The sequence below is a fragment of the Diaporthe amygdali genome (assembly GCF_026229845.1).
Source record: "Diaporthe amygdali strain CAA958 chromosome Unknown NODE_16_length_960263_cov_65_539585, whole genome shotgun sequence".
In the NCBI taxonomy this organism is placed as follows: domain Eukaryota; kingdom Fungi; phylum Ascomycota; class Sordariomycetes; order Diaporthales; family Diaporthaceae; genus Diaporthe; species Diaporthe amygdali.
In genome coordinates this window covers 1-209,643 of record NW_026517036.1, presented here as the reverse complement: position 1 = coordinate 209,643, position 209,643 = coordinate 1, and the positions used below count along the sequence as shown (strand labels likewise).

General features: G+C 53.1%; 59 protein-coding genes across 59 annotated transcripts; 30 read left to right on the top strand and 29 right to left on the bottom strand.

The window, feature by feature from the left end:
• Window positions 1–624: 624 nt before the first annotated feature.
• J7T55_007333 (uncharacterized protein) lies at window positions 625–2,746 on the bottom strand (the record flags this gene model as incomplete). The annotated part of the gene is made up of 2 exons (XM_053144085.1): window positions 625–2,527; window positions 2,595–2,746. 2 exons carry the CDS (start codon window positions 2,744–2,746, stop codon window positions 625–627), a joined length of 2,055 nt encoding a protein of 684 aa, XP_052993024.1.
• Window positions 2,747–3,687: 941 nt separating this feature from the next.
• J7T55_007332 (uncharacterized protein) lies at window positions 3,688–4,510 on the top strand (the record flags this gene model as incomplete). Its single annotated transcript, XM_053144084.1, has 2 exons — window positions 3,688–3,775; window positions 3,966–4,510. The coding sequence occupies 2 exons, from the start codon at window positions 3,688–3,690 to the stop codon at window positions 4,508–4,510; spliced, it is 633 nt and encodes a 210-aa protein (XP_052993023.1).
• Window positions 4,511–4,812: 302 nt separating this feature from the next.
• J7T55_007331 (uncharacterized protein) lies at window positions 4,813–6,641 on the bottom strand (the record flags this gene model as incomplete). Its single annotated transcript, XM_053144082.1, has 3 exons — window positions 4,813–5,355; window positions 5,415–6,334; window positions 6,398–6,641. The coding sequence occupies 3 exons, from the start codon at window positions 6,639–6,641 to the stop codon at window positions 4,813–4,815; spliced, it is 1,707 nt and encodes a 568-aa protein (XP_052993022.1).
• Window positions 6,642–10,043: 3,402 nt separating this feature from the next.
• J7T55_007330 (uncharacterized protein) lies at window positions 10,044–18,219 on the top strand (the record flags this gene model as incomplete). Its single annotated transcript, XM_053144081.1, has 4 exons — window positions 10,044–10,154; window positions 10,240–10,356; window positions 10,421–11,235; window positions 11,289–18,219. 4 exons carry the CDS (start codon window positions 10,044–10,046, stop codon window positions 18,217–18,219), a joined length of 7,974 nt encoding a protein of 2,657 aa, XP_052993021.1.
• A 2,308-nt stretch (window positions 18,220–20,527) lies between these two features.
• Window positions 20,528–22,907, top strand: J7T55_007329 (uncharacterized protein; the record flags this gene model as incomplete). Its single annotated transcript, XM_053144080.1, has 4 exons — window positions 20,528–20,797; window positions 20,974–21,909; window positions 21,974–22,254; window positions 22,346–22,907. 4 exons carry the CDS (start codon window positions 20,528–20,530, stop codon window positions 22,905–22,907), a joined length of 2,049 nt encoding a protein of 682 aa, XP_052993020.1.
• Window positions 22,908–24,684: 1,777 nt separating this feature from the next.
• Window positions 24,685–26,768, top strand: J7T55_007328 (uncharacterized protein; the record flags this gene model as incomplete). Its single annotated transcript, XM_053144079.1, has 2 exons — window positions 24,685–26,034; window positions 26,097–26,768. 2 exons carry the CDS (start codon window positions 24,685–24,687, stop codon window positions 26,766–26,768), a joined length of 2,022 nt encoding a protein of 673 aa, XP_052993019.1.
• A 476-nt stretch (window positions 26,769–27,244) lies between these two features.
• On the bottom strand, window positions 27,245–28,544 carry J7T55_007327 (uncharacterized protein; the record flags this gene model as incomplete). Its single annotated transcript, XM_053144078.1, has 2 exons — window positions 27,245–27,620; window positions 27,916–28,544. 2 exons carry the CDS (start codon window positions 28,542–28,544, stop codon window positions 27,245–27,247), a joined length of 1,005 nt encoding a protein of 334 aa, XP_052993018.1.
• Window positions 28,545–31,224: 2,680 nt separating this feature from the next.
• Window positions 31,225–34,059, bottom strand: J7T55_007326 (uncharacterized protein; the record flags this gene model as incomplete). The annotated part of the gene is made up of 7 exons (XM_053144077.1): window positions 31,225–31,411; window positions 31,523–31,566; window positions 31,714–32,076; window positions 32,133–32,186; window positions 32,241–32,434; window positions 32,494–33,109; window positions 33,172–34,059. The coding sequence occupies 7 exons, from the start codon at window positions 34,057–34,059 to the stop codon at window positions 31,225–31,227; spliced, it is 2,346 nt and encodes a 781-aa protein (XP_052993017.1).
• A 1,678-nt stretch (window positions 34,060–35,737) lies between these two features.
• J7T55_007325 (uncharacterized protein) lies at window positions 35,738–37,671 on the top strand (the record flags this gene model as incomplete). Its single annotated transcript, XM_053144076.1, has 7 exons — window positions 35,738–35,845; window positions 35,914–35,970; window positions 36,049–36,092; window positions 36,192–36,502; window positions 36,556–37,196; window positions 37,291–37,401; window positions 37,453–37,671. 7 exons carry the CDS (start codon window positions 35,738–35,740, stop codon window positions 37,669–37,671), a joined length of 1,491 nt encoding a protein of 496 aa, XP_052993016.1.
• Window positions 37,672–39,899: 2,228 nt separating this feature from the next.
• Window positions 39,900–42,832, top strand: J7T55_007324 (kinase-like protein; the record flags this gene model as incomplete). Its single annotated transcript, XM_053144075.1, has 6 exons — window positions 39,900–39,956; window positions 40,005–40,979; window positions 41,038–41,853; window positions 41,920–42,253; window positions 42,446–42,468; window positions 42,530–42,832. 6 exons carry the CDS (start codon window positions 39,900–39,902, stop codon window positions 42,830–42,832), a joined length of 2,508 nt encoding a protein of 835 aa, XP_052993015.1.
• A 495-nt stretch (window positions 42,833–43,327) lies between these two features.
• J7T55_007323 (uncharacterized protein) lies at window positions 43,328–48,464 on the bottom strand (the record flags this gene model as incomplete). Its single annotated transcript, XM_053144074.1, has 8 exons — window positions 43,328–44,430; window positions 44,567–45,388; window positions 45,469–45,628; window positions 45,958–46,016; window positions 46,237–46,519; window positions 47,366–47,601; window positions 47,652–47,950; window positions 48,010–48,464. The coding sequence occupies 8 exons, from the start codon at window positions 48,462–48,464 to the stop codon at window positions 43,328–43,330; spliced, it is 3,417 nt and encodes a 1,138-aa protein (XP_052993014.1).
• A 1,550-nt stretch (window positions 48,465–50,014) lies between these two features.
• On the top strand, window positions 50,015–53,617 carry J7T55_007322 (udptransferase; the record flags this gene model as incomplete). Its single annotated transcript, XM_053144073.1, has 1 exon — window positions 50,015–53,617. One exon carries the CDS (start codon window positions 50,015–50,017, stop codon window positions 53,615–53,617), a length of 3,603 nt encoding a protein of 1,200 aa, XP_052993013.1.
• A 320-nt stretch (window positions 53,618–53,937) lies between these two features.
• Window positions 53,938–55,122, bottom strand: J7T55_007321 (uncharacterized protein; the record flags this gene model as incomplete). Its single annotated transcript, XM_053144071.1, has 4 exons — window positions 53,938–53,946; window positions 54,021–54,323; window positions 54,897–55,028; window positions 55,120–55,122. The coding sequence occupies 4 exons, from the start codon at window positions 55,120–55,122 to the stop codon at window positions 53,938–53,940; spliced, it is 447 nt and encodes a 148-aa protein (XP_052993012.1).
• A 665-nt stretch (window positions 55,123–55,787) lies between these two features.
• On the top strand, window positions 55,788–57,830 carry J7T55_007320 (uncharacterized protein; the record flags this gene model as incomplete). The annotated part of the gene is made up of 3 exons (XM_053144070.1): window positions 55,788–56,352; window positions 56,526–56,809; window positions 56,889–57,830. 3 exons carry the CDS (start codon window positions 55,788–55,790, stop codon window positions 57,828–57,830), a joined length of 1,791 nt encoding a protein of 596 aa, XP_052993011.1.
• Window positions 57,831–58,307: 477 nt separating this feature from the next.
• Window positions 58,308–59,397, bottom strand: J7T55_007319 (uncharacterized protein; the record flags this gene model as incomplete). Its single annotated transcript, XM_053144069.1, has 3 exons — window positions 58,308–59,099; window positions 59,166–59,297; window positions 59,356–59,397. 3 exons carry the CDS (start codon window positions 59,395–59,397, stop codon window positions 58,308–58,310), a joined length of 966 nt encoding a protein of 321 aa, XP_052993010.1.
• A 565-nt stretch (window positions 59,398–59,962) lies between these two features.
• Window positions 59,963–61,822, top strand: J7T55_007318 (uncharacterized protein; the record flags this gene model as incomplete). Its single annotated transcript, XM_053144068.1, has 1 exon — window positions 59,963–61,822. The coding sequence occupies one exon, from the start codon at window positions 59,963–59,965 to the stop codon at window positions 61,820–61,822; it is 1,860 nt and encodes a 619-aa protein (XP_052993009.1).
• A 450-nt stretch (window positions 61,823–62,272) lies between these two features.
• J7T55_007317 (sphingolipid c9-methyltransferase) lies at window positions 62,273–64,867 on the top strand (the record flags this gene model as incomplete). Its single annotated transcript, XM_053144067.1, has 1 exon — window positions 62,273–64,867. The coding sequence occupies one exon, from the start codon at window positions 62,273–62,275 to the stop codon at window positions 64,865–64,867; it is 2,595 nt and encodes an 864-aa protein (XP_052993008.1).
• Window positions 64,868–64,940: 73 nt separating this feature from the next.
• Window positions 64,941–66,029, bottom strand: J7T55_007316 (uncharacterized protein; the record flags this gene model as incomplete). Its single annotated transcript, XM_053144066.1, has 3 exons — window positions 64,941–64,988; window positions 65,063–65,642; window positions 65,839–66,029. The coding sequence occupies 3 exons, from the start codon at window positions 66,027–66,029 to the stop codon at window positions 64,941–64,943; spliced, it is 819 nt and encodes a 272-aa protein (XP_052993007.1).
• A 1,650-nt stretch (window positions 66,030–67,679) lies between these two features.
• On the top strand, window positions 67,680–69,426 carry J7T55_007315 (uncharacterized protein; the record flags this gene model as incomplete). The annotated part of the gene is made up of 3 exons (XM_053144065.1): window positions 67,680–67,932; window positions 68,085–68,168; window positions 68,231–69,426. 3 exons carry the CDS (start codon window positions 67,680–67,682, stop codon window positions 69,424–69,426), a joined length of 1,533 nt encoding a protein of 510 aa, XP_052993006.1.
• A 1,259-nt stretch (window positions 69,427–70,685) lies between these two features.
• Window positions 70,686–71,916, bottom strand: J7T55_007314 (pq-loop repeat-containing protein 2; the record flags this gene model as incomplete). Its single annotated transcript, XM_053144064.1, has 2 exons — window positions 70,686–71,781; window positions 71,858–71,916. 2 exons carry the CDS (start codon window positions 71,914–71,916, stop codon window positions 70,686–70,688), a joined length of 1,155 nt encoding a protein of 384 aa, XP_052993005.1.
• A 1,733-nt stretch (window positions 71,917–73,649) lies between these two features.
• J7T55_007313 (peroxisomal nadh pyrophosphatase nudt12) lies at window positions 73,650–74,980 on the top strand (the record flags this gene model as incomplete). Its single annotated transcript, XM_053144063.1, has 2 exons — window positions 73,650–74,223; window positions 74,292–74,980. 2 exons carry the CDS (start codon window positions 73,650–73,652, stop codon window positions 74,978–74,980), a joined length of 1,263 nt encoding a protein of 420 aa, XP_052993004.1.
• Window positions 74,981–76,853: 1,873 nt separating this feature from the next.
• On the top strand, window positions 76,854–77,671 carry J7T55_007312 (60s ribosomal protein l10a; the record flags this gene model as incomplete). The annotated part of the gene is made up of 3 exons (XM_053144062.1): window positions 76,854–76,912; window positions 76,999–77,330; window positions 77,409–77,671. The coding sequence occupies 3 exons, from the start codon at window positions 76,854–76,856 to the stop codon at window positions 77,669–77,671; spliced, it is 654 nt and encodes a 217-aa protein (XP_052993003.1).
• Window positions 77,672–79,175: 1,504 nt separating this feature from the next.
• J7T55_007311 (uncharacterized protein) lies at window positions 79,176–79,427 on the top strand (the record flags this gene model as incomplete). The annotated part of the gene is made up of 1 exon (XM_053144060.1): window positions 79,176–79,427. One exon carries the CDS (start codon window positions 79,176–79,178, stop codon window positions 79,425–79,427), a length of 252 nt encoding a protein of 83 aa, XP_052993002.1.
• A 2,056-nt stretch (window positions 79,428–81,483) lies between these two features.
• Window positions 81,484–83,156, top strand: J7T55_007310 (uncharacterized protein; the record flags this gene model as incomplete). Its single annotated transcript, XM_053144059.1, has 5 exons — window positions 81,484–81,681; window positions 81,735–81,847; window positions 81,903–82,082; window positions 82,139–82,463; window positions 82,524–83,156. 5 exons carry the CDS (start codon window positions 81,484–81,486, stop codon window positions 83,154–83,156), a joined length of 1,449 nt encoding a protein of 482 aa, XP_052993001.1.
• Window positions 83,157–86,115: 2,959 nt separating this feature from the next.
• Window positions 86,116–87,671, bottom strand: J7T55_007309 (uncharacterized protein; the record flags this gene model as incomplete). Its single annotated transcript, XM_053144058.1, has 2 exons — window positions 86,116–86,737; window positions 86,794–87,671. The coding sequence occupies 2 exons, from the start codon at window positions 87,669–87,671 to the stop codon at window positions 86,116–86,118; spliced, it is 1,500 nt and encodes a 499-aa protein (XP_052993000.1).
• A 3,537-nt stretch (window positions 87,672–91,208) lies between these two features.
• Window positions 91,209–93,087, bottom strand: J7T55_007308 (uncharacterized protein; the record flags this gene model as incomplete). The annotated part of the gene is made up of 7 exons (XM_053144057.1): window positions 91,209–91,660; window positions 91,766–91,836; window positions 91,894–92,015; window positions 92,082–92,310; window positions 92,428–92,482; window positions 92,542–92,789; window positions 92,951–93,087. The coding sequence occupies 7 exons, from the start codon at window positions 93,085–93,087 to the stop codon at window positions 91,209–91,211; spliced, it is 1,314 nt and encodes a 437-aa protein (XP_052992999.1).
• Window positions 93,088–96,384: 3,297 nt separating this feature from the next.
• J7T55_007307 (uncharacterized protein) lies at window positions 96,385–97,540 on the top strand (the record flags this gene model as incomplete). Its single annotated transcript, XM_053144056.1, has 3 exons — window positions 96,385–96,399; window positions 96,452–96,537; window positions 96,619–97,540. 3 exons carry the CDS (start codon window positions 96,385–96,387, stop codon window positions 97,538–97,540), a joined length of 1,023 nt encoding a protein of 340 aa, XP_052992998.1.
• Window positions 97,541–107,268: 9,728 nt separating this feature from the next.
• J7T55_007305 (uncharacterized protein) lies at window positions 107,269–108,450 on the bottom strand (the record flags this gene model as incomplete). Its single annotated transcript, XM_053144055.1, has 1 exon — window positions 107,269–108,450. One exon carries the CDS (start codon window positions 108,448–108,450, stop codon window positions 107,269–107,271), a length of 1,182 nt encoding a protein of 393 aa, XP_052992997.1.
• A 589-nt stretch (window positions 108,451–109,039) lies between these two features.
• Window positions 109,040–110,123, bottom strand: J7T55_007304 (uncharacterized protein; the record flags this gene model as incomplete). Its single annotated transcript, XM_053144054.1, has 5 exons — window positions 109,040–109,353; window positions 109,445–109,609; window positions 109,667–109,814; window positions 109,975–110,009; window positions 110,060–110,123. The coding sequence occupies 5 exons, from the start codon at window positions 110,121–110,123 to the stop codon at window positions 109,040–109,042; spliced, it is 726 nt and encodes a 241-aa protein (XP_052992996.1).
• A 1,654-nt stretch (window positions 110,124–111,777) lies between these two features.
• On the bottom strand, window positions 111,778–112,285 carry J7T55_007303 (uncharacterized protein; the record flags this gene model as incomplete). The annotated part of the gene is made up of 2 exons (XM_053144053.1): window positions 111,778–112,093; window positions 112,170–112,285. 2 exons carry the CDS (start codon window positions 112,283–112,285, stop codon window positions 111,778–111,780), a joined length of 432 nt encoding a protein of 143 aa, XP_052992995.1.
• Window positions 112,286–113,510: 1,225 nt separating this feature from the next.
• Window positions 113,511–116,293, bottom strand: J7T55_007302 (uncharacterized protein; the record flags this gene model as incomplete). Its single annotated transcript, XM_053144052.1, has 7 exons — window positions 113,511–114,680; window positions 114,739–114,854; window positions 114,911–115,184; window positions 115,243–115,542; window positions 115,608–116,011; window positions 116,055–116,230; window positions 116,277–116,293. The coding sequence occupies 7 exons, from the start codon at window positions 116,291–116,293 to the stop codon at window positions 113,511–113,513; spliced, it is 2,457 nt and encodes an 818-aa protein (XP_052992994.1).
• A 2,132-nt stretch (window positions 116,294–118,425) lies between these two features.
• On the bottom strand, window positions 118,426–119,828 carry J7T55_007301 (uncharacterized protein; the record flags this gene model as incomplete). Its single annotated transcript, XM_053144050.1, has 2 exons — window positions 118,426–119,635; window positions 119,695–119,828. 2 exons carry the CDS (start codon window positions 119,826–119,828, stop codon window positions 118,426–118,428), a joined length of 1,344 nt encoding a protein of 447 aa, XP_052992993.1.
• Window positions 119,829–120,423: 595 nt separating this feature from the next.
• On the top strand, window positions 120,424–120,975 carry J7T55_007300 (pre-mrna-splicing factor cwc21; the record flags this gene model as incomplete). The annotated part of the gene is made up of 1 exon (XM_053144049.1): window positions 120,424–120,975. One exon carries the CDS (start codon window positions 120,424–120,426, stop codon window positions 120,973–120,975), a length of 552 nt encoding a protein of 183 aa, XP_052992992.1.
• A 369-nt stretch (window positions 120,976–121,344) lies between these two features.
• On the bottom strand, window positions 121,345–123,292 carry J7T55_007299 (uncharacterized protein; the record flags this gene model as incomplete). Its single annotated transcript, XM_053144048.1, has 2 exons — window positions 121,345–122,358; window positions 122,411–123,292. 2 exons carry the CDS (start codon window positions 123,290–123,292, stop codon window positions 121,345–121,347), a joined length of 1,896 nt encoding a protein of 631 aa, XP_052992991.1.
• Window positions 123,293–123,915: 623 nt separating this feature from the next.
• J7T55_007298 (uncharacterized protein) lies at window positions 123,916–125,449 on the bottom strand (the record flags this gene model as incomplete). Its single annotated transcript, XM_053144047.1, has 3 exons — window positions 123,916–124,435; window positions 124,515–124,641; window positions 124,723–125,449. The coding sequence occupies 3 exons, from the start codon at window positions 125,447–125,449 to the stop codon at window positions 123,916–123,918; spliced, it is 1,374 nt and encodes a 457-aa protein (XP_052992990.1).
• A 434-nt stretch (window positions 125,450–125,883) lies between these two features.
• Window positions 125,884–126,429, top strand: J7T55_007297 (uncharacterized protein; the record flags this gene model as incomplete). The annotated part of the gene is made up of 3 exons (XM_053144046.1): window positions 125,884–126,063; window positions 126,138–126,308; window positions 126,412–126,429. The coding sequence occupies 3 exons, from the start codon at window positions 125,884–125,886 to the stop codon at window positions 126,427–126,429; spliced, it is 369 nt and encodes a 122-aa protein (XP_052992989.1).
• A 243-nt stretch (window positions 126,430–126,672) lies between these two features.
• On the bottom strand, window positions 126,673–128,451 carry J7T55_007296 (uncharacterized protein; the record flags this gene model as incomplete). The annotated part of the gene is made up of 3 exons (XM_053144045.1): window positions 126,673–127,594; window positions 127,659–128,139; window positions 128,295–128,451. 3 exons carry the CDS (start codon window positions 128,449–128,451, stop codon window positions 126,673–126,675), a joined length of 1,560 nt encoding a protein of 519 aa, XP_052992988.1.
• A 4,112-nt stretch (window positions 128,452–132,563) lies between these two features.
• On the bottom strand, window positions 132,564–137,501 carry J7T55_007295 (uncharacterized protein; the record flags this gene model as incomplete). The annotated part of the gene is made up of 18 exons (XM_053144044.1): window positions 132,564–132,631; window positions 132,787–132,826; window positions 132,926–133,053; window positions 133,518–133,736; window positions 133,989–134,198; window positions 134,281–134,824; window positions 134,911–134,991; window positions 135,260–135,296; window positions 135,830–135,840; window positions 135,986–136,091; window positions 136,141–136,358; window positions 136,414–136,447; window positions 136,505–136,751; window positions 136,815–136,827; window positions 136,901–137,049; window positions 137,100–137,118; window positions 137,174–137,300; window positions 137,353–137,501. The coding sequence occupies 18 exons, from the start codon at window positions 137,499–137,501 to the stop codon at window positions 132,564–132,566; spliced, it is 2,400 nt and encodes a 799-aa protein (XP_052992987.1).
• Window positions 137,502–140,531: 3,030 nt separating this feature from the next.
• Window positions 140,532–141,155, top strand: J7T55_007294 (glyoxalase/Bleomycin resistance protein/Dioxygenase; the record flags this gene model as incomplete). The annotated part of the gene is made up of 1 exon (XM_053144043.1): window positions 140,532–141,155. One exon carries the CDS (start codon window positions 140,532–140,534, stop codon window positions 141,153–141,155), a length of 624 nt encoding a protein of 207 aa, XP_052992986.1.
• Window positions 141,156–143,063: 1,908 nt separating this feature from the next.
• J7T55_007293 (uncharacterized protein) lies at window positions 143,064–143,822 on the top strand (the record flags this gene model as incomplete). The annotated part of the gene is made up of 5 exons (XM_053144042.1): window positions 143,064–143,111; window positions 143,153–143,183; window positions 143,314–143,399; window positions 143,490–143,514; window positions 143,575–143,822. 5 exons carry the CDS (start codon window positions 143,064–143,066, stop codon window positions 143,820–143,822), a joined length of 438 nt encoding a protein of 145 aa, XP_052992985.1.
• A 5,090-nt stretch (window positions 143,823–148,912) lies between these two features.
• On the bottom strand, window positions 148,913–149,290 carry J7T55_007291 (uncharacterized protein; the record flags this gene model as incomplete). Its single annotated transcript, XM_053144040.1, has 3 exons — window positions 148,913–149,082; window positions 149,145–149,202; window positions 149,273–149,290. 3 exons carry the CDS (start codon window positions 149,288–149,290, stop codon window positions 148,913–148,915), a joined length of 246 nt encoding a protein of 81 aa, XP_052992984.1.
• A 3,235-nt stretch (window positions 149,291–152,525) lies between these two features.
• On the bottom strand, window positions 152,526–154,314 carry J7T55_007290 (Lipase 1; the record flags this gene model as incomplete). The annotated part of the gene is made up of 2 exons (XM_053144039.1): window positions 152,526–152,680; window positions 152,745–154,314. The coding sequence occupies 2 exons, from the start codon at window positions 154,312–154,314 to the stop codon at window positions 152,526–152,528; spliced, it is 1,725 nt and encodes a 574-aa protein (XP_052992983.1).
• A 1,636-nt stretch (window positions 154,315–155,950) lies between these two features.
• On the top strand, window positions 155,951–157,173 carry J7T55_007289 (fungal specific transcription factor domain-containing protein; the record flags this gene model as incomplete). Its single annotated transcript, XM_053144038.1, has 5 exons — window positions 155,951–155,974; window positions 156,037–156,344; window positions 156,401–156,778; window positions 156,864–156,901; window positions 157,052–157,173. 5 exons carry the CDS (start codon window positions 155,951–155,953, stop codon window positions 157,171–157,173), a joined length of 870 nt encoding a protein of 289 aa, XP_052992982.1.
• Window positions 157,174–158,955: 1,782 nt separating this feature from the next.
• On the bottom strand, window positions 158,956–160,386 carry J7T55_007288 (uncharacterized protein; the record flags this gene model as incomplete). Its single annotated transcript, XM_053144037.1, has 3 exons — window positions 158,956–159,002; window positions 159,272–159,711; window positions 159,935–160,386. The coding sequence occupies 3 exons, from the start codon at window positions 160,384–160,386 to the stop codon at window positions 158,956–158,958; spliced, it is 939 nt and encodes a 312-aa protein (XP_052992981.1).
• Window positions 160,387–161,455: 1,069 nt separating this feature from the next.
• J7T55_007287 (uncharacterized protein) lies at window positions 161,456–163,019 on the top strand (the record flags this gene model as incomplete). The annotated part of the gene is made up of 2 exons (XM_053144036.1): window positions 161,456–162,455; window positions 162,544–163,019. 2 exons carry the CDS (start codon window positions 161,456–161,458, stop codon window positions 163,017–163,019), a joined length of 1,476 nt encoding a protein of 491 aa, XP_052992980.1.
• Window positions 163,020–165,121: 2,102 nt separating this feature from the next.
• Window positions 165,122–166,421, bottom strand: J7T55_007286 (guanine nucleotide-binding protein subunit alpha; the record flags this gene model as incomplete). Its single annotated transcript, XM_053144035.1, has 4 exons — window positions 165,122–165,165; window positions 165,228–165,784; window positions 165,839–166,181; window positions 166,304–166,421. 4 exons carry the CDS (start codon window positions 166,419–166,421, stop codon window positions 165,122–165,124), a joined length of 1,062 nt encoding a protein of 353 aa, XP_052992979.1.
• Window positions 166,422–171,971: 5,550 nt separating this feature from the next.
• On the top strand, window positions 171,972–172,947 carry J7T55_007285 (smr domain-containing protein; the record flags this gene model as incomplete). The annotated part of the gene is made up of 3 exons (XM_053144034.1): window positions 171,972–172,029; window positions 172,123–172,226; window positions 172,300–172,947. The coding sequence occupies 3 exons, from the start codon at window positions 171,972–171,974 to the stop codon at window positions 172,945–172,947; spliced, it is 810 nt and encodes a 269-aa protein (XP_052992978.1).
• A 528-nt stretch (window positions 172,948–173,475) lies between these two features.
• Window positions 173,476–174,378, top strand: J7T55_007284 (uncharacterized protein; the record flags this gene model as incomplete). Its single annotated transcript, XM_053144033.1, has 1 exon — window positions 173,476–174,378. The coding sequence occupies one exon, from the start codon at window positions 173,476–173,478 to the stop codon at window positions 174,376–174,378; it is 903 nt and encodes a 300-aa protein (XP_052992977.1).
• Window positions 174,379–175,213: 835 nt separating this feature from the next.
• Window positions 175,214–175,590, bottom strand: J7T55_007283 (uncharacterized protein; the record flags this gene model as incomplete). Its single annotated transcript, XM_053144032.1, has 2 exons — window positions 175,214–175,408; window positions 175,513–175,590. 2 exons carry the CDS (start codon window positions 175,588–175,590, stop codon window positions 175,214–175,216), a joined length of 273 nt encoding a protein of 90 aa, XP_052992976.1.
• A 383-nt stretch (window positions 175,591–175,973) lies between these two features.
• Window positions 175,974–180,190, top strand: J7T55_007282 (uncharacterized protein; the record flags this gene model as incomplete). The annotated part of the gene is made up of 3 exons (XM_053144031.1): window positions 175,974–175,997; window positions 176,057–179,372; window positions 179,421–180,190. 3 exons carry the CDS (start codon window positions 175,974–175,976, stop codon window positions 180,188–180,190), a joined length of 4,110 nt encoding a protein of 1,369 aa, XP_052992975.1.
• Window positions 180,191–182,345: 2,155 nt separating this feature from the next.
• On the top strand, window positions 182,346–183,907 carry J7T55_007281 (uncharacterized protein; the record flags this gene model as incomplete). Its single annotated transcript, XM_053144029.1, has 2 exons — window positions 182,346–182,812; window positions 182,875–183,907. The coding sequence occupies 2 exons, from the start codon at window positions 182,346–182,348 to the stop codon at window positions 183,905–183,907; spliced, it is 1,500 nt and encodes a 499-aa protein (XP_052992974.1).
• A 955-nt stretch (window positions 183,908–184,862) lies between these two features.
• J7T55_007280 (uncharacterized protein) lies at window positions 184,863–186,268 on the bottom strand (the record flags this gene model as incomplete). The annotated part of the gene is made up of 3 exons (XM_053144028.1): window positions 184,863–185,967; window positions 186,032–186,167; window positions 186,223–186,268. 3 exons carry the CDS (start codon window positions 186,266–186,268, stop codon window positions 184,863–184,865), a joined length of 1,287 nt encoding a protein of 428 aa, XP_052992973.1.
• A 4,717-nt stretch (window positions 186,269–190,985) lies between these two features.
• J7T55_007279 (solute carrier family 35 member e3) lies at window positions 190,986–193,117 on the top strand (the record flags this gene model as incomplete). Its single annotated transcript, XM_053144027.1, has 5 exons — window positions 190,986–191,177; window positions 191,543–191,863; window positions 191,939–192,568; window positions 192,814–193,004; window positions 193,069–193,117. 5 exons carry the CDS (start codon window positions 190,986–190,988, stop codon window positions 193,115–193,117), a joined length of 1,383 nt encoding a protein of 460 aa, XP_052992972.1.
• A 517-nt stretch (window positions 193,118–193,634) lies between these two features.
• Window positions 193,635–195,331, bottom strand: J7T55_007278 (brix domain containing protein; the record flags this gene model as incomplete). Its single annotated transcript, XM_053144026.1, has 3 exons — window positions 193,635–193,763; window positions 194,136–194,235; window positions 194,331–195,331. 3 exons carry the CDS (start codon window positions 195,329–195,331, stop codon window positions 193,635–193,637), a joined length of 1,230 nt encoding a protein of 409 aa, XP_052992971.1.
• Window positions 195,332–195,817: 486 nt separating this feature from the next.
• J7T55_007277 (glycyl-trna synthetase) lies at window positions 195,818–197,886 on the top strand (the record flags this gene model as incomplete). Its single annotated transcript, XM_053144025.1, has 2 exons — window positions 195,818–197,407; window positions 197,497–197,886. 2 exons carry the CDS (start codon window positions 195,818–195,820, stop codon window positions 197,884–197,886), a joined length of 1,980 nt encoding a protein of 659 aa, XP_052992970.1.
• A 901-nt stretch (window positions 197,887–198,787) lies between these two features.
• Window positions 198,788–202,529, top strand: J7T55_007276 (uncharacterized protein; the record flags this gene model as incomplete). The annotated part of the gene is made up of 2 exons (XM_053144024.1): window positions 198,788–198,798; window positions 199,127–202,529. The coding sequence occupies 2 exons, from the start codon at window positions 198,788–198,790 to the stop codon at window positions 202,527–202,529; spliced, it is 3,414 nt and encodes a 1,137-aa protein (XP_052992969.1).
• A 499-nt stretch (window positions 202,530–203,028) lies between these two features.
• Window positions 203,029–203,748, bottom strand: J7T55_007275 (uncharacterized protein; the record flags this gene model as incomplete). The annotated part of the gene is made up of 1 exon (XM_053144023.1): window positions 203,029–203,748. The coding sequence occupies one exon, from the start codon at window positions 203,746–203,748 to the stop codon at window positions 203,029–203,031; it is 720 nt and encodes a 239-aa protein (XP_052992968.1).
• A 1,157-nt stretch (window positions 203,749–204,905) lies between these two features.
• On the bottom strand, window positions 204,906–206,116 carry J7T55_007274 (uncharacterized protein; the record flags this gene model as incomplete). The annotated part of the gene is made up of 3 exons (XM_053144022.1): window positions 204,906–205,748; window positions 205,809–205,866; window positions 206,067–206,116. The coding sequence occupies 3 exons, from the start codon at window positions 206,114–206,116 to the stop codon at window positions 204,906–204,908; spliced, it is 951 nt and encodes a 316-aa protein (XP_052992967.1).
• A 540-nt stretch (window positions 206,117–206,656) lies between these two features.
• On the top strand, window positions 206,657–208,296 carry J7T55_007273 (sucrose transporter; the record flags this gene model as incomplete). Its single annotated transcript, XM_053144021.1, has 4 exons — window positions 206,657–206,665; window positions 206,727–207,460; window positions 207,527–207,543; window positions 207,599–208,296. 4 exons carry the CDS (start codon window positions 206,657–206,659, stop codon window positions 208,294–208,296), a joined length of 1,458 nt encoding a protein of 485 aa, XP_052992966.1.
• Window positions 208,297–209,643: the final 1,347 nt, after the last annotated feature.

The window sequence follows — 209,643 nt, the reverse complement described above, 5'->3', positions numbered from 1 at the left end:
ACTACTAGACTAGGTACGGTCCACGATTCTCGGAAGCCACGACCGTGAACGATGTGCGTTGGGGAAACGTCGATACAGTTTCCGAGGCGCACAGCCATTACTGGGGTAGTGCAGCATATGCGAGGCTTTCAACTGGGCGTACACCGAGAGAGCAAGACAGGCAGCTGATCTCAGACGCTGTTCTGGGTAAATCCTGATGGTCTTGCCGAGTGTCGACATATACACAATGTCTGCCAACCACATTCACACAGCAAGCATAAACGAGACCTCGACCACAGCTCAAACAACTTTGTTAACCAATCCATTCAGTTTGCGTGCTACGTAGGGTATTCGCTCTCCAGCCCCATCTCAGGGCCCACCGCTGACCACCAACCCAACACGACACGACCAGACCAGGGGCAGGGGGCATTAAAAAGCAAACAAGCAAGACAAGACAAGACAAGGCAGATGTCCTCCTCCGAAACCAGTAGATAGCAGATGGGGTATATCAGCGCCGTACGAGGGCTCGCCCAACAGGCAAAGTATTAGTTAGCCCCACCCAGTTTGCACCACCCATGAAAGCACAATCCCACCGCACCGCACCACACCAGGGAACAACAAAAACGACAGGCATGCAACCCCCCTTTAACGAGTAGACCCAGGCGTGCCCGGCAGCGGCCTAGGCCCGCCGATCTGCCTGCGGCCGGCGCCGATGCCCTGGGTGCCGCGGTTCATGTTGTCGCCGCCCGTGTAGCCCGCGAACTGGCTGACGTCCCACCTGCCGCCGATGCCGCCGCCGATGCCCTCGACGCCGTCGCCCGCGCGGGGCGCCTTGGCCGTCTCCTTCTGCGACTCCTCCCACTCGCGCTGCCGCTGGCGCTCCATCTCCATCTCGCGCTCCAGCAGCGACTTGGATGCCAGCGAGCCCGCCTTGGTGCGCTGCTGCGTCTGTGCGCGCCGCCGGTCCTCGGCGTCGCGCTCCTCCGTGGCGCCGAGCTCGCGCGAGTACGTCAGCTGCTGCGCGGGCGCGGAAGGTGGTAGTGGGTTGGATGCGAGGTACCGGTCTGTGCGGTTCATCTGCGGCGAAGGCGTCGTCGCGGGGGACGAGTAGGTCTTGGGGTCTGGCAGGGGCCGCGAGCCGGCCGTGTTGGCTCGGGACCTGGTGCCGCCTGACCTGGCTGACTCGCCCGTTCGGTGCGTCTTGACCATGGCTGCCGGCGGTGGGGATGCCAGTGCTGGATCCGGAAGGGGTCGTGACTGTTGTCGTGGTGGGGGTTGGGGTCGTTGTGCCAGCGGTGAGCCTGGTATCGTGTACTCGTTCCGTGCCTGCGGCAGAGCAGAGCGCTCGTCTCCGTGGGCCCACGAGTCTTGCCGGCTTGGCTCCCCAGAGGCTGGGCGAGGCCGGCTGCGAGAGCGTGCCCTGGACTTAGCATCACCGCTCTTGACCCGCAGCCTATCCTGGCGTTCGCGCTCGTACTGAGCCTCTCGCTCGCGCGCGAGCTCCAGCTCCTTCTCCAGCTCCTTGATTCGGCTGCTGTATTGCTCATCGCCGCCGGCAGTTTGTTCGGCCTGGTATTGGCTGAGGAACTGACCCTGTAGACGAGAATCGCCCGACTTTCTCCTGGCCTTTGCTCGTTCCTGGGCCAATCGTTTTTCGGCCTCTTCCTCTTCCTTGCGGCGCTTCTCCTCCGTGATCTTCCACTGGCGCTCCTCCTCCTCCCAGCGGCGCTTTTCTTCTGATGCCTTGCGCTTTTCCTGCTCACGCTGTCGCCTAGTCTCCTCTTCCCACCGTCGCTCCTCCTCAGCCTTCGCGCGCTCTTCGGCTTCTAGCACAGCTTGGCGCCGGGCTTCCTCTTCTTCACGTTGCTTCTGCTCCTCGGCCTCCTTGGCCTTACGGCGCTTCTCCTTCTCCGCAAGGCTGGGCACGGCCGGACCAGCGCTAGTGATCTGCCGCCGCCCACCAAAAGAGATTCCGAGGTTGGCTTGACTCGCCCCGCCCATGTATCCATATTGCGCGATATTCCATGCCGGCGACGTCGCGCCCTCGTTGGCCTTGCTGCTCCAGCTGGACACAGAGGGCGACTTAGGCCCGTTTCCTGTTGGGCTCTTTGCAGGAGACCAGCGCCCGGAACCTGAGTCACCAGTCTTGGACGCCATCAGCGGCGGTCGGCTGCCGTAGGCTGAGGATGCGTTGCTGGAGTTTGACATGCCACGCGGTCGGCCTCCTGGAGTAGGTGTCGGTGATAGTGTTCCTCCAGCGCCAGTTCTCTGTGGGCTCAACCCTGCGGCTTTGGGTCCGATGGCTGTGGGGAAGGCCGCTGGATTTGCCTTGTTTGCTGCCCGACTGAAGGCGCCGATGCATTGTAGGACTTGTGCGGGATCCTTGGACTCGTACAGATCGACGGTGAGGAACACGTCGTGTTCTTGCAGGTTGATGGGTGGAGATTTGCAGGCGCGGAGGAAGTGGGAGATGTTTTCCATCTGTACGAAGGGCATGGCGGAAGCCTTGAACTTGACGCCTGGGGGAGGGAGGACGAGGTTGACGAGTCTGTGAAAGCGGCAGTTAGTTACGGAGGCCTTGGATAGTTCAGCATGTATGATCGTGGGTTCCTTACTTGCAGAGAGCGACGCCATCCTTCAGCGACTCGAGCAAGTCACCCGACAGACGCTGCCCGAGTATGCCCTCGATCCATGCGCGCGCCTCATTAGCAGCGGCTGGGGTGTACTTCTCCAGCCGGAGTCGCTTCAAGTCTCGATCCAGGGACATGGTGATGCTGGGGGTTTGCCGTGAGATCCGATTTCGGGTTGCGCCGTGGTGGGCAGTCCTGCCTGGGTCTCGGAGTTGCTTCTTCTTGCTATCCACAGGAGACGAAACGGTATGTTCGACGTATGCAGATGTGAGTGGCGGTTCGCAGGCTTACGTCAGTGCCAGTCGGGTGCGCTGGACGTGGTTTAGCACTTTGAGTCGCCGGGAGTCGTTTCGGATGATGGACAGAGACGGATGCAGGACAGGAGCTGAAGTAACTCTGGAATCTCAGCCAAGGTTGATTCTGCTTCTGCTTTTGAAGACGGATCTGAGGATGAGTGCGGATTCAAGCCACGCGACACGGGAGTGAGCGAGATTACTCTGTGGATATGGAAATTGCGAGCAATCCATGGGAGATGATACAGCATTAATCCAGATTTCCTAGTGCCGACCGCACATAATGCAGCGCAGTCAGAGAGGGAGTGTGTGCCTGGCTGGACCAAGGTACAGTTAGTTGTGCAGCACAATCGTGATTGATGGATGGTCGAGGAGGGGCAATGCAGTGCCCCCAGTTGGCCCCCCTTCCCTGCCGCTTGCAGCGTGCAACAACAAGTTGCAAGCCGGTTTGGGTCGGGTCCAGGGGTCCAGGGGTGAAATGCGTGCCCGCTCTGCCCGCCACGGATGGCTGGTCGCTGCCCGACAAGGCGGCGGAACAGGGAAGGACCCACCACACCGAGGGTCCTATTGGCCCCGTTGGCACTTAACGCGGCGGCGCGTGCAGGCATCTCACTGACGGGACATTGACGCATCATCATGAATGATTTTAGGTCTATTATCAACAACAACAAATATAGTACTTTTTTCTTGCATTTTTTGCATCCTACCAGCCAAGCAACCAGCCACACACACACACAAACAACGCGCACATACTGCCTCGGTATCCACACCCGATCGCAGATGTGATGTCCTCGAAACAGATTTCACCCCTGTTGCAAACATGGTATAAGTGGAAGGCCCTGCGTCTGCCATGGCGCAAACGCTTCCTCATAGGTAAGCTCCACCACACCATACTTTTACCACACCTCACCTCACCTCACCTCACCTCATCTCACTTCACTTCACCTCACCTCCTCCTGACCTCTGAATACGACTCATCACAATGCAGCCCAACTCACCCACTTAGTCGCAAAAAATAGACAGCCGTGAAAGACCTTGCTAACCACCCCATCCAAACCCACAGGCCTGGACCTCCAAGGAAACACATACTGGGAGTTCCGCGACCTCCGCGGCGACCCAAGCGACCCTCGAACCCGCTGGCGCCGCATCGTGCAGTACCCGCGCGGCACGCACTATGGCGAGGTGAAGGTCCCGCCCCAGTGGCACCAGTGGCTGCGGCACACGCGCGAGGCGCCGCCCTCCATCCAGGAGCAGCACGCCGAGGTCCGCCGCCAGCACCAGATGAAGTACCTGGCCGCCGAGGCCGACGCCCGCTGGGCCGCCAAGCCGAGCCTGCTCGAGGCCGACGGCGCCGGCGCCCCGGGCCAGCCGGGCGCGGGCCAGCCGGTGCCTGCGCTAGAGAGCTTAGGTGCGCGCGCAGGTGGTGAGGGTGAGGGGCCTAAGCTTGGAGAGGAGACGCGGAGGGATGCAGTTGCTTCGGGCGAGGAGCAGCAGAAGGCCGCGGCGAGGGATGCTGAGAAAAAGGACCCTTGGAAGCAGAGCCGGCGTGGTGGCCCGAGTGAGGACTGGCAGCCGCAGGCTTGGTCACCTCCGGCTTCAAAACGATAGAGCAGACTTTGTAATCTCAATGTAAAATTATCTCCATAAGATGATCAATGCTGGCCATCATGAATTCAGTCGTCATTGTTCTCCTAAGTTTAAGCCTGTTTTGAAACACCACAACTCCAGCTCAGACCGGTATCCCACCTTCACCGAAAGGTTTACCTCGAACGCCATGCTGCTGTCATGACAGCTTCCCAAGTACATCAACGCATGAGAACCATTACTCCCGTCGCCTGCCAAAAACCACTCACAGTAAGCTCTAGCAATGAATCATAGCGATATCTGCTACCGCAGCTCTAAACCCCTTGTTACTGGTCAAGCTCCATCTTAAGAATCTCAGCCCAAGCCAGGAGCCGCTTCCCCGACGCACGCAGCATCTCCCTGGCCGCAAGCTCGCCGTCGCTCTTCATGCGGCCGCCCTTCCTAGGCGCGGCCTTGTCATTCCGAGCAGTAACGCCCTTCTCGACCGCCAACTGCAGCGACGGCGACCACGGGCAAAAGTCGACGCGCAGCAGCGTCTCGAGCGCCAGCGACAGCTTGGCGTTGTTCTCGGCCGTGCGGTACGCGAACGGCAGGTAGCACCGTTCCAGGATGCGCACGCTCATGCCCTCGCGCGCGTCCACCTCCCTGTCTACGTCGTACGGCTTGGGCGCGGCGCTGGGGAGCAGGTAGGGCATCAGACAGCGGATGATGGCGATTAGGCTTGCCTGTTTGAGTGGCGTATCGGGCAGGGCGATGAATTTGGCGAAGGCGGCCACGGGCAGTTGCGCAATCCTCTCCACGGATTTCTCGTAGAGATCCGGCAGGCTGATCATGCACTTCTCGGGTACGTCGCATGCGGCTTTGGATAACTGCATTCGCTGTCAGTAAGAGAGGCGGCCTTGTACTTCTCGTGGTGTGAGCTACGTACCAGCTTAAAGAGACGCAGTCTTAGTGGGATGGTCTCAAGTAATGAAGAGCCCGTCCACAGGGTCGTCTCGTTCTTGACATCTAATTTCAGCATTCGCAGATGCTCTGGAGTGGGCGGTTCCGAGCCTCCAGTGGATGAGTCGTCGTCGTAGTCGCCGAACTTATCGTTTTCCAGATCGACCCGATCACGCTTTCTTTTCTTGCTGCTCTTAGACGCAACCTTGTTCTCCCTCGTGAAGACTTCCTTAAAGATAGCCTGTGACGATGTGCTGCCGTCCGCAAACAGGGCGCTGATGATCGGCTTCAACGGACTAACGCGACCATTTTTTGGCATGACGTACGACACCAGGAGTGACTCCTGGAGCAGCTGGTACTCATATGACTCCTGGGCTCCCTCGCGCGCGATGTCAAGACGTTTCCTTTCTCGGTAATCCTCCTCCAGCACGTCCACCATGAATTCCAGCCACGGCTGCCACCACCGCCATCGATGGGGGTGCTGTGCGCTGCAGTTGAAGGCCCAACCGAGCACTTTCCAAAAGTCCTGGCCTCGCGCCCAGACACTTCCTTTATTTGCCGTCTTGCCGCGGACGTGGTCCTCGTCGCTTTCAATCCCATTCAGACCAACAATTTCGGAGCTACGACGCCGCCGGCCGTTCTCGCCGCGGAAGAGGAAGGCATCGCGCAGGTTCGCATTGACGGGGCCGACGGTGGCCAGAATGTTGCGCAGGTACGACATGGCCAGGGACGACACTTCGTGCGAGGCCGAGTCGGCCAGTTTGGATGTGTACTTGGGGTGGATCGCGAGCGTGGCCAGCACCGCTATTTGGTTCGGGGGCGCAACGCAGCCTGGTCTGGCGGGCGCGTGGGCGGGTGGAATGCCATCGCAGAGGAGGCTGTTCAACAGGTTCAGGGCGGCAGTGTCTTGCACATCTTACTTAGCATGCTTAATCACAACAATATCAGGACATCACTGGTCATGCTCACAACATTGCTCCTCGAGGTGGATCTGGCAGCGCCGCCTGAGCACGCGGGGCAGGCCAAGCGCATCGCGGTAGGCAGCCTTGTCGTGGTGGGCCGAGTCGTCCTTGGGCTCGCCCGCTGGGCTACTTGGCTCGGTCACGCTGGCGCTGCCGACCGTGCCTTCGCTCGCCGTGCGGTAGTTGGACTCATTGGATGGGGGTGTTGGCGTCCGTGTCAATTCGGAGAGGCTCGAGGTGGTTGTGGCCATGCTTACATCGTCCCAAGTCAGACGAATGTTCGGGGCATGGGACGCGGGCGTGACTGTGGAATCGCGTCTTGCCCGCGGACGCTGCACCGCAGCTCCTGTGGTGGATGGCCCACAGGGGTTGTGTCTAACACGTCCGCACGTGTGCTGTTGTGCATGGCTGTTAGTGCAGAGGCGTATGCAGCTACCGTACTCTAACTGCGATAACATGTGGGCGGGTAGGCGAACTGGATGTACATTGGCACAGAATTACATGGATAATTATGCAGGGTTGGTTGTACTCAGCATGAATATTGTGAGCGGATGCAACTTATTTCCCACTTAGACTGTGTGCTGCTGCATAAGTCATTGGCATAAGTCATTACCAACTTAGTCCGGACTTGGACAGTGAGTTGCTGGCATAAATTATTATCTCGTCAACATCAACCAAGGCGCTATCTACCTCTGGCATATTTGAGTGGCCGTGTGAGGGAAGTCCTAGACTATACGGTTGCCCTGCCTCCCTCCTTCCTGCCCTGTACACGGCACATGAACTGGCAGGTCCAATGGACCGGCCAGCTTTCTTGCCCGTTGCAGACATCACTGGCATTTCTCCCTTCTCAGACTCTTCTCGACCACCAGAGACGCATCTCTGCCACCACAGATTGATCTCACCCGCCGGAGATACCTCTCACTCATCAAAGATTCCTTTAAAACATCAGAGGTTACTTTCACCCATCAGATATCCTTCTGCGCCCCTCAGCCATCATGGAACCATCTCAGCCATGAGAGATGCTTCTCAGCCACAGGAGATGCTCTCCAGCCATCGCGGAGATTTCTCGCCAACCTCATTTTAATATTTGGTTGTTAATCATGTTGGCATCATCATGAGCCATTGCTGCTTTCTCCAAAGCTGTCATACGTTTCTCCCAATGTGCCGGTTCCATGCAGCTACTTATGTTGTGACGTCGGCACGGTGCCCCGATTCCAAGGCTTCAAGACGGCGGTCCCGCCGAGCTCGTGGGTCGCAACCCCGAAGCCCGGTCAACCCCGGTACTTGCCAACCCCGGTGCTTCAACCTCGGTGCTTAACCGCAGGGCTGGTCAATCAGGTGCCCCAGTTCAAAACCACTGGACGACAGGTCTTCTGTTGTCAACCGACAACTTCAAACTCACACCGCAAAAGGTACCGTTCTGCCTCCTGGCAGCACGACCCCATGCGCTGCCCAAGGTCACGACCTGATCTGCTCCGTCTAGCTTAAGCATGACACTCGGCTCAGACTTGGTTCTGGTCCTCGCACTTCGCCTCCAATCGCTTTGCCCCTAAGCATGGCGACACAATCATGGGCTTTGTCCGGCACGTACACGAAACTCCCTTCCCGGCTTCAAACGGTCTTCGCACGTGCTGCGTCTGACACGTCACGAATCTCGGCTTCAACCCGTCTCTACACGTGCTTTGCCCAACTCGTCTCGGCTTCATGGTCCAGCTTCAATCAGCTTCCATACGTGTTTGGCCGAGCACGTCTCGTTTTCACGGCTTGACTTCGACAAGGTCCCATAAGCTTTTAACTCGACACGTCTCGAGTTGATGCTTTGGCCTCAAGCGGTCTCTGCGGAGAAACGAGTGGTCTTGAGGCGCCGTTGATTCGTGAGGTTATCCTGACTGCGTGCCCACACAAGCGTGCCACTCACAAGGAGACTCGCCGGGGCAATGCTATGAGTGACAGTATCAAGAACGAGAGGATAAAGACCAAATCTTGGGGCTTCGGTGTATGCTTGAGTCTCAAGAATGTTGCATGCCCATCGCCTTAGAGGTAAATTCGTTGAGCCGAACTCATAGCTGATGCGAGCATGAAGGAATCTGTCCCTGGAGGTATCATCTAAGCCAATTCTATTCGCATATTGCACTATGACACGTTGGCTGACACATGCACAGGGTCGAACCCATCCTCTCTGGGCTCCCACGTCAATTAACGTGGCAAAGGTCGTTGGAGGCAGCGTGCTGTGACCTGCTTGGCGGCGGCCCTCGACCCATTCTCATGGATTGCTCAACACTGCATCGGTAATGAACGTACACAGCCAAGTGGCAGCGGACGGATTTTCCTCACTCTTCCATCCAAGCAACTGTTTTCCTGCAGTTCTTAACTTTGCTGCCTCAGCATGAGCGTCAGGATGTCAACTGCCAATCGACCTGTTCCAGATGGGCGCTCCCACCGCAAGCTTGGCTTATATGGCCAACGCGTGATGCTTGATTTCGTATCTTTGGATCGCGAGCTTTGGGGTTTGGTCAATATCGATTGATTCGTGCCGCTTGTGGTGCAACAGGAATTATCGGGTAGAATGTAATGGTGAGAACCCTTTGACATATGGCTCAGGACCTACAGTCCTTGCCGCCGGCTGTGGACAGGCAGAGAATGTTTGCTACCAAAGCTCTTTGCCTACGAAGACTCGGAACAAAGACGAGGCTGCAGTGGTCATGTTTCGGGACTGTCTGGGCCATGTTAGCTTGAGTAACAACATTCGAGGACGTCCAAGGACCTCCGGGATGAAGGGCTTCGACCTTCGGGCCCCTGTTTCCTTCCATTCCCAAGGTATCCATGGAACACACCCTCCGAGTCCTTGTCCTGGAGCAGCCTCTTTCGATGGCCCTGAAGATGGCGCTATCGTGGATTCAAGCCGGTCTCTGGTGTCCTGGAAAGCTGTCTTGGTTCAGAATCTCATGGGAGGCCCGCCCCATGCTCGGATGTGGTACTTGTGCATGGAAAACTCCCTGTGTGGCTTCCTCCTTCATGTGGGTCCCTTAGGCCGGAACAGACGCCCTGGGGCTGCGCTGTGCACAAGTGACCAACCCACCGGGATTGCAGTGGCCTTGGGACATCACTCCTGACGAGCTCCTCATTTCTCAGTTATTCGAGGTCAGATACTCCATGGACCGCAGCTGCACCATTTTCTCATACATACCAGTAGCTGTTCGGAAGACAGGCCTAACTTCTGGCACGGCTTCTTGTCCAGGCATATGAGGTGGCCTCGTCGATAGCCTCGTCAGCCGCCTGGCCCCTAGCCTCGTATCAGGAGCATCAACCTAGCCTCGGAGCTCGATCCCCGTCCTCTGCTCTGACCGGCTGCTTACCTCGGCGTGATTACCTCGTCAGTCCATTCTTTTTCCATTCAAACAGCTTGGACCTGATTTTGCCCTTCACTGGTTTGTTGTTTTGCAGGACACTCGGCACAAATTTTCCACCTACCTCCTTTTCGGCAACTCCATCCTGATCTCTCCCTTCCTACACCACAACTGGCTCAAGGTATGCACAATCTCTCGCCCTCCGTTTTTCGGTCGCTTCGGTTACCTTATTGCATCCTTCACAGACCCAAGGCCTGACAAGCATCTCCCCATCTAGCTGCCATCAAGTACACGCGTGTGCTCGAGATGGCGCCTCATCCCAGCAACCCAAGGCTGCCTATTTGGCACACGGGCGACTCGTCGCAGAATCCCACCTCCGCTCCTCGTGGCGACGGTGACGGTAATGGCTCTGAGAATGTAAGAAACACCTATTGTGGACGATAGTACTCCCCTCTACAGCACTCACTTCATTGTTCATCAATACTGACAGTCAACCCCGCAGCAACAAACATCGCATGACTTCGTGCTAGGAGACATTGGCCCTTCATATCAATCAACTTCGAATCGCTCTCAGTCTCATCCTGAGCCTGGTCTACCTAATCTTCAATTGCACCGCCAGGTATGATACATCACCATTCCACTAATTTACAAATCAAAGTGTCTAACAACAATACCTTGAGCAGCCTGGTACAAACCAGCTCATGCTGAGCCATCAACACGCAATTCACGGTGGTGGCTTCGCCACTGGAACTTCAAGTTCTCATATGGCTAGCTCCCGCGCTCAAGTCACAACCGGAACGCCCGATGTTGGCATCAACACAGGTATGGACTTTGACGGCAGCTCCCAACCCAATCCGCCTTACACACTGCCGCGCCCAAGTATTTCCCCTCCACAGCGTCAGACAGTGGCCGGTAAGCGAAAGGCAGACACTCCTGAGCGGCCATCAGAGTCTACTAAAGCAGCAAAGACTGGTGCAGATCAGGATGCTGGATGGCAGTCACATGGAGGGCTGGCGGACAAGAGGCTGTCCAGCGGTGGCGATAGCACCGAGTCGAACAAAAACCCTACTTCCGTTGGCAAGCCTCCTGAAGGCAAGTCCTCCCGTCCTCCAGGAGGAGGCGGAGGCGGAGGCGGAGACGGCGATACTACTTCTGATACCGAACCTCGGTCTACAGAGAAACCTCTTCGCAGTCTCCCGGAAATCGTCATGAGACTCCTTAAAGATGCTCGACCGAATGGCCTGGACCTTTACACCAAGAGTAGCCGCCAGTTCTACATTCGTGTAGGGACACTTTGCTCAGGAACCGACGCACCCATCCACATCATGAATCTCTTTGCGGCACTCAAGAATTGTGAAGGCAACCAAGTCTTCACAACCATCAATTGCTTTGGTTGTGAGATTGAGCCCTTCAAGCAGAGCTTTCTGATGCGAAACAGCAAACCAGAGCTGCTGTTTCGAGATGCAAGAGATTTTGCTGAGGGTAACGCAGAGAGAGCGTAAGTCATCGATCGTATATTTCTATACGTGCTCATCGCTAATATGATCATAGTCGACTGGTCACAGGGGCGATAGCGGACATCCCAAGTGTCGACCTATTTGTCGCAGGCACCTCCTGCGTTGATTTCTCATCCCTGAGTTCCACGAAGGTCAGGGATTTCGCTGGACTGGCTCACGCATTGAAGGAGTGGAAGATGTTGCAGGAGAAGCACGGTACTAAACTCACTCGTCAACACCTCTCAGATGACGATTGGCGCGCAGCGATAGACGCCATGCTCGAACAGACTGAGAGAAAAAACACATCAACCAAGACATTCGGGGCAGGCATGAATTATATCAAGGCTCGACAGCCAATGATTGTCATATTTGAGAACGTTGAGAGCGCTCCCTGGGAAAAATGGGTCGGCATCGTCTTCCCTCTGATGGGTTACGCAGCTACCGTGCAGAAACTGGACACCAAACACTTTCACCTGCCGCAGACACGTTCTCGAAAGTACTTGATTGCTTTCAGCCACGCGGCCTTCACCTTGCAGGGTGCGCAGACACTATGCACGCTGTTAGACGATGAGATTCTGCAGAAGCTCAAGCACACTCATTCTAACACGGTGCTCGACTTTCTCCTTCCGCCCAACAGTCTTGAGCTTCACAAAGCTCGTAATGAAATGGAGCTCGCTGCGCAGGCAGTGCGTGAGCGGGAGACTAACTGGAGCTTCTCCAAAACTAGGCACTCAGGCTATCGGAGAAAGAAAGGAATTCCAGATCGTCGTGATTGGATACGTTGGGATGAAAATTCCAGCTCCGATGCACCGGCTAATATGTGGAAGCCGTGGGAGAATCGGCAGCCATGCCGTGTTAGTGATTTGTTGGAGTGCGTGTTCACCACCGGCCTGTACGGAAAGGAGGATAAGGATGAGAAAAAGGTTGTACACGGCCAATACGACCTCCGATTTAAGGCTCAAGTCATCGACTGCAGCCAGAATGTCGACAGACTTGGCCCCACCACTGTGTTTGGTCGCACTGGTTGCCTCACCCCCAACGCAATCCCTGTGCTCACGCTGGAGGCTCGCCCCATTACCGGCACCGAATCACTGAGGCTTCAGGGCCTGCCTGTCGAGAACTTCGACATGAGCGTTGAGACCCAGGCTCAACTGCAAGATCTTGCTGGAAATGCCATGACGACCACCGTTGTCGGCGCCGTGATTCTTGCGGCACTCTCGGCCATAGCTCGAGTGGCCGAGCAAGAAGGGCTCAGCTGGCTTGCGAATATGTTCCACCGGGGCAGCTTCAAGATCAATGGCAAGATCCTGAATTCTTTCCAAGGAGTCAACACGAACATCGATCATGGGCCGCAGAAACTACTCCACATAAAGCTGTATGCGTACGTTGTTCCTCGGGCGCAAATTGCTCATAATGCGCGCATCATCTCTGAACACCACGCCATCACTCAAGGCGGTGTACGAGAAATTCTCGATCTCGGAGAACGAGCTCGACGACGATGCGTGTGCCATCACATACTTGCTTACAGCAGCATCGAGCTTCATGTGTGCACTGTCTGCGGTGCCAGCTTCTGTAAGAGCTGCAAGGGCAATCCAGATCATGCGCTTGTTAAGTCTCCAGAGTCGCTGGAAGATTTTAAGTCATTGCCATATTCTCAGGCCGAGTACGAGTTCCGGAAACGCTTCCCTCCAATCCTCTGGATGCGGTCCGAGACTAATTCCTTCGTGCCAAAGTTGGACAAAGCCCTCCTGAAATCGACATACAGTGATGCTCAGCGGCTGGAGTTGGCCAAAGCCATCGTCGAGGGACTCTGTCATTGCACGTACCAGCTCCAGTTTGTGGAGATCACCGATGCCGTTCGCCTGGAGTACACCGCAGATTCGGCTTTCATCTTAAGGGCGGTGGTCGAGAAAGCAGAGATCATTTGGTACCTCCATCTTGACGAATGGTCTGATGCTGGGAAGAAGCTGTCCGGCGTTCTCACTACGGGCCAGCCAATCGCTCGGGCTGTTCTCAGACCAGAAGAACAGAATCAGTTTCCTGGTGCTCGGGTATGGGAGTTCTGGGTGCCACACAAGATTTATTTTCCCCTAAAGTTCGAAGTCCAAGAACAACAGTCACTCTGTCTCACCGAGGTTGGTAGCCTCGGTAGCATGCCCACCCGATCCCAGCGCCCAATCAAGGAACTTCAGGGCAGTGTCTGGACATTTCATCCCGAGTGTGGATTCCCTGAGCATGCCCTATGGGTTTATGATGGCTATCACCAAAAGCTATTCTTATTCAAGAACATTGACCCGATCGGCCGCGCTCAGGAGGACGTGTTTGTGGTATCGCCCGTGAGCCGCGATATGGGCCATACGCCCATCCCGGAAACCCGACCAGTACTGATGCAATTTGACGTATCGGATCAAATCCACCGAAACTTCAAGAACGTCTTGATAGACGACGGAGACTTCCTGATCCAATCAGGGAAGACACTGCCGATCCAAGGCTTCGTTGACGGCTGGTGGGAGAGCCTGGACAAACACGGCGTCCGCGTCGAAGCCTTTCCCAACTTCGGATTCGAGGATGTGAGAGCCCTTGCCAAGGGAGCCCCAACAAGCATTCGGAGATGCGATAGTCCCAGCGCTGCGACCGACTACAACTCCTGCGACAAGTACCAGAGCTTGCTCACGACGTCTCTCCCGATAATTGGGAAGGACGAAGAAGCTGTAAAGATACAAGAGGTTCTCAAATCTCTTGATCTGGTGCAGCAGTTGGACCTCGCAGAGTTCGCTAGATTGATTGGTCCTTGCTACTCCGCTGTGGAAATGGGTCTTGTCGGGACTGGTAACAAAGTCTCGATGATTCAAGAGGATGTGGCGCTTTCATCAGACTGTGAGACCTGCGCTCCGAGGATTCCGGAGGTGCACTATGTCAAAGCAGAGACAAGCGGAGGCATGGGCTCACGCGCCAGCGGATCTGTAGTTGCTCGACACAGTGATCCGGACCAGCAACACTACGAACATGGTTTGCAATCAAAGCCGACGGCCCTCCGAATCGATCACAACGTCACGGCGGAATTCAATGACTGCGGAATGAAGAAGCATGGAAACCGCTACGTTGACATCCGCTTTGTGGCTAATGGACATGCCCTGCTTCACCAAGCACGTGCCCATCTTCCCCATCATCCAGCTCATTATGGCGACACCACGGAGACTACGGGAGCTTTCACGATGGAATTTGGGGTGATTGAAAACCCGAGGGTCGTCCTCCCACTAGCCAACGTCTCGGCTCCCGAGCCTGTTGCATGTGAGGACGCAATACAGCCTTCCGGTTTCCAACGCGGTCTCTCTCTCTTCAAGGAGCAATCTGACTCCTTGCAATGGATGCTAGCAAGGGAGGAAGTAGAACCAACGACGCACTTTGTTGAAACGGAGGTGGCAGAAGTATACCATGAAAAGTTCCATTTACGCGTTCGCGCAGACGCCAAGAGACCTGTTGTCCGCCGCGGTAGAGTCGTGGCTGACAACGTCGGCTTTGGCAAGACTGCTGTCTGCCTGGGCCTCATTGACGTCCAAAACAAAACTGATCGAAGGGACTTTCTCGACATGCGACGCAGAAATGACCATCTCAACGGACTGGTTCACCTCCATGCAACCTTGGTCATTGTTCCGAATCAGCTGACCCAGCAATGGGTAAACGAGGCAAAGCGATTCCTGAGCCCAAGGCAATACAACATTGTCAAAATCGAGAAGTTCAACGAGCTTCAGAAGCAGGGCGTTGCTGGATTGAAGAGGGCGGACATTATTATTTGCAGTAACAAAGTCTTCCAGGAGAATGTCTACCACTCAGAGCTGTCTAGGTACTGTGGCAGCAACGGCCTTGACAAAATTCGGACGCTGCAGAAAGTCTACCGCGCTTGGTACAAGCGACTCCAAGCTCATCTGATTCAAGTTCGAGACGACGTCGTGCAGATCCTCGAGCAGAAGAACCAAAACTTGGCACGGCAGCAAAGAAGATCACTCAGACGCGACTTGGCACAAATAAGAGACCATCACCAAAATCGTGATGGTGAGGAGGGGCTCTCCTTCGTCCCATCCTTACCGGAGGCCAAGAAGCCTCGTGGAAAGGCGGCCGCAACGGCTACACAAGTTGGGGACATCGATTGGGAGCCTCTACTGCTCCTCGAGTTCTTCAGCTTCTCGAGAGTCATTTGGGACGAGTTCCCGTATGAGAATATTCCGGTCACAGAGTTTGTGGCTAACTGTGCCACGACCTCAAAGTGGATGCTTTCCGGTACGCCTCCTTTGGAAACGCTAGGAGACATCTGTAAGGTGGCCTATCTTTTCAATGTGCACGTGGCACGTCCGTTGCAAATGATAAAGGGACGTCAGCCTCCAGTATGCGAGCATGAGCCACTAGCACCGCACTCGGATCTCGAATCTACCAGTCTCTTTCAGAGTCGGCACTCTCCGATGGTGTTGTTGGAACGACACGAGCAGTCCCTGGATTTTGTACGTGTCTTCATGCGCAAGAACGACCGCAAGACAGAAGTTTGCAAGGTCGACATACCGCTTGTGTTGGCCATGTCGCCGCTTTCCCTCCTGTCCTACGCAGAACTTCAACTAGAACTTCGCAGCCGTCAGTACAATGCAAATAACGTCGGGAGCGATGCTCGACGACGTTTAATGAGCCGGATTGCGTGGAAGGGAAAGGAGAATGGACGTGACCGCTCCATGGAGGCACTGATGATTCGCGCCTCCGCCTCTTCCGAGGACGTCCTGAGGCAGTCTGGCTTGACCGGGAGAACAGACCTCGAAGCTTGTAAGGCGCTCCTTGCCATTACTGAGAAAGAAATCCAGGGAATGGAAGACCGCGGTCGCGAACTATTTGCCAAGGCGGTTTTCTTGGGTTATCGGCTTACTTTTATCACGATTCCAAAGACGACAAACTCGCAGAGCACCCAGGAAGAGCGTCAGTTGAGCTACTACGAAAATCTGGTTGAACTGGTCGAAGCTATCCTAAATTTCGACATCAACATCTTCCAGAGTTGGGATGCTTTCCAGTCAGCCATGCGAATGTTAATATGGAGCGAAGGAATGCGGACTGCGCTCGGTGCATTCAGACATCTTCCTCGGGACGCACTTCCCGACTTGTTACGAAAGATTTTCAATGGCATGTCGATTTGCGAACCACCGGCAGAGCAGCCGGTGTGGCCCTCAGGGGACAGATTCAATGGAAATGCCAAAGAAGAATTTCTCAAGAACCTAGCAGCCCAGAAGAAATACCACGAAATCTTCAGGGAATGGCTCACCAAGACTCCGCTTCACTCAAGACGATGGTACTTCGCTGATAAGGTCCAGGATCTCGATCCCGCCGAAGAGGAGCTATTGAGGTTGGAGTGGGAGGAGAAGGTGACCTGGGAGAACGAATACAATGCCTCTGAGGAAGGGGGTTCACGAGTGGTGGTGCCGATCTCCAAGCTGCGCGCACCAACGGACATTTCTCGACCTGATGATTTCGATCTGGACCATTTGAAGGATATTGATGCATGTCACCGAACGAAGCACGCCGAGTTGCGAAATGTGAGCGCTGAGGAGGTCAGAGCCATAGCGGCCGAACTCCACGGCTACAAGGATACCAAGGTTTTCTGGGAGGAGGAATGCAACCGACGCGGCCTCATTGCAAAGAGCACCGACAAGAAGGATGTGTTGATCGCCCGTGTGGCTGCCGACAGGGCAAATATCGCGACCGACACAGATTATGTCTCTCCAGAATCCTGCGGCCTGAGTCCTGCCGACTTCCCACAAGAAGGCAAGAAGAGAGTCCGGGGCGGAACCATGGAAGTCATCTTCGATCAATATATGCAGGACTCCGACGCATTTTCAAGGGTCCTCGAGAGGATCGTTGTCGCGCACGCGAGGCGGAATCTGCAGAACGTCATCGCCGACATTCTCCAGGGCACTTGGGTGTGCCACAAAGCCGAGTGCCGCAAGACGTACGAGGCGCACTACATCTCGCTCCTTTGTGGTCACATTTTCTGTGCTCAGCCAGATCATGGTCAGCGTTGCGGCGTTGGTGAGTGCCAGCGCCGTGTCAAGCACGTCTGTATCCCGTTGTCAAAGATCACACAGCCCGAGCGTGTCATTGCGGCGGAGTGCCTCTCCGGGGCCATAACCGAAGATCCCAGTCCATACTTGGCCTCAGCACCGGCCTATGAGCTATCAACAAAAGGGCCAAAGGCTCGTGCCGTGATCAACCTCATCGCTAGAACGAAGAAGTCTGATCAAGTCGTCGTGTTCGTTCAGAACATGGCCATGGAGAAGGACATTTACAGTGAACTGGCCGCAGCTGGCATCGACCATGTGGACTCCTTAAAGCTTCATCGGAATGAGGCGGAAAGCCTGGAACAGTTCAAGCAGGGAAAGGGGAAGGTTCTGGTGCAAGTAATCAACTCCGAACAGGCGGCGGGAAGCAATCTTCACAATGCGAACCATGTCATCTTTGTCTCCCCTCTCGTCAGCCGCAAGCAGAGCGAGTGGGACGACCACATGAAGCAGGCAATGGGACGCTGCGTGCGCTTCCGGCAGGCCAAGACGGTGTACGTGTACCACATGCTCATGGAGGAGACGATCGAGGTGGACACACTGGAGTGGAGGATGAAGAAGGAGATCATCGTGAAGGACGGCCAGGCGGCGGCGCGCTTCAACGAGTGCTCGACGCGAGAGTTCCTCGCACGGTGCGACGACGACAGCACGGCACCCGAGCTGCAGCTTGCCCCAGAAGAGAGCCGCGCGGTGTCCATCCTCCCCCGCGACGACATCCAGCATCTTATGGGCGACGACTATCTGAGCCTCGCGTCTATCAAGGCGCTGCGGACTATTGACGAGGCTATTGCGGACAAGGGCGTGGAGCAGACCGAAAAGGTTGAGATGGGCGAAGTAGACTATTTGATCGAGCCCGAGGCTTACTATGACGGCGCCATGGACTTTGGCGGTGCCTGAGCTCGTAAGTCCCTTTTTCTCATCTACATACCTCATGATAAACACAAGCGGCTAACTCTGGTCGTGTAACAGATCACGTCCACTCCCTGCCTCTCACGACCCCTCAACAACACTACGCATGCTCAAGATACGGAGTTGGCTGGAATGAAAACGATGGAAAAGAACAGAAAAAAAACATGATGAACCCCAGCGTGTCGGGGCATAATAGGCCCATGGCTGGGCTGGAATACGAGCAACGAGAGGCACGCTCGGGTCATGAAAAGACGAATCTGGATTTGTAATATGTGTAGGATATTTGACTAAATTGGAAAAGGCGAAAGCCACCAAAAAAAGACTGTCTGTATGCATTGTATGATGTGGCTTGTGTAGATGCCGTTGTGTCTTTGGGTACCGATCCCGTGGCTCACCCACCTTTGGGGGTTGGGTCTCATTTATCTCCGTGCCCCGGACTACCTTCTCCTGATTGTCTTTTTTCTGCATGTCTTTCCTGGGTTACCATCCTCGGATTTTGTTCCAGCCTGCCCAACGGCCGTCTGGGCGGCTCTCTCTCGAGCATATCATGTCACACAATCAGGTCTCTTCACAGGCCAGAAGTCCCTCCAACGATGAGTGCCTCCACATAACAAGCGACTTTCTTGCCATACTGACAAGAACTCAGGCACGAACCTCCGTAACGGCGCGTCACGCTCAGCCTCACCAAAAGAAAATATGCCGGAAATAAGACATGCGAACACCCACCCTCGAACTATGCGGGACTGCGGCCAGCCGAGAGGCCGTCAGCTGCACGTCTCACACATACATATCTGGCAGGGAACGGGCGGGACAAAGATACACAGAGCAAGACAGGTTGAGAGAGGAGAGAAGTGCGACAAAGAGGTTCACCGCCTCGTCGGCGGCACATGCTGTGCGCCGTCGGAGGCAGGACTGCTGTGCTACGGAAGAGGGAGGAGACTAGTTCGTCACTTGCTTTTTTTTCTCTTTCTCATGTCTCCGTTTCCCTCTTGTCGTGCCTGGGCAGCTGCGGGGGAACTGCGTGGGGGTGTATGTATGTGGCTGGTTTTGGGTGATGTTGTTGAGGACAGACTTCTGCTGTGTACTGCTCCCTCAGCCATTCCCAGCTGTGGCTCTCTGCGAGGATGGGGGTCGATACGGCTTGGCTGGATCTAGGCCAGGATCGACGGCGATGGGAGTTGGTGGATGACACAGTCAGCGTATTAATGAATGGATGTGATGAAGTCAGACAGACTCTCATTGAGCTGGTCGTCGTCTGCGAGGAACGTGCCGAGCAGGGTCGACCCTGGCTCTTGATGCACAGGGGAAGCCCGGAATGAGTGGCAAAGAGGACTGTCAGGCGGGAGTGTCAAGCAGAGGACGCCCAAGCGCACGAGTCGAGATACTGTATTATTCATGTACAGACAGACAGGCAGAGAGCATCACCACCTGCCAAACCGGCGGACGCGTCTAGTGCGAGCCGAGAGCGTCGCACAAGAGCCGAAACGAAAGGAGATTGAGCATGGCTGGTGCTGCAGGAGGGCAAAAGAGTTCATGTTATCGTTGCACAGGACGAAAAAAACTGCACCTGTGCGTGCTGTGCTGCTGCAAACACCCCCTGTCCCCTCACCGCGGCACGATGCTTCTTCGCTCTCTGGGCCGTCAACCAGGAGTCGGGCATCAGCCATCAAGTCCGAGTTGACCCAGGCCACGCCTCAAAGAAACTGCCTCATCAACCGCGCCAACGCGCCGTCGACGGCATACATTCATCCATTGCCTCCTCCCCCCCTCGCTCGAGACTTGACGGCGAGCTTGGATCTGTCTCTGTCCGTCTGTACTGACTGCATGGTGCCCGAGAAGCTCGAGGCTAGTCCATAACGAAAGCCCGAGGGGGAAATCCCGTTTGCCTTTCGAACAAGTCCGACGGCGACAACATCATCACCGTTACCGACAACAACAACCAAAGGCAAGTTCGAGACCTGCCACGACTCAGAGGCTCAATCAAGCTCCTCCACAATCCCAACCTCGTTTGTCTTGGCTGCACCGGCTCAACCATTGTAGAACAGCACACAACCGTCGACCCTGCTTGCTGCTGCTGCTGTGGGTGAGCTGTCACTGTCACCGGCACTGTCACTCTCACTGTCACTTTCGCTTTCACTGTCACGGGGATCTGCCGCCGAGCAGCCGGCCATTGACTCGGACACACGAAGCGCGCGCCCTGACCGACAAACCAGGAGACGCGCCTCCAGTTTTGGTCAGCCCAGCTCAGTTCAGCTCCAGCGCAGGGCCAGCCTGCCTGCAACACGATTGGGCCAAGATGAGCCTCTACAGCTTGCCGTCTGGGGCTCCACAGTCCTCCTCGACCAGCCTGAGCGGCGAGTCTCCGCTGGCCCCCACCGTCGGCGACCTCTCCTCGGCGGACCTCTTCAGCTCGGGCACTCCTAATGGCAATTCCGCGGGTGCTATGAACGACAATGTGAACGGGAACGCGACCGTGCCCACTTCTGCTTCAACTTCCGCCCACGATCCTGGCTCCCAGTCTACTGCCGCCGCGGGCCCTGCCGTCCCCGCCGCTTGTCTGGCATGTGTGAGTAGCCCTCTCTCCTCTCTGCCGAGTCCTCCTTCTCTGTCTACTGTGTGAAGTATCTGGTCCTTTCTTCTCGCTGGGTCTCCACATCCACCGGAAGGTGGACGAATCTGCTTGCTTCCCCTCGTGTCGGGTCGGTTCACATAGGGCTGACATATACCCATCTGCAATGACAGCGTAGCAAACACCTCAAGTGTGATGGCCAGAATCCCTGTACCCGCTGTGTGGCATCTCAGTCCGAGTGCGTCTATGTCGCCTCCCGACGGGGGTACAAAGGCCCGCGGCGAGGTACTGCTCAAAACCCCAACAAGCGGCACGCGTCCTCGTCTCCCGATGCCTCAGACGTCACCTCCGCCGGCGGGCCCGAGAGCTGCCCCATGTTGCTCGGGGCTACTGCCCCTGCACTGACAAGCGCCGGCTTCACGCCGCCCGTAGGCCTCGGCACCGACCCGAACTCGCCATTCCTCTCGGCCGCCGCCTCTATGAACCATCTGCAGCTGTACAGGACCACACCCTTTGGCACGCCCATCAGTGCCGTCCAGCACCATGCTCCCATCGTGCCCGTGACTACCATCGCAGACAAGTGCTTTGACTCGTTCTACTATCATTATCATGCCTCCCACCCCTTCGTGCTGCCCAGAGAATATCTGTTCCGGCACATACGGGAGAGCGGGCAAAAGCTAGAGCACCTACAGGCGGCCATGAGATATGTCGGCTCTCTTTTCCTGGACGTTGGACCTGCTCGTGCTTCGTATCTAGACGAGGCCCTACGGCTGACCTACTCTCCGAGCACTCCTAAAGACGGCTTCCTCGTTCAGACTCTGCTGTTGCTCATCGTCGCGCTGGACGGAAGCTGCCAGCAGGACAAGGCTCGGGATCTCCTGTCCGACTGCGAGAGGATAGCGGTCGAGTTAGGCATGAATACGCGGCAATTCGCCACGATGCATGGACGCGGCAGTCCCATACTCGAAGAGAGCTGGCGGAGGACGTGGTGGGATCTCTACGTAATCGACGGAATGGTAGCGGGCGTGCACAGGGTTACCAACTTCCTCCTCTTCGACCTGACGGCAGACGTGGCCCTGCCGTGCGAGGAGTCGGAGTATATCTTGGGGGTAAGTCATCACGGTGTTGTGTCCATTTCGGTCGCGCGAGGGACCGTACTGACAGCTGAAGCAGACTATACCACAGCCCATGTACATGGAGGACTTTGACGACCAGCTCTTTTCCGGAGAGGACCGCCCGTTCTCTTCCTTCGCGTACCGCGTCGCCGCGATCCGGAACCTCGGGCGCTTCATGCGCTGTGGCCCCATCATGTTCCCAGAGGACGAGAACCTCGCCAAGATGGAGGCTCACCTCACCAATTGGAGGCTGCATCTGCCGCCGGGGAAGAGGGACCCGGTGGACAAGAATTGTCTGCACGATGAGATGATGTTCCAGGGCCACTTCATCACCACAGCGTAGGTTCAGGCCCACCACGAAGACTGCCTTTCTTTAAAGCAAGAAAGATGGGTCTTTCAAGACAGTCCAGCTTACCGTCTTTTCCCCCAGATGCACCATCATGCTCCACCAGCCGCACTCGCAGCTCGACTCCTCCCCAGCACGCAACGTCAACTCATGCGCACCATACCGCGCCGTGCCGTCAGGCGAGGCATACAATATCCACACGCGTCACACGGTGACAGCCGCCGCGGACATCTCCAAGATGATCACGGCGCCGGTGGCGCTGACGAGCCACACGCACTTCTTCACGTGCGTCATCACCATGAGCGCGATCGTGCAGCTGTCCAAGTGGGCGCTGTACTTCCTGCAGGACGAGGACGACCTGCGGCAGCAGATCCGGCTGAGCATCGGCGCCCTGTCCAAGCTGTCGGGCGTGTGGAAGGCCGCCGACAACGCTGCCGGCCAGGTGCGTGGCGTCGCGCGCGAGATCTACCGCGCCAAGAAGGCCCAGCAGATCAACCCGGCCTTCTGGGTCGCCTTCACCCAGGAGGAGATGATCCAGAGCCTCAACGCCGACGAGGCTATCATTAGCGAGATCGACTCCATGCTCTCGCAGGTGTCTGGGGCGCCCGTGTCGGTTGCTGGCGCGCCTGGGGTGCTGGAGCACTAAGTGTGTACATGTATGACTTAATGTGTTATGAACATATATTATAAAATCCTGGAAAATATTCAGCAGTCCTTAGCATCGCGATGAAAAGGATGGGAAGGTTTTGGCTGGGGTTGGGATTGGGCCGATAACTCTTTATTGCTTGGGTAACTTGCTTGGGTAACTCTCCGGGGACCACGAGAAAATTTAATATCAGACCTGCGGGTCTAGGTAGTAGCAGCTCAGCTCATATGAACAATATCCCTCCCCAGCCCCCACTCGGTGAAATGATTCTCAGCTGTGATAGTGCTCGATGCTGCTGCAGCAGTGCATGTGTTCGTTCTCGGCACCCGGAGAAGTTGGGACTTGGCGATCTAGATATTTGGTCTCTTTAACGGCGTCATGGAATATGCGCAGCATCCTCCAGATGCAACCTCGCCCGATCCCAAGGCCCGACAGGGTTATCCTTCCTTCGCCCTGCTCTCCGGGAGGAACGATCTCTGGTCGCCGACGAACTGGCTGCCAACCGCGTTCTCGTTCGCTGCATGAGGTAAGACGGCCGAGCCGTGCCGGGCACCACACTACAACGAAACCGAATGATTGGAACCCGATGACCACCCACAATTTAGACTACACATCCCCGGTTTCTCCACCGGCTGCACCTTGGTCGCCGACCTCAACCCGCCCTACAGATCTGGTTGTCTAGATGCCTTGTGACACTGCCCCCCGCCCCGCCTCACCTCTGGATTCGGAAGCAAGGGCATCTATTCCTGGAGACACAATCTTTATCTTATCCTGCTGATTCCACAGTCTCACACACACACGCACACACACACGCACGCAGGGATCCGTCCCGGTAGACCGGCTCAGCCCGGTGTATGTGACTACCCGAGACCGAAACGCTTTGCGGGAGGGTGATGAAGAAAAAAAAGAAAAAACCCTCCCGCGCGTCGGAGGAGGACCAAGACAACTCTGATACCCGCCCACGACGATGAGACCAAAACGGCTGACTCCTGTCACACGGCCGGGTCCGATATCCCGTCATCTCCTCACGGTCACACTGACTCTACGGGGCCTGACCTTGCCCGTGATACTTAGAAGACCGCTCTCGGTTGGCGTCTCCGAGGAAGGGCGGTCCAGTCGACAGCCCTTCTTGCTCCTGCTCTATCTCGCCCGCCCTTGTAGGTTTCGTCGTTCTTCGGCCCAATCATCCCGCTCCTATAAGATCGCCGCTTATGGTTGCCCTGTGTGATGGGGAGGGCATCGTCGGTCAGCGCTCTCCTGCTTGCCCTTTCCTCTTCTCGCGCCTGGTGCGTCACGCTCACCGCGTAATGGACTTGCTACATGCTGCTGTGCGGTACTTCTGAAGACGGAAAGGGGTCGGTCGTCCGAACTTATCCCCTGACTCTCCGCTGTCGTACCGGAATCGGGAGGTGTGATGGTGATGTGATGAGATGGCTTGGTGGTTCCTTGAGGATATGGGGCCGCTCTATCTCTTACACAGCCTCGCCGTCTCGTTGGATCTAGATGTTGGTGCTCCTATGCTGAGGGTGTGGTCATGCATACGGCTTCGCTGATAAAAGATCCTCCCTCTCTTTCTAATGCTATCGTCGTTGCCTTGCTCGGGCAAATCCTTCGTATAATCCTTCGGCGTTCATTCCAAAGACTCCAAGGATTCCTAAAAGTTTAGTCTGGTTTTATAATTACTTGACAAGGCATTGCTGTCAATATCACTTCCTTTCACCTCTTACTTGTTCTTTCCACTGCCCTCCTGGTGTCATAATATCTCATATCCCCCAATATGGCAGCCAACACCAACACCAACACCACCACAAGTCAGGAAGCTCGCAGCTCAGACAGTAATTCAGCAACCAAGATGCTGCCCTACCTCCCCGACACAGACCTGGAAAAGCAGCACGGCGGCACATCAGGGTCCCACCTCCTGAGAAATACAACAGTGCACAACATTTCCTGGTCCGGCATCACCGTCACCGTCACCGACCGCACATCAAAGCAGCCCAAGACCCTGCTGGACAATGTCCAGGGCTACGTCGAGGCGGGCGAGCTGCTCGCGCTGATGGGCCCCTCGGGGTGCGGCAAGACAACCCTGCTCAACGTCCTCGCAGGCCGCCACTCACCAGCATCATCAATAACACCCACCACAACCAAAGGCCCCAAGGTAGCCGGCACAGTCCGCGTAAACGGCACCATCCCACAGCCCACAACCCTCCGCCGCCTAGCCCGCTTCGTAGAACAGGAAGACGCCCTCCTGGGCTCCCTCACAGTCCGCGAGACGCTGACCTTCGCGTCGCGGCTGGCGACCCGCCTGCCCGCGCGCGAGCGCGCCGCCCGCGTGGACGACCTCCTCGCGGCGCTGGGGCTGCGGGGCCAGGCGGGCACGGTGGTGGGCACGCCGGTGCGGCGGGGGATCTCGGGCGGGCAGAAGCGGCGCGCGGGCATCGGCGCGCAGCTCATGACCGCCCCCCGCGTGCTCGTCCTCGACGAGCCGACCAGCGGGCTCGACTCGGCCGCCAGCTTCGAGGTCGTGCGGTACCTGCGGGCGGTGGCGCGGCGGGATAACCTAATTGTTGTCGCGAGTATCCACCAGCCGTCGACGGCGACTTTTAATCTGTTTGATAAGCTGTTGCTGCTCGGGGAGGGGCGGACGCACTTCTTTGGCCCGCTTGGTGCCGTCGAGCCGTATTTTGAGTCGGTGGGGCGGGCGCTGCCTTTGCATGTCAATCCGGCTGAATTCTTGCTGGACCAGGTTAGTGTTGACTTTGCTGGTAGGGAAGAGGGAGGTGACGGCAGCAGTAAAGGGGACGCCGCAGCCAGGCAGCGGCTGGAAGGCTCGCGCCGCGCGTGGCTGGCGAGCCCGCTGGCGGAGCAGCTCAAGAGCATCGTGGCGTACTGCGAGACGCAGCAGCAGGGTGAGATGGACCTTGTGGATGCGGCCGAGGAAGTGAACAAGCCCGGCTTCGCGAGCCTGGTGCTCACGCTGCTGCACCGATCGTTCATCAAGAGCTACCGCGATGTCATCGCCTATGGCGTCCGCATGGCCATGTACTTTGGCCTGGCGGTCATGATGGGCACGGTGTGGGTGCGGCTCAAGACGGAGCAGGAGTATATCCAGCCGTACATCAACGCTATCGTGAGTCTCCCTTTCCCCTTGTCTCTTCGTTTACATAAACGCGGTCACTCACACCCGTTCAGTTCTTCGGCTCAGCCTTCATGTCCTTCATGGCAGTGGCCTACGTGCCAGCCTGGCTGGAGGACCGCCTCCAGTACGTCAAGGAGTCGAGCACGGGTCTGTATTCGGCGTCGCACCTGGTGCTGTCCAACTTCCTGATCGGCGTGCCGCCGCTGTTCCTGATTGCGCTGGGATTCAGCGCCATCTCGTATTTCCTATCCAACTTTAATCCGGCGCCCGCCGCTTTCTTCACCTGGGTCATGTGGGTTTTCTTCGACCTTCTGGCCGCCGAAGGCCTCGTCGTCGTCATAGGATCGTTGGCGCCCAACTTCGTCGTCGCGCTGGCGCTGGTTGCTTTCGCCAACGGGCTGTGGATGTGCGTCAATGGATTTATGGTGCAGCCAACTGTGCTGAATGTGTTTTACAAGTATGTCTTTAGCTACTGGGACTACCAGAAGTATGTGTTTGAGGGCATGATGGTCAATGAGTTCTCGGGGAGGAGCTATGGGTGCGGTGACGGGTGCCGCTGCATGTATCAGACCGAGCTGGCGGATGAGTGTCGCATCGCTGGCCAGGGGGTGCTGGACCAGTTTGGGTATCGGGATGGGTACCTTGGCAAGAACGTCGGGATTATGATTGGGATTATAGTTGGATACCGAGTTGCTGCGTGGCTTGTTTTGATGTGGAAGAAGTGAGTTTGAGGATGCTATGTGCGTTCCATGGTGTTGGTATTAGGCCTACACAATATATAATTTGCAGTATTCGAACGATTTCTCAAGTCAGCCGGCCGTTAGCAGAGACAATATGATTTGTGTCTTGCGATTGCTCCCAAATTTTGCGCCGTATCCTGAACGCCGTGTCGCTCAATGAAGCACCCAACCTCCTAGTTCACTTGCTGTGTTCGTCTCCTCGGAGATAGGTATCTTTTCGCCAATGGGCTTCTGTCAATGAAGACGTTCCATGTCACTTAGATGGACTGGTCCCTGTCAAAGATCTGTACGGTGATCCTTTGATTCCCTCAATATCCACCTCTAGGGCTGAGGTTCATCCACCATGTAAATTGCTGAGATCACCGTGTTGCAAATGTCAATGTCGATGGTTACTGGTTGGTCAAACTTCTCGCTCTCTTCCAACTCACGAAAGCTCAGTCCTAGCTCTGTCGACTGCTACTTCACCCCCCAGAGTCAACCTCGATGGCAGCATACCAGCTCCCGCTCCAGTTCGGCTCGCCCCACGCGCTCTTGAGCCAGCAAGTGTTGGTGCCGTAATAGTTGCCCCACCCCACCGCCGTGCAGCCCTCCTGGGCGGAGCACTGCTCCAGGCAGGCTTCGAACGTGGTGGTGTTGACAGTGAGCATGTCGACGGCGCCGCAGCAGCTGTTGTAGTCGCGCCCGCACAGCACCAGGAACTGCTTGGACGACGACTCGAGCGTGTAAGTGGTCCTGTTGGCCATGGGGCAGACGATGGACGTTGCCGTCGTCGCGGCCGCCGTCGCCGTCGCGGACGGCACGCTGTGGCTGCTGGTCGATGTTGAGGTTGAATTTGAGCTGTTATGCCACATGGACGAGTCAGTCTTTGCTTCTTCGTGGAGGCTGGGCCGTGTGCTGAAGTATATCGGACGTCGCATAAACATGTCCCCACACCAGCTTGTTCATCCGTCTTGCCGTTCTCCCGCGAGCCGATCCGCGCCTGGGGTTCACCTGCAACGCCGTCCCGTGCTTGGGAACGGGGAACGACCCGGGAAAATGGAAGTCTCTGTTCCAGCCCAACACCGTTGTTCCGTGTGTTGCACAGGCGGGGTGAGAAAGAAAAAAAGGGAAAAGAAATAAGAATCTGACTCACCTCGAGCTATCATTCCTCGTCCCCAGCCCTACGCCAACTCCGACAGCCACGCCGACGACAACAACAAATACGGCCACAGCCAGCACACACCAAAAAATCATCCTGCGCAGGCCGCATATTCTCCTCTCAGCAGCGCGCTGCTTCTCTGCGTCGGGTGGGTCGAATGGGTTATGCCCGCCGTGATAGTTGGCCTTGCTAAACTCGCTATAGGGTTGACTGACGGGGGTGTACGCGTTGTCGCCGCCGGGCGACACCGCCTCGGGGAAGGGCCAGGAGCCGCCGCCACCTGCGTGCAGCACCTGTGGCGGAGAGGAGTTATCGCCCCATCCCTTGTACTCAGCGTACGCGGTCTCCGGGTCCGAGGGCGGTAGGGCCTCTGGGAGGGCGCTGTGCGGGACCTCCAGGCCCGACTCGACGACTTGAAGGCCGGAGAACTCGTCGCGGTTGATTTGGTGTCTGCGGTCGTCGACAGGGCTGTTGTTGGTGTCGCTGGCGGGAACTCCTCGCTCTGAAGGATTATGGGGAGGTTTCTCGGCGGCCATCTTGGCGCCGGTAGTGCCGGATTGGACCCGGACCTTTTGGTCGTCCGGATCCGGGCCCTGAGAGGCTTGGTCACTGTTTGAATCCATTGGTATTTTCGTTCATTCGTTCATTCGTTCATTTAATTCAGTCTGCCTGTTGTGCCGGTAGCGGCAACATCGTGATGGTCCCACCCGCGATGAGCCTGTGGGCCGAAACGGTGCTCAACGTCGACGTGTCTTGGGAGCTTGAGGACAGCAGTTGCTCGAAGCAGAACGAAGGGTGAGATTTAGATGAGCAATACAAATTGGCATGGGCGGGAAGGAATCTAAGGCAAGGTAGGACTTGTCCTATTAGTCTCGCAGAGTCCACTCTTTACTGGATCAGAAGCAAATCCCTAGCCCGCGTCTGGGTGCATAAATACAACCCTGGATCCCGACAAATACCACACAAAAGGCCATGCTGGGGGCTGCGGGCTTCGGTCTGGGGTCGAGTCCGACCACCTCTCAGCCTCTCAACCCCTCCCTCAGATAGAGCAACCTATCGCTTCAGCTGCTGCAGGAGGTAGGAGACCAGGATGCGTTTGCCGCGTTGCCATGGGGCAAGGAAGACAGACTGTGGGCGGAGACGACAAAGCCGAAGAGGGTGTGAAGAGACCCGCGTGTGATGAGTGAGGCTAACGAGAGTCATGTTCCCTGTCCCTGCAGCTGGGCCCCTAGCGCATTCTTATTCCTGAATCTCCCTCCAGGGGGAGACGAATAACATCGAGCAGCCCGTGTTTGGAAGATCTCAATCAATGTAAGAGGGAGTGTGCCGGTGGGTGACAGCGGCAGTGGCGCTCGTGATCATGACGAAGATGAGTTCCGCTTTACGGCCTCCCCAACGGCTCGACCGGCCCGCTTTCTCGCCTTTTGATACGCTACTGTAATATCAGACTTATGCCGTCCATATGTGCTCCACCTTGTTGCGTGACCTGTCAAAACCCGAGCACAGGGTTAGAAGTAGGATCCGGCTTCTTGTTAAATCTTCCGTCGAGGTGGGAGGGTGGATCGTCCCAGAGTGCTGGGTCAACCTGGGACTCGGAAACTTGCGCGAATCTAGGCCTCCAGGGCTATAAGGGCTGTGATCCGTGATTACTCATGACCTCGGGACTTGGAACCCTGGTGATGTGGTAGTAGCGCAGTCCATGCATCCGAGTTAGTCTCAAATAATAAAGTTAAGCTTTTGCTATTTTGATTATTTGGAAATCACTTGAACAAGATGAGATAATCTTTGCAATGGGGAAGGCGTTCCTGACACGCCCTGAAAGAGTATTACCTTGATTGTGGCGTCGCTGTGTCGCTGGATACGTGCATGCGGCTGAAGCAATAATCGGCAGTCGAACAACAAGAATGCTCAAGGCCTACACTTTGAGATGCGATCTCATCACAGGTGTCTTACAAGATTGCGATTGGGTGATCATCTCATCGCCGCTCGGAACGGCTTCGCCACAGTTCATACGCATCAAATCGCTCCCAAATCACACCCAAATAACAGATGGCCTCCTGGCCATGATGAAATGGACGCATATGCACGCCGCGCCGCATGCCACGCAGGTCCTGGCACTAAATCTGACATACAGCAACATGCATCTCGATCAGTACGATGGGTAGCACAAGTAGCGATTCTTGGTGCAGGAAGTGGGAGGCCGCACAAGTTATTATGCAATGCCCTAGTAGTGGTGGCATTGCGTAATGTTTCGTGTTGCTCGGGCGTACAGTAACAGTCCTTGGCTGTACATCCCGAGGTCATTTTTGAGACCGATGGAACACCGACATGGACTTCTGCAGAACCAGTGCTTACATTCAGAGAAACGATGGTCGGTGGCCATTTCTATTCTGCCAGACCATACCTACCAGGGGGAAGGGGGGTTTCTGATTGGGTCTTGCAATGCACGCTGCGGAATACGTCTGCTGCAATAATATTGATATTAAATCAAAATTTAGAAATCATAACGAAATGCTTGTAAAAGACTAACAAATCATTGCAAAAAAAAAATCCAATCAAAAGGTTGATATCATATCGATATCATATCAAGATTGATTTCATGTCAACGCATGTCAAGACATGTCCAAACTAGCCTTATAAACTTTAAAATATTTCTATTTTTAGATATTTCCGTAATTCCGTAGCTCAACCCTTAGTACATAGTCAAGCGAAAAAATAAGAAAAAAAAGTTGGGTGGGGGACGAGTTCTTAAAAGGGTTGCAAAAGGGTCTTTTTTTGGATTTCATATCGTGGCTTAACATCATGTCAAAGCATGTCAAAAACAATTGCATATCAACCACAACATTATAAAGACAGAAAATCTTTTTATAATTATATTAAACAATTGATTTGATTTTGATATCATTGCGATATGCTATTGCAATGCTTTTGCAATACATTCAGAAACCCCCCTTCCCCCTGGTAGGTAATGCATGATTTTCATGATGACCGGGTAATTATGTGCTGGTGTGATTCTCGGTGCCGTTCTTACCCTTCGCCTATTCCCCTTCTCTGCTCAACTCCTTGTCTAAAATTGGATGACATCCGCATTATGGTATAAAGTATTTACCGAGTGTTGGATTGGAAGCCTAGTCTTTCAGGTCGATAAGTCCCCATTTGCACACGTACGTGAGCCGGCTGTGTCAACTGAGCATCTCACACCTTCGAGATTCGAATACAAGTGAGTGCCCGCCAATAGGGGCACAGATTTAATTTCCTTTCTCTGAATCCGCAATCGGATTCTTTGGACGAAGGAGCGGATCTCTAGTGTTGCTCGAGCTCGTCTCGCACGATGTTGAGGGGTTTGAAGGAATGAGCCTTGAGAACCTGGGTGTCTCCAAGTTGGACTCCCTTGGTCAACAGCTCGGTTTCAGCGGTCATTCCCTCTTGTATACTCGGGGCAAACTGCTCTACAACGGTCGACACTGTATTGTATTGACTCCATGCATCCCTGGCTCAATCATTTAGTCTGACAGACTCTTGATTCTATTGCAAGCATATGACAAGACTTTCGCCGAAGTGGATTCTGGGGTCTAACACGGGTATTTGCTCATCGACAAACCGTTCCATATCAGTTCCCATCCATAAGTCATATTTCGTATCTCCCTTCGCCCTCCGTCAGGAAGTCTAGTCAGAAAGTCTACTGACAACCCACTTCATGCTGAGGGTGCCTCAAAGTCGTGTTCAGTTGCTCAAGCATCCATATTCTTCCAATTATTCTTATTGTTTGAACAGTATTGACCAAATTCAAACCTTCAAGCGCTGATCGTTCTCTGTAACTGAATGAAGCGGCAGTCGCAGGCTTTGTTGGTTCGCCCTGATCTGCTGATATGACTCAGCCTTCAGAGGCGCTATGTAGACCGGCGTGGGCTGGACCGCAAGGGTGTCACCCAGCGACTGCGAAATGCTTCCTTGATTCTGAGGCTTTGGGCTCCCGTTGAAGACATAGTCACCGTGAGAGGAGCAGCGTGACAGTATTTTGGTGAATTCTCTCTTGAGATGTTTCGACTCCCACCGCTTGGATGCCTGAAGCCTCAGCATCTTTTCTTCGATGAGCGTGAGGATGTCTTTGACAAAACCGGAGCAACCTTCACGGGATTTGAGGAGCTGGATCCACTGGTGTGCTTGTTAGCTCCTTGGTCTGGTCCGAGACGCGCTGGAGGACACCTTACCTGGGTCAGTTTCGGGTTTAGTTGTATCCCATACCACTTTTGCCTGTCGGTATCCTGCGATCTTCAGCATTGTGTCTATCCTTGAAAGGGACCTAAATCATTTCTTACTTTGAGAATACCATCTCTAATGTGCACAGAACCGGTGCCTTGCGACTGGATCTCACAGATCTGGTAGAACATTTTCCGAAGACCCCCCGTGATGTACTGCACCTCGACGAAATTCTGGAAATCGTCCAAAAGCTTTTCACCTCCTAGTAGCCAGGTGAGCATGTCAAGAAAAAGTGAGCCTAGTGTCCAGATATCTATAATCAACTTTCAGCTTATGCGTCATCAGAGCCCGGAATGCGATGTGGATACTCACCATACCGACGGCAAATCAGCCCACCTTGCACGTCGCATTCGGGCGGGTTGTACGCTGGAGTGCCCATCACCTTGTTGTTGGGGATGTTGGACCGGGTTATTTCACGATGGAATGAAGACAGACCAAAGTCAGAGAGCACGAGTATCCCCCGAGGGCGCGCCTGTGAACGAAACAGGAGGATGTTGTCCGGCTTGATGTCGGCATGCAAGCCATATCGCCGATTATCATGTTCCAGCTCGTGAAGGTGGGCCGGCTCGTGCAGTTTCTCGACGGCTCCCAGAATGCCGTCAATCTGCTCCGCCATCCAAATGAACGATGCGGCGTCCCATTTCCAGGATTTATTGCCCAGTTGCCAGAGGCCAAGGAGATCACACTCAGCCCAGGGAAAGACGAAGCGGAGTTGCAGGTGGCCGTCGTTGTGCTCGAAAGCTGTCAGCATCGTCAATAGATGAGGATGCACCGTGCCGTCGAGCCGCCACAGAACAGCGACCTCTTTGCGAAATCGGATCCGCATCTCCTCATCGGTCTCGTCCCGTGGGGGAAGCTCTGGGTTGTCGCGAGTGCGGGTGATTCGGCGGAGAGTTTTGACCGCGAAGACTTTGCCATCGAGGCCAATCTAGTAGATAATTTCACTATTTAGTGACTTTTCTGCGATTTGGGTGAAACTTAATCACCTACACCCTCGAGAAGCTGCATGAAATCATGATTCCCATCGTCTATTTCGAACGGCGATACTCCGCCGTAAGCACCACCAGCATAGGAGCTGCTCATGTGAGGAATAGACAGGCCTTCTGTTTGCGAAGTGCTCATTCTCCGCTCTTTCCAGGGAAGATATGTCGTATTGGGCAGCTTATCTACCCACATGCATGTGGGTTCTCCCATTTCTTTGACTAAATCTTCATCGCGGGCCGGCCTCTGTCGGAAGAAATGCACCAGAAATTCCCTCTGGACAGCAAAGAATCTTTCTCTATCATCTGCTCGCCAGTGCTTGCATGCGTGGATCTCCGTCACCGAAGCTGCATTCTCAAACAGGGGGAATCGTCTCTTCATTTCTAGCGTACCATCTCTCCGACTGAATGGCAGCTTGTCGTCAGAGAGTCCCTCGCCTACAAACTTACCAATGTCCTGGCACTTATTCAGGCGGATGAGGGTGGCAAATACTTTAGTGTAGACTCCCGATACCTTTATATCAAGACTTTGGTCCCTTGTGCCTTCGGGACAAATGAGACTGGCGTATTCTTGCACTTGAGCGACTTCGTAGTGGGATTGCAGCTCGCTTACGACCCGACGTCGCGGCATGACAGCGTGGAGAAGGTGCAACGGCATGTAGTTGAGACCAGAAGTCTCATCACAGAGCATCCGTTCCCTTAGAAGATCTGCAAGACTCATTCCTGATGCTTCGTCATCATCTGCGTCGCTGCTGAAGGTTTGGCACTCGTCGTTCAGCGAGATGCTGCTTTGTTTCGCGAGGCACGGCGCATCTACAGAGGGAAGGAATGGCTTCTCTCCGTCCACATCGTAACCCGAAAAAGTCGGCTGGAAGGTCTGCTGCTGAGAGGCACTCATCGTAAGGGTCTGGAGGCTGGAGCTGTTGTTGATTGTTCGGGGCGATCAGAGTCCTGATTGTCACTTGGGGAGTCTTGTCCAGTAAGGCGATGATTGCAATGCCTTTATCTCTATCAGGCATCCATGTGGCAATGAGCCTATCAGTATGCCTACACAAACCGTTGGATGGAGTGCCGACATGTTCGCTCGTGAGGCACCCGCCAGGGCACACAGCCTTATTTGTTCTCGTGTGGTCGCTCGCTAACTGTAGCTGGGCAATTCAATATGCAACTCCTCAAGGAAATAGTAATATTACGTTACCGGAGTTACCAACTTCTGGTGCTTTAGGGCGTAAATGTGGCAAGGCATACACACGCTTTGCAACGCTTCGCTGGGCAACAGTTGACTCTGAGATTTTGTTGGGACGTCTCGGATCTCAGTATTCACAGCACTGGTGGCACAAAGAGTAGAAGGAGTCCGAGAAGCTCTCAAATTGAGCTTGTAATCTCTAGGTAGATACCTACGGAGTGCAGTACTATAACTCTCCGCCACGTTTAAGGTGAGATTTGTGGTTGTCGAGCTTGTGAAGTTAATTTTGGTACTATCGATAGGAAAACACCGCCGAAACCCCTCAACCTCTTGTGTGGCTTGTAATCCAAGTCTTCCAAGCTGTTTCCACCATCCTTAGGCACTCAGTTGTCATCTCTAATAGTGTTGCTTCAGTGCTTCTAGCTGGGTCTGCTCATGCTAATTTGACACATATCAGCGTCCACTAACAGCCAACAACCACAACCACTTCATTTCATAGCACAACTCACATCCGACAAATTTCGAGGAATATCACAATGGAAATAAGCACGCTTGAGCTGCTCAGTAACAGGGCGTTTTGTTAGCCACAATCATTTGATGTTGAGGTCATTAACCAAAGCCCTCAAGGGCATGGTTACTTACTTGCACTCGGAAGGTTCCCTGGCCAAAGATTTGACTGAAGAACCCTTCCAGTGAGTTTTGGAGGTAGTAAGTTGCTCGTAAAAGAATGAGTTCCATGTTGGGTACGGTCTTGGGATACGCTACGCAAAAGCAAGTAAACATCCACTTCTTTTGACTATGATTGACCGTAGATAGCAGCTTGATTGCCGTACGACGACAGTGAATCGGGCTGGCGCAGGGGAGAGCTTGAAAACCTGCTGGTGACCAGCTACATAATATACATACTGGGAGGTCCGTGGCGAAAGTTTCCTGAGACATTTGCTACATACCACATGTCCAACAAGGCTGAGTCACTAGGCAGTTTCGCCGGCTTGATCCAAGGCTTTTTTGTGCTGTGTTGGCATACATGGCGTCCATACAGCACTGATCAGGTTGAAGGGTCGAGGGGCTGAGGCAACAGTGGTTCCACGACAGGCATACTTGGGCGGGGCTGGGTAACGGGAGGTAAGTGTGTCAGAGCCACTTTCCACGCAAGTAATCCAGTCAGCAGCCCAAAGTGCATTTATTAGCTTGCGTCACTCTTGTATTCCATGATTGTCTGGAATTAGGAGAGGGTGTGGTGAGCTGGGTACATACTTAGGTACCTAGGTATCCGGACAGAGAACCAGGGTGCGAATCAAGCTTGGGTTCTTAGGCCATATCTTTCTTCTCGGTGTGTTTCCACAGGCGACAGTCTAAAAAAAAAAGGCAATAAAAATTGAAAGATTCAATGGACTGGCCACATGACTATTCAATTGTGGATGAGGGCAACCTGAAGCAGGTGTTCTCTTTTGATCCTAAACCTACGACAGTGGTGCGACTTCTTGAACAGGATGAGGTGAGCTCATCTTTAATTCTTAGACCAAACTATTGCATGACTATTAGGCGCTGATCTTGGGTCATCAGACACCCACTATCACCTCCCTAGACGGAAAGGAAGACTGGAACAGGTGGATGCACAGTGTAAGTGATCGAAAGTCTCAGCAAGCATTTAGCCCCTACCCATAAATGTGGCCCAAGTTCTTACTTTATGGCGTTTAGGAAGTACCGTCGCTCGATGGAACCACTTCAGGCTTGATATTGGTGTACGTCCCCCCGTTCACTCCCATCTCTCCACCCCCCTCCCCCCCCCCAAAAAAGAAAAGAACATCATGCGCCACTGAATATTGAGATATCCAATACAGCTTGGCTCGGCGAGCGGGAGGGAAAGATCACGATCTTCCTCGAGTGACGAAAGTCAACTCAGATGAATGGCTACAGCATCTGGACCGAGAGATCAAACGTTCGGGAGTAACTTCAAACATGGCATCAGATGGAGCAGGTAACAGTGACCTTCGTAAGCTTCCATTTTCGAAAGATGTCTTTCTCGACATAGCCAGGAAATTCCACATCCATAATTCAATTCTCCGGACTGTCAGCAGGGCAGATATGTCGGAGTTCTTCAATGCAGAAGTGCGGATAACTTTGGGAGACGGAACTGAGACGCCAACATATGGTATGCAGCCACCCTCTTGAAGATATGCCCAACTACTAACAATGAGCTTGCAGTCTACAACTGTCGTTCTGCCAATACATGGCCCATGGACCTGGCCCTGACGGCTACGTATTTTCCTAGCTGCAGATTGACTTTTGCGGTGCTATTCGGCTGCCCACTTTCCGTAGAGCAAAGTATCATTCGGCGCCTGAAAGGTGCTATTTCTGAGGCCGGTCATCCTCTCCTCATGCCTGGTATATTTGTCGAGATTGAACGGACTCGACACCTCCGAGTCATCGAGAAGTCAGTCTGCGCAATAGAAAAACGCATCACATCACTGGCCTATAGCTTAGAAGAGATGGAAGCCATCGCCTCTTCGCAGCGGGACAGAGACAATCAGGAAAAGAGGGATCAGTGGCTTGACACGACATTCCTACGCAATCATCTACTCAGCTGGAATCTCCAGCTCAGAACAATGGCAAGTCATGTAAATGAGCTCGTCGACGGGCACTTACCACTCCAGATCGGCCATCATCCACCCAAGGACAGCCGATCCCAATGCAACGTGTATGATGATTGTGAACCAAGCCGAGCACATTTGAAGCGTGTCAGTATTAAAGTCGGAAAACGGCTTGGAGAGATAATCAACGAATACGACGACAAGATTCGAGATTGCACCATGAGAGTCGACGGTATGGCAATGGCAACGCAATGGGTGAGATACTCCGGTCGAACATGACTTTTCACCTGCCCAAGAGGATCTAATCACCCACCAACTCAGACACAGGCTGACCTTACGGCTATCCTAGGCACAAGGGGAAACCAATGCGGATATTGCCTTGGCTACAAGCAGAGACTCGCGGCATATGAGGTCAATCGCACTTGTCACGATGATATTCCTTCCGGGTACATTCTTCGCTGTAAGCCGGCCCCCCCTCCCACCTTTCAAACTCGGATAGTACTGTATTAAGGCCTCGTATGTCTTCAAGTCGTTCTTCTCAATGACCTTCTTCAACTGGTTTGATGCAAATGGAAAAGCGGAGGTGTCTGGCTACCTATGGATCTACGTGGTTGTGAGCGCGGTTTTTACAATCCTTACAATTGGAACTTGGTGGTGTTTTGGCGTCTGGCGTCGACATCCGCTGCGCCTGAGCGGTGGAGATATTGAAAAAGTCGGTTTCGTTGCGTAAAGTCGCTCATTTATATTGATACACACAATGCACGAAAGATGTCAGACTAGTGACCCTTGAACATCTTATACAACAATATCAATGCTGATGGACCATCTGATAACCACATTTTTGACATCTGGAATGACCAATTTGAATTTTTCTACGGGCGCTAGATTCAGCTAGGTGACGAAGGTCATTGCGTATGCTTCCCTACTTCAAAATCTCTCGTATCTGATGAGTCCAAATCATTTCCTTCGATCTACTCAAGTACTCACAATTGTGGGAAGGGATCGCAGACTAACAGTGATCTGCAGCGTCAGTGAAATAAAGCATTGTTCGCGACAGACACATGCATGTAAAGCGCCACCATTAGAACAATCAATTGGGAGACCGAGAAGGCCAGGAATGTGGAGGGAAAAAAAGAATCATTGATTGATCGGGAAATTTTCTCATGGAAAACACCTCCAAAGGCTCTTAACAGAAGGATATGTGAGCTCTACCAACCGGGGTCCATCCACGACTGGCAGCTCGCCAAAGCACCCCTAGCGCTTGCCGCACCCAGTGCATTTCTGGTACAACGTATCCTGGTCCAAGGTTCTACTTGAATGAATGACATAGACATTCCGTCGCACCTAGTGTTTTCAATGAGCGTGTTAGGACAACACCATGACGGTTGAAAAGGGGCAAAACCCACCTCGACCCTCAGGTTGGTGTCATCGCCGAGGAGATGTCGCAGTTCGATGGAGAGTTTCCCAGGGCTTATGTGTTTTGTTGGGATCTTTGCACATGGTAAAGACTCAAAGCTGGAGTGAGCCATGGTAGTGGCGACGTGGTATGGCTAGATAATGGTTGTCTAGATGGAACGAAGTCTGGAATAGCTGCTGATTTCACTGCTGGCACACCAAAGAAAATGATCTTGCTGCGTTCTAAGCGAACCCTCTGATTTATAACCCGCCGGGGATCGAAACTCCTTCTCCAAAAGTCCGTAGCCTCACTTGACTCATTGTCTGACCTGACCGACATTGGAGCCAACCAAACCGGAGATGAATACGCAGCATTGTTTGACTTGGGGCCAACATGGTGACCATGGTGGTACAATAGGCGCAGCACTAAGTGATCCCACATGGACTCAGCGCTCTAGAAAGTGTAAAAAAGGCTGACTCTGCAGCAACACATCGACGGGCAGTGCCTGGCCGCGGACCGTCCAAGGTCTGGGGCGGTTTTGGTACTACGTTAAGGTCTTGCAGGGCTGCTGTCAATGTAGAGCCGCATTGCACATTGGAGCTGGAGCCTTCTTCAACTGATTTTACATTTCGCTGGCGGCCCCCGGATCCCTCATTGTTTCGGCCATTAGGCGAGAATCACAATTTCGACTCCTTAACGCTTGCAATACTGATAGCCTCATAAGTCACAACTCAGTATTAAGGGGCCTCTTTGCGTGTCTTTTAGAGAATTAGCATCACAGGGGCGGGAAATGAGGCCGAAACTGTATGATTTCTGCGTGCAACATCAGTCAAGGGGGACATCTGCTGTGGCAAGTCACAGGCCACGCCATACGAACTCCTTCATATTTATAGTGCAGCAAGCTTGCAGTTTGCCGACTCCTTTCCCTCTTCCATTTCGCAGCCGAATACGTTTCTATCGGGCTCTCCGTGTTAACATATTCTGACTTGCAGCGGGGGCTGGAAATCTGCCCAGGGGGAAGGGTTGGTCAGCGTGCTAATGCAGCTATTGCAGGTATGCACAGTGGATGATGAGCAGGCATATCCAAACTCTTGGGAAGCTGCAGAAACATACATTTCCGAAATCAGAAAGGCATACTGGGTCTCCGGGCATGCCTATTAGTAATTTGCCTACTGACCTAGAAAGGAGCTGCCCATAATACTCGAGCTGCCCAAATGATTCAGACTACTGCTCCGCCTTCGACATTCTGCAGCCTCGATACGAGATGTCATGTTGCACAGTACTCAAGCGGGTGACAGCCATCCAAATCGGATGGTCAGAATGGGATTGGCAGAGAAACCTCCCCCCTCGCTTTCCCCGTTCACCCAACTGGCCAGGGCAGACGGATGTTGACGAGATGCTATTCCTACACCCCGCAGGTGATTTATCAGCCCGTGCGATCTCAGTCGATACTCGATAGATTTAAACATTCAGAAAAGCCTATCTATGAGTTCCCTCAAGCTTCTATGCAGCTTGTCTAGAAGACCACTTAGTATTTACCCGCCAACAGGGAGTAGTACGCAATGACTCGTCTCCCATCAATCAATCTGGACACGGTGAGGCCTTCCAATGGTTTTTTGGTATGCCGTGGTTTAGAAGTGTCAACACGGCTACTGACACAGTTTCAGGGCCACATACTGTCGTCGAGCAGCAACGAAAGTCCACCCTGGAACCCTCATGACGTTTCCTCTGCTGCACAACCAACGCCATCACAGGCTCTAGACAGCTCTTCACATAGCCTGAGCCCATCACCATGTGGAGAAGAGGCTAGCCAGGTTGGAGACTATGGCGATGACAAGCACCTGGAGCATTTAAATCGGCTCGAATCGCTCACTAATGGACTCCCCGTCACACATACCGCTGAGTCTATCATCTCAATCGGCGCCATATTTTCCGAAGCGTCGGATGCGAGTGATCCTGGTATCCAAGACACAACTTCTGCTGCAGGCGAAACAATTTCGTTGCGCGCGGGGCGCCTAGCAGACCTAATTCGAGAGAAGAGCGTAACAGCACCCCGCCCAGAACCCAGAACATTCTACCCTATCAATGATCTTTTAGAAGTTGTCACGTTGACTAGTGCACGCCAAGAGCTTATATGTTGTGGAGTTTCAAATGCCGATGGAATACTAGACAAGATTTTCACCCCCGAGACTGTTTCCGGCCACAAGACTCGACTTTTCAAGATATTCGTGATTCTGACTTTGATTGAGAAGATTGCGGAAATTCAGACCTTCATCCATGACGGTATCTACGATCTTGACTTACCTTTCGAGAAGAAACTATCCGACGGGACCAGGAAGACCAAAAACCAGTACCTTCGGAATCATCAGATACCAAGGCGAGCAGAACTTGACGACATCAGTGTGTTCAGAGACTGGACACCCATTGACATCGAGAACTTCATGGAGAAACAACATGCAATCTGTGTCCCGATATTCGAGTTCAATACAGAGCCCAGTGCTCCAGTTTCACATTACAACCTGCATCCACAGACTATCCTTCCATACATCGAAAACGAGGAGCACGAGAAGCGGTGTGAGGGCCGCTCTGATGTGTGGAAAGTCAAGCTCCATCCGGCCCATATCATTTGCGAAACACTTGATGTGAGTGCAATTTGAAAGCTCTCCCCGGTGTCGAAACTTCTAACTAAAGCCACACTAGCCCAACATGTCACTCGCGGTGAAACAGCTGAGACCTAATGTTGGTAAACCATTCACCGAAGAGTCAGAGAAGTTCATGAAAGAGGCCAAAAATCTTCGACGGTTTGCCAGCCGCAACAACGACTTCATCATTAAGTTACTGTGCACTTTTCAATGGCGCGATCGTTACTACTTCCTCTTTCCTTGGGCGGATGGAAATCTGTATGAATTTTGGAGGATTTATCCGGACGCGCTTGCTCATCTGCAGAACCCTTTGACGGCTAGGTGGCTCTCTTCACAATGCCTCGGCCTGGTCGCGGCACTCAGAGATATACACTACGGCGATGCTCATCTAATTTCCCACAAGAAGAAACATGGCAAACATGGAGATATCAAACCTGAAAACATTTTGTTTTTCAAGAGAGATAGCCAAGAGGACGCGGAGGCCCCTCCGGCCTGTCGTACCCACCTCAAGATATCAGACCTCGGCGAAGCAGAATTTCACTCAACGACTTCCATGGAAGTAGACGCTTGGGGTCTGCGTCACACACCATCATACTGCGCGCCAGAGCTCAGAGTTAAGAATACCTCGATGCCGAACTACGACATTTTCTCCCTAGCTTGTGTTTTACTAGAGTTTGTGACCTGGTACTTACGCGGGATTAAGGAGGTCGAAAGCTTCAGGGACCGCAGACTGAATGAGCCTGAGGCTCGAGTATATCCAGTTCATTTCCCATACGTGCTAGACAGCTTCTACAAGCATATCACAGTGGCGATAAAAGATCACCATGGCCAAAATCCCACCACTGGAGCCATACACAAGAGTAGTGTTACGAGGGTAAGCACTCCATTTCCATGGCAAGTTTCTTCAACGTACGACGGGTCGCTGATGCGGGCAAAATAGGAGATAGTATCCCTTCTCGAGGATCCGTACTGCTCAGATTATATCTTGGATCTACTAGTCTTTATCAAAGACCACCTCCTACGTATGAACCCGGAGGACAGAGCTAACTGTGATACGATCTTCGAAAAATTCGAACAGCTCGACAAGCTATGCAAGGAGGACGAAATGTATTGTGTCAAGAAGCTCAAGCAGGCCCCAGCCCGCTCGAGGACAGACACATCGTTAATTGTTGGTGTGGAACTCGAGCTCTCGCGGGAGGAAAGAAAAGAGATCCTTCGAAGTCTCAGAATTGAGAACAATGACCAAGTCCACATCACAATAGAGGAAAGGGTCGGTATTGGAAGCGTCACCGGCCATCAGTCGCATCTTGCAGGAGGCTCACAACCAGCATCTACTTTAGCGACCTACCAGCAAACATCACTGTCGCATGAGCCCGAATTAGTGGATTGCGAATATCGAATGCAAAAATGCGATGACTCTTGTGTGGGCAAGCGAGAAAGTTGTGCAACAAGTCGGCATGACATAGTGGAGTCGCGAGACACCATGAGAGTAAGTCCAAGCCAGCACCATCGCACATCTTCACGTTGAGTCAATTTCTGAGGATCAGCAGGATGAGTCCCACCCCGAAGCGGAAATGTGTCCCATCAGTAATTCCATGACGACTTCTGAGAACACTCCAGCGACGGCTCATCTGAATGTTCCCAACAGAACAGACGGCCAACAGTCATTTCAGACTATGGCTGAAAGCATTCGAGGCGAGGAAAAGATTCATAAGACTGATGATGGGGGTTCAGTGAGTATAGAGACTGCTACAGGGCGATCAAGAAGCGAGAAGGGCGCCAAAGACTGTGGTGGCCCTCGTAGAGTAAAGGACAAGACCGTGCGCTTCTTGCGGCGAATTTTCTGTTCATGAGTAGGCGTCATTTGAGTATCATTTTGATGTACAAGGACCAGATTCAGAGTAAAGTCTCTGACTCCAACCGGCACATCATGCCAAAGCATAGATGTGAGGAAGAATTCCACGGCATGTGTGCAGGAATTTATAAATTTAATATCTTTTAAAGGCGCATAGGTTCAGTCCAATATCTTTCAAAAGCTCACAAGTTCTTGGTAGCTTATTTTCATACTCTTCCTTAACACAGTCTAATTTTCAAATCAATCCTCTTAGTCCATTCTCGGATCGTTGAGCAATTCAAGACCAAGGGATGTGGCAATGACATATGAATTCCTTCCGCCAGGCTAGCTCCTTGGTTTCACTATGTAGGAACGGGCCACTACCAGACGGTGCAGGAAAGTCGCACGAAGCATACACAAGTCATTCTTTGCTGTTTTTCCGCATCCGCGTTTCTAATGTGTTCTTCTTTTCGTCTGCCCTGTTAATATGGCCTGGTGTGCCCATCCCAAGCCCTTACACCATCACACCCCCAAGTACTTTGACAATATCCGCCCAGAATCGCATCAACAGCTTCGCAGCAACAGCATCACCCGCTTCATCATCCCCCTCAGAAAGCCCAAGCTCCTCTCCACCAGCAATACACCTCCTCGTGGCGTCCTCATATACCTCCCCCATACAAGCCCCGACCTCGGAGAGCACCCCGCCCCCAAGTAGCCGCGGCCGCACGCCCAGCGCAGTCCGGGGCGATATTCCACCGCCGTTATTGACTTCGATCTCCAGGACGCGGTCCACGGTTCGCCAGTGCGCCAACTCGACCAGCAGAACGCCCAGACTGTAAATGTCGAAGCTGCGGCGGGAGCGGGCACGCGCACCATCCGCGTCGGCTGCGCTCGACTGGGCGTGTGGATGCCGGTATAGGTCATCATACGCGCGGGCGCCACCGGGTGGAATCTCAGTCATCTCTCCCAGCCGCGCGGGCCGAGAGAAGTCAAAGCCTGAGAGGAGCGGGTCGCCGTAGTCGACTGTGGCGCCATCTGCGGCGCGGAAAAACAGGATGTTGGAACTGCGGAGGCCTTTGTGTAGCCAGTTGACTGCGTGGAGATAGAGCAGGCAGTGAGATATGGCGTGGGCGAGCTTTATGCGCTGGGTGACGCTTGGTCTTTTGGAAGAAGTCAGTAGTTCGCGGAGGGAGACTGGGGGTTGTGTTCGGTGTAGCTTCGGGTCTTGCGGCCGCTCGAAAATGAGGCCTAGGCGGTTGTTTAACAGGTCATCATCCTCTTCGTCGTATTCATCGGTGTTCTTGGTTGTCGAGGAGGGAGAAGCCGCCATGTCGAAGAAACCCAGGCACCGCGGTGTGCGAAACTCCTTGGGCTTGGGGTTGTGGTTGAGCAGGGCAGCGAGCTTGCTTACTCGCTCGACTATGACCTCTTTGGGCGGTGAGGCGACGCCTGGTTGCTGCTTTTCATAGTCTTTCCATTCCACCCAGCACCTCATAGTCGTCCCATCCGGTTGCTTTAGGAGGGCCTCACACCTGGGGGCGTCTGCGTTCTCGGCCGTGGGGTCGAGAGTGACCAGTGATCGATCTATTCGGAGGTCGATCTGCTCCTTTGGTTTTTCTGAGATACTACTTGGTCAGTGAGACACGTATAAGGGTCATGCTAATCTGAAAAAGGACGTAGCATAGTTTCGACAACAATGAAGGCGTCGAGAGTGGTCAGGTCAAGGTAACAGCAACTTAAGGAGAACACTCACCCAGATCTAAGCTCTTCGCATCAGCCATATCCCAAGACAGCCCCTCCTCAGCCTCCATGGACTCATTGAAGGCCTTGAACTTGGCCAACTGACTTAACTGTTCCAGATCCGACTTGTTTCGGCCCCCTTGAGCCGGCATAATGATGCCTACCCCAATATCACCACCACCGCTACTCATCTCGAGCCGTACATTGAGCGCCCTTACAAGTCGGCTCAGGTCTGACACTCGCCGGTGCAACTGCAACACGCCGCGATTGATATCCTGTACGGAGTAGTGTATCTCGCGCTGTAGGCCCGCGTCCAGGATACCCGTCATGCCATCATTGAGCGCCGCAAAGCGCGCAAGCAGAGTCTCAAAGCTAACTTTGTCGAAGGAAACCCACCGCAGCCGCAGGGTGGCGTCGTTGGATTTCTCGCGGAGTGTCCGCAATGCTTTTCGGATGAAGTCGCGCCGGCGTAAGGGCAGCGGAAAGTTTGCAGCGGCGGCGTCCTTCTCTGGGTCAACATCTGCCGTGGTGCCTGCTCCCTGGCCATTGCTCAAATTCTCAAGGGGAAACGTCTGCAGCCGGCGGTTCCGCTCGGCGTGCCGCCTGAACTCTTCGAACAGGCACTGCACCTGCACGAGCAGGTCCAGCACGGTCTGGCGGTGCAGCACGAAGGTGTTGGACGCCAGCACCCTTGCCCCGCCATCGGCGGCGTCCAGGTCCATCAGGCCCGAGGTCTCGCTCCACGCGAAAAGACGCTGCTGCTCCATGCGCAGCCGCAGGTTGAGGTACCTGCAGTCCTCGGGGAAATTGGCCGCGGTGATGAGCAGCTGGATGCCTGAAGCAAGTGCATGTGGTCAGCCAATTGTGGCTCTTCCATCCTTCTTTTCTGGGCTGAAGATAGACGTCGCTACTTACCTGCTATGCATCCTGTGTAGATCTGCAGCCCGATTCCGGCTACGCTCAAGGCCAGGCCTGCTGCGCTGACGGGGTCCATGGTGGAAGCTCCTGCGTGTGCATTTGTGCTTGCGGGGTGGTCTTGTATCCCAATCCTTCTTTTTGCGTCGTCAATTCGGGCCTGTATCGTGACACTTCGAGATTCTCGTTGCCAAAGAGAGCATGGCGTGGTTCACGCATGCAGGTGAGGGCGAGCCGACGTCCCCTCACGGAAGAAGTGCCGGTATGCCTGTCGAGTTCCCACTGTTCTGAGTATCACAACAGCCATAAACTAGCTGCAGGTCTGAGACAATCATTGTAATTCAAATGTGATTCCGAAGCCACAAGGTTATGGTTCTCTGATGCCGCCTATCGCTGTCATACGATTCGATTATACCTGATTAAAATTAGTTTATCTCCATTTTGACGACAATTTTAAGCCGGCTTGCAAGTCCCAAAGTCACGTCTTACTTCGCTGGGATGTGTCCGCACTTTTGCAATCGTCTCCTGAACCATCCTGTTTTGTCTGTCTAGATTGGTAGCAGTTCAAACGATTCTGAGGTGGCTATATTACTATTTATTTGTCCGCTTCTCACTTCAACAATGCCAAGTCGACACCAGTAGACCTGGAACCCCGTTGCCTTGAGCTACTACCTTGGCAGCGGGCATTAAACAGGAAATGCGCAATTGTCCCAGGTCCTGTAGCTCATGACCCTCAGTCAGAATCTCACACCTCATCTATCCACGCACCTGGTACCAACTGCGGCGGATTCTCAACAAAATTCCAGAAATCCCCTGCGTGATTCTCATAGTGGAAGTCCATTTCAAAATACCAGTCGACTGGCTCCCCGCCGTAGTGGACAGCACTGAGATAAGGAAGTCCATAGTATCCACCGCATCTATCATCAACCCCCAAATGCAACACATCACCAATAATCTTGGCCGTTTTGTTCTCATTTACCCATATCGCAGCTTCCTTTCGTCCAAAATCCAACGCATCGTGGCCGCAGCTACCCAGTAGCGATATCAGAGACTGAAGACGAAGGTTCGAGTTATCCACTTTTGATTGCGTGAGACCTTTTTTCTTCATGAAATCCTCGCCTCTATAGTGTCTGCTTTTGTTCGTGGCAACTACGGGTACATAGTATCTGTGAAGCTGTAGGACCCTGCCGAACGCGGTAACAGGCGGAGCTAAACCGTATGATACTGGTAAACCATCTGATGCTAGTGTGTACCCCCTGTAATGCAAGTCATCGGTAGCTGTAATGATTTCCAGGAGTAGTGAATGCCAGCCCGGTTCGGTTTGCACTTTCGCAAAGGAGTTAAAATAAGGGCTGAGTACCAGCCACAGGAGTGAGGCGTCATCCTCTCGCCATTCCTGCACGTCACTCTTCTCGATCGGACCATTTGGGCAAGTTATCAAGCGGATAGTATCAGGAGTCCAACGCGAGGAACTCCCGTCATTAAGAAGTAAGTATTGTTTCTCGATCGGCCAGAGATCGTGCCAGAAAGGCATACACGTGCGAATATAAATTTCACAAGCCTCCTGCCGATTAGCTAATTGCCCAAGAACATACACACACAAGATAGAAATCTTAGTATAGGGATCACTCAGGTTCTCATAGTAATGTGCAGCTGCACTTGCAATCGGTTCAAAAAAGCCTCGGGATGCCATTGGCTGCATCGTTTCTATCGACTGGTTCGCCATAGGACTCGTAAGACTCATTATATAGATATCGATTATCGTAATGCCGGTATTTATTGTGTCGAGTTTGGTGTCAATGAAATGTTCGACAATGTGGGTACGGCAATGAAGACAAGCGTACTTGGTTTGGTCAGTGGACAATCTCATTCCGTAGAGTACTTTTATTGGACGTACATGGAATATAGTTCTCCCGTCCGTATCGCAGTCTCGAGGAGAAGCTAGCCTCCGGTCAAACAAATCGATGAGCCCGTCAAGATCCCCTCCTCTGGCAAGAACCATGCCGGGCGAGTCATAAGGGACAACGTTCCACACGGAAAGGTTCGCTTGCCATCCTGAGCAGGCCCGTTTGACACTGATGTCCCAAACTCTTCGTGAGAACCATTTCGGCAGCTGGATGCGGGCGGCATAACCTACTTCACATCAGCGAGTTCCACATGCTCTGAATATCACCATGTCTTACTCGCGTCTTCGTCAGAGTCAGCCTCGGATTTCTTTACAACGATGGCGCCGAAGATGGAGAGTCCGGTCCAAGGGAGAGAGACGCTATTTCCTTGACGCTGGGCTCCCATCCCTTTGACCAGGGTCGGGCCCTGAGCCTTCTTTTCGTGTTGATTTACAACTGGAAACGGTGACGTAACTGTCAAGGAGGCTGAAATACTGTCGCTGAGCTGTTGCAATATGAGTTGTTGCTGGACCTTCATATCTGCTACTGCGGCCCACATGTTTGTGACTATGGCTCCGGTGATCGCGGCGTTGGCTCTGGATGCTCATTAGCGCTATGTAGGCCACGAAAAGGAGGACTGAGAACTGTTACTCACGTCAGGTAATTCATTTGGCTCAACTGTAAAAGTTTGGTGGCTCTTTCCAACCTGTCCTGAAACCCGTTGATTGTATTCTTTTTCAGCACGACCCTCACTCTGGCAAACGTTCGCCTGCTTCTCTTCTCTGACATGACAGCCCCCTCCAGATCCTCCGCCAGCCATCGTAGGTCGTCCAGAGCCTCGCGGCAATAGGCAGCGCTCTGTATCGCAGGTGCGTCCTTATGATTCAGTATCTGCCTAATAGGCGAGATGTTTTGGATGGGGAGGTTGTTTTCGCAGTCCGAGAGGATAGGATCCATCATTTCTATTTGCCTCATCAACTCCTCGATGGTCTGTGGAACCTCATGCACTTCTTCCCACAGCTTTTTCAGCTTCCATACTGTGGTTCCCACCTTGAGGCCGACTTCAGCTACAGCGATGCCGCTGGCAACGGCCCCGAGGACTTCAGCCATGGTAGTTTGGCGATGAACCAGGCGAGAGAGCTAGAATACGCCGAAAGATTTTTCGAGGACGGATGAGCAAGAACAAAAGTAGAAAATCGAGGGGGCAGGCGCCTTTGAGATGCTCTTGAAGGCGGAGGCGCAGCGTGGCTGGCGGCAGATGCACCCATCATTGGATAGGAATTGCGGCCTCACTGCTCAGTGAGCTGCAGTCAGCAGAGCAGAGACTACAAGCGCGCCTGCATGAGCAAATCGAGACACCGCCACGTCTGTCTGCATCACTAGTCTCTCAAATTTGCAACTGAACCTCTGATAATACTTGGGACTCGGGGTGCTCTTATAGCTGCGCCCCGCACCCCTTCGCTCTCTCACAAATGTGACGATCCCATGTCTGAATACAATCCCACCACCACAATGACATGAAATATGGGAAAGAACCAAAGACGCTCTTCAAGAATGAGGGAATAGTATCCGCATTTGTTCATGGACTACCGACAAGGTGTTCGTGTGAAGAAGCTGTTCTCCATCCTATCTGTTTCTCTGAGTTCGTATTTCGGTCGCGGATTGGCAAGTCAGTAATACTCGACGTCCATAAAATCCTATGACTGTAGAATGAGGAAAACTAGATGGCTTCAATCAAACATCATCACTCGCGCGTACCATATCATAGCACGCATCTGGCGCACTTTGCAAAGGAAGAGTCAGAACAGCCTCGTGGTCAATTCCTCTCCGGAACGCCCTCCTTGGTGATCGAATCTCTCTCTCAGTGAATGCGCAGAAGAAGACCGCGACTTTATGCAGGCCACACAGTGTCCAGAATCAGAGCAAAATGTTGCAGTCGATCAGTGAGGTGTCCGATCGCCGACGTCGCTGTCGAGAACGGTTGTTGATTTACCGTCTAGCCTACGTAAGCTAATGGGCCGGGCCATACGCTCCGTAGCGTAGGGTTTGGACGGTGGCAGGGGTGTATCCTGGCTGATGCAGCGGCACGGAAGCAGCCACCAGGAACGGTGGGGCAGAACGGGGCAGCAGCCCAGGCCACCCAGGCCAAACAAGCACAGATCAGGATCCAGCCCCTATAAACTCTGGGCGTGACATCATCGCGCCAGCGGATATCAGACGGTTGGAACGGCACATCACACCTGTCACGGTCCTTTCATCGGCGCCAGCAAGCTTCCAATGTCTCACGACCAGTCATCTCGTCTGCCCAGATATCTAATTTGTTCATGGTTGTCATTAATTGTCCAAGTGCCCTAGCGCACGGCAAGAATGGCTAGCCATCTTGGTGCTTTGGATGACACGGCAGTCGTCTGTTGTTGAGGTTACTCTGGCCAACTACAGTCAAAGACCTCACAGACTTAATTTCGTTTTTGCCCGCCCTCGTCATGCATTTGTCCCTGCTCTGGTTTGAGCTTCATGTTCCCATAATTACTACCCATACTACCACCCGGAGCTCCACCAGCTAGCATCTGTATCATTAATCTGTAATATTTCAGCCACATCAAGTCGCATCATTCCCAATTCGTGCCATCGCCTCGAGCACGCGAGACCCGAGACGCAAGATGATGCCCAAGCTGAGCCCTCCAGCTGTGCCAGATGAAGACAAGGCCCTGAAGCTCGAGACCACCAATGAGTTGGCCGAACAGCCAGTGACGGTACTGCGAGATGACCAAGGACGTGTAGCCTACCCTGGCCTCGTCCCTCAGCAGCCAGTATCACCTACCACGCAGTTCCCTCCCACGGCCACGTCCCAACCAACACCGACAGGCGATATTCGAAAGACAGCTTCTGAACCAGTCGGGTCTGAAATCAAGGATCTACAAGAAGCGACGCGGCCGCAGGCTGGCCAGAGGTCTGCCACAGCTGCTCCCCCGAGAACAGCCCGACGAACCTCGGCGCTGCCACCCGCCATCAAAAGGGCTGGTACCAATGTCTCGCAACTACAGCAGGCCCTATGGAACACCAGCTCGAACTTCCAGGATGACTCCTCCAGCAGCGATTCCTCCTCCGACGAGGACCTCGGTGCCGGCGTCGAACGTACCGACCAAGCAACTACAGCCGGCAAGAAGCCTCAGCCCCCTCGAACCTCAACGAGCGATCGCTTTCGACGCTTCAAAGTCGGTAACGAAAACTATAGAACCAAAGGAAAGGTCTCGAAGCGCGATGGGCGGTTAGCCATCTCGATCAAGGATACAAGTGACAAGGGCTACCTCGCCAAGGCCCTCGGTGCCACCGTCGGGAAGGTGGTTCCAATGAAGGAGACTGATGAAAACGAACAAAGCGATGAACGACCTACTGCCGCAAGAAGGTCCTCCGAGACGATTGTCACACCGGAGACTATCCGATGTCCCAAGCTCAATATTGTTATTATGGTGATTGGGAGCCGTGGCGACGCTCAGCCGTTTTTGAAAATTGGCAAGGTTTTGAAGGAACAGTACGGCCACAGGGTCAGGATCGCCACACACCCAGCATTTCGCGACTTCGTTGAAAAGGACACAGGGCTGGAGTTCTTCTCGGTGGGAGGGGACCCGGCAGAGCTGATGGCTTTCATGGTCAAGAACCCGGGAATGATACCGACTTTGGAGACCGTAAGAGCAGGCGATATTGGGCGGAGGCGGACAGCCATGGCCGAAATGTTTGAGGGTTTCTGGAGGGCTTGCATCAACGCCACGGATGACGAGAAGGACATAAAAAATGCGCGCATGATGGGAGAGAAGCCACCATTTATTGCCGATCTGATCATCGCCAACCCTCCGAGCTTCGCACACGTGCATTGTGCAGAAGCACTCGGCATACCGTTACTCCTGGCGTTCACGTTCCCGTACACTCCGACGAAGTCATTTCCACACCCGCTAGCAACCATCAAAAAGAGCAACGTTGACCCTGGCTACTCTAATTTCATGTCCTACCCTCTTGTGGAGATGATGGTGTGGCAGGGACTTGGCGATCTCGTCAACGATTTCCGTGTCAAGACACTTTGCTTGGACCCTGTTTCGACACTCTGGGCCCCAGGCGCTCTGTACCGGATGAACGTGCCAATTTCTTATCTGTGGAGTCCTTCTCTTGTCCCAAAGCCCGCGGATTGGGCACCCGAGATCGATATTTCAGGCTTTGTTTTCCTAGATTTGGCTTCTTCATTCACCCCTCCGGACCCTCTTGAGAAATTCCTCAACTCTGGTGATCAGCCTGTCTATATAGGCTTCGGGTCGATTGTGGTCGATGACGCCGACAAGTTCACAGAGATGGTATTCGAAGCGGTGAGGCTCGCGGGTGTAAGAGCGCTCGTCTCTAAAGGGTGGGGCGGCTTGGGTGGCGAGAACGTACCGGAAAACATCTTCATGCTCGAGAACACGCCTCATGACTGGCTATTCCCCAAGGTCAAGGCCTGCGTAATCCACGGCGGTGCAGGCACTACTGCGATGGCCTTGAAATGCGGCAGGCCGACCATGGTCGTACCATTCTTTGGAGACCAACACTTTTGGGGACCCATGATCGGCAGGGCCAAGGCAGGGCCTGAGCCAGTGCCGTACAAGCATCTGTCTGCTGAGAAGCTGGCGGAGGGGATCAAATACTGTCTCACCGAGGAGGCGCAAGAAAAGGCCCAGGAGATGGCTCGTGACATTGCGCGAGAGGGCGATGGCGCAGAGAACGCGTGTTCCTTTTTTCACAGGCACTTGACGCTCTCTGGGAAACACAGTATGAGGTGCTCGATCTTGGAGGATAAGGTTGCCGTGTGGTGGATGAGGAACACTAGCCTCAGGTTGAGTGCGTTGGCAGCCGACATCCTCGTGGAGAAGGGATACATCACCTGGCGCAAGTTGCGACTACTTCGGCATTGTGAATACAATGATTTTGAAGGGCCTGGTGAGCCAGTCACCGGTGTGATCGGCTCTATTGCTGGTACATTCGGAGAAGCGCTTGGTGGTGTGGCAGGCGTGCCAGGTCGACTTGCAAAGACATCAAATAAGAGGCGAGAACGAAAAGAGAGACGCAGAAGGAAGGCCAAGCAAGTAGAAGAAAAGGCGAATAGTAAAGAGGAGGGGACTGATACGAAGACTAGAGGAAGAGGCGCAACAGATGGCTTGGGCAAGTCCAAACTCCAAAACAAGAACGATGTTAACAAGGAAAAGCCGGCCGAAACAGGGGGCAATCAAGAGGAGGATCCTGGTGATGACCGTGACAGAGAGTCCATCCATACAGTCACGACTGAAGGAACAGCAGAAGAAGGATATGTGGATCAGGTCGCCGAAGGCGTCGGCAAGTCCGCTCAAGCGATAGCGACAGCGCCCATAGACCTCTCGATAGCCCTCGCGCAGGGGTTCCACAACGCACCCAGGCTCTACGGCGACGACACCGTGCGCCGGCCCACCCGAGTCACAGGCATCAGGTCCGGGCTGCGGGCTGCGCGGTCAGAATTCCTGTTCGGCGTGTACGACGCATGGACAGGTGTGGTGCGGCTGCCATACCGAGGTGCGCGGCACGGCGGCGGCGTGGAGGGCTTCGCCAAGGGCGTGGGAATGGGCCTGACGGGTTTCGGGCTGAAGAACATCGCGGCGGCGGTGGGCCCTGTCGGCTACACGCTCAAGGGCATCAAGAAACAGGTCGAGCGTCGGCGGCAGCCTACCAAGCACATCCGGCGCGCGCGCATCCTGCAGGGCCAGGAGGAGGCGCATCAGCTGGATGACGAGGAGCGCAGTGCCCTAGAGAAGGAGGTCATCCGCGGCTGGGAGGTGTTCCGGGAGCTTTGGAGCACTGTCGAAGGCAAGGAGAAAGCCAAGGGCGGGCTCAAGGCGCAGTTCAGCGCAACGCGCACGCGCGGCCAGGGTGTCCCTGAGGCACTTGAGAGTGTTGCTATGGCAGAGAGGACGCTCGAGGAGGTCAAGAGGGGCGGCAAGGTGCAGACTGGCATGAAGGAGTTCCGCAAGTCCGAGGACCTCGCGAGGAAGTCTGGGGACGTCTCTGCAAGGCAGTCGATTGATAGGCGGGGGTCTCCCCGTGGTGGTGGGAGAAAGTCGGCGGATCAGCGGCGGTCACTGGACGCTGCTGCTGGTGGGAGGAAGTCTATGGATACGGGCGCGGACAAGCAGAAGAAGGCGGGTGCTTCTGAGCGCATTGAGGAGGGCGATGAGGGCCTTCTGAAGCCGGTCGAGCACGCTAAGGCGTGATTGGATCTATTAGGGACATGGCATGGCGTGGAGTTTAGCGACCTGCGCCTTTTTAAGGGACTGGAATACGTGATACCCCTTTTTCTACTGCTTTGCGTGGACGCGCTGGGATAGCTAGTCTATGCCTACCTAGGTAATGCTTAATACATTACGAGACAGGTTGCTTCTGAATCATGTGCGATATAGCATAACCAAAACAACCGGGCATGTAGCTATGCATGTATATAGAACGACTCGAGAGGCGGCCCCCTACCAATACTTTACTCCAGCATTACAGAAAATCGTGCATAGTCGTAACTTCTCCTAGCTGGCAAAGAAACTCAGGCAGCCTTGAAAGAAGCATGTTAGTCCCCAGCCAGATCCCATCCACACCCGCCCCGGCGGGTACCCGATACCCCGAGACAATATTCGAGCCCATGATCTCCGCTATCTCGGCGGCCGTCAACGTTCCTGGTACACCGGCGGCACCCTGGGCGCGCCGGACCTGCTGCGTCCAGTTGAACAGCGGCACACCTATCAGGCTTCCGCCGAGGTTGCTACGGGCGCGGACCCGCTGCCGCTCGGTGAGGTGCCAGATCCTGAGGTAGACGTGATTCATGTCCACGACGTGGGTTCTTATGTGCCCGCGTGTTATTTTCGCTGGCGGCGCAGCGAAACCATTTGGGACGTGCCACCGGTTCACGCGTCGGCGGTTGAGGTACTTATACTGCGTTGTTTGGTTTAGAGGTTAGCAACTTAGAAAAGGTATAACGTGTAAGAGCCTGCTAGTCGTGGTCGAAGGAAGCAGGGAGCCAGGGAAAAGGGCCACAGAGGTCACGTACCCATCTCTCTGCCCAATCTATAGCTCTTTTTGCAATAGCCTTTCCGTCTCTCCTTGGGGGTGCGTTGTTTCTGGGGGGTAGGTTGAAATAGTCCAGGGCAATTACCATACCACGGGCGAGCATCTGAGTCTCAACACAGCTCCAAACTTGATGGCCAGCCATATCACAAATAAATCAATATCTGAAAGTTCTATAAAAGAGATAATATAAGAAGTGATGGAAACAAGATGTAGATTACTGAAGCTGAAACGAAGGCTGAATGGTAAATGATTATGATTAAGTAACTTGCGCGTAGTCGTCCTTCTGTTTCGTTTGGGGACCTCTACATCAAGAGTAACCCGGTAGACCTGTGGTACCTTACAAAGACAAAGAAACCTCACCAAATACTTCTTGCATTTGTTCTATTTTCAGATCCGGTGAGAGTGCTCGACTGACTTCTTTGTAGAATAAATACCCACAATTCGCTGGCTGCCGGCTCCCTTTATGAAGATTCCGTGTGGGTTGGACTTGATAGCCATGACGATGTTGGAGAAACCGGAACCATTGGACAATTCCTTGCAAACGTGAAGACGTGCAACAATTGCCGCGAACTGATCTCGATTGACCATTGTCTTGTCACAAATACTTTGACGCGAGATAGACGAGCATGGAATACACTCTGCAAGCCCGGACCTCGCTTACCATGCTGGAGCTTCGGTCTCAATGATATTAGTGTGGTTATTCGCTGTCTTTCACACTTACTCAGTCAATACCGCATCTTCGATGGAACTGGAGCACGTGGCCAAGGGAGCCATTTCTTGGCTTGAACTTGGTAACAGCGCATCGCGCACGGAGAGTCATAAAGGGACCAGAGGGATGCTAGAAGCCGTGGAAGTAGGAGGATTAGTGAACAAAGAGACACGACAAATTGTTACTGAGCAGCAGGAGTGAAGAGACAACGTGAGTGAAATCAATTTGAATCCAATGTGTATGAAAGAAAGACAATTGCAGTAGCTCTAGAGCTGTGTAGAAGCTACCTATAGTAATTATAGATCAAAAGTGGGTAACTCCACCCACCTTGCATGTACATTAGCCTCTTCCCACAGCGCCCCATTGTAACATCAACAACGTCGTATCTGAACATCCTGTTGGCACTATCTCCGTTTTTAGACTAACTGCAATCAATCAACAGGCATCCTCAGCCCCGACATGCATTACGTTTCGCTTCATGTTGCTGAGGGTCTGCCTCGTCAACGGGATCGTAACTAACATATAAGGACATGAGTCCTGATTCTCATGCCCTTATCACTCGGTGACTGACCCAGGTGCATCTCTTCACATTGACATATTTGCTGGACACACAAACCATAATGGCTTCCCCTTCGCCCGACTATATCATCATAGGAGGTGGAACCTCCGGCCTCGTCGTAGCCAACCGCCTGTCCGAAGATTCTGCAGTCCAGATCCTAGTTCTCGAGGCCGGCGATGACCTCACCGCCGACCCGCGCGTCAACGTCCCAGCCTTCTGGACATCCCTCATAGGCTCCGACGCCACCTGGCAGTACCAGACCGTTCCCCAGCCGGGATTAGGTGGCCGATCAATCCGGGAGCCCCAGGGCAAGGCCCTCGGCGGCTCATCAGCCATCAACGGCCAGGCCTTCATCGCCCCGGCGCAGGCCGAGATTGATGGATGGGCCAAGCTGGGCAATCCCGGGTGGGACTGGGCCGGCCTAGCACCCTCGTACAAGAAGTCGTACACGCTTGCGCCGCCGCCAGATCAGGCCACGCTCGAACATCTTGGTATTGACTGGATTAATGATGAGTACCGTGGTACTTCGGGGCCTATCAAGGTGTCGTTTCCTGGCGTCATACAGAATCCTCTGTGCAAGGCGTGGATCGATGCATTCCGTGGCTTGAATAGGGCGACGAATGGCGGTAAGTGAGCAAATGAATCCGTTCATGCTATCTTCAATCATGCTTTCTTCATGCATACACAACGTCTCTGTTTCCATATTGGAATATATGCATATGTGGAAGTGTGAGCAAGAGAAGGCAGGGAATTGTGTCGCGTTGGCTGACAAAAACTTCTTTGCTTTGTAAATACACAGATCCGTTTTCGGGCAACTCAATTGGCGGCTACAGTAACTTGGCCACCGTTGATCTGGAGACCAAAACCCGAAGCTACGCTGGCTCAGCGCATGGAGTGCCTGCTCGCCAGCGTCCGAACGTGAAGATCGTCACAGGGGCCAAGACCCAGAAGATTTTGTTCACGGAGACGGGTTCTGGCGCTGCGAAGGCTACAGGTGTGCAGGTCCTCATTGACGGCAAGGTCCAGACTTTCACTCCGAAGAAGGAAGTGATCCTTGCGGCCGGTGTATTTAACACCCCCAAGGTGCGTTTTCCTGGAGGGATGACACAGTACATCGGAGAGATGTGCTGATTACTTTAACTTTGCTGACATATTGGAGCAGCTCCTCGAACTCTCAGGCATTGGCGGGAAAGAAATCCTGGAGCGGCACGGTATCCCGGTCGTCGTTGACCTCCCATCAGTCGGAGAGAATCTCCAAAACCACCTGATGACAGGCATGAGTTACGAGGTCGTCGAGGGAGTCATTACCGGTGACCCACTTATGCGCCAGGAGCCCGAAGCCCTCGCCCTGGCGCAGAAGCTCTACACAGAGCACAAAGCCGGTCCCTTCACCATCGGCGGCATGCAGTCACACGCATACATGCCCACCCCAGACGCAGCAGGGCTGCTTGACAGCCTCCCACCGCCGCAGCGGTCTGCGGACGCGGAGCATCAGGAGGTGATCCGCTCCATACTCGAGAACCCCGAAGGTAGCTCGGCCGGATGGTTCATGTTCCTGGCGCAGACGAACCTACACGAGGGCGGCAAGAGCTTTGTCGGCACGCAGCTGCTGCCAGGCAACTTCGCCAGCTTGGGCTGCGCGCAGTCGCACCCGCTCTCACGCGGCTCGACGCACATCTCATCCGCTGACGCCGACGCGCCGCCCGAGATCGATCCACGCTACTTCTCACACCCGGCCGACCTAGAGATTTTTGCCAGGCACGTGCGGGCGCTCGAGACGGAGCTTCGCGGATCGAGTGCTCTGGCGCCGTTCTTCAAGCCCGATGGGAGGCGGAATCACCCGGATGCGTTCCTTGTGGGGGACTTGGAGGGGGCGAAGAAGTATATTCTTGACACGGCGACGACTGCGTACCATTCGTGCGGATCGGCGGCTATGCTTCCTCGGGAAAAGGGGGGTGTCGTGAGCCCTGAGCTGATTGTTTATGGGACTCAAAACCTCCGAGTTGTTGATGCTAGCATTTTCCCGCTGATTCCGCGTGGCAATATCATGTCATCGGTGTATGCTGTGGCTGAGAAGGCGGCAGACATCATTAAGGGTGTCTAGAACTAGCAAATATATCTACTTACAACCGCAGTTGTCATAACTCAAGTGGCAAAAACATATCCAGTAAGAATCAGCATCACTCTGATCTTGGTGATTTGACTGCGTTTCGGTCGAGCAATTGTAGATTCTGCTTGTCGATAAAGTCTTCGCCGGCAGGATAGAAATGCAAGGCCAGCCAATGACACACCTTTGGGTAAGGGTGGCGGCGTTGTGCAACAATGCTAATGCCATTCATGAAGAAGCTGACAGATTTGTCAGACCTCCATTGCTGCTTCTACAAAGCACAGATTATTCGGAGTGAGCTCTCGTACATATTAAACAGCAGCCACTCGGCAGGTATCATCCAACGAATACTGGCAACCAGCCCTCGTTCTGGCACGTCCCCTCTAGGCCTTCCCACATTAGAACCTGACTTGCGTCACCATCATCTTTGAAGAAGATTAGATCCTTCCCAGCCCCTGAACGACGGTGAAAGGCCTAAAGTTTCTTAGGATATGTACTCGGATGCCCATGCTTCTTCGCAAAGCTCTTGATCTGCCCATGCATCACCATATGCACGATAAACCAAACCGGCGCCATAAACCACGCCCCAAGTATGTCGATCAGCCAGCTGTTCCGCAGCGCCCCTCCCAAGACTCCATAGCGCAACAGCTCGCCCGCGATACCGACGGTGATAAAGTGCTTGCCGGCCTCCAGGCCCGCGATCGCCCTCTCGGCGACCTGGTCCGGAGTCAGCTTCGGGTCGTCCTTCTCGAGCTCGAGCGTGACGTCCGGCTTTGACCTCTGCTCCCTCTCGAAGCCGGGGCTCAGGATGGTGCCCGGGTACACGACGTGGATCTGGACAGGCTGGTCTGGGTACAGCATCGCCTCCTGCGTCAGGGTGTCGGCTAGCCCCCGCAGCGCCCACTTTGTTGGGTTGTACGGCGAGTAACCCGCGACCGCGTACAGCGCCAGCATTGAGGCCGTGAAGACGAGGTGCTTGGGCTCTTTGGCGTATTTGCGGTCGGGAGACCACCACTCCCTGAGGATGGCGTGGGCCATCTCGCTCGCGCCCCAAAAATTGACACCCATCTCGTGACGCATCTCAGCAATGGCAGTGTCTTCTTGGAAAAGCATGGGAGTGGACATGCCCGCTATGCACCACACGATGTCTAGGGGCTGGCCATTGTTCCAGGCTGTGGCCTGCGACACGATTTCAACGGCATAGTTTGGTTTAGATACGTCTGCAGGTATGGCGTGGAAGCGTTGGGATTGTGATTTGGCGGCGGCCTGGCGTCAGGAGATCAAAGTGTCAGTTCCTGTGTGCAACACCGAGCGATCACCATCATTACTGACCTTGATCTGAGTCAGGGCAGCTTCCAGCTTTTGCTGGCTACGTGCAATGATTATAACATTGGCACCTTTGGCTGCTAATTGTCGTGCCGCACTCAGTCCCATGCCTTCAGAGCCGCCTGTGATGAGGACAGTCTATCTCACTCGTCAGCCATGTTAGACGCGTGAGAAAAGGGGCATATGTGTGTCTTACCTTGCCCTCAACAGGCATCTGATTCTTTCCGAAGAGCCCCATGTTCACTATGAACAGCGCAATTACCACACCAGCAGCTGCGATGCTGACATTCGAGGTTCCCAGAGAGTTTAAGTAGTTCATCTCTAAACCCCCTCAGGCAGTTCTCTGTAGGTGTAGGATTTCGAGAGAGCCCGAATCAGGACAATGGAATCCAGGAGCTGTTGGTTCTTAAACCCGTTGATTCCTAAGCCGTGCCAACCGAGGTCGATCCAGATCCTCGTGAGATTTGTTGGATTCGACTCAGTTTGGCCTGATTGGCGAGTTCTGCTTATGGCCAGGCACTAATTGAAGCCCCTTTGAATCCTCCTTCATGCCTTCGGGGGTTGGAGGAGTGAGCTGGCGACGACTGAGTACCCCTGTCCTCGGTTGCTTGGTTGAAGCTGTCTTATCGCACCGATAAGCTCCAATTGCACTGGCACTTCCAAAAAAATTCTGGGTGATGCGCCTCTAACTCCACACCCTAGCATCCCGGCGCTTTCAAATTTCTAGCGATTCCAAGTTCCTTCAGTCTTGTCAGACACACCAAGTTTGTTGTAGGACCGTATTTCATTCATTCATTACCAATATGGCAAAGAAGAGAAAGGCCTCGCGCACCTCAGGGCCATCTGGCCCCAAAGATGTCGACCCCGCCGAGGCTCGACTTGCCATCCGGACCTATGAAGACATCGCCGATGATCAAGAGCAGTACTTCCTAGACAAAGATAAGATCATGCTCGAAGATGAGCCACAATCCAAACGCTTAAGGACAAGCGATCGGTTAGACGACTTCCTTGAGGCATCCGACGAGGAGGTCCTTGGCGACGGAGATGGCGACTCAGAGTCGGACCCGGAGGCCGACTACAGAGAACTGCAAAAGGCCGTCGAGAAGCAGAAGAAGAAGAACAAGAAGAAGGGAAAAGATGAGGACGAGCAGCCTGGCGACGAGGAAGGTGACGATGGCTATTGGGGCGATTCCAGGAAGGAATACTACGACGCCGATGCTATCGAGACCGAGGCCGACGCTCTTGCGGAGGAGCAAGAAGCGAAGCGACTGCAGAAGAAGAAACTGGCCGAAATGGACGAGGCTGACTTTATATTCGACGAAGATGAGTGGGCTGCGGCAGCAGATGACAAAGAAGAGGGGGCAGACGTGGTCACAGAGGAGCTGAAGGACATTGAGGTCACGGATGACATGGACGCGAACGAGAGGTACCGGATACTTCAAGCCAGGTATCCGGAATTTGTGCCACTTGTAGAAGAGTTCGAGAGACTGCAACCGCAGCTCGCCCAATTACACAAGGAGGCTGAGGGAAAGCCTGCAAAGTCACTGGAGGTGGTCAAGCATTGGATACTGGGCTGCTATGTTGCCTCTCTCGCCAGTTACTTCGCTATTCTTACATCACCAGCACGAGATGCAGGCGCGCCAACTGTCTCGCTCAGTCCAGCAGAGCTCAGGGATCACGAGGTCATGGAAACACTGGTGAGCTGCCGTGAGGCATGGCAGAAGGTCCGAGACCTGAAGGCCACCAAGACCGCCAGTGAAGAGCCAGAGCTAGACACCGAGGAGGATATTTCAATGGCCGAGGAAGACATCAAACCTGTCAAGAAATCCAAGCTGCTACTGAAGGCCGATGCCGACCGCAAGAAGAAAAAGAAGAAGGCAGAAAAGGAGAGGCTTGCCAAGGCCAAAGCAGTCGAGGAGTCGCTTGCTGATCTTTCCACGCTGCTCACCGAACCCAAGAAGGCTAAGATGGTCAAGACTGTCGCAACAACACAAGAGGATGACCACTCCGACTTTGGTGAAGAGGAAGCCCTCGACGCAAGAACGGCTGCCGACAAGGCTGCTAAGAAGAAGAGTCTGCGCTTCTACACCTCGCAGATCGTGCAAAAGGCCAGCCGCCGTGCTGATGCTGGTCGCGATGCGGGTGGTGACGCAGATATTCCTTACCGCGAGCGCCTCAGGGACCGTGCATTACGACTCAATGCGGAAGCCGAGAAGAGAGGCAACAAGGACTCCAAGCACGGCACAGCGCTGGGCGATGACGACAGTAGCGGGGACGAGGCCGTGGCCAAGCAGGTACGAGGCGAAGAGGACGAGTATTACGACATGATAGCACACCGGTCGAAGGCCAAGAAGGACGACAAGACTGCACGGAAGGAGGCACTTGCGGCGGCCAGCGTGAGGGATCGCGTGGTGGAAGTGGAGACGGTTGGGGCGGATGGGAAGAGAAAGATCAACTACCAGATAGAGAAGAACAAGGGCTTGGCACCGAAGAGGAAGAAGGAGGTGCGAAACTCGAGGGTCAAGAAGAGGAAGAAGTACGAGGACAGGCAGAAGAAGCTGAAGAGCATGAAGGCAACGTACCAGGGAGGAGAGGGCAAGGGCGGATACCAGGGAGAGACGACTGGTATCAAGACGGGCCTGATCAAGAGTGTCAAGCTGTAGTGGAAGTTGCGCTTGATATTATCGAGTTATTGAATACTACTGTAAAATGTATGGTTCCTCCGTCGACCATTGAAAGATGCTTGTGGAGGTTCAAGACGGGAGTTAACTTGACGAATGCATGGGCTGTGCGGTGCCGAATCGGCTGAATGTTTCTCGGGCGCCCCTGGAGTCAAAATGACAGCAGCAGTCGAGCTTGAGCTGGACCTATCAAGCAACTCTCCACCGTCGAAATCCAACTCTACCTATCCACAAGGAATCGACCTCCAAAGACAAATAGCTGTCAATTAGACAGATTGAATCCCCACAAAGCCATGATAATCTCATAATACCACAGAAAATTACGGTCCCTACCTATCGCAGCTCGGCTGCCCCCTTCATACGCACCGACTCTCCCTCCACCCGCCCATCCATCCCACAGACGGCGATCCACCTCCACCAACAACCGCGAAAATGGCGTCCAACCTCCCCGACCCGGACCTCTCGACCCTGACGTCCTCGTCGCAGATCTTCTCCGCGCCCGCCGGCACCCCGGCGTACACGCTGCCGCAGATCCGCAGCCTGCACAAGCACATCCACGTCGCCATCGACGACAAGCAGGCGCGCCTGCGCACCCAGGTCGGCGGTAGCTACCGCGAGCTGCTGGGCACCGCCGACTCCATAGTGCGCATGCGCGCCGACATGGACGACGTCCAGGCAGTGCTGGGCCGCATGGGCGCGCGCTGCGGCCGCGGCGTTGTCGGTGCCAAGGTCGCGGGCCTGGGGCGCTTTGCCGCCGAGCGGGACGGGGTCAGTGAGGATCGTTTTGGGAGGAGGAACCCTGGTGATGTTGCGAGGGCGAAGATACTGGCTGGCTGTGTTTTGGTACTGGGCAGGCTGCTACAGGGGCAGTTTGGGCTACAGGATGGGGAAAGGCTTATCACCGCTACCAAGGTCCTGGTCCTGGGGAGACTGCTCGTCAAGAGCTTCGAGGAGCACAAGCCTGGTGTCGAGGTGAAATCTGCACTAAAAGGATCTACGAAGAGCCTGGAGAAACTCAGGAAAAGGCTTCTACGGAGCATTGACAAGGCATTGCAGACCGTCGGAGAGAATACCAGCAAGGACCTTCTCCTCAAGGCCCTTTGCGCACACAGCCTGGTAACTGGAACCGGTGCCCGCGATGTTATCCGTCACTTTTTAGATGTCCGAGGCAACGCGATGGCTTCAGTTTTTGACGTCGAAGAGCACCGGAGTTCCCTGGATGTTGTGAAAGGGCTGGAGCTTTACACTAAGACGATCCTCGACGTGCAATATCTCGTGCCTAACAGGCTCACTGAGGCCCTATCCCATCTCAAGAAAGAACCTCTCCTGTCTGACCCCTCGGTACGGGAATTAGAAAGCCTGAGACTGGACATCTACGAGCGGTGGTGCGGCGACGAGATCTCCGAGTACAAGCCATCGGTTCGGCACGACGACCTCGACGGCAGGCAAGCAGTGGACATGCTGACCAAGTGGACCGCAAAGGGCAGCGAGGTGCTCCTGCAGGGTCTGGAGAAGACGCTGGAGCGCACGACCGAGTTCAAGGCCATCACGGAGCTGCGCACCGAGGTGCTGCAGCTCTGGATACGAGACGGTGGCAAGGCGCGCGGCTCCGACCCGTCCGTCATGCTCGACCAGCTTCGGCAGACCATCAACGCGCACGTGGCCGGCGTTCTAGACGCCAAGGTGAACAAGTTGCGCCTCGTCGGCTCCGAGATCGCGGCCACGCTGGATGTCTGGCGCGCTGGCGTCACGGACGCCCAGCCCAGCCTGTGGGACACGGACTCGCTCGATATGGACCTGCACCACGGCGCGGGGCCGTTCGCACTAGATGTAATTAACCGCTTGTATGGACGGAACGACGCTGTTGCCAGGGCAGTCACGGGGTACAAGTCGTGGGCGCAGGTCATTGATGACGTCGAGGAGGTTGTAGAGCAGCTGAAGAAGCAAAGATGGGACAATGACGTGGACGAGGTCGAAGACGAGGAGACCATCGACCAGAGACAACAAGCTCTGAGCAGGGATGACCCGAAAAAGCTGCAGGAGAGGCTACACAGTGCGCTGGAAAAGGCTTTCCATGACTTGGATGAGCAGTTGGCTAAACTATGGGACAAGCACAAGGAAAGCGAGAACAGCGGCAGGGTCGCGATGTACCTCCTGCGGATACTGCGGGACGTCCGCGCCAAGCTGCCAAAGCTGGAGTCGGTCAAGGGCTTCGGCCTGGGCATGGTCCCCTCTCTCCAGGAGGTCACCGCTGTCACGGTCGCAGCCGCGCCGGTGGACAGCTTCGCGAGCAACGGTCTGGCGAAGAGGAAGGTCGTCGGGCGGAGCCTGTGGGAGGGCGATCCTGAGCTGCCCACCTCGCCGTCCCCCGGCGTGTTCAGGCTGCTGCGTGAACTCACTGTGGCGATGGGCGATGCTGGCATGGACCTATGGAGCCCTGTGGCTGTCGCGGTGCTGAGGAGGCATGTCAGTAAGGAGCTCTCTGAGCGGTGGGCCGCGGCTTTGGAGGCGCATCTTGCCGAAGTCGAGATCAAAACTGAGGGCGAGAAACCTGCAGCTGAAATCGAGAGTGGCAAAGTCGAGAGCGGCGACAAAGAAAACACGGCAGATAAGGATGCGGACGAGAATACTCTGGAACCTGCCGAGGAGAGCAAGGCTGAGAATGAAGATGACATAGAGGCGGCTCACGAATCAGCATCAGACGAGAAGCCCAAGGCGGCTGAAGATCCAGCGACAGACAAGGCAGAGGCGGCGGATGAGTCAACTACGGAGAAGGAAGCAGAGGCAGCCGAAGAAGCAGTGGTTGCTGAAAAGCTACGGCGAGACTTATTGGTGCAGTGGCTCTTCGATATCGCCGTGCTGCGATTGTCTGTCAGCACGGAGGAGACCTCCAGTGACCTCAAGGAGCTGGAGGAGGCTGTCTGTAAGAGGACGGATGTCGAAGGCACGCCTGCACGGCAACGTCTGAACAAGGCATCTCAGGAATATTGGAAGAGGAGCAGCCTGTTGTTTGGTCTGCTGAGCTGATTGTATATACCCAAACGACTTTTCTATTGACAGCGCAGTGGTGCGTCTGAGCCAAATTCACGCGGATCAAACTTTACAGCTTATGCCTCTTCTCACCTGAGGCGATCTTCCTAAACTCTTCCTATATGAGAGGAACAAATATCAGCAATCTGTGTTTTCGCCAAAGTATGAATTCAAAAATTGGGCTCAACTCACCTGCGGAATCCCAGCTACGAACCTGTCCAGCCCATCGAACACCTCTCTGGCGTTCGCCACGTCCATGACATCCCTCTCAGGCTGTCGGATCAGCTTCTTGATGCCAAGCATGCTGTCGCCGTTGAGATGGGGGCCCAACCGCTCCTCGACCTCCTTCAACACCAGCTCACGGAACTTCGCGTCCTCGTTCGGCGCCGTGTCGAAAACGGCATTGACGAAGCCGGCCTGCCGGAGCTCGTCGGCCGTGATGCGCTTGCTCATGATGAGGGCCTCGTTAGCCCTGGCAGCACCCAGCCTCTGGACGAGGGCGCGCGAGGCGCCGCCCTCGGCGACGAGGCCGAGCGAGCTGAAGGGCGTGAGCAGGAAGGTGTGCGGCGTGCAGTAGATGAAGTCTGCGTGCGAGACGATGGCGGCCGAGAGGCCGACCACCGGGCCGTTGAGCCCCACGACCAGGATCTTGGGGTGCGTGTAGAATGCCTGCGTGATGTTCAGGTTGAAGGCCACGAAGGACCGCATCCAGTGCTGGCGCGGGTCGGTTTCCGTGGCGGGCACCTCCCTGGATATCGAGACGTCGGCGCCGCTGCGGGCAGGCAATGATGTCAGTCAGCTTCTGGTTCCGTGTTGGGGAAATGAGCTTGCCAAGTGGGCTGGAAGAATGAGATGAGAGGACGAGAGAGAGATGAGAGGGCGAGGGTGAGCCGGGCCGACGAAGGGGGATGAAGCTCGTCCACCGGATGGCGGAATGAAAGAGAGAGGAGCAGGTGAGACAAGCGTACGCTGAGAAGAAGCGCCCCTTGGCGAGCAGGACGGTGATGTACACCTCATCGTGGGTCGCTATCTCGCGTAGTGCCTTTGCTATTTCGTAATACTGCTGTTGGTTGAGAGCGTTGAGTTTCTTCTCATTGCTTATTGTGATAGTGGCAATGCGGCCCTTGTACTCGAGGGATATCACGGAAGAGTCGGCCATGTTGATAGCGCTGATTAGAACTGTGACACAGACACAGACACAGACACAGATGCAGCAATTGGTACCGATACTGGTACAATATAATGTCAAATAGGAGGAGGGCAGGCAGAGGGTCTCGTCTCGACAGGCCAATGTGAAGCGATAGGTGTACAAGACTAATCGGTTCGTGGGATCAAGAAGGTTGAGACATAGGTCTGAATCAGGGAGCGAGGCAGCGACGCAGATCTTCTGATGTAAAACAGTCTGACAAGCAGAAAGAACATGGACAACTGAATGGAGCTCATGTGGTTGAAGCCATCGTCCCCGCGGTTAGAGCAGTGGACTGCCTCGGCATCTTGAGACACCCCCTGCGAACCCCCACGGGCAAGCTGCCTACCAGCTCGCCTTCTCTCCACACACCCACTTCGTCTTCCCTCTTCCCCGAGCGCACAAGGGTGAAGCTTTTCTGGGGATAATCCCTGAAGTCCATGGTCTGGCAGGCAATCCCATAAAGCTCCTCCACCCGTTGATGCTACTACGCAGCACGGTGCTAATCGGATTTATTCCTTCCCCCAGGGTCCACTGGTCTCACCTTTTTCTTTTTCCAAACTTGTCAGCAACGTCGTTTCGAGACAAGTCGGGAAATGATCGGCCACAAACAACGACAGCCTCGCTCTGGAATGAGCCTCGCAACCCTCTCTGCCGGTCATGGGTGACGTGCCGCTCGTCCTCTGTCCACTATCGCTTGCATGTGCGCAGGCAACAGGACCCGCACGATACCATCGTTCCGGTCGACGTATACCATTGGGGAACATGACCGTCGCCGGGTGCTCGCCAGTGCTACTCCTCGGTGTCGGCGCCCAAGGAGATGCGCCTGTCATGCTTCACCACCCCAAGATCTGTACGCGACGATAACAACCCGTTGGCGAGAGGGCACACCTGGGCTTTTTGGTCGTTGTGATTCTCGCTATTTATCCCGATGGCAAGTGTGACCCATCTACTCGCATGGCAGGCACAAAAAGAAATCTGCTATGAAAGCATAGCAATACACGCAGGCGCGGCACTCGACGGCCGCGATGGCGCTGATCCCCTGGGCTACAGGGCGGCGCTGACCTCACTGGGAGGAGCAAGCCATGTGTCCAATGGCTGGGAAATTGGGCCCAGGAATGGAATGGATTGGACATCCGGATCGTCGACGTATCTTCTCTTGCGCAAGTCGCGGGTGCTCCCGTACAGAGCACAGCGTACAGCACACCTGATAGCTCGCCTGGCGAGCACTGTGTGTGCTTGTGTTGTGTTTTGTGTCGTGACCAACCAGGCGTCATGATGTCGACACCTGGCGGAGGGACGTAATGACTTGACTATCCCGTCCACACCAGGCCGTCCCGGGCAGTGTGTGTCTGGGTGGCCATGTCCCGTCTGCCGTTGCGACCTGCGATCGTGGGTATCGATAGCTACCCCCTGGTGTCTTCTTTCACAACGTCTTGACGCCATTCCTCGGATCGTCGTCGCCACCTGCGTGTCTTTCCCAGACCATGCTCCCTTCCTCGCCAACGAAACAGAGAAGAGCTCCGCGTGCACATACATATATCAAGTCGCCACTTGTCTGCTTGTGTACCAGCACGCCGGGGCCCAACTCACCCTTCTTATCACTCCCGCTCCATCGACACAATGAAGCTGAACTCGGAAAAAGTTGAATTACAGCCCAGGCCCAGGCCTACGCTCTCGCTGGTCTCCGTCTCTACGAGTCCGAGGGTATCCGAACTTGAGGACGCCGCGTCAACTCGAGAGGGCGACGCCGACGAGTTCAGCCTGGTTCAGCTTCACCATCGTCTCGAGCTCGAGTGCCTCCCGCCGGTCGACCAAGGCAAGCATGCCTACCTGTTCCTCCTGGCGTGCTTCATTCTCGAGGCGTTGATCTGGGGTAAGCACACTCCCACCCTTTACCGCGTCCCACCCCTCCTCCCCCCTTCACAGAGAAGATCAGACAGGATGTCTCTGTTGTTATGATCCCTTCGCACTCAAAACGTCACGGGCGAGTTTAGCTGACTCTATTTGTCTCTCATTTGCCAACAGGCTATCCGTTTTGCTTTGGCATCTTCTCAGGCTACTATGCCCGGACACCCCCTTTCGAGGGCTCAACAGCCATAGCAAACATAGGTATGTGACAAGGATCTTTACACACACAATCCTACCATCAGTGACTAACATTTAGGGGAAAGGGACATGTTGTTCGGGATTGATGTACCTCTGTGGCTTGCCGGCCCTGGTCCTCAACCGTATGTTCCCTAGATGGGCGAGGTACTCACCCCTGATCGGACTGTTCATCGTGTGCGCGGCGCTCTTCGTGAGCGCCTACGCAACCAACGTCACCGAGCTCATCATCAGCCAAGGTGTCTTCTACGGCATCGGCGGGGCCATCGCGTACATGCCGTGCATCATGTACATCGACGAGTGGTTCGTCAAGAGGAAAGGCCTCGCGTACGGCATCATGTGGTCCGGGACGGGGCTTGCGGGCGTGGTCCTACCGCTGATCCTGGAGAAGCTGCTGGAGATTTACGGCTACAAGACGACCATGATCATCTGGGCGGTGGTGCTCTTCGCCATCACGGCGCCGCTGGCGTGGTACATCAAGCCGCGGGTGCCCCCGCTGCCGGTGCGGCGCCTCCGGGCCTTCAACTTCCGTTTCTGCCTGTCGCGCCGCTTCATCATGTACCAGCTGTCCAACACGGTCGAGGCCATCGGCTTCTACATCCCGGGTATCTACATCCCCATCTACGCGGCCAGCGTGCTCGGCGCGGAGGAGTTCGCAACGGCGCTGTGTATCCTCCTCTTCAACATCTCCTCCGTCGTCGGCTGCATTGGCATTGGCTGGCTCATCGACCGCTTCCACGTTACCACCTGCGTCATGGTGACCACCGTCGGCGCCACAATGGGGACTATGCTCCTGTGGGGTTGCGCCTTCAACATGCCCATGGTCTACATCTACTGCGTCAGCTACGGCCTGTCGGCGGGCTCCTTCTCCACCACCTGGACCGGAGTCATGCGCGAGGTGGCCGGCAAGGACATGCAGAGCAGCAGCACACCGAGCTCGCTCAGCGGCGACGGCGGCGAGGTCGCTGGTGTCGGCGGCGGGCATGGAGCCCCTGGCGCCGTCGAGTCGCCCATGTCTGAGTTCACCGGCTCGTACTCGGAGAACATCGACCCCATCATGGTCTTTGTCATGCTCGCCGCGGGCCGCGGCTTCGGCAACGTTATCTCCGGCCCGATCAGCCAGGTCATGTACCACTCCAAGCCGTGGGAGGGCGCGGCCGCCCTGGCGTACGGCAGCGGCTATGGCAGCCTGATCGTCTTCACCGGTGTCACGGCATTGGGGTCCGGGGCCTGCTTCCTCGGGCGCCGGTTTGGCTGGTGTTAATGACGATGCCCCCCGGCACCAGTGGTGTTGGTTGTCTCAGTGTGTAATTACGTAAACGACTACGGGAGGGTGTTTCTTAGGGGGGGAGGGGTGTGAGTATGCTTATGGGTTGTGGTGTCGATCTGTTGAAACAATATTAGATGTGAGGGAAGACTCGACACCTGCTGGAGAGGGGATGGGAGGGCAATGTGACGAGGGCTGGTGATCGATACCCGGAGCGAAGGATCCCTCGCTGCAATGGTGGTGGCTTGAACGCATGCGGCTTGAATCGGTCGCTCATAGACCTTCTTTCACCCAATGTCCTTTTACTTGGCTTTTCGAGACGAGGTGCTTGTTTACAGTAGCTTGAGACATAGAGAGAGAAGCAGAGAAACACACACAAAGATACGAAGAGCAATCTGACTCGAACAACAGACACTTGCCGCCCCGTCTCCTACTGTTTGTTTTCCCAGCCGGTGAATCAGCTCGAGACACTAGTGAGAAATGCTGGGCAGATATCTCTGCGACACATATTTGTAACGGTTTGGGTTGAAGACTTTTTTTCTTAGCCCGGCGATCTGAGACTTCCATCTTGATCCCAGACATGAGATTTGCACAGGATACCTAGATAGCCCTATACTGTGACTAGTTTTGGACTGGACATGTATGACATATGTCGGGCAGGATATCATCGGGCCAAATAACATCACCTCCTTAGCCTTGTCCAAAGATAGGTAGACTTCTCCCGCGGGCAGGATGTCAGGAAACGGTTTAATGTGTCTTCCTGAAACCATGTCCCCAACCGGTCTGGGATGGCAGCAGCGGGTGGTCGCGCCTTGTGACTCAACAACCACCTGGGCTCAACAATCCTAAGGGGGCGCGGACAGCCAGGAGCTCGGCGGGCGGAGGGCGCCGCTGTCCAGAGGCAGTTCGGGATCGTCACCGGCATGGGAATCGAGATATGTCAGAGTTTGTAGATCACTTGAGGAGCTGGAGCTCAAGTTCCGAATCCCCAAGGGCTAGCTTCCCCATTTTAGTTCGTCTTTCTTTTCGCACCTTCTTGCCTTGTACGAACACGATGCTGATGCTTTGCGTGGCCTCCCTTTTAGTGACCCAACCAGTAGAACGCCGTAACTCCTGTCGTTTTCCAAGTTCCTCCCTCTCTTCCTCCCTCTTTCCAAAGCCAAAACGCCGCAAGCAGACCAAAATCAACCACAAGTTCCTTTCACCCCTCCAGCCCGATGCAAAGAAGGTAAGAGGCAGCACAGCCAGCCGGCATGCTAAGTCGACCACTCGGACTGATTCCTCTCCAGGATCGGCCTCTGGTCCCACCTGTCCCCATCGATACTCCTGCCATCTTCATCATCCTCGATTGCGCTTCCGTCCATATCTTCCTCATCGTCATCACTGGTCTTGTTGTATAAAAAGAACTGCACAAACACGCCCATGTCAAGCAGCAGCGTGCCCACGCTGCCGGCCAGCCACGACAGGTTGACGAGGATGTACCGGCCGTAAATCCTTCCCGCCTCGCCCGGCTCACACCCGGCGTCATCGCCGTAGCACTTGGGGTCAAAGGCAAAGATGGACAGCGCATAGGTCAGGTTGCCCAGGCAGGCGAATAAGAAAAACAGCATGCTCAGGCCCTCGGTCGACTTGCGCCGCCAGTTGAGCAGCAGCTGCGGCAGCCGCGACCCCAGGTAAAGCACCGCGCACAGGTACCCGAAGATCTGGCCCCACAGGTCGAAGTGGATGGCATCGCCGCCGCTGGGCTCGTCCCCGTGCTCATCGGACCCGTAGCCGTGGCTGAGCGCCCAGCCTGCCACGCCCGCGCCGATCACCATGATCACTGCCACCGTGTTCCAGGCGACCGCCTGCAGGGTTGATGCAGGCGGGGGAGGCGTGGCGGAGGGCTCGTTGATGGGCACGATGGGGTTAACGTGGATGAGGCGTTCGGACCAGTCCGAGCCGCGGCGCTCGCGCTGGTCCAACAGGCTCGTCCTCTCGTTGGGCTCAGGCCCGCCACCGTTGTTGCTGGCGCCATTGCCGTTGCCATTGCGGTGCTGCCCGCCGTTCTCACCATTCACTCGGTTGTTGTTCTTCTTCTTGGGCGTGGGCGGGACGACCTCATCCTTCCACGTAAAGCCCCTGTAGTAGAAACACTGCCCCAGCAGGACTATATCGGCAATGGTGTAGTATATTGCAAGTATGATCATGGTAGGTAACACGCCCTGCAGGACTGCGCCGAGGATGTTGAATACATCTCCGGCGAGCCAGACGATGACGAATTGGAGGGACAGACCGTCGGCTGCACTGCGGCGGAAGTTCTCGATGATCTGGGGGCTGAAGACGACGACCCAGCATGCTATGGATATGGAACTGGGGACGAAGAGAGGCCATGGTTAGCTACGATTTTATCCTCTAGACTTCAAGGTAGTAATGCAAATTCATTTACCCTGCAATTCCTGAGATTGCTTCCACGTCAAGGTTGAGAGGTTGCGTTGGTGGCGCCATGACTGCGAATCCAGTTGGCCGCCCAAGTATGCGAAAGACGACTAAGAAATACGGTCCAAAATAGGTAATACTAATCGAATCTGCAACGGGGAAAAGGGCCCCTCCTAGGACTAGAGCAAGACTTGGTCAGAATGGGAGAAAAAGAAAAGGCAGGCCAAGCAGTGACAGAGTAGGAGAGAGGGGGCACAGAGAGAAAGAGAGAGACAAAAGCCTGCAGCAGGATTTTCCATGTGAGTGACGCATAGCTGGCGGCAGCTCCGAGCGCGGCGGCCTGGAATTGGGAAATTTGGGTAGGAATCTGGAACTGGGGACCCACGCCACTGCAACCTCTTTAGGGCCTTCTTTAGGCCCGCCTGCCCAAGATGGGACAGAATCTGGGGTAATGCGGGGAAAGGGGCGGGCCCAGCTGCAGGTCCCAGCAGATCATCTCGAGATCCAGCGGCCTTTGATGGGTGCGCCATTGATGGTGTGTTCCAATTCCGTGGTACTTTGTAAACGCAGATCATCAGATCTGGTCTCTGGCACTTTTGGTATGCATAATCATCCAAAGGCTAAAGAAGGTAAGACAGGCTTAGCCTTCAACGGAAATGGAACCGGATTCAGCTTCAAGCCAAGCTCTGTGGGCACGAGACTTTCATCAGCAAATAGATCTACATCTCACCTGTCTACCTCCTGAGCAAGGCCATTCGTCTGGGCTGGCAGTTCTGTCGGAATTTTCCGTTCTCGCAGTCATCTCTGTACCGTCAAACAGACTGTCTCGAAGCTGTCTTGCCTCCATACCTGGGCAGCATGTGGGCAGTTCGACGATGGCGTCAAGACATGATAGACAGCTGATGAAAGTGAGCACAGCCAGCAATTTCACGATGTCACAGATTACATACTATACAGTCCTAAATTTAATGGAATGCCCAGGCATATCTCAGTGCTCCCAGCAAAACCTCCTTCCGTCAACTTCGTCTGAAGGAGTCTAGTATCAAGGGACCAGCAACATCATCACAAACCTTGTCAACTTGGATCAAAAATTTGCGCTTCTCAAGAATCCCTCGCGCACACCACCACAGTCGTCTCTAGAGGTTGCGTAAGAGGTTTGTATTTAGTACATATGTGAGTCCTCTGCTAGTCGCACGACAGACTGTTGCAGTACCAGTCTGGGCTGAGCCTTACGCACGCCCGGTCACATACGCATAGCATCCGCTGTTGCACGATATTCGGTGACGGGCCCGCGTGACTGGTTCCGGTAGACTTGCCTGACTCCGAATGGAAACAGTAGAGGAAATACATGCTCTCTTATAAACTGAACCCAGAGCAGGTACGAAGTGTAATTTTTGAAGAATGAGCATTTTGAACAATTGATGGGATTATTGATACTAAGAGAGAGTCCCCAGACAGACGCTGGCTGCGAGATGACAGTGCGATAAATGCGGGTCATCAACAATTGCCGGCCAACTCACCGGTGCCGAGCCGGCGTGCAGCTTGAGAACCTCGGCGATTCTCAAAAATCGCATTAATCAGCTTTGGTGATCGCCCCTCCAGGACCCCACCATCCCGAGATTCCGTCAATGACGATAGGCTTGTCAGCGTTGTTTGACCTCATTGCCCTCCTTCCACTCTGGCGCAAGGTGATTCCAGCTCGCAGGTAGTCTCAAGCTTGGCTTCCGACAGACAGACAGACGAACGACTATCCACAAATCAGAAACCTAAGCAAACAGACCCACCCGAGTGAACAGAGAAACATGGGAACGCCCATCCCCGACCTTCCCATTTTGGAGGCCGAAGACTCGATGCTGTCCAGAAAGTTCGGGCGCGAGCTCTCAAATTACTTCGCCGGTAGCCCCCTGAACCGCGTCGGCTTCTTGCGGTCCGACCACGCCTTCCTGCGCGCCGCCTTCTCCCACCCCTCGGCCCGCTTTCTCCTGCTGAACGAGCTCGCCCCCCTGGTCGACGAAAGCCAGCGCCGCCTCGCCTATGTGGGCTACTCGGACGTGAAGGGCTTCACGGGCGCGGACCCGTTCGAAAAGTCCGAGGAGCAGATGATCAAGGACTTCAACTCGGAAGAGTTCCATCCCCTCATCCTGCTGCTCGGCCTCGACGAGGCGAACAAGCTGCCGGCTTCGGCCTCGGCTAGCGATCAGGCGTTCGAATATAAGGAGTACAAGGGCAGGCCGTATTTTGCTGTCGATGTCACGCCGCCCAAGGGCGCTGCGGCGGAGGCGGCACAGGCAGCGAACAAGGTCATCGACGCCGTGAAGGCAAAGGGCTGGTCGTTCTACCAGAACCAGCGACACATGGGGCTGGAAGCAGGTGAAGGTAAGCCCTCCCTCGCAAGCCCGGACAGGGTGATATCCCGACCACTTAGCTGACACACATCTCACCAGCGGCCGTGTACGCCAACGCGCGATCCCTCCTAGACTGGAACTCCCGCATCCCCTTCTGCGCACAGTGCGGCAGCAAGACACTCTCCATCAACGCGGGCACGAAGCGCACCTGCCCGCCGACAGACCTGGCGGGCGGCAAGCTGACGGAGCGGGGGCCGTGCGCATCGCGGCACGGCGTGTCCAACATCTGCTTCCCGCGGACGGACCCGACCATCATCGCGGCGGTGGTGAGCGCGGACGGGAGCCGGCTGCTGCTGGGGCGCAACAAGCGGTTCCCGCCGTACTGGTTCAGCACGCTGGCCGGGTTCCTGGAGCCGGGCGAGTCGATCGAGGAGGCGGTGCGGCGCGAGGTCTGGGAGGAGAGCGGCGTGCGCCTCAGCCGCGTCGTCATCCACAGCTCCCAGCCGTGGCCGTTCCCCGCCTCGCTCATGATCGGCGCCATCGCGCAGGCGCTGCCCGGCGACGGCGAGAAGATCGACCTCGGCCACGACCCGGAGCTCGTCGACGCCCGCTGGTTCTCGATCGAGGAGGTCAAGGAGGCGCTGAAATTTGGGGTTTCTGGGCTCGGGGAGCCCGCACCTGCTGGATATAAGGAGGGGGGGCTTAGGTTGCCGCCTCAGACCGCCATCGCGAATCGTCTGATCACGGCGGTTGTGGATGGGTTTGTTGGTGGTGGTGCCAAGATTTGAGGAGTTTGGATAGATGTGAGGTGGTCTGTCGGTACATAGAACATTGGATCAAAGAATAGACAAGACATTTTCAAGTCAGAATTGGGACCGATGATTTGCCGTTCTCAGACTGTTTGAATCTGAAAATCTGGGTGGTGGCATACTGTCCCTGTGTGGTGTGAGTTGAGGCGGGCGTCTGGAAACTGGGACGATCAACCTCTTCATCCAAGGTGCGGCGCAATCCTTCAAGGTTAAATTTGGTGATCTCCTTGGGGCTCACAATGAGAGGAAGCAGTGACAGAGGCCAGTATCAACCTTTCCACTACTGTTTCTTCCTATTCACAAGAGGAAAAGGCATCACCCCATGGCTGCATTGCGCTGGACGCATGTGCCTGTCCTATGGTATAAGCTGGGTTGGATGGGCCCCACCGATAACGATAACGAAATGCGCTAACCCAAATCTAGCCTAGACCCACTATCGGCCAGCATAAAACTTCACTCAGCGCCGCGCTCACTTTTTCGAAAGTTTTCTTTCCTTTCCTCTTTATCAGTAGGAATCCCTGGTACACCGTCATGTGAACCAGGGAAATTCTAATAACTGGAGGCTCCGCTACGGCGGCTTGCTGAGGGTCTTCCCATATTCTCTATGGATTTTCTTCCGTTCCCGGCCTCCTTGAGAAACGTTTTTGATCACCTTCTCCCTTCTTTTATCGCGCTGGACTTCGTTTCTAGGTCCAGTGCGGTGGGGTGGTCGCGACATACCAACGTACATAGAATGCGAAATGAAGATTTTAGTGGGCAGGTGTCACTGGGAGGGGGGATATGGACGCGCTCGTCAAGTCAAGTATGTGAACGATGTGGTTGTTTGCCTCACTTGTGCTGGCCTGCAAATGTCAGCGCTTAATGGGCAAGACAGCCAGCCGCGAGCAACAGTCACTACCGACGTTCTCAAGATAGGCGGGTTTCTGAACTTGCCTGCACAGGAGCAGAAAGCAGGTCATTCTGACCAATTTTTGCCCAGACGCTGTGCTCTGTTCTTGGAGATGAACCACGAGATAGCTCCAACGGGTTTCTCGGTGAACTGCGCCGGATGCGTTACCATGAGTCCACCTCCATGGGATAAATTTGCGATGGGATAATCTGCTGCAGGATAGCCTAGCAGATGCCATGAGATGACCTGCCATGGGATGTCTTGTCATCGAATAACCGGCCGTAGGATAACCAGCTGTGGGACAACCTACTAGACTACGTGAGAACCTGTCATGGAATAATCTGCCGTGGGATAACCTGTCATGGACTAATCTGCTGTGGGATAATCTGCCACGGGATAATCTGCCATGGGATAATCTGCCATGGGATAACCAGCCGTGGGTTAACCTACATTGCGATAACCTGTCGTAGGATAATCTACTATGGTGTAGCCTACCAGATGCTATGGAACAACCTGCCGTGAGATAATTCTGCTGTGGGATTAGCGGCCACGGGATGATCTCTCATTTGGACACGAACCTAACCTCTCGTGGGTTGATTGCTCTACGAGCATCCCGTGGGATAATCTTCTTGGGGTAGTTACGATTTACTCTTGGGTCTCGTGGACTCTACTTGTTTTACGCTAAATCGATATCACTCTCGACGCTGATAAACTGCCCTCGATGTCTGCGCAACTCACTGAGCTTGGCGGCAACTTTTTCTGGATCACGTGATGTAGCTCCACTTAGTGTGACCAATCAGCGTTGACCCCACTGCCAAAACCGAAAAGTGCACTATCACCCAAAAAATCTAATCTGCCTCACCCACTCCACCAAGTCAATCACATCAACGAACCTTCGTCAACAACAGCGCGCAACAATCCTCACCATTAGAACCTCTAGAATTCTATTGGAAGACCGTCAAAATGTCGAAGATCACGGTCGCCGGAGTGCGCCAGAACGTCGTCGAGCTCCTCGAGTACTCGTGAGTACCCAACCTTCCCACGACGCCGTGATGACTTCTGGCAGCATTTTTTCGAACAAACAAGCTGACGACGATGAAAACAACAGCACGGAAACGAAGAAGAGGAACTTCCTAGAAACCGTCGAGCTCCAGATCGGCCTCAAGAACTATGACCCTCAGCGTGACAAGCGTTTCTCCGGCACCATCAAGCTGCCCTCCGTCCCCCGCCCCAACATGTCCGTCTGCATCTTGGGTGACCAGCACGATATCGATCGTGCCAAGCACGGTGGTGTCGACGCCATGTCCGCCGACGACTTGAAGAAGCTTAACAAGAACAAGAAGCTCATCAAGAAGCTCGCCCGCAAGTACGATGCCTTCCTTGCTTCCGACACCTTGATCAAGCAGATTCCCCGTCTCTTGGGTCCTGGTCTGTCCAAGGGTATGTAATATTCCGCAGTCGAGAGTCCTGTTTTGAGGACATAGCAAGAGAAAGAAAATACTGACACCAACCGTACAGCCGGCAAGTTCCCTACTCCCGTCTCTCACGCCGACAACCTCACCGACAAGATCACCGAGGTCAAGTCCACCATCAAGTTCCAGCTGAAGAAGGTGCTCTGCATGGGTGTCGCCGTTGGCAACGTCGGTATGGACCAGGAGGAGCTGATTGGCAACATCATGCTGGCCATCAACTACCTGGTCTCCCTGCTGAAGAAGGGCTGGCAGAACGTCGGAAGCCTGACCATCAAGGCTTCCATGTCTCCCCCCAAGCGTCTCTACTAAGTTGGCGTTGGATTTGTGATGGAGGTCTTTGCAACGTTCGGAAGATCGGCATCCTGAGATGCTATAGCGGTACATACCAGCTAAACAATCACAATGAACGAGACTCGACTTGGACTCTCTGAGAGCCGATCAAAAATTCCTGGTCTATTTGCTATGCCCGGTCGCCTGTGGACTATTTGCATGCCCCGTCATTAACCACTTGAAGCAAATTGCGATTGGTGCGAACAGTCACATCGTACCGCCCCACTGATGTTGTGACCTCTATCCCCAAACATATGTGGACTCCCCCAATCGTAGACGAGGTTGCAATGGCCGACAATTTTTCTAACGGTCTCCCCACTTCCTGACAAGCCCCGACTCGAACGATTTCAGTAGGCAGGCCTCCACGAACCACCGGTTTCATAACAGCTGCTGAGAGAGGACCCGCACTTGCAGCTTCATGGCCGTGTCTGCCTAAGTGGGCCTTACTCATCCTTGAAGCCGTCGTCGGGCCGTGATGCCTTGCGTCCCTCGGACTCCAGGTCCTGGTAACGGACCGTGACAGAAGCTTAGACGCATTTTATGCAGTTTGAAAAAAGGGCGTGGTGGATTCGAGGTGTCACAACATCTGGATATGAAATCTTGATTGCCGCTGCCATTGCATCCTTCAAGAATTTTCAATCGGGCAATTTTTGGCGGCCTCACTTCTGTGTCTGACTCTAGGAGACAAATGAACTCCCGAGGGCTATCCTGTTTCCTCGTGCCGAAAACCAGGACTTTGCCTCCATGACAGCCAAATCCTGACCTCCACGTGTGATGACGCTCGCCAGCTTGCTGTAGCTGGGCGCGTCTCAAGCCACAATTGAATGCGTCTCAGCGCTGGGATCAGGTCGCACACCCCACGAACCTGTGTCACGAACTCGTCAAATAATCCTACGATGGTGTGCACTCCAAGTGCCACGCTCGTTATCTGTCAAGATTAAGAGGACGGCTGTCAGGCCCGGCGGCGGGCCCATCAGCTCTCACGGTTGCATTGAGTGCACCTCACCCCTCTTGGCTGGGCCATCCAACCGCAATAGCGCACATCTACCACGCGACACGGTCGCCTCACCCATACTGCCGTGAAGCTTCATGGGTCTGCCCGCATGCAGGCCATCTTAGTGTGAGCCATGGCATGCTATTTGGAGTTTCCCAAGTCCGAGAAGGCGGAGCTAGACCGCCAGGACATACACAGTAGCTGGTTACAGTTCGCAGATCAATGGCGTCTGTCATCATGCGTTATCACGAACGGTTTATACGATTACCTGACAAGGGCAGTAGAAGCTCTTGATCTCCATGGGAACGAGGCTGTCGAGGGAACCCCAGATTGTCAAACTCGAAGTCGAAAAGCGATTGGCTCTTCACGTCCAGCCCTTGCTGTGGGCGACTGCAGCGAGGCTTGAGAGGCATGCGGGTCTGAAACGGCTGCTCAGATGGCGGGCCACTCACTGATAGGCGTTTCCCGTCATGAGCGCTGTCCACGCCGATGATCTTCACAAGGGCCTCCCTCTTCCGAAACCCGAACTTCCACCTCAGGGTATCTTCAGTGGACGGGCCCAGCTCGATACCCATCCCAGCACCTGGTCAATGCGGGGAGCCCATCTTGGTCAGCCGCGAGGGCATCCAGCACTCTCCAATTAGCGATGCGCTCACTATTCACCTGCTTCGGGCCCGGAACGCCATCTCAGATGCGACGACAAGGGCCACTGACGTGCAGCAGTCAACCGTTGGACAATAGCGACTAGGATAGCAGTGAGGGACGAATGCGACTTGACGGTCATAAAATCTCCGAAGATCTCGGTCAGCTGTCATGCAGACTCCGCCGAAGAACAAGATGGCGGATCGCAGGTCCCGTACCATGGTTCCCTGGCGTGGTGGAGACGGTCTCGACTGCTTCTACGTCTTTGCGCGTATCGATAACGCGTGAGCCCTATGCCGGAAGGTCTGAGAGGACACTTGGAGAGAATAAGGTTCTCGCATCGCAGATGCGGAAAGAGGGAGGCTATCGGGACAGTCCCTTGCGGCGATCGATGACCGTGAAGAGTGTTCGTGCTCTTTTCTGGCTTCCACAATGGCTGGCCGCCAAAGTCAAGACTGCTAGGGTAAACTCAATTCCGGACTGAAGACCACCAGGACCATGGTCGATTCACCGCATGTTTTCATATAGGTTCGCCTCTATTGAAACGCTACAGCCGGCGAGGCATTTGAGATCCGGTGTCAAGACACAGCACATTTCACGCTGCTTCTCTCCCAAGATAGCTATGGATCGGTCTCCATGGAAGGAAACACGTCTCGGCTTCCTTTGTGACTGCTTACTGAAATGGGTGGAGAGCAGATGTTCGCGACTGGATGGATCGTGTCTCGATTCCCACACTTTCGAGGTAGCAGTGAAGTCCAAGCGTGCTCGTCAATACGACTTGCAAGAGTAATGGCATGCCCACTCCACAACCCCCAAACCAACCCTCCCCTTGAGCTCACATCGATGATGTGTGAGCCGCAGCAAGTTGGTCAGCTGTGTGCCACAATCTTGGAGCGTTTCGCTATGTTTGTCTGGACCGCAACCATCGTTTCCCAAGATTTCAATTACGCTCCTAGCCGTGTGACAGATCCACACTAAGGTCAAGTCAGGCGAGTTTGACCACCACGAACACTATCCGTGCGCTGCTTGAAACGCTGAGAAGCTGCCAACTACCGGAGGCTAATATGCATCCCGCTCCCTAGCCACGTCCCCAGAAATCTGGACCGCACGCCTGGTGCTGGAGCCATAGCATAGCCATTAATGCGGAAACAAAAAAACAATCATGGGCTGCCAAATGTGGTAGACCGCGGGCCTCTCCGCTGTTCTGGCTGTGCAGGTTTAGCCTCGCTCCGTCCGGCTGTCACCGAGAGAGAATCTGGACACTACATCTCAGAAAATGTGGCCGGCGGCACAGGATGACAGCTCACTCACACAGCGAAACAAGATACAGCCTACCTTATCTGGAACGATTACCACCTCCTTCTCGAAAAGACGAACATGATGTATCGGATATGGTGAGAACCGAACACACAAGATGGAGTCGCCAAGGGTAAAGATGTGGCTGATACTACCGTGCGTCACTCGATCCCCATACGTACAGAAGACAAACCTGGCCATTCCGCCAGCAGCCCACGTCCAGGGGGGGTATGCGTGCCTCATGACATCCATTGTAGCATTCTTGCCTACGCACAGGCATCCGTGCCCGTTACCAGGATGTGGCACTATCCGCAGCTGCCAGCATGGCGGGCCCTGCTCTCCCTCCCGTTCACGTCAAGCCCTCAAGTGCGAACGCCCGTCAAGCAGCAGTCTGCTGGGTGTCAACTGATGAACTATAGTCTCATGGATAATAGCACTTCATGCTATTTCATCCGGAGCCGAAGAGGCAGGGCCCTAGGCTGGACAAGGACTACGTCTGCATCATGTTCTTTCCCACCCACATGGGTCCTCGATATCAAACGCAACACCATCGCCTCCCCCATTCCTCTTTCTGTCATAAGTACTACGCAAGCCACTAGATGACCGGATGAGAACACATCCTCTCTTGCGAAACCTTTTCTCGGTCCCCAAATGTCAGGACTGACTCGGTGGTGCAGACGTAGACGGCCGATCATGAACATGTTCGTCTTGATGTTTGCTTGAAGAGGCCATTCCATCCCACCCTCTTCCGCCGGCTTTCTTTCTCTAGAAGTCTCGCCACCTTATTCTTTCGAGCTTCCCTCAGCTGCCGCCCGAGTTCTTCCCCCTCGGTGTAGGTAGCTGCCGACAATCCAACATCATGCTGTTCCCTCTGTCTGCCTTACAGAACTGGCCTACGCCCAACTATACCAACCCGGAGAGGAGAGGGCCGGCGGCGACGATAGTCGTATCTGTGCTGCTTGGCCTCGTCACCCTCATCCTCATCGTCCGCATCTACACTCGTGTGAGGATATCAAGGGGCTTCGGGCTGGATGATGTGCTTATAATATTGGCCTACGTATGATTCCCACTGCCACTGGCATCTCATGAGCCATGGCTGACAAGCTACAGATTCCCACTACGGCTTTTGCTGTACTGGCGTTCATCGCCATGTGGAAGTTCGGCTGGGGCACTCATGTGTGGGATCTTCCCATAGAGTTGACCAAGCCGAGCTTGCAAATTAGGTACGGCGGCGCCAATCCAAACTGTCGTCGGAATTGTCTAGCTAACACCGTCCAGCCTGGCGAACCAGCTGTTGTTCGACCTGGCAACATCACTGACAAAGTTGTCCATGCTGGCGCTCATCTACCGAGTGGTTTCCGCGGACAATAGTCGCTACAGATACGTTGTGCTGGCACTGGCAACCGTGGTCCTCTCGGACGGCTTGATATTCTTCTTCATTACGACCTTTCAATGCCGGTACGTCTCATCCCCCATTGCGCGTACCATGAGATCATTGCCTGACCACTTTACAGACCAGTCTCAGACTATTGGACTATCTCCTTCACTCCGCAAAAGTGTATCAACGAGGAGTTACATCTGCTCGCTGCTGGATGTATCAACACCACAACCGATTTTCTTATTGTCCTACTCCCAATACCTTACGTAGTCCGGCTCAAGCTACCACGGAAGCAACAACTCATCATCGTCAGCCTCTTCACTGGCGGTCTGTTTGTCACAGCAGCAGGGGCTGTGAGAACCTACGTGTTCCATATCACACTCACGGATCCCAGTCGTGATTTGACATGGAATGCATTCACCATCATCATCGTCAGCGCACTTGAGCTGTACATTGGCATTGTAAGTCAACGCCCTGAACATATCGCAACAAGCAATAGAAACTCATACCTATCTCATCAGATCTGTGCTTCCGTACCCGCCATCAAGCCTTTCGTCGCCCGCTACCTACCCATCATGCTTGAGAACCCCAGATACTGGCTCTCCAAGCAGGCAGACAGCCGCGCAAGAGACCCTTTCGACAAGCCACCCGCGGGCAAAAGCCTCGAGCCGGACTTCTGGCTCGTGACCGAGCGAGACTCAGTAGCCACCTTCCAGGATATCGAATCAAACTCGGGCCTGGTATTCCAGATGCAGCCGCGGCCGCCAATGCCGGGCATGCCCACGCCAACAAGGCCGCCGCGGACCGCCTCGACGATGCAGACTGGCACAGCTCTATCAACTATCACGACTACTACTACTAATACCACCACAAGCGACAACATCTCGGCTGTGTCGGCCAACTCGGCCGTGCCGGCGCCGCTCAGGGTCATGAAGAGCCCGCGCGCCAGCACCGCGGGGACGGTCTCGTCGCGGCCGGACCTCAACAAGCCGCTGCCCCGGATAGGCACCGCGGTGCTGGACGCGAGCTTCGCGAGCGAGGCGGCCTCGTCGCAGGCGCAGAAGCACATGTCCAGCGTGTACCAATTTATCCCGCACGAGGACGGGCACATCAGCGTGCACAAGGCGCGGAAGAGCGCGTTTGGCAACGGGTGAAGGAGAGGCGGGCTGGTCAGTGTGTATATGACCATTTACAATTCTACGCGAAGTCCTTCCTTTGAAGTCCTTCTTTCAGGCCGGGAGAAAAACCCCCCAGGTTCCACCCTATGGCCGGTCAAGACCGGCGCAGGCAACAAAAGGGGTGGGAGGGGTGAGACTCCGGCCTCCACAGCATATGCTGTGCCGGGCCCGCTCGTGGGGTTAGCCCGCAAGTGAGGGCACCGATATACTCAGAGAGCCCCGAGACTTGGAGGGCAGCAAGAGGGCTCTTAGTCCGTCACTGCCCAGACAGTCGTTTCCTCGGCGCTCACGACATACCCATGGGATACCCCGGCAAGGTTTAACGGCCTCTGTCTATTAGTCTAGATGTCTAGATAGCTACCAAACTAATAATTCAAACTCAAGAAGTCATAATTCGTCATTGAAACTTGGCCTAAGCCACGATCGAGAGCTCGAGACTTGCCTTGATGTGGGCTCGGTGTAAGGGGGTGCCTCTTTACCTAGGTAGGTCCTACTCACGACGCCAAACTTCAAAGCCACGATTGCTAGACCATATCAGGTCGGTCAAGAATCTTGGTAATTATGGGAGAGACGTCAGTGGCACCTACATTTCGTCCACTCGCTTCCTCCGGCTAAAGGGCCCTCCCGGAAGTCAAAAAGCAGCTCGCTGGTCGGAAAAAGAGATGATCGTGTCCTGTCGTTGCCTGCCCACCATCCTCATCCGCCGCAGCATCCGGTTCTAAATTCGTGCTTGTCCCAAGTTGCGAAACATCAGACACGCCCAATCGCAAAACCGACCGTTGCGGAACTCTGGGTAGGATTCTTCTGCGTTGTGTGTAGACTGTATCGGACGAACCCAAGGCTTGGTTGAAACCGCACTACTACCACACGAGGGGGAGGCGGGTGTTCACGGGGCAGGCTGTGTTCTTTGGGGGACAATCCGGATAAATGGAGTCAGTCATGGACCAAGGAGGATGGTTAGCTGTGTCATGAAACATACGGGCAAGGCTCGTTGACGAGGTGGCGAAAAAAGTGTGGTTGATGGCAGAGCCTCTCACTCTCTCGTGAGAGGTCAGGATGCAGACTACGCAGTGCTCTCCTCCACCGGTCTACCTTCACCCACACAACACTTAGAGAACGCCCCAAGCGGCTGCTGATCACGGCGACCGGTGAAAGCAACGCAAGCAAGGTAAGCAAGCAAGCAGGCAAGTGGGCAGGCAAGCAAGCACAAGTCAACCCCTTCTCGTCCCACAAGTAGCAGCAAACATAGGGCACGCAAGCATGCACTGGAGCCCAACGTTGCCCTTCACAGAGCCCACCAAAGGACCAAACCCTTCAGACGTAGCCGCGTGACACATGTCCCCAAATCAGGCCGCCCCCCAGGGTTCCACGGGCGCCTCTGGTCCTTCCAAGCATTAGGCACGACCCAGAGTAACGAGCCCACACACCTCACCAATCCAGAACGGCTCCCCGTCCCCCAATCCGGCCGGGACGTAAGCAGCGCACAGAGCCCAAAACGCAGCAGAGCCCAACGCAGCCCCCCCGCGACCCAACCGAGCGAGACGGCAGGAAAGCGGTATGTTTCGGTACACACACGTAACAGGAAGGAAAAGAAGGGGCGAGTGTTTTCGGTGCCCGACTGCACCGTGTGTGCGACGCGAGCCGCGCCGCCTGTATGGCTGCGTGGTAAACCCGACTGCGGGATCTTCGCCCACTGATCGGCGGTGTCTGGCCCTCTCTGCCCATTCAGAGGGGGGAGTCGGTGTGCGCAAGGGAGGCGAAGAAATGTCGGTATGGGGAAACACAGAAGACGCCCTGTTGGCGGCTTCTTTTTTCCCTTGTGGTTTGGGAATTGGGATATAAAGGGGTGCGGGTTTGTCCGTCCTGTCTTGTCTTCCTCCTGCATCGACCTCGTGATCCCATCTGCACATGCTGCCTTGGCCTCCTCCTCGGCCGTTGCGAACCCCACGAGGGCGAGAGGCTGTCGGCGATATTGAGCCTTCAGCCTCTTGGCCACGAAGACGCCTTCTGCTGCTTGCTCTCGTTCTCGACGACGCCGCGACGCGATATGGGATGCTGTCAATGTCGAAGCGAGAGTGATGCCTGCGACAAGGACGTTTTCATGTGGACATGGCACGCTTACGAGACGAGAAACTGAGGAGAGGTTTAACGACGCAATCTTTTTCAATTTTTTTTATCCAACGCAAATTCAAACACCCAAAATCACAGCAATGTTCAAAGAACAAAACGCAAGTTCGCCAGCATGCGGATGACATAAGAGAGAAGCAGGCAGGAAAAAAAGCCAAACGAAACAAAAAGTGTTGCTGTTGCCCAAGTGGTTTGTTCTGTTCATCCAACGAAGGTTGCCCTTCGATACAAAAAATCTTCTATGTGTTTACATGCCCCATAAACCTGGAATCCCTCGAATGCAAAATTAGTCATTCTCTTTTTTCAATGCAGCAACGGTAATATTCAAAGGCGCAATCAATTGCCGCCTGCAGTGGACGCAGGACGGCTTCCGTGTCCTTTTTTGGTCCTTCCGTGAGCTGCCCTTGTGGGCGTCGTCACTTAGAAAGGCTTCGACGTTCAAGTCGGAATGATAATCCATGGACGTTCAAATCCGGGGTTGCTTGAAGCCTTGGCCGGATTGATCTGGTCCTGACGGGCCGTTTTTTGTGGCACACATGGCAGTGGCCTTCCTCGGCGCGGTTTCTGAGGCCAGCCTCATTCCCCGCTCGACACGGCGTGAGCTCGTGGAGCGTGGGGAGGTTGAGGTCATGAGACTCATTGTAACAGTAAATCCTGGTTCGACGGCTTTGCACTTGCAGTCTGCGATTTCAAAATCCTCAAATGGTGCCTGTGGTACCCACTTATGGTTAGACATGGTTCAAGACATGGCATGCGCGAAGTCCCTCTTCGAGATCGACGGTGTAAAGAGAGACTAACCAAAATTCATTCAGCCGGATTGCTGAGCGAAGGGGTTGTACGGCTGCTGGACCAGACCCGCGTTGTTGTGGGCGAAGAGGTCCTTGTGGATCCTGGTCATGGCATCCAGGCGGTCCCGGAAGGCATTGATGTGGTCCAAGACCATGGGGTCATCGGCCTGGGGGAACGCGGCCACAAGGTTGGGCAGGGCCGCCTGGATCTCGGCCCACTCGCCGCGGAGCTTGATCGAGGCATCTTCGACCTTGGGCACCTCCACGTCCGTCACCGGCTTGGGGGACTTACGACCGGTCAAGGCCTTGCCAGTGGGCTCAGACTTCCTCTTCCTGTTCTTGGAGTCCTTTGGGATGCTTCCGCTTGGCGATGGCGGTCCTGAGCGGGCGCTCAGGGTAGAGCCGTTGTCGTTGTGAACGCGCCTCATGTGGTCGCGCAGGTTCCAGTTGCGGGGGAATCCGTTCCCAGGCACGGCTCGGTCACATCCTTCATAGGTGCACAGATAGGGCTTGTCTCCGTGGCCATGCATGGCGTGGGCCTCACGCTCATGTCTCAGCAGGCATGCGGTGGATGAGAACCTGGCGTTCTCGCACGAGTCGACCTTGCAGCGGTATGGCTTGAGGTGGGAGTCCACGAATTTGCTGTCACGATCATCGTTAGTGCGCAGGCATGGGTTACAGGTCAGATTGTTGCTTACTCGTAGTTGCACTTGAGCTTCTCAGGCTTGTGGTTGCAGCTTGCCTGTCCCTCCCAGGGGCAGTGGAAGAGGCCGTCCGCCTTGGGATACGCATTCTTGTAGAGTGGATGATCCCGCGCAGACTCACCTTCGCCGCCGACGGTACGGCGACCATTCCAGCCTGCCAGCGAGACCTGGTCGTCTCCCATGACAGGAATCATGCTGCTGTCGAGATCCTCCGGTCCCATGATTGGTTGAGAGGCATGCCCGCCTAGGCTGAAGGTATCCAGTGACTGGAGAGCCGGGGAGTTGGACGAAACACTCGTCAAGGGAGAGTTGTGCAAGGCCAGCGGCCAGACATCCTCTTTCGAGGCCGAAGTGCCCTCGCTCAGATTATCCCAGGAGTGAGTGGGCGAACCACCCGACATGCTGGTGTCAAAGTCCAGGGGAATGGCATTGGGGTCCACATGCTGGTTAACAGAAAAGTCACTGTAGGCCATTCCGTTGACAGGCAAACCATCCATCTGGGTATAGAAGCCTGACGTGGTCATCTCCGGCGATGTTGTCATAGCAGCAGATTGCTGGTAAAGGTATTGGGACACATCCATCATCCGGCCGTTTCCAAGAGGTCCTTCCTGGAACGTGTGTGCATTACCTGAGATGTCAAATTTCGACGCTAGTGAAGCGCCCTGTGACATGACTGATTGAGGCCTTGGTTGGCTCTTGCTTGAAGAAGCAGCAGTCTTGGAGATCCGGTGGCTCTTGGCAGAACCTCTCACGGAGATTCGTCGCATAGGCTCAGCCTTGTGAGTCTTCTCACCTCCAGCTGTGGGAGCTGGCATCCATGTGGTCTGAAAGTCCTCCGTGGTTTGGGGCTTCCCGGCAGTGAAATGGCCCATTGTGAACGAGTAATCCTCGGTTTCTCCTTGGTCTGCAAAGAAGTTCTGTGGTCCTTCTACTGTCGTACTGTCCCATGCTGATCCCGAAGGATCAGCTGATGGTCCTGTTTGAGAGAAAGGAAAGATCCCGGAGTTTGGAGACATAACAGTGGCCTGAGTGTAACTGTGATCGCAGGTTGGAAGGTTAGTGTGCTGTTTCTCCACTATCCCGATTGTTTAAAAACACAAAAACAACAAAACACCAAAAAACAAAACGAGACATATTCCAACTTGGCAACAACTTTGTTCCTGCAGCAACGTAAGGTTAGTTTCTACGTCCGAGCAGTTGTCATCATGGTAGGGACTTTTACAGACCAATTAAGAGGAGTTCCTCTGTAGTCCAGGCGAAGGCGTCCATGTCCGGTTGATCCAGGCAAACGTGTAGGCAGGCAGGCAGGCCATTTGTGTCCGGTCAAGTTCCAGCAGAAGGTCCATGGGTAACGGGGATGGTAGTGCGGTAATGAACAGACACGGAGATGAAGCTTAGACGCCAAGTCAAAGTTCGTGTTCCTAGGCCAAAGAGGCAATGATATGGTGTACTCCGTTGTCCCGTTCCATCCACGGTTGTCGGATTAGGTTGACAACATCACACCAGTCGTAGTCCTCGGGTAGAGCACAACGTGCTGCCTAGATTGGCCGAGTTGAAAACTCAACAGGCAAAACTGGTCCGTGAAAAAAGGTCCTGATGAAAAAGCACTGCAACAATCCGGCTGGGCAAACTCCTTGGCAAAAGTTCGGTGTCCATCGGACATATATCCATGTGCGGTTGCACAGCAATCAAAATTAGATTGCTATAGAATGTTGAATAGAACACCACCACACCAAGCCATAGAGCTTCGAGTGGTACGTGTCTCGATTGATCGTTATGATTCCGGTACCCTGGGCCTCGGTAGAGGCTTGGCCATAGCCGGTTCCACAGGGACCATATGGCCCATACTGGAAGTCGACGTAAAAAACAAGGAAAAAAGTCCAGGAGCTCCTCTGCAAGACCAGGCTCAGGGTGTAAACCCTGGGTTCCAGCAAAAATAATCCACGGATCCGGGGCAAAATCTGTTTATAGCAGTCTGCACACTGAGGGTGATACTCACGGAGCATCAAATGATGCGGACGCATGACAGCGTCGTAAATTTTCTCCCGAGGTCTGTAAATCAGGCAATGATGGCATCCTCAATGTGTTGTTGATTTCTCCCAGGGAATATCAGGCAAAGCGAGAAAGAAAAATCCTTGGGTTCCGTGTTCCTGGTTTGGTTCTCTCCAGTCCTTGGGTTTGTGAGGTTCTCATTGTCCGTCCAGTGGAATCTCGATGGGTCCAGAGTTGAAGGTTCGTTTGAAACAAGACTTCGCTCATTACATGACAGGCTCGAACACAGAAGCACACAGTACGCCTCCCAGGGGTAAGGACAAAAGAAAAGTAAGTGTAGTATACCTAGAAGGGCTTTGGACTTCGCTTCTATCCAAATGGTATCCAGACATGGTATCCGAACGGTTTGATGTGACAACGGTGGTCATCCTTTCCAGAGCGGCTGCTCAAAATGTCCCTTGGAATGAAGGTATCAACACTTGACGAAATCAGTCAGAGGTGAATGATACGAGTGGTCCTTGTGGAACAACTGAATATGTTGTTGCTCTGGAGCGCGGCAGCGACAGCAGAGATGAGATATCCTTGGGGCGCGAACACAACCGGCAAAGTATTCCAGAACGGGATTGTTCTCCTTTGTGGAACGTTTGTTGTGATTCAAAAAAGCAAAACAGAGATATCCTTTTTTGGGTCGGAGATGGATGATTGAGAGTAAGACGGGAGTGGAGCGAGTCAAGCTCGAGCAAGAGGAACGATGGGTGAGGTTGTTAAGAAGTGGCGAAAACAACGGGAGATCAGCAGGAGAACCGAGAGGAACAGCGTGGACGTTGCTGGGTTGGGCAGTAATGCTTCAGGACGCGAGGGTGAGCTGGTGTGAGCTTGGGTGGTGGGAGAGAAGAAGAGGAGGGGAGCACGATGTTGAGTTGGGCACGGAGAGGGGCCGCTTTGGGTTTTAAACTTGCAGCGAGGGGGACAGGGCACGACCAGGGCACGACCAAGGCGCTGCGGGTGGGGACCCGGCGCAGAGTGGTGGGGCCCCACCCTTCTGAGCTGGCGAGCTCCCACTGGACACAGCACCATGGTGAATGACACGGCACCCCTGCCAATGAATCTCCCAGCCCTCCCTCCTTGACCCTTTTCCCCTCCCATTTTCGAGCCATCTTCAGCTTGCTCATCTCGATTGCCCACGCCCATTTCCCGTCACGAACAGCTCCATCGCCTGGCCAGCCTGCCAGCCTGCCAGCTCGGCGCCTGTTCACACCTCCTGCGTCTCACTCACCTGCTCTGCTGTCCTCTGCTGTACTGCTGTCCTGCTGCTTTCCTGCTGCCCCGGGCCTGCACGCCTGGCCGCTTGGCCATCACATTGGCCGCATCACACGAGCATTTGGTGCGTGAGCTGCCAACTGGCGCGGCTGCAATGGGACTCTCTCTCTCTCTTCCTCTCTCCCCTCTCTATCCCCCCACTGTCTAGACCTTTCTGCTCCTCCTCCTCCCACACACTTCTGGGCACGTTGTCTCTTCCTTCCTGCAACATATGCTCGGCCGTCACGCTTCAAGCTTCACCATCAAAGCCAACTTGCTGGTCCGGGAAGCTGTCCCAGCCAATCAAGACCAAATCGTGTGGCTTGGGATGGCTGGTCGTGACTCTCTACTGGCCAGGTCGACAGTAGCGAAGACAACGCATCCATGCAAGAGTCCAACTCTATCACGCCAAGCCCAGCGCATGATTGGCACCTCTCCCACCGCTGCTTCCTGCCTCGTGCGGAAACCTCGGGATGCGCCGTTAATGCTGGTCTTGCTTTTGACCAGCGTCCCTTGGCACATCCTCGCTCTCGTTGTCACTGAGAGGGGGAAAAACCAGCCTCGCTCACTCTCTGACTCTTCTCCCTCTGTACTTTCCGGACGCGCAATGTCGGTCATGCGCGAGCGATTTTCATGGCCGGCCCGTCGCCTAGTTGTTTGAGAAACTTGCTTCCTAGCCCCAGTGCAAGTAATTCTCCTGACGATCACCACCGGGAGCACAATGGCTTTATCAACTACAGCCGAATAGCCTGTGATCTACGTGGCTGCGTGGCTGGGAAGATCGCGTCGAAGCCGAGGCTGGTGGCGTCCAGGTGGCTGGTCTCTTCATATCTTCCCGAACCACGTCTTTTCGTTCACGGCTTCTCTCGCTCATGAGAAGGTTGGGAGGCTGCGAGCAACGTTGCACGGTTGCGGTTGTTGCGGTTTCATCCACATCCCGATATCAATGGGCGCATCGGATTCGTCCCCGACGTCACATCGAGCGATAAGGTCGTCTGCTGGCACACTATCTATTCTAGGACACTGTGGTGGACCAGCTCGGTTGCAAAGCTGTCCTGCCGAGTACAGCAGGCCACTGGTTCAATCCGTCCGGCTGGCCCTCTAGTGATAGACAGACTTCATGATTCTGCGTTGCAGACTGCCTCTTCCCACAGCTGCTTGAGCTCCTGCTCGCCTTCGAACTCGACGAAAGCAACCCTTTTCAGTACAGCAACGGCTGCATGCCATGTGTGCAACCGCAGCATGGCACTTGTGCCGCGTAGCTCATTACTAATCGCTCTCTTCCTCGAGCCCAGCCTCTCGCCATCAACACCAGGCAAGGGTGTCGTGCTGGCGAGCGCAGCGCTAGACAGCATGAGACTCCAGAACAAAACAGATTGCTCAGCAGAATCGTTTCTCGCGTTTCGTTCAAGCCTCTCCGTATCTCTGCCGATCGAGTCTATGAGACATTCGAGGATTTCGTTGCTCATACGACCAGGACGAAGTACCAGGCTGAGGTACATGTACGCGATCATTCGAGTAATGGCCACACCCGGATCCCGTCGCTGCCCACGACTTGCAGCCGAGAGGTCTAAAAGTCCACGATTAGAATTGGTGGACGCGTTTCCGTCTACACACCACCATGCGCCTGTTGGCTTGCTTGACAGACCAATAAACAGCACGCTAAGCGGAGCACATCCTTCGACACTGCTGACCGTCGTGGACAGCTGCTCCTCCACTCCATTCCTCGTGACACTGCCAATTGCCCTAGTAGAGGTATTTTGGTCAGCATGTATGTGGTGGATATGTCACAACTATACTCACATTCCCAGAAATTTTTGGAACACGGTCAACTCCGCCGTGACTACTGGGCCGCAATGATGGTTTGCCGCGGTTACCAGTCCATTCAGGTGCATGACTATTGCCAACAGGGCATCCGGGTTTGTCTACTGGAGCCAGATGAGTACTGAGGTTGGCACCCGCGCTTTCCGCCCCAGACGAAGAATTCTCACCTCCCATGAGGCCGCCTCTAATAGCATCAGACTACTGATCGTTGCCATGACGGAGTCACCAATGTCTTTGAAGGGGCTTTCGAGATGGCCCTTGATGAAATTGAAGGCGTCCTGCTTGAAATGTAGCAGGGGGACTTTGATATGCTCTGTGGGCATCGTCTGCATAGCAGTTCCAGTGTTGCACGAGGCATACTTGCTGATACTTGAGCTCCAAGGCGGTAAAGGCAACCTGATATGTGTCAGCTTAAAAGCTCAACCCTCTGCGAAAAATGACTTGGGATGACCGAACTGACAGCATCGCTTTCGGATAGATCATGGGCGCATGGACGAGAGAGTTGGTACTTACTTGAACGTTGCTCCCGTTGCAGAAGATCGAAAGCCGGTCATGCTCTCCTGTGCCACTGTGCAGTAACAAGTCAGTCACTCAGCTGGGGACAGAGCTGAAAAATCAATCACATACTCGTGCGGAACAACCACCAGGTCTTGTCTGCCAACTCAGCTGGAGCACCGGAGAAGAGGGTTGTGACAAATGCATCGGCCTCGAATCTCGGCGGCCCCTCGAGCTCTACGTTGCTAGCTGGCGGCTCAGATGTGTCTCTGACCCTGGACCGAAATGCCATTGTGTGCTCGGCGCCACCATCGCGACCATCGGATGATGATGGCTCTCCCATCGATACGGAGTCATCAGAGTATGAGCACCCGGAGCCGCTGCGAACACAGCTCGCACTTTGTGAGCACTACTTATCAGCCTCGAGACGAGCCTCGCTCATTTCAATAGATGCTGGACGAAGGAGTGGAAGCAATCGATGCGATGATATCGTTCCGCTGTATCTGGGTGTATCACTGAAGACAATATGAGGGTGACTCACCAGATTGGCCTCGCCTCATCGCACCTCACGTGGCGTCTCTTGCACGCTATGCATCCGTTGCGACTTCTCCGATGGTATCTCCGTTGCCGTTGTGGTTGTGGGTTCACCGAAAATTCGGTCGATCCGTAGAACGCCATGAGGCCGGGATCGAGTCGCCCCGAGAGATACCTCCCTCCCCCCCACCCAATGGCGCCGGCGCCGCGGTCCTTCTTATGAGACGACGGGTCCGAGGCGTAGGATCACGTCGGATCACTTGGTCGCTCTTCAGCATCATTGATTCATCTCCCCCGGATGTATAGCAAAGCTGAAAGGTCCAGATCCCTTTGCTTCCAACCAAGACGGAATAGCCTAGCCAGAAAGCCACATCGCTCCGACCAGGAAGCTGCCAAAGTACCGGAAAGACATAAGCTGGCGGCTGTTGAGACGGCCTTCAAGTCAGGAAAGGCTTGGATAGCGTCGCCATATCTCTTGGCACCGATTGTCAAGGATTTGAGAGTCTTACATTCTGCTGTTGAGCGCGCATCTCACCATTGGGATTCCACGTGGGCAGCGGTCTAGCCTTGCAGTGTTCCAAGACGGTACTAGCTGTCTAGGACAAGCCTCTTGAAAGGTCACATTAGGCAACAGGATATCTGAAAGCTGAGCAAGCCGGGCAGTCAGTACCAAGAGGTCATGGTCAAGACGCCATGGTCAAGAGTTCTCGGTGCCCTCGAGTTACTTCAAGAGTTCCCCTATGGACTACTCGGATTTGAATTCAAGTATCCTTATTGCTGCGCGCCTGTTGTCTGTCTTCAAGATGATCATCTGGAGGGCGCATACTCGAACGTGCGGATGCAGATCATCTGTGACCAGATTTGTCCTCCCAAGAGACTTGAGCAGCCGCATACCAGCGCCCTTAGACTCGGCACGTCCAGCGGAGGAGCCAGCAGCTCGTCTCGAGATGAGCCTGTGTGGATCGGAATGCTGACACTAGGAAAATGGATGACGCTACTCCTTCTTAGCACCATTTTATTGCATGCTCAAATACTGCTGCCTTGAGAGGCGTAGATTGAACAGAGGCTGGCGTCAGAATCTAGCGCTTCGTAGGATGGTCGAGGTAAGATGCGGCTTTACGGTACAAGTTGCGTTCCTGGACCGGCGCGTCTCCTTTAGAAGACTGTTCTGGAATTGTTTCAGCTGATCTACTTCCCACGAGGCCGTAGACTTTAACAATGCATCGTGGAGACCGGAGACCACCTTCACCGGGCTGCAGTGGTACTCGGGACCTAATATTAGCACGTGCAAGGGCGAGCCAGTTCTTCTAGACTAGGACTATCCAAACGGTCGCCCTCCCAGCAGATCGGGTCCGACAAGTTATTAGACTCGAGGGCTTCCTTTTGGATGTGTTGCACGCCGAAACATATGAGACGTCATGCCCTGCCTGCCGTCGCCGAAGCATAACGATTGCCTCGTGGCACTCCCACAAACTCTCAAGGATCGTCCGATGGTTGAATAGGGTCTGGCCCGGGCAACGGCAAACCCCATCACCTTTCTATCCCGCGAATGCATTTGACCGAGAGGCAAGTTGAGCCATGACAGGATCTGTCAGGGCAGTTCATCACCAAAAAAGGATGACAGATGTAACGCCGGCACCAGGAGTCTCGGGTCTATCTTAGGCCGTCATGCTGGAGACGCAGCCAGCTCACCCAGGGCTGCCGGGGACCCCCCAGGACCCCGCTTCTGTCCTCCCTGTGACCTCATCTCACAAGCCCCTGGAGTTTGGGAAATTTGTTGGAGTGTTCAAAGTTCGTCCATGTTCCAACTATCTTCTGGAACTGGCGAAACTTTACTGCGAGCCTGGGCGCAACAATGGGCTCATGTTCTCGTCCAGGGTTGCACTCCAAAATACCTCTCCAAATCTCGTGCGGAAAACCACCCCGACTTTGAGGAATCGGATCCCCAACGTTCTTACTCAAGACATGCAGATACGGCCGCCTCGGGCAAGCGGACATGACAGGTTCTATTTCTGCATGTCTTCTCCTCACCAGCGTGTCCAATATCGACTGCCCGACTCTCGTGGAATTGCTGACCTATCACCAGGAGCTCTTTAGACTTCAAGGCTACCGCTGTGTGAGACGGCGTCTGTATCTGGCATCAATGCCTGGGTTGGGCTGCCCATTCCCATGTTTCACTGCCCAATGTCCCCAGCTGCTGTCACCGCTGCCCGAAGATCTGGGTGCTTCCCTGCATGATCTGTCCTCCATGATTCCACCAAACCTGGATTGACTGTCAACCTTTGGGCCACGACATACCCTCTCGTTACAGCCATGGAGGCCCAATCGATGCCCTATCGCCCAGGTCAAATCCACAGCCGCGCCGCCTGCACACCAATTGCAAATCATGCTGCTTTACCCAAGCTGGTCATGTCGGCTTAGGAGACTCTGCTAAGCCCGCCCGTACGCCCAATTGCGCAACCCCAGGGTAGTCCCTGGCCCCCCAGCCAGCTGTTCACCATGCTCGCTGTCTGCGCTCCAAATGCGTTCCCTGACCTGACATTCACGGAACCTCCAAGTGGGAATTGCTGGCAATTGTGCCGCGCTCCGTGCCCCCTGCTTGCTTTTTTCTAATTGCCCGATTTGTTGTGGTTCGTTATTGCCCACAGTAACGAGACTCCTCGTGCATGCGGCTTGAAGATCTTGTCCCTGGTCTCGTGGATTGTGGATCCTTAAGCAGGGTGCCAAATGAAGTTGTGTTGACTCTCGCTCACTCGACTCTTGTTCCTGCCGCCCTGCCTTGGCGATAGGCTTCGGCTACTGCTCACCTAGACAAGGTCCCTTCTTCGCCACTCCCCTCAGGTATCATAGATATAATTACCCCCGGCATTAGAGCAGCACGTTTGGACCGGCAAGATCATTCATCTGAAGTTATTCGCAACCCTTCCGGAGTTGGCAAGACAGCCCATCTGTCACGCAGTCATACTTTCCTGAGCAAGCATTACGCTATGGTATTAGCTGCTTCCTCACGTCGCCCCGTATTGGACATTTCTAGGACAAAAGACTTGCGAGTCGCCGTCCACACTCCGGAGCAATCACCTGAACAAACTGAATACACACCGCTGCACCACGGAAACCACACATCCCGGAAGGACTAATTGCCATAGCCGTGGGATCCCTTGGTAACAAGAGCAGTTTTTATCCAAACTCTCAAGTAAACTTGGCCCGTCAGGACTATTCCGTGGACAGTCATTAGGAGGAGAGCGCCAGCTATTCCATGATCCTCACTTGTGGCAACAAGTGTCTCTTTGTCTGCTAGTCTGTTTGTCTTGCGTTTTTTTTTGCTGTTCCCGGAGGCCGTGTCAAATTTTTTCAACCCTTGGACATCCCGATACCCAGGACGCGGAGTTATTTTGCGAAGATGGCGCAGTCGGACTTTGCCTACAGGACTTCCAAAGGACCATGGGGGACGAGAAGGTGCGGACCAGAAGAGACATTCCCCGAATGGACTTGTGCAGCTGACCCGAAGCAAAGCCCCATCGTGTACCAAGACCCGTACCCGAGCGGAGGGAGCCGGGACGTCATCAACGGAGCTTACAGCAGCACGCCGCAAAGGTAAGACCAGAGCAGTCGAAGTGGGTCCCCTAAGCCATGGACAGTGAGAATAACGAGAAATTCCCAAAGTATACAATACAGCGGGAGCGCTTCGGCGTACAACCTTCCAGGAACCATAGCGACAGTGACAGCGAGCCATCATGGGCGAACCGAGACGGCCTACTCAAATTCTCAAGCATACAACTCAAGACCGGTGTCAATGACCTACGGAAATGGTGCCGCCCCAGCACAAGCCTATGGGTCTTATAAGAGCACGAACTCACAAAATTGGGATCACCCGGGAAGGTTTTCACCAACGGACTCGATGGACGACATCATGGCGTCCCCTAGCTTGTCCGACTACTCCATCGACAACAGTGGTGGGACCGGGACGACGCCGCCAGGCAAGCACCATAAGTCGTCTTCACACGGCAAGGCCAGCCGATCACAACGGAGGCCATCGAACCGCGACGAGTTCGATGGGCCACACCAGTTCCTCCAGCGACCGCCGCCAGAGTACATAGCGATGCAGGAGCGCGAGCTGCCGCACCTCCCAACCAACCTGCTTGTGCAGGAGCAGGACAGCGTGCTGGCGCAGGTCAACGACCGGTTGTCGCAGTGCGCGTACGACTTTGTGGCCAAGTACCAGTTTCCAATCCCGCTGACGCAGGACATGAGGCCGGTGGAGCGGCCGCAGGACCGCGAGTGGACCGAGTGGGTGTACCTGCTCAAGCGGCTGGCGACCAAGCGGCGTATCCCAGCGCGGGTGCTGTACAACGGGCAGATCAAGCAGTTCGTGACGATCCTCGAAAACAGCCTCGAGATGAGGCACGCGGCCAAGCACCAGAGCCGCCCGCTCAAGGACGATAGGAACATTCTGCAGCTCATTAGCGCCGGCATCCAGGTCGCCAAGATCCTCAAGGACGCCCAGGCCATGGACTACCTCGACCGGCTGTACGTCAGCACTGAGCAGCAGATCCAGGAGAGGGCTAAGGCCGCTGCCGCGAGGTTCAGCCGCGGTTGAACAGGACCGGCCGTCTTGATTGTCGGCGGGTCAGAATTCCCACTGGGACATTGTCCGGTGCCAAAGGTGTCACCTCGACGCAATATATTTTATACGTTTTCATCGATGTCGTGCTTTTTCAGCACGGATTGATTTTCCATACATGATGGGCCAGAGTATCTGGTGCCGTCACACGTTTTCAAACCATTCCATCCTCCCATCAACCGGCCGTCGACTCCTCGACACTGGGGCAGGGAGTTGATTATACGTTTTTACGCACAGGAAGCATCCGCTCCTTCCACTAGAAGGAGCACGATGCAGGATGACAGACCAAGGAAACGAGGAGAGAGAGAGAGAGGGACAGCCCTCGCGCTAGCTCACTCACCTGCTTACCTTCGCTCGCCAACCGACGAATGCAGTTCAACGAAACGGCAGTGTATTATAACATCGACAAAAAAAAATCAAATCAAAGGAATACTTCTTAACGACCCCAACTCACGAGCCCCATGACACCAATCGGAAAAAAGGGAAAAAAGGAAAGACAAATTGAAAGAAAGACATCCAAAACAGCGAGCAGGCCTGCCGCGGTGGTGAACACCGGCCGCGGACGATGAGATTGGAGCGGACCTCCCGCTGTGAGAGCGACGTGGCTGACATTCTGCTTGTTCTGCCTTTGGTGTTCACTTCCGCCCTGTTTTGGCATTGCGAAAGACCGACAGCGACATGCCTTGTTGTTTGTGTGCGCGTGTGTTTTGGACCTTGGGAAGGAGACTGGATACCAGCCGGGACATGCCATTAGCGATTCTGGGATGGGGGTTGGAAGAAAGCGAGGGTGGGAGGCCGTGATCTCGAGGAGTTGTTGGACGTTGTGCTGTGCTTTGCCCGCCTTTGCAATTGTATGCCTGCTTACCACGCCTTGCCTTGCTTTGCCATGCCATGCGTTTTGCTTTCTTCATTCCCCTGGTGGTGGATGGAAGGAGGACGACAGAGTCCTCCCATTGTTTTTGCAACCGGTAAATTTGTCCTTGGTTCTCCCCCCAACATTAAAGACAGCGTTTGCTTGGTGCGTGGTTCAGTCTGCCTCAAAAGAAGAATCCAGCGCCTACCCGCTTGCATTCCGCCCTTGACCTTGCAGCTTGTTGGCCATGCATTCCGCCCCAACTGAAAGAGAAAAATGTAGATTTTCACTAGAATCGAAGGGGTGTGGTAGCACCGCTTCGTTGGGAGCACATCCGATTGGGGGTGTGTTATGCCAATTCTTTTTCTTCCTCCTTTCTCTCATTCCCTGGTGGCACAGCAGAGATTAGAAGTTGCGAAATTCCAGAGCCAGTGTTTGTGTTCCACGGCAGCTTGATATACATCTGGGGTTGTTGTTTGCGGTCGCCGTCCTGCGGCCGGTGACGACGTCGACGCCCACAAGCCCCCATCCATCATTTCATGTGTGCATCCGGGTGACATGACATCTGACAGATGATTTGAAAGCAGTGCCGCTTTTGCCCCTGGGCACGCCTGAGCGCCGTACGTGGCCCAGGCGGACTTGTGTGCAGTCCGGCCCGTCGAGTGTGTATGGCAGACGAGGACAGAGTGCCTGTGTCCGAGTCTTTCCCAGGTACAGTCAGCCCGAGGTCAGTCACCGCGTACCTTTGTGGCAGGCCTCGTGGCGTTGCTTGTGTGTTGTGGCGGCGGGCAACGGGTGTGGAGTGATAGAATGCGAGACTGGGCCAGACTTGACTGCTTGAGGGAGACGAGGACCCCTGTCGCAAAGAGACCGGCTTCCTGCACCATCATGCCGAGAGGAGGCGCTGGAGACTCTGCTTCTCGGTCACGTTGCGGGGGTCGCATTGGCTGGAACCGTCCAAGCTATCCTTGCTGTCGGTCGCCTCATGCGGTATAGTGGCTGAGCAGGCCCTCGGACGCTGGGCAGTGAGCCGCGAGACATTTCCCAGACTGCTGGAAATAAAACAACCACCATGCCCTCTCTCGCTCTCGTGCTCCCAAGGGGGCTTGCATCTTTCCCCAGCGGGAAATTCCATCGTAGATTCCTGTAGTGACTTTTCTTTCGTTTTCCTAACGGCAGCTGCTTGGGGACTGAGCAACGCCGGAGATTATATTACTACCCGCATCCCCATGCATGTGCTTCCAAAAGCGAACACCCGAGGTGCAGGATACACAGAGGGAGACGTGGCAGCGACGTTGAGCTCACATCTGCCGACCTGTCGCGCCCCCGCAGCAGTCCGTCCGCTAGGACCTCCTCGTGCTTCGAAGTGACGAGAGGAAAAGAGCAAACCGGAAAAGAACGAGGGGAGAAACACGGGAGGCAAGGAGGCCTCGTCCCGGCGGGGAAAACCATATCAAGGAGACGAGATAACGCGCGACTCCATGCAGCTTGCCTAGTCTGATTACTTTTTCTGAGCCCGCGCGCATATGCAGAGGTTCACATGAGACTGGCCGTCCCAATAAGCGGGAAGAGGGGAAAGCCAAAGGACGCGACTGGCGCACAGTTACATCCACACCGCATCGAACGCTCCACGCGGGCCAACTATTTCTTCGGACAGAGTGTGAGAGCGAGAGGGCTGAGAGGAAAAAGCAATCGCATATACGTGGAGAACCTCCAGCGAGAGGGGACGGTCTTGCGAAGCCGCGAAGCTGGATCGTGACGCGGAACACCGCCAGCCTCCTCTTCAACCGAACGAGGAGCAGCACCGGAGAGATAGCAACGAGCAACACCGCCCTACACAGGACGATTACTCTCACAGGTACGACCACGAGGAGGAGAGCACGTTTGGTAGTAGCCACCGTCTGCCTCAGCAGGAGGACGTCCATATGGCCTCAGTCATCTCGTCCGGGACGTCGCCCATGTCTGGGTTCTCTCAGGCGGACGACGACCTCGAGTCGTGGCAGTTCCTCGACACAGAGGGCGGTAATGCCGCCGGGTCACTCCAGGAGCTGGCCGGGTCGTTGGGCTTCGACACCAGCCCTTCGATAGTGAGCCAGGGGTCATGGGGGGTTGTAGGCAATGCCGCCCCTCAGCATCATCACCAGCATCAATACCAACACCAACACCAGCACCAGCACCAATACCAACACCAACAACAACAACAGCAGCAGCAGCAGCAGCAGATGTTCCAGACACCCTCGCCGGGACCGCTTATGGAGCACGCCCTTTCCGTCTCCCCAATGAACGGCGCCGCATCTCTCACGAACGCGTCTCCGGCCGCTGGAGCCGGCGGCGCTGGCAATGGAGCAGCGAACTTTGGGTTTTCCGGCTCACCGCTGGACGTTCAGCATGTCTCGCATGGTCAGTTCGTTATAGAAGCACTGCAGCAGGGGCAGGCTTTTGGCGTGGGACCAAACACAACCGCCCTCTTTGGGCAAAGCGAACTTGGTTAGTGAAATTGCCCTACCCTACCCTTTTGACGAGATGGTAGTGTGTTGGGATGCTGGAGGTGTGTGTTTTGATAGAGGGGCTGCATACTGAATGTATCCAGGCTTTGAATTCGGGTTCAACAATTTCTCCATGCTGCCAAATACTGGGTTCGACGGCCTAGATGATGCTCAGTCTCAGGCGCTGATGAATCTCAACATCCCCTCCTCCATGCAGACTGGTGTCAATGCATCTCCTCCCTGGACCCATATTCCGGTGCAGCAGCAGTACAACACACCCATCGTCCCGGATTCGTTCGACAACCAATCAGGTTCATCAATGGGTCATTTCACACCTCCATCGGGATCTGGGTCATCGATCGACCTTAGCCCAAAAGCCTCACCCGGATCACTCCAGTTCAGGCTCGAAGGAGGCAGTTCTGCCACCAGCAAGGCCATCGCAATACCCACGGCAGAGAGAAAGGACCGTGCCACATCAAAAGTGCGGAAGACGCAGAAGCGCAAGAGCTCGTCCCCACCGCTCCTGTCGACGTCCTCGGCGTCCAGGCTCGCAGAGGCAGCAGCAGCACAAGGAGCAGGACAGTCATCATCAGCATCAGCGACAGCAGAGAACCCGGTGTTCCTGTTCTGCAACGCGACGCCGGACACATGGGCCAAGGGGGGCGGCAGCTTCGACGGGACGCCGGACGCGTCCAAGGCGTCGCAGAAGGGCCGCAAGGGGGCGCTGTCCAACGACACGCGGGCGAGCGCGCTGGCGGTGCGGCAGAAGGGCGCCTGCTTCTGCTGCCACGTGCGCAAGGTGAAATGCGACCAGCAGCGGCCCTGCCGCAGCTGCGAGCGCTTCTGCGCCCAGGTCCCGCAGGCCGTGTGCTGGCAGTTCGAGGACTTCACGCGCGCCCTGTTCCCGGCCTTCATGCGCGCCCACTTTGCCCGCGACGAGATGGCCCGCTTCGTCGCCGACAACGTCGCCAGCTTCACCCTCAACGGCGCAGACCACCCGGACGTCACTGTCGTGCTCTCGTCGGGCGCCGGCCTGCGGTCCAAGCTGTCCATCAAGGCCAAGTTCTTCACGCCGCGGGCGGCAACTTCGGACGTCATGCAGCACTGGTTCCATACCGTGGGCAGCGGTGGTGGCGGTGGTGGGGGCGAGGACCGCGTCGAGCTGGAGGCGCTGAGGTCGGCGCCGCTGGGGCTGGACGTGGACGGGTCGGGCGGGTCGTTCAGGGCGGAGCTGAAGCGCAAGGTAGAGAAGTACGCCGACGACATCGTGCAGGAGCCCGGGTGCCCGATGCAGCTGACGGCGTCGATGGCGCGCAAGACGGACCTGCCGCGCCGGGTGCTGCAGGTGGTGCAGCGGTACGCGCAGCAGTCCGGGTCGCCGATCGTGCGGCGCGCGCTGGCCGTGTACACGATGCAGTACATGCTCTCGCACCACCTGACCATGACGCAGCAGTGCGTCGACAGCCTGCGCGCCGTCAACCCCGTCGCGGCGAGCGGGCCGTGGATGACGCCGCGGCTGCTCAACCGCCAGGTCAAGGCGGTGGTGGACGACCTGATCGTCGAGGGCGTGGCGGGGCTGTTTGACGAGTTCGGCAAGCTGCTCAAGAGGCGGTCGCGCGCCGAGTGGGCGCCGTGCACGGCGGCGTTTGTCGTCTTCTGCCTGCTGATGGAGTCCATCCAGGCGTCGGCTGACGTCTTCGCCATCTCGGAGATCGAGATCGAGATGCGCAGGCGGCGGCCCGTCAAGTTCAGGCGCGCCGAAGCCCTTGACGTTAACAAGGCCATCGAGGACATGCCCTTCAAGCAGTTCGCGTTCCAGTTCCACCAGATCTACCAGACGCACTCGAGGGACGCGTCGGCCAAATCATTCAACCCGCTGGTAGACACCAGCCATGACCCGTCGGGCGATCTGGACAGTGCGGCGATGGAGATGGTGATGAGCCTGAGGAGCATGCTGCAATTTGACTGTGAGTTATATTTCGGAGAGTTGGTTGGTGAGTCGAGGGGAGAAATGCCGGGGTGCTGACAGACTTCTTGTAGACAGCGAGCTGGACTGGTTGACGCCGGCCCCGATTATGGCTCCTACCGGTGAAAGCCACCCATATCCACGGAACGTCGAGGAAGACTACATTGGGCGCTTACTGTCAAAGTTCCTACTTTCTTTCATGGACAGCAGGTACATTTCTGGAGACTAGTCCGTCCTGGGTCAAGGAGAATTGACGCGACTGGCGACCATAAAGGAATGTTGAGTGTGTTTTGCTTATTTGCTTTCCAACCGAGCGTAGCGATGAAAGGGTATATAAATCATGATCACGGTACGGTATGGTATTGGGTCGTACTGGCTCTGGGGTGAGCAAGCCGAACTTGGACGCATATCAAGGTGGGAGTTCTCTGGTCTGCGATTTATTCTTGTTTGCTTGATTGGATCTTATCCAAAAATGGGCTACCTGCCTAGATAGAAAAGGAACAAGTGAGCATGCTGCGGAAAATAATGTAGGCGAAAGCCATGGTTTTCCCCAACCTCAAAGATCGACGATCTCGGCGAACGGAGTGGAATATGGCGTCTTCATAGGAGTGTTCCACCGGGCTCAAGCCTTTGACAGCGAACCCGGCTTCCCAAACCCCGATTGATCTAGGACCTGTCGATTGGAAATTGACATCATGGGGATTTGATGGCTCCTTGGTGTGATCGAACTGCCTCAGCAATCAACCCTGAATTCGCACGAGGCGAACAGAGGATCGCTGGGCACAGGTCCATTTGTGTGCGTGAATGGCAGAACGTGCGACGAGATGAGGCACGACTCGCCATCAGTCTGTCTGGCTGACTCTCCGAATTGATGGCGTACCTGTTGGCGTGACTGTGACGGCTTCCGATGGAAATGGCAGCCTCCAAACACGACCGTCTCCTCCTCAGAAGCACGTCGTCGCGACCAAGGCTGACCAGTCAATCGTCAAGTCGTGATTTCAAGCTCCCTCATCCCTCCCCCCAATCTTTCCTTCTCGTAGTACGCGATGCTGGGAGGATGTCTGTCCGCATTAGTCCTGCTGTTGCACTTTAATCTACACCAGCAGGGTGGATTGGACGGGTTGTCTAGACCCTGGTTTTGCTCTTCCACACGAACGATAAAAATAAAGTTGACCGTCTTGTGCATAGAGAGAACACAGCGGTAGGCAATTTGTGGGTGTGTCAAGACAGCTGACCTCGCTGTTCTTTGACTGTTCGCAAACGAGATCGCAAGAGATGGAGAAGGAGAAGGGAAGGACGCGTGAAGGGACAGTCAATCCAGGGCGAACTGGATTGACATTGACCGTGATGAGAAGGAGAGTGACTTCAAACCTGTGTCGAGCTGCAAAATCGTATCTGCGCTGCGTCCATTTGCCAACTGGGAGGCCATCCCTTCTGGCGTGGAGGCGACATGCTTGAGCTGCGACGCGATGCTGGTAATTGTCGTTGTTGGTTGATGAAGGAAGAAACTGTGCAGAAAGCAAAAGTTGAAGTCGAAATTTTATGGAAGGCCGCGCCCCACCAAATTCTTTAGTTCGGCGCTAAAATCGGTACGTACCGGCAGCTGGGTCCCATGGTCACGTGCTGCTGCGGTAGAGTGCCATTTTTCAATTGAACTACTTCCCTTGCGACGTCGGTCTTGCTCTTGGTTCTCCTCTCTTCTCTTCTTCTTCACACTTTGTATTACGCACGGTTAATCAAGCGGTCTTGAAAATCACCCACTTTCGACCGTTCATATTTACGTGCCAAAGAAGAATGGATTTTTCTGCTCATCATCATACGCCCGGCGCTGCTCTCACCCACTGCTGCAACGGGCAAGGCGGGCTTTCCGACACACCTCCAACTGAAATCGTCCAACGAGAATAAGCGCAGCCCATAAGCGAGAGAGGCACCGTTCGCCTCGTTTGCCCAAAGCTCCGCGGGAGGATCAGAATGTTCCGTCCTAGTCGAATTCGGGCCGCAAGCACTTAGATCGCCCCCTTTCCACGTGAGACTCTCGCTTGGACTGGGAAGGATCGGGTGTTGGTCTGAGATTTGGACTTGGGTTTCGGCTTCGGCCTGGAGATTCTCGCGCGTTCCCCTCGTCCGCATCGCATCGCACGAATCTGGCGGCTTGGCCTAACTGACTGTGGCATGTCTTCGTCGTTCCTTGGTCTCCCTCGACGAAGTGGGCAGTCAATCATTGGCCCTGACGTCGAGTAGCGGTCGGCCTCCTCCCAACTGTGTTGAACAGCTTCATGCCGTGCGACTTTGGAACATCGAATTCTCCCCTTTGGCGTCTCTCATTTCGGCGTCAATTGTCTGAGCACAAATCGTCCGCATGCCGATTCTCGCACCATTCTCCACGCCCATTCGTCAGTTGCTCCTGCAAGGCATGACTTGGTTGGGTCTGCCTTATCCCACGAGGAATTGTGTAGTACGGCCTTCGGTCACTTGAGCACAAGGCCCGTGTTTCAGGATTCTCAGTGGCTCCTAGGCATGACAGAGAATCGCTTCACCGTATGGAGATCTCACGAACGCTTCATTTGCGTCTTCTTCACCGGCTTTCCGCGTCAAGAATGATCCAACGGCAGACTTGTCGACGAGGTTGGCAACCATTCTGAATCTACGCCAATGAGCTCTGAAGACGGCCGCACCCGTGATCTCGCCACCCCTGGACTGTCAGCCCGGTACCTGTCACAATCGTAGACCCATTCGATGGAGCCCCCTTGCGAGCCCGGTCCACTCGTCATCGGGCCATCTTGATGAATTCCGTTGACCTTGCGGAAAATGTAGAACTGCCTGCAGTGCTCATGGACACGCTGCTAAGCTTTCGTCCTTGTCGCGCGGAACACTTGGTAATCGGGCAGCCGTAGCTATAAATTCGATGCTTCGCCTCCAGAAGACGCATGCCATGGTACGGCCATTCAGACACTTCCAACAAGCCTCCTGATACTCTTTTTCCACGCCGTTCATCAAGCTATTCGCGAAACTTGAGTCGACTTTGCTTGGTCACCGACCTCAGGCTGGATTGTGTGAAGCCCTACCACAAGGCGCGCATTTGATCGAGTCCTCGTCAACTCACTCCGCGGATACCATCACTGGACTTTCTCCTCTCCATTATCAACACTCAGCTCAGCAGCAAGTCATGGCAGTGGTCGGCTTTTCCATTTTCCTCAACAGCCAACCCCCAGCAGCGCCGTCCACGACGACGACGACTAAGCCGCAGCCCAGAGACCCAAGTAAGTAGTCACATGAGCACACTGTACTGCAAGCAGAAGAGAGGGTCTTATCGTGACATTTTTGTGGTTCGGCTCGCATGTTTGTCCTCCCGAAGATTCAACACCGCATTCCAAATACGGAGATGAACAATTTGGCTAACTGTTATCCTAATCAGCCCATGGCTTGAGGCAATGAGGAACGGGCTCGACGGGTCGGGCTGCCGTCACGTAGAAGCGGGGGTTTTCACACCGGTCGCGGGACCGACTGGGATCATCTACAAGGCATGTCTCGAGGGTGTGTGGCTTGCGCTTCTGCACGTCACGGAAGTAAGATCTCAAAATGGATGCGGAGGGTGCACGCAAAGGGCTCTGGCACTTCCCCAGTGGGCTGTTTGAATTTCCGTACGCGTCAATTGGTAATCGATATCTTGTCTACATGCGGATCAGTACCTGTCGGCCTTGATGAGCACCCTGTAACGTGCCATGCATCTGCCTCCATCTGGCCCTCAGGTGGAGATAACGTACATACGATCGGCAGTTCGGGAAGCTGGCTATCTATTCTCCTCACCAGCAGCCGGAACCTCTCGCATCCTTGGAATCTTCGATACATTTCCTAACCCGTCCAAGGATCGACCATCACCCCACGCCAGCCGTGTGCCGTCGGCACCAAGACGGAGGTGACCTCCAGGATCTACCGCCAGCCAAGGTGTGACTGAGCTGTCACCCACCTTGGAGGATTCACTACCATTGACCGGTCAGAGCCTATGGTCCCAATCCGATAGCCCAGGTGTGATTCCTACCCACAGTCATGGGAGCATCGCGCTACGACCCAATACCGCCAACAGCGACTCCCGGTGAAGCCCATCCCGACCAGTCCGCCATGCCGCCAGTCCGCTGAACCACCAGCACACATGCTTTTTCGACGATCGACGATGGATGGATTGACGCTTCCCTGTGTCGCGCCAACCGCAGGGGCAGGGTGAAGCTTGTCATCGGATTCTATCGTGGGAACCTGCACTTGTGATACCCAACTCACGTCAAACCAGTTAGCTCTGCGGGTACAGTACCCATTTTACCACTCCGCCGGGCAATGATGTCTTGAGAAAACGGGATTCGCCGAACGCCTCGAACCAAAAAAGCAAAGTTAAAAAGCACGTCGTTTATCGTTGTGCTCCCTCGCCGTCCCACCAAGCCTCCCTTACACAGCAGGGACAGTACGAGCCGGTGTGGCTGACCTGTTGCTGCTGGCTGTGGCTCTGGGGCTGGCCACGTCCCGAGTCCACCAGCGAGACCGGTCGATCCTGAGGCGTGGTATGTGGAGGCACAGGCTGCTGATGATGCTGGTTCGCGTCCCGCGATGGTGGCAGCAGGCCCTCGCCGCGGCCTGCACCTGCACCTGCACCTGCGTATGCGTATGCGTCTCGGGCGGGCCCGTACCCGTTCCTGCTGAGTCGCCAATTGCTGAAATAGTTCATCGGCAGAGGCGAGCTGGCCGTCCCGAAGTAGGCAGCCCTCGCCAGCCCTGGGCTGTACCCGAGTGATGGCGTGTCGGGCCAGGGGCTGGCGGAGCGATACCTGGACTGATAGCCGGGGCTCGATCGCCTCTCGTCTTCGACATGGTATTGGTCGTCGTCGGACATGTTCTCATCCTCAGTCGTAGGCCATGGCTCAATGCCCTCTGAGTCTTCCTCCTCCTGCTCCTCCTCCTTGATGCGGACGCGGCTTGTGTCAGATTTGTTGTCACCTGGGGCCGCTTCAGGGTCAGTACCTGCCGAGGCTGTAGCAGAAGCAGCTATCTCTGGGGCCGGCTCCGGCACGTCGATCCCTGACGGCCACTCCACGATGCGCTTGCTGAAAAGCAGGCTGTACAGCCGGCGGCAGAACTCCTCGCGGAAGTGCGTGGGGATGCCCGACAGCACCTGGGCGTAGCCGTCCGTGTGCTCTTTGACTGGCGCCGTGTCAACGAGCTCCTCCAGAATCACACGCGAGAAGTACCGCAGGATCAGGTAATCGGTGAGGTCGTCCATCTTGTTCGCAGCGCGTGATCCGTCGCCCTCGTGGCCAAGCGCACTGCCGCCGCCACCGCCGCTGGTAATGTCGCCGAGATCGAGTGAGGGCGAATAAGGAGGTGAGGCGGCGGCGGCGGCGGTTGTTGTTATTGTTTCTTGACCCAGAAAGGGGGCGAGGTTGCCCCTCAGGCGGTCCTCTGTGTTCACTCGCACCAGCACGTGGATGTACCACATGTACGAGGTTATTTTCGCCTCGGTGCTCTTGGTGCTAAAGTCTACACTGCTTACCGAGTCCACCGAACGTTGGGTTGGTAAGTTTGAAGAGTCGGGCATCTTGCTTTTCTTTCCTTCTTTTCAAGTTGTGCTTGGAAATTGAAATTGTCGTTTTTGACAGTGGAAGACAAGTCTGTGGAACAGGGAGGAAGATGGAAGATGTGTGTGTTTTTATACTGGGAGCAAAGCGAAGTCGAATATTGAGTCTCCGTGACTACAGGTCTCTGTTGTGATACTGCTCAGGTAGCGAGTTTCCATATCACTGATGTCTAACTAGGCAAGTGTCCGCAAACGCTCTTAAGGACTGAGTGGAGAGTGTGAGGCAGTCATAATGAGTGACTATGTAGGGCAAACTGACGTGCAACGTCACAGAGCAGACCGCGTGGTTTCGCAAGCTTCAAATCTGCCGCGCAGTCAAATATGTGGTTGAAAAAATATCTAAGAAGTGAAAATCCCTCTCTATCCTCCCTCATAAGCTGAACTTCCTGCTCATACGTCGTCTCGTATCAACTTGGTCCTCCGCCACGGTGAACCAACCACTCCTCAACACCACTCAACATCTCCCAATCCTAGCCATCAGGCTTTCCAGCGACATTTCCACGGCGGACTCACCTTTGCATATTCGCAACCCGCCAGGCCACCTCTTTTCTTATTTAGGCAACGCGTCCTCACCCGGGAGCACGGTCCCGTTCTCAATCGCGGCGAGGTGCCCCCTCGCAACCATACCGTACGCAGGGAAGTACCGGTCCAGCCAGGGGAACAGCTCCGCCGCACCGGGGGTGTTGCGCCAGTCGCGCATGAGATCACAGATGATGGAAAACAAGGAGACGACGTTGACGCCCGCTCGGGCCATGCGATCGTTGGAGATGTCGCGGATCAGGGGCGTCGTGGTTCCCGAGGCCTCGACGTTTGCCCAGACAGAGTAGCCTTCTGCGCGGAGCGAGAGGGCGAGGAAGGTCGTGCCTTGATTCGCGGGGGGGCATGTCTTAGTCATGATGACACTTCGAGGCAAGAGGAGCGAGTCTATGGAAAGATAGAATGAGAGTGGACTCACAGACGTCAGTGACGATGCCGGCCATGATAATCTGCGACTTGTTGGTCGCCCTAATGGCGTCGCGGAATTCGGCGTTGTCCCAGGCATCGACCTCGCCCTGGCGCTGGATAAGGGGTGCGTCAGGGTACATATCCAGGATTTCCTGTGGCAGAGGGCCGTTTGGGCCTGTTATCGGTTGTCAGCGGATCGCAATCATCGAGTTTTAGAAATAAGGTATCTGACCTGTCTGGGCCGAGGTGGTCATCACGACAGGCAGGTCGAAAACCTTCCCGATGGCAGAGTGAGCGATCATCGAATCGCGGTAGAGGGTAGCGTCGAAGTCTCTAGCGAGATTGTAGAGGCCCTCCTGCAGGTCGAGGATCAGTAGCATCTGTCTCTGTATTAGCCATGACCCATGACCTGATGCTGTACATGAGTTCTTCGGTTCCTGTTTCCGAAGCGCCCCGATCTCCGGCAACTTTTGAACTTTTCGCTCACAAAAGTGCTCGTATGGATCGCCTCTATTTTGGTGATTTACGAGGATCACTCACAGAGTCATTCTTGTCGATCCGCTCGAAAGGAACAGCTGTTCGCGTCAGTTCACAAGGTTCGGCTTCCAAAATCGAGGAGACTCACAATCTCCAAGTGCCATTCCTGCCAAGGCAAAAGCCGGCAGCATAGATTTCGCAGACAGCTTCATATTAAAATCGTGATTGGCTTCTAATGAGAAGATAGTACTTGACAATGATTGATGACAGAGAGGGAGACTCGATACAAGATGGTCTGATGATCCAATGTAACAAAGAGAATCGAGTGATTGACTGCCTCTTATATGCTTGTCTCAACCTCGTGGTCTCGATGAAGATGGGCTGCTCTATTTTCCCCAAAGAGCCCCATAGGATCAGATTTCTCATGATCAGGAAATCTTGACCAATTCATTACATCTCGCCGCCATCGCCCCCGGGGCCTTGGCTCACACGGCCCCTTGAGCGACCTGAGTAAGCCAAAGTTGTTATCAAATTCTTGACTGGATAGTCCGGGGTCGTAAGTCAACAAAGGGCCCGCAATTTGGAATTGTTACTGCTGTCTTTGTCAACAGAATCCTCCGAGGGATGCCATCGTGTTCCCCAATCGGAGTAGCTGCATCAGGAGCCCTGGCGGTGACTTGGCGCGCAGTAGCTGGGTGCTGTAACTTACAGAGCTAGCTGTGCAATTATGGAAGGATGTGACTAAGGAGCTTTGTTCTCTGATGTAGTCTTTTGCTGTGTCAGCACCTTGTCAGAGACGTCTAATTGTTCATTCTGCTATAGCAAAATCCAGAGCCGTTGTGCGTACATGCTTGTGTGGTTGAGTCAATGGACGCTGTGCCCTATTTCCGTAAATCCGCTCTCCACATCAGTGGGCTGTATGCTGTCTGAAATCGTAAGGTGAGCATCAGCAAGCTTTTGTCAGTCGTTATCGAGCATTAGGAGTTAGCAATGCTGAGCCAATTGCTGACGGGACGTGCCAGCGTTACATCGGCCCTTAAGGAAAGCAGCCCCAAGGTCACCGTATTGGTCCGTTGGTGCCCTGTGGGCTGGGCTATTCAGCCATTCCGTCACTAAGGCTTGTTTGTAGCTCTAGAGGATGCGAATGCTCAGTAAGCAACCCCATTCGCTTCTAAAACTCCTCTTCATAGCAACTGTTGCGGTAGAAGTATCTGCTTTTCAGAATTATTAGTTGACAAGTTGACTTATACTTTCATATTATTCACAATCTTGAAGTAAAGCAGACTCAAAGTTTAGAAATGTGCTGCAGATGAAAATCAAATATAGCATGCTGAAACTTTGAATATTGCGGTCATATCTCTCTAATCCTTCTGGCATGGGAAGAATTGGCTGCAAGTTATGCCTAGCAGCTAAAGAAGAACTTGTAGTTGATAATTCTAGTCCTACAAGGTAATGATTCTGATATGCCACTCATCTACCGCCACCTCCGCATCAAAAGAAAACTTCGCCTATACTACGTGCTTGTTGAACAAGTCATTGCCAGATGCGATAGATTTCGGTAATTTTGGAGCGATTTCGGAACACGCTTGCTTTCTTTTTCCTCATGAATGCCTCACTGATTAGTGAAGCTGAGCAGCAGACAGCGAAGAGGGCGAAGAGTGAAAGGGTGACTTCAATGCTGTTCACAAATGACGATGAGTGGCAATTCAGCGGATTGGCCCAGTCTTATAAAGAGCCAGATCTTTTTATGCAAGGCTGCAAATCTCCGTTTGATTGAAACAAAATATGTACATTTATCCAATAAATTTTAAACGCTCCGGGAGTCCCCATGCATGCCCATTAAATGCAATATTAATCCGTCGATATTTAGTTGACGAGGTCGAACTCGGTCTCGCCAGTGTAGACCTGCTGGGTGGAGGCACCGGTCTGCTGCATCTCCAGGCTGCCGGAGAAGATGTCGTAGCGGGCGGACTGGGTGGAGCTGGGGGTGACCTGCTGGGAGACCTCGAGCTCCAGGCCGCTGGCGTGGTTGTTGGAGAACTTGGTGATCTTCCAGGTCCTGGAGGAGTTCTCGCAGGTGCCGTCGGTGACCTCGGGCAGCTCGCCGTTGCTGGTCACCAGGGCGGAGCACTGGACGGGGGTGGTCTCGCCGTTGCCGATCTGGACGACTCCGAAGGAGTAACTGTAGGAGAATCGAGTTAGCTCAAAGTGAACCAAAGAGACTGATGGTCACTGATATGTGGTTGAGCAAGACTTACGAGCACTGGGAGCTGTGAGCGATGCACGCGGCCGAGAAGTCGGAGACGTGGAAGACTGCGTCAGCCGAGGCGACGGCGGCAGCAAGGGCGAAGATGGCACCAGTGGAGAACTGCATTTTGATGGTTTTGAGGGTTTGGTTGAAAAGGCTGGAGATGGTGTTGTTGAGTGTGTGTGAAGAGTGTTGAGTGTGTAGTGATGGTGATGCTGATGATGCTAGAACAAGATTGGATGAACTGTTCAAAGTGCGGCCGTCTTTATATTCATGAATCTTGCTCTTGATATCATGTCTCCCTACGTAGTGAATGGAATACGAGCATGATCAAAATAGAAATGATGGGGCAAAGTGGATACAGCGGAAGGCGAAGGCCGTTGTCACATCTGCTGGCGTGCATGGGTTCAGGTGGCATGACGGGGAATCTTGCTATCCCCCTCTAAAATCGGAAAAGCATCTCCACTGCCTTAAAAATTAGCCTTTTCTCCTTAACACAGTCTCCGCTCGCCTGACATACACATATCTCGCTCGTGGTGTCTCGCCGATCGCTTCCTAGACGATGCAAGGGCGCCCCATTTTCTATATACTAAGGGGCTCTCTCTCTGCATGGTCGCGTCTATCGTATTGCTTAGGCGCGAGAGCGCCTTTCACAAAGCTCTTCAAGGCCTCGGACGGTCGAGTTCAATTTGGTAGCTTGGGTTGATCAATTCTAGAAGTCAAAGCTTGGTCTGTTACTGACCAGTCGGAAGGCTTCGACGAATTCAAGTGTCGGGGGGTTCTTAGACCGAGGCGTGCGAGGTCAAAATAAAGGGGAGGGAGAGGCAGGGTTCCCCATACCAGCGGGTCCGGACAAAACACGAGCCTATGACGGCACAACCGTGATGCTTGTCTCTAAGCTTAGAAGCTCCAGCCCTACTGGCGCATGGGTAGCGAATACGGACGACCCACATTTCCTCTGCCAGGGTTAACACAGCACCACTGTTTACTGTACAGCCCGGCAGCCTTGATGTCATGATCCATTGAGGGAGAGACTAAGACGGTCATGGGGATCGTCGTTGGGAGGCAATTGAGCTTGGCATGAATACGACAAACAACGCAAAGGAGAGGTCCCAAATCTCCTGAGCGTACTGGTGATCAGCAAGTAACGTAACATGTTGAACGTGCTGGTAATGAAAACCCAAAAATATCCAATTCGAAGAGCTGGAATTCAAAGACTACGTTGATTGCAGTAGACGAGGCTGCAAGGCAGCCTTTCGGTCGTCAATCTACAAAGTTCATGGACATACGTATCGTAAATTTCGTCACTGAAGTATATACAATTGAATACGAAAATAAACCCGAAAACTCATCACTGCGTCATAGTCAAAGAAATAGGCGCCTCAGAACCCCCATTGTTCGTCCCGCAAATCGAAATGCTGCCGCCTGAGAAGTCGATATACATCAGGCCAGCCCCGGACGCCCTATTCCCGGAAAAGTACTTAGGGCCGGAGCTGTCATCGCCAATTTGGACGACTACCCCGTCGGACGTAGTATACGAAAAACCGTAGTTGCCCTCCTGGATGTTCAGGCCAGTGGTTGGGAAGCACGACGTGGTCCCGGACGCCACCTTGTCATCCAGCTTGAAGACCTCCTTCCCAGACGGCGCTGCCACCGCCTGCGAAGGCTCCTCAGTGATGGTGAAGGCCAGCGGCAGGGAGCCAGACGCCTTGCTGGTCCCGCAGATGCTGAGTGATGAGCTCGACTCGGCGTAGAAGGTCCCTGTCCATGACCCCATGAACTGGTGATAACCCTCGTCCGTCGAGCCAGTCTGGATGCTGACCAGGAGGTTTGCGTCGACGTCGAAAGAGAAACCATAGGTCGTCCCTGCCGTCACCGAGAAGTCATTTGTGGGGAAGCATGACTGGGTACCTGCGCCAATCTGCTCGTTCAGCGAGAACAGGGTCTTTGGCGCAGGCGGAGGTGCCGGGGCAGTCGTCTCGGCGGGTGGGTTCGAGGTTGTCGCTGGTGGTGGAGCCGATGTAGGGGCTGATGTAGGGGTTGCTGGCAGGGTGGTCGTAGACGAGACGGCGGAGCAGGCCTCGCCGCTCAAGTCTTGACGCCTGAACTTGGCGCTGCTGGGGCGAGAGCAGACGGCTCCCTGGCCGTTGAACACGACTTGCCCACCGTCTGGCACTCGCTGGTAGGCCATGTCAATGAGCAGCTTCTTCATGTTCTCTGCTACTTTCCCGGTCTGGTAAAGCTCTGGGTATTCTCCCAAAGCGAGCAGGTATGCTGCGAGGCCAGCTACGGCTGGCGCGGCAAAAGATGTTCCATCTTGTTTCTGTGTCCCGAAGAGATAAGAGTTTGCAGCACACTGGACTTGTTGTCCTGGCGCCATAACATGGACTAGAGGCCCACCCTGGGAGAAGGAGGCATTTTTGCCAGTGTTGTCAACAGCACCAACATTGATGATCGGGGAGCCGGAGGCGGCCATCAACGGCGGATAGGAATCAATGTCGGCCGCAGTCGCTTTGCCGTCCTATGATTATCGTGTTAGACTCTCTCGACTCGAAAGGTGTCACAAGAAGTGCACATACCGCGACTTCTTCCCGGTCATCGTTTCCAGACGCCGTGATAAAGACAACGTCTTCCTTGATCATTTCGTTGATGTAGTACTCCATCATCTTTTGCGTGAATCTGCTCGGGTTGTGGACTATTGATGGTATTAGCTGGGGGCCACACGACCATTTCCGGAAGTGATATACGTACTCCCACGCGAGAAGTTCACGACTGCCTTGCCCTGCAACTTATTGCTTCTCACATCTTCCAAAATTTTGTTCAGGCTGTCGAGTGTTTCATCGATGTTCGTCGAGGCTTTCACAACGACGAGATTGGCCTGCTTCGCAACGCCGTACTTGGGCCCGTTGACCTTGGACCCAGCACAGCTGCCGTGCCCATCGGAGCCTAGGTCCTCCTCGACTGACTTGTCAGCCTGGGAGCCCCCGAAGATCCAGCGCGCTTTCTTGGCCATCCCGGTGTACTCCTGCATGCCACATTTTGTCAGCGCATACCCTACAATGATGAAAAGAATATCCACGCACGCTGTTCTTCGTGTAGTACCCCGAGTCCAAGACGTAGACAGTGATGTCGGCACCCGCACTGTCGTCGTAGGTATAGCTCTTCAAAGCCTTGAGGTCCACCAGCGGCGGCTGCGAGAACATGACAAGCTCGGTGGGCGCATTTTCCTGCTTCACCACGGCACGCTTCTTAATTCTCCCGAGCTTGTCCAGCGACTCCATCCACCACTTCTCGTGAACGTCTTCATCGCGCTTGCTGTTCTGGACCGGCACGGCCTCTCCTGCGTTGTCGTCCATCTGCACAATGGGCTCGACGCCGCCGACCTAAATTGCTGGTGAGTCAAGACCCAAAAGGTCGTGTGGGATTACTGGGAGTTGACTATACGTACCAATGAGTTTGCGGAGATGGTCGCATTCTGGGTTGCCGTGATATTGGCGCTTACGAACAGCTGCACCGTGTCGGTCGTCTCCCGGTAGTTGCCCTTGCCAAGCTCCTTGTCTAGGAGAGAGATAAAATCGGTCTTGTCCTGGCTCGTGGCGCCGTCCTTGGGGAAGATGAGGCACGGCGTGGGCGGCCCAGTCGGTGCCGAGCTGGTCGGCTCCGTGCTTGTGGGCTCCGTGCTGGTTGGCGGCTCGGAGCTCTCCGGGGGCTTCGTCGTCGGCTCTGGTGGGTCATCCGGGTTGTCACCCCCTGACGAGGAGCCGGCCGTGACGGTCGTGCCGGCCGCCACTGCCACCGGCGCTGCCCCCGACCCGGCGATGGTAAAGAACCCACCCCCGGTCCCGCCCACCACTACCACCCCAGCGGCTACGACGATCGTGTCGCCGTTACTGACTGTCGTCGTCGCGGGCGGAGCGCTTGTGGGTGCTGACGACGAGGCTGGAGGACTGGTGATCGTGGGCGGGTTCGTCGTCGGCGGGGCCGAAGAAGGGCCGCGGGATGTGGGTGCTTTCGAAGGAAGGATCGTCACGGGAGGAAGAGAAGGGCGGCTGGAGGATGGTATCACTCCACCTGTGGAAGTACCATTAAATTGGCCTGTGGAATTGTCTCGTCTGACGAGATGAGCAGCATCATAGTTAGGCTCCGCTGGGCGGGCTGTGGCTGTAATGGAAAGTAGGCCCAAGCTGAGTAGTAAAGAATGTTGGACATTGAACTTCATTTTCGATCAACGAGAGTGGGTCAACGCAAACAAAAGAATGTATGGCAAGTTAAGCCAGGTAAGGACAAGAAGCTTGTGAAAGAAACGAACTCGAGACGCTCAGTTCATGATTGCATGTATATATGGCGATGTCGAATAGGCGGGTCGATATCGCTCTTGTTCAAAAACATTCTCATCTATTCGACGGGTGATCCCAAGACAACGGGTCACTGATTATAGAAACATCTCTCGAACGATTCTGGGATAGAGGTTCTCGCGATCAGCGCCCCATTGTTCATCCGTACTAGTCCCCAGAGGCTTGAGTCAGCGCCTCTATCAGCATCTTCTCCCCTTCAACACCAAGTATGCAATCCGTGATCCTTGACTTATTGAGCTGGCATATACACACAATCTGATGCCATAGAGGCTAGACTTGATAGCGATTAACCCCGGCTCGACCGGATCTCGCGGAAGGAGATGGCAGCGCGCTTGTGCCCTTAATCACTTTATGCTTGTCTATTTCTGTACTGGCTCCTTCGCCAGCCATACAGCGCTTGGCGTACGACTCAGTAACGGGCGCCGAGTGAGCAGTTCAAGCGGGACAGCTTCACAGACTTCGGATGGCTTGCTTTAGCTGAAACACTGCCCTGGAGGCATGAGGTTGGCGTGCCCTCGCAATTTGAGGCTGAGCCTGGTTTTATGTGAGCCTCTCACTAACTTCAGCCTCAAGAAATGTGAGCCAGATTTGCATCGATCTATCTGGGATGTCAGCAAGTCCTTATTCCTGGTTCGGGCTCGGAGTTTCTTGGATAGCGATTTTGTGGACTGACCCGTATCGCGCCATCTTTCGAAAAACGGCTCACGGATTATATTTCTCTGCCGAGCTGCTGCTGGAATGAAAGAAATCAGGTGGCTCTCCATTCATCGATCATACTTAGCAGGATCATCATCATGGGTAAAAGCTTTTCCAGCTCAATCTAGCAGCCCAAATTAAATGGCTGTGCGCCAAGCACAATTCCTGGGCATAGTAGATCTTTCATAATCGTGCGATTGCACGCTCCACCGACACGCTCCACCGAAAGCAGAGGGGAGTAGATGTTGAACTGTGAGACAATCATGAAATACGTCTGTGAAGTCGAATTGCAGTACCATGACAGAATGGACTCCTGCCCACATGCTCATATTTGACGATCCATTTGCACATCAGAAACACTGCGAGCCTCCATCCGAGCCAAATCGTATCTCTGAATTGGGATAATGCTTCGAATAGCGTAGGAATATCAAGCTCCATTCTATTCCGCAAGAATAATGCTTCATCCTAGGTTTCTTGTGACAAGATGGCGCAAAGATGGGCTATGATGTCTTTGTGATTGCTAAATTGGTTCAAGAAACTTTGAGAGTAATGCTATTCCAGAAGTCATAGAGATCATGTCACTGGTAGCGCTGACAATAGCTAGTTACTTTGGCTTTCCCTTCGTTACTCCCAAGTCTTTTTCTTCGATTTTCAAGGGACACCTGACGGTATTGGTTGGGACTCACATTTCAAGGTACTCCAATTTGTTTGACGTTGGATAATACAAGATATGTGAGCCTTTGTGACGGCCAGGTTCGTACGGACGCACTCGATGACCTTGGAATGGTTTCGAAGACTGCCTGGCAAATCAGCCGAGTCTACTTTTGCATATGCCATGTTTGACTGTAGATGCCAAAAGCTGACTGAAATATTGGTCATGATGAAAAATCTCTAGGCATGTAAATGAGGAAGCACCTATAGTGCAGAGAGTCCATATACAATGTTGCCGATTCTACAGGTTGTTCTCGATGATGACCGAGTGGCGTGGGTTGAATGGGTGTGATCACGAAAGTGTAGCACGCGAACCACCGTACATAACACTCACATAGACACAACAGACTTCTCCCTTCCAAGAGCAGGGAAGTACAATTTTTGGTCACGGCGGGATTGGCGAGCGCACCGGGCTCATTGGAACATGTAGCTCGGGACCATACAATAGTCATTCATTGACTAGACCGTCTTGGCGGAAACGTCTTATATTGAAACAGTATGCTACTACCGCCTGCGGCTCAGCATCTCATTCCACTGCTGCGCGAACTCCCTGAGCCCACCTGCGCCGGACGCACTAGCATCGACGACCTCCTTGGGCAGCTTATGGGCCGAGAACTGAGGCGAGCTGAAGTTGTACGCAGCGGGGTCGTCCTTGTCGACCAGCCGCAGCTCGGGCTCGTAGTCCTCGTCTTCGTCGTCCTCTGTCTCCTCCTCAGTGGTCGTGTCCTCCTCCCCGCCTGGGCGCGGCCCGTCCCCGATGCGCAGCCGCACGACACCGTCCTCGACGCCCGTGCCGGCCACGCCGATCATGGGGTTCGGCACGTGCAGCTCCAGGAGCTCGTCCCATCCGAAGAGCAGGGTGTCGGTCCGGGGCGCCCAGGGGTTGATATCGATGAGCCTGGCCTTGCCCAGCTTCTTGCCCGGGTCCTCGTCCCCGGAGTCGTCGTCGCTGTCGTCGAGGCTGTGCACCTCGGGGATGTAGACGTCGAAGCAGAAGTTGCCGTCTGGGAAGGTGAAGCGCAGCTTGGAGTCGAAGAGGTCCTTGACGCGCGCGATGATGGCCGGGCGCAGCCGCTGCAGGAAGTTGTAGTGGTTCAGGTCGCGCTGGGCGATGGCCACCAGGCTGCGCTGCTTGACGAAGCAGCGGAATTCCAGGGCCTGGTGGGGCGTGAAGAAGGAGCGGAGGACGAGGACCGGCTGGAAGCCTAGGCCGGAGTCTGAGGTCACCGCCCCGTTGCTGGATGACGAGTTTGTGGTGACGGTCCCGTCGAAGGCATGGTCCAGGTCGTGGGTGATGAAATTGGAGCTCTTCAGGAGGAGGTAGATGTCATTGGGCGAGGTGCACTTGACTGTATTCTGGTGTGGTGAGATCCAAGCGGCGTCCCTGGGCGAGGACCAGTTCAGCTTGGGTGCCACTTGTCCACCCAGCTCCTCGATGGTGTCCTTGATCTTCTGGTGCACCTCTGGAAAACGCTGGTCGGGAGGGAGCCTCGGTGGACCTGCATCTTCGTCGTCCTCTGAGTCTGAGTCCTGCTCAGGCTCATCGGGGCGAGGAGGGGCGAATGCATTCGATGTGGGCTCCCAGTCATCGTCATCATCACCATCTGCTGTGGACGGATCATCGCTTGACAGGATGATGCCGTCCTCGCGGATGTACTCGATAAATTCTGCAGGCAGCTTGATGATGCGGGAGCGGATACATGATGTACGGTATCTGGCTTGTGCATTAGCTATGAAGGCGAAGGCAACTTGCTGATTTAGAGGATCACCTACTTGGGAAACCAATAGTCGTATGAGCAATGCAGGATGTGGTCCCTCGTGACAGGCGGGAAGCAGACGTTTGAGTCTGCAGCGGCAGTGTTGGCAACTGCAGCAGCAGGCTGTTCTGGGCTCTCAAAGGCCGGCATTTTATAGCTTCAACGTTTCTTTCCAAGCAGAACTCTGCAGCAAACAGGTATCCAATCTGCCCTCGATGGATACCCAACTAGACAACAGAAAAAACCACTGCGTCTTTTCTAGACTATTTTCTAGATAAATGAATACCAGAATAACGGATAGGGGCCGTTGGATACAAGTAGGACAAGGGGTGTTTGTTGACTCACAGTCGAATTCTTTGTGACTCTTACATGCCTACTTCATCCTCGATAAAAGTCGCCGAAGGGGGGGCAACATGCACCACTACCCAGCAAGCAAAACGTCAGAGGCAGCCCCTCCAAATGCCGCCAAAATCCCAGCAGCCTTAGCGCAGAAGACCCTGAGAGCAGCCACACCGCCTTCCCAAAACACCCTATCGCCAATCCGTATCTTTCGAGCATACAGGCTCCCAAAATCACCACCCAAACCACCAACTCCGAAGCAGAAGCGACTCTCTCCACACAACCACCACACCTCAATCACCATACGCATCTACAGACCGCACCGCCCAACCCACCACGGGTAGAGACCACAAACATACCCCCCACACGAATCCGACAAGACAAACACAACCCATCCAACCCCACAATGTCCGACAACGTAGGCCTCTCCACCCCGCGAGGCAGCGGCACCTCAGGCTACGTGCAGCGCAACCTGGCCCACATCCGGCCCCGCGACAGCGGCGCGCCCTACCCGCCGCGAGGGGGCGACGACATGCCGCGCCACCGGCAGCGGCAGCCGGACCGGGGGATCCTGGAGCACGACCGCAAGCGCGCGGTCGAGGTCAAGGTGCTGGAGCTGCGCGACGAGCTCGAGGACGAGGGCGCGCTGGACGACGACGAGATCGAGGAGCGGTGCGCGGCGCTGCGGTCAAAGTTGCTTGCTGAGGGGGCGCGGGGAGGCGGAAGTGGTGGTGGGGATAATAACAAGAATGGGAAGAAGGGCGCGCTTAAGATGCACCAGGTGCACGAGATGGCGGACCAGAAGATCCGCGAGAGCGAGAGGCTTAGGCGGGCGCTGAAGATCAGTCGGGATTATGAGGAGGGCGGGCACTGGAAGAGGCAGGAGGACCGGGCGGCGAAGGCGGCTGAGAGGGCGGAAGGGGAGAGGTCAGAGGGAACGAGGGATGAGAGGGACTGATGGGGCGGGGGATTGATTCAAAAAGCAAAGATCGCGCAGTTTTGGGTGTCGTTAATAGCATTGCGGTCGGTTATTTCAAGGTGGGACACACGGCAAGGCGAGGGCGTTACCGGCGTTGTTTTCATGGGTCATGCATGGGCTTGCGACTCTTTACATGATGCTGGTGTTCCACGATATACTTGGTTCTCTTCATAATTTCAAGCCATCTGCACCTACAAATGCTCTCACCTCCCAGATCTTAATCAAGTCAAAATGTGATGCTCCTGACGCCCCCTAGTCCCACCAACGTCTCTTCTCCTAGGAATCTGGCCTACAAAGGCGCCCGCACGATCTACCCTACCGAATCTACCGTAATATAACCCGGCTCCCCTAATGCAGTGGCAGGCCCTTCAGCCTGGTCTGCAGGATATCCAGCTCCAGCAGCACCGCCTGGCCGCCCTGGTCGTCGTTACCGTCGCCCTCCTTGCGTATCCACTCTTCCAGCCTCCCCGCTGCGGCCAGCAGCGGCTCCACGTAGCGCTGCTCGACAGCCGCGCCCATAGCCCCAGGTACAACGTCCTTGCACGCGTCTGACGCGAACAGGAAGTAGGCAAAGTTGGCCGCCTGGATCAAGAATGCCGAATTCTCGGTCCAGTACTCGAGCAGCGCCTCATTGCCGGCCTTGTCGAGCGTCGATACTAAGTTCGGGAAGATGTGGTACTGCAGCTCTTCGATGCACTGCGTCGTAGCAAAGATGTTGGTTTGCTGGCCCTCTTTGGCCTTGCCGGAGGAGACGGCTTTGTGTGCGCTGATGAGCTCCTCACGCAGCCACGTCAATGCACAGGCCTTGAGCGAGGCGAAAGGCGCATTCTCCAGCAGGTCCTCGAGTATCTTGAGCCGGTCCGCGTCGTCGGGGTCGTCGTGCAAGATCAGGCCTGCCAACGTGACGGCGGCGTTGCGGACGTGTATTGATGGGTGGAAGACGGAGCAGAGGGTGAGGGCGTGGTGGTACGACATGAAATTGGGCTCGTCCTTGTCCTTGCCCGTCTCGGGGGAGATGAGCTTGTTCTCCTCGAGCCACAGGCCAAGCACCAGGATCGCCTCGATAGTCGCTGGGTGTTCGATGATCTGCGACTGGGGCGACTCGCCCAGGAAGTTCTCTAGGAGCGTCAGGTGGTCTGGGAAGAGGTGCATTTCGGGCGTGGGCGCGTTGGCGTCGAAGACAGTTGATGAAAACACCCAATAGGCCATCAGACATATCATGCCGCCCGTTGAGAGGTCGATGTCTGCTGCGTTGGATGCCTCTTCTACATTTGTCAAGGGCTGCCTGTTGACTGGCTCATTGCATATGTCATGTATGATAGATCGGGGACATTTGGACAGGCCAAGATCCCGTGTAAGTGCCTGTTACGGACGTCAGTAGAGGCTCCAATCATGAGCTGCCAAAGTCACTTACCACCAGCTTCCCAACCATAGCATCCCTGTTGGAGAGCTTCTCGTCCTCCCTAAAGGCCTGCGTGGCTGTTTTCCTACCAGGGACTACCTTCTCGGGGTTGTAGAACTCTAACAACCTCCTTGACCAGGACATGTCGTTGGCGCCAATATACGACTCAAGCACGCAACTGGTAAAGGACAGTAACAGCCGCCTCTGGATCTCATCCTCCTCCGATGAGTTCTCATCATGATCAGCCTCAGGGTCTGGGGCGTTCTTGGAAGCATCACCATCATGGTCCGGGTTGGCAACATTAACGCTAGACTTCCTCTGGGGCAGAGGCGGGCGAGCCCTGTGGCCAGAGAGGGAGTGGACGAGGTTGAGGATGGAGGCAGTCTGCTCCTGGTTGGGCTGGTATGTCTTGTAGACGGTGAGAAGGCTGGAAGCGAGGAAGCGCGAGGGGTACTTTGTCTTGATGCGCTTGTGGAGGATGGCGAGCATGCCTAGAAGGGTAATGAAGCGGCGGTTGGCCTCGTCGATGGAGACTGGTTGGAGCTTGCCCTTGGCCTCGTCGCCGTCGTCCAGCGTCAGGTCCTCGGGCTCAACCTTCTCCGAGGGCACCTGCAGCTCTTCGAGCACCTCGAGGACCTTGATGATGCACTCGCGGGGGTTGCCGAGGCGGGCAACGGTCTCAAGGACTGGCTCTGACCCTTGCAATGGGGCCAGTTTGTCGACCAGGTCCCATCCGATTTCCGAGGTGAGATTTGCATCTTGCAGGATCTCGTTGAGGGTGGGCAGGATGTCTGGTGAGAGAAACTGCTCGATGAGGGTGAGATAGGTGAAGTTGTCTGTTGCTGGAGGCCGTGACTCCTTGAGCGCCTGGATGGCCTTTGCAGTGTCTCCCATGGCGAGTAGATTTGCGGCAGTCAAATCAAATCGGGTCGAATGAGTTGAGGCAGGGTCTCGTTGACGGTCAAAGCAGTCGCAGTCACAGGAGGTTGGACTGGAGATGGGTACCGTTGCAGCGAGCGTGACGACCTGGGGCTGGATGAGACGAGTTGGGATGAGATATGCTTGTTGCTAAGGTGCCAGATGCTAGATGCTAGGTGCTTGGCCTTGGCTGGGCTGGGCTGGTCTGGAAGAGACGCCCTGCAGATGCAGATGGCCAACCCCGCAGTGAGGTTCCTGGCCTGCCTGGCTGTAGGTTCGTCCACCTGGGCAGGTGGTGGGGTAGGCAGCTCTCCACAGCCCACAGCCCACACGCTAACAAGGTGGACGGTACGAGGCAGAAGTGGTCACATTGGCCGGGCTTGCTCTATGACGCCATTCCTAGCACAGAAAGGACTGGCACCAGCCTGGCACCAGCCTGGCACTCGCCTGGGTGGTTTCGACTTGAAACATTGAGCTGACACGAACACTATTTTGTCGTTAGACTGCCTGCCCTGGTTGGGCATCGCAGCGCCTCATTTTCGCTATCAATCGTAACGCAGAATTATAACATAGGTGCAAGCAGACAAGCTGAGGTGTATCTACACCTCGTCGTCGTCATCGTCATAGTCGTCATCAGACCCTCTCATGTGCTTGCTCGCCACCGGCCTCATCGCGCCCCAGCTCATCCTCTTGCTGGTCCTGAGCATCCAGCTCCAGTGCGACCAGGGGTCGTCGGCGAGCTTGACCATCTCGACGACGTCCCTGTCCTTGGGCCCCGCGCTGGCGAGCCCGGCCTCGATGGCCAGGCGGGCGTAGCGCACCGCGTTCCACGGCTCGCCCGCCCCGTTCCACTCGATGGCCGCGAACGTGTACGCCTCGTAGATGCTGCCGCTCAGCCGCTCCTGCTCGTACAGGCTGACCATCAGGTCCGCCATCTGCGGCGTCGCCGACGACCCCGCCCCGTAGTCCTCCAGCTGCCGCCTGATCCGCTTGATCTGCCGGATCCGGTCGTCCGACGCCGCCGACAGCTCCGCGCGCTGCCGGCACAGCGAGCACCCGCAACGGAAACCCCAAACGCTCTGCAGCTTCTCCAGCCGCTTGGCCCGTGTGCGTATTGGGCTGTGCATTGGTCTCTTGTTAGCTATGATCTCAATCATGGTTCTGTTGCTCTCCAAGACTTGGTAGTAGGTGTGCTTACTCCATATATGTGAGGCTAATCTCCTCCCCAATCTGGATGGGTCGGGTGGCATGAATGTGTTGCGCAAGCGTGGCTGGGTCGAAGTAGTAGTCTGCGTTTGGCCGACAGTCATGGTTGAATCGGGAGACTGTTTCTCTGGTCAGTTACACGCACACGCGCACAAGCTTGGTGGCTGAGCTAGTTGAGAGGAGATTGGGCGATGACTTACTCTCAGGGAACACCACGTAGAGCCCATTGGTATTCTCGTCCTCCACATCGACATCGAACGCATTCGTCCGCAGGATCTTGTCCACCCTCTCGATGTGACCAGTCGCGCCGTCGTGCGTCGACAGGTTGAGGAAGCGGCCCCGCAGTTCCGACGGCAGGTAGTCGATGGCCTCGGCCTGCAGGCGGTGCATGTCCGCCTCGGGCAGCTCGTCGAACATGGCGTAGTCGATGACGATGGCCGGAGTGAAGGTCATGATGTGGTCGCCGCGCTGGAACGGCTGCGTCGCCACCACCCCCATGTCCTTGCCCGGTACGTGAACCATCTTGAACTTGGACGTTTCCGGGTCCTCGTCGTGGTTCTCGTTCTGGAGAACTTCCGGGTCCGTGAAGCCCGGCAGATTCGCGACGTAATCTGCCCGGTCTGGGCTTGTTAGCACCGCTATCCCCCGCCCATTGGCGAAGGTTGAGCTGATGAAGATGCAGTACTCTGCTGTGCCGTTCGCCGTGCATGACGACGCTCGCGTCCATGCCCGGTTGGCTGGGCTGTGGCTGTCCCCTGAGAGGTATTTTGTGATGAGTGTGTCGTTGGAGCACACCGGTGTGGAGAGCAGGGGAAAAGAGCGTTCTAAAGGAGAATGACAAAGTCCGGCTTTGTGGATGGGAGAGGAAATCTCATGGGCAAGCGCCAGAGGCGCTACGCACAGCGCGAACCACCCAAGTAATGTCATGATGCCGTCGTGTGGTGTATTACGATGGTGAGCTATGTACAAGAAGCGAAAGAGCAGGTGAAGCAAAACATTGCTCGAGGTTTATGAAGAGGATTAAGTTTCGAGCTTCACCTCACCGGACAAGAGGAGACATGGCCATGGCGACCTGTACCTGGATTCACGGACCTTGGCCAGTGAGTGAGACTGGGAAACCAAAGGCCAATGCGCCAAATAAGCAACGCTTCCTCCTCCTCCGTTCCTGCAGCGCCAGAGGGAAAAGCTACCCTGGAGTGCTACCCCAGTGCCGAATGAGACGCCGTCGCTTAGATGTTTCATCAACGGTGCGGAGGAGCGATAAGGTGCTTGAAACAGCCGGATAAGGCATGTAGCTTGCGGTCTCAAACGCACACGAGCGAGCCCCCAAAGGAAGCGAGCAAGGGGCAAAAATAGTACACATGCTGGCCCGGCTAATATGGCCCAGCCACCCAGCACATCTTGAGACCGAGGGGCCAGTGGGCAAGCATCTTGGCCCATCAGCCCTAGCCCTGGACCTGGATCTTGACGACCTCGATCCTGGGCGCAGTGGCACTCGGATCTGTCTGGCACTGGCTGAATTGGGCCCCGAGTTGGCACTAGTATCAAGCTCGTTACAGAACCACGACACAGGACGGTCCCAAGACAAAAGGCAACACATATGCATCAAGCTTAGTCCGAGCAGGTACCCCTGCGCAAGTCTTGGGTCGTGACAGGTCTTGGCGTCGGAGAGCTGGGCGACTGGGGTGCTATGCTCCATGGTGTGAGCTGCTGCGAGGTAGATACGATCGACAGATGCATCGGACGGGACCATAGAGACTTGAGCGTGCTCGTGTCATTTTGGTATGTACGTACTGCGCAGATCGTCAAGCAAATAGACGAGCCAGTCAGCTTCAAGTGGTTACCGGGTGTTTATTTACTGGGGCAAAATCCTGACACACAATACTCAGACAAGCGAGGAGGGTTAGGAGTCTTGTTTTAAGCTTGTTTTGAGAGTTAAAATCTGAAAATAGCTCCACAACCTTAGGTACGGTAATTGATCCTCATCTCCATCATCGTCATGACTTCACATGAATGCAGAATGGAATAGGTGCTTATGTCTAGCGGGCGATATCAACGATATTCATCAATTTACAAGTCTCAAAATATCTCGGCAGCATGTATACAAGAATCCCAGGTTGAGTTTTCCCAAACTTTCTCAAAACACCCAATCATTTCTGGACCAAGAGCTCGGCATCTCGGGGCCCAGAGAACTCGACACGCCACGTTCTCCCAGCCACCTCCGGCCGTGGCACAAACACAACCTCAACATCATCATCCGGCTGCTCCATGGCCTCAGCCTGCGACGACTTGGCGGTCGACGGCAGGACCCACCGTGCCGCCGCAGGCTCGATATCAAAACGAAGCAGCAGCAGCGCCGTCAGCAGCAATATCTCGCCCGTGGCGAAGTGGCGACCGGGACAAAGAGTGGTGCCGCCCCCAAAACCGCGGAACGCAACGGGGTTGAGCCGGCGGCCCTGCTGCTGCTTGACGAAGCGCCGGTGGCGGAACTCATCAACGTCGTCGCCCCAGACGTCGGCGTTGCTGTGCTGCGCCCGCGCGGACATCATCACCAGACCGCCCTTCTTGAGGTAGTACTTGTCGTCCAGCGTGTAATCCTCCGCGACGACGCGCACCGAGTTGGCCATGCCGTGGTAGCGGAAGACCTCGTGGTAGGTGGAGAGCAGCGCCGGGCAGGAGCTGAGGACGACGCTGAGGTCGAGGACTGACTCGGTGGTTTCGTTGTCGTCGCTGGTCCGGACTGCTCGGCTGACCTCCTGTCTGCATTCTTCCAGGACGGCCGGGTCGCTGAAGATGCGGTATATCACCCAGAAGGCGGTGGGGATCGTGTTCGCGACGTTGTTGAAGACGGTGCCTAGCAGTAGGCGCGGGATGTCGTCCTCTGGTATCTTCTGGCCTGCGCAGTACTCCGTGAACCGTTGGATGTACGCAGATCCCTGCTTGTAGCTGCCGTCATTGTAGTATTTCGTGAATCTCGTGACTAAGTACTCCCTGGCCTTCATGGCTGATCTGAAGAAGATATTTTGTGGTAGAATATCCAGCATGATGTACATGAGAGCTGAGTGGAATTGGCTAGGTAAAGTAAAAATCAGCTCAGTTGACCGCATCGAGATGTACCATGCGGAAAACAACTTACGACCACGCCTCAAGGCTACGGGCATCTCTCATCGGATTAGACGGTCCATATATCGCCTCCGTAGTCGCGCTCATAATCATTTTGTCAATCCAATCATACATGCTGACAGTCGTGCGTGAAGTCAGCTGTCCCAGAGCTTTGTCAAAGACCTCAAACGCCCGGTTATTCAGGGCATCTAATGCTGGGCCGTTGCTTGTGGTGGGGTGAGTAGCCTTCACCATGCCGCTCATGAAGCCGTGCTCGGTTACCATATCGCGTTCCATGATGGCGATGGCCTCTTTGCTTGCGCCCATGGCTGCCTTTGCCGCTTTGACTTGTATAGGCGCGAAGATCAGCGTGCGCCACTGGCGCTGGACCACGGGGATGAGATTCAACGAGTTGATCACGTAGAGGCGCGCTCCGGGGATCCTGAGGGTGTATATGGACAGATTTTGGTGTTGTCTCCGCATGTGCGCATAGAAATCTTTGCTCCATTTGATCACTGTCAAATTGTCAGAAATGCTCTTCACTTGTTTACAAAAGACTACAAAGTTTGCAGGACACCGAGCCGGCAGAGTTAGAAGAAAAGCGCTCAAGCACTCTTGGACACCCAAATGCTGCCAACGAGTGGGGTGTGATCATCTCTTAGAAACTCACTTCCTAATATAGGACTAATAAATGGAACAGTTGTAGAAACCAGAGGGGGCTCATTGTTGTCGTGGGTCAGGTGCAAAAGAATCCAGAGCAAAGCGTAGACCGCCACGGCACCGCACAACGCTGTCGCGACTGCTGGGCTGATATTGACTGATATCATCTTCAAATGTGCGAAACCAAGATTGAAAAGGAACGGAGGACTTCGTGTCTACTGAGAGATGTTCGAAGACCCTCTAAATGCTGAAAAATCCGATTATCATGATTAGTTGGATGAGTTTCTTATTTGCAGGCGATAATGATCCTTCCTGATCTGTTGGTCGCTAGCGCCGGACGTAACGACTAACATGCAATTAAGCGAGCGATAAAAGGACGATGGAGTCCGCTGTCTGTGGCAAGCGAAGTGCAGCCCCCCCCTTGTTAGTTGAGTTAATTCTGCGCTAACCACTAAAATTTGTAAACAAGCTTAGGCATTTACTAACACCCTTCTTAACACCCTTATTATTATCGCTTATACACTTAAATTACTTAAATAAGCTAAAAAAAAGCTATTATAATAACTAGCTATTACTTATTAAGTATTAAATTATAAATATTATAATATTACCTGTAGCTTAACCCTTTACTACTTAATAAATAGCTTAAAGCTAAATTTTATTATAATTATAGTATAGTTTAGTAATATTATAAATAAGTTGTATTTTTAAGTATTATAGCTTTAAGTATACTATTACTTTTACTATTAAATAGTATTATTCTTAAATAGTAAGCTTTTAAAGTTAATAGTTTTTTTTCTTTAAAATAAAACTATTTAGCTTAATTAATATTTAATTTATATAGTTTAAGCATTTAAAAATCTTTTTTTTTAAAAAGCTTAATATATATTTTAATAAAATATAATATTTTTTTTTAATTACTATTAAATTAATTATTTAACTAGTATTATTATTAAAGCATTAAAAAAGTATAATTAATTTAATAAATAAGTATATATATTAGCCTGCTAATATAATAATAATTTATATAAATACTATTTATATAAAATTTTAAAAATTTTATATATAGCTAATATATTTATTTTTTATAATAAATTAGCTATTAATAAAAAAAATAATATATAAAAAACTAGTTAAAAACTAGTTAAATATATACTATTAATAGAAAATCTTTTTAAATAAAGGGCTTATTATTATATATTATTAGTAATTATAATTAATAATTTACTTAATATTATAGTATATAAGAGTTATATTATAAAAAAGTTTTTTTTATAATAGCTAATAAAAAAATTTTTATTATAAATAAACCTATATTTAAGCTTATAATTAATTTTAATAATAAATAACGCTTTATAATATTATAATAAGCAAATTTATACTATTATTAAAATAAAAAGTATTTAGCTAATATATTTTTTATTATATTTTTTTAATTTTAATTTAATTAAAGTTTATTTTAATAATTTAAAAAAATATATTAAGTACTAATATTAATTTAAAATAAATAATTTTAATTTAAATTAAAAATTTACTAATTTTTTATACTTTTATATAAAAAAAGTTAAGCGTTATATTAAAGCTATATAAAAGCATTTTTACTATATAAAAGTATTAATAAAAAGGTTTTAAGCTAATAATTAGTTTAATAATAGTTAAAAGTATAAAAAACTTAAAATAATAATAATATTATAAAGGTTAATTGTAAAGTAAAAGGATTAATATTAAAGTTATAAGTATAAGTTAAGCTTTATAGTAAAAAAAAAACTATATTATAATAAATATACTTAATTTTCTTTCCTTTATTATATATACTTACTTTTAATTACCTATACTTACTTTATTTATTAAAAAAACTCTTTTTTATTATATTAAATTACTCTTTTTATTACTTATAATATATTTTAGCTATTATTACTACTTTCCTTTTTTTAAAAATTATTAAAAAACTTATTTAAGTACTTTTTTATAACTATTAATAGGTTTAGTAATATTTATAGTTTTTATAGCTATAATAAATCCTTTTCTGCCCTATTACTTTTACTACTTTTAAAAAAGCTAAAAAAGTTTTCTTTTTTCTTTAAATATAGCTTTATAAGCTTTTTAACTAATATAATTATATATAAACCCTTTTTATTAAATTAAATATTATTTTTAATATAAAGGTTTTATAAATTTAAACTTTTATACTTTATTACTTTTAATAACTTTTTTAGCTATATTTTTTTTATAAGCATATAAAAGTACTTTTATAGTATTTTTAATATAAATTCTTTATATAAAACCTTTTAATTACTTATAATTTAAAGTAGTAATAAGGATATTATAGTAAGCTTATATTTTCTTTATAAACTATTTAAGCAACTTATAAAAAAGAGCTTTATTAGTAATAATAGTATTAGTAATTCCTTAAAGCTTTACAATATATATAATAATAGTAATAATAATAAGGGCTTAAATAATAGTAGTAATATTAATAATAGCTATTATAATTAATTATAGTTAAAGCTAAAAGCGTAAAGGTTAATTAATAAGTTAATTACTATATAAATCTCTTTTTTTTACTTAGCTTTCTTTTTTTTACTTTTTTTATAGCTATAAAAAGCTAATATTACTATTACTAAGTTTCTTATTACTTTAATTGCTTTTAGCTTACTATTACTATTAAAAAAAAAGCTTTATTAATAGCTTATAAAAAGCAGCCTTACTAATAACTATTACTTTTACTTACTTTAATAAATTATTATTAATTAAATTAATATATATATTATTCTGCTTTATATAGTATTATTAATATAAAGAGTTGCTTTTATTATAATAATAATAATTAGCTTTATAATATATACTTAAATTATACTTTTATTATATTATTAGCTATTTATAAGCTTTTTATAAGAGTTTTTAATTACTATATATTACTATAAGTATATAAATAATAGTTAACTTGCTATAAACTTTTAAAAGTAATAAGCTTTTATTAAATAATTTAATACTTTTTAAATATTTAACTATAAGCAGATTATTTATAAAGCTAGTAATAAGCTATACTTTTAGTAGCTTATTAAAAACTTTAACTATTAATTGCTTAAGCAATAAATTAACTTATAGTATTAGTATTATTTATAACTCTTAAAAAGTAACCTTATAAGTATATATAAAGGTTAAAAAAAAAGGCTTTTTACTTATAAAAAGCATTTTTACTAAATTATAATAGTTAAATACTTTTTTAAAATAATCTATATATTTTTTTATTAATTTTAATTAATAAAAAGTATTCTATAGCGCTTATTAATAGCTAGCTTTAATATATAATTAGTATAACTTAATAATAATACTTTTACTATTTTTAAATTTTACTTTAACCCTTTCTCTTATATTAATTAATAAGTCTTTTTATAGGTTAAGAATATTAAAAGTTAGCTAGTTAGTATTAAATTTAATAATATAGCGTTTTATTAATAGTATTTAAAAGAACTTAATATTAATAACTTTTATAATTAATATTATTAGTACTTTACTTAAAAATTTTAACTATAGTAAATTAATAAAATAGCTTTTTAAAACCTTAATATTACTTTTAATATTTTTTAATAATAAAGCTATTTTAAAAGTAGTATTATTATTATTAGCTATTTTTAAGCTATTTATACCTTTTTTAAAAATAATTACACCCTTATCTAGCTTATTAGCAACCTCCTTAGCATTTTTTACTATATATTAAACTATATATTTAATAGCAGTTAATTTATTTTTAGTAGTTTTTAAAACAGCCTTTAATATAACCCTTTTACTACGCTTTTTTTACTATACAGTTTATTTAGCTATAATAATAGTATATAACTTATTAATAGCTGCCTTTATTATTAGCTTATATATATATATTTATTTAAGCGCTATTATATAATTATTAGTAAATTATATAGTATAGCACTATAAGTAAATTTTTTATAACAATAAGTATTTAATTACTGCTTTAGGAGTTAATTAAAATATATTAATAGTAAATTTAAGTAAGTAAGCATTATTCTTTACTAAAGTAAGTAAAGGCTATATACCTTTATATAATAAGCAAAATTCGATTTTATTACTTTAAGCTATAAAAAAAATATACTTAATTAAGAGTTAGCAATAGTTTACAGTAGTTAATAATAATAGTAATTTTATAGAGAGGTTATTAGTAAGTGCTTAAGCTTGTTTATAAATTTTAGTAATTAGCGTAGGACTGACTTAACTGACAGGGGGGGGGCTGCACTTCGCTTGCCACAGACAGCGTACTCTCTCAAAATCCCACTGTACCAGACAAATTGCAACCCTGAGATCCGCCGAGCACTGATGATGCCGCCCCGCCTAGAGGGCACCAAGACATGTCAGGTCTGCCATATCAGTGCGTGTAGAGTCAAGAGTTAGGCATCGCCCTTAGCGTTGTGTATGTGCAGCCAAGGTAGCGAGGCTAATGCTAATAATTCAGACTGACTTAGCAGCCAGACTTCATGCAATCATACAGCGTGCAGTGTTTGCTAAGTCACGGGCAGTGTACGTTGTCTGATGCAATCACAAATGGTGCTCAGCACAACCTTCCAGGAGCGAGCTGCAGGAAGTGTCTGAGTCTCAATCACTTTTATATAAATGATTATGTTGCACAATGGGAACCACAAAAGTGTGCGGGCTGCAGGGACGTTCGGGGTGGCGGTTCAAGAGCCCTGACATGGACATGCGCGTTGCGAAGGCCGTGCCATTCGAGCGTTCAGGGGCTCTGAATTCAGCTGGGGCTGTCGCGTCAGAGTACGGAACGGTCATTTGTGGCCGACGAGCCCTGTTCCTCATTTCTTGCAGCAGAATTTACTCAAAGGTGTGAAATGAAAAGACGATGTTTGTCTTTAAGCTTCTACCAGTAAATAATAAAGTCCACGGGTAGCACTGCTGGACCTTGAAGACATGGTCTATCTGAATATCATCCACGGATACCATACTGTCCTTCAAAGTATCTACTGGTTATGAATGCTTTTAAAGCTGATATACAAAGAAGTACCATTCACATTCATACTGGATATGAAATACAGTCATGGCTAGCCTGATGGCCTGAGAAAGACCTCGCTTATATACGTCTCACCCGTGCCCGCGAAGGTTTCTTCATGTCGCTACTGACGGCTCACGCCAACATTTCCAGATATTCTATCCTGAGTCTAATATACTCGAGTGTGGGCATGATCCAGACTTTGCTCCGAATACGTACAACTGTCCCAAGCAGTTCTTTCCAAGCTGTGAGCTTGGCCATGCTCGTTTGCCCAATACCAATAGCTGCCCTCACGGCGACGCTCGGGGCTTCCATGATCAAGCGGTGACCCCGCTTGGCTTCTCCCCTCTTCCTCTGAAAGGACCAACCCCTGTTCTCCAGCTTCGAGATCGGATGAATACACCTCCGTCGTACCTTCTAAATCGTGGCACGTGTCGACTATGGTGTCAAAGAGGCTCTGTCCCTTCTTTTTTTCCTTCTTCCATGAATTTCCGAATGTGCGTAATTGGCCACTATTATGAAAATTTTGAGCAACAGGTTGTTTGTTCTTCCGTCCCTGCATGAAAAGGGCCGGAAATGAGATAAGACAAGCAACTAAGAAGGCTTGACGGAAGAGGCTATTCATCAGCATGTATTATAAATTGGCACATAGAAAACTAGGGCGGTGACCAAGATTGATTGAGCACTTACAGACGAAGAGCTCCATTTCCATCCAGAACCAGCTCCATGCGCTGTTCTGGGACTGGGTGTAGTCGCTGGCAACTCGGGCGTAGCCGCTGGTGCAGCGGATTATGGCCATGGCAACAGTAAATAGCGATAGCATGAACATTGCTGAGAGGTACAGCTTCTTTTTTAGGTTGAGCCGGACTCTCCATACTATGGCGAGAGGGAAGATCATGACTATATGGTTGGTCTAGTCAGCTCAAGATTCATCGGATATATGGCTGAACAGTACGGTGAGAAAAGGAGAGACCGGTCGTACTCAGCACATCATTGAAAGCGTCAATACCGGACGTAGTTTGGATTTGAATCCATTGCAGTCGGATGGCGGATGGCGTGGTGCACTTCGTCAGAATCACCTGCACTTCGGCGAGACTGCACTGGTAGGACATCAGGCCAAGGAAGGCACCGAGGGACGCGATAGTCACAACGACCACAGCCCACCACAACTTCCAGTAAAGTCGATCCACAGAGCAGAAAATACGGTAGAAAAATAGAAGGAAATTGAATTTGACAGCCCAGAGCCCAATAGCGACGAGGATATCGACGGCGGTGAGAGCATACAACCCTTTCGGAATATCTTCGAGAAATGTCGCCGGCGGTTCTCTCAATCCATTGCCGACTTCTTCCATCATGTAGACGTATTCAAGGCGGAGCTGGCAAATGATTGTAGCGGCAAATTGCAGGCATAGAACGAACAGCATGAGGTAGTCCTCTGTGATGAGCTTCCGCGAAGACATCCAACGGATCACGATGCGGCCGGTAAACAAGACGACACACAGCGCGAAGAATGTCCACGAGGTAGCCTACAACCATGAACGGAGACTTAAATGAGATGGTGCCCTCGAATTCGCTCATCTCTGATAAGGAGTAATTAGGGCATGATACTAACATGGAAAGCTTCCAACGACATCAACTCCCCAGTCGTGCTGAGGACTCCATGAGTAGTAGACATGTTCTCTGACACCGAATTCTGTACGTTCTTTTGCGAGCAAGAAAATCAAGGGAAAATTTGAAACGCGAAATGAGTAAATGTCCAAGGTCTCTTGATGAGATCGACGTAAGACGAGATGCAGGATTAAATCGACGGACCCAGAGAGATGATTGATTCTCAAGATGTCCGAACTATTTGCGATTGTATTTGAAAAGAAAATGCAATAGAAGAGCAGCTATTGAATGGTAGCGAAGGCAGTGTGATGCATGGTGTGGGGGAGGAAGGGAGCCGAAAGTCAACAAGGAACCATATGAATGTCTCGGCCGGCAGATTGCTGTGCCTTGCTACAAAGGGCGGTAATGGCACCCATGATGTTCATGGAGGGACTTTATCAACCTGAAGATGGGGGCCGCAGTGAGATCCATGGATGTGGTCGAGCCTGAAGGCTCGTGACAGGTCATCACGCATGCAGGTAGTTTTACACATCGAGAAGCCGTGGGCACACGCAAGTGGTCAACTGGCGATCCCATCACGTCCATGCATGGCTTATTACTTGGCCTCAGTGGTCTTTTCGGAAAGATCGACAGATCATACTACATTATTTCCAAAATTGGCTCATGCTATAATACCATTGCAGCATGATTATCTTTCAGCTGCCGCTGCAGACCGAATCGCATCTGCAGTGAGCTTAGTCACATCACGAGCCCCGGCAGAGTGGCACCGCAAGAGATAAGACACAGAACCAGTTCGTAACGTAAAATAAGTACAACCTCATGTTTGAGTATGGAAGGTACGCAATGTCTAACACTTGCTGGCATTCATCAACCAAGCATGTAGCTGCTATAAGTCGTGGGAAATACAAAGGATTAAATTTGACATTACGGTCGGCTTGGGAGTGGGAAGATAATTTGAAATCTTGCTTGATAAATAGAAACCTCAAATGAATAGATGCTAACGTGCGTGCCTGATTGGCGGTTCCCTTGTATTTCCTCCGTAATGCAACATCTGTGTACTTAGTCGCCTAGACACTTACGACCGAGCCTCGCAGGCTCAGAAACGGAGGCTGTGTCAGAACATCAATCTCTCTGGATTCTTGAACCTTCTTCGCCTCGGAACCGAAGTATCGCCCTGTTCGAAAGCTGCCCCACGAGTCAGAGAGGTTTGTCATTTTATTGGGGAAAATCTTACCTCCAGCTAAGGTTTGCTTGGACAATATTTCGGATGCCTTGGATGTATTGTTGGACGTCGTTATCGACTTCCTTGCCCCAGGAGGGAACCGCCTTGACATTTTCGTACCACGCAATGTACCGTTCATCGACCATCGAAGCAATCTCATTAAATGCTTCTTGAGCCGAGAGCCCGTTCATTCGGCATACGGCGACCATGTTGAACGGACAGTTTATGTTCTGCAGCAGGCCTGGGTTCAGCATAGAACGTTGGATTTTGATATCAATTGCATACCTCTTCTTTGCGATATGACAAAATATCGTTGTGCCTGATCATCGATGTTAGTCTTGTGAATGCCGTCCATTGAACACTGGACTCAACTCACAACATGGTTAATTCGGCAACCAAATTCTGCAAAGCCTGTATAGCGGGATGAAGGAAGACTTCGTCTGGAATGTTCAGGTCGTACGCGAACTCGACAAGGGGGTACATCGAGAACGCGCCTATAGACATCCTCCGAGTCTCAATCATTTCTTGTATTGTAGGCGTTCGGTCTGCTGCGTGATCTTTTACGTGTTTCAGAACACCAGTGCAGTAGTGTTGCGTAGCCTTGACATATCTCTGCATGGTACCTACAAGAGGGTAAGTAAGATTGGGATCAGTTTCTAGAATTGGTTGACCAAGTGAAAGCTTACTTGGAGATGAGCCCTTGAAGTTATTGTTAGCTTGAGCCGAACGGTGTTGGTGCAGATATGCCAGAGGCACTCGGGTATTGACTCACTGCTGCAAGCCGCTTGTAAATACTGTCATGTGCAAGTACGACTAGCTCATCAGAAGATCGATGGATATCGGGCAACATGATAGACAACAAATTGCTGATAATTCGTTGCGAGGTATCCGGGTCATTCGTCAATTCCCCGTCATCGAACACTTTGATATCGTTAGCTGGAGATAGTCATAGAAGCCTTAGTTCAGCTCACTGTCATCGAAGGCGAAAACCTAACATTGTTCTTGTTAGCCAAATGTATGCGATACATTGTTTCGGAAAGCTCACCCAGTTGCTCCAATCACAAAGAATCCGTAATTTCTCCTGGTTTGCATGAGGAAAAACAATCGCACAAAAGTAGGCAAAGTCGCAATAGTTGACTTTCTTGCACTCTTGTTGCGAGAGAGACATTACGCTGTCCTTATCATTAGTATTCCTCGTTCTTGAACCGTTTAAGAACTATTTACCTCTGCAACCATATCTCTGACTGATATCTGGCGGAATCATAGCCAGGATTCAGCATGGGGTCCCTGACCAAGAAACTCTCAAACAAGTCTGGCAATACTATGGTGACTTTCTGGTCCAAGGCGTCTGAGTGCGATAATATATGAGACATGACGATGGCGAAGAGGCGAAGAGATGCTTTGATAACCTTGCTTAAAGTGTATATGGTGAAAGTAATGGGCAAGCACTCAAGCTTAGAATTAGTAGATTGGGCCAGTATTTATTCCTTTTGTAGGATACCGGCTGAGCCTTGGAATAGGCAGCCTTTATGGAACCAACACAGACTGCGGCTCTCTTCCACCGAACAGTCACCGATCGGTGATGGTTATCGGTTAGCGCGATGTGTGCTCTCTACCCTGTACGTATCACTTACTAAAACCATGATTCCTCCATAATCAAAAGAATCTGAGGTCAGCGCCGCAGGAGACATGTGCCTAGTCAGAGCGACTCGGTGGTAGGATAGTCAGTCTATGCTCCAGCGAATCGGAGCTGGACGCGCACAGTTGAACCTCGTACCTGTACATGCTGAATATTTGGAGGAAACCCGTGAACATCCGTCTGGAGCCGTTTGACCCGCTATAGGCAACTCTGAGCTTTGGGCGGCCAGGTATCATCCGCTTGCTGTGAGATCTTGCCGACACGTCTGCGCCGCTTGTTGGCACAGCCACCGGATACGCCATTGACCGTGGAGTTTACATAGTAGTCACAGCAGTAATGACAAAGTGGGTCCCTGGGCTGAGCATTGATCCTGGTACTCCACTCTGAATCAGCTCACGAACTTTCTCTCTAGTACTTCCTGAAGACTCCGGAAGATGCCTCACGCGGTCACAACCAGTATCATGGGGTCTTTTCCGTTGTGTGTGTTGGGTTGCACATTGGCACGCAGCCCCCTGTACTTTGCCCAATCACAAGGTCTGGCTTACTCCCTATAATCTTCCATCTATACCATTGGGGTCCAATCCGCACGGGAGTGCCAAGATTATCTCTGCCTTACGGATGAGGGATAGGCATGCAAGGTTTCCGGTAGAGTTCGAGGTGGGTGAAGCTGGAAAGACTTGGTTCGCTTCCGCAAGCTGGTGTGGCCTCCTTCAAGTTAATACTCGCTTGTAAATTGATAGTAGCATACATGTGGGGTGTGAAGTTGAAGTCTCGATTGCGTTTAGAGGTACCAAAAGCACGTGGCTTATGGAGTGAGATGTCACTCATAGCTCATGCCCACATTTTCCGGCACGCTGCCTGTGATATAGCGTAATTGCATGGGGCTATGCAACACTCAACCCGCCGCCTGTTCAGCGTTTTCCAAGGCTACTGCCTGAGGACTGTGCGAAATTCGGTAAATGAAAAGGCGGAGGACCGGGTTCAAGCTTCCCCGCTCACTGCGCTCGGGCCAAAGTGGAAGAATCCATGATGAGTCTGACGGCTTTAGAAACCTAAGTATCCTGCGTTCCAACATGTTCGCATCCAGTTATATGGGACAACCATCCTTACTCTGTTGAGAACTCCCTGTTTGACTCTGACGGAGTGGTTATTCTTGAGGCACCCTCGCGTGGCACCTGATCGAGTCTTGCGATACGAAAACTGGGAACCTCCAGCTGAGGTGAGCAGCTATAATAGCATGCTGAGCTGTGGTTCAAGGAATCTCTAATCCGATACGCAGACTCCTTGCAGTACTGCAACCTACTTTGTTCACTATAACCTAGAATCATTCCCCGGCCTCCCCGTCTTTTGATCCGTATCGCTGGATATGTGCTGCTGAACAGGGACAGCACCCTGAAAGTCACCTTGCGCTTTTTTCGAAAGGAACTAGATCCTGCGTAGTGGGTGGATCTTGTGGGGGCTGTTCCTCGGCAGAAGAACGGCTCATATGTACACAAACGGATTAGGTTCGGCTCAGCCCTATGCTGGTTCATACTCTTCAGGTATGTACCGTAGATCAAATCATCTCGCAGGATTTCTTGCTGGAAACCGGCGTGCGTCCAGAGGCAGCGTTGAGACCGTACCGTGGCAATCCTTCGGAAAGGGGGGCGGGAAAAAAGAGGGTGGGGGCGGGGGGATGGCGAAGTGCGTTATGATCAACAAAGCAGGCAGATTGACGTCACTTTCGAAGTTTTGCCTTCTTCCTTGTTTAAAACAAGTCGTATTCAAGGAGATAGAGAGGGAGGGGGTGGAAAGCAATGGCAGTCTACCGGCAGAGACCAGCATATACCGTGGAAAAGCGAATCCTTGTCGAAACTAATCGGTGTGGTAGCATGGATGTAGCACGTGGATCCTTGCCTTCTAACCTCCATTGGAAACAGCCTTGTAAGGCTGACTCTAGCAGCGTCAAATACTCAACCAATCATCGCCAGAGCCCGTTCACATTTGAAAATTGTCCTCCGGCGGGGGCCCACCCTTTTGCAGCACCTACCCACTGCTTTGCAGAACTCAGTCCATCCTTCGAACCAGTCAGCTTCGTCAATCCCGAGGGCATTGTTTGCGCGGCCCCCACTGCTAAAGGATCCTGTGGAGTGGGGCAGTAATCAAAGAGAAGCAGCAGAGCCGCTCAGCCCTACCGATGAGGTCTGCGACGACTTGTTTGGGATGCATGCTTTGGGCTTCATGCAGTACGCCTCTTGGTCAGCTGAGAGCTCGAATGTTCCGGCGACGAGGCAAAATCCGCAAGAATGAGTCCAGTGCTCACGCCCACCGCTCATGATTTAAGGGACCAATGTCTTGAGTTTCCCTATAGCTTTGTTTTAATGTTGGCTGGCAATATGAAGGTGTGAAAATAGATCTATCACTTTGAAGCTAAACCGTGAAAGCCTTGATGGATGGTCTGTTTGCCCATCATTGGCTGATGACTCCAACAAGAGCTACTCCGTCAAAGGACGCGCATTTGGTCATCTTATCGGATTGTATATTATAAGATCCGATCCAAGCAGACTTAACACGTGGAGTAGTCAGCACGGCGCATCTGGTGCTGCTCGTGTCACCCACCCTCGGGTCTCTCGGCGCAAGATGACCGTGACTCCGACATGAAATTGGCGTAACTCAGTAGTGCTTATCAGTCGCCCTTTGCAATAAGACATCTCTTCTGCCAAAAAGCTACTGTTTACCTCCTCAAGAAGTAGCCATAACCAAATAAGAATACGAATTTCAGAAGATGGCGACCAACGGCTCGACAGGAAAAGTCTTGTCCCCGACAGCACTGGCCCATGTCGTCCTGCAAACTTCACAGTTTGAGCCCATGGTTGCGTTCTATAAGGCCTTCCTGGGAGCCCACGCGACTTACGAGAATGAGTTTCTCTCATTCTTGACTTACGATGAGGAGCACCACCGGGTAGCCATCGCATATGTGCCCTCGACCACGCCCAAGGTCCCGACGTCGGCCGGTTTGGCCCACATGGCCTTTTCATTCAAGACTTTGAAAGACCTCCTGCTTGCCTACGGTCAGCGGAAGGCTCGAGGGATCATGCCGATCTGGTCGGTCAATCATGGCCCCACCACGAGCATCTACTATCAAGACCCCGACGGCAACCAGATCGAGACCCAGGTGGACAATTTCGAGACGATTGACGAGGCCAACGCATTTATGAATACCCCAGAATTTGCGGAAAACCCTATCGGCGTCGACTTTGATCCTGAGGATCTGATCAGAAGGGTCGAGAGTGGTGAGGATGAGGGGAACTTGAGGAAGAGACCCCGCATTGGACCTCGAGGAGTGGAAGGGTTGCCTGTGCCACCCAAACCCGATGTCCGTAGAAACTACGATGTTGTATCGGCTTAGGGGGTCTGCCAGTGAATGTGCTGGAAATCGGCACGCAATTTGGAAAGAGCGGCACCTGTTGCGTCGGATCATATGGTATTACTCGTTTTCACAAAGAAGTATCTGGGTGGAGATCTATACCGGCGGCGACTGAACACAGAGGTACTAAAATAGTCAAATGATCCCCCGTACCAGAATACAAAAACAATCCTTTAGCTAAGAGATCTGAATCAATTGCCTTTGCGAGACAATCATTTCACAAAATAATACAATGACCCATCTTGAGCGCCGTGATTAGCTTCTACTTAGGCAATGAGGTTAGCCGCCCAATTCTAAGTTTATTGTTACCAAATACTTCCGACGTCGCTGGCTCGCATGGTCCGAGCAAGACTTATTGTAGCTGGACCTCATACGGCCCTGAAGTTCCTACTTCGACGTCCTGTCTTATCCACGAGGAGTGTTTGAACGAGAAGTGGTGAAAAAGACCGTGGGTCAGGCCTCCACCACAGCTTTCCGTCACTTCGTCTTGCATCATAATCAAGACTTCCTACGCGGCTATCCGAGTACTACCAAGTCCCTGCATTTATGAGTTATAGAATGGAAGCCTCGAATTATTCGAAGTCCATGTGAAACATCATCTTCGCGTAGTTGTGCAGAGTGACTGAACGAATAATGAATCACTCGAAGCAAGTCTAAGCTGTCTGCCAACAGAGGTGAGCTCCATTATCTGGCAACGTATTCAAGAATACCAGAGACGTGTATTACGAATGCTACTTTCCGGTTCCTATAGATTTAGAACTCAAGGTGCTCGACTGAAGCAAAGGTATGACAAACTCCTGAACGTCTTTGGGCACTCGTATCAGCGTACTCGCGAATATCTCTTCCATATGCAAGACTATTTGATTCTCTGTTTCACGCGCATGATAAGTTGGAGGATACTTCGTCTGCACCACGAACACACCATGCCATAGCTCGACAATACGAGGCAGGCTGGGCTTTGATCATCCAGTGCCAAACCGTGAAGCACCTGTGGTTCATAACAGATGTGCTATTACCTAGACTGTTGATTAATTACTAGTCGATGATATCGAAGAAAGATTTCCGCATTTTTTTTTTGGCTTCGTCCATAATGCGAAAGCCTCTTGAAGACGGGATACCTAGGCAGATTGACGAGGGCAAGGAGTTGGTATTCTAGTATGGACACCTCGCCAGAGAGAACTGGTCCAGAGTTTGTGGAGGAAGTCCCAGACGGCACCTCGTGTCTCGCCCGGTCCTACTTTGCCTGATCTTAGAAGTGAGATGGCCTTCACAAACGCTATCGTGGGGCACTTTTCTTTCGACTAGAAAATATGAACATTACATTGGAAATTTCCGCTGGGAAGGTGAACAAGAGACCATAACGCCATCTCAGACAGACTGTAATAGGAAAGACAAGACAATTCAACCCAGAAGAACCTCTCTCTTTTGCAAACCCAAACTATCCGCTACGTTTGCCCATTTCATTCCAGAATTGAATTGAATCAGACCGCACCCAACCCTTTCAAATATAACGAGGCCGTCTTGTACCATTCCCGTCTCTCTCATAAATAATCCTCGAACGCAGTCAGCATCTGGTATCATATCATTCGAAGAATTGTTGGTCAAGAATAGGGGGGAAAAGATGGCTTTGGTCCCTAGCAATGGGGATATGATGTCAACCTCATCTACCCATACCCGAAAATGTTCGATGCTATGTGACATGCTATCAGGCGTAGTTATATAAAATAATTGAGCTTTTAAGGAGTTGAGGATGTGAAGTATTGTCCTGCCGGCACTCCAGTCGGCTTTCAGCACTCCTTCAATCACAAAAGAGCTGACCTTCAGGGTCACTGAGGGAAATCGATTCGATTCCACGCCTCTAGCCTCTGAGTTCACTTTGTAGCTCACAGCATGAGCCAGGACGCCGGCTTCATACGCCGAGCTAGAATCGCCATTATCGTAAGATCTGATCTTATCAAAGTACACAAAACCATCCACAGACGCCCAACTCCAAGTTGGAGGCCTGTGGAAGTTTGTGTCATTCTCGTTGCATGTTGGATAAGTTCTTCTCATTGTTCGGCGCCAGGATTCGGCCCCCTGTTCAGAGCCCAAATTTATATGACTGCAACTCCAGTAGAGGCTTTTGATCATCGTTTTCCAGAAGTGGCCCTCCACGTTTTCATCAGCCATCGCTTGGCCCATACGAGTGGTTACGGCGGAGAGCGCAACCAGCTTGTCCTTCTCAGGGTATGTCAAGAGCCGAGAAGAGTATTGGTATACAATATGAAACCATTTTAAGCAGAGTCCATCGAGATTAGAGGATGTTGGGATCAATAGGTCGTCATTGGCCAAGATGTATTTGGTAAGTTCTGCACCGGTTGGAAAAGATTCGCACGCAAACGGAAGCTCCTGACAAGTCCAGAACATCTCCGCGACGCCAAATCCAACAACGCGTGCAGGAAGAACTCTCTCTTGAAAAGCCCACGCACGGGATGCAAGAGGTTGCAAGCGATATGCGTTGCGATAGTACGACGCGGACACAACGATATGACTAGCGGCGTCTTTGCCATGTTCAGGACCAATTGCTGTGACATTAACCTCGAATGGGGCCGCGAACTCCGGAATTGGTCCACTAAGAACACTTTCGTGCGGATTTGCAGCTCGATCTAGAGCTAAGCAAACAATGCAGTGCGAATAGACTTCGTGCATCCTGGAGGATTCGTAAAGCCAGTCTTCCTTGCTCCCAGGCCCGTCTTGAATAATGCAGAGGCAATCAACCCAAAGATAACGAATGCGAAGGCGCCTTATGAAGTCAACCGCTTCACGAAAGGCAACGGGTAGCTGTTCATCAAGAATGCCGGCTTGTAGAGAACCCATATTTGAAGCTGTGAGGCGGAGAAAGTTGTAAGGCGGAGGGCCCCAGCAGTAACTCAAGGCAGCGTATGGGCCATACACATTCTCTTGCTTTGTTAGGACAAGGCGCACCCCAGATTCTCGTAACTCAAGTAATCGAGTCGGATAGGATGTTGGGTTGGTATGTTTTGAGCACCGGGAATGCTGGCGTGAACAAGTAGCCATCCATTCTCGAACAACGGCTGTGGAGTCCGACAATGGAATTACCCCCTTCCTGTCTGCAATGGTCAAGTTCGTAAGGAAAGACGATTTCGGAACGAGAAAGTAATACCTGTCGGTACCACGATCATCGATATGAAAGACGATGCAAGCAAACGGTGACAGATATGTGTATCTGTAGTACCAGGATTTTGAAGTCAGGTCGATACCATGACTGGCGCTCATGATGGTGCTACGCCACAATAGGTCCTTGCAGACAATACAACCAGCTGTTGCGGACTTGGCAAGAGACGCTTGATTAGGTTGATGGTCACCCCTCCAACCGCGTTCTTTCGTCCAATTCTTCTGGAAGGCGGCTAGGCATAGGTTGCAGAGCATTCTTGTTGACAGACCGTGTCCCGGAAGCGTTGGCAAGCTGCAAGTGCATGTTCTAGGGCGCGATGCGAAATTTGCGCGCGACTTCGAGCTTCTGATGACATGCAGAACTTTGAGAAGATTGCCGGGTTTGTGTTCTGGAAGGATATGGTCAGTTTATGAACGAACAGGGAGTGAACTCCGTGGCTGCGCCGCGTCGCTAAGCCGTTTTTTCGTAGGCACCCTGGGGCTGTAGTGATTGCAGTGGCTATTGACGGGCAGGACTGCCCTACCATCACCTCAGTCCGCCTGCACTCCCGCCCTCCAACTCAGCAACAAGTAGACTTTAGTTCGGTGACACAAGGCAGACTTTCCTTCTTTTCACCAACTTCCAACGCTTGGCACACCAGTCAGATGCTCACGCTGTGCTTGGCGCCCAGTGCGGTCGAATAGGGAAGGCCTCAGCTGCAGGTGGCTTAAGCAAGGTAAAGGGGAGGGGGCAAGGTCAAACGACGCATGATGAAGCCTCAATGGCCTACCGTAATAACAGCTTAGGCAGTCTCAAATCATGATAGATCAACTTCTTCCTGAAGACTCATTTGTTGGGCGTACTCCTCGTAAGCAGCCACGGCGGGCCGCAGCCCAAAGATCTGGAGGGTCCTGTCCCACAAGGCAGCTCAGTATTAGTCTATTCTTGTTCACTGCGGTCCTTCTCCTCTTCTCAGTCACGAGGATCTCATCCTGAAACCCATAATCAGTTAGCCTTTCTCTGCAAACTTTCTTTAAGCAAACCTCTTCAACACTACTAAGTACCTAGCACGCAACGGGTACCCTGTCCCACCAAGTATTGATGCCCAACCTTACACAGGAATGGACATCTTATCTCAAGAATCAAGCGAAGTGGTACATAGAGTCTTGAATGCTTCAGATTTCTACTACGAGACCTGCTATGGGCAGGCAAGTTGCTGTGGGATGAATAGTTCATAAGGAAGCTGACGAGGACAATCCGACATTCGCAACGCCCTTCATTGGAAATCACTACGAAGAACTTCATGTTCTGTTTTAAGTGAGGGAGGTCGCATAAGGCTAAGAACTGACCCGTACCCCATGAATGTCCCTCGTGGAAAGTGTGTCGCAAAAGGCCCCGGCACACCAGGATGCCATTATAGCGCTTTCCCTCTTGTTTTCATAGCCTCATCAAGAGTTTGCTCAGCCTGGCAGCTCTTAGGATTTATCAACATTTCCATTACTTCGACGGAGGCCTCCGTCCACTTACGTTGACGCAGCAGCATGGGCTTTCGGTGTTCTTGCCAAGGTTCCTAGTATCTACGTCGTGATCAACCCACCCTAACCATCCAGTGCCGATGGTCATGCCGAGGACATTATCTGGAGGGTGGCCAGAGGTTGATTGTAGACGGAACCCTCGGATACCTTCGGCTTCACTTCGTTGACCAAAAACAGATTGCTGAGCTTTGGGCCGGTCTTCGCAGCCGTGCTCGTGATGCCGCTTAAGGCAATTCCTCCTGATGGAAAGAGACAACATTTTCTGATACTAGAATTTGTGGTGTCTATCTTGGGAATGCTCATAATGATGCTATTCATGGGGGATGGGACTTGGGGCGTCCTAGACCTGATCGCTATGTGTGTCTCTTGGTGCGCGATTGCTTCATACATAACCGTCGACGGGCTCAGAGGAAGCGTTGTGGCTGGAGAGGGATATGGGTACTCACAAGTATTGCGGACGAGTTGACAGCAGTGCAGATGACGACCAGTCCCCGTCCTTCTTCTTCATAAGCGACCCCGAAGTCAGATGTTGGTGAGTCTCTCTTGTAGCAACCATGCGTCCACGGACGAAGCTAACAATGCACTAGGTGGCCGGGCGTCTCGCACGGACAATTGACACGATTGGTCCCAATCTTGTAGACAGTAGAGATGTAGTCCTTGTTTTGGTGCTTTCGAGTGGAGCTTAGTAATTGTGAACTTGCATGCAATGTGTGATCCTGGAATTGACTGAGATCGACTGATTGCTGTATGCACTCTCGTCATGAAAAGGCTGCCATCTTGCACTTCTAGAAAACCCCACCCCTCTCACCAGAACAATGGGAAGCGCTATTGATCGATTGATTGTTTGATTGTCTCTTTTCCGCAGTGGGCGGGAAATAAGCTAATTAAGGTCACCCAGCCCTCTTGCTGATTGCCGCCTTCCGTAAAGCAAAAGGCATTTATTTCAACGGCTTCCAAATCCTTCCTCTCCCCTTCTGAGTACTTCATTGAGTTGTGCATTTCGAAATTCCTTCTCATTGAGGAATTAAAAGAAAAAGCACCTATGCAAGAGACTCAAATGAAAAAATTCTTTCAGCGAGGAGCAATTTCGTACCGGGGACTTGTCCAGAAATTGGTTTCCAACTGCTTGGCGGAGGCGATCTGTTTCGATTGTAGGTCGTCTCCGGTGTAAGGGAGGCAACTAACACTTCCGAACTTGTTATCGGTTGCCTCCCAGAATGCAGCCTCAACCATTCCGCTGTTACAGAAAATGCTGGTATGAAAAATCGCGAAGAGTGTTGTTTCTTCGCCCTTTTGAGGTCCACAACCGACGATCGGTGTGACGACGCATAATGGGAACTGCTTGAGGCCGATCCAAAATCGATGACATACATTTCCCATTCTTTGAGCTTCGGGAATGAAAACTTGCCATCTGATGCTGACGTTCTTCCATTGACTGGTGCATCTTGGACCGCCAATTGCTAGGCCAATAGAGGCAGCAAAGACGAGTATGGATGTCAGGGGAACGTAAAATTGCATAATGGATAGTCAGGTCCTGATTTGGCAAACGAGGGAATGCAAAATGAGAACTGCGCCACGGAAAAGAATAGTAGCTGACCTCGGGACTTGGTGTTATGTAGGAGTATTACATCGTTCAGAAACAAAATGTTGTAGAGCTAGATTACTCCATTTTCCGATTCAAGCGAGGTGATCCAGGCAGATTTATACTTTTATCGCGCTCAATTCGTAATACTCGCAATAACTTAGATGCAGGGTTCATTGATGCTAGCACAAGCCGGTCAGTCTCTCGCTCGCACGATCAAACCTGGGCGACTGGGAAGGCAGGCCTTCCCTCTCACCGGTAACAGACAGCGAATGCTTGGCCATGTCTTACACGAGGAGTCAGAGATTTAGTACTTTTGAGCTATACCTCACGTCGCCCAGTTTGAACTTTGACAGCCGAGCAAGTGCGCGACGGTTTCTATAAAGGCTTAGACCGGCCTCGCGCTATAGATGATAGGTCGAACGTCACGAGGGTTGGACAAGATCACCATAGTGACTGATCCTGAAGGCCTTATTGGACACTTTTTAAGCTACCGCCAAAATGCGAAGGCCCGTATTGAGCTAATCGGAGAGCTATGTCACAATGAGGAGCCATTGGAGCGTTCACGATGGCAGCATGTGTCTGAAACTTCAGGACGAGAAAAGAATTTGCCATTAGTACGCTGCCTTCTTGCTAGCACATTATACGTCAAGAGTTTATTGTTTGTTCAGAGGGTGAATAAAGAAGTAATGATGCCGAAGCAGGCAAAACATGTATCCTGACAACCATGCTCGACCATGAACGCCTCCACCTCTTTACCTGAAAACTCAGACATTTCCAACAGCTGTGGTCTGTCATGAAAGCTTGAAAACCGATTCTGTCCAAAGTATGGCTTTGTCGCCATCATGTTAGAACCTATCTTGCCATTCTTGCAGCCGATAATCAATCTTCAGGCAGCCGAGCTCGAATATCACACCATTATATCTGACATCAACCCAGAATTCGCAAAACGAAGGCGCTGTGGACCGCGTAAAATAATGCAGGCAATTCCTCGTTCTCGAGCTAAATTGGGAGCCATCATTAGGTGACTCTCCAATGACACTGCACGCGACCGCATTTTTCTTGAATTCTGAAATCCTAGTGAACAATCTGATGATTATTTTGAAGGCTCTGAGGGAATCCAAAAGTTTTGGCCTAAAGGATAATTGTAAGTAGAACACATCATGGAATATATGAACACAAAGCTCAAGACACCGTACCAGTTCTTACAGGGCGAGAAACATTGCCCAGGCAGAATCTCTATTCTTCTAGCTCTTTTTAGCGACGTATGGCCCTAGTCTTAGGGCCGTCTCTAAATATAGATAAAAATACACATCTTCAGCAAGCCACTTGAAGTCAATTGGTATTTGCTCGCGCCTCAACAAATAATACCACAAATGAGTTTCCATGCTCGTCCGAAAAATGGCTATCAGTTCAAGGTTCACTCCTAGTCCAAACATGCTTGAACGCACGCTGCAGTCATCAATTCTTACTTTTTCACAACGCCTACTTCCTCATTAGAGGTCACGCTCTCATTACCCGCTTCCTTGTCAGTCCTTTTCTTCAACAAATGCGGTGGGCACTTGCCGCCTTTCGACGATCGAGGGAAATCGTCGGCAACGCAGTCTACACTACCCGAGTTGGCTGCACGGGTGCCGGCTATTTCGAGGGTTGGAATTGCTTTCTTGCCCGCTCGTACGGGGTGCAGATGAATCACTAACCTATGGCATTGATGAGTCCCATGGCCATCTTATTGGCGACGTCTTTGGCGCCATCAATCTGCGGAGTACATCAGTACTCCAGCCAAGAGATTGCTGATTTCAAGCAAGTCTGCCCATGATTGGCTTACCACCCCAGACCCGGCCATAATTGTGACGATTAGTTGACAGAAGGATCAGTATGTGTGATGGGGAAATTCGGGATGGTATGAGAAGCCCTTGATAGCCATATAGTACGTATTGGCAAAGTTGCTAGGAAGGGGCAGGTCATTAAATAGAAGAGACGCACTCAAATACTGTAAGAGCATGTCCATCTGCCAAGCGTCTTGGCTTTTGCGGCACGGAGACCAGTTGATTTGCCAGTCGTGTGTTTTTCTTGCCCATCTATCTTGGCGCCCAGAAGCGTGATCGAAGATCTCACCCCATGTGTTCTAGGCTTGTCTTGGGAGACCGGGGGATGTCATAAGGCTGACTTATTTGTGCCGCGCTGTTATATGACGACCAGTCTTGCTCAAGCCTCGGTGCTGAGCCTCCAGTGCACAGCTCATGTTCCGTGTTCGACATATGCAACCGGAGCTCGAAAGCAACTATGATCTTGATCTTGACCAGAAGTCGTAACACACAGATTGTATTGTACAGCGACCAAAGTATTCGTATCTGGAGCGAATCATCCTACTATGGAAGATCAAGAGCCTAAGATCCCGCTATACTACTGCGCGAATCTTTGTAACACAATGGAAATGGCATGCCTAGGTAAATGACAGAAGTTACGCACATGGTGATGGCTTGCTTCTTGGACCAGTAAGTTCTTCTATGGCTTGGAAATGTTTGAGGCCGAGAATTATATGCATTTGGAAAGAAAAGGAAGGACGGCAGTGACAGCAGCATTTACTTAGAAAATGAACGTTTGCGAAAATTGAAGAGGGATATAAAACAAACACACATACACAGAGAGAGAGAGAGAGGGAGGGGGAGATATTAAACAAATACAGTGACTGCAGAAATAGATCTCACCAAAACATAGATGCCCTTTTTTCGAAGATGGCTGAAAGGAACAGTGTAGATGGCCTCCATAAAGCATCTTCTTGCTGGACCTATGAGTGCGTGTGGAATGCTTGTACGTACTCCCGGTTGAACTATTCTCCAGGAAATGGATGCACCCGAGCCCCTGGAACTAAGTCTTTGTGTTTTACTTACTGCAGCCAGGAATAGCGACTGCTATCCGTGGGTGGTGCAAAAGTTGGGGTACAGTGTGATAGAGAGGCCGTAAGACTCAATGTGGTGCCTCCACGTGTGACAATTGAGATGGTTGGTCCTGGGTTCCATAGATAGAAGACATTGTGTGCCCGTTCCACCGTCCCGCTGTCATACTACCAGGGATGGAATCAATGTTCCCCGCCCTATCGGCGTAAGAGGAATTGCTGCTCCAGGGTGGTCAGGCGATGCTTATGTGGCGACGTGCGAGGGACATTCGCGGAGGAACCCGAGAGTGAAGAAAACCAAAGACCATCAACCTAGCGAAAGCTTCGGAATAAATTAAACTATATTCTTTTCCATAATCTGCATTTACTGAGAATGTGTTCAAGGGCTTATCGCTATTCATTATCCACAGCACCAGGTAAACCTTGCAATCTAGGCCTGCCGTCTTTGCCGTTACATTACTCAAAAATAGCCAGGTTCTCAACGCCGGCATGAGGTGGCTGGGTCATCGGGACCAACCAACAACGATCGAAGCAGGGCATCAGCGCATCGGGCTAAAATAGGACAGAACTGGGATTATGCGGTCACCGACCTGGCCAGACAGAAGAGGATAAGAAGGGACAGCTTCCCCTCCACTTCCCTGCGCGCCAACTCACTCCCTCCTCCACGTCCTCATTGTTCTTACATCCTCAATCATCATCAGTGATCCCGCAGTAGCCCCTCTGCTCACGGTTTAACAACCTGCCCATCGATAGCTATCTCTGCTAAATCTACCGCACAACATGCCTGAGGTCAACGCCCCCCAGCAGCAACAGCCCATGGAGGCCCCCACCGACTCCACCGTCGTCACCCAGCAGCCTGTGAGTTCCGCTCTGCCTGCCATTCCTGCCCTCCCTTTCCAAACACAGCTAATTGGAATGCGATACAGGAAGCACAGGAGCAGATGAACACTGATATGAGCCTGCGTGGTGGTTGCGGCGAGTCGCTTGACTGCTGCGGCATTACCGAGAGCTGTGGTTGCTGCTAGAGGGAGCGTCGATTAGATCGGATGATCAAACTTGGTTTATTAGCGAAGATGGAGGGGCCCCATCCCCATACACCCTGGAGCTCTGGGATCCCTTGGTTTGTTGGTTATGTACGGTAGATTTGTTTCAATGTGCTGGGGAAGTCAGCTATCCTTCGAACATGATGTTGTGAATCAACTCAGACAATCCATACAATTGACAAAATCCAGAGATCTACATGACGGCCTTCCTTTCTTCATCTGTCGTTGCATTGCAGTCCACAGCTTGATGGCTAGTGGCCGTTGCAGAGGAGAGCAGAACAAACGCGTTGTGGATCCCGCCAAGATGGGAAGCCGACGGCCTAAGCTGAAGTGAAGATGCTTGGTTGCTTGGCAGGGCTGCCAGGGCCCGCCAGGGCTCTTCCATCAAAGCTTGACTCTTGAGCTTGTCTTCTTTAGTCCGATGACATGACGTCAAGGTCGGGGCATCCCCACATCGCAGCGAGCCAATAATGACCGTTCAGGGGGAGCTCCGCGCTGCCGTACGACTCTTCCAGAACGGCCCATGGTCCAGGGGGTGAAAACAGGAAATTGGCAAACGCTGCTCCGCCTCCGCACTGGACACAGCTCGCACATTGACGCCGGAAATGCAGAAGTGTCCAACGGTTGCATGAGTATGCTTGAAGTCCGAGACGACCTCCATTGGTGAAGAAAACTGTGTTAGGACGCTATGGCGGGCTACGACGGTGCTAGAGTGGCAATTATACTTCTTTAATCACATATACTATTGGAACCACACCGCCACATTCTCAGAAATCGCAACGCGTCAATGCGGAGCCCCCGTGTGGCTTGACATACTACCCCGTATAGAAGATTATCTAACAGAAAGTACTACAAGAGGTCATTAATAGGGAGGCTATTCCATAGGAGGTTATTCCATGGGAGGTTATCCCAAGAGAGGGTACCCTAAGAGAGATCATCCTAAGGGTGCTTATCCTACAGCCTCCCCCTTCTTTTTACTTATCCATCCCAGAGATGTTGTGGCCGCGGAGTCGATAGTCGAGCTTAAGCTCGTTTTCATCCAAAGGGGACGATGGCAGAGATACGCTAGCTTCTCATTCCAATACGATATATAAATCTCAGGTGGAAAATGAGAAGCCGAATTAGAAAATGGACCGTGATCAACGCCCGACATCTGGCGCCATCTCGCGGATCAAGTCCATAGCTCCTTTCCTAAAATCATCTGCTTCCAAGGTCATCCCTCGACTCGCATTGAAGACGAAATTCACAGGATCTGAAGCCGTGTAAGAAGGCCAGTCCATACTCAACTTGGAATCTGCAACTTAGAATTGTATCAGTTCCAGGGCTGCTGGTGCTGCAAGATAAATATATGGTCTCACCTTCATTTGGGTTACCGTCGTTGACAAAGTTGACCCACATGCGCCCCATCATCTTGCTCATATTGACATATTTATTTCTGAGCGCTAATGAAGACACAGAAAATGGATTTGATTCAAACCCCAGACCGCTCGTGTCCCCAAATACGAACGCCACCTCTTGAAAGTGTGCTGCCCCAAGTGTGAGCGGATCCAAGTCAGCTGGCACGGTATCGAAGCGGTAGCTGTAAACGGTGGCATTATGGGCTGCCCAAGACTCGGCAGTGATGCGTCTACCTGCGATGAACAGGAGGTCTCCGAGCAGCAAAGAGACTTTGCCATATGCAGATCCGTAAGGGTAAGAAGGATCAGGTAGAACGGTGCCAAGCTCGGCACAGGAGTCATCTGCCACGGCAGCATCATAAAATTGATCTAGCCGATTGACTGTTTCGTCTGAAATATTGAAAGGTGCATGAAAGATCTTGACTGTCGCTGCAAAGTCTGCGGAGCTGTTCGCCTCAATACTAGAGAAGAGAGGCACAAATGGGGTGCCTTCATTCGTATTGGTGCCGATCAGGAGTGGGACTTTGGCAAAGGCTCCCTTTCCAAGCGCGACAGAACTCAAATCAGTCCACAAATCGTTGTCAATAATAGGATACCAGGAGCTATTTGCGGAGACAGCCTTCAATTTGTCGGCATGGATGTCTCGTAGGCAAGAGATGACGTTGGAAGAGGCCGAACATCCTGTGTCTTGAAGCACTTTGTCGAGCTCGGAGTCTTGTGCTGCTTCGTCGGCTACCATTCTCGCAAAGAACGGTCCTCCGCTCTCTGCTATAGCAGCACTGAAGAGTCTATTAGAGTCGCCGCCATTGGCGAGCAGGTGGTAGCCAACCGATAGAGCACCAGCAGATTCACCATGAATAGTGACGCGCCGAGGGTCCCCTCCAAAAGACTCAATATTCTCCTGTATCCATTGGAGTGCCAAGCGCTGGTCGTGCAGGCCGATGTTGGTCATGCCTGCGTCTCTGAAGTCTCGTCCTGAGGCAAAGCCGAAAGTGCTCACTCTATAGTTGAAGCTGACACCAATAATTGGCTTTGACATCTCTGTCGATGTCTGTACGAGGTAGGACATGTTGTAGCGCGCATCGCCGCTGCCACCCTCCTGAAAGCCACCGCCATGAATCCACGCCAAGACGGGCAGTCCTGGTTCATCATAGTGCATCCCAGAAGGGCGGATAACATTGATGGTTAGACAGTCTTCGTTCTCATCGTACGAGATTGTCTTTTGGTCAAAACCAGTGAGACCAACACTGACTCCGAAGCAAAAGGGGCCGTACTGCTGTGCGACCCTTGGCTCCGACCAGCTTTGGTTCACTGGCTGTGGACGAGCAAAGCGAAGCTGACCCACAGGTGGTGTTGCGAAAGGTATTCCCAGGAAAAGATCTTGATGATAATTGGGATTATATGCGCCAATAACAGACCCATTCTTGATAGTGACAGTGGGACTGTGGAATTTGGTGTGGAACGGAACAGCTGATACGGCCCCAACCAGCCAGATCAGCTGGAGCAAGTAATGTGAAAACGACGCAAACATAATGACTGCAAAGGCAGGTCTGAAAATGTTCGGAAGTGATGTCAAAGCATGGGATTTTACCTGGATTTCGTCGAGACATCTGGCTTTTTATCAACGAGCTGATGATAAAACCACCTCACTTCTCTTCTCCCTCCACTTAAAAACGGATGCCCCGGACACTTGATTGCAGACTAAACTAGTCACGATACCGTAACATCAATCTCGCGTGGTCGGAAGTTGTCTAAGATGAACAGCGAGCTTCCAAGGCTGCTACGAGTCGAACATCATGACCCGGTGCGCTCTTTTTTATCCGAAAAGTCCGGGTCCACAAAATCGTCACGAGCCACGGAGTAACACCGAATTGTTCCCCAAGCAAGCGCTCAAGGATTCGCAATAAGACCTGTCTTAGAGTGATGATCACAAATAAGAGGATCGCCGTTCTGCATCCATGGTGCTCGGGTATCACATACAAGATTGGGACGACACCGCCACACTCTCAAAAATCGCAACAAGTCATTACGGAGCCCCTGTGGTTTAGTTACTCCCTTGTCCAGAGGATTGCCTAACAGGAACGTATCTTACAGAAGAATCCCACAGGAGATTATCCCGCAGAAGGTCATGCTACAGGAAATCTCCTACAGGAGATTGTCTTACAAGAAATTATCCCACAATAATTTTTCCTACAGGAGGTTATCCCATAAAATATGTTTTGTTGTAACATATCATCTCTTTTGGGACATCGTTCTATGGAGAATATTTTAGCCTTAGTTGCTTTGAGGTATTACTTTCTTTTTGATAAGTCTTTCTCGTTTTTTTCTATTGATTCTACATAAATGCTGTGGCCGCAAAACGAACACCGGCGCTTAATCTCATATGTTTCTTGGTATTGCTAACTTCCACAATGTATCTTGACGACGTGACTCTGCCTATATATATTCTGTCTGATTTTGATGAGGTTCATCTCTCCATGCTGCTTGTAGGCGCGCTATGTTCATCGGCGTTGAGCTCGGCGTTGAACACGCCGAAAGGAATTGTCCACTAAGAAGGAGCTAACGACATGCCAAGAAACCTTAAAAAACATATGGCGATCCCCTGAGGTGCTTACAAGCTACACACGAAATATTACGAGAGCGAATATTTGAAATCCAATGGCCGAGCAACAGGGATCTCGGTGCCGAGCAGGTCCGACAGAGCCCCTTAACTCCTTTCCACATCCGACCCTTCATCACGTCGCAATCCACTTTCTGCAAGCAACTTCGCAACTGTACGATCCCAAGCCAAGGAAGATGAGTTATCATCTAGAAGTGAATCAGACCGAGCCGCGTTTCGGTGAAGCACGACCCACCTATATGCCCTCAGCTACGCATGGCAGCTCTGATAGCGCAGGTCGCGCATCTGTGCCGCCTCGGCTGAGCAAGGCTTGCACTGTATGTCATTCGCGTAAGGTGAAATGTGATGCTTTGCTAGTGGGCGTTCCGTGTACTAGGTGTTCCAAGAGCAATCAGGCCTCTAGCTGTACGCTGTCCACACGAACTAAACGGAATCCGTAAGCCTGCGACTAGACCATGCTTTCGAAAGTGAATATTGTTGACTGAATTAATAATTGGACAGACGTGGTACTCACAGAGGCAAGGTTTTGCAGACGACGGGCGCCGCGATGGTGTCATCGAAACAAAACATTGTAAGCTGCCGTCTACCCCCGGGTCAAACATGATCAATTTAGAATCCTGACGCACCATATAGCCACTCCAAGGTGACAAGCAGCCATCCGTAGCTTTTGGAACTTCGCCACTATCAGATGCACAAATTTTGCGAAACTCGTTGGAGGGCTTGAACGAGGACCATTTCGCGAGCATCTTGGCCCACGCAGTCGAACTTACAGAGAAGGCTAGCTCAACATCAGGATGCAACAATCATCACAAAGGTCCCAAAATCTTCGACCAGGATAATCGCACGGCTGGACTTGATTTTGGTTTCTTGCAGATAAACCCTGATGATGCTAAATATCTATTGGGAAAGGGTGCATTTACACTACCTCCGCAGAACTGTTTGTATGTCAACACCTATTCACTGTTCGTCGAAGTTACTGGGCTAATTTTCGATGTAGAACAAGTCTCATCTTCGTCTACTTTGAATACATCCACCCATATGCTCCTGTACTCAACAGACTGGAGTTCATGAAGGCATATCAAGGCGGCAATTATTCCATTTTTCTCGTGCAAACCATTTTAGCTGCTGCCTCACTCCATGCTTCACTACCGATACTATCAGCATGTGGGTTCCAGCAACGAGCAGAGGCTCAAGCCGCCTTTTGCTCTAGGGCTATTCTGCTGTACGACTTTCAGTATGAGAAGAACGAAATGACACTTCTATATGGCTCTACTATTCTCGCCTCGATCACATTTTTCCAGCCGGCAAACAAGGACTGGCAATACTGGCTCTACAATGCTGTCCGTTTGATGGCCAAGATGGGATTTCAAAAGAGGTGAATTATTTGAAAGAGTTGACGGCCGGGCACAGAGCCGCGCTAATATATGACAGTGAAACTTACAATGACAAAAGCCCGGCAGCTTCAAGTGCACACCGCAGGATATGGTGGACTATTTATGTGTGTTGACTTTCACAGTTCCAAGACATCCACTGCCCTGTCTGCTGACAGTTGCCAAATCAAAGTGCCGTGAAGTATCGCTGTCTTATATTGGTGCTCATGGAATTCCCCTGGTTAGCCATACACAGTGGGATATTTCCATGCCTACAGTGGAAGATCTAGAGGGCGAGGACAGCGTCGATGATCTCGCTTTGCTTGGTCTCAACCCTTTGAGTCACCAGCAGAAATCGTACCTCACGGAGCACGCAAAGCTAGCACAAATAGGTGACTAATCCCCTGTATGTGATGGTTCAGTACTTGTCGACTAATAAATGAGCCCTTTTAGGATCCGAGTGTTTGCGGAATTGCAAAAATAACCAGCAAAATGACCCAGAGAATATAGCATGGCGTTTCACGGCCTGGCGTGCATCTCTACGATCGGTGATGCGTACCTCAGACCAAGAGGCGGAGAGCGCAAGTGAAATGATATTATTGGCCACAAGCTATCGGTTCGAATGTACACTTTTCCGAAATCTCAAGCTTTGGTGGCAGCCTCGAAGCACTGGACGATACAACCTAGTCAAGCAACAGCTCTGCAGGGCGATGTGTGAAATTGATAAATTGTTCAACAGAGCTATTGCGAGCGGAACGTTACGAGACCTCCCTGTATCTTTGTTCGTATCAATCTCCAAGCTCTGCTTATGTGAAGCTATCGCTAATTTCAACTCCAGCAAATCGTGCATCCCCATGGTGCTGGCTCTTTATACAGAAATGGCGTTGGACGCCTCTGAAACCGAGGCGAACAGATCGATGGCCTTGGTGTATATACACCAAGACATGTTGCTGCTGAATGAACTAAGAGATATCCCATTAATCCAAAGAGCCGTTTCTATTTTTGAAGTGGTGTTGGAGCAGAAGGACTTGTTCAAATCGGTAAGGGAAAGAGTGCTCAAATCTGGGCGACTGTTGTCCTAGTATCTACGCATAACTCACTCGGACTCAACTGCAAGAAACTGATTTTTATCCTAGACGGATTGACTGTTTCCCTTCACTTTGAACTCGAATTGGCAGTCTGGTATGTGGGACATGGTATCAGTTCGGGACGCGCTAAACGTTCAGTCGGAAGGATTTTCTTGTAATGGCTTCAATGAGCAAGTTGCAATACCAACTCCGGAAAATCAAGGAACGAGGAGAGTTGTACCGCAGCAGAAACTAAAGCATCAAAAGAAATCGCGATGATGCTCGGGACGGGCTGGCTTCCATAAAAGATATGTCACAATACATACAAAGAAAGCTGGTCTCACATTTGAACAAACGCAAGAAAGCACAGATGAATGGCTTGCCGCTAATTTCGGGTGCAGAACAACCAGGACTCCGCGCCACATTATTTCGCATTAGAAAGCCATTGAGATATTCTTTATGCCGTATTCTGACTTGCATAAGAGCGTTGTCCTCCATTGGGAGGCTCTGCGGTCAGATTATCCTTGGTCCACTGAATATACCCTCGATACCTAAATCTCAAAACCTCTACAGGACACAATTCTACGACAAACTCAATACTTCTCAAATTTCTAACTCAAATATCCAACTTTCAACTTCCCGAAAAATGCAAATAGTACCCCGCCTAACAATCGCTCTAGCTATCTTCCTCGTTGCTCGCGTCGCCGCGGAGCAATGCCCAATTTGTTTCGACAACACCATACGTGGATGCACCAAACAAACCGAAGGGAACAAGCCATTCTACTACACATGTTCTCAAAAGCCTAATGGTGCTCATATGATAGCATCTTTTGCTTGTGATGGTGGATGCCACATCGTGAACGGAGAGCCTCGTTGTAATAACGGCAAATTTAAATCAGAAATTATCGCCATGCCTTTGGATGAAAAGTGCCCCTGGGGGCTAAGAAATAAGGGTGGTAAACGGCCATCAATGTTTAGAGCATAGTCAAGGTCGGTGTGGCTGCTCCCCGAGACGAACAAATGTTTTCAGCAAGCCCCACACATGATTCTAGATATAAAGGAACTAAGCGTCAATATTTTCACTTGAGACGATCGAGATAGCCGATCAATATCTCTCATTCATTCATTGCCTCTATCCCAGCGGTGGTGTTGAAACTGTACTCTGCGCATAGCTTGAACCCTCAGTTGACTGATAGTGATACTTGCCTTGCATATCTGTTGGCCCTGCTTTTAGGAGATAGCTGAGGATGTCTTGTCCAAGCCCAGCACATGTTTTGGCGTACATATCCTTTAGAACAGCAGCGCCGGACTCATTGATGTTATTGTCCGGCCCTCGACAGCCAGGAATGATTTTATAATGTGCCGTTGGAGGAACATATCCATGCTTATGGCTGCTGAGCCAGCTAAAGCAGAAATAGCATGCTGGCTTACTGCAACCGATGTACTTATCATCGTCCACGAACACAAACCCTTCCCTGCTGAATTTGTCAGCGATTTGTAGTTCGGCGTGCACTCTAGTGATAATCGTGTTCCGAAAACTCATGTTCAGACGTATGTTGTTGCTTCCAGAAGGAAGATCAAGTTCCACAAGGTTGTGCAGCGCCAGCCGATTGTCCAGAGGGTTTTGAGAAGCGAAGTCCTGGCAGATCCCGCGCACAATCTCATATGGGCTCAGGCCTTCCTGGTCGATCGCCACCATGAGGGAGTCTGGCGCGTCGACCACGCGGATACAAGATATCTGGCGAAGAGATGGAACTTTGATCATCCCTTTGACAACATGGTGGGCAGCTGATCGGGTTGCTCCAAGACGTCCAATATAGTGTGCAAGTTTTCCAAAATCATCCCTTAGATCCTTCGATCTCTTCTTGATGCTAAGAATCTCGTCTCCTCGCATGCCGTAGCAGTAGTCAATTATATCAGAATTCGTCTTGTTTGCCGACGGTTCAGAAAGTTTTCTTAATCTCCGTCGAAGGTGTATCACTTATTTGATCAACATCTGCTTATCCAGGGGAAATGGCTGAGATCCAGCAGGAGACCTCACCAGCATCCGTTTTTGCTTCGTTTCTCAACTGCATTCTGCAATTTCTCGCACACTTCCGTACTTCCTCGTTGTATGTCGAGATTCGAGAATCACACATCATCACCGCAAGTCGAAAGACGGCATCTTCAATAGTCTCCTCAGTACTTGAATCGACTCGCATGAGATGAGATCGAATGGCTTTCGCGTAAGTTTTGATCTCATCGCGTATACCCTCGTTTGCTGCTAACCAAAGAATGTTGCTATGGGGTAGCTTCTGCAACCCGACGGCAGTCACGGTGGCACCCCCCTTCTGAACATCGCATAGATAGGCAAACGAGTCCAAAAACTTTCTGCGGGCTTCAACAACATCGTCACCAGATGGGTGTCGCCGCTCTGAATCATCCTTGAATTGAGCAAGAGCCTCATAAAGCACCAGTCGTGGATACAGTTCTTTAGCCGCATTTGCGAAGATTTGCTCTGAAAGGGTTGTGGAAGCCGTAGAGCTGCTTGAAGCCTCTGCTAGCATTGCGCGCGGCGCCGTAGGAATTGGTATTTTCGACATGACATCTAGGTAGAACTTGAAGCGAGCTGGTTCGTAAAATACACCTGACTGAAAGCTAGAGCAGGACGATGTCGGCAACAGTGATTAAGACTTCGCATTCTGGATGTGAGGTAATGAGGGGTTGGTGATTTCTGGCATGGAAGCTTCCAGAGTAACAACAATTATCCAATAGAACAAGGTGATACGATCCGGCCTGTACTTTTATGCATACTTGATGGCGATAGATTGATCATGGTTGCACGACTGACGACTGTGCTGCCAAGCACTCACAAGCGAACCCTCTCCCCTAATTCTGATGGACGACCAGGCTGTTCGGTCGGTAAGATCCAGAAAGAGGCTATCAAGTCAGAACTTGTTTTAGTCTATCACGCAGCTGACCAATGATCACAGGCACAGGTGCCGAAAGTGAAGTTGTCGACATGACTTTCTGAGAGCAACCAATATGTCCGAAAGGCAGCATTGGCCTTGAGCCTGATGAAGATGAGACCCTGCTCGTGGCAAATTGTCTACTTTGTGTGAGAAAAACTATGGTGATGAAGGAAAGCAATGCGGAGAAGGGAGTGGATGCTGGCAACGATTTGCGGGTTGGTGCAAGTGATACATCTAGGTCTCAACAAGATCCCTCCACCGAAACTGAGCCTGTGGGCATGAAAACATAGGAAGCGTCTTGGAACCCAGTTTTGTTTTCAGTCATCTGAAGTCTTGATAAGGCGATTCTAATAAGATGGAACATGTGCGCTCAGCACATGGAAGTTGATGATTTCAGAGAAACAAAAATGATGTTCCTTGAAAGGACTTTTCGTGGGAGTACACTGCTGTGGATTTGCAAATTCCTATGCAGAGGTGCCTTCTTTCATGGCGGGTTAACATTGAGTGGAGCAATGCTCCGGTACATCCCTACCCCACTAGCGTGCAACCCAGAACTTCCAGGGTGGTTGGACCGATTCTGTAGACTTCGACCAGCTGTCACCAGCTGTGCCCTGATCATACACCTCCGATCCAGTCCCCGGGGTCTCCATCTTCCAACCTCATCATGCAGAAGCGCGCTGTCAACAGGGTCACCAAAGCGACAAACTTCCGCCGACCCAACCGCAGGATCGACGAGGACCAATTGGCCGCCCACTTCGAGGGCACCGAAGAGGAACACGCGCTCTATCGCGCCGCCGCCGCGGTTGCGAGCGCAGAGGGCCAGGATGTTGACGCCGACGAGGCCGTGATGGAGGAAGTGGGCAACGCCTTCAAGAACGAACAGCCACAACATGAAGTTGACGTAGACGGCGACGGCGAAGGCGAGGCCGATGTCGACCACGAGGCCCACCAACACGCCGGCCACGACATGCAGGGCGACGCGCTGGACCACGAGATGCCGATGGCGCCCATGAGCGCCGAGTCGCACCACCAGCAGGCGCAACACATCGCCCACCAGCACCACGAGCCACACAACCTTGACGACATCCTCGGCCACCCGAGCATGACCTACGCGCAAGCTGCCGCGGCAGCAGCAGACCTCCAGCCCCCGCCGCCTCCCCAGCCGAACGTCGGCGGAGCCGCCATCTCAGCCCCGCAGCCCCTCGTCGCGGCCACCGACTTCCAGCCGACGCCGTCAACGAGCCAACACACGTCACAGGCTCTGCCCGGCCAATCCCTCGGGCCAGCGCCGGCGAATTCTACCCAGCAACAACAGCAGCAACAAGAACCCCAGCAGCCGCCGGCCAAGACGACGGAGCAGATGGCGGAGGAGTCCGGGTACGCGGGGTTCAAGGTGGACAGCGCGTTCGCGAAGCGCATGTCGCGCGACCCGGGCCAGCGGCTGGCGGAGCAGCGGCGGCAGGGCCAGGACCTGAACCTCGTGCGGCGCAGCAACGTCGAGGCGCTCTTCGCGCAGATCGCCGGCTCCGAGGCCGCCAACCCCTGCGCCCACTGCCGCAAGGGCCAGGGCCCGTGGACCGTGTGCGTCGTCTACAGCGGCCAGATGATGGGCAGCTGCGCCAACTGCTGGTTCAACGCCTCCGGGTCGAGGTGCTCATTTCACGGTGAGTCCTTCCCTTTGTGCCTATCCCGTTTTGCTTGCGGGGTCTGACTACAGTCGTACATGTTTACTAAACTACTACTGCCCTACAGAGAAATCGCAACCGCCCTTACCTGGTGCGCACCACCCCTACGCGACCCTTCCAGTGGCGATGCCGGTCCTCGGCCAAGAGCAAGGAATAGGCGTAGGGCCAGGAGTCGGCGGCGGAGGCGGGGGCGGCGGGCACATGGGCTCGCCAGCGCAGCTCCACGCCGCGCAGCTGTGGCAGGCGCCCGCCGCACTGTTCTCGCACGACGCCGGTGTTAAGCACACGGTGCAGGGCGCGTTGTTGCAGGTGCGGCAGGCGGACCGGTACACGCGGGCGCTGATCGAGGTCGAGGTCGCGGCGAAGCAGCTCGCGCTCAAGATCGTGCAGGCCGAGGAGCTGGCTGCCGGCCTCGGCGTGGGCGTCGGTGTGGACGGCGAGGAGGAGGGCCATGTTGACGAGGATGAGGATGTCCAGCGCGGTAGTGGGTACGAGTCGCCCGCGCCGGGCGGCAACGGCATGCCGGAGGACGGGGAGCCGTGACTGCGCGCGGTGAGCTACACTAGCTAGAAGCTGTCTACGGGGGCGTCTAAGCTCCATTGATACGGCGAGGTGTGATGACCAGAAGCCATGCAAGGGATGAGTTCGCATGAGAATCCCAGAGAGGGAACTTTCATATCCGCGTGCAAAGGGCCGTGTAGCCGGTAGCATGGACGGCCAAAAGTCGATAGAAGACCATCCAATGTCCAATCAGTGATACCTGTGCACGCGAGCAGAGACCGCAGAGCTCCCGAGAAAGAGCTGAAGCTCGTATGGACTTCAGACGGGTTGCCAAGAGGCCGCCAGGGCATGAAGCGTCGAAACAACTCGCATGAATACTCCCACGCCACCTGATCTGGAGCTCCTCCCAATCCATCATCCCTTGTTAGGAAGATCGTCAGCGCCAGTGTCGCACGAGCAAAGAACAGTCCCATCCCGTGTGAGACCTCCCATTCCCCTGGTGTCGCGTGTGGACTCAAAAGTTGCCTGTAGAGGCAGGCTTCTAGAATCCTCCCGTGACCGGCAGGGTGCGCTTCTGAACGGCGAAGAGCCTTGGGACAAGGAGACGCATCACATCACTAGTTCATGATGAACGATCACCACGCCATTCAGGGGGGTGACGACGAGATATCTGCGAGACATGTGGCAAAGGAAGACGGAGTCCCTGCGCGAGGATCGTCAGTACGCGGACAAGGCTGGTCTGCGCATCTTAACTCCGCCAGACCCGTGAGCTCTCTCCGTCATCAATCAACGGTCCCAAAGGTTATCGTGCTCTATCGGGAGGTGGCAACAGGTGCAGACAAGCCCAAGCCAAGACCGTCCATGCGTCGTCGCCCTCGTCGTCGGCGCGGCGGCAGCAGCGGTTTGGCAGCAGCACAACGCGCACATACACACACACACACACACACACACACTCTCTCTCTCTCTCTCTCTCGCGCACACACATACACACATACACACACATACCATGCAATATTGATAGCATGCACCCCAGCCAGACAAGAACCGCACCTCGCACCGATTATCAGCCCAGGGTACGCAGGTTGCTTTGCGGGCCAGCCCCAGGACCAGGGATGATACCTGCGGCCGACGCGCACTCGGCCGCAGGCCCATGCCAGGGAGGCTTCTGGTCCGAAGTTTCAGCACGGCGTAGGCCGAGAGGGGCGGGCGAAGGACGAGGAGGGGTGGGTGCGGGCGCCCGGTACTCTTGCTTGCTCGCTCGCATAGAGTTCAAGATATGGGCAAATCCTATCCCGCAACTTTCCCCGCCTGGGTCTGGGTCCTCAGATTCGTGCTTGCCGCCGAGGACTTGAGAGGGGGGTTTCTGGTCGCAGGTAGATGTGGGACTGACTCTGGCAAACTCTTTTCTGCGGCGCGAAGTCGACCTTGAACACCAAGATACGTAAGTAAGATGGGAGTTGGCTGATAGAGGTCACTGTTAGCGCCCGCATGTGTTTGATGGGATCAACAACTGCCACAAAAGTAGGTGTGGGTGATTTAAAGTATTGGCTTTCAGTAAATAGAGCTCGTGATGCTATAGACAAATCCAACATCCGGGCACCGTTGATGTTGGCCGCCGTATCCGAAAACCTGTCGAGATTGTTGCCGCTCATCTCCCTCGGTGTGGGCCCTGTCGCGAAACATGTCCCACCACTCCTCCGCCTGGGGTTGTCTTCGCGCGCCTCCCCCGAGTGCCTTTCGCCTGGGAAGCACATGTAAAAACACAAAAAAAAAAATGACAAAAAAAGACCTCAGCGTTGTCAGACTTCATAATTAAACAGAATATTGAACACCGCCCAGTAGTTTCAGATGCATATCCTTCTTTTCGTCCCCATCTCTGTTCGATGTACGAACCACTCCCTATCGTGCAGCCTTTGCAGCCGCAGTGATCTCGCGGGACCTGGTGTCGAGGTTTTCGACGTAACGGGGTGATTTGGAGAGAGTCCAGATGGGCGATACCAAGGACTGGAGTAAGACATAACCTGCTCCGCCACCTTCTCGGGGAGCCACGAGGCTGTTCATGAGGCGGCCCAGGTTTTCGTTCGTAAGGAAGAAATCGTTCGATTATAACGTGTTAGGGGTATCCGGAAAAGAGCGTTTTGAGACTAGATCAGACCGCAGAGACGCAGGTTCTCCTGGATGATGATGTCTGGACGGTTGTTAGCAAGCAATTACGGCAGACCAAAACCACTCGCGGCGCATTCCACTTACCATTGACGGCTGCCATGACGAATCGAATCTGTGTTGTGTCTGTTGCACATGTGAAATGTGTGTAGATTTGTTTGGTCTCGTGTTGGTTCAAGCTGACGAAGCGGTTCAGGATGTAGTCGCAAGCCGCTGCGTAGTCGTCACCGCCCTCGTAGTCGGGGAAGTAGTTCTTCATCGGGCTGACGGGCAGCTTCTCCTTGAATCGATCGATCTTGTTCAAGAACAGGATTATTGATGTCTTGATGAACCACCGCGAGTTGCAAATCGAGTCGAACAGCGTCAGTGCTTCCTGCATACGGTTGACGGTCTCGTCTTCGAACAACAGTTGGTCGTACTCGGAAATAGCGACGAGGAACAGAATCGTGGTCACGTTCTCGAAGCAGTGAATCCACTTCTTACGCTCAGACCGTTGACCACCGACGTCGAACATCCGGTAGGTGAGATCGCCGATAATGAAGGTCGTCTCAGTAATACCAGTGGTCTTGACACGAGATCGCAGAACATCCTGGTCGTTGGGCATGTAGTCGGGAGCGGCAATGCGGGCAATGTTATCGAAGTAGCTGCACAGGTTGTTAGTTTCTCCACAATTCCACTGATAAGATGCTCTGGCTTACTATCTGGCAGAGTCGTTCAGCTGGTACTCTCTTGACCGCTTGAAGCACTCTTGGACACCACGGTCCTTCCACAAAGCCTCGATGGCGTTTCCAACCTCGGGGGGCAGGACATCGCCCTCGATCTGGGCGGGCTGCATGAAGATGGTCTGGACGTGGTACTCCATGCGTTGGTCTTCCAGAGGTAGCTCCAAGGACTCCATAGCCTCCAGGATAACGCGCATGGACTGAACCGTGTTGCTGAAAATGATCTCCTTGAAGGACTCTCGTTCATCGCGCGAGTAGCCACCCTCGTGGATGAGCTTCATCTGCTTGAGGATGGTCGACTTTCCGGATTCACCAGCACCTGTCATTTCCGTCAGCAAAGAACTGTATGGGGCAATCGCACGACACCCATCGAGTTTTGTGGCCCAGAAAGGCGGCGACGGCCAAGGTCGGCGAGAGGCATCATCAATCGGTAAAACATACCCAGAAGTAGCATCTTGATCTCATTTCGTTGTTGCATCCGGTCGCGCTTCAGCTGGTTCTCGATCTCCTCGTTCCGGGCCTTGCCCTCCTTCTCCTCCGTGCTCATTCCGCAGCCCATTTTGATTGAATGATGTCGCTCCGCTCCGGTGCAGGGTTGACAGCTGCAGGTCTAGATTATTATGGCGCAAGCTAGATGCGGATCTGCGGAAAACTGGATTAGTGGTGAGTTCAGCGACAATGTTTTGATGGTTGTTTGATTGATCAGGCAGCGGTTGCTGACAAAACCGATTGATGCTGCAGATGTGAATACGGGAGGGACGGCCTCGCTTGGTTGGGTAATTGGCGGAGGCTGACGTGATGAAACCGGAGCAATATAGGCGAGGTAAAGGATGTAGCAGCGTCGTAGATGGATGGCGATAGGCAGTGGTAAATGGGATGAAGTTGCTTTGTGATGGGAAAAGAAGATGGCTGGAAGGAAATGCAAGTCGAGGCAAGGGGCCTGGAGAGGGAACGTACCGTAGGAAGCGATCGGTCGAGGCGATGCGATTGTGATGCGATGCGATACGATGCGATGCAAAGCTGTTTCTGGAGTCCTGTCTGCGGCCTCAAATTGACGCCAGGACGACGGAAAGGAAAAGATGAGGAGAAGGATGTAAGTGTAAGGACAGTCAAGGCTCTGGAAGAGTTATTTGGGGGGCACAGGCGATGTGCAGAAAAGAAGGTTCGCCAGGATTGAGAATCCAATGGAGAGATTGGACGACGACGGAGAGAAGTGGTGTGGTAGGGTAAGCGTGGTCGAAGGCAAAGAAAGAGGCCGGGAGTTATTGGGGACGAGGTCCAAGTCGACAGACAGACGGACAGACGGACAGGAGGCGACGAAAGGAGAGCGAGGAGGGAGGAAGAGAGAAGGCAAGGCAGAACAGAGCAGGGCAGGGCCTGTTGGAGCAGACTGCGGCGAGCGAGGATTGATGAATGGGGACGGAACGGGATGGGGATGGGGGATGGATGAGCCTTGATGGGATGATTTTGTCTGGGGAGGGGGGGGTCTCATCCGCTCAAGTGCAGCCAAAACTGGTGCCCGTCCGGGTAGACCCAGAGCCCAGAGCCACTGCCAGCGTCGGAGACGGCAGAGAACGGTGGTGCTCCCAAATGGCGCTAATTAGGGGTGCCCACCGTTGAACTGGAGCTGCAGGGTACTATGCAGGTACCAAACCAAGTAAAGACGGGTGGGGAGCTACAAGAGCAGCTAACGGAAGGCAGAGTAGAGTGCCTGGCCAAGGGACCGACCTCTGGCGTCCAGTTCCTCTCCTGGATGCGATGCGGGTAGGAGGTGATGGAATTCGCTAGACGTGCACTATAGGGGGGGAAAAGAAGAAAGCCAGATTGGCAATTAAGCAATAGGGCAGTCGATCGATTAATCAATCAATCATCCAGACAGTTCGCCAGTCAATCAAATTCGACGGTATGCAATGCAATGCAGTGCAGTGCAGTGCATTCCGTGACGGAAACACTGGGAAAAGAGAGAGGTAGCAGGCTGGGGCGGCTGGGGCAGCCAGACACAGACACGGACACAGACACAGACAGACTATGGGTCGGGTCGGATGCACCTCGTCCTGTATCTACGGTTGGTCTAACGTATCCTGTCGGCCTGTCTGCCTGTCTGCGTATGCGGGCACAGGTTATGTTCTGCTTCTTCCCAACCCCAGCTTCTTTTCCGTCTTCTTTTTTTTCTTTCGAGGCCACCGAGGGTCACCTGCAGAGATCATTCCCACTCTGACTGCAGCAGAGAAGTGGATAAACCATGCCGGAACAAGCTGAAGTCTGTGCCAATAGTAGCTCAGGGCCTGGTCTAGTCTCTTTTTGGCTATGGTGGGCCACTGCCGCCAGACTGTTGGTGGTACGGGTCGATGTTATCTCAGGGTTATCTCAGGGGACCTCGTTTTAGCACGCACACACATACGCACGCACGCACGCCCGCCCGCTCGAGAGAGAGGAGCCCAGAGAAGATCGCTGTCGACTCCTGCGACAAAGGAAAGGGGATCGATCAATGATCTTCAGTCAATCTATCCACCCTCCGCCATGGTTTAGCGACGGGCGATGGCAAGCCAGCCAAGCATCCTCGGATGTCCTCCTTTAACCTGCTGCCCTCATGTGCTGCCCTCGTCTCCTTTGATTGCGCCTCTGTGCTCTTTGTCAGTACTGTCTCGGTCCAAGACATCGGAGGCTGGCACTGGCTGGGTCTCTGGCGCTCTGGCGAGCCCTGTCATCAAGCTGTGCTACCCTTCAATCGGCCGTCTCGCGGGGAGATCCCAGCAGGCAGGTTCCGCCAAAAGTACCCGTGCTAGTCAGCTCAAAGCTGACTGTGTCTCTATACTAGGCATCATGGGCTGGGACTACTTGGCCCTTATTCATCGGTCCCGCTCAAGCTCCGGTTCGCCATCGAGACCATCATACACATCACATTTACAGCCAGCGTGAGTGGCAAGAAAGAAAGAGGAGCCCTCCGTGCCCTCCAGACAATCACCCGCGGGCGCTGAGCATCTCGTCATGTAGAAAAGTGGGAAGCTCATCTCAGGGCCCTCGGCTTCGTCGGCGAATGGCAGCGTTGCGAGCATATTCGGCACTTCAGACCCCAAACTCGCCTGGTGCAATTTCACCGTAGCGATCCCGCTCGGGCCCCACCTGGACACTCCGTGAGCAGGTCATTAGCTTGAATAGGCACTCTCGTTGGCCGGTTCCTTCATCCCCAGTCAGTGCAGAGGGGTCTGCCACAAGAGACACCGCCCAGTCTGTGTTGCAGCAGACCGTACAATACTGTGTATACGGCTGTCCACCCCTCCGAGGGATCTGTCTGGTCGGTCTGGTATGTAAGCTGGCGAGGCCGCTTACAATTCCATTTCGACAGCGCCGTGCTTGCTCTATGGCGAGCAGCACACCAGTCTGAACGTACGGAATGGTCTACTAACAAGTGCCCCGGCCATACCGAACAGCTGGAAAGGAGGGCGCACTGCTCATCGCACGCCCGACACCGCTCCTGTGTCTGAGCGATCCAGCCCAGTCATAGCTAATCCATCGGCATGCCGAAGACGCAATTAAACAACAGCAGAGCAGTCTCGCCTTCAACTCGAAGCCAGATACTCAAAGCGGCTCCAACGTGAAGCTTGAGTCTTTTGACATGACTGAGGCGGGTGCCGGCATTGGCCCGTGGGCCTTGCCCGGAGATGAAGAATTTCGCCCAAGCGGAGATTTCTATCCCTAAGCGGAAAACATCTCTCCCACCACAGCGCTACACCTGGCGGCCGCAGAGTCAAGAGAGTGCGCGTGCAGTGGAACAGCCAGCCGCGTCATTGCTGGCCCAACAGAGCTGTACCGTGCCCTCTTGCTTAGATTACAGCCCCAGACCATAATGGGAGCGGCCATCTATTTCGGGTTCGCGTATCATCCTCTTTGGATTATGCTGGCGACGATGAGCATCGTCGCCCTCCATCTTTTCTTCTCGAAGGCCGGTCCGCGCCGTGGCCGCCCTCCTCCACTCTTCCCTGTCAGCGAGCCGTTGCGGGGACTTGGCCTTGCTCCACCCGACCTTTTGGGCAGGTGTTCCTGCATCAGGAGGGGCTGGCGTTTATTACCATTTTTAATTTTCCGCGCCTGCGAGATCAGCGACTTGGGGACACTACCGGACGTGTGCAGGCTGTTAGCGGCCGGCCAATGTCCATGATAATAACAGTAATAATAGCAATGGCACTGAATGAATCTCTGAGGATTCTGAAACCCGTGCAGGATCTCAGCTCTCGCCTCAAGTTTCGAACCCCCTAGGTATAGCAGCGGAACGAAGACAATCGTCCGCCTTGGTGACCACTGGGCAGGATGTCGAGCATCGCACCATCCACCAGGTCACCACCTTAGCCGAACCCCTGTCCTATATCAAAAACAGCCCCTGAAGGTTACGATGAATACCACGCCGTACAGATTCCGTCGTCGACAATTTCAGGACGAGGTCGCGCAAGAAATGAACAAAAGTCTGTGCTCTCATGGAGAGCCATCGGCTGGAGAGTCGAATTCCGTCACCATCCATCACAGACAGCCGTTGGTGATCCACAGGATTCATTATTCAGAACTTTCCCCCAAGAGTGGGCTGACCCCGGGGATGTGAGCCCGAATCTCGCAACACGGGACCCCAGAAAATAACGGTCAGAGGGTTGGAGGGCAGGAGGGGAGGGATCGCCCGGACCCAGCACAATTCTCAGCCTGAGCTAAATCGTCCACCCAGACAGCCAGACAGCCTTGCAAGCCCTGGTCGCAATTCCCCAGTACCCGCTCGACGGACGGCTGCTTGGTGACAATTGGTATTTCACCTCGCTCCAATATCGAAGCATCGCTAAGGGCTAAGGGGGGCTAGGCCGCTTCAGACCTGTCGATTGCGTGAAACACATGGCAACAAGGGGTCTATTTACTGTACCCATCCGACAAGCCCTCTTCGGCGACATGTCGCAACCTGATCGATCCGACTTGACATTGCTGGATGTTCTCAGCCTCTCTCACGGATGTGGCTTGTTCGGCAGTCGGGTCTGCAACGAAAACGGCGGTAGGCCAGCCGAGATCTACAGCATTGATATCAAACCCGTGCCCAGAGTTCGTTGCACAAAGTAGCTGCCAGTCTAGACAGTCTTGTCGGCTGCTTCCTTGCTTGGCTCTGTCTTGCCCTGTCCTCTCCCTTTCCATTCCCCAGTTATTTCGAAACTGTTTCTGGCTGCCGTCGTCCAGTAGAACTCGGCCCGCGTAAAGGCAAGTCTGGCGGTCTCTCCTGGCCGGCGTGCCGTTTCGTTCTAGAAACCCGCATAGAAGCCTCTGCGACAAGGCGGGCCCCCCTTTCTCATGCAGGCACACCCACACTCTCTCGCAAGCAGACGCAGTGTGCCCTCCCTCACTCCATGCTGCTACTGGCAACTGCAGGTCCCGGGATGCTCGAGTTTTGGTAAATCGGGCCCAGGTTGCATGGCGCGGAGGGGAAGAGGGAGTGCTGCGGACTGCAATCTGGAAAGACGTTCTCGCTCCTCTGGCGCTGGACCCAATATGCTCCTGCTCTCTGTGACAGACAGAGCCGCCTCCGGATATGCATGCTGTAGCGGGCTTGTAACCCGATCTTCTTACCCTCGTCCGGTCGTTTGAGTAACTTCTGCCGAGTCAGAGCAAGGCCGGTAGTTGAGATGGGATGATCCGATCTGTGGCAGAGCGGTAGGTTCAGGATCTGGTCGATCCTCAACTTGGCGAGAACCAGAGGACCGAGTCCAAATGCTGTGCTGTGTGCCTAGTCTAGCTACCGACACTCTGACCTGGACGGCACATGCACAACATTGTCTCGGGTTGGATCTTTCGGCTACAGCTGAGCGGACTGCGGAATAGTGCCACAGTAGTCTCACCGACTGGCCGATGTTATTAGCTTCGAGTCGCGCGCCCCTGTGGCCAAGTGTGCCAATTGACCAACCATGGCTGGCGAGCTTGTTGGCCCACGCTTCTGGGTCCGTCCTTGGGTGGCCTCAATCTAACAGGCCCTGAGGACAGCTTCCAGGTCCTCCAGCCCAGTTCCAACTTCACAGCACGCTTGCCCTGGCTTCCTGAGTCCGTCGTATGCTCAATTCGCTCGTTACTGTCTCTGCCCGTCTTCAAAATGGCTGAATCGATTCCCATGCACTCGCGGAGCCCTTCGACGCGTCTGGGAGGACGCGGTAAGTTCGTTCATGCAGGGACCCTAGGACCTGTGCATCGCGAATGATGTCACCGTAATTGTCGCTGACTTGGAGGCCGCACCTGGACAACAGCCTACGCCCATCATCGTGACGACGATGACACTGAGACGGAATACGATCGCCTGCGAGATCTGGCCCGAGCTGAGGCCTCGAAGCGCAACTCGTGCTTCGACAAGGTATGCAGCCGCCGCCGCCCTTGACCGGCCCTCCCTTCCCACCCCCGACTGACCGTGACTGACCGACTCGCAGGCCCACCAAGCCTACGAGCGCGGCGATGGCGCCGAGGCCAAGCAGCTGAGCAACGAGGGCAAGTCGCACGCGGCCAAGATGGAGCAGTACAACAAACAGGCGTCCGAGTACATCTTCCGGGCCAACAACTCGACGGACAAGGTGCAGGACGACACGATCGACCTGCACGGGCAGTTCGTGGAGGAGGCCGAGGACATCCTGGAGGCACGGATCCGCGACGCGCAGGCGCGCAACCAGACGCATCTGCACGTCATCGTCGGCAAGGGCAACCACTCGGTCGGCCACGTGCAGAAGCTCAAGCCGCGCGTCGAGAACCTGTGCCAGGAACTGGGCCTGCAGTACCGCACCGAGGAGAACGAGGGCCGCATATACGTCAACCTCCAGGGCCACGATATCCCGCACATGCCCCCGCCGCCATCGAACTACTCTGGCGGCGGTTACGGCGGTGGTGCGAACCATGGCTACCCGGGTGCCCAACATGGTGGGCAGCACCATGGCCAAGCTCAGCACGGCCAGCAGCACCCCAGGCCTCCGGCGCAATCCCACCAGCCGCAGGAGCAGCAGCAGGAGGACGACACGGAGAAGCTCAAGAAGAAGATCATCTCCAAGCTCACCAAGAAGCTGGGCGACTGCTGTGTTGTTATGTAATGTGTCAAACACGATTTCTCTTCATTGTTGGATATTTATGGTGACGGCTATCCGGACACTTCTGGAGTCAAATAGATGGAAATATCAATTTTTTGAATCAAGCAGACTCGAGTCCACGCTTCTCCTGCCGTGGGGTGGGACCATCAGGGTTGTGACTTCCTTCCATGCTATGTTTGGTACTTGCTTGACGAGCTGGCTAAATACGCGTTGTCTGCTGGGTCAACATTCAGAATCGCACACAGAAACACTTACTCTCAAGACTACCTAATTCACAGCACAGTACCTATGCGCAATCCGCCGTACCTGAGAGATTATTGGAAATACTATAAGCTCGACATAACCCTCAACGCAAGGCACAAGCGACATGCCTGTACCCTTCGCGCGAGCCTCGACTTTGAACAACAATAATATTCAGCACAAACACCGCATCCGCAGGCATCATCGACCCAGCGCATCCTCTCCGGCCTGGCACATCAACCTCTACCATTGGTACAACCACGAGATTTCCTCGGACAGCGTACCAATGACATGGGGGAACCCGTGGAACCAACCACCCAAACACCCTCGGCCAGTCCTTCCCTTCCCCTCTTCATCAACAAGAAGACGCTCGAAACAGGCCGCAAAGAGATCCTAGTCCTCGCCCTCGGCATCCTCTTCTTAGCGAGCCAGCTATGCCTGGCGATCTGGTACTTCGCAATTCCCCGCGCCGCGCCCCGCAAGCAAGAACAGCGCAAGCTCGCAACTATCCTGCCGGCTGAGACGACGCCCTTCTCGGCCCACATTGACACCACCAACGACGCAGACTCCAATGGCGACTCCCTTCTCCGCCTCCGCCGCCGCAGCACCTGGGGCGGGCGCTCCGCCCATCCGGGACCCAGCCCTCGAGGACGGCGCAAGTCCGCCAGCTCGCGGCGCAAGGCGCACGACAGTGACGATGACGATGAAGGGGCAACGGACACGCTGAGCACACTGAGCAGTCCAGGCCCAGAGCCGGAGGGCGGCCGCGCCATGCGCAGGGCCACTGAGGACATGGTCATGGCCGCGGCGCTGGCGACGCCCACGACATTGCTGCCCTTGGGGCCAGGGGGCGGCCCGCAGGACACGGAGCTAGAGGATTTTGACTCGCGCCGGGCGTGGGGCGAGGCGGGCCTGCTGGCGGCGTCGATCGTGAAGCCGTCCTCGCCGCGATCGCCGCGCGTGCTTGCGGCTGATCAGGCTGCTATGATGGATGCTTTTTGTGCAGACGAGGACGAGGAGGCTGCTGCGCCGTCGCCCGTGGGTTTAGAGGAGGATGTGCTGGCGTTGAGCTCGGGATTTGATGATCCGTTGGGGGTGAATAGGCGGGTGGCTTCGCCCGGGATGGATGAGAAAGGTCCTGCTACGGGTGAGTTCGAGTTGCAAGACGGAGGGCAGGGAAGTGTGTTCGCCTGAAGGACAGTAAGCCTTGGGAAACCTAGATATGTTATGGCTTTGCGCAATGGCCTAATATGCGTGCATTAGATCAGACGTCTCTAACTCAGCAACTGCCACCAGAGGTGCTTCAGAACACATACATATTCTGTTGTAGCTCATTGGCAGATGCCTGTGACATGTCTTTACCTCCTTCACCTTCCTGCACAGTGACTAGGTAAGCGATTTTGGTTGACACAATGTTGACTCTGTCTCAGGCTCCGCCGGAACATAGAGCGCAGGAAGCTATCTCCGTTCAAATAAGCAGAGCAAGGTAGCTAAAATCATGTTTTCTGACTTTCCCCCTGACTGCTGAATGATCCAAATAGCACAGCTGGGGAGCGCGCCTTCGGTGCCCCTAAGGCTCACGTCGACTGAGCCGTCACAGTTGAGCCTGTTGTGAGCTTGCAGGCAATAAGGTGAGACCAAATCGTGAGGACTCGGCTATCCTCGATCGGTCACTGCGCCGTTCAACATCCAGTGGCCTCAGTGAGAATTTCTAAGAGTCAATGATTCTATTCATACCAATTACGCGTCGTCTATGCACCCCCTCTCCGAAACACGCTGGCGCCATTCGGAAAAAGTGCCTCGTGCTTCCCCATCCCTTTTCCCGCTCACCCGTTGTTTTCTTCCGGACCCGGACCTAGCTCGACACTGTTGTACAGATCTTGCGCCCTCCTCCTTTTCAGGACCGATGATGATTGTTGGATTGATTGTGTGGATCTGGCGGTTTGTATGCGTTTGTATGTATTGATGTATGTCTTTCATCCGCAGTCGTCCAGACGCCCCGCCCGCATTGGCCGCGTGGCTGGCTCGTTTATGCTTGCTTCCTGATCTCGCGCGCGGCCTGCTTCAGGCTGTAGTTGCACTCCTCGTACGCGCGGCCGGCGCCAAACCCGGCGCCGACGATGGCGGGCCACGACCTCCGCTTGAACAGCAGCACAGAGAAGACGACGCCGAAGCCGAGGCCGAGGGAGGACTTGATCAGGAGGTTGGAGAGGCAGTGGTCCCACTGTTGGCAGCCCAGCGCGTTAGTTGTCGCGTTTTCCCCTCTTTCTGCCGGCGCAACAGGCGCAGCACCCGACATGGGCGGGATACCGCTCGGTAGGAGCTTACCTTCTCGTTCAGGAGTGCCTCGCTGACTGGTCGCGAGACGGTGCTCGGGGGTGGTGGAGGAACGGAGGTCTGTGCCATTGTGACTTTTGGTACTGTTGAATTAGGTCGTGAGCCAATCAATCCTTATTCCAGAGCATCGCTGAAGGGCTCACCTCGCACTGGGATGTGGATTGAGTGCGTCCAAGGCCTGGATATGACGTTGTGTCTGGATTCTCTCTGCGCTTCCGGCTCGTTTTCGAAGATGTCGATTGCCCTGCAAGGGGAAGCTGCCGGGCTAGCCAGGGTTGCTGGCTTATCGACTCCGCCTACTGAATTCGGTGCTGGCTATCGGCGTTGGCCGGCAGAATGTCCAGATTTCGGGACAAAGTTTCTGGGCTCTGAACTCTGAGCAACAACATCCGGAGGGAAGAGGGGACATCCAAGGGACATTTCTAGAAAGTCTCGAGGCTGCATAATAGAAAATGGCGTCAGAAAAGCCTGCGCAGGTGAGAGGATTTCAAACCAGCTCATACAAAGAAGGGCTGACGAAATTGACCCCAAGCAGTCTCCGGACGCTCTCATCAGAGCCTCGAGAATCCTCGACCAGAGCAGCGCAGAGTCTGTTCCCGACACGCTTTCGAACCTTTGGACCTTGCTTTCGAGCTCCCCTGTCGGCACATACTACGCTGCCGAGCAGCTTATACTACGATGGCTCCTGAAAAACATGAACGGGCCGTCTGCCTCGGCGGAGCAGTTCCGGCGATACCCCATGGCCTGGAGCGTGGTGGCCTGTGTTTTCACAAGGATACCGCTCTTCGCACTCCCGAAGTCTCTCGCCGACCGACGATTCGTTCCAATCCTCGAGCAAACCCTCAAGGAAATATCGAACCCGCGAAACGAGGATCATGCATCGTCAGACGTGGAAATGGTTGATGGCACGAGTCCCCCTCCCAAAGGAGATTCCAAAAAGAGAAAGCGGTCCCCTGAGCCGAAATTCGACCTCGAGAGTCTTCGAACTTCCCATGGCTGCTTGAGAACTGCAGATTCTTTGTTTCTAGCCCTTGAGAACCTCGTGGCTAGGCTCAAGGATGTGTCAGGTGATGCACCTTCCAACGTCCGAATGGGGGCCGAACACGTCAAATCGCTATTCTCTTCACCCGCCAAGGAAGCCGCAGAGATCCTCCGGCCCATTCTGTCTATCTGCGATCACGCTCTTAGCGATCAGGAATCAGAATCGGCCGAAAATCGACCGTCATGGGTCAACATCCTTAGTAGCCTGTGGGACCTTCACCTCCAAAGCAGCAGCGACGCTCTCGACGTGGCAATATCTCTTTATCCCACGGGTTTCATCATCTTGGCGAAGATGGACCGTTCGAAAGACCTCGTCATGGACCCTCACCTCAATGTGACCTGGAGGCAGGCTCTGCGACGTTTTTTTATCAAGAACATGATCCTGCCCGCGAGAGCAGCTTTCCTGAACCGGAAAGACGTTGGGATCATCCAGGGAGCTGTCAACATGACCAGTTCACTGCCGACTGCTTCCTTGCCTGTGTTATTCAGCCTCGCTGTCTCACCTTCAGGCTTAACCGACGATGCAAGTGGCCGGAAGGACCGCGAGGATTGGACTCAGAAGGTCTTTGAAATCGTTGAGGAGGCGATGCGCACTGCTGAACCTGTGAAACGAAATGATGCGATGAAGATTGTACTCGACACAGCTCTGCAGTGCAATGCCAGCATCTCTCTGGGCGGCCTTCGCTCAGTCTGCAGGCAGTACACGAACGAGGCCGGGGCAATCGATTTGAGCCTCGTTCCGAGAATAGCAGACATCGACGTTGATGTGTTCATGATATCTGCTGAGGGACAAACTTTACTTGATGACATTCTCGGACAGATCTCAAACTTGAGTGACACGGAGTTGGATGCTTCTGCTGAAGCTGTCTTGGTCAAATTTGTGGTGTCGTTAGCCACGGGGTCTGCAAAAGCTCGCAATCTCTCATGGTTTATAAGGAAATGGACCGAGGTCCTCTCTGAATGCTTAATGAAAGATGATGGTCACACCTCTGTCAAGGGAATCTGGTCTAGCACACAGGTCGTCGAGGCAGTTGCACATCTCCTTCAGCCATCCGTCAACATTTCACAACTGGCTAATCTTCTGGAGTGGCTCGAAGGCCGTGACGGCTCTTTTAAGAATGGGTCCCTGCTTGTTGTCCTCGATGCCATCACCCAAGGCGTCACAGACGAAGAGTTCGTTGATAGCGTCGGAACGCGACCTTTCGATCTCGCTTCCAAAATCAAAATCAAGCACCTTGACGGATCTATGAGGGCACGATGGTGGCGTGTCGTCGAGAGGACTCTTTCGCAATCAGAGCTGGCGACCGTCCGAGCTCTTTGGACGAAAGTCGAATCGGACCTGAAGAAAGCACTAAAGAAAGAGGACTTGACAGACCCTGCGGCACTCGCGGCCTTCCGTTGTTGCAGCGCATTCTGGTTGGCAACCTACCCTGAAGCTCCACTGGAGTCCGAGGCGTCGACTATGGCCTGGGCATTTCTGAGAAGACTGCAGAAGGACGAGCAGAAAGCAGCAGCTGCAGACGACTCCAGGCTAAGGTTCTATGATTCACGCCGCCTGGTCGATCTCGCCACCAAATCAGGCTTCAGTAGCGAATTTCTGGCCGGCTTGTTTGCGTACACGGACAAGGCGGATTCGTCAACCATCTCATTCCGCTCCTTGATGTTGAATGAGGCCAGCTTAGGCAACCATAAGTACCTGACTGCCATCATAAGCCACGCCATTAGCATTATTGGAAGACAGCAAGGCGACAAGTCAAAACATAACCAACGCCAATTAAACACAGCTATCCGGATCTTGCTTGACCTGCCGTCAGGAACGCTCAGTCGTGAACAGCGAGAGCAGACTTTACCGTCATTGCTGCAATTATTGAACAAGCAAGGAGCCAGTACTGACGTGGAAGAGAAAACCAGCCTCATGTGTCTGATGATCAAGATCATGAAGCGGCCAACTTTCTACGAAGGCATGGCATTCGCCGATCTTGTCACTTTAGGGCAAACGATCGAAAGCGGCATCAAAAGCAGCGCAGCTACGGATATAGCTATCGAGACTGCATATAACCTGTTGAAGTTGTTCGAGGCTCTGACATCAGTCACGCTCAAACAAATGACATCGGGTTGGGAGGAACGAGACAGAATCTATCTGTTGGAAGCTTCACGTGTTGCGCTGAGTTGGCCCGTGAAAGCTCCCAAAGATGAGGTTTATCGCAACATATTACTAAGGTCGCTGGCCGTCGCCCTCGAGACCTCGAAGGCCAAGCAGCAAGCGCAGACTGTGGTCGATACAGCTCCATTAAAGGAGCACTTATCCCTAATGTTTGCGAACGGCCTAGCCTCCGACGATATGTCTAGCCTTGGCGACGACACAAACTCGCTGGAACAAAGCTTTTCGACCATCTTCAGCTGCGTTCACATCGAGCAGCTCGACGTTCTGGATCCGGCTGCTGTTCGTGATCGCCTTCTACCATCCAAGGAGAGGCTCGAATGCCTAAGTAACGAGCTTTGTAACAAGGGTTTCAAATCTGGCTGGCGGCTGAAGGAGTTGCTGTTCAGATGTTTTAGTCAGGACGTCCATGAGCCACTTCACATATGTGATGACGTCGCTGTTTGGAGACGACGGACTGATGGTTCGGTGCCACGCACTCTCCTCGCTGGCCAAAGTGACATTACCCAATACGTATATGTTGTGCTCACGCATATGGACGACGAGGCAAGAGCCGGCTATGCAGGGGCACTTGGCCAAAAGCTTCGCGATGGTTCTGATATCACTGGCAACATTATTGCCGTCCATCGGCTCCTACAAGCAGAGAACAGTCAGTGATTCCTTCCAAAACTTCGAGAGCATGGCTAACTGGAAATAGAGTCTTCACTTGGATCATTTGCGGGGCTGGTGGATTGGACCGGAGTCCAAAATGTCCTCACCAACCGATTACCTAGGTCAAGAAGCTGGGCTGAGTTCTCAGTCATCGCTAAGACGATCGAAATGGTCCTCGAAAAGAAACCGATGAAGCAATGGAACATCGAAGTCACCTTGAGCACTGTGTCCACGGTCTGCTCGCTCGGTCTAAAGATGAACGAAGACGCCCAAACGTCCGCAAAGGCCTACCCCTGGCTCTGCAGCCTCGTTGAAGTCATCATCAAGCGGCACCGCCACCGACTTGAGGGGCACTTCCACCTGCTCATCACGGCCTTGCAATCCCTGCTGCGCCTTCTCATCATCCCATGGCCACAAACCACAACCTCCCCTTCCTCCACCACCACCACCTCACCCGACCAACAAGCCCAAGCCGTCCGCTTCTCCCGCCTCCTGACCCTGACCTGCGAGCCGAGCGTCGCCTCCGTGACGCGCGGCCAGGCCCCCGGCGCGCTGGACTCGGCGCCCGACGCGGCCAAGAAGTCGGCCGCGCAGCACATGTACCTGGTCCTGGTGCTGTACGTCAAGCTGCAGCTGGAGCGCGCCGTGCCGCGGGCGGTGCGAGCCGCGCTCGACCCGGGCGTGTACTCGGTGCTGGACATCACGACGCCCGAGGGCAGGAGGATCATCAACGAGGCCGTCGACGCGAGCGGGCGCGCCATCTTCCGGGAGATGTACAAGCAGTACGTCAGGTTTGGGAAGTGGAACGGGGTGTAGTGTACTCTAGAAGCAGGCGATACCGAGGAATTTTACACGTATGTGCCGTAGGGACATCACGTCTTTGATTACACTTGTTGTGATAATGTCCACCATGTGAAACAAGTGTTGTCCAAAAATCCTTATTTCTAGCTCTACATGCTTTTCACGCACTTGCTGGAGTTGCGGGTGCGTCAAGAATTTGTCCCATCGACGCCAAACAGATGTCATCATACACGAACTTCTTTCCAAATAGCGTGGCATATTAGACACTCTGAAACAAGGCACAACGGCGTCCTGTAGAAATAGCTACATACTTACATCACAAGTCTGCTGCTTAGCCTCGACGACCGGGACCCAGGCCGTCACCGACATTTACGTACCTTCGTGTGCCTTGTTTCTGGCGACGATTTCAACTGTTCTATGGATGGACTCCGCGGACGCGCTGCTCAGCCGGCATCGCACGTAGAATCGGAATCTTTTGCCAAGATGAGACATACTATCAACAGAACGGGACTCACAATCCCTCCGAAGCCCTCACCCGAGCAGGCCAACAGGGCTACCGTACAGGACTAGATTACGAGCCGTCCAGAATGCTATCTTGGGCACAGCCGAGAGTCCTGGCCAAATCATAGGCACGTCACTCTACCGCGGTGGACCGGGTCGAATCCCCCCTACGGCCTACGGCCTACGGCGCCGCCCACGCGCGTATATGCATATGCAAGCAGAGCATGCACGCGTGGTTCAGCCATCCCTCCCGCGACCTCCTTTCCCCCTTTTTTCTCGGGTTGGGCAAGGCTGTTGGCTGGACGGCCGGCCAATCACCAAGCACGAAGTTGCTTCCGGGAACGTGGGCCTGGGTCTATTGTGCAAAGTGAGACTAGGGTGGTCAGCACCATATGTGGGCATTCCTGCAGCGTGTGTCTTCCAAAATAGGTCTCGGGACGTATGGTGCAGTAGCGGCCGGGTCGTGTGGGTAGATTCACGGCACGCATGATTGCTCAGAAAGTGAAAGAAGAACAAGACTGGCTAAGCGATGCACTTGTCGCCGGCAGAGCAGCCACTCGGCCGTTGTCCAGGTCAGTTGAGCTGTCAGCTTTTGGGCGCGGTGAACCGATCCGGCTGCCGGCAAGACCCGTGCCACGTTGTCGACAGGGCTTGCGAATCCTTTGGGCTGGGATGGAAAACGGTCGTCATGGCCATGCCTGATCCGCTCGAGACTCGGACGGCGAGATGCGGTCCTTCTCTGCCGTCGGTGAGTCGGCGGCGGCGGCCAGAACCGAAGCCTTGGAATGAAGCCAAATAGTCGTTGGAAATTCTGCAACCCGGGTAGGCTAGAAGAAGCAGAACGGCACCGGCATGTGACGACACGTCTTCTTGACATTTCTGGATATTCCACATGTAGGTAATTCTTTGGGACTGGCTTCCACGTGAGCCCAGATGACGATACGAAGGATTCGACGTGCATTCTACAGGCGCAAGATTGGGCCAGGATTCCGTAGCACGGCAGGGTGCAACCCCCGGGAGGTGCAGTATTGCGCTTTAGAACGAGAAGAGCCGTGCTTGGCGAGCCCTACTTGATGTGCTGCGCCGTTGGAATGCAGTGTGATCCCCGATCTCTTGGAAATCTCCTTTTTCAGCCGTCAGTACGAATCCGCGGATTGCTTTTTTGTGAAGAATACTCAATGGCCTGTTCACGTCTCCGCTCTGCCTCAAGAAGGGTCCTCCTTTTCACGATTTTCCCTTTTCTGCCTCGTTCAAGTACGAAGCTCAGCAACCTCGACACCGTCGACGAGTGACCCCTCAGCGCCCAGCCAGCTTCACCCCACACGAGCTAAAGCTCGGGGATCATAGCGCTGGAATCGGACATAGCTCCTCGGCAGTTCAGTCAACAACGGCCACAGTGGGGATCGCTGGCTCCTGCCCACAATCACCACTTAAAACCCCCCCAACCAGGCAACTGCACATTCAACTGTGCGCCGTCGAAATCTGTCGACAGGAATCATCTGGTGTTGATCTAGGTCTGCCCAGGAGAACCTTGTTCGGCAAACAAGCGACGATATCTGGCCCCACGCGATGGGCTGGGCTGGAGACGGTTGCCGGGTGAATAGAATCAACCAAGACGACGACCCATTTTTGACCGCCCAGTTCAATGGAGGCGGGCAACAAGCCCACCATGGTTGGAGCCCCAGCATCCACCTCGGCTGCTGGTGGCCCAGGCTCCGTAGGCGAGCCTCCTGCACCCGCTCAAGTGCACTCGAATCGACATGAAAATGCGACAACGACCCATAGCCACGAGCTGCCTCCACCTACGGAACAGCTGCGGCACCCTGACGAACGGAGCACCGAAATTCAAAGTCTGGATCCAGTCTCCGTGAAGAATTCTTCGCTGAACAAGAACACGGATACAGGGGACGGCGCGGACGAATCTGCCACCGAGAGACAAGCAGCCATGGACATGGTGAATAGGGCCAGCGCGGGCCAACCGGTATTGTCGGGCCCAGATCCGTTGGGGCTGGAAAATAGCGAGACGCGCCAGCAGGATGGAACAAGGGACGGCGAGACTGGGCAGAACAACTCGAGCCAGCTGCAAGCTCAAGGGCAAGAACAAAAGGTCATAGCCAAGGCCGTTGGCTCGAACTTGTGAGCCTGAACCCACGCACCGCCTCCTCGTGACGAAGTGCTCAGCTGACCTCTTGCGACAGATGGGGTACGTCGACCTATGACCCTGACGACGAGACTGATATGTACTGGGAACACGGGCGCAGATATGCTCGGGATTATTTCATGCCCAACGATGAAGACGAGCAAGATCGTCTGCGTATCCTGCACCAGATTTACCTCAATATCTTCAATCTGGAGCTGACTACGATACCGCTCGAGGACCCCACGGCGGTCTTGGACGTCGGGACGGGCACAGGCGAGTGGTCGATGGCCATGGCGGAGAGGTGGCCTGAGTGCAAAGTGACTGGCATCGATTTGTCACCGACCTTTGAGAGGGCAGTGCCCCTGAATTGCCATTTCGAGGTTATGGACGGAGAGGACCCCTGGCCGTGGGATGATAACACATTCGATATGGTGCATTATCGGCACATGTCGGGCGCGTTTCGAGACTGGAACTATGTTTATGGCGAGGCGCTGCGTTGCCTGAAACCAGGGGGCTGGGTTGAGATCTTGGAGTTCCACGACCATGAGGGAGAGAAGAATTTCTATGATCGGTTCCCTCCGCACTCGCTGATGCACAAGGCCGCCAAGGGAATCGAGGAGGCCGAGAAGATCCACGGCAAGCACCGGGGTATTGATCACATGGAGCCGGAGCTACTTGAGAATAACGGGTTTGTTGACTGCGAGGTTCACGAACACATCATCCCGTTAGATCCGTCCAATTCGCCGCTGGGAAAGCTGTGGCTCGTCACGCTGCGGGCAGGCTTCGAGAGCTACTCGCTGAGGTTGTTGACCAAGTACCTTGGTTGGGACGCGGCTTCGGTGCGCATGGCGTGCGAGTCGGTAGGCCAGCAGATGATTGCCATGGCCACAAACCCTTCTCTGAACAAGGGATTCCAGATCCGTTTGAGGGTAACGATCGCGCGGAAACCACTGGAGCCAAAGACTGAGGTCGTTTCCACCACGGAGGAACCACAGCCAGGCCCGTCTCTTGCTGCATCGTTGTCACCTCCTGCTTCCTCGTTCCCGGTGGTGCCAGGCACAGAAGATCTTTATCCTAACGAAGCTGCTTAGCCGCGGCCGTCTAGTTGAGCGAATGAAGACGGTTCACAGGCTTACCGCTCGTGCGTGCGCTCATGGAAACGCGTAGACACCCATCCTTAGATCCACGAATTTCGCTATCTCTTACTCCCCAATTCTGGGAACCAGGGAATCGAGGACTGGAGCCACTCTTCTGCGAAGCATCGAGTGCCGTTGTTCTTGAACGGCGGTTTTTTTTTTGGTTTTTTTTTTGTTCTTCTCTCTCGCGCTACAAAGCCACGGTCTTGCGATAGTCTCGTGAGGTCAGGCGCACAATTTGATTTCATAAGCGAGACGAGGCGCATCAAGGTTTGGCCACTGTCATGATGGGCTGAAAATGGATCGATGTTGCTTGGAAAGGAGAGAAACGGGACTGTGCTTGATATTTTTGGCGTCATCAGCGTTTCGAGGGACTCGTTCCTTCCACTTGCGTGCATGTGATCAATAAAACTGCAACTGCCAAAGTAGGAATTGAAAGGATGTATCTAACTGCCTTGTCAAAAAAAGTCGCTGAGCCTCTTGATCCCCGATGTCTCGTACCTTTCACACTTCTGGCGTCAAGCAGCCTTTAGACTTGGATTCATACTTGGACTGAGGTTCTCTTTCCGATTATCAAGCCCGAAGAGATGTTTTGTTACGTCAACAGCACTTCATCTACCACTTGTCACTGATCATTGTACGTTGGCCCAACCGAGTAGCAAAATATTACCAAAATTTCTCGTTCACTTCCTAGGCAACGAATGCCGAGTACTAATACCCGGATGCAAGATAGGAACTGAAGGACGGTTCAAGGGTCTCATCATTGATCATTCGAAAATATGTTTCCGATCCCAGTCTTTCCATGTCCTCTCGATAACGCCAATCAAACGCCCGGAGCCTGAGCCCTCCAAGAAATCACCCTTGACACAAAGACTGTCACGCTCACGCTCATGCTGTTGCTGCTTAGAGCTCATGATGCTACATGGAAGTACTCCTTCGCAGAGCCGTTGCCGTTGGAGGCACCAGCCACCTTCTGCTTCGGCTGCGGCATATCCGTGACCTCCTCCTTGTCGCTGAGGACCTCCTTGTTCTTGACGACTGGGAACGGCGACAGCACCTTGGAGATGTCGCCCCACCAGTGCTCGCCAAACTGCCTGTACCACGCCACCGTGATCCTGAGCCCGTCGGCAAACGACGTCTTCTGGTCCCAACCCAGCTGCCTCAGCTTGGTGCCATCGACCGCGTACCGGTGGTCGTTGAACGGCCGGTCGTGGGTGTACTTGACCCACTTTTGCACGTCCTCCGGCGTCTCGTATGGGATGCCGAACTGCTGCAGCAGCTTGCAGCAGAGGTCCCGGTTGGCAACCTCGTCGTAGGACCCGACATTGTAGATTTGGCCGAGTTGGCCCTTGTGCAGGATGGTGTCGAAAGCGTCCGCTGCATCTCCTGCGAAAAGGTACCGCCTTGTTGGTGTACCGTCGCCGTGGAGCACGACTGGCTGGCCCCGGTTGAGGAGGCAGGTGAACTTGGGAATGATTTTCTCGGGGTATTGGTGTGGACCGTACACATTGTTGCTGCGGACGATGATGACGGGGAGCTTAAAGCTCTTCTGGTACGAGTGCACCAGCATTTCTGCGGCGGCCTTGGACGCTGCGTATGGGTTGGTGGGGGCCAAGATGCTGGTCTCGAGAAGGTCATCATCGTCATCCTTGACCTCACCGTACACCTCGTCCGTCGAGATGTGGATAAAGCGCTTGATGTTCACTTTCTTGGCGCTTTCCAGGAGCACGTGGGTTCCGTACACGTTGGTGTGCGTGAAACCGTACGAGTTACCGAAGCTCAGGTCAACGTGAGACTGCGCCGCGAAGTGGAAGACTGTGTCAATGTTGTACCGCTCGAGGCAGTCCACCACCTCTGTGGGGTTGGTGATGTCGCCTTGGTAAAACGTGAAATTCCGCTTGTCGTTCAACATGCGGGTGTTGTTCAGCGACGAACAGTAGTCCAGTTTGTCAAAAGAAACGATGTTGTACGCATGGGGGTACGTCAACGTCAGGTGTCGGACAAGCCAGCACGCACTTGAATTCAGTGTCAGCGGGAGGGGCTCGTGTCGGAATTGGTGGCGCCTCAGAATGGACTTACATAAAACCGGCTCCCCCAGTAATCATGATGTTCTTCACATCTGGCAGAGGCTCGAATTTCGTCGTGCCTGTCAATACTGGGGCTTCTTTCCAGACGCCAAAGTCCTCGAAGAAGTTCTGGCGGGTGCCATTGACGCCTGGTTGACTTGGTCAGGTCTCGTACAAGCCAGAGTTGCGTCACGATTCACGTACCATTTGAGAAACCGTTGCTACCGTTGGTGTGCTGAAGAGGAGCCATCTTTGCCGACTTTCCACCAGAAGCGAAATGAATATTTCAAGGCTCGAACGAAGAAGAGCTGAAATGGCGCCGCGCAGATGGGTGTCGGCTGCTTTTGTGACCGTTCGGGAAGTTTGGCGGGACCGCCTTGTAACCTCACTGCTGGCAAGCTCGCGGTGAAGTACTAACAACTGAGTCGAAGAATAGTGGAGACCGATCGAGAGTCACAGCTATCAGAGGAGCAGATTGCGCCGACGTCTGTCCAAATAAGGCCTTGACTCGCGCTTGCCCCTGATTTGCGATAAGTCTAAAGAGTGAGACCGATGAAATGTGTCTTAGAAGAAAAGAAGCTCGGCAAAGGAATGTCGTCTGTCAATCAAGGGAGCCGAACCCAGCCACTGACGGGACCCTTTTAGCCTGGAAAGACAGAGTGAGTGATGTTCGCCCACGGCCGATTCAAGGGAGAGCCGGACAAATCAGACGAGATGAGGCTGCACGACTGTCTCTGCGTGATGAAATATGCTGTGTGAAGGGAACTGGATCAGGAAGATTGGCATGGCCTTGTCTTTGAATTATACGGCCACATCGACAAAGGGGGGTCCAACTTTCTTTTTGAAGGCTCGAGTTGTAAACCACGCGGCCCTGTCTTGCAGCAGTGGGCACACATGTGCTGCAGGTACCGGTACAAGGAACGTCCGTCTCCACGGGTGCGGGATGCGATGCCAGACACCCAGACACCCCAAGCAGGGACCCCAGGGACCCCTGGAGCGAGCTATACTCGACGCGCGCGTTTTAGTCAGGGGAGATGAGGCTTGCGCATTGCGAGGCTGGTACGACGACAAGCGGCTCAGCCGGCTACGTGCACGCAAGATTGACTTTGCAACGGAAACATCATTAATCGCTTTAGATTTTTTTTTGCACGGGGTGCTACAGCTTTGACACGGCGTTGTAACTCGGTCCTGTCGGGCGCCGCTGCTGGGGGGAGACTTGGATGAGAGCCGTCGAGGAACAAGAGAGACCCGTAAACTACTATGGTACTACGGGTAGCGCAAGATTCCAAACGGTGCGCTTAATTCCCACATCACGAACTTTGCTTCCCACACCCATCACGCTAGCGGCATCGTATCAACGCCGGCCAGCCGGGCTCGTTCTCGCTAGCGCTGTCAACTGATAATAATAATCCTTCATCCTTCTCAGGCCGGGCTGGCGGCGCCGGGAGTCAGCATTTTGCCTCTTCTGGCCTTGCTGCATCCTTTCGGCTCAGCCAGCGCCTGGGCGGGAGCCACCTCGGCTACTTTGCGTTGGTCCAAATCTTAAAGCACCATGCGCTACGAAGGGGGGGGGGGTTGTCTTTCGTTCAGGCTCCAAGGCTGCCCGTAAAGGCCCCGTGTGGCGCGCCGGCACATACATGCGAGGGCAAGACGGGAGGAAGCCCTCCACGGCGGGCGATTGATACCCTGCAGATCCGAGTACGCGGACGCGATGGCGGGCTGGTTCGAGTCCAAACTAGGTAGCCGAGTGGCTGCCTCCCCAGTACTCGACATCTGGCGTACTGCACCGGATGTGAATGTGTATCTACCAGCCCTAGCCTGACAACGATGGGCCTCTTCTGCCTCACTGGACTACTGTTGCCTGTGGCTGTCATACGGAGCACGACCAGAGTTATTAACGGCCGATGTCCCTCGGCGGAGGATGCTCTTGGCGGCTTGTCGACCAAGCTCGATCAAACGATGCCGGAGCTGCACAACCCCACATTAATCTGTCAACGCTCAGCCGTCGGGTACCTACAGGTAGGTCCGTCTCACGGCATCGCGTTTTCCTCCTTCGAGCGAAGTCCCGAACGAGGTGGTCCTTTTGACCGTGTTTGTGTGTGCGTGTGTTTGTGTAAGTGTGTGTGTAAGCGTAGGTGTCTGTACCGTCGATCATGATGCGGTGCGACGCGATAGCTCCCACACACGCAAGCTGGCCCGCATTGCATTATAACCCCACGGATCTTGCAGCTTTGGAGGATATATATCTAGGAAGTCTCCCACTGGCATGTCTCTCTCCCTCGAGCCCAATCCAGTCCAGCCAGTCCAGCCAGTCCCTGAGCCACTAGGATAGATAAAAAGGTGGGCTCAGCATTCGTCAACCACACCCCACGTAGATGACGCAGATGCAGGGACCATCGCGGTCGTCCCTGGGGGGTAGAATGCGGGTGGGGCGGGAATGCGCGTTTGAGATCTGGAGTGCTCCCCTTTTTGTTTCAAGAGCTTTCGCTGCCCTACAGTGCAACGCAGGCCGCATAGTGCACATTGGGTCCCTGACTGAGGGCCCCTACGAGACAATGTGTTGGTCGCGATAGGCTTCCCGGCCACACGCACGCACGATCCATCACTCGGCAGCTCAGCTGGACTGACTGATCGATCCCTTGGCCCCTCGTGGGTGGCGAATACGTGCATTCATTTCGATCTTGCCAAGACATGTTGTCGAGTTTGTTTCTGGAGACCGTGTCCTCCTAACCAACCGTCGGTTTGTTCCACCTCTTGACAGCTCCACCGCCCGCCTGCGCTGGTAGGGCTGTTAGGGTACCAGAACCAGTGTGAGCGAAAACACCGTCAGAGCATACATAGCATCTACGCAACGAACCACACACAAACATCTCGCGACAACAAGGGGAGGGCCGCAACATGCATGCTCTCGGGACATCTCACATTGTGAAGTCTATTCACACGACTCGTACGCTGTCGACAGGCAGTAAAGGGTCCCTCCCGAAATAGAACCAACCCCAGCGCAAGCTCGAGGCTTCTTTCTCCACGACGGCACCGCCCACATGTCCGGGCACCCGCTTTATTAGCATTGAGAGAAGGCCTCTTGGCGCGTCTTCTTGAATTCTTCTTGGCGCAAGGCCCAGCTCACCTCAGCAGCTCAGATCGATGCCTTAAATGGACTTCCATTTCCCATTGACACCAATGGAGGCAATCTTAATGAATCGTCCGATATTCAGCCAGCGTTCGCCCGAGCGGCGCCAGAAGGTGAAGCTTTCCGCAGCCTCCGGATAGCATTGATGATTTTCGTATGGGGGTGCTAGGTTGAGTTCAATTGGGATCGTTCAACCTTCGTCTCATCTTTATTCATGGGTCGGCGGGAGATGCTGTGCGAATGCGAAATGGAACAAAAAAGTCAAGCCGACAGGCTTTCCTTGGCACGTTAGAGGCGCTGAGCTTGTTGGCTGCCCGTCTGTATCGAGACTTCTCTCTCGCCCTACCGCCAAACTGGGACCCGTTGGGTCTATCGTGTCCGGCAATGGCAAGACCCATGCTGGAGGAACTCTTTCCTGCTCGCGCATGTCAACGATGTCAGCGTGCAGGCAGAACAGATCCCGAGATGTGGGATCAATAGAGTGCGTCTGTGTGCACCACTGTCTTCCTACACTAGCGAGGCGCCGTTGTTGAGCCGGATTCAGTTATACTTTGGACGTGCCACGCTACTGGCCCCCTTTTTGGATGTAGACTACAATCTGCAAATGTAGTTATCCTTTCGCTTAAAAACTATGCTTCACGGAAGCTGCAATCCCTTCTTCTTGATAGTTTGGGGCCGGGATGGCCTGGGCCTCCGGCGGCGTACCGAAGCTCTGGGCGGGCCGTTTTTCCCTTTGTTACTTTTTTTTGGCTTTGTTCTGAGTCTTATCGAGCACGAGTAAGGTTTGGCGACGCTCGGCGATGCGCGACAGGCGGTGGGATAATGCCAACCTGTCACAGGTGCGGGCTGCGACGCTGCTTGAACGACGTTTCAAGATGGCATATTATCAGCCCGTTGGAGAGTCAAGAGTCCAGAGTCCAGAGTCTAGAATGCAGCGGCAGCGACAACGTGCTCGACGCAGGACCAGACACTTTGTGATTGGGGATGTAACCCCCGTGCAAGACCCGTACTACCTAGCTGTGGTACGTGTGTACGCCTCAGCCACGAGTGGGTGGTGGGCTCATTCCATGACGTCTCTAGCCAAAGGGCTGACGCGGAATGCTGTGTTCTTGCTGGCGAGGGAGCGTTTCGATGTTCAGACGGAGAGTGGGAGGGCCAGCCCTAGCGGGGAGCCGCGCTGTGCCTGTATGCGCCTGGCAATGTAACAAAGATGAGCGCACGCACGGCATGGTACGTGGGCACGCAAGCTGCAGCGCAGTAACCTCGATCGGCTCAGCCACAGAGCGGATCGGGACTGACGGAGGCACCGCCTAGACTGCCCTTGGGTACAAGGATTTGGGGACCTGGAAGCCTGGTCGGCCCCCGAGCTGCCGGGATGTCAGACATCCTTCAGGTCGGCGCTCACTACTGTTGATAGCGCCCTGTCAGTGCGTCGTGGAATCCGGCAGACAGACGATCAGAGGATCAGAGATCTAGAGAACAGACGGGCGTACTAGACTACAGTATTGCAGACTGGCCGACTGGCAGAACGGGAGTGAGCGAGCCGGCGAGCGAGCCAAGCGAAGCGACTCGGGTGCTGACATCTGACAGCATGACAGCAATATCGCCAGACTCAAGATATGTCTTTGTTTGGCGAGATCAGCGGCTGAGAGAGACATTGTCTGAGCGAGTAGTGGGGCATGGCGCAAGAGGATGGTGTGGAGGGATGCGCATGGTGCTGAGTGTGCTGAACTGGCTGAGTGAGGTTCGTATGCAGCTATGGCAGTATGGTGCTTCGTACCGCTACTTGCCCGTCTCCCCGTCTGCCCGTTCTCTCCCCCCATTCCGCTGGGCAGCCATGGACCCAAGAAAGGTCAAGTCAGTGATCCCTGCCGAGGCTCCGTTCGAACCCTTCCCCCCTCTGGCCCCTCCCCTCCACGAACCCCTGCAGGACAGGAACATGGAGCCCCTTCGCAGGGATTGGGATTATTCCTATGAGCTGAGCACGTTCCTTTGTCACTCGCTCGCTGCCCGTGGCACTCTTGTCACTGTCTGGGCTGGGTTTACTACTGCTGACAGTGCTGAGGCTTTTCGACCTGCCCAGACAAATACAAAGCGATCGTCGCCGGCTTACACTTCTTGTGATAACTTTACTTGTGGTCTCTCTCACCTTGCCTTTCATATGAAATCTGCTTTGCTTTCACTTTACTTCTCTCTGCACCCAACGGTCCTTTAACGTCCATCCACCTTAGACGCTCTCTTCTGTTTTATGCTCCCGCGAGTCTAGGCTGTGTCATCGACCTCACCACTACACTCCTTGGTCTGTTTCAGCTGAGCTGATCATCTTTCTCGAACCTACCTACGGACGACGACTCGTCTGCTCTCATTTTTCTCGATTTCTGCAGCATTTCGTAGACCTCGCAAGATCTCCCAGCGCTTCGCATCATGTCTTCAGAATCTGGCCGGTCCGAAAGGGCGGGCTCAGTTGCCTCGTCCCACACTGAGACGGGCGGCTACGATGAGCACAATGAGAAAATGGCACCCCTCCGCGACGATGAGAGTCTCACCAACCTGAAGTCGCCGACATCTGTCTACCACGACAGCGATGAGCAAGAGCGCGAGGGCGAGGATGAAGAGCTTCTGCCACAGCAGCAGGAGAAGCCGGAGCCACCAAAGGGCAGCATGGCATCCTCGATAGTATGGATGGTCGTCAATACATTGGCTACTATCGGCATCGTGAGTACTTCCTGAGCAATGCTCGCATAGCGTCCATGGAGAGCGCCCCGGCTAACAGTCTCGCCAACCACAAAGGTCTTCGTCAATAAAGCCATCTTCTCCGACCCGTCACTGAAGCTGGCCCAGCTCACATTCGCCGCCTTCCACTTCACGATCACATGGTTCACGCTGTACATCCTGTCGCGGCCGCGCTTCGCCTTCTTCGTCCCACGGCGAGCCTCCATCCGCGATATCCTGCCGCTCTCTATCGCCATGGCCCTCAACGTCATCCTACCGAACCTATCGCTGGCCTTCTCGACCGTCACCTTCTACCAGGTCGCGCGGATCCTGCTGACGCCCTGTGTGGCCCTCATGAACTACGTGCTCTACCACCAGACTCTGCCCACCAACGCCATCGTGGCCCTCGTGCCGGCCTGCGCGGGTGTCGGTATTGTCAGCTACTACGACAGCCTGCCCGCCGCCGACGCGAACATCAAGACCACCAGCGGCCTGGGCGTCCTCTTCGCCTTCCTCGGCATCTTTGCCAGCTCCCTCTACACCGTCTGGATCGCCTCCTACCACCGCAAGCTCCAGATGAGCTCCATGCAACTGCTCTTCAACCAGGCCCCCGTTTCGGCCTTCATGCTGCTTTATGTCATCCCCTTCGTCGACACCTTCCCCGTGTGGAGCACCGTGAGCGTGAGCCGCTGGGTGATGATCTTGATGGTAAGTCTTGAATACACCACTGCTAAATTTTCTCCCAATTCGCCCACCCGCCATGCGTGCGCCGCTTGCTGCTGCAGCAGTGTAGTTCGTGAATCAATCAAACTCTATGCTCGCATTTAGATTTGATCTGCAAAGTCTTATCTCGGTCGCGCGCATGGCGAGAAACTCCGAGAATAGCAACCCGTGCCCCCACACACATCCGCCCCTATGGTGAATGACTCGACTGACATTTCACTCTATTCTAGTCCGGCGGCTTCGCCTCCCTCATCAACATCTCCCAGTTCTTCATCATTGCCCAGACGGGCCCCGTCTCCAGCACCGTTGTCGGCCACGTCAAGACGTGCTCGATCGTGGCCCTCGGCTGGGCTACGTCCGGCCGGGCTATCGGGGACAAGTCTGTCCTTGGTGTCATGATTGCTATCGGGGGTATCATGGCGTAAGTTTTACAATCTACGTCTAGAGTAACTGTGTTTTGACTTTGAGTGCTGACCATAAATCAGATATTCCTACGTGATGCTCAAGGAGAAGCAAAAGCAGCAGGGCAAATAAGCCCTCGACTGACTAGTTCGTTCAGCCGGCGTTATTTTTCTTTTGAACTTTTAGTCTTGGCATACAAGCTCGGATACCAATACAATATACCATAAGAATACACAAATGTCACATCACCGTCCTAGACTACAGGAGACGGGGATTTCTCTCATACGGAGAACAAAAAAAGGGGGGGATTTGGAAAGGGGGAAATTCAAACGAATCACTTCGGCAATATCCTCCAGTAGAATGAATGAACCTGACCCGGATAGATTGTCCACCGTGGTCTCAAACACATCCCGTAGACTATTGACTCCGGCCTATGCCTTGCTCCCATAGAATTGAGACGGCATGCGCCACCTGTGTTGACCGTCATGACTTGCGGCTGAATCTAGCCACCTGAACCAAGGGAGGGTGCGAGTAAGGGAGAGTGGGAGAATGACTGAGACAATAGTCCCCAATAGACGTATCCTGTAACAAGACATTTGGCTGGGAGGGAAAAAAATGGGTATCGATGTCTAGATTCTGTCTGCGCCGTCTACAGGTTGAACCTCGTCCGCACCTTCTCCATCTTAGCCTTCCACTCCCACGACAGCGCGTCCTCGCCCTCGCTGCCCGCCCGGCCGATGCCCTTGTCGACCCTGCGCAACTTAAGCGTGCACCTCGGCTGTTACAACACGTCAGCGATCCCATGTCTCATTCCATTCAGTGCCCTCTAATTTTTGCTTTTCGTTTCACTGGGGGTTCATGTGTGTTTGTGTGTGTGCGCGCGCGGTCTAGTGTGTGACGTTGCCCTGCCCACATGTTTGCACGTCGCAGCCGCCCGCCCGGTGGATCGTGCCGTGTTAAGCGGGCAGTTGGTGGTGTGGTGGTGGTGGTTTGGTTACGCAAGTGTCCACATGTTCGTGTACGCGTGTTGTGCGTGGAGAGTTACATGATCGGCAGCGGCCATGGGGGGGAAGGGAAAAAGTGTGGAGAAAATGTGTCGGCAGCTAGGGAGACAGGGGGGGGGGGGGGTTATTTGGTAGTGTGCACTTACGCCAAGTTCTTGCAGACCGACTCTTATCCCTTCGACGCCGTGTAATTCTTTCCCGTCGGCGGCTTGGACGCTCTTTTCTGTTTCCCTCCTGTCTCGGAATCTGTACGGCCGGTCATGTAAGCGCTCTGTCTGCAAGTCGTGCATGATACATCGTTCAAGGCTGGCGTCCACTACAGACACAGGCTCGCTACTCACATATATCTGTGCCGGCGAAGGAAAATGTAATCTCGTTGGTTGTGTAGTGTGACCACCTGCCGCATCTCGATATCAGGCTGAGGTGGGAACAGCGTCTGAAAACTCTTGGCTGCCAGCAAGCCGAGACTGCTCTTGAAGTTGTTGAGTAGCAGTTCCGGGTAGTAGGCATCCTGGGCTTTTCCGTGGCCGGGCAGCTTGGAACCCTCTATCCAGTTGTTGACGGAGTATGTCAGTGTCGGCCCTTGGGGCAGATGCACGATCGTGAGCCGGTTGGGCTTCTTCTGGTCCTCGTTCAACACCAGCACCGCCGTGTACTCCCTGTTGGAAGCGTACTTGCAGATCTCCCTGACGCTGTACTTGTGCCCGTAGCGATGCGCCGACCGCCGTATGTACTCGGAGTTGGGAAACAGCGACGTGAGGATCTCTGCCTCCTTGTGAAGAGTTGAATTGATGGACGTCGTGACGAGGACCTTGGGGGGTTTAGGAGGCTCGTCGCTGAATAGATTCGGGAACTTGGCAGACAGCACTGCGGGCGTCATGTCAAAGTTTGTGCTCGTTGTAGAAGGTGCCGCGCTGGGTTGTCGCTCTGCCCGTTTCGCCCGCATCTTCTCTATCCGCTCCTTCACAGCATCTTCGTCTGCCTCCTCGTCGTCATCGGAGCCCAGCATGCTGTCCACGTCGTCTTCTTCCTCGTCATTCTCATCCTCAAGAGGCTCGTCTGCGGCCGCGTTCTGCTCCTCTTCCAGCTTGCGCCGTTTCATTGCCGCCACATCAGCATTTGAATACAGATTTTCCTCGTCTGCTTCGTCCCATTTTCGTTTTTGGTCGAGGGTCCTGGTCAGATTTCGGGAAAGACGCTCTTGTTTTCGTTCGGGATCCTTGGCTTCTTCCTTCCTCCTGCGCATGCGCTCCTCGCGCTTCGCCTTGCTCGATGTTCGCTTGTCTTGAACATGGCGCTCCTGGCGATGTATTTTGTTTGCCGAAAGTTTTGAGCCGGCCATTTTCGTAATTGGGTGGAAATAGTCGTCTTGTCGATGCAAGGGAAAAGGTTCAGAATGAGGATGACGATCTCCAGAAATTTCCTGGAAGACTCGGTCGCTGATAAGATAAGAAATTGTTTTTGCCTGCCCAGAGATCCTTAGTTACTGAGCTGCTCTGCCCCTCACTGCAAGAGCTTCAGCATACCTTGGTACAAGCCCGACTAAGAGTGCCCAGGGTTTTGGAGAACCATTTTTGAGTCACCTTTAGCCTGGGGCTCCGTCACCTACATTTGTTGTCGCCGTTTGACTCAACCTCTCGACGTTGAGACTGTCAATTGCCAGTTTATGAAGGCATTTAAACTCGCCAATTCTCTCAGACCACTTGTTGGTACTAAGCCCGCCTCAAACTTCTGGAAAGTTACTACGAAACCCACAAGCGCACGACCATTTACCTCCTCCCACCCTCTACACAGAGCTGTGGAAACGAACAATTCAAACAAGAAAGACATGGCGACCCTCACGACAAAGACCGGTCAGACCATCGACCGGCAGGTCATGGAGTCCATGCTCCGTCGGCGCATGTTCTACACCCCGGCCTTCGAGATATACGGCAGTGTTGCCGGCCTGTTCGACTACGGTCCTTCCGGCTGTGGCCTGCAGGCAAACATCATCGAGACATGGCGGAAGCACTTCGTCCTTGAGGAGGACATGCTCGAGGTCGACTGCACCGTTCTGACCCCTCACGAGGTGTTCAAGACGAGTGGCCACGTGGACAAGTTCGCCGATTGGATGTGCAAGGACCCCAAGAATGGCGAGATCTTGCGGGCGGACCATTTCGTCGAGGCCATTCTCGAGGCGAGGCTGAAGGGCGACAAGGAGGCGCGTGGCCAAAAAGTGGAGGAGAAAGAGGCGGACCCAAAGAAGAAGAAGAAGAAGGTCAAGTCGGAGGCCGTCAAGCTCGATGATGCCGTGGTCAAGGAGTACGAGGAAGTGCTGGCTCAGATCGACAACTACGATGGCGATCAGCTGGGTCAGTTGATTAAGAAGTACGAGCTCAAGAACCCCGAGACTGGTGCCGAGCCTTCGCCCCCAGTACCTTTCAACCTGATGTTCCAGACTGCCATTGGTCCATCTGGCCAGCTGGCGGGTTACTTGAGACCCGAGACTGCTCAGGGCCAGTTCACCAACTTCGCCAAGCTCCTCGAGTTCAACATGCAAAACATGCCTTTCGCGTCTGCCTCGATTGGCAAGTCCTACCGAAACGAAATCTCCCCTCGGGCTGGTCTGTTGCGCGTGCGAGAGTTCCTGATGGCTGAGATCGAGCACTACGTTGATCCCGAGGGTGGCAAGAAGCATGACAGGTTCTCGGAGGTTGAGAACATTGAACTGACCTTGTTGGACAAGGAAACGCAGCTCTCCGGCAAGACGGATGTGAAGACTTTGAGCATTCGGAAGGCAGTCGAGAGCAAGGTTGTGGACAATGAAACCCTGGGTTACTTCCTCGCACGAATTCACCTGTTCCTCGAAAAGATTGGTGTAGACATGAGCAAGGTCCGCTTCCGGCAACACATGGCTAACGAGATGGCCCATTACGCTTGCGATTGCTGGGACGCCGAGCTACTGACCTCATACGGCTGGATCGAGTGTGTTGGTTGCGCTGATCGTTCGGCCTACGATCTTACGGTCCACAAGAACAAGACCGGCGCACCACTCGTTGTGCGCCAGAAGCTGGAGACGCCCAATGTTAGACAAGAGTGGACGCTTGAGTACAACAAGAAGAAGTTCGGCCCCGCATTCAAGAAAGACGGCAAGACCGTTGAGGCTGCCATAGAAGCGACGACACAGGAGCAGCGTGAGGCTTTCGCCAAGGAATTGCAAGAAAACGGCAGCTTCACTATTGACGTGCCCGGTGTGGCAGATGGTAAGGCCTCCGTTGGTAAGGACTTGATAGAGATCAAGTACTCTACGATCACGGAACACGTTCGGGAATATACACCAAACGTTATTGAGCCTTCCTTTGGTATTGGCAGAATCTTGTACTCTTTGCTCGAGCACAACTTCTGGACACGCGGCGACGGTGCTGATGAAGCTCGTGGCGTAAGTAGCGCTCTATCCCCCTCCCAAACCCCCAACCTCTCACCCACACCCCATATGGCATCCGGCTTACTGACATCACGAATTAATAGGTTATCTCCTTCCCGCCTACCATCGCTCCCACAAAGGTCCTCATCGTGCCTCTCTCCAGCAACAAGGACTTCAGCCCCATCGCGCGCAAGCTGGGCCAGAAGCTTCGGACGCTGGGCATCTCCAGCAGGGTGGACGACTCGTCCGCAACGATCGGCAAGCGCTACTCGCGCAACGACGAGCTCGGCACGCCGTTCGGCATCACCATCGACTTCCAGACCGTCAAGGACGGCTCCATCACGCTGCGCGAGCGCGACAGCACGAAGCAGGTGCGTGCGGACGAGGCCAAGGTCCTCGAGGCCGTTCGCGAGATGGTCACTGGCGCCAAGACGTGGAAGGACATCCAGGGCGAGCTGCCGGCCTTCGAGGCCCAGGAGCTCGAGGTCAGGTAATGTCGAGATCGACTAGAATGGGAAAAGCGTGAAGAAGAATTGTGTTAGGGTTTCTGTTGGTGGGTTAAAAGTAGGAACAAAGATGGTACAGCAAGGGGCGGCACACTCACTGATGTAGCTTTGCCCCGAGAATCGGTATAGATACCAAGAAAAATATTAGATCACATATCGTGCTCTTGGTAGGAAACGCTGTCTCTTGCTGTGAAACCACGATCCGGTAGTGCGTCCCTTTCGCTGACGAGGCTTACGTGCATGCTCGGTCGGCAGCCTTGTTCTTCTCGTTCCGCTGCGCTAGACCAGCGACATACCACCAGACAGATTGAGCGAAAGACTTGAATATTTGAGTATTCCGGAGATGTAGATCCCCCCAAGTTGTTGCGTGCTCTGTATTTTGCTTTGATTATGAGTCTTTGTTGAAGGTGTGCCGCATAATTAATGTCAAACTTTGCCAATGCTTTTGACAGCTTGCTGAGCTATCTTTATATTAGAACAAAACTTGACTCTGTGAACTCTTTGAGAGATAAACTCTTCCCATACATTACCATTCGCATGCGAGCATTTCCAATGAGTTGATACTTTTGGTATGTATTCTCGTTCTCTGAATCAGACTCCACTGGCCAGAGAATGAAATACACAGCACCATCTCGCAATACGAGAGCTTTGTTCTCCCCGTTGAGATCAAAGGGAACAACGCTAGATATGCCACACTCCATTGTGCAGAATCGGCGTCGTCGACCAAGTGGCACCAAAGCATTGTCCACGAAGTCCCTCACCGGCAGCATCTCGTCATCCTCCGCCTGGGGTTGATCACAAGCACCCGAAATGATGTTGAGTCTAAAAGCAACTCATAGCTGAAGCTAGGGCTGGAAGACATGGTGAGCCACATATCAAAAGACAGGCGATGATCGGGAAGTGAGTGATAGCTGAGGGCGTAAATTGGTCTGCAGATTCTGTCGCCCGTAGCGTGAAACAATTCATCATTGATGCACGTAAAATATTCGAGTTTGAGGTGGATCGTGATGAAGAGTTCAGTAATGTGGGCCGCTGACGGATTGTTTTCTTTCTTTCTTATTTTTTTTTTCTCTTTTAGTTTCAATCCAAACATTGTCAGCCTCTGGATATATCTCAAGAACTAGGATTTATGGCGCTAAGACTATTCAGTGCTGGTAGCTGCATGTTCCACAGCCACCTCATGGGTCTTTTCTGCCGCATGAGGGGCTGAAGGATGCTGACAGCCGAGTCAACATCTTCAAGATTTCGACCTGTCGCTTTTCGACCTATCGCTTCTGAACACGGAGTATAGAGTGGGTATGCGTCTCCTAAACACTGAAAAGCTTGAGGTCGTCCTGATCCGGGAAGATGCAATCCCGCCTTACGCTGTCCTGTCTCATACATGGGGAAATGATGAGGTTACGTTGCAGGATATGCACAACTTCAGCGCCAAGGACACGCCGAAGCGCAGTCCAAGTATCACAAAGATCATCGACGCTGCTAAGCTCGCCGCCTCCCAGGGCTATCGGTGGATCTGGATTGACACTTGTTGCATAGACAAGACCAGCAGTGCGGAACTCTCTGAGGCAATCAATTCCATGTACATATGGTATGAAAACGCTGGTGTCTGCTATGTCTATATCGAGGATGATACAAGAGGCCAGCAGGATGCAGACTCATATTTCCAAGATGATTTGGGTGCATGGACACTGCAAAAGTCCCGTTGGGTAACGAGGGGATGGACACTGCAAGAGCTCATAGCTCCAAAAGTGGTTCGTTTTTACACCAAGGACTGGGGATACATGGGGGAGAAGCGCGATCCATCCATTTGCGACGCCTTGACAAGAGCAACTGGTATTGAGACTGGAGTCTTGTCCGGCCAGATCACAGTGACAGAAGTCAGCGTCGCGAATCGAATGAAATGGGCGTCCAAAAGGCTGACAACACGGCCCGAGGATATCGCGTATTGCTTGATGGGTCTCTTCGGGGTTAACATGCCACTATTGTATGGTGAAGGTGGTGTGCGGGCTTTCATTCGGCTACAAGAGCAAATCCTCAAAATCACTGACGACCAAAGCATATTCGCTTGGCAACTACACTCTCAAGATGAAGATGAGACCATGTACGGACTTCTGGCCACCTCACCATCCTATTTCGAAGGCATCCGGAGCATATACCTTATGCCCACAGGGTTTCAGTCCAGCAGCAGCGTGCCGTGGAGTTTGACAAACAAAGGCCTTAATGTGCAGCTCTATATTCGTCCCGAGCTTGGAAACACAGAAGAGCAATACCTCGCGATCCTGGATTGCTTTCAGGCCCATGAGGAATCCCAAGACAACATTAATAATGAATTTCAGGCGTATAGTCCTGCAATCCGCTTACGCAGACTATGGGGAGACCAATACACACGAATTCGTGCCCACGTATGCGAGTCGGTTGGAGAACGTGCTAGGCATGGTGGCCACCACGAGACTTTCTTTGTCAAACAAAATCCAGCTCCAGCATTGCCCAGCCTGGGGATACACGATTACCCGCAGCTTGGGCAAGCAGTGCAAAACTGGAGGCTTCGCCAGGTTTTCCCCAACGACCTGTGGAATGGCGAAGCCGGGATATTTCGCTTAAGTCTTTTTCGGGCTCGTGGAATCCAAGGAATGTTCCGTTTCACGCGGTATCAACATACTCATCGACATTTCGCACATTTTGAACTCAGGGATGAGCACCTGGATGTTGCAGTCGTACTGCATCGGACAGTACGGGCAGATCTAGAAGCTGTATGCTTTCCCAGACCCTTGGAAGGACACACTCTGGAGCAGGCGTACTATAGGTTGAACCGGATTTGGACCGATGCATCTAGGGAAGAGCAAGACCGCTTATTTGGAGAGTATCAAGAGCGCATCATGGTCGTCCCGGAAATGATAAAATCAGTGAGGGCTGGCCGCGGTCTATACCTCCTTAATCTTCGTGAGAGGTTCGAACTAGAGACCGATCTGAGCGGCGTGCCAAGGCTCTGGACATCATTTGTCGAAAACCGTCGCGTGAAGTTGGGACTTGACGAAAGCGTAATGGAACTCGACGGTGTACCAGTGGATGAAAATTCTGTCAGAAAAGCACAAGCAGCCCTTCTTGAGGATTCAAGGCCTGAAAGACCTCGCGTTGAACTGATAGAGGACGAGCTTAGATCGCTCCTGGAGCCTCTAGTTCCGTGGTCACATTCTCAAAGTGAGACGTTCCGACAACAATTGAAAGACGGTGCCAATGATATGGGAAACATCGTTGGGGCTACTGCCAGCTTTGAACTTTGTCGAGCTGTTATTACCGGAAATGCACTGGAGCTAGAGGATATGCTGGAACGTGTGGATATTTCGGACATCGCAGGACCTGTCTCCACGTTTGAAGGCTTCCAGTTGATACATCTGGCAAGTTTGACTACTGGCCCTCGAATCATCTCAGCGTTGCTGAAGAAGGGCTTAGATCCTTTAGCAGTGACAGATAAGGGATTTAATGCATTTCAGCTGGCATCGATTTGTGGTAGAAGTAAGGTGCTAGCATGTCTACTACAACTAGCACCTCAGGTTGCGAAAGACCAGACCTCGACCTCAGAACATGAGGAACCCGTCTACGAGAAGGCGGTCTCGAGGTTCAGGCAATACTTTGGATCAGAAGGACACCTTCAGGATACTGCTCTTCATCTTGCGGCAGTACACTGCTCTGCAGGAGAATTCGAGAGCATCCTTGAAGAGATTGTGAAAGCCATTCGCATCCCGATATACAGATGGACCTCCTCAGAAATCACTCAAGAACGGGAATACCTCGTCTGTCTACGGAACAGCCTTGGAGAAACAGTCCTTCACAGAGCCGCTGCCGCAGCCAATCGTGAAGTCGTCAGGTTTATTTGCGAAATAGTACCTGAAGCATCGACCCGCCTAGACTCGATGAGTCGATCAACTCTGTGGCATGCAGCATACGGAGGGGATCGGGAGATCGTACGGCTTGTTGCAGCTGCACATTCCAGTTTCAGAGTTGCGCCATTACTGCATCTGTCTGATGAGAACGGCGTCACCCCGCTACATGTTGCATGCTGGAGGGGGCATGCTGATTGTGTCAATGAATTGCTGAACCTTGGAGCCACGTCACTCTCCAGAACGCGGGAGTTGAACCTCACGCCGCTCCACTACGCTGCACTATTTGGACACGATGATTGCCTCAGAATCATGGTAGACGGGGTCTGGCGTGGGACACGGCAGCTAGGGGACTTCAACATGGTAATGGACATGAGGGCCTCGAAGGAATCATTTGAGCTCTTCGCGCCCATCCACTTGGCGGCTGCAAATGGCTGGCTGAAATGCGTCCAAGTTCTCGCGTTGAATGGTGGATCAATATCGGCAACATCGTCCTTCTACTACGGATTGGCCCACGAAGCTACGAAGACTAGACTAGCAAAGCCGTTCAAGGGACTGGTTGCAGTTGTGCCGTCCACACCAGCCGAAATAGCAACAAGAGAAGGTTATGGGAATGTTTCCAGGTTCTTGGAAAATTTCAAGCTTCCAGATGCTGACAGCAGGACGGAAATAACTCTGATGGATTCGAAGTCTTTGGTTGAGGATTGGAATCGACACATGATCACTTCCACGGATAATGGCAGAGCAGATTAGAAGAATGGCTAATATTAGGACAATACAAACATAAAGTATTCAATCTTGATTGTGGACACTTGGACATGAAAATGACCGCCAGCAATACATGTGCAATGGAATCTTTCTCCAATATCCAACCGCATCCGAAAAGTGGCTACTTATGAATGCAACATTGACGACACTGCCGCTGACAGTGAACATTTGTTGGCAGCCAGATTTTGCAATTGTACCTCATGTTAGATAGTAGCAATAGCTAATGGGCTACAACATCTTTATTTACACTGCAGGTCAATTCCCGGCATAGACCGATGGCCTTCCTTCTAGCCACTATAGCAAGCACTTGCAATAGATACCGGTATACTAAACTGCATCATTCGAAATACCGGCAACACATCTACTCTCAACAAGCGACTGTAAGATAAGAGTATTGGTCTGTCTGTGAGATGCACCAATTGTTATCCCTGATACATTTGCTATGTCAAATGCATTCACTGCACGCATTATGCCCCCGCCTCCTTCAGATCCGCGAGTAACACGTAGAGTAGTTCAAAGAGACCTTAGTGCTAATGTCTTCTTTCGGGCCAGGGTCAATACCCTTCAGCACCTCAATGCAGTGGTCAGTGTGGTGGTACTCCAACAGCCGACCTGGGACACCCATGCTGGTGTTGCGCAGGATCCTTGTCATCATTTTCCAGATAAACTGGCAGTGGTAATCATGGTAATCCCATGAGAGCCACATGGCCTCCTCGATACCCAGCGCCGCGCGATCCTGCGAGATCTTCTCGCCGCCGATGCCGCCGCGCTCCCGCCACCACTCCGACTCGCGCTCCCGGTAGGCGACCTGGATCTCGTGATCGTAGCAAGGCTCGGGAACCCACGAGTATAGCACGAGGTCGAACTTGCAGCCCAGATCGCGCGCTTCCCGTGGCGACGAGCCACAGGTAGGCCCATTCTCCCTTGGCTCCTCGCCCAGCTTCAGCGGGGCGTCTAGCTGCCAGTTTTGGTAGAGATTGACGGGCTTGACGGCCGCTATTCTGACACTGGCTGTTATGCTGAGGACGACAAGGGAGAAGGCTATGCCGGCGAATATGCAGCACAACGTGTAAAGGATGTCACACCGTCGAGAAGAAGGCTTGATGATAGGCCGTCTGGTTTCATCGCTCTCGAAAGACGAAGAGTTGTCCTTGTAGGCCAGGAGACCTTCCTCCACCAAGTCGTCGTCCTTCATAGAAGCCATTCTCGGCAGAATTGTTGTTGTCTCTGCTGTGATTTGTAAGCATGTTAAATATTCTCGGGGGCGTTAGATTTGCATTTGTCAAGACGTACTAGGGCACCCAGGAACGTATCTGTCGAGGCACCTCACCCTAATCTAGACTGTAGGCGTGGCCAAATATGCCTATGAAATGAAAATGGATTTAGAGTGATCTAGATACAGAGTGCGACGGCTACTTGCTTGACGTGTGCGCTCTTTTCACCTATATCTTCCAAATGGTGTCTCCAGCCCGGAATCCTACTCCTCTCAAGTCACGCCATTTGCGCTTCTTCATGATGCCACGCTGTCCGCGTCTCGGTCCTTATTCACCTCCGGTAAACTGATGATTGACTCGGAGAAACAGGTAATCAGGTTGTTGTGATTTCCCGTCAAGTCCGAGAAGCTACCTAGCTACGTCGATCTGACCCGCTCTCCCGCTCTCCCGCAGTCCCACTTACAAGATCGGAATGTAGAACCGTTGGCGCTAACGGACTGGTTCGGTCTGAGAAATGATGGGGCTAACAACGACTTATTCGATCTGCCATCAGAAAGGAATTCCGAATGCGCCTTCTAATGCGCCTTCTAATGCGTGCAGGTGGGTACTCATCATGCAAGTCTCGGTAAGATGACGGAACTGGACGGAACGGTCTACGAGTGGGCTCGTCCGGAGTTGGACCCTGTTGAAAGGTACTGGCTTCATTTGCGTCAGAACTGGCTACCGACAGGCTGGCACCGCCCGGCTGCTGGATTTGAGCGTGGTTGATTACGGATTGGAGAATATTGATGAATTCGTCATTATCTAGACTCTGTACGAATTGTAGTGACAGCAATGAATTACCATCTTGGCATTGTCTTCTTCGCGTGGTCACAGTATACAATGTTTTCGTAGCCTCAGGCGTACCTTGCTTAGCGGAGACGATACTCAAGTAGATCATCATTTTGGTAACAGAATTGACATACAGTATGTGATAGTTCAACGCGAGAATATATTATCAGAAAATATGGTGGAATCTTTTTATTCCAGACACAATACCGAACCTGTTTGAGCTACTTTGCGAAAGACGCGCTGTGCTGCTAAAATATCGCTAGCCTGCGTCTCCAAGTGAATCTTGCCATTTGTGAATCAACAATTTGCCCACCCTTCAGCAAGTCATAAGCTCAACCGTGATTTTGGTCATCAGGTCCTCCATATCTCCTTGCTGCATCTGGACGTAGCCACAGTGCATCGTGTGGTGGTAGTCGGCCAGCTTGTTCTCAATCTTAGTACCCCTCTCCATCGCCCGATGCATCTTTCGCCACTGGTAAGAGCAGTGCGTCTTGTGATACCTGAGCGAAGTGTAGTACTCATTGCCCTTCCCGACGCGGTACTGCAACTCCTCTTCGAACAGCTCTTGTGTCCCCTCCCTGTCCGCGAAGTATGTCCATGGCCCCTGGGCTCGGAAGTCCGCTGTGAGTTCCTCGTCGATGCATGCGGGGGGAAGCCAAGCCGCTGCCAGTAAATCCCAAGTGCAGTTCAGTGCCTGTGCTTCAGCAAGGGTGCTTCCGCAGGTAGCAACGGTGTCGTCATCCTTTGATTGTGGGTAAGGGGAGTGGTCAGAGCTGCTAGACGGTCCCAAGTGCTCAAAGAGATGCGAGTCTGAGTGGTCATGAGCTGGATGACTGGGGTGATCTTGGTGGGAGTGGTCGTATGCGGCCATTCTGATTGCTTGATCTTGAATCCGGCCAGGCCACCAGACGATGCCAGCGATGCATACCGCCATCAATCCAGTAACAACGATGCCCGAGATGAGGGAGCGGGTTCTAGTTCCCCGAGAAACCCTCTCTACCTCATCTGCCCGTGGGTACTCATTGGATGACTCCTCGTCCCTGACTCCGACCTTTTCGTAAACTCGCTCGGGCTTCCACTTCTGCATGGCGAGCTGCTTGAGAAGGGGAAAAGATGTGTTTGGCTTCGACATATGGTGTTTATTCAATGTGAAGTATGTCTTGCCAATATGTTAGTCATATATCCTCACGTACTACACACATTCGAAGTAGCAACTGACCTTCATCAACGAGAGAGGGCTATCGTGAAGCGATGGCAGATTCTTGGGCTCCAACAGGCTTTGCCAATACTTGTAACTTCGTGCTCTCTAATTTTGATACGGCACGGCTTCCATCACATTGATAAAGCTATCGTGAACCAAAATGTGGCGCCCGAAGACCGGGTCGGATCTCGTGAAATGTGGACTTGACAAAAGCCCCTCACAAACTTCCGAGTCCGACTGTCAATTGAGATGGCTTATGCACGTCTACTACATTACCGGATGAAGCGACCCGCTGGAGTGGCAAGTGTTGTGAAATCCGAGTGCATACTGAGATTTCCGAGCTCATGCGGGGACACTGGGATCTAATCCGAGAGCGAAATCCTGCTGCAGATGACGCCCTGAGAGACTGGAAGAACGTGGGACCAAACAGAATGCGCCAGAGCAGTCAATCAACCAAAAGTCATTTCGAAACGCTGTATTGAGGCGGAAGCAGGCTGCAAGACTCTTGATTCGACGCATCATGGTGCTCTCGAGTTGTGTACCACTGCCAGTCTGATTTGCATCTCGAGGCGGAACACAACCCTCACTGGCTTCCATAACTCCTGAGCAGCGTACACCTAGCTTGTTCTATGCCTAGCAAAATTTGATCGCATCATACTCACCAGCATACGGTGTCTTTCTTTCAGATGTCGTTGCTTTCCGACCCCTCGCCCTTGAGAGGGGCGAGGAAGATGATATTCTTTCTGGCCCTAACTGGGGGTCTCGGAGGGTAAGTGAGCCTACTGCAGCGCTCAGCTGCAATTTTATAGCCCTTCTGATCATGAGAAAATTGTAGCTTGCAAGGAGTGTTCTCAGTTCAAACGGCCATGGGGTCAGTAAGTCTTCATGTAATTGTCCAGTCATCTAACTGACTTTACGCTAATTGGAATATAACAGCCGTACCTCATGTCCCTGGGATTCAGCAAGCCGCTGATTCCCTTCGTCTGGCTTGCAGGCCCACTTGCCGGTGTGGTTGGGCAACCATATTTCGGCCTGTGTAGCGACCAGTGTCGTATCCGCTGGGGTAGGCGAAAGGCTTTCATTGCAGGAGGTGCCATCGTCATTGTATTTTCCCTGCCTGCGCTGGCGTGGTCAGCAGAAATTATACACACGATTGCGTGGATTGTAAGCGAAAGGCAGGATCATTATGTCCTGCAAACGATGATCAAGACAACAGCTGCTATCCTCATATGGGTCCTGAACTTCGCCATCCAGCCTCTTCAATGCGGGCTCCGTGCTCTCATTGTCGAGGCTTGCCCCCCGGAGCAGATGGATACCGCCAACGCGTGGGCTAGTCGTATGATCAGCATAGGGAGCCTACTAGGCTATGGCTCGGGTTTCGTGGACCTCTCGCAACTGATGCATATTGGAGGCGGGCACACGCAGTTCAAGACCCTTGCCGTATTAGCGGCTTGCGGCTTGGCCGCCACGGTCTCTGTATGCTGTTGTGCGATCCGGGAGCGAGATCCAAATGAGGATGGGCCGCCTAGCAAAGAACTCAAGAGCATGGTTGGCAAAGTTAAGCACATATACGGCAGTATTTTCAAGATACCGCCGCAGGTTGCTATGGTTTGCAAGGTACAGCTTTGTTCATGGATAGGATGGTTCTCGTTCATGTACTACATTACGACGTAAGTTGTGTTCTCAGCACTTCTCTGCTTCAAAATCACAGCTAAAATGGCTCGAATCGACGACAGATACATTGGTGAAATATGTAAGCAACTCTGGTGCTCTCATTGTTTTCGTTGACTCGAACTTACAAGAAGCAGATTTGAGAGACATTCATCCTGTGGACCTCGCAGCCCAGAAAAGGGCAAATCAACATGGGTCGCTCGCACTGCTCATGTTCGCATTTGCTCAACTAATTTCCAGCATCATAGCCCCCTCTCTCATCACCAAGCCAGAGCAGGACTTACACTCAATCCCAGACACATTCAGCACACGTAGGACAGCACTACCCCGATTCCTAGCCAGGCAGCTCAGCACGTCCTGGTCCTCATTGTGTGGCCTATGGGTGCTCTCACACGCCATCTTCGCAGCTTGCATGTTCAGCACGATCTTCGTGAGCAAAAGCATCGTGGCCGCCACCACATTGGTCGCATTCGTAGGCATCAGTGCCGCATTGTCGCAGATTGTGCCCTTTACTCTAATTAGCCTCATCCTCTCGCGGCACCATGAGCGAGCCATCTACCGCGCCCCTTCCTCCGATCTCTCGCATGAGATCACAACGGAAAAGTCCACGACGAATTATGAGACCCAGCCCGGTATTGTCATGGGCATACATAATATGTCAATCGCAGCCCCGCAGCTGATTGCAGCTTTGGGAAGCAGCGTTATTTTCTGGATGCTCGGAACCGATGGCCATGGCGGCGACGAAAGCAGGAGCACCGCCTGGGTTCTGCGTGCGAGTGGCCTTGCGGCGTTAGCTGCGATATGGATGACTCTGAAGTTACGGGATAGGGGTTGAGGATGAATTAAGACGGCTATGTATTCAATACATTGAAGAGTACTTGAAGAGGGCCGACAACCAAGTTGTGGTGTAAGCTGCTTTCTGGCACTAAGTAGTTAAAGCTGAGTCTTTGCATGGAACCGCATTAGATAGAAGGGATTCTGAGCAAATATATACACTTTTGCAAGACCACTGCTATTCTCACTGCAGAATAAATCACACTATCCCTCAAATTACGAAACACACTCTGATTTTATCAAGCAACATGATTGTACGCAATGTCCTAAGCTCCTTTGACGATCGACTTGACCTTGAATCAACCATCAGTGATGTTGCTCGTAGATATGTAAGCAGCAATAGTCAACCTATGCATCATGATCATCTCCAATTCAAATTACTGTCTCTTTTCACCCTATGAACTTATCTATAGTTTACATGTGGACATCAGTCCAGCTCACAAAAAAAAACGTTCACAGAGCTCGAATTAGCTGGCAGTATAATCAACGAAGAGTCCACTTCTATGGCCAAAAAAACCAACATATCGAAACTTTTGAGAGTTTCATCTTTGAACACAATGTAATATTCCATTAATGCCATAGACATAATTTCTCGCACAACAACGGCCCCGACAAGTCTCGATCTTAGCTTCGAGGCAAAAACGATGGACTTCACATTGCACGGCATCGCAAAAGTTCAACCTCAGCATTTATATTCGCATAAGTAATATCAAGTCCATTCTCATCATCAATCATCGCTATGTAATCTGTTACCGATAAGCGTCCACAAACTCTGCCCGACTTCTTTGTGCTCTCTAAGACCGGCACCTGGTACAACCGTCTTTCGCAACAACCTAGTGCTCGCAATCCAACCCGACACCTGGGCCAGTAGACTGGCAGGAATGAAGTTCAGTGTTGAGGACTCTGGAATTTTTTCATTTGTGAGCAATGACATCCAAGCGAACACTTCACGGGTGAAATACTTACGGGAAGCGATAGCAATGCTCCTCTAGTAGTCAGCGGTAGCGACGTTCCTCTTGTCAGAGGTAGCAACGTTCCTCTTGTCAGAGGTGGCAACGTTCCTCTTGTCAGAGGTGGCAACGTTCCTCTTGTCAGAGGTGGCAACGTTCCTCTTGTCAGAAGTAGCAACATTGCGTGTCTCAACATCGCTGGTAGCCACGTTTCTGGCCTCGACGTCGCTGGTCGCAACATTACGGGCCTCAACATCGCTAGTAGCGACATTGCGGGCCTCTACATCGCTGGTAGCCACGTTCCTCTTGTCAGAGGTGGCCACGTTCCTCTTGTCAGAAGTAGCAACATTGCGTGTCTCAACATCGCTGGTAGCCACGTTTCTGGCCTCGACGTCGCT